Genomic DNA, 288,358 nt, shown 5'->3' with positions numbered 1-288,358 from the left:
ACACAGAAACTGATTAATACTATCAAGAAATAAGTAACAAGTACTACTACTTAAATCAAAATGTAATTACATGAATTGTGAACTTACTGTGACTGGGTTGAAATATTCTAGGCTTTTTATGTAATGTAATTATGTAGAGCATGACAGCTGCATTCATCAAGAATGAAGCACCACTTCCAATAAATTTTGTTTACAAAAACATCCGTAAGGCTTCTAATGATGAGAATGAGTTGGCATCTCAATGAGAAACGTCACTACCCCAGTTCACCCCATATGCATGTGTTTCAAAGGCCATTGTGGCCTTTGTGTACTGTTTGTTTGTTTTGTTCCTGAACTGGGACACAATCACATTGTAGACAATGTATAGGGGCACATTTCTTCCCACCATTTGCCACAAGGACATGCGGCCGGGGGCATTTGTCAGGTGGCCAAGCAACAGAGAGCACAGGGCAGGGGGATACAGAAGGATCTAGGTTAGTGCAGGACACACATTACCATGAAATACAGCATCCTTTGTTGGAATTACATTGATGAGGGGATGAATCTTTAGGTTGTGTTAATGACTAGAGAATGAGCTGGGGCAACTGTGGCTCAACACCATTAATTTCATCCACTGGCAAAAAATAATGGAGAGGCAATGGAAGGGAAATGCCAAACCATGATGAAGTAGGTTAACAGTTGCTGCACCATAATTGTAATGGCATCTCACTATACACAGCATGTTCTCCCACTGGCTAACTAGAAGAGAGTTCATGACCTTGAATCTTGCAATTTTTAATTAACTAAAACAGATCCAATGGATGTTATTACATTTGTACAATTTCACAGAATGCTCAGCATGAGAGTGCATGATTTCAGTGAATGTGCAGTGACTGTATAAGCAGTTGTTGGGGTTATAGCGCCTGTTCAAACACAAGTATTGCGGATTTTTTTATGCTTCAGGCCACCTTACGTTGCTTTTGTTTCTCTCTTTTCAGTCTGTTTGTAAGTGGGGGTCACTGAGTACAAGGCTGCTTACATCAAAGTCCTCAAGTATTCCTCTCATTCATTACTTGAAAAGGCCTACAAAAAACAAAAATAAAAAAAATACAAAAAACAACAACAACAACAAAAATAAACATTTTATTGGCAGTCTATTTTTGCTGATCTGGTTTCCAACGGAGATCTTCTTGTCAAAGAAAAAGCCCATGGAGATAAAGCTCCCCAGTGCTCGCAATAATAACAGTCAGATCCCATGGGGTCAATGAAGGTTTTGCAATGGAGTGGGCCTTTCCCTCCAGCTGGCTGTTCCTGCTTGTGCAAAGGAACACGCAGTCTAACGCAGATTTGGACATATATAGTGTATATGTGTCCTAATTCAGAAGCAGAACATGAACAGTAATGTGATCAGTCTACTGTTGCAACCCTGGTCTAAGGTCAGTCAGCATGTGTAACAAATAAAAGGTCTTACTCCTGTTGTATCTATGATTTATTTGTTATTTAAATGCCATTGTAGAAGCAAATGGCTTCAGGGATGAGCATAGGCCAAAATAAACACAAACCGAAAAAAAAGAAAAAACATCTAAACACCCAAGGAAAAATAAATAACCTACAGAATGTGCATATGTGACATTTTTTCAAATTATTATTCTGCATCTCCATTGTGAACACTTTGCCTCATTACGTCTTGCCTGCTTTACAAAACCTTTTACAACATCCTATCAATATCATCTTTATTTCAGTATTTAATTAGAGATTACCAAAAATTCTTCCACTTACAAGTCTTCCACTCTGTGGAATGACTCCTAGGCATTGGCAACACAGAGTGGTAATCCCGGAAACACAAGAACCACATTTCTCTGTATCAGCAAAAAATAACCAAAGGCATCTCTCCGAGTCATCCTTACATCATTCTGTCACCACTAATTAAGGGGACATATTCCCCAGGGGGTTGGAGGGGGTATCGTCCAGCTGAACTGCAGGAAATCTGAATCCAATTAGAGAATAGTTACCATGCTCTTAAAGGCTCTGTGACAGAAACGCAATGCCCACTATGTGCCAGATGAAATAATATGTAGTCCCTGTGCACTTTACTAGTACTTTAAACATTGCGTTAACATTGTACCCTATGCTTTGTGAATACTCGTAGATACCAGTGGCGGGCCGTGCTTTTTAAGTCTAGGCCTTCAGTGTGATTCATGCCATTAAGAAAACACAGTTTCACAATGAATAAGACACCCTATGCCTTTGGGCATCATACATTATGTGGCAGCTAACTAATAATACAACTGACATTTTAAAAACACGTCCACGCACAAAAGCCAGAACTTGAAACAACACTTAATGCTCAAGCAAGCTTAATTTTAACTGCAGCATGACTGTTTCAAAAAAGACATTCAAAAATCATAATTTTTCATATGAATCTACCAAGGAGGTCTATAATACCTGGAAAAATCTATCTAATAATATTTGAAATTTAAATGTTGCTTGCAATAAATTTCGTTTCGTCTATTTGATATCTCCGACCATAAATGCATTCCATTCCCCGATATTCGGAAAATGATGTTTAAGTTTTTTGACTCTCATTAGAGATGTCTCCTAGCAACCCAACTAATAAACATTTCTGCAGCGCTAGCATTTGTGCTTCAGATGTACGATTATCAAAAGAGATTATAATGTTTAATACACCTGTTCCTGCAAGCGTTTGTTAAACAAGCTTTAATATCATGTAATGTGGAAACAAAGTCATTTATCGATATTACTTAATAAAATGAATGTTTATCACTTACTTTGTATATCTCCCTGAGTGTCGACATGTTTGTGTGACATCATGCACCTGCATCTCGGTGAAATCGGAGTTGAGAATTTCTGCATGAGCCTACAAGTTGTAATTCTGACTTAAAGATGCATTTCATTACACTTTTCCTAGTAGGAAGTTGTACAAATTTTTTTTTACTACTTTTCAAAATTTGATCTGACACTGAATGCTCAAGCAGCCTAATTTACACTTAGAAAACTCCTGATGTTACTATAACAATGCAAAAAGCACTTACCAATTTGCTTGAAGTGAAAATCAGTCCTCCTTTTCTGTTTAATAAATTAAGCAATCACAAGGTCATGCAGGACATCTCGTGTTTTTAAATCCATAAGGATCTCTTTCTCAACAGCTATACCAGCAGTGATGACGATCTCAAGCTCTTCACTTTGAAATTACGTCACTTAAAGCATGATTGCGTCACTCAAGACCAGCTAGAAGGCCTCGACTGGGACATATCCTAAAGATCACACCCACCAAGAACAAATAAATCAATCTGATTGGCTGATGAATCTGACAATCTGAGTTTAGATGCGTATTCATTTGCATTGTTGAGGGATTCTGTGGAAATTCTGAAGCCCTGAGGGGGTGGAGCTCAGACTCACACGCTGCTTCCGCTTTTTTTTTTATGTTAACGTTAATACCAATTAGGGTTGCCACCCGTCCCGTAAAATACGGGATTGTCCTGTATTTAAAGATAAAATGATGCGATTTGTCCCATATGCTGCTTCGGCTTTTTTATGTTAACATTAGTTAATGCATTATGAACTACTAACAAACAATGAACAAATGTATTTTTATGAATTAACTAAGTTTAATAAATGCTGTTGAAAATAGTTCATGATACTTAATGCATTTACTAATGTCAGCACATAGAACCGTATAAAGTAACTGTCTACTAATATCTTCAACAAACATAGCTGTGCTTTTAAATCTAATTAGAGGAATAGGTTGGGAGAGTCTTAAAGATTTATGCATTTCCAATAGTACTATTTTGATCTGTGCAGCAATAACAGGGTGAACACAGTTTAACCTCATTGTGGTTTCCTTTTAGCTTCAAACAGTTGACTGCTGAGATAATGTGCATTCAGTATGGTCAGTACAGTGCATGCAATTTTCCATCTTTCTATCAGCATAGGTCCACAGCACTGCAGCGCTAAAAGGCTGTGATTGTTCGCAGCAATTAAGAGGTTTTAATAAGGCCTGAATCTTAATGTGTTAGCATGCAGAAAGAGTGCAGATGGGGGTCACACGGGAGTGATCCAAAATCAAAAAAATTTTTTTACCCGTACAGAAATATGCAACTCCGTGTACTGCGTGGGTGTTTTAGGACACCACTAAGCCCTAAGACCATTTCTTATCTACTGTTTGAAAACATTACATAACCAACCATTCAACATGTTCAAACTGAGCCAGGTATTTACAAAAGACTAGCAAATCTCTTTCAGTAATTCGCTGGCAAAGTGCACATGTTTACAGTAAGTATAGCTTAGCTTTTGGAGTACAGAAAGTAACAGCATTAATGTAAACACAGCATCATTAGCCCTGGAGGCCTCACGTGGGTTTTGGCAGACACCAGTCCTCCTGCCAACTAGCACACCACATTCTCAAACTGAGTCATCTCAACACAATGGCACATTTCATACCATAACGTAGACTAAAAAGGTTTTTAATAAATATCTTAAAAAAAAAAAAAAAAAAAACTCTAAGATACAGTAATAACATTTTAGCTAGTATCCTGTGCTCAACTGCACACCTGCCAAAAGTAAAATGTGAATTTAAATTCTAAAGCCCTTACTGGAACAAACAAGTCTGACATTTATGCAAAACCAGTCACGTGCAAGTCAAACTGCAACAGCACACATTGATAAGGTATGGCTAAGGTTGTTGCACCATCTGGTGGTAGGCTAATGCAACCATAGTCAATCTGAGTAGATTCAGGGTAAATTGTTCAGTTTTACAACATGTAATAATGACTGGTTGTTGTTAATCAGCTTTTTTTTCTAAAGGCAGTAAAAAAATAGTGCAGAATTACTGTGTGTGTACATATATATTATATTTCATTTATATCACTTAAAACACACAATATGGTTACAACAGTACAAGCGGTTTTACATTGCAAGACGGCTGGTGCAAGGTCTTAATACCATATCTAGTTGATCTCTCTTATTCAACTGTCAATCATAAAATTTCATCTATGCCATAAATTAAATCAGCACAAATTTTAGCATTAATTTACAAATGGGAAGCACACAAGTCTCATTTTAACAAACAAGCAGAATAAAGAATCTATACATACAAAAGAACATATTTTTCTTTTGAAAGGTTAATCCCATTGTCTAGATTATCAATGATTCTCTAACTCGCAGTCAGATGTAGATACTGGACCTTCTAAAAGGACTGAGATCAGGAGTTTAGTGAGTTTGTAATCTGAAAGTGTACATTAATTGAAAAAAAAAAACAAACAAAAAAAGAAAAAACAAAGAACTTATAAGTGAAACACATACAACAAAAATAATGATGGAATGTATTATTTCCTCAGCCTTACACTGGAAGAGTATATCACAATAAGATCTTAGACTAAAAACATTTAACTCTCCTTTACAAGTTTTTACCACCCAATGAGACAATTTTCCCTTTCAATGGGATGTGACGGGTTGCCAGGTATCCTCTCGGGAATTGTGATTCATAACATCATGAAGGAACGATGCATTTCTACACTGAAACAAGTATTGGGGGGAGGGGGGGATGTAAACCTGCTATGATTTGGTAACTTGGAGCACTGCATTATGCTCTGACGTAACATTTCGTCAGACAAAAATGAATGATTCTTGACTGGAAAAAGCGAATCACAATGAAAGATAACAGTGGTGTAGTGCAAGGACAAAGTATGAACAGAATCATTATGTTTACAAATCTCAAACAGCAGAGTTAACACTTGCCATGTGGATCAATATTCAAGAGTCATGTTATGTACCATTAGAATATGGGGATGTAGTTGTCAATCTTAGCCCGATGCCTTTGGGCGATGCACTCTGCAATCCACACAATGTTCCGGCACTCTTGTTCCTTCAACTTGACGTATGCATAGAACACACTGAAATGAAACTGGTTCAGGAAGGCCAGCTTATTAAGCTTCACCTGCAAACACATGACCCATGTTTTCATATCAGCAGAGCATTTTAAAGGAGCCAAATACTTGCTAACATCAAAAATCTCTCTGAATTGCATTTGAGATTCAAACTCACCTCATGCTCAAAAAAGCGATCCTCAAGTGTTTTGTCTCCTGGGTTACTGCCAGCACCCTCAAAGAGAAGCTTGTATTCCTGAAGCGACATGCACTCAACATCAATCTTCAAATAATTTTTTGGACAAAAATACCTAAGGCACAAGCTATGTGAACTTCATATAAAAAATGGCTCTTAGTACAGCTTAGAATATTAGATAGGACATCATCTACATTACAAAAATGTATGAAATGTTAGTGATAACCTCTTCAGGTCAACATCAATACTTACAGGGTAGTAGTCGGCCACAGCTTTGACCTGCTCATAATCATCGGCGCGGGCCAGTTGTGCTAGACCCTCTGGGTAGAGCTTACCACAGTGAGGGAAAAGTTTGGCTCTGTCTTCTTTGGAGAGCTCCGTACCAAAGGAGTTAATGGTAATAATGAAAGCCCTTCTGTCTGCCTCAAACTGCATAAAAAACAAGGGGATATTTCTCAGAATACCGGACAATCTCAATAAAAATAAATAACAAAAATAACAATTATTTCAATGTGTTCTTTTATGCATATCTTGTTTATGCTGTTAACATCAGTGACAACAGATCAGACACTAGTGTGTGATGCTGTGACCATTGTTTGGCTTTTATCAAAATGTCATCTTTGCTTTGACTTTAGGTGGTAAAACACAACAATTCACATAATAATTACTAACCACCAAAACACTACAACTAAAGGATCTGTGTTTACACACCTCCAGAATTGGGCACATGGTATCTGCAGTTGTTCCACCCAGTGAGGAGCAGAATTTGTAGAAGGCCTCTAGATAAGCCTGGAGATATAGAAAGGAAACGCAACAGGTCAACCCCAGCTCATGGTTTCTTGGTTATGGACCCTTTTCACATATCCTGGTTTGCAGAGCAGAAGTAGAATCACTCATAGTTGGGAAACTAGAATGGCAATGAATGGTTGACCACGACAAATGTAATTTTTGCTCACCCGTTTGATCCAACAGCCAAAGAAAATATCAACAATTAGGCTTTCACGGCTTTTCAAAGGAAGATAAAAATATAGAGCGCTGGATATCAGCAGTAAGAAGAGAGAAATAGGCTAAATTTTCAGTCACTCCCTCAACAGCCGTGTTAGGAGCCTCATCGCAGTTGTGATAACTCGATTCTTACTCTAGGGTAATATAATACAAAGTTCAATGTTATAAATTTACACTAAATATTTTTACATTTGGAAATATAAAAAAGTTGGCTACATTTACATGGTTAAATAAGGTGGAAACATGTCATAATACATCTGTGAAAAGGGTCCACTGGTCTTTAAAATACCCAATACTCTGATTTAACACATTATTATAATATTGTATAACATATAATATTTATAATATATTGTGTTGGTAATCTAGTAATAATATGAACCATACTATTCATATTCAGTTATATATTATAAACTGTACATATATTACATTTATATTTACAATTTATATGACTTAAAACACCTATGATGTAGCAGGGAAAAGCAGCTGTTCCAGGTTGTTCCAATTAGATGATGATTTCTATTGATAGAATGTTAAAATAATTGACACCTTTTTGAGGATTTGCCCATGCCATGTTTTTGTGTGCCAGCTGAACTTGGTATTGCTCAAGAAATATATACAATAGCTGGGTCCAAATGGCTCACTAATTCACTATTTCCTATATAGTGGATGGCAGTGAGTGCACTATATCTGCAAGGAGTGAATTAAATGAGTGAGTGAATTCAGACACTAACGTATTTACCGGGCATTGGAGATAGTGGATTATGGGCAATATACTGCCGGTGAATGTACATAAGCTGTACACTCGAAATTAGAGTGCATTGTGGGCAAAAATGAGTGAACATACTCTACCGGTCAAAAGTTTTGAAACACTTGACTGAAATGTTTCTCATGATCTTAAAAATCTTTTGATCTGAAGGCGTATGCTTAAATGTTTGAAATTAGTTTTGCAGACAAAAATATAATTGTGCCAATATATTAATTTATTTCATTATAAAACTAAAATTTAATTTAAACAAAAAAGTTTTTGAAATTGTTGACTTGGACCAAATAATAAAGAAAAGCAGCCAATAAGTGCCCAACATAGATGGGAACTCCTTCAATACTGTTTAAAAATCATCCCAGGATGATACCTCAAGAAGTTGGTTGAGAAAATGTCAAGAGTACATGTCTGCAAATTCTAGGCAAAGGGTGACTACTTTGAAGATGCTAAAATATAACACAGTTTTGATTTATTTTGAATTTTGTTTAGTCACAACGTAATTCCCATAATTCCATTTATGTTATTCCATAGTTGTGATGACTTTACTATTATTCTAAAATGTGAAAAAAAATTATAATAAAGGAGGAGTAAGTGATTCAAAACTTTTGACCGGTAGTGTATAAAGGGAACGAGATATAGGGAACGAATTTGGACAATGTTGCAGTATATACCGGTACTAACGAAATATCACGATACCAAAAAATTAAAATGGTACGATATCATCTTGTTGCTAATTTTGGTACCATATTACAGTATGTTGCCATTAGCTAAATGTTATGAGATGTGAGAGTTTTGAGATGATATCAATGACAGTTTGAAAAAAAATAAAATAAAATAATCTAAAAAATAATTAAATAACGTACAGTCACATTCTCTGCGTGCTACAGAATGAACGAGAGGTGCCGCTCTGCTCTATGATCTACTTCACACACACACACACACACACACACACACACACACACACACACACACACACACACACACACACACAAACTACTGGTGCTTGATTTTCATGCAGTGTGTTTAGTGTATAAATGGCTCCTCCAGTGCAGTTCGGAGATTTCAGTAGTGAGTCGAAACGGGACTATTCCAGCATTAAAGGGAAGCTTGATATAACTAACCTGTCAAAATAAAAGACCTGCTACAATAAAAGCTCCATTCAACTGGATGCGTGAAACTGAAGACAGAAAAATATTAAATTACATTTATAATAAATATATTATTATATATTTTAATATTATATTAAAAAAGTAACAACAATGGTATACTATTAAATGATTGTTTTATTATTATTATTATCTGTAAGCAATATCACAAAAGCAAGAGTACTGAATATCAGCGTGTTGTGATTCAGCCATAGCAGCCTTGTGTCTAAGGTAATCAGATTTTTTTTCATTACTGTTTTCATTAATACTGTGAAGCTCTGTTGTGCAGTATTTTATTTTACCAAAAATAAAATGTAAATTTTTTTTTTAAATGAATTATTATATTTCATTTTATTAAAGCTGTATTAATTTGATTAAGCACCATTTGATCATAACATTTCATTAAAACATTTAACATGAAATCTAAAAAATTGTAAAAGGAAAATGCAGAATTTGTATCTAAGACTTTATGCAGTTCTTTTAATCAAGTCTTTTTCTGTGTAATTTCAATTAAGAGTTTTTAATGAAGCCTGAATCTTCATGTTTTAGCACATAGAAAGAGGGGGTCAAACGGGAGTGATTCAAAATCCAAAAATGTTTACAGAAATATACTATAAAACGCTGTGCCTGAGAAGAATGATTTCCTCTTTCAGCACATACCCATTCATAGACCTGCAATCAAACATATACCAACAAAACAGCAGATTTCTGTGCTTATTTAAATTATGCATTTTTGTCAGGAGAAAATTCTCAGACACAAGACTTTACATGACAAGACTGACCTTGTAAAGTGTGTTGCGTATTATTTCAATGTTCATCTCATCCAAATCCTGCTCAGAGATGCAGTCCTGAAAGAAAGCAGCTGAAACAAAAACAGGTAGCCATTAAATGTGATGCAGGGATGTGCACATCAGTACAATTTTAAAAAAACGTTTTTTTGTGTTGTTTCATGTCACATTTTCAAAATGCAAGGTTTTCAAATCACTGACTTCCTCTCATGGCAAAACAAGAAGTGCATGTGATTTGTGTGTTTGACTAATTGTGTGTTTGAATAATTCTTACCGAGTGGTGTATCCACTAGGATGGCATTGTAGAGCTCTGCTGGAGTCTGGGCGATGTTCACCGCCTCCATTTGTTCAAAGCTGCCGAGAGGGTGGCACTTGGGTACCAGCTCTGAGATGGCCCGCTGATGCAGAGTTCCAGTGATCAGCAGAATGACATTATCAATCATATAACTGTACCTGCAAAAGCATAAAAACAGAAAAGAGCTTCTCTAAGAAGCTGATATCTAAGTTCTTCATTGTGTCTTGATGACCATGCACAACATCTTATCCAATTTTCGTGACATTGCTAATTCTAATGGCAATTTTCATGCCAGCGCAAAGTGCAAGTTGCCGTGTGTGGGAGTGTTTGCACTTTTGTGGGTGTATGCGCGCAAACTGTGGGTGTATTGTATGTTAATGAAGTGGCGCAAAGCGCAATTTGCTATTTTCCTGAGAAATAGCTTGTTGCGCTATGATGTTTGAAAACCACGTCTTATCTTATCTTAGAGTTCCTGCTTTTGCAGTCTGGAGATTCCACCAGCAGATGGTAATAAAGTTAATGTCCAAACTCTGAAAATATAGTGGAACATCAAATTATGTCCCTGACAATCAAAGTTGTAGCCGTCTTATATGAAACAAAAATGTATGTTATATATAGGTCATGGTTTATTTTTCAATTATTATTATTATTATTACGTTTACATTTACAATTGTATTTATGGTTTAATTGTAGGCCTAAATGTATTTTTCCACCTGTTGTCGTAGTGTGATTTTTAAGTCACTGCAAAACAGGCCGGTGGAAGAAGTTGGAAAGAGTTAAATGTTTGGAATTGGAAGGCTATAATTTTTTTTTACCACATCATTATTTTGATTATATTTTTATTTCGTTTGAAGTGTAATTTCAATTTAGAAATATGTTTGGTATAATTTTTTCTTGATTCAATAAATGTATTTTATGTTTTTAAATCAAAATCGAATGGTAGATGAAGTGCGTGCCAATACATTCACTGTTAATACTAGCCATGATTTGTGTCAGTGGATGAAAATTATTTATAATATTTAAATTCTCTGTAATTTAATGGAACATACATCCAAAATCTGACGAAAGTCACATTTTCAATGCATATAAAAGGAGCGTGTGACTGTCATAGAAATAAGCCCGACAATCATCAAGGACGCATTTAATGCAAAAAAGAACGTAATTTTTCATTCTTCTAATTCATTGCATACAGTCCATTTACACTACCAATTTCTTATGAATGTGCTGTCTTGGTTTATATCGCTGGTGCTTGAGGGAATGGACAATAGGCTATAATAGGATGCAGATGGTGGAAGAATAACTGGAGAAAACCTCAGAATTAAACTGCACTTAATCCAGCCTATTTGCACACTGCGCATATGATTTCGCCAAACCTACTTGCGCCATGACTTACTGCATGCTTGCACAAAAACAAAGAAATTTCATGGCCATGCCCACTGAATTTGTGTTTATAACTTATGGCATAGTGCTGCGCTTAATGCTAGTGCTCTTAAAATAGGGCCCTAAATATTTCTAAAAACCTAGTCATTATCAATGTCAAAAATGTGGCCACTAAAAACAACCACAAATCTTCTTTGGTCTCTGAACACAATAGGGTGATTCTCACGAAACCTGTCAAGGAAATGTCCTAGTCATATCTAACCTCAAATCTATTAAACAAAATAAGAAATGTGTTTGAAAGATTATGAATTGTGACATTATTCTGAGGATACTTACCTTACATTTACAGTATTACAGTAAATAAAGGTGCTGTTGTACAATATTTATATATATTTTAATTAAAATCAGCGATAATGAAAGACAGTACCAAGGGAGTGGTATAATGATGTGTCAATATTTAAAAATCTTAATTATATTTTTCCACATTTTGATAATTAAAATATCATAATGACCTTCTTTTTTTTTTCGCATTACGGTAATGAGAATTGGGGGTAAAATGTGCATAATGGTTTCATGACAATCACCAAATAAATCTGGAGCTTACTATTATATGTCACACCCCACATGCTGTGAACCAGACAGAATTAGAGCTGATGCCGTGCGTAATATTTTTCCTGTTGAAATACTTTCTCTTACACCAGCTTAAGATGCACAGACAACTATAAGTGATCTATCCATAGATTGATTTCCACGAAAAGTGTTAACACTGTGGCTCTATGGCACATTCAACATTGCTCTGTTTGTTTTGAGAGGCCCGTCCAGCCCAACAATGCAACACTGGCTTAACCACTTGCATGAGTTTTAGGCAGGACTATCTGTTTGTACAACCAATGGAGGATGGATTATGTATTCAGAAATCTGTTTGAAAAGAATGTTAATTTTTGCAAATCTGTTTATTGTCGCTAGTGGCGCCAAAATTACACACTTCAGTTTCAAGAAAAAGGCATTGGGGTCGAAGTAGTGTTATTTGACAACACTCACGTGATGAAATCCATAAAGTTAGCCAGAGGCTCATAAGACTGGTTCCTCATATGGCAGAACTCCACCACCATCTTTTCTTTCAGTTTGTCATCAATGACGGAGACGGTGAGCGGGGAGGCTTCATTGGCCAGAAAGCTTCCATAGTCAGTGCTCTGCAAGTGAAGCTTCAAGTCTAAGGGGAAATTAAAGCAAAATCGACAATATCACTTTATTGATTTAAAACAACACAAACCCAAATACTCCTGCTGATATGGCATACAACAAAAGGTTGAGTTCCGGCAGGGATTTCTATATTCTTCTCAGAACTCTTTTACACCATTTCCAGTTCCTTAAAATACAGACAAAATTCCCATGCGAGTCACAACTATAACAAGCCATCACTTCCTAAAGGGAGATACAAACCTAGCGCTCATTCCTTCCATGTTTAAAGATTTTTGAATTGATCTGAATTATTTGAAGGATCTCGAATTGACGTGTGTCATTGTAAAATGTGAAAAATAATGCAGCACAAGCTGAATGCTAGTCTGCACAGCCTACAGTACTGACGTCATGATGCATCACATGACAAGCAGCAGAGGCTCGCGCACCATCAGCGATTCACCACTTGCATTTTCCGTCAAAAACATTCACTACATACCTCGATCACTGAGATTACCGATTCAACAACTACGACTGGTCGGTCTTAACGTTTTAAAAACGTAGAAAATCATGCTGAAGTCAGAACCGATGATGTCCTGACCGACGCGTCAGTCCGTAAGGTTAAAACAGTGGCCTTTTAAATATAAGCATGCGAATTATATGGCATGTTTGATATAAAGCTGTGATCTGGGCAATTCTTCGTTTGTGTAATATAATGTAAAACAATATATTATATCAGTGAACGGACCAGAATGTAGTTGCTACATTGACGTTGGGGCTGAAAGGATCAGCTAACATCTGTCAGATAACATTCATATTTAAAGGTCATTCAAGTAAATATAACAATGATCACGGGCATTTGTTTTCTTCTTCATGTCAGGAAAGCGTAATATGAGGAATGTAAGAGATGCTGAAGAGGATTTAAACACTGAAGGTATCTGAGCTGGCTAAAGAATCATGCTAGCTGACAGTAGCTGTGCTGCTATAGAGATATAATATACAGACACACACGTGCTGTTTGATGAGCAAGTTATCAAAGCAATGACCAAATATGGTACTGCGTCGGTAAATGACGACAAAATATCCATAAACACACACAACTGTATGTGGAAATGTCAAACGCAAACGGACACAGATGAGCTAGCAGTAAACACAGACACTCGACTCACCTTCCAATGTTTCACATTGAACGAGGTTCAAATAATCCGCCTGAGATAAAATACCGGCCTTAAAACCTCTCACCAGCCCCTCCAGATAACCATTATCCACATTAAAATATAATTCAGAGAAAGGCATGGTGAGAAAATCAGACTACAGAGATGCTAGTTAAAGAGAGAGAGAGAGAGAGAGAGAGAGAGATGTTGCCTTCTAATGCAGTCAGTATTGAGGGTTGCTGTGAATACCCGGATGTACATAAACGCACACAAACACACACACACACTCACTCACTCACTCACTCACTCATGTGACCGAACATCTGACTATCAGAGCTTACACACTGATCTATGAGATATGAGATGCAATTTAAATGACTACGAATGTTAATTTTTTTTGTATTGTTTTCAGCAACACTGTGTGTGTGTGTGTGTGTGTGTGTGTGTGTGTGTGTGTGTGTGTGTGTGTGTGTGTCAGTGTTGGGTGTAATGCATTACTTAGTAATTAAGTTACTTCTGATGTAATTGTGTTCAATACTGAATAGATTGAACAATTCAATATAAAATAATAGTGAATTTAAAATCGAAATTTAACATCAAATGTTAAAATGTATCATGTAAAATGTTTTCTAATTTAACGCTGCCCCCTTAAATTCTTTGGCCAGTTCATGAATAATTTATTTGATTTTATATGATTTATTTGAAAGAATTAAAAGAACAGTTTCATGTCTATCCTTGTATTTTTCTGGTCGAGGTTGATAAGGGTTTTAGAAAGTAATTAGTAGTAAGTAACGCAATTACTTTGCAGACAGAGTAATTAGTATCTAATTACACTCTGGACGATATAATGTAATTATTTACTTTTTTTGAGTAACTTACCCAACACTGGTGTGTATACACACACACACACACACACACACACACACACACACATACATACATACATACATACATACATATATATATATATATATATGTGTGTGTGTGTGTGTGTGTGTGTGTGTGTGTGTGTGTGTGTGTGTGTGTGTGTGTGTGTACTATAAATCTCCACTTTCACTAACCCGACCAGTAGGTGGCAATATGCATGAAGAATGGGAATCGCCCAAAAACAAAAGAAGAAGAATGTAAAAGTGTCAATTTATAGTGAAAAAAGGATTTAAATATTAATCTGTTTCTCACCCACACTCAACATGTCGCTTCTGAAAACATGGCCTTAACCACTGTAGTCGTATGGATTACTTTTATGTTTCCTTTATGTGCTTTTTTGAGCTTCAAAGTTCTGGCCACCATTTACTTGCATAGTGAGGACCAACAGAGTTGAGATCTTCTTCTAAAAATGTTTGTGTTCTGCAGAAGAAAGAAAATCAAACACATCTGGGATGGAATGAGAGTGAGTAAATGATAAAATAATTTTTGATTTTGGGTGAACTATCCCTTTAAAGGTGCACTCAGAGATTTTTTAGATTTTTTGCCAATTGCTATACTTTCAAACTGAATAAATATTAATATTAGATATATTGTTAAATGATGCACACTCACATGAGATGAAGACTCTAGGCATATCAGTCTGAGAAAAAGCTGCTTTATTCTTCATATGGTGCTAGGTGCTCATTCATGAGCTCCACCATGTTAAATCTGAAGTCTGTCATTTCTGCGCCACTAGAGCCACCGTACGGAATTACAAAAAGTGTTTAAAGTTTTAGAGAAAATTAACCTATGAATGGGTATTACTTAAAGTTGTCTCTGCATATTAGGCTGGGATAGGAGAAAGTATTTTAACACAGACCAAAAGTGACACACTTCATCTTTAAGATCACATGACCAGCTGATTTACCTCAATAACCCCCTGTCCTTGAATGCTTTAATTATAGTCGTTAAATAATAAGTTAATTGTGGCTGTTGACAAATAGCACATTTTTACAATGCAATCTATGTAGGTCTCAGCCAACATAAACACACATTTTATAGAGTGCGCCTTTATAAAAGTATGTTTCTCCATTAATTAAGGGGCACTGGCAGCAGCCTTGTTGTGTATTCATGGTGTACTCAGACCAGCTTCTGATGTCATGTTAAATTTCACTGGACACTCTTCTTGCCATAAACAGCCTATAAGATAAATGGAAAGGCTTGTTTAGATCATGGTGTTCATCAGAGAAAGGTGAGTTATATACATTTTCACACGAAACATAAATAGATTCCTGTGAACTCTCTTTAAGAGGAAACGCTCAGTCCATTATTTGTTCAAATATGTCGATTATGTGTTCCAAAGACCAGGATGTGAACTGAAATCATCTTAATTCAATATTAGGCAGGAAAAAGATTGTCATGGGATAAAATAAAAGCAGGAACTAGTTGATGAGAAATCATCCAATGACAGTTAAACACTACACACTCACCCACACTTATACTTAGATACTCCCCATACATCTGTGTCTACTACATCCTAGTCTTGTAGCAGCAATGTAGCAACCTGTTTTGTTTTGTACAAAAATGTCCTCTTAGTAATAATATTAAAACACATTCTAGTTGCCATTCACAACCATGTTAGTCAGTCATACCAAGCAAATGAATCTAACCATACAGAGTTATATAGCTAAATTGTATTGCGTGGAATGTAATGTTTAATGTATGTTTTTAAATGTATGTTTTTTTATATGTGGACCCCAGGAAGACTAGCAGTGCTCTAGGGCACAGCTAATGGGGATCCTTAGAAATAAACAAATATATACAGGACATACAGGTGCATCTCAATAAATTAGAATGTCGTGGAAAAGTTAATTTATTTCAGTAATTCAACTCAAATTGTGAAACTCGTGTATTAAATAAATTCAATGCACACAGACTGAAGTAGTTTAAGTCTTTGGTTCTTTTAATTGTGATGATTTTGGCTCACATTTAACAAAAACCCACCAATTCACTATCTCAGAAAATTAGAATATGGTGACATGCCAATCAGCTAATCAACTCAAAACACCTGCAAAGGTTTCCTGAGCCTTCAAAATGGTCTCAGTTTGGTTCACTAGGCTACACAATCATGGGGAAGACTGCTGATCTGACAGTTGTCCAGAAGACAATCATTGACACCCTTCACAAGGAGGGTAAGCCACAAACATTCATTGCCAAAGAAGCTGGCTGTTCACAGAGTGCTGTATCCAAGCATGTTAACAGAAAGTTGAGTGGAAGGAAAAAGTGTTAAAAGTGTTTGTTAAATGTGAGCCAAAATCATCACAATTAAAAGAACCAAAGACTTAAACTACTTCAGTCTGTGTGCATTGAATTTATTTAATACACGAGTTTCACAATTTGAGTTGAATTACTGAAATAAATGAACTTTTCCATGACATTCTAATTTATTGAGATGCACCTGTATGTAAAATGTGTAAGAAATATATTTTTTCCATAATAATAATAATAAAGAATATTAGCTGTTGTAATTCTAGTCCCACATGAACATGAAAATGTATATATGGGGAAGTTTCTTGCTGGAATGGTGTAGGGTATACACTACTAAGATGATATGGTAACTTGATATTGAAGTTATATTAAGTAATTTAAATTAATAGGTGTCATTAATGTTCCTTTCATTAGGTACTATGAAAACTGTTAATGCTTTATAATTACTCCAATTAATAAACTAATACATACATACTACACAATAAACTGTTATGGATTGTATACAAGTGTAGTAATTTTCACATTAACACGCTGTCTTGTATTACCATATATAGCCTACATAAAAATGTATGGTTATTTGTTTTATTTGTGTGCTATAATGTGCTTTTTTAAGTATAGTTAAATTATTTTCCTACTTAGAAATATAAATTGAAATTATTTGATATCACGAGAAAAAGGCACCACAAGAAAGACTTGATATAATTACGGGACACAGTTGTCCAAAATCTGCGAAGATCATCAAAAACTAACACTTTTGCGAAACCGTGCAGTATTTACACAAAGTTTAATTGCATACGTTAAATTTAAATGTTTTTATTTACGTTTAGCAGTGAAATCAATTTACAGCGCAAATTACTCCAGGCGTGCTTGCTGGAAATGTCCCGCCCCTTACTGAAACGGAAAATATGATTGGTTAGCAAATATCCAGTCGCTTCTGAAATGACGGTTTTGATTGGTGGATCAGCTTAGTCGGACTGTCTGTCTTGTTCATGACATCAGTTGCACTCCCGCAGCTCCGTGTGCGTTTATAGAGAAGCTCTGTACACTTATATATATATATATATATATATATACACACACACACACAGTTCACTTAACGGTGCTGCACCATCACGTTAGTAGATTGAAAGTTCCGGGTCAAAACACTCGTTGTTCTAGCAGCCATACGTATCATCACTTTATTCATGTGGCTATACGCAAAATCCTAAGAAAGTTATGTGGGCATTGGCATTTGACTGCGTATACGCATATATGCTCTAGACTACTCTACTGCTCTAAACCTCTAGCCCTAAATATTACACTTCTGCAATGAGCTCAGCCCAAACTGTTCAGCGTACATTGCGTTCGGCATTTGGTGTGCTATCTATTATTTAATTATTTTTTTATAAACGTTATACTTATATATATAAAAAAAATAAATAAAAAAAAACATTGTGGCCCAATGAGGAACCCCAGCTCCATGTAGAATAGAATAACTTTTATAGGCTACAGATGTGACTGGATTCTTCATCTCATGCGAGTATAGATGATTTTAACAATATTTTTCAAAAACACTATTCGTGTACTACTGTGCATTGAAGTTCCCATTGACTTACATTGATAGAACGTTCATCATTTAAAATGGAACTAAAAGCGACGGTGTTGTCGCAATATATGTGTGCTGAACTGCGACAGATCTTCTTAGATCTGTTAATTCGTGTGTGCAGCTGATTAAAAACGATGAATGCTCAGTGTCATGACAAAGGTAATGCAGCATTTAATGTACACAGAACCAAAGCCAAAAATCTGAGTTTACCTTTAACTTTAACACTGTTTTTTGCTGCCCTCCAAGAACTGGCATTTTGATCAGGAAATGCAAATTTAGTCCATCAGTATGGTCTGTTGGCATAAATGTAGTTTTTCTGTAGTATACTGTAAAAATAAGTACTTTGCACAAGGAATCTTTAAAAAAAAAACTTTATTCATCAAATGTACAACAATACAGTGTGCAATTAAGTGTTATTTCTGCAGTAATGTTACTCATATTCTTTAGTTTCTGCTCTAGAGAGTCATAATACTGTGTATATACAGTATATAGAGAAAGGTATTTCTCCTTAAAGTTTGTTGTTACCCAGTGCTTGCTTTATGGATTCTCATAGCATGTTTCACATTTCACATAAGTAGTACAAAAATGTCCAATCTTAAAGCTGATGTGTGTAATTTTTTTCAATGTTGAAATACTTTTTCCTCTCCCAGCTTAATATGCAGAGACAACTTTAAATAAACATTTACGGCAAAATTCCTACAGCAATCTACTGTGATTCTTAAATACAGTAGTTTGCTGTTAAAAATGCTGCATTCTGGGAGATTAAGAGCAGGCTCACTGTGAAGTGACTAGTTTTACGGTAAATGGCTGTTGTCTGCAAGGCAGGGGAAAGTGAATATACAAAATCGTGATATCATCTTGGTGAAAGCTAGTGACATTTTGAAATGTATATTTTAAAACCCACCATAAAAATTCAAGTTTGTGGCACATGGTTAGTGTTCATAATGTTTTTGACCAACTCTTCTGTTCTTTATCATCTCATATAAGCCTTCACTTGTCTGTCTAATAAGTAAAATAAAAAAAATACTGATGTACTGTACAAAATGTTGCCAGGATTGAACAGTATATTTTCTATGAAATTTTTTTTAAAAAAAACCTGTACACAGTAAAATAACAGTATAGCACTGCATTGTGGGTATAATGGTGAAATACCCATAAGCCTTTGCGCTTGAATAAGTATGTATGCTTTGGCAATGCATTGGAGCTACAAAAATTGTAAAAAAACAAAAAACCTACAAAAGTTTTTATTCAGACTTCATAGAAGTATTAGTTTAATTAGTGTTGTTGTTTTGTTATCAATAGTTGTGTTTTGTTTGATGTCACCATTACGGTGATTAGTGATCTCTTGAGCTGGCACCTTGGACCTTCTTTATTATTATATTATGTTCTTTCAGCCAGTCAATTTGTGTTTAAGTAAAACACAAGTTGTTGCACCCTGCTGCTTGGAAGACAAAACCTAAAGTCAGACTGAGTATCTGATCCTACCTTATAAATGGCACTAAATGTGGCAATAGTGATGCATTACACATAAAAGCAGAAACAGTAAATGATATTTCAGCAAAATGATATCAGCATATTTAGTGTTTGATGTTTTTGATGAATTTACAGCATAACACGAGTTGCTAACAAGTCACACACAGAAATCAACTCTCGACATACAAAACGCAACAGTGGTGACAATTAACAAACTTTTACAAGTAAAAGCTGAACATTAAAATACAAGTAACTTAGACTGCAACAAAAACAACATCAAAATAAACCAGTAAATAGTAATTTCTTCATGCTGCAGTGCATGCTGGGAACTTATCTGTTAATTTCAACAACAGTAGACAGTATGTAATTTGACAGCTATATGCTGCTAAATTACAGTTGTATACTGTAGCTGTAAAAACAGTGTCTAGCTGTTAATTTCAACAACAGTAAAACACCATATTTTTACAGTATGATGTTGGCAACTACAGCTTTATGCTGTATTTGAAAAACAGTAGCAAACTGTAAATTTCAGCAACAGCAAGACACCATTAATTTTTCAGTAACTTGCTGGAAACCATGCTGCCAGTTCTTTACAGTATTTTGATGGGAAAATCTTATCAGATCATTTCTTTGTTTGTTTGATCATCCCAACCAGCCCAATGTAGCAACATTGGCTCAACCAATGGTGAGAGTTTAGGGCGGGACTATTTGTTATTTCATCCATTGACAGACAAAGAGAGGATACAGTAAAGCTGTTTGAAAACGTTTGTTTGTGCCATTCAACCAAGAAACATCTGTATGCTCTGACTGCTAACATTTTACTGTTGCTATTTTAAACAGACACCATCATCCAAGACAGTTATCTAGAATTTATTAATCCCTGTGTTGGTACATTGTCTGCATGGGCTTTTGTATGGGTGTGTACATGTAAGTACTTTACTACAGTTTGGGGACATATTTGTTCCCAGAAATAAGCTAAATTTGACAAAAACCTCTAAACACTTTTCTTTTTTTCTTTAAGCTAACTTTTTCTTTTAGGTGTAGGATCAAGGCTTGAGTTTGGGTACACTATAGTTTTTAGAATAGTTGTTTATAAACACAATAGAAGTCTATAGTATGTCTTCTTCAATTAGAAAGCTAAGTAAACGTGTTTGTGTGAGTTCTGTGGTTGTGCCAGGCACAAGAGACCACACCTCTGTCCACTGATCAGGACTATGTGTCCCTCACCTCCCACCTCAAAGAGCATTATAAATCAAGGTGTCTGGTGCACACCCTCAGACAGGGACAGAACACCGCAGGTAGGTAAATCACACATGCTTCACTTTCACATGTGCATGTGCACACATACACACAACCACACACACAAATGGCAAATACAAACCAGTGCAAGTACAAAAATACACACATGCTGACAGTACATGCTCACAAGCATATGCTTATGCAAATATACACAAGATTCTAAACATTTTAGGAACCCCCCCACCCCCTTTTTAGTAATATCTTTTTACGTTTTTTTTTATTTCTTTCTTTTTCTTGTTTTTTGTAGAAAAATGTTTATAGATTTTAATGTGTATTAATAAAGCACAAATGTTCATGTATATCTTAAAGCAGACAATAATTTATCAGAAAACAATATTACAGATAATATTTACATTTTGATCATTGTTTTAACTGGAATGATTAGGGCATACACAAAATGTAACTCAAAAGACTGTCAATACTTCACAGAGCAAGTTTTAAATTCTTTAGTTTCATATGATATAATGCACTGCTTTCAAGGTTGTTTGGTACATCTGTGTTTTGCACGGTTAAGACTTATAACCTGTAGTAGACCTGGAGCAACTTGAAATGAACTAATAGAAACCTTGGTAGTTAATTGCACATCCATTTAATGTCAAGTGACATCTTTAAAAAAAAAAAGAAAAAAAAAAGAGTGCAGAATGTCATAGCAAAAGAAAATATGGTAACACTTTACAATAAGGTTCTATTTGTTAACGTAAGTAAATGTATTAGGTATCATGAATAACAATCAACTATATTTTTTACAACATTTATTATTGTTAGTTAATGTTAGTTCATAGTGCATTAACTAATGTTAACTAATACAACTTTTGATTTTCAAAATGTATTTGGATATGTTGAAATTAACATTACGATTAATAAACGCTTTAAAAGTATTGTTCATTGTCAGTTAATGTTAACCTATGTTGTTAACTGTTAACAAATGGAACCTTATTGTAAAGTGTTACTGAACATATGGCATGTGCCATGTGTAAGTTCATATACCCAAGACACATGTGGGACTAAAACTGCCAAGAGCCAAATTTCATTTAACATTTCTGGTCAGATATGTAATGAATGATACTGTATATTTGAATAGTAAAAATATTATTTCTATAATGCATCTTATTTAATAGCTTAATAAATCCAGGAAAAGGGAAACTAAAGTGATTTCATACTTCTTTATTGATGATAAAAATTATGAAACTGAAGACAGTAGTAATGGCAGCTTTAGTTTGCAGCAACGGTTTGGTCAATCCAGGCACGGAGCTTGGTGACACGGGAGTACACGCCAGGGGTGGAAGTGGAGCAGGTGCTGCTTCCCCATGACACAATACCAACCAGAGTCCAGACGCCATTCTTCTCACAGACCAGAGGACCGCCAGAATCACCCTGAAACACACATAAGAGAGTTTGATGTCAAAATGTTAGACATCTGTCACTCTTCTCTATATTGTAATAAATAAACGTGATAGGCCTATGTTTGATTAAAAGGTAAAATAAATGATAAAGAATTGCACTAACACCAAAATGTAATCAAACATTCTTCTTTAAATGACTAAGCACTGGTAAAAAGTCATAATTAATGCAATAATGTGAATAGCTGGACAAGCTGACTTGAGGCCAGTAGTTCATTATTTGGGACAGCTCACCATGCAAGAAGAGGCACCAGAGGCACCAGCACAGATCATCAGATCAGTGATGTTGTTTCCCCAATAACGCTTGCAGTCATCGTTGGTCAGAAGAGGCAGAGCGGCCTGCTGGAGCAGGGCGGGGGTATCAGGGGCTGAAACGCAATGAGAGATTGGAAGGTATACATTTTAAAAGCTGTTAACGGAAAAAATAAATCACGTCGCAGAAGCGAGTGAAGTAGAATTAATTATACTTGTATGTTAAATGCATATTTAAACAAATTTAATTTCATGCATCAAAACTAAGAATTATTTTTGTCTTTGTAAAAAGTAAACTGATAAAATTTTGAACTGAAACCTTACGCTTCATAAATAATAAAAACATCTTGAAACATACCGTTGTACCTGGTGAGGCCCCATCCTGAGGTCACACACTTCATGCCTCCAGGGAAGTTGTCACTGGTTTCAGGGAGGCAAACAGGAGATACACGAGTGCCAAGCTGAGCAGGAGAAGCCAGCTTGATCAGGGTAATGTCATTGTTGATGGTGAAGCTGTTGTAGTTAGGGTGCTTAAAGACCTTTGGGAAGAAGCATTCACATATTAAAAACTGTTTTCATCTGAAGAGGCACTAACAGACGTTTCTGTTAAAAGACTGCCTCGCCTCAACGGTTCAGGTGCAATACACAATATAATGACAGATATTAAGGGTCTCCACACCTTGCCAACAGTCATGGTCTGAATCGCCTCAGCGTTGGAAGAACGATCATGCTCTCCCAGGATGACGCGGTGAGAGGTCCTTTTTAGAAAACAATCCATATTAACTTTGGGAGTAGGTCAGTATTTACTGTATATTCCAGTGTATCATAAGAGTATACAGTATGTGATTATAACATGTTTAACTTTTAGAGCAACACATAATTTCTTTCAAAGTCATTGCTGAATGGACAAGCTGTACTCTGCAAAAACATATTCCACTATTGTTCTTTATTGGCAAAACATCCTGCTGTTATATAATAGGTTTATTTATCTTTAATACCGTCTTACCTCACATTGCAGTGGGCAGCAGTCACAACCCAGTTCTCACTTATCAGGGAGCCACCACAGAAGTGGAAGCCAGTGGAGTCCTGCAATAAATGTAATGTAATGAATGCACAAACCATTTGAGTTTACTAAAAGCAAGATTATTTACCCCATGTAAAGATTCTCATTTTTACCTGCAGAGACACCTGCCAGGGCCAGGAGTGAGGACGTGCCTCCTCACCATTCACAATCCTGGAGTAGCCGGTGATAACAGGGGGGATGGCAGGAACGCCACAGCCTGGAAGACAAAAAGGTGTATCAAAGCAACTAGACTTAATTCACATGCATATTGGCTTCTGTCTCTACAACATTAACATTCATTTATGACTCTTGCAACTGATCTGACCTTCATAATAATGGTTGATATGAATATTTTTATTAGATCAACATTGCAAAAATATAAAAAATCTGCAAATAAAATCACAAAAAGTCAGGCAAGACTTTAAGGTTGACACAAAGTGTCTCATTGAAGGTACAATGGGATCATACCGTAGGCTGCACCAACGAAGGCAAAGCAGGCGAGGATCCAGAGTGAGGCCATTGCTGATGCTTGGTGATGTCTGCTAAACTATGGGGGTTTATATACCCAAGAACTGCTCACAGACTGGCCATCTTATCTCGGCACTGTGGGATATTGTGCACCCTGCAAGACAGTTTTTTTTTTTTTTTTTTTTACCTCTACACTGTAAAAAAAAAGAAAAAAATTATATATATATATATATATATATATATATATATATATATATATATATATTGTGTGAGTTTACAGTATATTCCTGGCTACTAGTTGCAGGACTTTCACAGTATATTTTACAGTAGTATTTCTACAATTTATTACAATTAATAGACAACTGTATACTGTGACTTAACAGTGAACAGGTCCAGGAAATTACTTTATGTAGCAATGCTGCATTGTAGAATCACAATGATCATCTATATTTGTTTTTATTTATTTATTTATTTTTTATCTATGGTGTTTGTTAATTGTCACCCTCACTGAGTTAAATATGCTGAGTGTTGATATCTCTCCGTGCCTGGTTGACATTTGTTTCTTAAAGTTTATGAGACATAAAACCAATCATATCATAGACTAGCATTGCAAACACCCATCCCTCCCTCATATTATATTTTAAATGTACTTCCTATTATAATTTAGCCAACACAGCATAACCAGACATAAAGTCAATTAATAAACTGAACTAATAATTTCCAAATATCACAGTGTAATGTATTCTGATTTTAAACACAATTGCACCAGCTGGAAGAAATTAATTAGAAATTAGCAAGCCAAAGTTCCCATCCAAAAGGAACACTAAACACCATAATGGTGACTTCAAATTATCCCACAATGCAGTGTGATATTGTGATTTCTTTTTTCACATTTGTTTTGTTATGACAGAAAATGACTTAGCCTGCATTTATTTTACAGTACAGTTCTGAATACAGTATTTTATTGTAAGAAATGACTGTTAAACCTTGTAAAATCCTGACATTTTTTACGGTGTACCAAAGATGAGGCCCCATCTTCACCAGTCTTCTGGATGCTTTAGATTAGCTGTAAATCTTTCATCAATGAATACCTAAAGACTGAATGCCTTTTATTTTTTTCAGATTCATAATGATTCAAAATTCTCTACAGACTCTTGAAAATTGAATTCTTCTCTTATATCTTCCTTAGAAAAACTGAACTTGAATGTCTGATAACCTCTATCTTATGTAAATGGAAACAGTTGACACTGGCTGTGTGTTGGAAATGAACATGACTTATTTCACCTGTCACCGAGCAGCTGGTATTGTTTCTTGTAATAATCTCTGCTAATTCAACTGCACAAAAAAAATATGCTGTAAATTTAATTCAAAACATTCATAATTTTCCATTGTCAAACAAGCTTATTGACTGAGCTCTCTTTAAATTTCCATTACATAACATTTAAAAAAAATGGCATCATGCTGACCACAATGACCCTGACTTGACTGATTATATTTCCATTCACACTGATAAAGCTGTTTTCCCATTCTCAAGGCCTCTATGTCCACATCTGCACCAGTTCCCAGGGTGCATACAGTAAATCTCTTCAGGTAACCTATTCCCTATATAGACATTAATAACTGGTCCGTATGCTGTAAATGTAAATTATCACATTGTGTACCAACATTTCTACAGCCATTTTACTGTACCAAGATCAAATATACTTATGCTGATATGGCTCTGTCATTTTCTCTTTTTTATTACTTAGAGGTCAGCCTCTCAAAATTATTTTTTTATTTTTTTTCAGAGAGCAATTGACTCTTTGACATTTTAATTTACATATTTAATTATTCATTTAGCAGGCGCTTTTGTCGAAAGTATAAATGAGAAATGCAGCAGCATAAATGATTAATTCTACAGATTCAGTATGAAAAGTGGCACAATGCAAAGTTTTAAAAAAAAAAATCAGAAAAAATATTTGAAACAGAGATGGTGAAAAAATAGTGAGAAAAGTTCAGTTTTTATGTTTTAAGTGTCATTGTATTAACAGTTGTGAGTCACATGGTTAATTGTGGCATTGCTTACATAATGACACAATGAAAATGTCAGCTCCAAATGTGGCAGGCACTTTAATCAGAATTTTTCTTTTTTAAGATTCATACTTAAGTATTGGAATCTGGCATTTTCTTGTCTCTATCAATGTTTATTTCCACCAAAAGTTCAAGAACATTATTTCAACAATTTAACTCACGAGAATGAATATCTGTAATTACAGTACCTCAAGTTAAAACTTTTGTATCTATTCCATTTTAAGTGGTTGGAGTGGATACACAGTGTAATTTGTTGTTATTCAGGAATATTTGTTCAAATGTGCATGTTGTCAAAAACAATGACAGTATTTTCATGAGTTCTAACCTTATGTGTCCAGTTTTGCTTGAACGTACATGTACAGTAGATGTAGGCCCTGATGGAATCTGAGAACACAAAACTGCAAAATCTGTCATTTACAAAAGTTCTACACATCTCCCACCCCTTGCATGTTTGTATAGTAAAAACTTTGGCTAATTTGAAAATGTTCTCAACTACCAAAAAGTGTGGCCTAAAATAGCTACTCTCAGCTCCATTTAGCATGTTTAAATCCCTTCAATAGAATTCCGCAGATTTCCCCTCAAAATCAATGCAGAAAAAGTCCCCATATTCTGTCTAGGCCTGATATCTTTATTTTGTCTAATTGCAGTAATTTCTTATCTTTATTAACAGTCTGTTTATAAAAGTTAATGTGTAATGATATGTGTGAAAAATATGATTTTGTTCTTGGTATAAAAAAACATCTGTAATTTTAATTTTCACCTGCAAAATATATATTAAAAAAAAACAAAATGTCTTTCTTTGTTTTCTTAGGCAAGCCATTTTCTAGGTTATGTTTACAAAGTGTGCTATTAAAAAGCCAGTACCAAGTGCATAAGCTCCAGACCTGCTAGACTAATTAACATTGTTGTGAACATTTAATATCTCAATTGTCTTTGGACAAGATAGAAATAAAACAGCATTTTTATTTTTTATTTTTTTATTTGTATTAAGTGCAGTTTACAGTAAACCAATTCTCAGTGTTCTTGATTTGTAAGTATTAACTGCAACAGGTGAGCTGTGATTTTGATATGGGACACATCTTTTCATCTTTATGTAGCCAAGTGGAGAAATGTTATGTCATTTAACTCTGTGGCCCCTTTAAGAGTTTTGCGATACCCGCTTTCCGGCACTCTCTCGTGCTAGAAACCTGAGAACATACATTGGGCAAGAGAGCTCCCAGTTTTGTTCTTCGTTTAAGAGTTCTTTTGGTAAATATCAAGGAGGAGGCGGGAACCAGCTGAACAGTCAATATAAAGGTTTAATGATATATATATGAACTTAAAACAGCATAAACATAAGACAAACACAGACACACATGAAGCGCAGCCGCGTGCGTCTTTCTCTCGAACTGACGTCTCCGGCTCCCCTTTATCTCGCTCTCCCCTGATTCAGCACCGGCCATGTGTCCTCAAGGCCCAGCCACGCCCTCCTCCTCATCACAATCATATTTTACACAAAATGCTTATAAATTGCATTAAATGTGTGTTCAGAAGACTCGTATGTTAAAATTGTGTGATTGTTATGGGTTATTTTTGAAGGATGCACATGGATTGCATGTGTGGAATTTGACCACATTTAACGTGTACGTGAATTTGAAACCTCCAGAGACTCACAAAACTCTTCTGCTACACCAGCCATCATTTGAATGAATATCATTAGCAGATGTAGACAACTGGTTCATGCAGAGTTTGATACTACCCTAGGTGGAGAGTTGCAGTCTGATTGGAGGTAGGCATTTCAGCAGATTCAGAGTGCCAGCAGTCTAGAGAAGCGAAGTTTAGTCCGAGTAGCTGAAAAAGACATGGTATACATACTTGCTTCATCAATTACAATGGTAATGGTCAGAGAATTTTAAATGATGGTTCAAGGGACTTCCTGTTAGAACCAGCAAAAACACCTTGACCTGGTGGTCTGACTGATGTTCCCTCTCTGGTGTCTTCAGAGAAACTCTTGTTTCCTGTACAGGTTGTGAATCTCTCCCCAGAAGATATCTGGTTACAGGCCAGAACTAGACTTGATGCTCTGTCTCGTGTCGAGAGTGTGAAGTCCAATGAGACGTGTAAGGTGAGATTTCAGAAAATATCTGCTGGTATTGAAGAGATCAGTGTAAACACAAAAGACAGTCAGTTATTGGAGGGAAGCTACAAATTGGTGGTACTCCTGAACAGCAGGCAGAGCTGAGTGATTTGTTGATGAAGTACTCTGATGTTTTTAGAGAGGTAATTTCCTCTTCTATTTTCGTTTTGCTGGTATTGTTGGTTGCAGGACAGTCTCGAGATACACCTCGACCCATTCTCTCAACTCGGTTACAGATGTAGAGAGAAATAGGTAGAGCAGCTCATATTAGCAGACCCGGGGATTATTATCCCAGTTGATTCGGCATGGGCACATGTACTCTAAGTCCTCATGGTGGCATAGTGACTCGCCTCAATCCGGGTGGCGGAGGACTAATCTCAGTTGCCTCTGCATCTGAGACGTCAACCATGTGGAAGCTTCACGCCACTCACCGCAGCATCCTCACACAACTCACCACGTGCCCCACTAAGAACGAACCACATAATAGCGACCATGAGGAGGTTACCCCATGTGAATCTACCCTCCCTAGCAATCGGGCCAATCTGATTGCTTAGGAGACCTGGCTGGAGTCACTCAGCATGCCCTGGATTCAAACTCGCAACTCCAAGGGTGGTAGTTAGAGTCTTTACTCGCTGAGCTACCCAGGGCTCACTACAGAAAGTTAATTGAGGGTTTTTCTAGAATTGACAGCCCCCTTCATGATTTAGAAGACCTATGTATCAAGCAGTCTGGCACCACAAAGGAAGAGTTTAGTACTTTGTGGTCATCAGAGTGCCAATCAGCGTTTGAGTTGCTGAAAGAGAATCTTACTTCTGCTCCTTGTGTTAAAGTATGCAGATTTCAATCTTCCTTTCACATTGGAGACTGATGTGAGCAGTGAAGGCCTGAGTGCTGTCTTATACCAGCAGCAGGGTGAGTGTTATACAACATCTGAACTGAAGAATTTTCAAATGAAAGATCCCACTCTCTGTTCTTTTAGAACCTTTTGGGAATGTAAAAAAAAGCCCACCACTCGTGAGAGATATGGTCTATCAAAGTCTGTACTCTCACTGATATAGCAATGGAAGTGTGCTAGAGAGCTTGATGGCTTACTTTATTGCATTGTGAATGATCAACATCAAGGAGAATGTCAACAACTGCTCTTAACTTCATGTCTAAAATAACAGGTCCTTGAATGTGTTCATGACATTATGGGACATCAGGGCATTGAGCGCACACTAAACCTGTTGAGGCAACGATGCTTCTGGGTTGGCATGTGTAATGATGTGGAGCAGTGGATCAAAAAGTGTCAAAGTTCATCTTAACAAAAATGCCAAAGCCAAGGATACATCCTCCTATGATGCCATTTCTGGTTTGAAGGCCCCTTGAAGTAATGGTAGTAGAATTTTTACTGTGCTTGAACCTGCGTCTGATGGCAGTGAGAACATGTTAACTGTAACTGATGTTTTCACAAAGTTCACACAGGCGTTTCCAACCAAGGATCAGAGGGCTGATACTACTGCCAAGATGCTTCTTAAAGAGAGGTTCATGAAATATGGTGTGCCTGAATGATTGCATTCTGATCAGGGCAGAAATTTTGAAAGCGATATGATTGCAGAGCTGGGTAAAATGTATGGTGTAAAGAAAACCCACATCACACCTTATCGGCCTCAGGGTAATGCTCAGTGCGAGCGCTTTAACAAAACGCTCCATGAACTATTACGTACACTTCCCCCGAAAAGAAAATGCATTGGCCAGAAAACCTTCCTGAGCTGGTTTATGCTTGTAACGTAACACCACATGCAAACACTGGATACTTGCAGTTTGGAGTCAACCCGCATCTTCCAGTAGATGCACTGCTAGGTCAGGAGCAAACTGTGGACAGAAAACATGATTGGCTAGTGATTCACCAAGACAGATTGAGAGAAACTCATGAAAAAAACAGGGAATATGCTGAACACCAGGCTGCTGAGAGACTTGCCCATTTGAATGACAAGGTCTATTGCCTTGTTATTGATGTGGGTCAGCAGGTATATTTGCGTCACAGACCTTTGGGTAGGAACAAAATACAGGATTCATGGGGTCCTACTGTATACAGGGTCATAGATGTGCAGGGTACAACACATACAACTGAGCCCCTTAAGGGTGGTTCTATAAAGAGAGTCCATTGATTTGACTTGCTCCCTTAACTCTGTTCCTGAGTCAGAGGTGACTGAAACCCCACAACGCCGCAATTGAGGGGAGAATCTGGTTCTGAGCAGGTTTAAGTCATGCATTCTGATCCTGATTTTGTTGTATTAGAAGAGGTTGCATATCCTAGTCTGCAAGAGACAGAGAATGTGAACCCTGAAAACCCTGTGTCAACCACTGACGATGATTTTAAACAGGGTAGAATGTAGCCAAGTGGAAAATTTCAAGTAATTTAACTCGCTTTCTGGCACTTTCTCATGTTAGAAGCATGAGAACATATGGTGGGCAGGAGAGCTCCCAGTTTTGTTCATCGTTTGAGAACTCAGGGTAAATATCATATTTTACACAAAATGCTTATAAATTGCATGAAATACAGTATGTGTTCAGAAGAGATGTGTATGTTAAAATTGAGTGTTTGTTATGGGTTATTTTTGAAGAATGCATATGGATTGCATGTGTGGAGTTTGATCACGTTTTACACATGTGAGAACTGGGTGTGTAAATTTAGTTTTAATCAAATTTCACTTTAATGATTTATAGCCCAGAGTGTTTTGTGAAAATATGAGAATTTTATTGTTTAAACTGTTATTCATGTCCTTAAAAGCCTGGTTAGAAATGCATAAAATGGTGTGATATAAGCATGTATTAAGGTGATGTATGCTGAAGTATATGGGTAGGCAAATGTCCTGTTTGTATTTTTATTTGACATTTTATTTGACTGTACCGTATATTATTTTTTGGTATTTCATTGTACCATATTTCATTTTTTGTATTTTCTTTATAATTTTTTTAAAAATACAATATGCCCCCATCGACCAATTTTCTTTAACATTTTTTTTTTGTAACAGCCATCAGAATAAAACCCCAAAAGATATTTTTGTATCCATGTTGTTTATTTACAACCCACTGGCTACATTTAATTTCGTGAGGATCCCGTATTTTACAGGACGGGTGGCAACCCTAGATGCCGGTGTGCTGGTGTTTGACAAACGCAACCAGCAAAACTTCCTTGGTTAACCAGCATTGCCAGAAAAAGCATACTGGTTGACCAGCTTCACAAGCTACGTTTTGCTGGTGAACAACATACTGGCCCACAATAGACCAAACCAGTACTAACCATTATGAACCAGGCTAGGCCAGCATGAGAACTGCTGGCAATAAGCACAAGTCTATTTTGTCTATGTTTACATGATGGATTTTAAAATGAACACATCATAAGAGTAGGCAGGTGGCTATCTTTTTTTTTATACCAAACTTTATTGATTAATAGAAATGGCAGCTTTAATTTGCAGCAATGATCTGGTCAATTCAGGCAAGGAGCTTGGTGACAAGAGTGTACACAGCAGGGGTGGAAGTGGAGCAGGTGCTGCTTCCCCATGACACGATACCAACCAGAGTCCAGACTCTATTCTGCTCACAAACCAGAGGACCACCAGAATCACCCTGAAACACACACAGGAAGTCAGAACTTCACCATCTTCAAAAACCTGATAAATAGAAAGGTTCAGCGGGAAATCGATAGAGACATACCATGCATGAAGAGGCACCAGAGGCACCAGCACAGATCATCAGATCAGTGATTTTGCTTCCCAAAAAACATTTGCAGTCATCATTGGTTAGAAGAAGCAGAGTGGCCTGCTGGAGAAGGGCGGAGGTATCAGCGGCTGAATGAAGAATGAGAGACTGGAAGCCAGAGAACAGAATGGATCATTGTCTAAACTAGGTTTGACCTTGTGTATATTAAAACAAATGCAATGACAGGCATCAAAACAAGAATTCTTGTTGTCTTTGTAAATAGTATATTGAACATACAGTATATGTAAAATAATACAATTATGCAAATTTTGAACTGAAATCTTATACGTCATAAATGAGAAATACATTCAGAAACATACTGTGTACCTGGTGAGGCCCCATACTGCGCTCACACACTTCATGCCTCCAGGGAAGTTGTCACTGGATTCAGGGAGGCAAACAGGAGATACACGAGTGCCGAGCTGAACAGGAGAAGCCAGCTTGATCAGGGTAGTGTCATTGTTGATGGTGAAGCTGTTGTAGTTAGGGTGCTTGAAGACCTTTGGGAGGAGGACACAAACACCTCAGTTATCACATTTCTAAAGCAGCCATTTTCATCTGTAGAGAACAATACAATATAATACCATATATTGAGGGTCTACACACCTTGCCAAGAGTCATGAGCTGGGTATCCTGAAGCACTAAGTAGAACGTTGGCAGCACGTAAAAACGTTTGTAAATTAACGAGAGCTATGAACCACTCTTAAGTCCATTAAGTGCAACTTAAACATATCTTCCTGGCATCTTTCACAGGTTATCAAAGACAATGGGACATTTAATAAATTGTATTAATATATTTTGATCATTGGAAAGCCATTGTAAACTATTTCAGAGGACAAAAAAAGTGTTGAAAAAATCACAATGAAATCAATAGGTACGTAGTCTCCGCAGTCTGCGACATGATAGGTCTAAATTTACAAGACACGTAATACAGTATAACGTTGTATTAGCCTTCTTTGATAAGCATAATTGTAATGGCAATAGAAAGATGGCATGTTCTTATTAAACAGATTATTTAAGAAGACATATTTGAGTAATATGACCACGCAGTTTAAAATGTAAAAAGAAATATGCCTAAATAAATAATTGAAATATGGTTAACAGTGGAGATTAGAGTAAGAATGTGCAATGAGAGATTCCCTCTTTCCCTCTCTCTCTCTCTCTCTCTCTCTCTCTCTTGTCATCCTCCTCCTCTTCTTTCTTCCTCCAATGGCTGTTTCAAATCGGCTCGCCTATGGTCTTTTTACAAGGCAGTAACAAATTGCATGATGCATAATGGCAGTAAGGCTACAAGTACACTGTACCTTGAACTATAGCTAGATGATCTATTAATATTTAGACAGGTCTATGAGTGGTTCAATACTGATGCCCGTCAATTTAATCCAAGTTAACTGAATTGTTCTGTGTACATTTGTTCAGTTTCCAGCTAACAAACTTTAGGCTTTGTGAGAGCCCCTTATGATTCACATAGCATACATTCACGTTAATTGCATTTATTGCTTCACTTTCATTAATCTCTATGATTGAGCATCAATACATCTGAATCTCTGTCTTACTAAAGCCATAATTATTTCTTTAATTAAATTCTGTAATATTTAGGTAATAAATTTCGGCGCCTCGACAAGGTTACAAACAACTCCCATGTTTGTCAGTATTTCCACCTTATTTTCATTTTTAGAAGACAAACACCTGGACATACTGGCCAAAGTGATCAGCATCTTTGGACTGGACAGCTCCCGTAACGAAGCACTTAAGTTCTACTTTATAACGAGCGATCTAAGTGCTGGTTTGGGAAACAGGCGTTACTGAATCGTAAAATAACGAGCGACGTAAGTTAAGACGATCGTTAAAGCTTAAACTGCAACGTTATCGGGAAACCCAGCCATGGTCTGAACTGGCTCAGCATTGGAGGAACCATCATGTTCTCCCAGAATGACACGGTGAGATGTCCTATAAAAATGTTACATTTATTTACATTTAGAGCTGCACATCATTCCTTTTAAAGTCACTACTGAATGTAGAAACACATTTGTGAGCTCTATTTTGATATGCAAAAAAATATTTCAGTTAGATGAGGCACTTATTCTTAAATATTATCTTACCTGATGTTTCAGTGAGCAGCTGTCACAACCCACCACTCCTTGATCAGGGAACCACCACAGAAAAGGAAGCCAGTAGAGTCCTGGGATGAGACATGAGATTTATTCAGTTAATGAACACATATGCCACACTTGCAGTAGGATAGATATGTAGGAATTTGTGAGAAACACTGAAGTCATGACAACTGCAAACAACATTTTTATTTTATTTAAAGATTTTGTTTCATTTTAAGAATTCTTTATATCATCCATATCACTTGCAAATAAAAAATGTCTATTTGTACTGCAGAGTACAAATGTCTCCTGCAGAGACACCTGCCAGGCCCATGAGTGTGGCACTGCTTCCTCAGGAGTGCCACAGCCTTGAGAATAAATTTAAAAATATATTTTTTATTTTATGTAAATCTAAGCGTTTTGTAATCTTAATGTCACGTTCTGTCTCCCTCCTGTTTCTATGGACTCATTTTGAAGTTTCCCCTGGGCTCCATTTCCCATAGTGCACTGCCCTTATCACCGCCATCCGTTGCTGATTACCCTCACCTGTCTTCAGTTCCCTCATTTAGTCTCTTTGTGTATAAATACCCTTTAGTTTTGTTCTTTGTTTGTCAGTTCTCGTCTATGTAATAGTTGTGATTTAGTTTATGGTATTCCGCATTATTACGTCTTCATCTTCTCCATTAAAGCCTGTAAATAGATCCATCGCCTCTTCCTCTTCGCTACCACAACCTGTGACATATAACTCTTGTTTTTTTTTTTTTTTTCTTACAAAAATGTCAGGAAAAACAGCAACAGACCAAAGGCTGTTCCAATGAAGGCAAGGCACGACAAGATCCGGAGAAAGGTCAACTCTTGAGAGTTCGGTGAAGTTGGACATATATTAACAGATTCGAACTAACCGGATCAATAAATCATAAGCGAAACGTTGTTAAAACAAACAACCGTAGTAAGGTAGACAAACACATTTTTATTTTTATCAAAACGAGCCGTCCTCCGAGCTGGACAGATAACATTCGTCTCTACGTGCAGCCGGCTGTGAGTGAGACCAGTGCGCAGGGACCGTCTAGAAAGTGCAACATCGAAAAGCGATAATAAAAATCAATAACTTCACTCTTACAAAGTGTATTGTCACAAAAATCACTTCACACATCAGTGGTCTACCGTTGGTTATACTACAACACATAGTTTGGAGAAATATGCTTTTGCATAATTTTGGGGAATTTTTATTGGGAAAAATTCAATAATTTACTCCTGCAGTGTAGTCACCAAAATCACTCAACAGTAAGAGAATAAAGTAGGGGGCGTTCACCAAAAAAAAAAAAAAAAGGTTGAGAACCACTGATCTAGACAATGTTAGAGTTTAGACACATGTTATTAAAATGTTAGATGCAATAAGATAATGCTTTTTAATAATCCCTAAAACCTTTACTTGGTTTACATGCGTTTCTTTTTCTTTTTTTATGTAACATTTTTCCACTGTCACTGGATCTATTTCTACTTGATTTAACCTATAAAGATTACTGTAAAAAAAAAAAAGTAATTATAAAGCCTTTATTGTTGTTTGGCTGGTCACATTAGGACATTAAAAATTTTAAAACCAGTGACTGCACATTGTCAACAAACCACACTCACATTTCTGACACTCTGTGAAAGGCTGTTTGCTGAATGTGTCACATTAAAGAAGGCTGTTTGATTAAATGCATCAGTGTGCGGTCACTGGTTTTAAGATGTTTAATGTCTTAATGTGATTAGCCAAACAACAATAAAGGCGTTTTAACTTTTGTAATAGAAGAGGTGCCTTGGACTTTCCTTCTAATTTTCATAATTGAAACCTAAAAACAGAGCACCTTCTGGGATTTTACTTCATGATGTCCCTCCAAGTTGCGCTTCAAAATGTATTCTTTCTGATTACTGTACTTTTGTTGGTGTAACCTAATACAGTTGTGCTCAAAAGTTTGCATACCCTTGGAGAATTGGTAATATATGTACCGTTTTTAAAGAAAACATGAGTGAGCAGGCAAAACACATTTCTTTTATTTCTTATGGGATTCATATTCAACTGTAGGTTATGACAGAATGGCACAATCATAAACCAAAACATGGCAACAAAGAAATAAATGAAATGACCCCTGTTCAAAAGTCTGCATACCCTTAGTTCTTAATACAGTGTATTGCCCCCTTTAGCATTAATGCATTAATTAATGCAGTCTTTTGTAATAGTTGTCTATGAGGCCCCAAATTCTTGCAGGTGGTATAGCTGCCCATTTGTCTTGGCAAAATGCCTCCAGGTCATTCAAAGTCTTTGGTCGTCTTGCATGAACCGCACGTTTGAGATCTCCCCAGAGTGGCTCGATGATATTAAGGTCAGGAGACTGTGATGGCCACTCCAGAACCTTCACCTTTTTCTGCTGTAACCACTGGAGTGTCAACTTGGCCTTGTGCTTAGGGTCATTGTTGTGCTGGAATGTCCAAGAGCGTCCCATGCGCAGCTTTCGTGCAGAAGAATGCAAATTGTGTGCCAGTATTTTCTGATAACATGCTGCATTCATCTTGCCATCAGTTTTCACAAGATTCTCCGTGCCTTTAGAACTCACACACCCCCAAAACATCAGTGAGCCACCACCATGCTTCACAGTGGGGATGGTATTCTTTTCACTATAGGCCTTGTTGACCCCTCTCCAAACATAGCGCTTATGGTTGTGACAATAAAGCTCAATTTTGGTCTCGTCACTCCAAATTACAGTGTACCAGAAGCTGTGAGGCGTGTCAAGGTGTTGTCGGGCATATTTTAACCAGGCTTTTTTGTGGCACTGGCGCAGTAAAGGCTTCTTTCTGGCAACTCGACCATGCAGCTCATTTTTTGTTCAAGTACTGTCGTATTGTACTCCTTGAAACAACCACACCATCTTTTTCCAGAGCAGCCTGTATTTCTCCTGAGGTTACCTGTGGGGTTTTCTTTGTATCCTGAACAATTCTTCTGGCAGTTGTTGCTGAAATCTTTCTTGGTCTACTTGATCTTGGCTTGGTATCAAGAGATCCCTGAATTTTCCACTTCTTAATAAGTGGTTGAACGGTACTCACTGGCATTTTCAAGGCTTTGGATATCTTTTTATATCCTTTTCCATCTTTATAAAGTTCCATTACCTTGTTACGCAGGTCTTTTGACAGTTCTTTTCTGCTCCCCATGGCTCAGTATCTAGCCTACTCAGTGCATCCACGTGAGAGCTAACAAATTCATTGACTATTTATACACAGACACTAATTGCAATTTAAAAAGCCACAGGTGTGGGAAATTAACCTTTAATTGCCATATAAACCTGTGTGTGTCACCATGTGTGTCTGTAACAAGGCCAAACATTCAAGGGTATGTAAACTTTTGATCAGGGCCATTTGGGTGATTTCTGTTATCATTATGATTTAAAAAGGAGCCAAACAACTATGTGATAATAAATGGCTCAATATGATCACTATCCTTAAATAAAAGTTTTTTTTTTTTTTTTTTTTTTGCATGATCAGTCATATTTTCAAAATCAATGCCAAAATTTCACAATTTCTGCCAGAGTATGCAAACTTTTGAGCACAACAGTATGTCAGGGTAGTTTAGTCAGATTAATGTTAATGTTTGTCAGTTTTACTTTAGACTTGAATAAAACCAGTTCATTTGGATGTTACCACATGAAGCACATTTTTAAAGTTAGCTGGAAAAACTTTTTCACGATGTGTTTTGAAAAAGCATGATGTTTATGAAGCAATCACTTAATTTACAGGTGTTCACCCACACTCAGTGGAACCCTAATACAATCAACAATGACATTGCCTTGATCAAGCTGGCCTCCCCCCTCTCCCTGAATACTCACATCTCCCCGGTCTGTCTCGCTGAGACTTCAAATGTCTGCAACTTCTGGCTGGGGGGGTCACCAAATACAATGGTTAGATACTGTATGTGACTAACATATAATTTTATAATACTGACATACCTTTGGGTTTTAGATCAGTGGAAAAGACTTAAGACAGACCTAATCAAATGAGATCATGACAAAATAAATGCAGAGCCTGTAAAAAGTAATTTCTTTTTTATTGAGCACTAACCACATTCTATATTGTAACTGTTTGTAATATCTGGCAAAAATGTTTAATCATTGCTCGCTCTCCTCTCTGTAGATGTATTGAGGCCAGATAAGCTCCAGCAGGTTGCTCTGCCTCTGCTGTCCAATAAAAACTGCAAGAACTACTGGGGAAGCAACATCAGTGAAGTCATGATTTGTGCTGGTGCTGCTGGTGCCTCCTCATGCATGGTAAGACTATCTTCTCTCTCCCTTTCTCTCTCTATTACTCTCTCTACCTCTCTCTCTCCTTAACTCTCTGTATCTTCTGTCTGTTTAGGGTGACTCTGGTGGTCCTCTGGTGTGTCAGAAATATTATATGTGGACGCTAGTGGGTATTGTGTCCTGGGGAAGCAGCCGCTGTGACTCCAATATGCCTGGTGTGTATGCCTGTGTCACAGAGCTCCGTGCCTGGCCACAAAACCATTCCTTGGACATTGAAAACTGACACTGTTGAACCTCAATTTTAATTTTGAAAGCACCAAATAAAATGGCATTCCTGTATCAGATCATTTGATTTTGCAGAGGTCCCAAAGCAACTATGCATAAAGTGGAAGATTATTTCTATTTCTTAGGGCTGTCAATGGATATAAATGTTCTTATCATGCTCTCAAATTTTGAATTTGTTGAAATTTGCCTCAAAATATACATTGTTTCCTTTCCAAATGTGGTGCATTCAGTTGCTGAATAATAAAGAAATACATGTCTGCCATTAGCCTACAGCATTGGTGATTACATTCCACCAAAAAACAACTGCAAATGACTTGAATGTCCAGTGTGCATTTGATTAAAAAATAAGTTGCCCGTTAAGAAGCCTTCTTTTCATCATTTACTGATAAACGTTTTTGTGCTGTTCTTAATCAGACAGAACAGAATAAAACAGTTGTCACGTTGAATTGAATAAATTAATTAACTCTATTTTTTACATTATTTGAATTTGATTCATAATCTCAAACACACTGTACTAGGTTGGTTGATAGGTGTAATGTAATTATTTCACACTAATGTTATGTATTTATTTATTTACAATAATTTCACTCTTATGGCCAATGAGTTGACATGAATGTGAATGACCTTCAATTTTGTAGTCTATATTACTACTTTACTCCTAAATGGGCAAAGTAAGCTTAATGATTAAAACCAAAGATTTTACATTAAAAGGATAGTTGACCAAAAAATAAAAATTCTGTCATTCTGTACTCTAACTCCAAACCGGTATGATTTTCCTTCTTCTGTGGAACACAAAATTGTCACAGCTTCAAAAAAAAAAAAAAAAAAAAAAAAAAGGCAAACAATAGAACACCTTAAAACCACAGTAAAAGTAATCAATATGACTTGTGCGCATTTCTACACATACAATCACTATGTGTGATAAACAGACCAAATTTTAAGCTGCCTTTCACTCTCAAATCAAATCATGAATCAACCCAAGTTTGCAGCACCATACCAATATGGTTGCTACTAGGCACAGGTTCGTTTGGTCATGAGACATGCAAGAACAAATTAGGTTTGATGTGATCTTAATTGAACTTTAAAACTAAAGCAATGTTTAGCTCTAGAAAATGTATAGCACTCACAAATACACAAACTTTACCAGAATGCTTAGCATATTTATGAAACACTTGTCCACATGTCTAGGCATAACATGTTTTAAAGGAGAGGTCCCTCTTCTGATCACATTTAGTTACTGTAACATTGAAATATTTATTCATTCTTTCCTTCTGAATGATGTTGAATTTAGCAAATGGTATGAGACAATGTTTCTGCAGAACACAAAAAATAAAAAGCATTTTACTTTAAAAACACATCTGTGACAGTGGAGGGCGCTAAATATTCACTCCTCACAAACTCACATTGTTTCTCGATTGGGCATTTTCTATTCGGCAATAATGTTTTGTAACTTGCATGGCAATGCATGCATTTTCAAAAGTTTTTATTTTTATTTTTATATATATTTTTTTTAAATATTTGAGTAAATATTGAGAATGAGTGTTACTATGTGAATTTAATGTATTTTTGATGGCTTTTCATAATTGACAGAGCAATTAATTTAATAATTGACAGTGCAAGTTAATAATAAATGAAACACAGGCTTTTTCTGCAGAAAGAATAACCAGATATTCTTTGGTTATTTCACACTTAAATATGAAAGATGACATTTTTGGCATGAGAGCCTCATCATTCACTTCTTATGTTCAAGGAAAATTCATCTGTGCTAAAAGCTATTGAATAAGGCAAACAATAATTAAAAAAATGTCTATTCCTCAGAGAAGAATTTTTAAGTGAAGGATGCCTTAGAGTGTCACTCAGAATCAAATTCAAGCAATTCAGGAGCTTTGCTTTTTGTATATTTGCAAACGTCATCCACTTTTGGGTTTTATGTGTTCATGCAGACTCCAGCCAGAGTGGACTTGAACAGTGGAGATTAGTAGAATAAGACAAATTTATTTTGAGTCACACTTTTTAACCTAATTTATTGTACGTTTTTATTTTTATTTTATTTTATTTTTTTATTTTTTTTATTTATTTTTTTATTTTTTTGGGCCATTTGTGGGGTAGGAGGGAGAGTGGCGGGGATTAAGGAGCAAGAGTGTTGCAATTTAGGGCTGTTGATGAAATCTGGATTGCCTTAGAATGAAAGACAAACTAGAATAACTCGTCAATTTCCCCTTGACTGATCCCAATATCAAGAGGATCCAGCCCATGTGAGTGGGACACAAGAGGGGGCGCTCAACCATGGTATGGTAATGCTATCTGTGGCTCTGCATAAGCTTCTTTCAGCAGGGAATTCAAGGGGTGTCAGCATATTTTTGTTCTTCTGATTATAAGTATTTGGACATTTCAAAAGAGATTTTACAATTCTAACAGCAATCAAAGAAAAGAGAAATTATATAAAAATTTAATTAAGTTAAATGCACAATCCATATGTTTGTCCAATAAGAATTGGCAATGCATTTGAGTCCAACCTTAGTGTACACAAATGATTAAGCAAAAACATTTGAGTAATCTATTGTCCATGGACTCACTCATGACACTGAAATTAAGGCACTGCTCTATGTGCATGACCGGCGCATGACCTCAGAACAAGACCTACAGTGGAATAATTTCTTCCTCTTAAAAGCCAACACATTCTCACTCCCATGGCATCTGCTCAGGACAGTCCCTAGTACACTTGGGACTATGCACTTTTTTGTGGCCCATGGATGCCCTTTTGGTCATCAAGAAAAAGGGAAGACATTTTAATAATTAAATTAGAATAGTTAAAACAAAATTAAAATCTCGTAATAATCTCACAATAACAGTAATCATTTGTTATAATGAGATTTCTTTGTAAATCGAGGGCGTATTAAAGAAAATTAAGCAGATGCCTTTAACAGCATGCGCTACAGCAGATCGGGGCGGATTCCAATCATAAGTGATCCTCCCTATGCCCTACTCACTCTGAAGTGCAGAGCCCTTGAAGGAAACAAGGCATTACTGTATGAATGCATCCTTCGCTAACAATCTTGTGGAAGGGCCCTTCGAGAAAAGATTAATTTTCTCACTTTCGTTTTGAATGAGCTTTCGAGCGGTGTCCTCTCCTGCAGCAGTGCCCTTCAAGGAACAAAAATGCAGTTTGGAATTCATCCCAGAACATCGAAGTGCCGTTACCTCAGACGAGTACCAGATCAGATAAAAAGTCCACTCCTGTTCTTCAGTGCACAAATTATCTAAGCCCGTGCTTGTTTCTAGCAACTCACGTTGAAGCAAGGATTGTTTTTCTCCCTTTTGATTGGCAAACACATAAGGACATCATTTACACTGCATAAATTTCAGAGCAATTTCAATGTGGTTTTTCCAAACATTTCAAGGGACCGATGAGGACAATGGTGCTTCGTTGAGCCTTGCAATTTCTCACCATGAGGCGTTCTCTCCAATTTTCCAGTTCTACAGCCTCCAGATTTGTAGCTCTGTGTGCTAGAGCCGTTTGGGATTTCGGCTTTGTGTCTGAGAAGATAGGAGTGCGAACGGACATCGGAATCCTCCTCGTATTTGTCGCCCTCCCCCTGATCGAAAGCGCGATGGTCATTTTCTGACGAACAACATGTGCGAGAGACCATGCATGTCGTGAGCCGTTGCCATTAAAAAACAATTTATGAAAGAATTCGTCGTTGGACGGTAAGGAGACAAAATGGGCCCCTTTGTCCCTATTGTCTTTTTCTGTGTCGTTCTGGGAGAATACACATGAATAGGGCAATGGAGGAGCGGCCCCAGCCTCTCTCTCTCTCCCCTTCTCGTTCAAATCGCTGCTCGTGGCGGAAGGGATCATGCATGGACCGGTGAGCCTGGCCGCAGAACGAGAGGGCTGGAATAAGAGAACATTCCCCAACTGAGTGATGGCAAACCAATGCACTGAGTGCTTCATCAGTGCCATTATTCTCTCAGGATTCTATCAGGAGATGATCGTTTTTTTCTTTCACCCGTTTTGTGGTTCACGCGGGCTTAATGTCGAGAGAAGAGACGCACACTGCTATCTCTGCTCGATGGCAGCATGGATGTCCGTAAGGGTTTTGTATCAGCGCCGTTCAGAGGACCGTACTTCTGACCAACCGAAGCCTGCCAAAGTATTTACTGATGATGCTGAGTTCACTATCGAGTCAAGTTTGCCATTCTCCACACCTCGAACACTCAAAGTTGTATCTGTCCCCCCCCCCCACCACCACCAAATAACGATAAAAAATATATGCATTCTCAACTAAATTTCCTCAATGTTCACACACTCTTCCGTTCAAAATACCAGGGAAAAGGTTTATTCTGTCAGCGTCCCTGCTGTAAATGCATTGCAGGGCACTCACCATTTATGCCTGAATACAATAAAGGCAGAAACATTATTAAATCCAATTCAACCAGCCATAGAAGTAGAGGCGCAAAGGCCACCCTCCGCTGTGCCGCTGGTTGTGGGGCAGTCCTCAAAAGTAAGCCAAGCGCGCCATCTAGTAGTTTCATGTCACGCTACAGATGAGAGCCATGCATTAATTCCTCCATCTGCCCATCTAGTGGCTTGGTAGCAGTTACAGGGCATTTTGAACTGGGAATTTTGATAGAGCAGGGTTATGTCATTCAGTTCAGGCGGGATCCGCCAGTATTCAATGGGGTAGTTCCGACAGACGTCTCTGTTCGGGAAGCCCCATTTTTAATTCAGGAAATTCACTCTCTCTTAAAAAAAGGGGCAATAGAAGAGATTCCCCCTTCTCAGAGAGAATGCAGCTTTTACAGCTGTTATTTTCTGGTCCTGAAAAAGACGCAAATCCAGACCCAATTTGAATTTTACCCTAAAGAAATTTCAATTCAGAATGCTAACGCAGAAACAAATAATGTCACAAGTACAGCCAGGGGACTGGTTTGTGACAATAGATTTGAAGGACGCTTATTTCCATATTCAGATTTCGCTGAAACAAAAAAAGCAATTTCACAGATTCGCTTTTGGGGGCAAAGCATACCAATTTTGCATCCTTCCATTCACACTTGCACTGGCACCATGCACTTTCACAAAATGCATGGATGCAGCTCTGATGCCCTTGAGGCTTCAAGGAATCCGCATTTTGAATTATCTTGACGATTGATTGGTGTTAACTCACTCATCGAGATGTTAACACCCAACATCAAGATGTCATTCTCTGCCATTTGAGAAATCTAGGGCTGCGTGTAAACCTAGACAAGAGCATTATGTTCCCAGGGCAACAGACTCTTTTTCTAGGTGTGGAGCTGAACTCGCAGGTGAAGTAGGTTTGCATGTCTCTAGCTCACGTTCTGTCATTACACCAGTGTCTAGCGATGTTCAGAGTGGGACATGTTCTCCCTGCGAGAACATTTCACAGGCTTTTGGGGCTCATGATCACGGCATCCGCTGTCATTCCCCTGGTCATGTTGCATGCGAGACCTTTTCTGTGCTGGATGTACTCTACAAAGGGACTTCAACCAATAACGCATGCGTTTCGTCCCTTCAGACTGACACGTGGGTGCTACCCAAACTCTGCTGCCATGGAAGCGGACCCACCTTCTGATGTCGTGCATTCCATTGGGACAGATGTGTCGCCGCAAGGTGATAACGACAGATGCCTCCTCCACAGGTTGGTACGCTGTACATGAAGGTCGTCCAGCCTGTGGAGTCTGGATGGGCCAGCAGCAATATTGGCTCATAAACTGGCTGGAGATGCTCATGGTGCTGCTGGCGTTAAGGATTTTCCTTCTGGATATTCAGGACAGTCATGTCCTCATCCAGTCGGATAACAGGACAGTGGTGTCCTACCTCAATCGGCAGGGAGGGGTGCGCTCAGGAGGATCGGGTTCGGCTTTTGATAGTGGCGCCATATTGGCCATCTCAAGTATGGGTTTCGACTTTGAGCTCTCTCTGGAAAGACACCTTGGGAGATTCCAGTCAGAGCAAACATGTTGTCTCAGGCACGGGGCAGTTTTTGGCACCTCCAGCCGGACTTGTGGAAGTTATGAGTGTGGCCCCTCAATGGGGCACTCTTTTGAATGATGGGTTATCCCCCGCTGTGGTTGATATAATTCTAAATGCTAAAGCTCCATCACCGATGAGGCTATATACGTTTAAGTGGCATATTTTTGCTTCTTGTTGTAAAGTGCAAAGTGAAAATCCAGTTCACTGCCCTGTCGAAACAGTGCTCTAATTTTTGCAGGAGTGTTTCAGGGCCAGGGTTGCCTCGGCTATGCTTAAAGTCTATGTTGCCACTATAGTGGCTGAACATGCGCTTATCAATGGAGTCTCTATTTGATAGACATTCTCTTGTCTCTCGCTTGGTATGCGCAGGGTACTCAGGCTTAGACCTTTTCATCATATCCATGTTCCTTTATGGGATTTATCTGTTGTTTTAGAGGCGCTCTTGGGTGCTCCATTCGAGCCCTTGACAACAGTTACTGATAAGGTTTTGACTCTCAAAATGGCACTGCTAGTGGTATTGGCATTGTTTAAGAGAGTGTGATTTGCATGCCCTGTCAGTCAATCCCTTGTGTATGGATTTTGTGCCAGGGTATTCAAAGGTTGTGTTAAGACCTAGTTTGGGCTATTTACCCAAGGTTATTTGTACGTAATTTCGCTCGCAGGCCATTATTTTTCAGCCGTTCTCTCCTCCCCCATTTCGGAGGAGCATGAAAGGTTACATAGGCTTTGCCCAGTTCGGGCGCTGTGAGTTTATGTTGATGGTACAAGCCAATGGCATAAGTCAGAGCAGTTGTTTGTGTGCTTTGGTGGCCGCAACAGAGGTGTTTCAGTGTCCAAGCAAAGTCTCATTGGCTTATTGATGCAATTTGCGAGTGCTTACAAAGCGTGGCTGCATGGTATGACTTGTAAAATTGGAAGGTCTTGATGGGGATGCAAGAACTGGAAGCAATGGAAAGGATCTGGTGTCCAGCTGCAGGGGGGTGGCAGGGAGACATCACTGACCGCTGCCCCGCCACCAGAAGAATATTTCGGGATTACTGGGGTGATGGGTTGCTTCTGGCTGATGACCCCTGGACTAAATACTAAAAATGTCTTGTTTGAGTTATTGAACAAAAAAATTGTTCTTCATTGCTTTAGCAACACTGTTTTATGGATTATTACTTAATAATAAAACATGATATTTAAAATTTCAAAAGGCAAAAATGTAAAATAAATCATAATAGCCTGACAGGTTACATAAATATCTTTTTCACAAACTTGTGGGTTTTTCAGAATAGGATAATAAATGTAATTACATTTTCATAAATAATGTTGTTGTGATTAAACCCAAAAATAATTGTTTTTGGTTTGTTTTTGTTGGGGGTTTTTTGTCTGATCAAATGTGGTTTTATGAGGAGGCTACTACTGTATTTGCATGATGTCTCCATCCTCTCCTTCAATACAATGAATCTCTTTTCTCTTTAATTTCATTTATATCACTCTGTCTCACCTTCATAATAGTCTCAGGTCTCACCCTCACTTTTTCTTTTCTCACCCCCTCTCTCTCTCTTGCTTTTCTTTTACACGTTTTATCTCAGTTTGAGTCCACCCTCAGGAATATTGTGTGCCCTAATGGACCTGAGGTGCCTCACTGAACCAAACAGCTTTCATGTGTACCTTCTGCCCACAGCCTGGAAAGAGAAGATCAAAACCACGAAAATCAGCAGGACATGCCTTCAGAGTGCTCTCCTGGGACAAAGACAGTGTGCTATACTTTGATTTAACTTTTACCCTCAGCAGATGAGTTTGTGAGTATGTGGTGGGGCTTTGATACAGTATGTTTCCTAATTCACAGGGTCTTTGTCCAATGTGGATATTGTAAATCAGATTTGGATAGCTGAGACCTCATGGACAGATGTGTGCAGGGGAACAATTTGAAGTGTGTCTTTGGAGGAGGGGTGATGTAACATTACAATAGTGCATAGGTTAAATCTACTGTACATTCACCTAAAGTCATGTAAATACTTTGTTATTGAGGACAGTTTGCTATTTGTAATTTACTGTTGCTGTTGTTATACACTGCAGACATAACTTGTCAGCTTTTGTCATTTGTCTGCTTTGATGTATTATCCTTATCAAATGCTGCAATGTAGTTTTCTGAAAGAACCTCATTTCGTTTTTTTTATTGCTCTGCTTGACTTTGTTTGCCCAATAGTCTTTGATGAAAAGCAGCAGGCACTGGCCTTGGTGGAATACCACTTATCGCTTGCACAATGGCCATCCATTCAGTTCACTGCCAAAGTCATTTGACATTATACATTTAATTTTAGTCATTTAGCAGATGCTTTTATCCAAGGTGACAACAAATGAGGAACATTAAAAGCAATTTAGGGTACAATTTTTTTTTTTTCCATTGCATATTGATGGAGCAACATAATTTGTGTGATCATAAATCATACAGAAGGTTGTTTTGATTCAAATTCATTTGGAAAAAAAAAAAAAAAAAAAAGTGGAAAATGTAAGGTAAAAGGCTCCCAGGGGGGTTATAGTGATATTGTGTAAAAATAAGGAAAATAGTTATAGTGCCAAATTGTCAAGGCTTTTTTTGAGTAACAAATTAAGATAATGCTTAATCAAAATAACCACTTCAGAAAAAGGTTAACCATTTCCTGTTAATTTAAATCCAATTTTGGATTTCATAACATCTCTTGTATCATCATCTATTGTATAACCAAAATAATCTCCATTGTGATTAGTCAATGTGAGCACACTTTGATCATTTTTCATAACAAATCTATTTGCCCCACTTAACAAAAACAATGTGTTTGAGGAGGGCCTTTAGCCCCTCCAACAGAGGGACTTTTTACCTCAAATACTTTCCTTTTACTTATTGGACAGTTATCAAAAAACGTTTGATTAATTCACCTTGAATAAAACTGAAAATGACATATAAATATTTTATCACAAAATAAATGGGATAATTTCAGGGATTTTCAATAGTAATAATTAATTGAATTTGTTAAAATTATTAAATATTTGATCAAATTACCTCCAAATCAGTCTTTAGACACTTGACGAAACGATCTCATTAATCATGAAAATTTTGCAGTTCACAGTGACAAACAGGTGTTTAGAAAAGTGCTGTGGTAGTTTTTGTTGCTATTTAGTGTTTTGGGAGAAAATAAAATAAAAAGTGCATCTTACCCCGGGGGCTTTAGCCCCACTGTACCCTATCATACAACAGTCAGCAATATCTGAAGTATCGCACTGCCAAGTCCCAAGAGAAGTTAGAGTAGTTAGAAGCTATACTGCAAATATTCTTTGTCGAGGCAGTTCACAGGACTTTAAATATCATATTGCTCTTAAGTGCAACACTCTGTGTGAGACATCTTTTTTTCATTTGAGCATTTTGTCTTTTTTTTTTTTTACTATATCAAATAATTAAGTCAGATGTTATCGAACTAATTTTTGTCTTCTGGGGAAAAAACCCAACAAGTATTGTCAACTTCACAGTCTGGCAGACTTCCTCTTCCATTCTTGTTAATTATATTATTCATTAATTTCCTATTAATTGCATATATCTGAGGTTAATGGAGAACACACAGATATTTGCTTTAGGATTTCTAAAGCAGTCAACAGCTTTGTAGTAATTCCAGATGCAATTTACGATAGGTTTCTGAGGCCGAATGGAACACCTTCATTGTGATACTCACTCTTATTTAAAACATAATAGAATGTATAGTAAATGTCCTATTGAAATGTAGCTAAGTGGAGAAAATTCATGTAATTTAACTCTAGTCATAAATTGGATGTGGCCCCTTTGCGACACCTGCTTTCCAGCACTCTCTCCTGTTAGATATGAGAGAACATATATTGTGCAAGAGAGCTCCCGGTTTTGTTCATCGGTTGATGATTCTTTGGGTAAATATCAAATTTTACACAAAATGCTTATAAATTACATTAAATCTGTGTTCACAAGAGTCATAAGTTAAAACTGAGTGTTTGTTATGGATCATTTTTGAAGGATGCAAATGGATTGCATGTGTGGAGTTTGACCACGTTTTGGCACATATGTGAGAACTGGGTACGTATATTTAGAATGAATCATATCTTATTTAATGATTTATTGCCCAGAGTGTTTTCCAATTTGGTGAATAAGTGTAATACATGTTATGTTATATGTGAAAACATGTGTAATGAGAATTCTATTGTTTTGAACTGTTTTGTACATGTCCTTGGATCCTGGTTAGAAATATGTAGAGTGCTTTGAGTGGTTTAAGCATATGTTGGATGCATAAGATGCTTTGAGTGATTTAGGCAAGTACTTGAGTGTATGTAGGGTGACCAGACGTCCTGATAAAACCGGGACAGTCCTGATTTTACGAGCCGCTTCCCACGTACCGACGGAGTTACAGTCGGGATGCCTTTTGTCCCAATAATCAGTCTTAGTCTAATATTTTATGAAAATTATCATTGCTGTGCTTCGTGCTTTTTCTGTAATGAGAAACTTGTGATGAATAATGAGAGAATCGTTCATTCTCGCAGTCTCATAATCAGCTGGGCTTTTCCCCTGTGCTAAACTTTCCCCTCATCTCTCCCACCTCTGCTGCTGTCTGTCAGCCCATAAGAAAATTGTACTCACATGCTAGAAGCCAAAAAACAGGAAGGGAGGGATGATAATAGTCGAACGGCACAGGTCAAGGTAATCAAATAACAAAAATGCATTTCCTTTCTACAATATACATCCTCTGAAATACCATCAGTAAAAATGAAACCCTGTATCAACAAGCCATGTGATATCATAAACCCTATTCGGATGAGATTCATTTTAAAAGGGGATATGGGGCAATTTAATAATTACCAGAGCTTCCTAAAAGGACATATCAGTATATTTTCCTGACTTTTTCTGGACTGCGCATTCCCGTGCTATAAATATTATAGCATCTTTTATCTTCTATAAAATGTCCTGAAAAAACATCCCAGGTAAAGGTAGTCCATTGCAAATTGACATGCTGTTAAAAAGCCAGTGAATCTGCGCTGTCTGTTAGCACATTAACTATTGTTGTTTCTGAAGTTCTCCGTGTCTGAAGTCTTTGGTCAAAGAAACCAGGAATGAGAAGACATGTCTATCTTTCACATCCTCAGATAAAGCTGGCTGTTGAGTATATGGGTTCATGCATGATTTTCCTTGAGCATTTTATGCAGTCAAGCATTTTGGGACATTTTCCAGAAGAAGAAATACAATTATATAATGTGAACGGATTGTTTGAACAGACTGTTTATGATTTCTTTTGACATTAGACTCTAGATGAAAATTATTCATGTCCTATAGCTTTTATAACAACCAACGTTAGTGTCAATGTAGTATGTGCAGTTATATCATATGTGTTTGCATGTGTTCATTTGAGTAGATTTCTGTATCATGTGTGTTTGCATGTGTTTATGTGTAGATTTTCATACATAGATGTGTATCAAAAATATCTACTAAATAGTGTAGTATACTGTTCAACACAATAACATTGATTGCACTGTTGCTTTAGTATTCCAATTTGCCACTTCAACAATCCTCAACATGAGGAACATCATTTCCACACGTATCTTTTTACAGCTCTAATCCCTCTCACTAAATTTATTCTAAGTATCAGAACACTGTCAGCTCCTGTGGGCCATTCAAAAGGCATTGATGAATTATAACAGAGATGAACACATCCAAAATTGCTTTGACAACTCAAAGCAATTGGGATTTTTAGCACAATTCACCTACAAACTTGAATCTGACAAACTCTGTGAGGCAGAAAGTGAAGACAAACCCAACAAGAGAAGAGAGAGAAGAGGCTTTAAAAAAACGAAAAAGTCAATGGAAGAGATTAAGTATGTAGAGGATAGGATGCTTGGCGAGCATGGCCGCCGTTCGCATTCACCCAACAGCTCCATTACACCTGCTGAAGGTGTTTCTGGCTGAAGAACGTGGCGCCAAGGAAGTGCTCGATCTGGTGGTACTGGAACAGTTCATCACCCGGCTACCAAAATAAATGGCGGAGTGGGTCAAGTCCAGCATCGCTGGATGTGGTGGTCCAGCTGGCTGATGACCATATGGCGGCATATTCTGGGGCCGGTGAGCCCTTTTCTTCTTTCTCTATCTTTCTCTCTCTCTTTCCATCCCTCTATCCTCCAGGAGTGTACCGGATACCTGTGAGTATTAAGAGGGGTACATATCAAGCCTTGGTGGATTCAGGTTGTAATCAAACCTCCATTCACCAAAGCTTGGTTCAGTCCGAGTCTTAGGATACAAGTCGGTGGGTGAAGGTAAGGTGTGTGCATGGGGATATCCAAAATTACCCTGCAGTGACAGTCACTATTCAATTTCAGGGACAAAAACATAGTGTCGAGGTTGCGGTTAATTCCCGCCTCACCCATCCACTAATCTTGGGAACAAATTGGCCAGCAGTTACTACCTTATTAAGGGGAATGTGTGTGGATGGGTCCTGCAACAAAGTGTATCGGTGTGTGGGGTGTGACTCGTTGGCTGGGGAGGAGGAGCCAGGGCCATCTACGTCAGCTCCACGTCAGGAGGACGTAAGGGAGGAAGAAGTCTCAACTTCCCCAGCCCTTAGAGGATTCCCTGCTGCGGATTCCCCTTTGGAGCAGATGTGAGACGAGAGCCTTAGGCACGTCTTTGATCAAGTGAAATTGATTGATGGTCAACACCTCCAGCCAGACGTTGCACTCGCATATCCGTATTTTTTCATTATTAAGGATCAGTTGTATTGAGTGACATAGGATGCTCAGACAAAGGAGGATACAACCCAATTGTTAGTACTGAAGAGCCGTCTGGAAATATTATTCCAGATGGCTCATTATAATCCGATGGCGGGTGATTTAGGGCAGGGAATAACACTAGACCATCTGATGGCCCATTTCTATTGGCCGGGCATTTGCGGGGATGTTCGCAGGTGGTGTGCAACATGCCGTGAATGTCAGTTGGTGAATCCCGTGGCCACCCTAAAAGCACCATTGTGCCCCCTTCCATGTATCGAGGTCCCCTTCGAAAGAATTGGCATGGACCTCGTCAGCCCATTAGAGCGAATGGCACGCGGGCAATGCTTTGTGTGGGTTCTGGTGGACAATGCAATGCGATATCTGGAAGCAGTGCCTCTACGCAACATCTCAGCACGTAGTGTGGTGGAGGCACTCTTCAGAATTTCCCAAGTGGGGATTCTGAAAGAAATCATGAACTGTATGAATTATTGGGGATTAAATCGATTCGGACCAGCATTTACCACCCCTAAACGTACAGCTTGGTCGAAAGATTTAATCCAACACTAAAGAATATGACTCGTAAATTAGTGCACGAAGACGCTCAAAATTGGCACAAGTGGCTCGAGCCCCTATTATTTGCAGTAGGAGAGGTCCCACAAGCCTCCATGGGGGTACTCCCCATTTGAATTATTGTACAGGCATCGACCACGTGGCGTGCTCGATGTCCTACGGGAAAATTGGGAGGAGGGACCTTCAAACAGCAAAAACGAAATTCAATACGTTCTTGACCTGAGAGCAAAACTCCACACACTGGGGCAATTAACACAGGAGAATTTGCTCCAGGCTCAAGAACGTCAAAGCCAGCTGTATAATAGGGGTATTCGGCTATGGGAATTAGCACCGGGAGATGAAGTCCTTGTATTACTCCTCACATCAAGCTCTAAATTACTCGCCAAGTGACAAGGGCCCTTTGAGGTCACATGGCGAGTCGGGGAAATCGATTATAAGGTTAAACGAACAGATAGAGGTGGAGCACATCTGATTTACCACCTCAATCTCCTAAAACCGTGGAGAGGTGTTGTTTGGCGATGGTGGTTCCGGAGAGAGAGGAGCTCGGACCGGAGGTGAACTTAAAAGCCACCGATTGAGTCACCCCGGTCACTTGCGGAGATCACCTCTCACCGTCACAAGCCACAGAGGTTGCCAGGTTGCAAGGAGAATGCTCCGACGTGTTCTCACGTCTTCCCGGTCGTACAAATTTCATAAAGCACCATATCGAAATGACCCCAGAGATAGTGGTATGCAGTCGCCCCTACCGATTACCCAAACACAAAAAAAAGTGGTTCAGGAAGAATTAAAGGCCATACTAGATATGGGGGTAATAGAAGAATCCCACAGTGACTGGGCCAGCCTGATGGTGCTGGTTCCGAAGAGTGATGGCTCGGTCCGGTTCTGTGTGGATTATAGAAAATTCAATGTGGTGTCTAGATTTGATGCATACCCAGTGCCTCGGATTGATGAACTGCTCGATCGCTTAGGCATGGCTTGCTTTTACTCTACACTGGAGTTGACAAAGGGATATTGGCAGATCCCCTTAACCCCCATGTCCTGTGAAAAAACTGCATGTTCTACACCATTTGGCTTACACCAATTGTACCCCTTCCTTTCAGTTTGTTCGGGGCCCCGGCAACGATTCAGCGGCTCATGGACAGAATCCTCAGACCGCATACCACTTACGCCACTGCCTATCTGGACGATATCATTATTTACATTAATGACTGGCAGCGGAACCTGCAGCATCTGAGGGCTGTCCTGAAGTCATTGAGATGGGTGGGACTCACGGCAATCCCTAATAAATGTGCAATTGGATGGGTGGATTACGGTATCTGGGCTTCCACTTGGGTCATGGACAGGCGCAGCCCTAAATTGTTAAGACTGCAGCAATTGCATCCTGCCCGAGACCTAAGACCAAAAAGGAGGTGAGACAGTTCCTGGGGATGGCTGGCTATTATCGTAGGTTTGTACCTAACTATTCGACCGTCACCAGCCCGCTGACTGATCTTACTAAAAAGGGAGCACCAGATCTGGTCCAGTGGACAGAGCTGTGTCAGCAGGCGTTCACGCAAGTGAAAACTGCACTCTGCGATGGGCCATTATTGCACTCTCCTGACTTCTCTCTACCTTTTATCTTGCAGACGGATAACTCCCTGGCCTGAGTCGGGTGATGGGGTTATGTGGTGATGGGGGCGTGGCCGAGCTACATTTGCAGACAGCGAGGCCGGGAGAGACAAAATGGTAAGGATTGGCAGCTGTGGGAAATCACCTCTAACAGCTGTTTTGTGTTTGCAGTGAGAGTGGAGAGGGATAAAAGGGCAATCCAGACCACTGGACGAGAGGGAGGGAGACACATAAAGCATTGTGTGTTCCTGTGTGTGTTACTGACTGCTAAAAAGCTTTATTTGTGTGTGTGTGTAAAATTGAAAGTGTGTCTAATAAAAGACTCATGTAAACTGTTAACCTGGCCCCCGCTTCCTCCTTCACAAGAGAGCTAAAGAACCTGTCACAATCATCCATCACATTACATCCCCAAAGAGTCACTAAGCAGGTACATGAGGACAGCACAAATCCACCAAATTATCTGTTTCTTTAATTGACAGAGATTTTCTGTCTTGCTGACCTGAATCCCCCTTATTAAGTCAAGTTAGTTTATTTGTCATTTGCACAGCTAACATAGGTTCACTGGGCATTGAAATCCTTCTGATGAGGCTCGGAATGCAGAAAAGAAGACAAAACAATTACAGTCAGAAAACACAGACAAATGGGGTATGTATATAATAATATAAAAAAATGTCAAAAAGTAAATACATGAGGACTTAAGAAATGGTATATCTGAAGTAAGCAATCCTACGTCAGGAGTTAAAAAGCTTTGCATTGTTATATATACTGTTTGTGAGATTTGGTACAGCAGCATACAATGACAGCATGCACAGATTCACATTTCATGCACAATCATATTTCTCAAATAAATACAATGCAGATAGACTGATGGAGAATTAGTAGATGTTAAAATTAAAATGGTAGGTTGTCCAGATTGTTGTGATAAGTTATAAGTTCACTGTACAGTACAGTAAAGTGGCAGTACAGTAAGTGGTAGAATGTGGAATTTGAGATGTATAAAAAAATACTGTACTAAATACAGTTTATAGAGGACTAGTCAATAAACTTGCACCGTCTAATTTCCAGCCCAGGAAGCACCACCAATTTGACCTAGACCTTTGCCATTTCAGTTTTCTCTCCTGTTATTCACCCTCGCTAACACTTGTATACATAAGAACACTATTACATATATATGCCTGTCCTTGACTTCCTTCAATGTTTATTTTCATAGGACTTCTCATGTACATCAAAATGCTCATGATTTCTCTACCTTTAGTTTTAAAAGGTAAATTGATTCAAGGATTAAATGTCTGAATTGTTTACAGAAACAGTGAGAAACTAAGAGAAAATGACACAGATGTTTCTAAGACATACAGATTAAGGCAAGAGTCAGATATTTCTGAGTTTCTCCTACAAACATTTTTAAAAGTTTCAAAAGTTGGCAAGGTCAATGTTACACATAATTTATTTAAAAGATGCTTTATTTAATTGTCTAATTACAGTAATGTTTCTTCTAATAAGGTTTAGCAATAATTTATTTAGACCCCTATGTTGCCACAACAAACCCTATTTTTTTTATTTCCAGCTGCCAAATAAAATAAATTAAAGGGCTGCGGGCTTTCACATCTAAATTATATGTTGTCCTCGTCATTTGGCACAGTGATCTGAAATATGCTCCTGGGTATCACAGGATATAAAAGGATCGCTGATATTCCACAACATTCACACACAAGCATACTCTAACAACTACAGTATATTGCCAATTTGAAAGACAGTCTACTCTTCATGACCACTGACCCTCTTAAGCAGTCTTACAACGGATTTCCTATGTCACATTTCCACACTGGCACCTCATTTACCCATCATCTCAATTATTCCAATCCATGTTTCCCACTCATATCAAAGAGCATGATATTCACAGACATCTTAAAAGACAAAACAACAGAAAGGCTGTAAGGCCTGATAAAGTGACTCTGAAACAATATGAAGACCAACCAGTCCTGGTGTTTATAAACATATTCAAACAATCACTGTTCCTGTAGGGTTAAAAAATATATTTAAATGAATGTATTTCTGTGTTACAACCCAGTTTCCTTACAAAAAGAGACTTTCCATTACTAGGCATACAGATGATGCTATTAGAGATCTATCAGCCTACTGTCTGAGTATTGTTTGTATATTGGGGGTCTGTACAGTTGTGGTTAAGGGTGGTCTGCTGATTGGTCCATTTAAGTGTATCAGGTTTGGTTTCGGTCACATGGTCAAGGAAAGAATAAAAGAGAATTGTGACTCGCTTTCTTTTCTCAAGGCTCTGCTCTTGGTTTCTCCTCTTCTTCTTCACCTGAGCTCTGCTTTCCTGCAATATGTCTTCAAATCCTCATTGTGCGATTTAAAATGAATAACATGACTGAAAATCATGCCTTAAAAATTATTGTCTCTAGTACCCCAGTGAGCAAGCGGAAGGCGACTGTGGCAAGGAACACAAAACTCCATAAGATGTCAGTTTATGGAGAAAAATAACCTTGGGAGAAACCAGGCTCAGCTGGGAGAGCCAATTCCCCTCTGGCTATATAGCATGAATAGAATGTCAATATTAATTCCAGTGGTGGCTGGTCCATAGGGGGTGCTGAGTCACCGCCCCACCTGGTGGATAGTGTTTTTAAACATTTTTAAAGTCATTTTTTTAAGCTTATTTTAAGTATGTGTGTTTAAAATGCATAATAATGTGTAATATATAAAATATAAATCATTATGTGGGGGAAAATTAGCTTCCTTTTCATCCCTTCTCTCATCAAGAGTCCCGACCACCACTGACTGCACATGCTTGGGGTGCTTTTTCCAGCGCCCCTTGGCCAACCAACACAAGATATTCACATGTGCAAAAGAAATTTAGCCAATCAGCGGCCTCGATATTATGGCCTGAGGGGTGCTGAGAGAAGCGCTCCAAGCATGCGCAGTCGGGATTCTTGACATGGTCACGTTCCCTCACACCATCGTCTTATTGGATGATAATAAGTCTCTGCCAATAGATTGTAATACTATAGCAATGATGAACACGGACACAAGAGCAGGATCTCAGCTGCCCAGTCTGCCCCCAAGTTCAATAAGATCTCTTCAGCAAAATCCATTTGAGAGGAGAAATTTGGTGGAGAAACTACGGGTAAAAGAGCTTGGCCCAGATCAACCTGACATCAACATCAAACAACAGGCTAGTGAAAAGAGCAAAACGTACACACGATGCTTCTCCCATACTTGGTACAGCTGAAAGGCTTGGCTAGCTGGATGTAGTCATGCCAATGCATTATTTTGCTTTCCATGTCTACTTTTTAAAACGACAGGGATAAATGGAACATGGACTGTTTTAGGATTAAGGGACTTAAAACATTTATCAGAGAGGATGAAGAAATATGAGTCTACAAGAGCATATATGGACAATAGTGTCAAGCTAGCAATCCTTGGCAGAGTCAACATAGCTATGCAACTGGATGGAGGCCACAGAATCGGGGTAAGAAAGCACAATGAAGAGGTGGATAAGAATAGGCAAATTTTATCAAAGCATTCCTGACTTCAATAATATGGTCATTGAAGAGGTCACATGACGCTATGCGAGGAGCAGACGTGTGAACGGCGAGCTCTGCGCATTTTGTTAGCTTTTTAATTATTTTCATGTTATAATCTGGTGAGATTCGATACACCCAGTTACATATTTGTTCTTTGAGGTAAACATGGCAAAGAAGTCAAAATCCTCGTACTCTGGAGACATCAAAAGACACATACGTGCTCAAGCTTAAACCTCTGATGGGCCTGCAGACCAGGGACTCAATTTGGATGGCACGGCCAGGGAAATTCAGCGTCAACTGTGCAACATGTTTGTGATGCTGATGAAGGTTGTTGCTGACTTGGAGGATCTCGCTGTAATACGTTGATCGATTACGGCAATGGAAACAAAATTCTCTGAGTTGGTTACAAGAGTGGCATGTGTTGAGAAATGGATTGATTATCTGGAGTCATCGGAAAGGGAATTATCCGCTAATCCACTCACGACCAAAATAGAACTGGGCAACATTTTGGAAAACTGGAAAATCTCGAAAATAAGAGCCGGAGAAATAACGCCCTGGTAACTCACGCCCTGGTGAGTTTAGAAGTGTTGCCACATATGGAGAAAAAGAAATCATATAGCTTTAATGTAACCCTTTTGCAAAATCTTGATTTTCAACAAATGTTAAAGACTGAAATCAGTGTTTATATGGAGACCAACTGGTCTTCAGTATCTTCTGTGGGCGTGGCTTGGGAGGTATACAGTATACCTCATTTATCAAGAGATCCAAGGCACGATAACTTGTGGAGTTGGAAGGGAATATTAAAAGTGCAGAGCTGAAGTACCGAATGTCGTCTGATGGCCTCAGAGAATTGACCCGATTGAAATACAGATATACAGTAATACTGTTTTGTCGCGGAAAGTGGAGTTTTGGTTATTCAGGGCAAGACAGTCATGCTTAGAGTAGGGGGACAAAGCAGGGAAGCTTTTGGCTAGAAATATAAAGCAGATAGAGTCTTTTTCTACCATTCCCTCAGTGAAATCAGCTGGTGGTGAAACTTGTACCTCGGCCATTGATATTAATAATGCCTTTAAAGAGTTCTGTCTTGATCTCTATTGTTCCATGTCTTTGTCTACTGATGAGGATATTAGAAACTTTGTGGAACCATTAGAACTCCCTAAACTGATGACTGAGCAAAAAATTCTCTTGATTCTGAGATAACCTTGGAGGAGCTTGACGAAGTAATTAAGTCCTTACCTACAGGCAAGGCTCTGGGGACAGATGGTTTTGCCGCTGAATTTTTTTTAGATCTTATGCTACAGAATTGGCTCCACTTTTGTTAGAAGTCTATTCTGAATCATTAAAGAATGGAAAGTTTCCCCCAACCATGACACAAGCCCGGATCAGTCTGATTCTTAAAAAGGACAAAGATCAAAGCGAGTGTAAAAGTTACCTTCCAATTTCCCTGATCCAGCTAGATGTAAAAATGTTGTCAAAAATGTTGGCTAACCGATTAAGTAAAGTTATGACATCTCTTTTACATATAGATCAGGTGGGGTTTATTCGGGCTGTAGCTCTTCTGATAACATCAGGCATTTCATCAATATCATGTGGTCAGTGGCAAATGATCAGTCTCCTGTCACTGCCATCTCACTTGATGCCGAAAAGGCGTTTGATATGGTAGAATGGGATTATCTATAACAAACTAACAAACTATCAATAAACTATTGAATTTTCATAAATTAACATTAACCTAACATTAAGACTAATAAGTGTTCCAAAAATAGTATTGTTCATTGTTAGTTCATCATACCAATTACATTTTGTAATGTTAACAAATAACCTTATTGCTACGAAAATGTAAAACTGTATATACTGTCAAAGCATTGCACTCGTGTATTAACAAGGTATTTACTTTGTTATATCTCTGATCAACAAGTCACTTTCTACTGTACTTTATCAGTGTCACTTGGTCCACCCAGTCTCGGTGAAGTAACGAGGAGAAAGCAGGATAGATGATTTTATCCCGTAAGACCAGGAGCCGGTTGCACCAACAACTTAGCCTAGTTGTGGCGTAAATGGGCACTAAGTCACAATTTACGCACTACTAAATATTTGAGCATTGCACCATTAAACTTAGGTAGGACGTAAACCTACGTATAAACTAAATATTTACGGAAGCCTCAGACCAGGAGTAACGCAAGGAATAAAAAAGCAGACTCACTTAATGACATCAATGAGCTCATGTTTTGCATGACAGGCTTCAATCCTTTCGTCATATATGATAATATTGGCATTTACACTCGTTTACATTTACGGGAGAAAACATTATGTAAAAAACGTACTTCTTCAGCATGAACCCGATCTAACGGTGCATTTTCCTGTTTACGGTGTCAAGTTTTAACATATACTATATATATATATATATATATATATATATATATATATATATATATATATATATATATATATATATAAATGAATAAATGTCTATTTTTTCCAGCCTGTTGTATAACTAATGATTTATTTATTGTCCCTTATTCGTTTTAGATACAGTTATTGAATACTGTTATTTACATAGTCTAAATATACCTTTAATTAAATCTACTTTTATTACGTATCGTATTTCAGTGGAGATATAATTTATTACAGCTGACAGTTACGCCAGTAAATAAGGTTTGAACATCAACCGTAACAAGATCAAACTGAAATGCATGGCTTTTTAACACATCTGTGTATAAATTTGAAGGCTGCTTATTGGATAAATACAGGTAAACGTCATATTATGACCTACTAGTTAAGTCTTGCCTTAAGAACAGGTGGTGCAACCAAATTAAGCACTACCTTAGTTACAAACTAACTAGTAGTAGTCCTTAGTGTGAACTTTACGTCCCAACTTATGTGAGAATTTACGCACAGCTGGTGCGACCCTACCCAGAAGAACTAACAATAAGGGCTAAATATGGGGAAGTTCCCAAACCAAGTGCTTTTTACTGGCAATGTGTTGCTCTGCATATCCTTCTGGAGGATACCACCATTGGGAAAGAGTGGTAGAAGTTTATTTTAATGCTCACAGATCATTTCAGCATTCTGTATTTTTGTTTTTACTTGTCAGGGGAATATGTCAGGGGAATTGTTTTTTGTTGTTGTTGTTGTTGTTGTTGTTGTTTTTTAATAGTCTCACTCTTCTGTTAATGATATACATTTCTGGAGATCTCAATAGGCTAATGATGTCTAGTTCTGGCACATTCTGCAGGTATGAAAAACCTTTAATAGCGTAATAGCAGGCTGCCGATCAAATGCAGCATACAGTGAGAAACTGAGAGTCACTGAGTCTGCGCGTGTTAAGTTATCTTGGCACTTTATGATAATGGGAAAACAAGTGGAAAGGTCCTCAGACATTCATAAATGCAGAGATGCTGTTGCAGACACAAGTATGTCAGTGATCTTTGACCCAGCGACATGGTTATTGCCAAGACACACAAAAAGAAAAATCGTTATTAATTAAACTTCTGAGAGGATATAAACATATCACTGCACAGAACAATTTTTAGCGCTTCCGGGCGGAAACTTTCCGCAGCAAACCTTTGAATTGCCCGTGTTCCAGCGTCTTCCCATGAAGAAAAACAGGATTTAGTATGATATGCGTTTCACACCCAGCAGGTGCGCTTCCCAGCCTTCCCAAGCAGGCTACTTCACAACTGAGCTTGCGCTTAACAGCGAAGATGTGCCAGTGCGCGATCTTGGGAAATTATGAATTTAAGAAGATGAAAAAAACAAACTGAGCAGTGATTTGACCAGTTTCATCGCTCATGAACGGACTTGCGTCCTTTTTATTTCGACCGGACTTCTTGAATCCAAGGAAACATGGGGTTATCTCGAAATGAAACGATAATTTGGACGGAAGAGCACACGAACGACACGACCAACACTTTTGGTCCGGAGGTAGTGATTGTGCCCGTCATATTTGGATGTATATTTTTCTTGGGAATCATTGGGAACACTCTGGTGATTGTTGTCATTGGGAAAATAAAGTCGAGGCGTTCGAGAAGTACCACTAACATTTTCATCCTCAATCTCAGTATAGCAGACTTATGTTTTCTCCTGTTTTGCGTCCCTTTTCAGGCCACCATATACTCCCTTCCCGAGTGGATCTTCGGGGCGTTTCTGTGTAAATTCGTGCACTATTTTGTCATGGTCAGCATGCTGGTGAGCATTTTCACGCTCGTGGCCATGTCCGTGGACAGGTACATTGCCGTTGTTCTCTCCAAAAAGTCCCCGTGCATTCGTAACCGGAGGAATGCGCTCATTGGCGTTTGTGTCATTTGGATGCTTTCCTTTGTCTTTGCAGTCCCGGTTGCGCAGCGCCAAATTTTGACGGATCACCCCAAGGCGCCCAACAGCTCTTTCTGTTGGGAGATATGGACCGAATGGATGGCTAAGCACACATATAAAGTAACCATTTTAGTGATAGGTTATCTGTTACCGCTGGTTTTGATCACATGCTGTTATACCAAGGTAAGAATTCATCAATATAATGGCAGAGTTAAAATAATTTTAAGCGTCTTGCACGAGCTAATATATTCTTAAAAGTGAAAGAGTGATATTGAGAGGGCGCTTTGCGCACTGTCCTACTCTATTGAATGACGTTGGTTTTGTGTCTCTAAGTCCTTCAACAAAAAAGCTCTTACAAAAAGAAAGTTAATTTTGGGCGTGCAGTCCACTAATCAACCACTAGGGGTAAAACGAATGGTTGTGAAAGTTGCGCACTGTCCTACTCTATTGAATGACATTGGTTTCTTGTCTCTATCTCCTTCAACAAAAAAAGCTATTACAAAAAGAAAGATAATTTTGGGCGTGCAGTTCCTTATTCAACCACTAGGGGTAAAACGAATGGTTGTGAAAGTTCCTCCTCTATTGATTGACGTTGGTTTCGTGTCTCTATGTCCTTTAACAAAAAAGCTATTACAAAAAGAAGGTTTATATTGGACATGCAGTTTACACACCTAGCTATTACAAAAAAATAAAAAATAAAAAATAAATAAAAAGAATTGTACTTTCTCCACGGTCCCTTAATTGCCGCTGCGACAGGAGGAACTCTTCGCGGGGTAACTCACATTGCGACGGCTTTTGCAGGCAAATGGTCATAATATCGAGTGAAAATAATGAAAACAAGTTTGAAGAATATTATTAGCTTTCCATGTTTTACAGTAATACTATTTTGGAAAATATTTTCTAAGCCGTTTAAGAGTTATCGCCGTTTATCGCTGAATGTGTATAGAATATCAAAAACAAAACTAACTTAACTTGGGAAATCCACACGTCTAAAATTATAACTCAGTTTAAAAATGGGAGATATGTTGGCTCTTGAATTTTGCGTGCACTTAATTATTCCAAAGGTTGGCGCCTGACTGTTTACTGCAGGGTTAGTTACTCCTACATTATGTTATGGTGGGTTGGGTTAAAATGGTTTTCCAAGTGGTCACAATAATAATTCACTTAGGGCACAGTGGTGGTCTTAAGGTTCAAACTTTTAAAATCTTAGTCAACGTGTTCTCATTTTGCTGTAAGATGAGAACAGGTAGCCATTCGCCCACACGGAGAGTTAATGGTGTAGTTCTGCAATTGAGCATTGCAGGCTTATTACGTTAACCTTATTCAGAGTAGCGCCATCTTTATGCTTCATCTTTTTGACGGGAATGAAACGAGGTTGTGATGGATACACACGTGTGCTGTGTACTGATGTTCATAAGGGTAGGTAAAATGTAGAAGTAAGGGGTATGAAGTCTCGACCTCCATAAATTATGGACAAAGTTTTCGTCCTGTTCTAATTATGTCTAATATTCAACAAACTGGTTGTGTATGCCTTCAGATATTTCAAGAGATGGCTTACTGTAAATTATTAAGTGTGTGATGAAATGAAAACAATAGGCTATTTCATTTTGAAACATTTTTACTGGAAGCACAGTCCTAACTCAGTAAAATTGTCTACTCCAGGGTACAGTAAGAATATTATAACTATCCTAACGAAATTAATGTTATTTAAATTAAAATATGCTTTTATCCAAAGTGACTTACAAAATGAGGAAGTTTGTTGGTTTGATTTCCCATAGCACTTAAGTAAAAAATTGTGTCAGATTTGAAAGGTTCCAGATGCTTATGTGATCAGTAATAACTCCAGTATATTCAATGTAAAGGTCAAATGCAATTAATTGATTATGTTGATTATGAATTAACTGCAATTATGTAACTGACCAAATTTGAGCATGTGGATGTGTATGTCTTGTGTGATTGATTCACCCCATGTCATCAAAATCTGACCAATCAGGTAACCAAAGTTGGCAACCCTGCTTTATTCAGCTTTATACAGTGATTTATTCCCGTAAAAAAAATAATAATAATAATGGCAGTACACTGAATAAGGACTATACTCCTCTCTTCAATAATTTATAAAAGGGTTTTCCTAGATTTGTCTTCAGTAAAATTGTGTATTTGAAGTTGCAGTTGCCTCATTGTGGAAAGTCATATAGCGCTGCATAGTTAGGCAAGATAACTGTAATCAGTAATTATGGAGTCACAACCAACAATTGATATTGTCACGTTTGGACTATGACCACTACGTAGATTTTGAAGGGTGGAAAATATAAACTTTTTAGTGAAAATGAAGCCAACCACTGCATCCCTAACACCCATAATTGTGGGTTGGGTTAAAATGATTATCCAAGTGGTCATAATAACAATGTACACTACAGTCTTAGTTTAAACAGTCAGACATTAATGTGGCATTTTTTTTTAATTCCAGGTATTGTATCATCTTCATAAAAAGATGAAAAATATGTCCAAGAAGTCTGAACATTCAAAGCGAAAGGTAAGACAACTGATTTTTGTGGATGTGTTTTTGTCGGCTGGCCTTGATAGCAAATTATATAGTAATTTAATAATGTGAGATTACCACAGTACATTTTATGATATTTGGTCAATAGAATTTGATCTAAAAATCTGTTCAATATAGTTTATGGAAGATTGTGGAGCATATCAGACCATCAGTCTTTAACCTTCATGTGTGAGGTATGTGACTGTTCCTTTGAAAAAACAATACATAATTCAAAAAGTCTTTGTTGGATCATTGTTGGATCAAAATCTTTCAAGCAGATTGATGTAAATGACAATATGTTGTGGTAAGCCTTTTATGAACATACTGTAACTGGTTGACCAAATTTAATAATGTCAAAGTGAATTTTCATGCTTATCAGAGAAAAAAAAACATTACACATCCTTCATGAGCATAAACAGTGCAGTCTGAGCATTTCATTGTTGTATTGACTTTCAAATTAGATATTTAAATGCAGAAAGTAGTCAATTTTAATCAAGCAATGCATGTCAGAAGCCATTAAATACAATTGCATCTGTGGCTTTCAGATCCTCACTTAAAGGTGCAATATGTAACAATTTTCATGTAATATTCAAAAAAAATTTGCCAATGTGTGAACGACTTGTAACGCAACTTAAAAAATTAGCCCTTCCCAGACTTCCTAGGTTGCCTATTAAAGCTTGTAGACTGATTTTCATGTGAAGGGAGCGGGTCGCTTTTTCCGGGAAAATCTAAAGGATGTGACGTTTATGCGTGCTCCCAAGAGCCTTGCCTCAGTGCATCTCTTCTGCTATTCAACTGCGACATCAAACTGCAACACTAGGTAACGTTATCTTAGAGATGGAATCCAGCAAACGTCCGGCTCCCAGCACAACACCGACTCCTACACAAACTCTGAGTAAGCCAAAAAAAACAAAAAAACATTTATCTACTTAATCACATCTGGCTAAGCGGGAACGTGCTTGTGGTCGAGCGAAAACTAGAGTGAACATCGGCAGGACATTTGATTCCTGGAGGGAACTTCGTTCGGTTTTGGGGATCAAAACCGACCCTGAATTGGCATTCTTCTTATTGGACAGGTAAGCTTACATAACTGCAAAGCATGTTAAATATAGTGCCATAAGGATTGAGCTGTGTAATTTTAACTAAACTACAATAACACATGAAATGAATGCTAGACGATGTTCAAGATAATGCAAAAAGACCCATTCATTAGTGTAACGTAACTTGGTTATACAGAAAATATATACAATCTATAATTATAAAACAATAGGACATCGATATATCAAAATGACAGTTGTGATGGAATCACATCAATACTGAATTGTGTCAACATATCTATAATGTACAGTCTATTTTATAAACAGCTACTGTCATCATCCACCAAATTTAGCTAACAGCTATTGATAAAGCTGGCTAGCTAGCTAACGCCGACATAGGCTATCGTATAAATGCAGTCAATGTATCATGCAAAGAAAAGTGATTACTTCAAACTACAGTCTCGCATAGTCAGACCAATATCCACACTTTGTTTTAACCCTGTTCCAGCACTGGAGAGTCAAATATAATATACAGTCTCAAAATTTGTAGTAAAACAATCATAACTGTGTAATTTTAATTATGCTACCTCATCTGTGATCATGATGCCGGTGAATCACGTTCGGTCTCTTTGTACATTACGTCATTGTTTTGGTCGATGCTCGCATCCCTATGGTGTGTATGCATGAGTGCAAGCACGAGCAACAGGTAGCTGGCTGCAGTTCACTTAACAGCCACAGGTGTCATTAATAACAAGGGTGTCTGAATCTTACAAACTGCACCTTTAAGTAAATGTTCTATAATAGCCAATAGTCTTGAGAATGCCCTCTGTAACCAGTGGTGACCAAGGCACCTTCTTTGCATTGGATCTGGAGCTGAGGAGGATGTAAGGTGGTGGCAGTGGCCAGAAGGCAATTCTGATGATGCTTTTAGTTTTATTTGTTGATGAATGTCAGATGACCCTTGCCTATGTGTTAATCCTTACCTAAATGACATCTAATGTGAGAAAGATCACTGTTAGAGCACAAACCTGAAGCTACAAGTCTAGACCTGCAAACCTGCAATCTGTATTTATAGCAACTAATCACTAACTTTGGATCCTTTCATAGTAGATATACTCATTCCTGGGGATTATGGAGAAAATGTTGTTTCATAACACTGATTGTTGGGCTTTCATGTCAGCCAACTATACAAATTTCATAGAAGATGAAAAGGAATGATGGGTATCTCGCAAGAGGTTCCATTGTGCAAGGCTGTCAAGGATAATGCACATTCTGAATTTCACAGTGTACTTATACAACTACATAAGAAAGCCAGCTATGTCAATTAGTTCATGGAAAACGCAGCAATAGTTTCCAAGTTTTAGGGTCGAGAAAAGAGTCCAAGTTTTGGGCCGAGCATTTGTTAGAGAGAAAAGTTGTCTTAAACTTTCACTAGATTTTATAGCATTTCTGGTATTTATTTTATGTTGGTAAGGCTGAAATCAAGTTTCTCAATTTGAATTTTTATTCTTGAATATACTACAGTACTGATGAAACGGCAAGTGTGGAATTTATGTATGAGGGTCTCCAGCACGTAACATAAGTCTGGTAAAAATTTCCTGTCAAATAAAAACTAAATGTTAACATAGGTTCTAAAGGACAAAAACCAGAAATAAAAGATGGTTTCCTAAGAGTTCACCCAAGATGTGCAAAACCCAATAAGAGCTTCTTTTGTTGATTAGCCAAAAAAAAAAAAAAAAAAACTACATCTTGTAGCTTAGTCATACAGTGTTTGCTAAATGGAATTAGACTATAGGCAGATTTTAGAAATTTCTAGAATACATGGCATTGTCATAACAACACGTCCCTAGTGATTTTTTGCCTGCACCACCAAAACATCCTAATTGGTCCATTGCCTGCATCATCGAATTGTCAGCCATTTTCCATATTTTAAATGTCACTACAGATTCAACTCATTTAGGAGGATTTCAGTACTTTTCCCAAGATGATACTTTAAAATTAAATAAACTGAAAATTCTGTCATCATTTACTCATTGCTTTATTTATTTATTGATTATTTGCTCATTGTTTTGTTTGCAAAGGGAGTTTTCAGAATGTCAGAAACTCAAAAACGGAGAAAAGTAATTGCTTTGTGTGGGGAAGAGATCCAAATTTAAGCCTTTATGCAGTGTCATCATCCCAATGAAACACTCAAATCCCACACTCATTTGAACATTCAAAATTGCAACCTGATGAATCGTTATGGCAGCTTTGACGTCAGTGATGTCAAGTGCTTTTGGCACGTCTTATGACCGATTGCAACATTCTGATATTTGGATCTGGGGAGCAATTCTGGGATTTCAAGAGGGCTCAGCCCCCAATAACACAATAAGATGTGCACATGTACGTAATGTATTCCACATGTTGTATAGATAGTGTTTTGTTTTGGAAACTGTTTAAATCATTCAAGCTAGCCAGCTAAAATTCATTCAGAAAAAAATGAAGGATATTTTTATTTGAGGATTGATTGATCCTCTATACCGATCAGGGCCTCGATTCCCAAAAGCATGGTAAGTCTAAGTAGATTGTAGAATCCATATTACAATTCAGCTTAGCATTGCAGCCCATTTCACAAAGCTATTGTAACTTACAGTCAGTATTTGACTTGCGTAGAGTGCTTTGGAGTAATCTTAGAGCACTAAGAGCATTGTAAGGAGACAGACTTTTGCAGTCATCTGCAGGACATTCACAAAATTACACTTAATGCACTCGATACAATGTAATATGGTTCATTTTATGATGATTATGCTTTATGCTGCTTACAATGAGAATTTAATATAAGTTACTTTTAAGGTTTATTTATTTGTATATTAATCAACAATTAATAATAATTATAAATAAATGCATAAAATAGATAAATAAACTACTAAATAAATAAATTGTGAATTGTGTGTACAGCCACGCAGCTAATACCAAAAAAGTTAACAAACAAGCCATAGGCTATATAGTGCATGTCTTGTCTTGTCATCCTCCTCTCCTCTTTCTCTCTGATACCCAAAGGCATTCTTGCCTGCACCACAATACTGTGCAAAATGTACCCTTATCTGGGGAGCAAAGAACAGACCTCTGCTTAATTGGTGAATGTTCCAAAAGCGCAGCTTCCAGCCTCCTATACTTTGCACTCTGCTGACAACACGGTGAACCTTGTTATTTTCAATATGTGCTTGATCATTGGCAGGATTATTCACAGGGCCTCAGTGGCTAACTGCAGCCTATTAACATATGTCTTCACTGACACCTCGACCCACAGAATTTGTGAAAACAAAACATTGCAAACGCACATCTAATGAACAAAGCAGTGATTGTCTGAAGGTAATAGATTGCTAATTCTGCAAAAATGATCACAAAACTACATTTAATTAGCCTAAAGGACTTTGTACCCCAAACATGAATTTTGCCATGATTTCTCACCGCAGTGAACATTTTGAATCGAAACAATGGATTCCTAACAAGAAATTCCTTCACACCTGGAGCAAAACGAGTTTTTTTTTTTTTTTATGTAATTTTTTGTGGGGCGATGAAATGCCCTGACTAATAAATCATGAGCTTTTAATCATGTGTCAGAAGCCATTGCAGTTACCAAAACCAGCACAACATGTGGCACTAAAGCACAGAAAGCTGTTTTGATCACCAACATTAAACGCTGAAGGAACTTGAGGAAGAAATCCTGAACCAGCAGTGAGGATGTTTATTTCATTTGCATCAAATTGCCGGTGTGTGCAAATGTGTGTGGCAGTGGCATATAATCACTCTCGTTCCAAATGATAACATGTTTTAACCATTAATATTATTTTTTTAGACTTGATTCTTTCTAATCTTCCCTCAGACTGTGTATACATGATAATACTGCCAGTCAACTGTCAACCGGAGAACTGAAATAGCTTCTAAAAGTGTCTCAGATATTTTCTTTCTCACTGAGCAAATCTAAAACAAACTTTTCATCACTACTGCAGCTTGTAAAAAAAAGAAAATTTTCTAAAATGGAAATACTTTCCCAGCGAGGTAAATAATTTAGTATTTCTAAAGTTACGCACAAATTCAATGAAGTTACAATGATAAGAGACAATACACATTTCAGCACTTCACATATCGGATAGCAATTCTCTTAAGTAGCACTTAAATCGGGCCCTTGTGTGTTTAGCTGTGTTGTGTTGCAGCTGTGTTAAAGGGATAGTTCACCCCAAAATGAAAATTCTCTCATCATTTACTCACCCTCATGCCATCCCAGATGTGTATGACTTTCTTTCTTCTGCAGAACACAAATTATGATTTTTAGAACAATATCTCTGCTCTGTAGGTCCATAAAATGCAAGTAAATAGTTTCCAAAATTTTGTCAGTCCAAAAAGTACATAAAGGCATCATAAAAGTAATCCATACGACTCCAGTGTTTTAATCCATATCTTTAGAAGTGATATGATAGGTGTGGGTGAGAAACAGATCAAAATTTGAGTCCTTAGAAATTCTACTCCCTGCCCAGTAGGAGCCAATATGCATGAAGAATGTGAATCACCAAAAACACAAGAAGAAGAATCTAAAAGTTAAAGTTAAAGTGGAGATTGACTGAGCAGGGAGGAGAATTTATAGTAAAAAAGAACTTAAATATTGATCTGTTTATCACCCACACTTATCATATCACTTCTGAAGACATTAATTTAGCCACTGGAGTCTTCTGGATTACTTTTATGTTGACTTATGTGATTTTTGGCTCTTCAGAATTGTGGCACCCTAGCCTCATGCAGTTCTCTCAGCGCTTTGGCTTGGTGCACTTGCAGGAGAGCCATGGCGTGCAGGGCGGAGTCGGCCTGTCTAGCGGCAACATAGGCCGTAGTCGCCAGTGACGACGTAAGTCTACAGGCCCTGGACCGGAGTCTCGGACGGTTCCGCCAGGTGCCGGCGTTTTGCGGGCAATAGTGCACCGCAACTGCCTTATCCACCTGGGGAATCGCCGAGTACCCCCTGGCAGCCCCACTGTCGAGGGTAGTGAGAGCGGAGGAGCCCATAAATCGGGTCTGGGCAGTGAAAGGTGCCTGCCACGATCTCGTGAGCTCATCATGCACCTCCGGGAAGAAAGGAACCGGGGCGGGACGTGGCCGTGAGCGGCGCTCTGAGCCCTGGACCAATCGTCGAGCCACGAGGGTTCAAGGGGGAGTGAAGGGTTCCACTCCAGCCCGACGCTTGCAGCCACCCGGGCAAGCTTGGCCGTCATCTCCGTGTCGGCCTGTGACCGCACCCGAAGGTGGGAGCCCTGTCGAGTCCTCGGTATCAGACTGAACCAGCCCGCTCTCTGATGCTGCAATCTAGACCTCATCTGCTTCGCGAGCCCCAAATGAGATTGCGAACTCGCCCTGAAACGAGCTGGCGATCTCACCGCAGAACTCGACTGGGGCAAACGAGCGTGCTGGGGAATAGGAGGTCCGTGGGGGGTTACCCGGTGGAGCGGCTCCCATTGGAATCCCCAAATCGCTCCCAGTGCTAACCGCCGCGGCCTCAAACCTCTGAGGAAGGAAAGCCGCGACCGCAACGTTGCCACGGTCATGTTCTTGCAGTGAGAATATAATTCATGGCCATCAGAAGCGGAGAGATAGTGACCGCAACCAGGAATTATATACAGACGGAAAGGCAACTTTAAAAAGACGCTCCATCGGTGCCACTCTTTTAGTAGGAAAATATACTCTTTTATTAGGAAGAATATACTCTTTTAGCTGCTGAAGCGCCCAGGGGCATTCTCTGCACACCACTGGTGCAAGAGGGGGAGAAACTGCTGTAATGCGCCATAAATCCAACAGCTTTCGAGGTGAATGGATCAGCGGAGGAATTCAGCTCGCTGAAACACGAAGAAAAAATCTGAATGTGTAGTTGCGAGCCAGCTCCTTTTATACCCGTATGTCCGGGGGAGTGGCATGCAAATTCCACTCACCAATTCCCATTGGCCTTTTCTCAAAGATCAGAGGTGTTGGGGCTCCCAAGAGCGACCCCCAGTGTCACTACATCAACACAACTTCGAGTGAGTGACAGACAGGGAAAGGCACTGTTCTTCAGATGAAACTTTAATTTAATTTGTTCAGTAACTGCGGCCTCTGGACACTTGGAAAAGATATTTGTTTTTTTATATTAAAAAAATTATATTTAATATCTCCTTTTTAAGGACAGTTTTTAAATATTTCTTGCTGCTTTGTATTTTAAAAGACATCATTAGTGAGGCAAAAATGTGTTTGTCACTGAAAGACAGACTTTTTCCAGTTAAGCAAATTGGACGGTAATCATTGGTTGATTACAGTGCTTCAAGGAAGAGAAACGGTGTTGGGGGCAATGCTGACACTGATGCTTTACTACTTCAGTATATTCAGCAGCACTGACGCGAGTCATGTGAAAGCCCCTTTAGCGTTATTGTGTAGTTTCGAGTTGGTTAGTGGGCAGCTGATTTAATTTCAGCCTAGCTTGTACAGAATTTATCAATCTCTAGCAGAGAACTATGATAAGAGCTCTTCACAATTGCCTTGGGGCTGTTCACATCAGTTTTGATGACTTTCAAACATCAGGGGCTGTGCGATTTTTGAAAGGATCTGCGCACAATATACACTTGACTGACAATCTTATTATTCATGTTGAAGTCTTCAGACCTGTCCAGAGATTTCATCAGTCAAGATCACCATGTCGCTCTTCTGTTGGTACTTGATACTTAACAGTATTGGTGTGCTCCACAACTGGCCATAGCTTTTGAAAATATGATTAACAATGAGATGTATTGCTATTAAAAATAAGATGTCATTTTGTTTTGATAAGAAGTCAGTTTTCTTGCTTTGAAAAAAAAAAAAAAACTTTCTGCAGGGGAAAACTTTGTATAAAAATTGCAGCAGTGCATAATCCTTCTTCATATCATGAAGCAGACGAATGGTTATTAATGCATGAATCACACTTACTTAGAATGTAGACAATTTCTGACATGGTTTTCCATACATCATTTTTTTAATTATTTCCTGCATGTGGGCAAAGACAAATTATATGGGACAGTAATAATTGCTCATAATAACATTAACTTGTATATCTTACTTGCAGTACAGTATCTCATAGGTGAGAGATTGTGTGAGCTTTTCAACTTTTTTCTTATACTAGCCTATGTCGGTTTAAAGCACGTTAAATGACAGATTATATGAACATTGCTATTCTTCATACAATCCTTCCGTTGTCAATAATGGAATAAACTGAAGGCAGTTCCACAAAGCTGCTAAATCACAGCATTCAAGCTCATCTGATGTTTTTAAAGCAGACAGATAAAGGTTTAATGATAATGTGTTTATGTTAATTAGTTAATGTGTTTACTTGTTTCTGCCCTTAAATACAAAAAACATTTTGTGAAAACTGTATCTCCAATATAGTGTGTAATTCTAAAAATATCCCAGCTGCAAGGTGAAATTATGGACAAAGTCCTATTCTGAATTGTTTATAAAACAGTAAATTATAAAATTAACACTGGATATTTTCACCATTCAAAACTGAGATGGTAATATGTGCAGAAAAAATACTCTAATTAATTGATAAGGAGCTTGTCTAAGGTATTTTAATTAATAATTCATAGTTGTCCACTTCACCTTTGTGTGGCATTGTTATGGAAATTGAGATTCTTTTCCTTTTTTGTGAGTGGCATTTGTCACTGTTTGGGGGCTTCTCTTAGGAACCCTGCAGACAATGTGGGCTTTATAGCTTATGTAAGTGGTTAAGAATTTGTTTCTTATTGGTATAAATAGAATTAACTTATTATTATAATCGTAAAAATATGGTTTGTTTGTTTTTTTGCACACAAAATAAGACAAATCAGTCATTGTTTACTCACCCCTGTGTTATTATAACCCCATATGACTTTCTTTCTTTTTCTTACCACAAAGGGAGAAATTGTGAAAAAAAATTTGTGCTCAGTGATGTCATACCATGGCAGTGTATGATGACTACCTCTTCAAGCTTCAAAAGACGCAAAACTATAATTCATAAGTCTAATAAATGATTTCATGAGACTCATGATTGTTATGAATGCATACGATGAGCTTTGGTGAGAAACAAACCGAAATCTATCTATCTATCTATCTATCTGTCTGTCTGTCTGTCTATAAACTCCAAAGTGTTATTTTTTTGTTTGTTTTTTAAGTAAGCTATACTTGAATCACTTAAACTATTTTAAATATACTCTACTCAAATATATTCTTTAATTGCAACATAAATAAGCTAGTCTTAGTTAAACTAATTACCTTTTTGCCTAAATAGTAACTAAAGTTACATTCAGAAACAAAACGTATTCCTTGGCCATCAAGTAAGCATATTTCAAAACAAGCAAACACAAACATTTTATTGTGAAAATTGAATAAATAGATAAATCTTGTTATTTTAACATCTTCAAACATGGCATGTTCATGTCACTTCAAACTGGATTACACTTGTTCACAAAATACAAAAGCATGTCACTCACTGCATAGTTACCAGATAGGACACAACAGTTATTTTGCCTATTTTACAACTATATAAAAAGTTAAATCTGTGCCTACATGGTTTCAGTGAAGACATACAAGTGTTTTAATTTTGTGAAAAGTTAAAGCACAAACTTAAGACGGTTTTCTGCCTTCACAGAAAACTAACAATGGTACACACTAAATACAACCACTTTAGGAAATGTCACTTGCTATATAAAGTGTCTGTAACAATTGATTTAAAGGCGTAGTAAGCTTAAAATTAAAATCTTCAATAATTTGCTCATCTTTATGTTGTTTCAAGCCATAGGCTGACTTTTTTCTGTGGAACAAAACAAGATGTTAGATAGAATGTTAGCCTCAGTCACATTCACTTTCACTGTATGGAGAAAAGATTCAGTGAGGGTGACTGAGACAAACATACTGTTAAACATCTCCCTTTGTGCTCAACTGAAAAAAGTCAAATGGGTTTGAAACAACCTGAGGGTGAGTAAATGATGACAGAATTTTCATTTTTGGGTGAAGATCGTTTTTGAATTTCAGCAGTCTGGGTGCTGGTGGCTTTGAGTCATCCAAGCGCATTAAGAGTTTTTGGATGAAGTTGAAAGTATGGGTCAGTTATTTAGAATAGTTGAGATGTATCATATAATTACAGTGCATTCAGAAAGTATTCAGACCCCTTAATTTTTTTCACATTTTGTTATGTTGCAGCCTTATGATAAAATGCTTTAAATTATTATTTTTTTTCACATCAATGTTCACTCCATACCCCATAATGACAAAGCAAAAATCTGATTTTTGGTAACTTTACAAATGTAAAAAAAAAAAAAAAAAAAAAAAACACAAAATATCACATTGACATAAGTATTTAGACCCTTAACTCAGTACTTAGTTGAAGCACATTTGGCAGCGATTACAGCCTCAAGTCTTTTTGGGTATGATGCGACAATCTTTGCACACCTGGATTTGGGGATTTTCTGACATTCTTGTCTACAGATTCTCTCTGTCAGGTTGGATGGGGTTGGATGGGCACCATCGGTGGACAGCCATTTTCAGGTCTCTCCAGAGATGTTCGATTGGGTTCAAGTCCGGGCTCTGGCTGGGCCACTCAAGGACATTCACAGAGTTGTCCCTAAGCCACTCTTGCATTATCTTGGCTGTGTGCTTAGGGTCATTGTCCTGTTGGAAGGTGAACCATTGGCCCAGTCTGAGGTCCTGAGCGCTCTTGACCAGGTTTTCATTAAGGATATCTCTGTATTTTGCTGCGTTCAGCTTTCCTTCATCCTTGACCAGTCCCCCAGTCCCTGCTACAGAAAAACACCCCCACAGCATGAGGCTACCACCACCATGCTTCACTGCTGGGATGGTATTGCGCAGGTTATGAGTGGTGCCTGGTTTCCTCCAGACATGACGCTTGGAATTGAGGCTAAACAGTTCAATCTTTGTTTCATCAGACCAGAGAATCTTGTTTCTCACAGTCTGAGAGTCCTTTATGTTCTTTTTTGCTAAATCCAAGCAGGCTTTCATGTGTCTTGCACTGATTGCCCATAAAGTCCTGACCGGTGTAGTGCTGCAGTGATGGTTGTCCTTTTGCAAGTTTCTCCCATCTTCACACATTATCTCTGGAGCTCAGCCAGAGTGACCATCGGGTTCTTGGACTCCTCTCTTACCAAGGCCCCTTGGAAAATTGCTCAGTTTGGCTGGGCGGACAGTTCTTGGAAGATCCAAACTCTGACCATTCAAGAATTATGGAGGCCACTGTGCTCTTGTGAAACTTCAATGCAGCTGAAATTTTTTTGTAGCCTTCCCCAGATCTGTGCCTCGACACAGTCCTGTCTCTGAGCTCTGCAGGCAGTTCCTTTGACCTCATGGCTTGGTTTCTGCTCTGATATGCATTTTCAGCTGTGATACCTTATATAGACAGGTTTGTGTCTTTCTGAATCATGTCTAATCAATGGAATTTGCCACAGGTGGACTCCAATCAAAGTGTAGAAACATCTCAAAGATGATCCAGAGAAATGGGATGCACCTGAGCTAAATTTCAAGGGTCTGAATACTTATGTCAATGTGATATTTCAGTTTTTTCTTTTTAATAAATTTGCAAAGTTATCAAAAATCTGGTTTTTGTTTTGTCATTATGGGGTATGGAGTGTAGACTGATGTAAAAAAAAAAAATGAAGCATTTTAGCATAAGGCTGCGATATAACAAAATGTGGAAAAAATGAAGGGGTCTGAATAGTAAAACTGTAAAACAAAACATCAGTAGAAAAGCATCAGCCAAAGGGAAATCACTCTCACCTTCCAGCACAATATCAATCTGAGCAGGGTCTGAACAATGGATCTCAGGTCTTCATTCACAATGCTTAGATAAGCTACTGCTGAATCTTCAACATCTGGCAACATGACAGAACTTCACGAGTGTTTCCAGTAGATAATTAACATTAAAACTCAAATGAGACGTATAACAACTTATATTAAAGGGCTGGTATTCACAAATAATTTTTTATCTTGCCACTAGAGGTACTCCAAAGAGTTCCAACTAAGAGTCTTTGCTTAAAACCAATTAAAAAAACTGCTAAGAGCAAGATTTACTAAGGAATAGGGGAAAATCGGGGGTAATTGTAAAGGCGGAATTTACATTGTTGCTATGAATGACGTCACATTCTATGAGTATGCTGTCTTAAATCGCCCAAAGTGATTGTTAGACAGGATACAGCTATTTGTCTACAAATTTATAATAAAGACAGCAGGTAGTAGGCCTATATTATATTATATTATATTATATTGCATTGCATTGCATTGCCTGTAGACAGCCATCAGTCGTGGAGTATGTTTGTCCAGCTCAGAGAAGAACTTGCTCTTTAGGTTGATATTTGTAATCCTGTTTAATTCTGCACAAATCCATACATACAAGTATGCAAACAAATAACGTAATACATGAGTGTAAAAAAGAGAATATAGTAACAGAATGCCTTAAAACTTAAAAGGGACAGCAATGGAGAAAATTGACCTGAGACTCCAATGGAAGAGTAGGTCAGTTTACAAAAAAAGTCTTTGACTGTTTGTGATTGTAACGGGGTTCATTCATGGGGACAAGGAGGAAATGGGAAGCATGTCTTCAACTCATACAGGTAACTTTTATTTCTTTAACTCAAAATTGTTCATTCAAATGGAACACAGTCTGGGCATGTGTATGCTGGCTCTCTCTCTCCCAGTCTCTGGCATGGTTCCTCTTTGTATCACTATCCCCATTGCTCACTGCAGTCAGAAACAGGTGTTCGACATGTTGTGCTCAGGTGTGTGCACCCTTACCACTTTCTCTCTCTCCAGAAGAACGCTCCACCACATCCCCACCTCCACATACCCCCACTGCCCGATTCAGGCCAGGGAGCCATCTGATCTATCGAGCATCTACATCTGAGATGTTGTTTGTGTGTAGCACTCATTATTGTGTGCCAATCTGAGGGCTGAAATGCGATGCGTTACTATATATCTACTTATTTATTAAATGCAGCCTTATGCGAGTCACAAAACTATCGTTTGTCTTCAAGAGGCTTTAAATAAAATGTATGAGTCACATTGACTGCTTTAATGGTGCTTTTATGTCATTTGGAGCTTGACAGTAACAATCGTGAGCTCATCGGACCGATACCTGATTCGGTTAAAAATGTCAGTATTGAAGCCAATACCAATCCAGGTATCTGATCGGTGCATCCCTAGTCAGTTACCTATTTTTCTGAGTCACTACTCGACTAGTAAAAAGGAGTAGTTATGCTAGCCCTGCTATACATCACTTTGGCAGTTAGTTTAGTTTGTCAATTGTGTCAGTTACAGAACTTTGTAATTCCTTTTCCTACTTCAGATGATGTGTAGGAAAGTAAGATTTTTCATTAAGATCTGGATGAAGGAGCTAAATGTCACACACATCATAAGAGAGGTTAAAAAGTAAGTAATTATGGAAGATATTCACATTGTGATTGATGGTATTCCATTATCTGTAAAAATTAAGCAATATTTAAAGGACTGGTTCATAATGGCCAAGTGGTTTCTTCATTAGTATTTTTGGATGGAATAACTGTTTTTTGTTTTTTGTCAGAACATGGTGAGCTGTCTTAATCACTGTTTGAAAGAGGTTAACTTGAAGTCCTCATTGCATTTAAAGAGAACTGACTTTTCAGTTGTTTGACTCTTTTTAATGTTAATAAAAATAATAATAATAGTTTTCTGTATCATTATCATCGTCATAAAACAGACTGAAGATGTTGAAGTATCCATATGATAAAACTGTACATTGTATTTAGACTTTGATGAAATTGGGAGAGTTTATTAAAGAGAGAAATATTCCACTAGGAACATTAGAGGTGACAAAGGAAATTTTTTTGAAACCAAACTCTTTACAAGACTGCACAACCATCCAAAAAAAATAACTTTTCGGCCATAAATTAGACCTAATAAATTAATGAGATTAAAGGAATTTATGTCATAAAATCTCTGGTGTCTATAGAAATAAAATTGGCAGAATTTGTTAAAGGCCAGAATTGTTCTCTTATCACTGGCAAAGACAATGGATAATTATTTCAGGACCTTTACACATGATAAAGCATCCAAAAAGATGACTTTTCTGTTGTGTGTCTACACTTATAAACATTCTCTGACACAAAAAATTAAATAAATTAATGAATGTCTTCCTTGCCTCTAACCTTTTGATGGTTAACAGTTGGCCCTTGTCAGTATAAATATCAGCAAATACACTACATAGTTACTGTGCAATCACCCAAAAGACTATAAAGCAGTGGTTATTGCTTTAAGACTATATGGAAAGCACAGCTTCCCCTAAAATTTCATAAGAAATGGTAATAAAAAGCTGAATATGTATGTGCAAGTAATTTATATAAATTACATATCACTCTTTGTGCATTACAGTATTACACTACATATAAAGTATATTGGACACAACAGTAATGCCAGTAACAAATTAAGAAATTAAATTTAAATAATAAATTTAATTCCAATGTTTCATCTGATACATAAGGAATTGTATAGTCAGCTGTTTCATTGCAAAATAAAGTATGATCAGGATTCCAACACAGAGTGAATTGTGCTTATTACAATTGGTTACTTACCAAAGAAATAAATAGTTTCTCAAGAAATATTGATTTGAGATTAAATTGTTTTATTATGTAAGAAGAAGGCGTAACATGGATCTTCATTCCATGTGATTCAATTCCATTGAATCATATACTATACCTTAATTTTGTAATTACATTCTTTCTTATTCATTTACAAAGTCTTGGAATTTCATTAAATATGTTTATTAATTTTTGCATGTATTAGTGTGTTTGGTTCATTTTAAAAAAATATGATTCTTTAATTTGTACGCTTCTGGAGCAGTTAAACCTGTGCTAATAATTTTGTATTTTTAAGCTTTATACTTTTATTGGTGTATGTCTATTTTTCTAACATATGAAAGAAATTCTCTCTCAGCTTATGCTGTTAATTATACAGGGGACCTTCTAACTAGGTACATTACGAAAGATATCAATTTAAAAAAATATATTTTATCATTAGTTTTTCATCATATCATTCACATTTTAGCTTTATAAAAATGCACAAATCCATGTATTCCATCAATAAATGTGATGTCTTGAAATTGCATATTGCATATATATTTTTGTTTAATATTTATTGTTAACATGCATAATTTGTACTATTTAAGAGCATTTACTTTGATTTTCAGAACACATACTAAAAAACTGGTAGTGTATCTTTAAGATTGGTGGCAGTTCAGTAAAGAACAGCTTTGTTTTGGTTGAGCACACATTAATGAGAGAAGACAAATGGCTTCTTGATCACATTCATGCTGTGTTATTAAAATTAAATGCTCAAATGCTGACGTCCCTTATAAATCCACCTATACACCTGGATACAGATTTATTAAAGAGCACCTATTATGGTTTTTAAACGTGCTTAATTTTGTGTTAAAGGTCTCATACAATAGATTTACATGCATCCAAGGTCAAAAAACATTTTAATTTGCTCATAATTTAAATTGCAGCATTACCTTTTTTTCCCAGTGTCAAAAACGACTCGTTCAATGATCCGTTCTAAAGGATTCATTCTAAACTCCTCCTTTCAGAGAGCCTAATCTGCTCTGATTGGTCAGATTTCCTAGTCTGTTGTGATTGGTCTACCGCTTAGTGTAGTGTTTGAGGGTGGGTCAAAGCTGTTCGCCAGCAGCCAGTGAAGACCAGTGGCAGGTTTTTTGTTACCAAATTACATAGGTTAGTACAGGAAGTACGTCTGGAATTACTAACGACTTGTTTCAGGTGTTCAGAATCGGTTCTTTCTTTTGGGAGTCAATAACTCCATTTGTCGTGCACTTTAATTTTTGAAACTTTGCAGACTTTTTTACATTCACAAACAACTATATAACACACTACATGAAAGGTAAAAACCATAATAGGTGCTCTTTAATCCTTCACATTCGCAACTTGTTAGTCTGGACTGTTGTCAGGTTATATTGCATTATTTTATTTCCAAATCGTGAATGCCCCATAATATATGTAGTGGGGAGCAACTCTGTGCCGGCTTTGTTCATTTTTTTATGTTTTAATTTAGTCGAACAACTGTAGAAGTTTAGTGCTGGCCCTACCAACACTGACATAAGTGGCTGCATAGTGCCCTGCGACCACCAGGGGACCCCGATGGGTTCAGTATAGCCAAAAACTTTTTTGTCCTAAGTGTAAATAGCACTGGCAACAGAGCCCGGCTATTTGCACGGCAATAGTCCGATGAAATCGTTAAAGAAAGGCATAGAGACATACAGCAAGTATGTACATTTTACATGTACACACCTAAGAACTGGCGTGGCGACACTGGTATGGCAGTTGACACAATCCGAGTTTGCGTCCATCTTTTGCCAATTACACTCTTCTCCCCACATCCATCCCATGTATGTGAAGACAGACAGTAGCTGTATGCTATCAGAGTGAGAGTTTATTTTTAATAAAAATGAACACAAAAGGTGTAAAAAAAATAAAAAAATGTCTAAGGGGAGTGTGAAATAACTGAAAGTAAACAGAATGTCCTCTTGTTGATCAGTGAGCTCACTGATGGTTGGGCAGCGCAGAGAAAGGTTTGTTTTAGGTAGGGAGGGGAACGTCTGCCACACTCGCACTTTTCACTTTACCTGGTTCGATGCACATGGGTGGCGAATTTCTTCCACTGCTCGCCGTCTCAAGGGCAGGCAGAGAGCAAGGATCATAATGTCCCATGTTCAGCATTTAAAGATAGGAGTGACGAGACACTATTACAGGACAAATTAGGTGTTTCATCCCACTGCCAGCAATTTTATTTAAGTTCTGTCACAATACTTATACAACATTCACTGAATATATTGCTATATTAGCCTATATACTGTTTTAGAATACACAATAATACACTGCTGTGCAAATCATACCTGCCACAATTTACACAAGGTTGCAAATTATACTATACATTCATTTGGTAATTATATTCTTTCTTATTAATTTTACTTTAATTTAGAATTTCATTAAAGATGTTTATTAATATGTGCATGTGATTAGTGTTTGGTTAGTTTAAAACATTTTATTCTTTCATTTTTATACTTCTGGAGCTGGAGTTATACCTGTGCTGGAGTTATACCTGTGCTAATAGTTTTGCATTTTTAAGCTTTATACTTTTGAAGAAAAAAAAAAACTTGTTTATTTGCACATTTTATGCTTGCTTAGATATTGATGTTGGGTGTGTTTGGTTAAGTATACCTGTAGATGGGGGGCCCCATTTTGAAAATTGCTTAGGGCTCCCAAAATGCTAGGGCTGGCCCTGATTGCATGCTTCACAGAAATGGGGACATATAGCTTCCATTGATTGCCTGGACTGTGAGCTTTTAGGGGATTTTATAAATCACTTGTATGTGTTCACTCCTTCATTCTTGGGGGAAAAAAACACTTCCACACATGTTATGGCAGGGGGCATTTGCTCTGCAAATATGTTAGCCAATCATAAGACTGGGCATGTATATTAATGTTTTTAAATGAGAATTAGCAAAGAAATCGCCATGGTTACTTTCGTAACCTCCATTCCCTGATGGAGGGAACGAAACCTTGTGTCGATGTAGTGACACTAGGGGTCACTCTTGGAAACCCCAAACACCTCTACTTTTTTTTAAAAAGGCCAATGAGAATTGGCGAGTGGAATTTGCATGCCACTCCCCTGGACATACGGGTATAAAAGGAGCTGGTATGCAACCACTCATTCAGGTTCTGTGCTGAGGAGCCGAGACTAGGTCCCGGCCATTTCAGTGGGTAGTTCAGCGTTGTGGCAAGAGGGACACAAAGTCTCGTTCCCTCCATCAGGGAACGGAGGTTATGAAAGTAACCATGACGTTCCCTATCTGTAACTCACTCGACATTGAGTCGATGTAGTGACACTAGGGGTCCCTATACAAAATGCCACAACTATCTGAACTGTGTTACGTGAACTGGCGGTGTGTGACGGTCAGACCGCTGTGTGCCTCGTAGCCAGCGCACCAGGCTATCACGTAACCTACCCCAACGCTCTTATGAGTGTCGAATGGTCCTTCAGGAACAAGTCGACTGCCCAAAGATAGGGATAGGCTAGCCCAGCCGAGGCCTCTTTTCCTCTCTTTTCTCCCCAAAAAGAGTGGAATTTGTTAACCGACTGGGAGCCATAAGTGTCTGCGTCGGGGGGTGTCCCTTCCAAGGGGAAGACACCGCGGAGACCACACCCCACCCAAAAAGGGGGGGGGTATTTTGAGCGGAATACGTCACATGGTCTTACAGAGTCTTGTCGGAAGTTTGTCATGTGGAGAGGTCCCATGGTAGGTCCTACCCGAAGGGGGAGGAGTTTCTACAAAGCATGGCGACCGGGGGCAGAGGGGCTGCTAACTCCAGAGGAGGAGACGGCGGGCGAGTTTTGACATGCAACGGGAGTGTAGACCGCCTTGACGGTTGATGTACGCTACTGGCTGGAACCTCCGCAGGGCGAGCAGTACTACCAACAACTCTAGGCAGTTGATGTGCCAATGCAGCCGCGGGTCAGTCCAGGAGCCGCCGGCTGTGTGCCCATTGCATACAGCGCCCCAGCCCGTCTTGGAGGCGTCTGTTGTAACCACGATGTGCCTGATGACCTGCTCTAGGGGAACCCCTGCCCGTAGAAATGCAAGGTCGGTCTAAGGACTGAAGAGGCAGCGACAGATTGGCGTGATGGCCACGCGATGTGTCCCGCGGCGCCATGCCCATCTCGGAACTCGAGTCTGAAGCCAGTGCTGAAGCGGTCTCATATGCATCAACCCGAGTGTTGTGGCTGCCGCTGAGGATGCCATATGCCCCAGGAGCCTCTGAAAAAGTTTCCGTGGAACCGCTGTCCTCCGTCTGAACACCCTCAGACAGTTCAGCACTGACTGCGCGCACTCGTTAGTGAGGCGCGCTGTCATCGAGACTGAGTCCAACTCCAAACCGAGTAAAGAGATGCTCTGAACCGGGGAGAGCTTGCTCTTTTCCCAGTTGACCCCAGTCGGCTGAGGTGCCGGAGCACGAGGTCCCTGTGTGCGCACAGTAACTCTCGAGAGTGAGCTAGGATTAGCCAGTCTTCGAGATAGTTAAGGATGTGGAAGCCCACTTCCCTTAGCGGGGCAAGGGCTGCCTCTGCGACCTGCGTGAAGACGCGAGGGGACAAGGACAGGCCGAAGGGGAGGACCTTGTACTGGTATGCCTGGCCTTCGAAGGCAAACCACAGGAAAGGTCTGTGTCGAGGTAAGACCGAGACGTGGAAGTACGTGTCCTTCAGGTCTACCACCGTGAACCAATCTTGATGCCGGATGCTCGCTAAAATGCGTTTTTGCATCAGCATCTTGAACGGGAGTCTGTGCAAAGCCTGGTTGAGTACTCGCAGGTCCAGGATTGGTCGTAACCCACCGCCTTTCTTCGGTACGATGAAGTAAGGGCTGTAGAACCCTTTCTTCATCTCGGCTGGAGGGACAGGCTCTATCGCGCCCTTGCGCAGAAGGGTAGCGATCTCTGCATGCAAGGTAGCGGCGTTCTCGCCCTTCACCGAGGTGAAGCGGATGCCGCTGAACCTGGGCGGGCGCCTGGCAAACTGAATCATGTAGCCAAGTCGGATGGTCCGGGTCAGCCATCGCAACGTGTTGGAAAGCGCGAGTCACGCGCCCAAACTCCGGGCAAGGGGGACCAAGGGAATGATCATGTCGGACGTACCGGCGGGTGGGGCCTCGTGGCGGGGTGGAGCTCGAGGTGCCATGTTGAGGGGATTCGAGCCCCATGGCCGTGCTGAGTCCAGGGACATCGAAGCACTTACCAAGCTCCTGCCGCCCACCATAAGATTGGCCGAGGAGGGGGGATGAGGAGTCTCGTCCCCGTAGTCCACCGGACCCAATCCCATGTGGGTGTGTTTGTGCCACAGCTGGGCGCACAGGGGCAGGGGGTCCGCCGCTGGAGTGCCATACCTGCAAAAATGGGATGGTGGACGGTGGATGGTGATCATGACGACGGCCATGCGCACCGGACATGTGACCTAGGAAATGAGAAAACCACTCTTTTGTTGAACTTTTGGGTACCGCAGCCTCTTGGGCATGTGGCAGAAAATGAAACAAAAGATTCTCCTCCTGGCCCTCCACCGGGGGATGGAGTGGTCTGCTCACCAGCTCCAGAGAAGCAGGTCTCCTCGCCCTTGGGTCGCCCGTCTCAGGGGCGCTTCGAAACCTTCCTGAGGTTCTTAGCGGCCGGCCGTTAGACGGGTGACGTCTGCTTCCTGCGTTGGGCTCCACGCCGGTGCCGGGCCACAGGGGTGGGCTGCGGCGGAACTGGTGTTGTTGCTGCAGGAGGATGCCCTTGGCGATGAGCAGATGGGGTACGGGGTCATGAGCCACGCTGGGGCAGGATGTGTTGTATGGCCTCCGTCTGCTTCTTCACCGCCGAGGACTGCTGGGCAAAGTCCTCGACGGTGTCACTGAACAGGCCAACCTGGGAGATGGGGGTGTCAAGGAACCGTGCCTTGTCAGCCTCTCGCATCTCAACCAAGTTGAGCCAAAGGTGGTGCTCCTGGACCACCAGGGTGGACATCGCCTGCCTGAGAGACCGCGCCGTGACCTTCATCACCCGGAGAGTGAGGTCGGTCGCCGAGCGCAGTTCCTGCATCAATCCCGGGTCAAAACTACCCTCGTGCAGTTCATTTAGCACCTTGGCTTGGTGTACTTGCAGGAGAGCTATGGCGTGCAGGGCGGAGGCAGCTTGTCCAGTGGCACCATAGGCCTTAGCCGTCAGGGACGACGTAAACCTACAGGCCCTGGACGGAAGCCCCGAGCCCAGGAACCAATCGTCGAGCCACGAAGGTTCAGGGGAGAGTGGAGGGTTCCACTCTAGCCAGACGCTCGTGGGAAAGCATGTCCATCATTTCCGCGTCGGCCTGGGACTGGGCGACCATTCCCAAAGGAGGAAGCCCAGTCGAAGCCTCTGCGTCCGACTGGACGAGTCCGCTCTCCAATGCTGCGCTCGATAACTCGTCATCTTCCCGGGCTCCGAACAAGAGGTCGCACTCGCCCTGAGACGAGCCGGCGGTCTTGACCAAGCGAGTGTGCTGGGGAATGGGAGGTCCGTGGGGGGATACCCGGCAGAGGTGGTCCCATTGATGTCCCCAAATCGCCCCCAGTGCTAACCAGCACAGCCTAATACCCATAGGTAGAAGGACCGAGGCAGGGAGCCGCTGGGGTAGCTTGCTTTCTTACGAATGCAAGCCACAACCGCAACGTTGCCATAGTCATGTTCTCACAATGAGGGCAAGACCCATCCACGAACAATGTCTCCACATGGGCAGCGCCCAGACACGTAAGACAGCGATCGTGGCCGTCAGAAGCGGAGAGATAACGACCACAACCAGGAATAACACACAAACGGAAAGGTATCTTTAAAAAGATTTTCCGTGTGTGCCGCTCTTTTAGAATGAAAATATAATATTTTTTTAGAATATACTTTTGTTGTTCTGCCGAAGCGCCCAGGGGCATTCTCTGCACTCCACGGGTGCAGGGGGGAGAAGCCGCTGAAATGCGCCATAAAATCCAGCAGATGAGGTGAATGAACTCGTGGATGAATTCATATTCAATGAATATGCCCTGAAATAGAGTTAAGCTGAAACATTACTAAACTGTAAACATCACATCACACTAAACTTTAAGCACAAAGAATAATGTGCAGTGCAAGAGGTCCAGAATGTAGGCAGTTTTCAATGCCATACAACCAGGTTTATAGTAAGTAGTTCATGAAAGATAATCTCACACATTTACTTAAAAGTGGCCTTTTAGATTTAACCTGAATTCTGTATTCAGTTTTAGACAATAAAACCTGCAATGAGTAACAGATGAAAACTTTCTCTCAAGACAGGAAGTGCTCAAAATGCTCACAGTCATTGCTGTAAACGGGTCTCTAAAAGTATCAGTGGAAAATAGCAGTATAGATAGAAGTGAATATGGCTATTGACCTGTTCAGATGTGAGAGCTTCAGTGTGGTTTGCACATTGGAAATTGTGATTATCTAGCCAGAAGAGATAGAGGATGTGTTTATACTGGAGATTTTCTTCTCAACCCCTCTTTAGCTTTAGCATGTATACACATACAGTGTACTGTCTATCTTTCTCCTTCTGTGATTTATAACTTCAGCTGTTCTCAGTCTCTCATGCATCTTTATCAGTTTCCCTGAGGCAGGACCAGCAATCATATTCATAGCCCTTTTTACAATGTGTATTGGAGTGTAATATGCTTTAAAATTATTTTACAGATAGCAGGTTGCTAAAAAATCTATCAAGCATCTTGTATGCACACTGTCTAGACAAGCGAGAGACTGGCAATGAGCAACAGCCATTGGAATATAGAGAGAGCACAAGAGGAGAGAAAGGCATTGGAAAGCAGGAGACAGAAAGAAAAGAAAAGAAAAACATCTCCCACGTCTCACGAACTGCTGCTTCATAATTATTTTCAGCTGTCCCCGTGGTTCAGTGGAAATCACTGCAATAACGGGCGTGAGCCCATCTTTCATGTTGTTTGTTGACATGTTATCAGGAATAAACACTCCTGTTGCTATGTGCCTGAGTTGTAAACGAATATTAGGATCATAGTGTCGGTCGGAGACAAATGGTTGTCTGGTTGATACACACAGTCTGCGATCAGTCATGTAGTGTGCGCTTAGCTTTAGTTTTTGCGCGTTTCTACCATGTCACTCTGTCTCAGGTGCACACATACACTGGCGGCCAAAAGTTTGGAATATTGTACAGATTTTGCTCTTATGGAAAGAAATTGGTACTTTTATTCACCAAAGTGGCATTCATCACAATGTATAGTCAGGACATTAATAATGTGAAAAATAATATTACAATTAGAGCCCGACCGATATGGGATTTTTGAGACCGATATGATACCGATTTTAGAGAGGGAAAATTCACAGATTACTGATATGGTGGCCGATATACAGACCATTTCTATGTGGATTTTTCACAGATTTTGCACTGATATAACTATGCAAAGGTACTCAGAAGGCTGCTTTCTTAAACAAATATTTTTATCAAAGAATATTTGACATTATTATTATACACTGTGAACAAATTCTAGAAATGAACACTGAGAAAATAAAGAATAAATAAAAATAAAATAAATAGCTAAATAAACATCAGTACTGTATGTTTAGTATAATTCAATTACTGACCATTAAAATAAAGAATAAATAAAAATATAATAAATAGCTAAATAAACATCAGTACTGTTTAGTATCAGTAAACTGCTGACCATTAAAATAAATAATAAATAAAAATACAATAAATAGCTAAATAAAAATCAGTACTGTTTAGTATCAGTCAAATGCTGACCATTAAAATAAATAATAAATAAAATAAAATAAATAGCTAAATAAACATCAGTACTGTTTAGTATCAGTCAAATGCTGACCATTAAAATAAAGAATAAATAAAAATAAAATAAATGGCTAAATAAACATCAGTATTACTGTTTAGTATCAGTCAAATGCTGACCATTAAAATAAAGAATAAATAAAAATACAATAAATAGCTAAATAAACATCAGTACTGCTTAGTATCAGTCAAATGCTGACCATTAAAATCAATAATAAATAAAATAAAATAAATAGCTAAATAAACATCAGTATTACTGTTTAGTATCAGTCAAATGCTGATCATTAAAATAAATAATAAATAAAATAAAATAAATAGCTAAATAAACATCAGTATTACTGTTTAGTATCAGTCAAATGCTGACCATTAAAATAAAGAATAAATAAAAATAAAATAAATAGCTAAATAAACATCAGTATTACTGTTTAGTATCAGTCAAATGCTGACTATATTAAAGTCAGCAAAAAAAAAAATCTTTATCATCATGCAGTAACACTCTGACACAGTGATTGATGTGTGTGATTTCTAGAATTTTCATGGTCTGTTCAGATTTTAAATGTTATGTAATGTAATCCAGCCTTTACAATGCCTTCACCTAACTTCCTGTTCATTTTTTTGCAGGTTTTTACTGTTAACCATTTGATCTCCAATTTGGCAGAGATTGGCATGTCTGAGTAATCACTTTCTTTGTTTAATTCCTAATTAAAGGAATGTTTAATTTTTAGTATTAAAAACACTACTTGAATATTGCAAATGTATTTTCTTTTTCACATTTGCCTGCCATAATGAATGCACTGAATTACACTGTATTTTCCCTCTGAATATCTCGCCGTTACAATTGAGTCTGTAGGGGGCACTGGGGATGTGTGTCATCGAGGTGTTTGATGAGAGAATATGTCATGGCTGAAAGCCTTTTTATGCTTATTGAATTCTACTCTGTTTGTAAATACAATAGAAAGTTATAATGCCAATAGTGTCGGAAATTAACGGGGACTCAGGCAAAAATGCCACCAAAATTAACAAAAATATCCCAGAAATTCAAAATATGGAGGCAAAAATTGCCCATGCAATGAGTTCCCATGTTTTATTAATAATATCTGATATAGTTACAATTATATACATTGCGATCTTCTTTTGACTTTTCACTGAACATAATTTTTTTTCCCGCCGTCCGGTTCCTCGCAACATCGCGTGCACAGACAGGCTCTCCTATTCTATCAATCCACATCAGTTCGGTATTGTACTCCCGCATTAAATTGCATAACCGTTTGTCCCTCTTGTTCAAAATAAACTGTCTTAGCGGGTAACACTCTCACTCATGGTGATGTACTGTACTTCCCTGCCCTGTGCTGCTGTTTATCTGTCTGAAAAGCCTCACCCGCTAGAGGCCAAAAGTGCGCAAGGGATGGATGTTATATAAATAAGGTATGAGAAATCACAAAACATAATATAACCAAATGCTACAATTTACTTAATAATAATATCTCAATATGTTAAATAACCATAATGTTAATTAAGACTTTATTATTACAACTGTAATACAATAATACATATACAGAACAACCACTTTTAGTGTTTGAATTAATCATATCTCACTAAACACTGTGTGAAATGTTTATTTTTGCTTTATTTTATTCAGTTGACATGTAGGAGTTGATAACAGTTTGCTTTATAATCTCATTCCATATCTGGATAATTGCTGCAATATCACAGAGGATAAATTTCCTCCTCTATGATATTGCATTATATTAGTTTTGTACAGTATGTTAACTTAATAGCCAAAACACTTGGACATACGTGAATGAGAATAAACCTGAAATAGGAATGTGTTTCAGTCGCAATGCATATTATGTAGTTTAGAGGCGATTTTAAGACATTTAGAATGTTACAAACGGCTATTTAAATAAATGTTGTATTCTTTTTTCCTTTTCTTTTTTTTTTTTTTAAGATTAACATTTTTATTGATTCATAAAAATGACAAAGGAAAACAAAACATATATACAATGAATCAACATTTAACTCCCACTACTACCCCTCCCCCTCCCCAATCAACAACCCCACCCTGACCTCCAACGAACATCCCCCATGGTCTCACATAAGTACACACACACAGAAAAAATTAAATAAATAAAAATATATAATAATCATACACATCTAAAACTACACATCTCTCTCCACAGTCACCCCCCGAGAGTCCCCCAAAAACATCAAATAACTGCCCCATTTCCCATCAAGTGAATCCAAAATCCCCAGCCTTCTTCAGGACACCTCCTCGAAAGCTGCCACTTCCCATCTCCTCGCACCACTCCCTAATTGAGGGCGATCCAGCCGACTTCCATCCCCTTAAAACAATCTGCCTGCCTATCATAACACTGGTCAGGAACCAGTTTTTTATGTATTTATCTCCTATATCGATGACCACCCCATCGCCCAAAACACAGAGTCTGGGACAAAACGAAACCCGAGTGCCCAACACGCACAAAACTCTGAACCTTCAACCAAAATTCCTTGATCTCAGCACACTACCAAAAAACATGGGCCATGTCTCCATCCTCCGATTGGCATCGCCAGCAGGTGGGTGTGTCTTTAAGACCAAGCCTATACAATCTAGAGGGGGTCCAATAGAATCTATGTAAAATCTTGAATTGCATAAGGTGCACCCTTGCTTCTCTAGATACAGATTTGTAATTTTTTTTAGAATCCTAGCCCACACTCCCTCCTCCAATACCAAGTTAAAATATTTTTCCATAATCTCTTGATAGAAGATAAACTATGTTCCCCAGACTCTGAATTAACAGGGAGTAATACACTGATGCCTCATGGCCTTTTCCAAAATCAGTAATCACCACTCCCAGAGTGTCTGCCACTTTAGGGTGGTGTATGCTACTCCCAAAAATAGTACAGAGCAGATGGCACAGCTGTAAATACCTAAAAAAACTGAGATCTGGAAATCCCAAAATGTTGAACCAAATTTTCAAAGGATCTCAACACTCCACTCTCATATAGGTCACCGAGTGTAGCAACCCCCCTCACAATCCACTTTGACCAGCAGAAAGAGAACTTATTGATACATAATTTTGGGTTCAGCCATGTGCTCAAGGCAACATTTAAATAAATGTCCGAATTAAACACTCTGGACACTTTTGTCCATACCGAGTGCAAATGCGAGATAACGGAGAGTAACTTAACTTCTCCGGTTAGTTTGATAGAAAGGCTTTGCAATGGTGAAATAGGGGCAAGAACTTCCTGTTCAACACAAAACCAGGGGCTCTCTCATGTGGAAGCGACCAATGAGCCAAATGTCTGAGACCAAATGCATAAAAAAATCTTTGGTTAGGCCTAGCCCATCTTTGTCATTCGGCCTATGTAACTTATTGAAATGTAATCTGGGACACTTACCATTCCAAATGAAGGACTTCGCTATGCTATCAAATTGCTTGAAATAAGAGAGGGGGACATCTACAGGGAGAGATTGTAGCAGGTAGTTCAATTTTGGAATACAATTCATTTTAATAACATTAACTTTCCCAATCATAGATAAATGTAATGAAGCCCACCTGCCCACATCGCTCAAAAACTTTTTTATTAAGGGGACAAAATTAACTGTAACTAAATCACACAAATTTGCTGGGAATAAAAAACACAAAAATGTAATGCCCTGTTTGGGCCACTGGAAGGCGCCCGGCTGAAAAGCCGTTACTGGGCAGTACACTGTCAGAGCCAAAGCTTTGGATTTAGACCAATTGACTCTGTATCCTGAGAACTTGGAAAAGGAATTAATAATTCTGTGGGGCAAGGCATAGATCTAGTGGGGTCGGAGACGAATAATAAAATATCATCTGCGTAAAGCAAAAGCTTATGCACCATACCTCCCACCACCACCCCTGGAAAATCATTTTCCTTTCTTATCGTGGCTGCTAATGGTTCCAGGGCAAGACAGAACAACAATGGGGAAAGAGAGCAACCCTGCCGGGTGCCCCTGTCCAGAGTAAAATAATCTGAAATTAATCCATTTGTTTGTACCTCCACTACTGGGTGTCTATAAAGTAACTTATTCCATCCAATGAAAGTATTCCCGAATCCATGTATTTCCAAAATCTTAAAAGATAATCCCATTCTACCATATCAAATGCCTTTTTGGCATCAAGTGAGTCTGATCATTCGCCACTGACCTTTATCAATGTAATGACGCCCCTGCTCTTACTTGAGCCAGCACTAAAGAAAACATACCCACCCCATATCTTCCCAAATTTTTCAGCTTCCTGCAGGGAAAGATGCGCTTCTTGAAGAAACACAATATCATATTTCTAACATTTAAGAAAAGAAATAACCTCTCTTCTTTTTACGGGGTGCCCATTCACATTCCACGTGGAGAGAGACAATCCAATATTAACATTTGACATTTTGACATATTAGAAAAAATAGATTACGTGTCAAAAATAAAATAATAATGACAACATTCCAACATTAGTGCAACAATCAAACCCCAAACTTCCCCCCGAACAAAAACACGCCTTAACCTCGCGCAAGACAGCTCCAACTGCCGTCCATCCCTCTAAACTCAAACAGTCCATGTATGCCTACGAGAACCCCCGTGACAATTCTGCCTTCAGATTGCTCAAGTCCGGTGCTTCTATAAAATTTTGTGAGACAGAATTACACAACAGAAAATAATCTATAAAACAAACTCCAGCCAATAGGAGGCATAAGCACAAAGACGTGTAGATTCATCCACATAACTGTCCCGAAGGTGTGTTCCTCCATAAAACAAACTCCAGCCGCTAGGCGGAACCAGCACAAAAATAAATAAAAAGGCGCTCAGTTTCCTCGGACAGTCAAGTGAATGTTCAATGAGTCAGGCCCACTTAGCTGTTACATGAGTGAAACAAATGCCCTAATCACTCCAATGTTTTGCAAGAAATTTTCCACAGAACAAACTCCACCCAATAGGAGGCATAAGCACAAAGAACGTGCAGATTCATCCACAAACTGTCCCGAAGGAGTGTTATCCCACAAAACAAACTCCAGCCGCTAGGTGGAACCAGCACAAAAATAAACAAAAAAGGTGCTCAGTTTCCTCAGACAGTCAAGTGAATGTTCAGTGAGTCAGGCCCAATTGGCTGCATAGAAAGTATCACACAATGACTTACTCATTCCATTTACTTTATGAAGGACATCGCTTGCTGTGGGCATGTAAATATTTTGCGGCCATCCTTAGTATCTATTATCAATTTGGCCAGGAACATCAGTGCAAAAGCAACCTTCCATTGATGTAAGTTTCTTGCATTCCTTGAATCTATCATTTTTCTCTCTTGTCGAATACGCAAAGTCTGGGAACAAAAAAATGCTGTGGTTCTTCCAAGAAAGCCTTCCTTTACTCCTCGCCTCACGTAACACTAGATCTTTATCGGATGATCTCAGAAATTTGGCCAGAATTAATCGGGGCCTGTCTTCTTCCACGGATCTCCGAGCCGGAACTCTGTGAGCTCACTCGATTTCCAGTTTATGGCCTGTTATGTCAAGCAGACTCGGGAAGAGCCCGTCTAGGAATTTCACCATATCTCGGCCTTCTTTGTCTTCAGGAATTCCAACAATTGATGTTGTTTCACGGGTTACGATTCTCAAGGTCTTCCAACTTCTCCTAAAGCGCTCCAAGTCTGTCTCAGTCGCTAGTGGATTAGCAGCTAATTCCCTCTCTGATGACTCCAGATAATCAATCCATTTCTCAACATCCGCCATTCTTGTAACCATCTCAGTGAATTTCGTCTCCATGGCAGTGATCGATCGACGTATTACAGCAAGATCCTCCAAGTCAGCAATGACCTTCGTCAGCACTGCCGACATGTTCAACAGTTGACGCTGAATCTCTTTCACCTCACTGGCCAAATTGAGTCACGGGCTTTTGGCGTGTTGCTCAGGGGCTTCAGCTTGAGCATGTAAGTGTCTTTTAATGTCTCAAGAGCTTGAGGATTTTGAATTCTTTGACATATTGTCTTCCTAGAACAGTTAAGAATCGGAGTGTATCGAATCTCACCGGTTTCGACATAAAAAGTATTAAAACTAGCAAAGTACGCAGAGCTCGGCATTCACATGTCTGACCCTCGCATGGTGCCACGTGACTCCCTAAATGTTGTATTTTATAAATTTTCTGTTTGTCCAAGGATCCTCTTGCAGCAATGCAAGTCTCTGGCATTTAGAAGCTGCTAGTTTAGGACCTGTGAGGAGTCTGTTTCTCAAACTAGAGACTGTGATTTACTTACCATTTTGTTGTGCATCTGGACATCCACTTCCCTCTCTATCCTGGTTAGAGATTCTTTTTTCAAAACAGTAATGCATAGAATAGCCTTCATCTCTCTAAAACAATAGCCTTTAGGAGAAAAATTATTTCAGGAGAAATGTGTTTCTTTTTGCCTATTTTTAAAACCAAAATTTGACTTGCAAGTGTAAAGCAAATTGTAAGAACTCAATACCTCAGCAAATGGGGAAAAAACTCACTGTATTGTGATTTCTGCATGGTAGTGCAACCATTTTTAATTGTTCTAATAATAAGAATATTTTCTTGAGTACCAAATTAGCACTTTAGAATGCTTTTGTAAGGAATAGGTGACACAGTATGGAGATAGAATGGTTTCTAATTCAGAGACAAATGGAAAGAGATTCACAAGTAGAAAGTTGGTTCACAAATAAATTGAATGAGATCCACAAATAAAAAAATTATTTACACATATATTTTTTAACAAACACAACTCTGTCCAGCATTCATTTATTTGTGGATCGCTTGCTGTGCATTTGTGACTTCTGAAACATTTCTTGCGCAAGAGCTGCCGGCAATCCACAAATAGGTGGACTCCACCCATCGTCTACTCAAGCCAATCAGATAATGACCACATTACTCAGACCAATCATAGCACGTTCTATCTTCAACCAATCACACTTCTTTTTACTATCACGGTGGGACCAGAGTCACAGCGCTCTCATGAGCATAGAATCAAGCACATACAGATAAGCTCCAAGGCCGCAAACTCTAAGAAACGGACTTAAGGTTCGTATCATTTTCTCCTAGTTATAAACGTGTAGTCTTGTTAAATGTCAACAGCTGAAAATTGCCCATTTGTAGAGTGTCCTGATCATTAGCTTTATAGCTAACCTGGCTGACTGTATGAGTCTGCTATTTTAATTCTAACCAAGTTTCTTTACTGAAACTCCTAGCTATTTAATGGAAATGTATGTATGTGTCGTTAAAACCTTTATTCTTAATGTTACATGGCAGACCAAACAGACACACTACTAGACACTACAAAAGATCAGTAGTACAGATAGTGCCTTTATAAAACATGAATCATATTAGATGATCTTAGGAGCACAAACCATAAATTAATACCCTATATTACACAGTGTACAAGATATGCAAGCGCAGCGTAGTTCTAGCAGGAAGACTAGCAGCTGTACATCATCGCACCATTAGCTAGGTAACTCCTAGCCAATCACACGTCAGCCATTGCTTTACAATTTATCGCTGCTCACATTATCGCATTGCTGTTTCAGTTGTGCTAACACGGCAACCTCCACCACCCCACCACCACCAGTCGAGTCCCATCCTGCACGGGGATAGGCTCCTCGCCTCTGCCTCCTATCTCCGGCAGGATATGACGGTTCCGAGTACAACTTCTTCGGACTGCCAGACGGGGCTAACACCAAAGAGAAACATTACATTTTCTGTTTTATATTCATCAAATAAATGTCACCTTGAATTTCACTCAAGTCTGCAAGTCTTCCTGATAGAACTGCTATGCCAGTAATTTGGTTTCACATTTTGTTAATGTATATATATATATATATAAGTTCATTGAAGTAATATTTCAAAGGATTTATATTTTTAGCACTTAGTGTTATGGCAGACCAGTCCAATGTTACTCACAGAAATAATTATGTTAACCCTCTATAATAATGCGTGTTTCCCTTATTTAATCAGGAAGTATATGGGCTGTGAGACACAGGAGCACAATAATAATAATAATAATAATAATAATAATATTAAAAAAGTTGCGAGGATACTGGAGAACTGGTGCTCTCTGCTCCAGTCCACATCACAAAAAGATGGAAACAGTTGTGGGACTTTTGTGCTACTGGTGGTAAGACATCACAAAGCTCCATGGCCCAATCTTGTTTGTGTAACATGTTCTTTTCTATAAAGTAATGGACTTGTTTTTAATGTGTAACTGTTATTTTTTCCAGTCATTTGTGCAGAATGCTCTTACCCTGACTAGGAGTATCCGTCCCAGACAACTGATACAACACCATGACGTGGCAATAAGTATGTTCATGTACAAAAAACTCGAGCAAAATGCAAGCACTCCAGTTGTAATGTTCAATTCCAGTGTTTGTGTGTGTAAATACATGTAATCAGATTTATTGTCTTTTGTAGTTACATGCATGACAACCTGTAATTTGTAACCAAAAAATCATACCTTAAAAAAAACAGACACTCTTTAAAACCTATTTATCTCAAAATGCCTTGATAGAACTCAATAAAAGATTTGTCAACTAAATGACAAAAAATATTTTGTCAAATGAGATGAGTTATCATTTATACTCATATTCATGTTGTTCCAAACCCAAACGACTGACTTTCTTCTGTGGGAGGAACTCAAAAGGAGATGTCAGGAATAATGATAGGGACTGACAGCCTCGCTTTCATTTCAGCCTCATTAGCAGCATCTACATTTTACAATGTATTCTCATATTCCACAGAAGAAACTATATAGAACAGGTTTAAAATAAAAAAAACATGAGGGTGAGAAAATGACAGAATGTTCATTTTTAAGTAAGTCAACCCAAAGACAATGCTACGGTTTATTTAAATTTTGTATTGCACTTTCATTTCAAGGCATGACATTGTAGCTTAAAAGAAATCTGACATAACAGAAAAATAAAGAATCTCATATTACACATTTTAAAAGGTGTCCTGTACTGGAGCTGGAACCACTGAGTTTTAGAGCAGGTAAGTCAAGTGCTCAAAGTTGATGGGCATTACACAGGGGAAATAACCAATGAGTCAATTATCACTGTCAGAACATGAAGCTGTATTTTAGAAAGGGACCCTGTAATAGAAAACATGCACACAAAAGTGCTAAAATGCAGAATTCTAATGAATATTACCTTACAACTGCTTTTATTAAATATATTAACATAATGTGAAATGTTTATAACTGAGAGAAAATTATATGAACCTTAAGTCACAGTATTCCTCTGATGGCATCCGTTTCAAGAGTTTGCGGCCTTGAAGCGTATCTGTATGTGCTTGATTCCATGCTCATGAGAGTGCTGTGACTCTGGTCCCGCCTTGAGAGTAAAACAAAGCGTGATTGTTTGAAGACAGAATGTGCTACGATTGGTCCGAGTAATGTGGCCGTTATCTGATTGGCTTGAGTAGACGATGGGTGGAGTCCACCTATCTGTGGATTGCCCGCAGCTCTCGCGCAAGAGATTTTTCAGAATTCTGCCATCCACAAATGCACAGCAAGCGTTCCACAAATAAATGTGCACGATTCACAAATGAATGCTGGACAGAGTTGTGTTTGCGAGTTAATAAATTATTAATATAAATTATTGTAAATAATTTTTTTATTTGCAAATCTCATTTTATTTATTTGTGAATTCACTTTATTTTTGTGAAACTCCTAACATTTATTTGTGGATCTCATTCAATTTATTTGTGAACCAACTTTCTACTTGTGAATCTCTTTCCATTTGTCTCTGAATTAGAAACAGTTTTATCTCCATACACAGTATATGTTTGCCATCACAGGTAAAGGAAAAATGGAATAAATACCACTTAAAACAATTATTTAAAGCCATAATAATAATTTGCGATTAATGATATTGGCAGTATTTTTTTATCAATTTAATGCATCCTTGGTGAAAGGAAGCATCAATTTCTTTCAAGATCAAAAATGTATTTGTGTTCTAAACATGGAATCATATATACTATATGTAAAATAATTTTCATAAAGTAACTTGTAATGTAATTACTTGAGTAGTTTTTCGGCAAACTTATTTACTCTTACTTGAGTCATAATATTTCTCAGTATTTCTACTTGTACTCAAGTGAATTATTTCTTCAGTAGCAGTACTTTTACTTAAGTAAAAAAACATCAGTACTCTTTCCACCACTGGTTGAGTACTCAACTACAAAATTACTTGAACATGCCCATCTCTATATTGCACAGACTCAAAGCCTGGACAGAAGAGTGGATAAGAGCATTTCTCTGCATTATAATGCCATTGTCAACTCAACCACAAACAGAAATGTCTTCAGTGTTCCACCAAAATAAAGGCTTAACCGAAACACATAGTAATGCTGCATGCAAGTTAAGAAATTATTATAGAGTTTACAAACAAAGTTTGGGAGGAGGATGTTCATTTCACTGCTGCGATAATTCTTTTGGCATCCCTCCACCACCCTAACTCCACCTTCTGTCTAATTATACTGTGGCGGAATGATCCGCCCCTCTGGTTCGTCATCATCGCCTCTTAGGGCCGCCCTTCAGCCAGGCTCATGACGGGAGTTGGGTGGGAGAGCGAGAAGAGGTGCATAATTAATAAGCCTCGTTTGGTCAGCAGTGAATGAAGCACACCTGATGGGGATAATGCTTCATCACCACTGTCTTTAAAACGCAGTACGCACCTCTTCTCGGGGAGCCGGCTTCAAATCTCCATGTGTGCACTCACTGGCATTCTCGCACGCCCAGGACCAGAGCTGGGAGGGATCGGATGAGTGGACGTGCTGCCGGACCCGTTATTCGGACCCCCAGACGCCGTAATGAATCGCCGGGGGTGAACTGCTCACATTGCCGCCGACGGGCTAGATGCTGGGCCGCCTTCCCCTCACGCTTGCCGTGGGCCTGGGAAGACAGGCCGCCAGTGATGCCGCCGCCCCACGCGCCGTGGACTTTGGAAGGGAGCGTGAGCGGACGACTGACCCAGTCCGTGCCTGGGCTTTCCTATGAACACTACCCCGCCCCTTTCACGGAGCCCCGTTTCACCGCGAGGATGTCAGATTCCCCCTTTGTTATGAACACTATTCCCCCTGGACACTTTATTACCCCTTTTGGACATCTTTACGTTTATTATTGTTTAATTGTTTAATAAACGTAAAGATGTCCAAAAGGGGTAATAAAGTGTCCAGGGGGAATAGTGTTCATAACAAAGGGGGAATCTGACATCCTCGCGGTGAAACGGGGCTCCGTGAAAGGGGCGGGGTAGTGTCTTTGTAATGGCCCAGGCATGAGCTTGGTCCGTCGGCCGCTCACGCTCCCCTCCAGAGTCCACGGCGCGAGGGGCGGCGGCGTCCTTGGCGGCCTGTCTTCCCAGGCCCGCGGCAGGTGTGAGGGGAAGATGGCCCGACGTGAGCTGTTCACCCCCAACAACTCATTAATGCATCCGGGGGTACGAGGAACGGGTCCAGCAGCGGGTCCAACTCCAAACCCTCCCAGCTCTGGTCCTGGGCGGGCGGGTGCACATGGAGATTTAAAGCCGGCTCCCAGAGAAGAGGTGCACTCTGCGTTTTAAAGACAGTGGTGATGAAGCATTATTCCCATCAGGTGTGCTTCATTCACCGCTGACAGAACGAGGCTTATTAATTATGCACCTCTTCTCGCTCGCCTGCCCAACTCCTGTCATGAGCCTGGCTGAAGGGCGGCCCTAAGAGGCGGGGCGATGATGACGAGCCGGAGGGGCGGATCATTCCGCCACAAAGCATATAAGTGGACCAGTTGTCAGGTCAGATGCGTTGAAAGAGTGCTTGTGCTGTTTAATATGCTTGACTTACATTTTACTGACATTTTCTGTATTTTATAATGTATGACTGTTATGAATTCAAAGTAATGCACGTATTTCCATTTCACAAAACTATTTACCTTTACCGCAAACAAATCCTTGTTAAACTTTAAACACTTCACTGAGTGAACGAGCGTGTGCATGCATCCCCTTTGTTTTGGTTACAGCATTGAAACATTTGTTGTTGGATATAAAATTTAGGTTAAAACTGAGCTGTAATTGAAATCCTACATAATGCAAGAAATTACATTATTTAACAACTACAAATATAAATCCCTCAAATTTATAGAAAAAAAGACATTATGTAAGGTGTTATGTTCAGGGAGGGAATGTGTTTTTACTGAAGAACATTCTACCTCTTACCAGTTAACAATTATGTGGTTTTGTTTTGTTTACTGTCTCATTAATATTTGAGTGGTAAATGGTCCTGCTGCCTCCACACTGTGGCCAAACAATATGCAATTTATATATAAAAAATAACTTTTTTCAATTTATATTTTAATATTTATATTTTAAAGCATTTTTTGTCCACAGTATAGCATTCAATAATTTTTTTTCATAAATACATTTTAATAAAATGCAGGGGATATTTTTTATCTGATTAATCAAAGATTAATCAATGATAAAAATAATCATTTGTTGCAGCGCTACTTGAAATTCTGCAAAGCGAAGAGTACCAGTGGAAGACTTTTGCAAATATCCTTGTTTTCACTTTAGACAACATTTTCTATACAAACTGAAAGGCATTTTAATGGTATTTGATGACTGACCTTAAGTCTATCCACTGTTTCACCAAAAAAAAAAAAAAAAAGAAAAAACACATTATGAGTGAATGTACATTTTCATGGTGTGAATGGACTCCAGAAAATAAAGGGCAGGCTAATAACATCTCTCAGAATGAATCAAACATAAGTACTGTTATTTTCCCTCTGTCACTATCCATAAAGCCATCTGTCTGAACCCTGGGCGAAAGAAAGTGCCATTTACAAATCATGGCTGGAGAAGAAAACGGCTTATTACTAAAGGCTGAAAGAGTTTGTCAGGGGTCAGACACCTGTTGTGACCTCCACTGTCAGCAATTGTGTTCCAATTCCCTTGTCCATTGTTTCATCCTTGTTTCTCTTTTTTCCTCTCACTAGTCTGTTTTGCTTTCTCACACATGATTTGCTCTCTCTCTTTCACTGATTATTCTATCTCTTTCCCTTATCTTTTCCACTTTTTCTCCTCTTCAGTTTTAACTTCACAAATATATGCCATACTGGGACATTAAGTCTAAAGTAAATGAATATGCTACATCAGACTTGTAATCCACTGCTTTCATGAGAATGAGAAATGTCTTAAAATGAGAAAAACGTAATGCTCCTTTTCAGATCAAGCTTGATGGCGCCAAGTATGGCTGCTGTGTTGCGAGCTCTGACCCAATACTGCAGTTTTTTGTTTGTTTTGTCTACAGTTCTTATGTTTTTTGTCTTGGATGTTGTCTGCCTTATTGTCTATGAGAGACAAACACTTTTGGACATTGGTTCTGCAATAGCACACCGAAAACCGGACTTTAAATACCTCAATGCTGACCCGCTGTTTTCAAACACGACAGTGGAGCCCTTTGTCTGGGCAGCCCGGCCGTGGAAACGTAGCCGGAAAAGGGAAAGGAGAGCCCAGCATTCTCGTCAGACTAAGACGTCGCGCAAATCGACCCCCGCTACACATCAGTTTCAACACACGAGGGGACCGGGTTTTGGACCATTGCTACTCTCCCTTCCGGGATGTCTACAAATCCCTCCCCTGCCCACCATTTGGCAAATTGGACCACTCTTCCATTCTGCTTCTGCCCACTTACAGGCAGAAACTGAAACAGGAAGCATCCGCCCTCAGAACGATCCAGTGCTGTTCAGACCAATCAGATTCCATGCTACAAGACTGGGAGATGTTCCGGTCCGCCTCTGATGACGACATTGAGGTCTATGCTGATACCGTAACGTGTTTCATCAGGAAGTGCATAGATGATGTAGTACCGACCAAAACAGTACGGATCTACCCCAACCAGAAACCAAGGATTAATAGCAATGTTCATGCGGCACTTAATGCACGGACCTCCGCTTTTAATTCCGGGAATGCGGAGGAGCATAAACAAGCCAGTTATGCCCTCCGCAAAACTATCAGAGCAGCCAAACACCAGTACAGGGACAAGATTGAAGGACAGTTCAACACCACCAACTCTAGAAGCATGTGGTAGGGAATTAATATAAACACGGACTTCAAAGGGAATAAAAACTCTGCCGTGAACACCACTGCCTCTCTCCCGTATGAGCTTAATACTTTTTATGCTCGTTCCGAGGGAAATAACACCGCCCTCACGGAGAGAGCTCTCGCGGCCGAAGCTACATAGATTAGTTCACTCTCCGTCTCTGTAGCGGATGTAACCCGATGCTTCCGACGGGTAAATATATTCGTAAAGCCGCGGGTCCAGATGGCATTTCAGAGCGTGCGCGAACCAACTGGCATTTTTACGGAAAAAATTGGCTGGTGTTTCCCTCTCCTTGTCTGTGGTCCCCACATGCTTTAAAATGTCCACCATTGTGCCTGTACTAAAGCAATCCAAAATCACTTGCTTAAATGACTGGCGTCCAGTTGCTCTGACCCCCATCATCAGCAAATGCTTTGAGAGACTAATCAGAGATTACATCTGCTCTGTGCTGCCTGCCTCACTGGACTCACTACAGTTTGCATACCGCAACAACCGCTCCACTGATGATGCCATTGCATCTACAATACACACTGCTCTCTCCCAACTGGAAAAAAGGAACACATATGTGAGAATGCAGTTTGTAGACTACAGCTCAGCATTCAACACCATAGTGCCCTCCAAGTTTGATGTGAAATTCCGGGCTCTGGGCATAAATAGCTCGCTGTGCAGCTGGATCCTGTACTTCCTGTCAAGCAGACGCCAGGTGGTTAGATTGGGCAGCAACATCTCCTCATCACTGGAGCCCCGCAGGGCTGTGTTCTCAGGCCACTCCTGTATTCCCTGTACACACATGACTGTGTGGCAACACACAGCTACAATGCCATCATTAAGTTTGCTGATGATACAACAGTGGTAGGTCTGATCACTGACAATGATGAAACAGCCTACAGAGAGGAGGTGCACACTCTGACACGCTGGGGTCAGGAGCACAACCCCTCCCTCAACGTCAGTAAGACCAAGCAGCTTGTGGTGGACTTCAGGAGAAAAGACAGAGAACACAGTCCCATCACCATCAATGGAGCACCAGTGGAGAGAGTCAGCAGCTTCAAGTTCCTCGGTGTCCACATCACTGAGGAACTCGCATGGTCCGTCCACACTAAGGCTTTTGTGAAGAAGGCTCACAGCGCCTCTTCTTCCTGAGACAGCTGAAGAAGTTTGGAATGAACCACCACATCCTCACACAGTTCTACACCAGCACTGTAGAGAGCATCCTGACTGGTGTGAAAAAAGCTGGGAGGATCATCAGAGACTCCAGCCACCCGAGCCATGGGCTGCTCTCACTGCTACCATCAGGCCGACTTTATGACAGTTTCTTCCCCCAAGCAATCAGACTTTTGAACTCTTGATTGCTCACGATCAATATACATCAGCACTGCAAAAAAGTCACACTGGACTGTCATAAATTATATTCTCTCTTAACAACACACTGGCAACTGACTATCAACCAACAGCCTGAATGTCAATACAGCACAATACAACCTACTGTATATTTTATTGTATACTATTTTTATTGTATACTGTGAATTCTATATTGTGTGTATGTGTATTCTATATTGTGTGTATTGTATACTGTACACTGAATATTATTATTTGTATATTGTGTTGTGTGTAATTATGTGTATATTAGATATGTAAATTGTGTTGTGTAAATCTGATGTTTATTGTAAATTGCTATATGTATTATCACTGTCATGACTTCTATGTTACTCGGAACTGCACCCAAGACTTTCACTCACTGTTGCACTTGTGTATATGGTTGAGTGACAATAAAGTGATTTGATTTGAGAAAGCACAATTTTACAGTTGATTGGAAAGTGTGAGTCAACAACATAATATTTGAATATGGCTAACCACTCGGGTATTTTGCCATAAAGACTTAGGAAATTGCTTGCAATGTACTGCTATGAACCTTGAGATGACAAATAGGATGTGTATTAAAAATTATTAAAAGGAAGTTTATGTGACCGTAGTGAGGTTTGGTTTGGTTGTGATCTTTAATCAAGGCTTGGTCATGATTTAAAGTAATAGTTCACCCAAAAATAAAAATGTCCTTACCCTCATACCAAACCGTATAACTTTTGTCTTTTTTGCAACACGAAAGGAGATGTTTTAATGAATATTGCGGACCATTTTCTCAAGACAATGACCCAAAAAAAATCTAAAGTATCATAAAAGTAATCCATGTTTCTTGTGCATCATATCCCAAGTCTTTTGAAGACATATGGTAGGTTTTGGTGAGAACCAACCTGAAATGTAAACCATTTTGCAGTGAAAATCCTGATATCAAGATTAAAGTTGTTAAAGGTTAAAGTTTTAAATCTAAGATTAATCTCTAATGTAAACACTCAAGTAAAATTTTGTCATAACATAATAAAATTATGGTAAGTTACTTTTGATCACTGGGGGGGCGCATGTAAAGGGGGCTCTGTAGCACCCCATTTTCACCTACAGTCACCAAAATTGGTACTATATAGTTCTCATCAAGCCGAACAACTTTCATACTCACAATCATTAGCTCTGCCCTACAGGAAGTCGGCCATTTTGGATTTTCTGAAAATCACAGTCTCTGAACTTTTAAATACTCCTCCTAGGGGATTCATGTGACTGGCACCAAATGTGTGCAACATCATGCCAAGACATTGTAGATGCAAAACTGCAAATTATTTTTGATATTTTGAACAGTGTTGTAATGCGAATCAATACATTTATGGCAAAAAATAGGAAAGAGGAAGTGAATTATATCTTCTGTGTGCATTGTGTGATTTTGATGAAAATTCAGCTGTATGTTTGGTAATGGGGGCTGATTACATGGATGCGGCTATTATGGGCCATGGTTATAGCGCCACCAACTGGCAGCAGGAAGTATGGCACTTTTAACAGACTTTGAAATAGCTCTCTTTTGTTTATATGAATTGCTTAACATTTTTTTAGCAAATGTCAAGACACTGCTGATGTAAAATTGTTAAGAGATAATTGATATCTTAAATACTGTTGCCATGGCAACAAATTAATTGTTATTATTGCTTTATTCCTATATTTGGGTGTTTTTAAGGGTGTGCTGGGGGTGGGGGGTCTCTGTAGTGCCTCCTTTAAAATGGGCGTGTAAGATGGCCTTTGTAACACCCCCATTTTCTCCAACAGTCACCAGAATTGGTACATATATAGTTCTCATCAAGCTGGACAACTTTCATAATTATAGTTATTAACTCTGCCCAACAGGAATTAATTTGGGATTTTTTTAATACTGCAGTCTTTGAACTTTTAATTACTCTTCCTAGGGGATTCATGAGACTCTCACCACATTTGGACAATATTATATCAAGACATTGAAGATGCTAAATTGTGAACAGATTTTTGATATGTCGAACGGTGTTGCCATGGCGAGGCATTAAATTAATGGCAAAAAATGGGAAACAGGAAGTGTTTCATTCTTCTGTGTGCAATGTGTGATTTTGATCAAAATTGAGACGTACGTATAGTCTTGGGGGCTAATCACATGGATGTGACTATTTTGGATCACGGTCATAGCACCACCACATAGAGCAGGAAGTGTGGCTCTTACAACAGACTTTAAAATAGTCCACTTATATTTACCCAAATTGCTTTAAAATTGTTTAGAATAATGTCATGCATTATATTTTGTTATATTTTGGAACAGTGTCACCATGGTGAAGCAATACATTTATGGTGTAAGATGGGAAACAGGAGGTGCCTTATGTCTTTTGTGTGCATTGTGTGATTTTGATGAAAATTAAGCTGTATGTTTATTCTTGGGGGCTAATCACACGGATGTGACTATTTTGGGTCACGGTCATAGCGCCACCACCTGGCAGCAGGAAGTCTCTTACAACAGACTTTAAAATAATGCTCTTATACCCAAAATATCTTCAAATATCTAATGTTAAATGCCAAATGCATGTGTCCAACTTGCATTGTTTTCCGAAAGCCACCGGGTGGAAATGGACCCAAGGTGCTTGGGCCCATCATTGCTGCTTGCAGCTATATTTTTAATTATGTTTCTGTCAAACAAAGATGACAGAATTGTTAGTCCGAACAATTTACACATTAAATGTTTAAAAATAAATAATATGCCTTAACGTGTTAATTTTGACAGATCTACCTATAATTGTTATAAAACAGTACCACATTTATGTTACAGTAGTTTACATGTTAATGTAATCCTTAAATAGAGGTAAAGGTAAACAGATTTGGCTCGCTATCCATATTGGAGGGCTCGAGCTCAAGACTTGACCCGAGCTCTGAACACCCCCCTGGACTTTACTTGAGATTAGTTATTGTGGCAGGGTGAGCAAGAGACAGACACAGTGGGTGTTATTTTTATTATTATTTCCAATAAATGCCTCTCCGAGGCTTGACGCCACACCCACTGTGTCTCTCTTACTCACCCCGCCACAGCTTATGAACTTCTTTGAAGTGTTCAAAGTGCTTCTGTGCTTTGGACAACTTAAGTCATCCTTTTTTCACGTCATTTTGTCTCTGACATTTCTTCAAATGAGTTTCATTATGCGAATGTATTTGACTACTGTAAAATGAGGTCACTGTTGGAGCTTCTCTTTGCATGCTGCATATGCCTGACTAATTGATAATGAAATTTGTTGTTGAATATTTCCATTATCGATTATATCAATTTTATTGAATTGTTAGTGCTGCACTAACAGTCACAAAAGTTTTTTTTTTTTTCTTTTTAAATGGCCCCTAAATTAATTCCAGACATTTCTGCATGGACAAACTTTGGCTTTTTTGAAAAAATAGTTTAACAACAGACATGCAAGTTTAAGTGATTGGACATGTTCCCCTTTCCCAATGTTAAAGGAATGTCTGTATTATGTCAGTTATTTTTAATACATATAGCACTCACCATAAACAATTAATCACTATTAACTCTATATAGTTTCCTATAAATATTGTTGTGCCATAAATAAATGTTGCAAGGAGCACATTGTCATTACTATTTAATCAGAATAAGAATTATCCTTCAGAAACACATAATGAATTGAGGCTAATTTATGTAATTTAATCTCATCATGACATCAAAGTTGATCTCTAGTAACTGTTCCTGCTCTTATTGTAAACAATTCATTGGCATGCATTATCCCAAAGAATAAAAAGGGCTTTCTTAGTAATCTTTCATCAAAATGTATTAACTTGCTCTTCCTCTCAAATGACTTTGCTGTTCAGTTGATGCCACCAAGCCCTCTTATTTTTCAAACCCTCCCCTCCAGTTTTCACAATCCAGTCAATTCCTGACTGATAAAATTAGGACCTGCCCTACACTTTCTTCTAACTGAATATGCTGTGTCACTTGGAGGTACTTCAAATTATGGAAATAAAATGGGTCGCAAACACCATTTCATGTTTAAGTTGATAATTGTCTTAACATTTCACTTTTTTTGCATTAACGGGAGACAAAGGAAGATAAAATGACCATCAGAGGAGAAAAGTATGCTCATTAGTTTTTGTTCCTGCCCTGTAAATTCTCCATCTGTGCTCCAAAGCAAACCATACTTGTTCGCAGTGATATTGTAGAGAGGCATGGGGCTGATTTTTTGTTTAGCTGAGAGAAGTTGCCATGATGTATTTGCATTTATATTGTTACCTGTTGAATACTATGATACTACTATGATGTTCTTATTAAATAAAAAATATCAGGCAAGTGCAGAGTGTGAAGAAAGAGGACTAAAGTGTTTAACAGAACAGAGCTCTGCACACATTGCATGATGACAACCACCACTGCCTGTCTCTCTACAAAATAACTCTCAAATATAGCACAGAGTAGAGAACCTTAAAAAAAATCTAAAATATTTTAGTATTACATTTTTCCATAAAGCTCTCAAGATAAGGATGTTGAATGTTGAACTGCTTCTCTTGGGCCAGAGGAGAATCTGGTACTTACCCTATCTACCATAAAATTACTTTTCTCTCAGTTAGACTCATCCAATGACTAATCATAATGGCTGAACTTTTTTGGTTCAATGAATTCAGTTGCACAGTCTCTCTCCTTTCTCTCTCTATATCTTCAACACTCGCCCACGCTCTGTCTCAAGAATCCAGATCCTTTTAAACTATTTTACTGTGTATCTGTTTCATTTTCATGTGCTTCCAAAGAAAGTGTTTTAAGTTAATTCTTCCAAAATATAGTATACAGTATATTACATGGCATTGCTATCATTAACTTGCTTGGAATTATTCAGTTGACAGCAGTACCTGACCTTGAGCAAATCCCAATGTGTGGGCTGTTTTATGTGGTACAGTAGGCAGATGCTGTCCAGTGTCCTCATCTCAGCTTATTGAGAATGGCTGTATTGTCTATAGACACAGCAAAAGCCTGGCTGGGCTTATCTCCACTGGTAATGATTTCATATATTGCAGGGAGGTTGAATTTTTGCTTTCCTGGTGAGATGAAAACTGCTGGGTGTTCACAGTTTTGGAAGTGAATGTAATCTTCAGGAAATTGCTGCTCGTTCCCCCTTCCTGGAAATAGACAGCTCAGGTGCCTGCTTTATTCATACTTTATGGGCACCATTTATTTTATGTTTTAAATTATTTAAATTATATTTTAAAGCTGAACTGTGAACACAGTGTCATTATGGCGCTATGAAAATTCCTCTGTTTTGAGTGACCTCTTCTCATGTGACACAAAATTGACTAAACCAAAGATGTGAATTGGGGCGGGACTATTGGTTTGTATGATTAACTGTAGATGGGGGCGTATTCGGAAAGCTGTTTTGAAAACCATGTTTATTTTTGCAGTTCCGTTAGGTGGCACTAGTAGCTTTAAATAGAATAACTACATGTCACCCATTACCGCAGGGTGGGATGCATCTGCTACCTCTACACATGGCTGCTAATTTTAGTGTCATAATTGAGTTCATTCTCCTTTCTTCAATCATGAGATGGTCTGATATGTGTCTTCATCTGCCCACTCAAAGGATGTGGTCACAAAGGATCTCTAACTGTATGAGCTGTGTATTATCCAGCCCATAAAGAGGTTCACTAGGTGTCATCTGCTATGCATCAAACAACAGTTTGGCTCCAGGAAGAGAAACGAGAAAGAAAATGTTACACTCTTTTATTTCCGCATTATAGTGCGTCTCAATTGTGATTGGATAGATCGCAGATGCCCATGCAAAATGAAAAACACCATTTATCTGTTACATACAAGGTTGCGTAAAGTGAAAATTTCTTTCATGTATTGAATTTTAAAAACTTTGATGCATAATTCAAAATGCTTTCCTCCTGCAACAGCTCTTGGTTAGACTAAAAGCACTCTTGCCAGAGAGGTTCTTGTTATATCAGTGTCACATTCAAATTACCATAAGCGTTGCAATGTTTAAGGGATATTTTAATGGGTAAAAATAGAGCCTGATGAGAAATTAACAACCCAGTCTGTCACAGGTCACAAAATGATGGACAGTGATGTTGTGAAAGGGTCTTTAATATTTAAAACACCCCTTTCTATGTAAATTAGGCTCATTAAAGATTGTGCTTCATTCACAAAACTCTGTGCAATTTGCCCTGTGCAACTTACATCACGTTATTACTGCCAAATGAAAATAGGCTGTAAAATGTATTTTATTTAAAGAGATGTTTGTGAAAAGCAGTAATTATTAAAATAATCATCAAATGATGGTGAAGAGCATTATAACCTGCCATATATCCAGATGTGCGGTGTCATCAAGTGCACGTTCTTCATGTTTAAGAGATGATCTAGGTGTCTGGATCAAATTGATGCTGTTCAGTCCTGGTAGGGTGGGTCAAATACGGTGGGCTGCGGCATCCTCCTGGGCTCAGAATTGGACCGCAAGATCAGAATTGTGCATAAAATTGTGTTCAGCAGCGATTTTGTGGACACGTTTGCATCTCTGCCTGATCTGCATAATTACTTTAGTGAATCAGACGCTAAACGAGTGCAGTTAGCGCGTGCAAAATACCGGCGCTTTTAGCGGGCGCAATTCATTCTTAGTGAATCTGCCCCTGTATGTACTGTACATTACATATAACTTTTAGCACCACAATTTCTGGGAATTGGAAAATGGGTTATAATTCATTAATAGCACATTTTAGTAAAGCAAAGATATTTCAGAATGTTGGAAGGGAACAACTATGGAGAGCCTTGTTATACTTCCGACGAAATTGAAGAATGAATGGGTTTGACGTAATTTAGAACAAAATCTAGACAATAAGGTGTTTTTGCACTCGTTTCAGTGGTTCATATCAGCTCGCTGGGGTGAACTTTTATGTAAACTTCTGACCAACTGCTATACACCTTCTTACTGCCATTGGTCCATATGATTGGTAGGTTTGACCTAGAGCTCCACCTACCTTGAGGCCGAGAGCTAATTTAGTTGTTCAGTCAGTTAAAATCAGTTATGAACACATCGGTGTGTAGAGTTATTAGAGAACTGGTGGAAATGTACCTACATTTGTACGATTGTTCGCTTAAGTGATATTTTCCAAGACCATGTCATGCAATTTTGTTGTTGTTGTTTAATTAGTCTACAAAAGACATAAAATCTACTCAAATACTCTCAAGTGCCCATTCACTCATGTGACATCTGTAGCGAAAGCCATTCACACATCTGTCTAAAGTAAGATATGTCTCTGTCATCAATCTTTTGTCTTTATTCTGCACATTAACACTTCTATACACTCATCTTTGCAATAGTATAAGTGTCATCATTAATCAAAATAACAGAGTGTAATCGGCGCATATTATGGCCGCATAAAGTCATTGATAGCACTAATGTCACATTAGTTATGGTTTTACTGAGCGTCCTCATATTTAAATATACTTCTAAATCCCTCCCACAGTGGTGTGGCGGGTGTCTGAATGTTCGGAAACAGTATACCGTTGCTCAGCTTTTTACCCCGGAACGAAGAAAGAAGAACATCTCTGGAAGTATATCGAGGCCTATCTCTTCCAACCTAGTTTTGCACTTAGTGACGCAAAATGTAGCACAACTTCAATTACATTAGTGTTTACACCTTCATCTAATGTGGCCTGAATCTGTCTCTGACCTTTTACGAATGTAGTTTCAGTGACCCTACATTTAGTAACCTTACAGCAAAGACTTTTCTTTTTGCTGTTCTGAATAACACAACATATTAATGATTGAGTCTACATAATTTTTAATTGAATGCCATGCTTCTGATGTATAATTAAATGTATGTATGACCAAGCTGTTTTTCTCTCATTCTTTGTTCTGTAGACAGCTCAGACGGTGTTGTTGGTTGTCGCTGCTTTTCTCATCTGCTGGATGCCACATCACATCATAGCTATGTGGGTAGAGTTTGGCCAGTTCCCCCTGAATGATGCTTCCTTCGCCTTTCGCATCATCTCTCACTGCCTGGCCTATGGAAACTCCTGCGTCAACCCCATTCTTTATGCCTTCCTCTCTGAAAACTTCAGAAAAGCCTGCAAGCAGGTCTTCACATGCCATATTTTTTACTCTCCTCCACCTGTGGGGAAAGTGGTGCGCATTCGCATGGAGAACTTCTCCACAACACATTCTACCACTAACATTTGAGACTTGTTAGAGAATAAACATGTCAGCACTGTTTAGAAATAAATAAAAAGGGCAAAATTTGCTTTGTTTCTGCTACATTTTTCTTCTGAGGTGTGACTAAGATAGTATAGATAAGTTGATTTGTTTTCAAGTTACCTTGAGAAAGAAAAAGCCCATATAATGCCTCAATTCATCATGTATCAAAGGCATTTGCTTGTAAAAAAATAATGTGAACTCTTTAGAAAATGTTACAAAGTCATTTAAATTAACTTTTGTTTTGTTAATGTTCAATGTGTGAAAATTATGTCATCATTTACTCGCCGTCAAGTTGTTTCAAATGCGCATGACTTTTTCCTCTGTAGAACACTAAAGACAGAATGTTAAGGACTTACAAACTCAGTCACCTTTTACTTTCAGTGCATATTTTTCCATACAATGAAAGTGAGTAATTACTTAGGCTAACATTCTGCTTAACATCTGCTTTTGTGTTTCACGGAAAAAGTTGTACTGGTTTAGCGAAACGTGAGGGTAACTAAATAAAGACCGAATTTTCATTTTGTGGTGAACTATCGCTTTAATGTTTTTGAAAATAATTAAAACCTCTGTTGCAATTTAGAGCTACTTTATCATAGGATATTTTGAGAGTATGTTTGAAAGAATGACTCTTCAAGAACATGACTGCGTATGAACCGTAATAGTATTCTGAACATCATTTTACAGTGTTTGTGTGGGATTTTAACAAACTTGGCTTTAAACTGCACGATTCAATTGTACGAAGTAATTATGTACTTCAGTAACATTGGTTTACATGTATTATGTCCAGCCTTATGGTTATACTGTATATTCATTATTAAAACTAATAGTATTCAAGGTGTCCCCCTTAAGAATTAAAATAATAATTTAGTGAACAATGAAATATTTCAGTTTGTCAGAGTTGGTTAGTTGGAGGATGTATCTGTTTCCAAGTGCTTATGGTTAACTGTTTGAAATACCAGACACTGTCCTAAACAAAAAACCAGTGGAAACTCTTTGTGTGTGTGCATCTCTCTCCCCTCTGTTACTCATGCCTCTCTGTGAGATACCAGGACAGAAGCTCTTATAAACACAGATTCTTTTTGGAATCGGGAATGAGCAAAGAAATTTTCAAAGCTTATATGCTTTCCTTTGAAGTGACAAAGGAATGGAAATGGCCATGGCACATTTTCCAACAGGTCAGTTTCCTGTCGAGTGAATATGATTTCATAAGACACTACTATCATCAAAGTCATGCACTCGTGCCTTTAATCCTTGAGGAATACAAATCCAGTAGAACATAGCTCTCACAGTAATATCACGTCACTTTATTGTGAGAGCTGTGTTGTATTGGTTCTGTATTTCATAAGGATTAAAGCCATGAGTGAATGGCTTTAATAATAGTACTCCAGCCTTATGTACTACTGTAGAACTATCACGTCACTGACATGATAGTACTATAAGTGTGGCACTATTTTTGCAGTTTACATCACTTTGGTATAACACAAGTGACTATGGCTAAAGTGCAAGTGTTAACTCTAAATGTAGATTTAAATACTGAATTAATGTTTTTTTTTTTTAAACGGCACATTTCACGTAGTGCCAGCACTATAGGTCTGGTAATGCACCTCTGATAAAAGATGTTTTGTTCTTCATGAGAACTTGGGAGTAATCTGTAAAATTAATAAGTGATAAATAACTAAGTCGATTTACAGTCATTGACAGCTAAAGATATGCAAACTCTTTCTCTACATGTTATATATACACACGTCCAACAAGGTCACCCCCGTCTGCCTTCCTGGTACATCAAATGTACCTTCTTGAGTAGATGCAGAGTATGCACTTCAGCCCAACAGTTTTTGTTGTAATTCAAATTTAAATAGTTTGCACAATGCACATTGTAAAGTCAACAACATGAGAGTCACTGTCCAAATATGTTTCAAGGGTATTGTATACACAGGGTTGGGAGGGTTACTTTTGAAATGTATTCCACTACAGATTACAGAATACATGCTGTAAAATGTCATTTGTAACGTATTCCGTTAGATTACTCAAGGTTAATAATGTAATCTAAATACAGGTGCATCTAAAAAAATATGAATATCATGGAAAAGTTCCATAATTTAATTCAAAAAGTGGAACTTTCATATATTCTAGATTCATTACACATCAAGTGAAATATTTCAAGCCTTTTTTTGTTTTAAGTTTGATGATTACAGCTTACAGCTCATGGAAATCAAAAATCCAGTATCTCAAAATATTAAAATAAAGAATTTATAATACAGAAATTTTGAAAACCTTATGAAAAGGATGTTAATTTATGCACTCAATAATTGGTCGGGGCTCCTTTTGCATGAATTACTGCATCAATTCGGCGTGGCATGGAGGCAATCAGCCTGTGGCACTGCTGAGGTGTTATGGAAGCCCAGGTTGCTTTGGCAGCGGCCTTCAGCTCGTCTGTATTGTTGGGTCTGGTGTCTCTCATTTTCCTCTTGACAATACCCCATAGATTCTCTATGGGGTTCAGGTCAGGTGAGTTGGCTGGCCAATCAAGCACAGTAACACCATGGTCAGCAAACCAGTTACTAGTAGTTTTGGCACTGTGGGCAGGTACCAAGTCCTGCTGGAAAAGGAAATCAGCATCTCTAAAAAGCTTGTCAGCAAATGGAAGCATGACGTGCTCTAAAATCTCCTGGTAGACGGCTGCATTGACTCTCGACTTAAGAAAACACAGTGGACCAACACCAGCAGATGACATTGCACCCCAAATCATCACTGACTGTGGAAACTTTACACTGGACTTCAAGCAACTTGGATTCTGTGCCTCTCCACTCTTCCTCCAGACTCTGGGACCTTGATTTCCAAATGAAATGCAAAATTTACTTTCATCTGAAAAGAGGACTTTGGACCACTGAGCAATAATTATTTGCACTAATTCGTGCAAAAGGAGCCCTGACCAAGTATTGAGTGCATAAATTAACATACTTTTCAGAAGGTCAAAATTTCTGTGTTATAAATTCTTTATTCTAATATTTTGAGAGACTGGATTTTTGATTTCCATGAGCTGTAAGCCGTAATCATCAAGATTAAAACAAAAAAAAGGCTTGAAATATTTCACTTTTTGTGTAATGAATATAGAATATACGAAAGTTCCACTTTTTGAATTAAATTATGGAACTTTTCCACGATATTCATATTTTTTGAGATGCACCTGTACTTTGGATTACGTCTTCAGCACTGGTAGATTTTTTCACTTGTTTTGACTATAAAAACTGTCAGTACAGTAAGACAAAATACACGTTAAAAATATATTCTCTGAAAAACCTAAATATCTTATGCGTGTTGTTTCTAAAACAAGATCAATCAAATTGATCTTGTTTTAAGGATTTTTAGATATTTTTACAGGAAAACAATACAAAAATTATTATCAAGAATATGATTTTTGTCCCCTTATATCAAAGGTCTTACTAGAAAAAATGAAATTATGATCCAATGTGAATTTTCTTGATAAATAAATATGATCGTGTCTGGTAACATGTGCATGTAAAATGGCTAGAAATAACATTTTAGCTTAGCGTAAAGCTGACAATTTACACAAGGTTTATTTCTATTTCTTCTGCTCCAGACTTACTTCAAACTTACTTCTCTGTCTACTCGTATGAATGTAACACATCATAAGAAAGTGTTTCACCGCTGTTCAAATGCACTTTGGATCGCATCATTTATATGTATAAATGTTTTCCATCTGAAAGGACTAAATATTAAATGAAACAAATGACAATAAAATGCAAAGTAATCTCTTCAGTAATCAAAATACTTTTTGAATGTAACTGTATTCTAAATACCAATGATTTAAACTGTAACTGTAGTGAATTACAGTTACTTATATTTTGTATTTTAAATACGTAATCCCGTTACATGTATTCCGTTACTCCCCAACCCTGTGTACACATGATAGTTTGTCTGTCCTTTATGTGTTACATAACACATTTTATTCACAAAATTGACTTTTGGGTTGGCCAGACCAGATTGCTTTTTCCTTCAAAATTAGCCCATCAGAGCAGCTCACAGCACACTGTTTATGTCTTTTCTAATCAATGTTATGAAAACCTTGCTTCTCAATAACACTGCTGCAAAGTTCATATTTATCTCATGGCAACCCTCCTGTTGTGCAAAGATAAACAGTTGGTAGTGAAGCTCCACTTTCAGACATTTCTATCACATTAACTCCCATTAAACTGAAGATAACCAATACCTGCACTAAAATATTAATACAAACAAACCAGTATTTCATCTAAAAAAAATAGTACAATATGTAAATATGCCTCATTCAAATGTTTTTTTTAGTCATACCACACTTGAAGCTTAGTGGTCTGGGCATTGTGTTTTTTTTAAATTAGACTATTTGTCATATGATCTATAATTCAGGGTCAGACAAACACATCACATAATGCCATGACCTGTGAGCCACACATAACAGTGGGAGATTCATGGCAAACACTGCTGAAATATTACACAACATATTTCAATCAGCAGCTATTTGTACATTTAAAAGGATAGTTGACCAAAAAAATGATATGTCTGCAAGCCTGTCACCATTCACATTCATTGAAGGGAAAAAATATGAATTGTGACTGAAACCAACATGCTGCTTAGCAGCTCATTTTATGTTTACCAGAACAAAATCATATGGTTTTGGAACAGGGTTCCCACACTTTTTCACCAATGACATTTGATGGCTCTTTCATTACCTTTCTAGTCATTTGGGGTTTATTTTCAAAGTTCAGTACAATACATATAATAAATCTTTAAGGTTTTTATAAAAGGAATAGTTCAGGTTCAACACAAGCCAGCATTTGTGGCATAATTACAATTTAATAAAAGCACTTACATTAATTCTTCTGTTAAAACTTGTGTATTATTTGAGCTGTAAAGTTGTTTGAATTGCCGGTTTTACAGTAACTTTGTTTACAACAAAGTGGTAAAACTGGATATAACTTTACACAGAAAAGGTTAGTAAGCGATTTTATCAAACTAAAATCATGTTAACATGCATATTGTTTACATCTTGTTGCCATACTTTTGAACAGTGAGTGTTTTAACATTTACACATTTGCTCCTTTTACTTCCATTGTAAGCACCAAACTTCTAACCCAGATTTGTGCTATTTTTATTTATTTTTTTTAATTAAAGGAGGGACAAGTGTAAATAAATTAATGTTATCAACATTAAGCCACAAATGCTGTCCATTGAGCTTAACTTGTTTAGAATCCAGAATATTCCTTTAAGAAAGACTCATCTGTTGATCTTAATTTATTAATGTACTTTTTGCTCATTTATTTTCAAGTCTGTTTTGTGGCTGGGCTTTTGAATTTCTGACTCCATCCCTGGTAAAGGCATTCTCCTCCTGGCTGCTGTCTCTATTCTCTGCACAAGTTCCACATCCCAGGGGTGAGTAACGAAGCTGAGCACTTCCCCTCCACCGGCTCCACCTGCTCTCCCTACGCGTCCCGCTCGGTGGATGTAATCTGTGTGGCTCTCTGGGAAATCATAATTGACAACAAGTCCAACCCTCTGTGTATCCAAGCCTCTTGAAGCAATGTCAGTGCATATTAGAACATCAACATTTCCTCTCTGAAAGTTTCTGAATATTCCCTCTCTCATGGCACCTGGCATCTCTCCCTGGAGCCTCATGTGACCAACGCCCATTTCGTCCAGCAAGTAGCCCAGCCAGTTGACAGTGGATGCCGAGTTACAGAACACGAGAACACCTTTATGCTCCTGTTCAGCCTTCTTCAGAGCCTGATGCAGCTCTAGAATCTTGTCTGCACCTTTCACCCTGAGAAATGTCTGCTTTACGTGCGGCATGATATAATGCAGCATCTGGCTTTTAACAGTCACCATGCTGCCCAGGTCAGTCACCTTGCTGAGGACCTCTCCCACACCACGGGGGAATGTGGCTCCCACTACAATCAGCTGAGCTTTACGGGTGAGCCCAACCGTCTCAGAGAGTCTGGATGCCACCTGGGCATGGGAGAGAATATTCTCAAGCATGCCTGCAAAGCTGACATCAAACATGGTGTCAGCTTCGTCGATCACAAGGAAGTTTAGTTCGCTCAAACTGACAAACCGCTTCCACAGGGCCTTCAGCAGGGCACCAGGGGTGGCCACTAAAACATCTGGCTGACCGTGAGAGAACGCCGCTTTGATGTTTCCCACACCTCTCCCGCCCCCTGCAACTTTGACCACAAGCCCAAACCGCTGGCCAATTGAACGAGCTACAGATGCGACTTGTTCTGCCAGTTCCCGTGATGGAATCACGACCACAGCATGAATTTTTCTCACAGAGTCTGTGATCTGCTCTTCCTGCTTTTCAGCCTGCAGCTTGTGGATGATAGGAAGGAGGTAAGCGAGTGTTTTACCACTTCCTGTCTCTGCGGCACAGAGAACGTTGCGTCCCTTTAGTATCTTGGGAATGGTTTGCATCTGCACTGTTGTGGGGTGAATTATCTTCTGACTCTGTAAAGACTCAACCAGTTCTGGGCTAATATTAAAGCAATCGAATGTCTTCAAGGGGGAAGCTCTGTCATCTCCCACGCCCTCCTGTTTTCCCATAAATGGTGGAGCACTCTGGGTGCTGTTAATGGTGAAGTAATCCCCTAGTGCTTCGTTTCGTTTCCATCCCTTAGAAGTCAGAACAGGTTGCTCAAATTTCCCAAGTGTATATGCGACAGACTGGTTTTGCTGTGGGTTTTTGCTCTTGATCAGCAGTCTGCCCGGCTTGGCTGTTGGCAGTCTGTCAAACTTTTTGCTTTGCATCTGTTTGATGTTCTCTATCTGTTCTTGCATGCGTCTCGGGATGCGGATCACCACAGGCTGTGAGCTTGTTGTTGTCGTTCTGCGTAGATTCACACAAATTGATGCGATTTGTTCGCAAATTAGCGGGACGTAATACTGCGCTCTACTAGAACTGCGTGTAACTGCCAGCTGTTTGGAAATGAGGATGGCAAAACTTCCGACCTTCACTGAATGCATTGTGGATCTTTGATAGCAAAATCGTATCCAAAGTCAAACGAGATCCCTTAAAGTACTGACAAAAATATTGGTTGATACATGCGCTGGTTTAAGAAAAAAGAAAAGGTATTTTCATATGACAACTGCTGTAACATTGTTCTCGCATGCGTCTTCGGTTCTTCCCTGCGCATAATGATGACGTTAACAAATGTTGTGATGCCAAAATTAAAGCCCCTTACGGCCTTGGATGATAGATCTTCCTTGGCAAGAATGTCAACCAGCGACTAGTTTAATTTTACTGTCAAAAAATAATTCTTAGATTTTTTTTTTTGTTGTTTTTGTTTGTTTGTTTGTTTGTTTGTTTTTAGCGTTTATGTTCCACTGTTTTTCCGGTGTTTTTATAGCCAATATATATACCTTATGCGTAAATGTTTATGTTTAATGTCCCAGACCCAGACTTTCAATCTTAAACTATAAAAAAAAAAAAAAAACTTTAAAATATTAATTGTTACATTCTTTAAACTATTTTCTAAACAAATAGTGAAATAAACATTAACCGTTTCATTATTTATTGCGTAGAACTATTTTAATCAATTTTTAAATAACTACCCCACAGTCAACAAACTACAATTTTGCCCCTAATAATTTTTTGCCTACTTGGTTACCAAGGAGAACCTTGTTAGTGAAAACAAAGACTTCGCTGACTTTGTAAATGATGAAAAAGTGTGAAAATGCGATTTAGTAATGTGTATTTTAGATATAAGAAATGCTAGCTATGAATTTAGTCTCAGCAAGAGAGAGTCAGCTTATTCCAATAATGTTTAAAATGACAATATTATTGCATAATTTTCTAACACAAAACCAAATTTGATATATGGTGAAAATGTTCACAACTTTTAAGGAAAATGACAGAATTGTCCACTGCTGAGCATTGTTAGGGGACAAATTAAATAAAGTACTGAAAGAGGGAAAGTGTGCTTCAAAAGAGCATTATTTTTTTTTTTTTTTTTTTTTTTTTTTTTTAATTGCATATTGCTGTAGAAACACTCAACTATCATTTTTATATTCTGGGACATTGATTGGGAACATCAGATTTGTTTAATAATGTCAAGGGCTGCCACCGACCAGCATTTACATTATCACAGACATTCAGCTGGGTCTGCAGAAGGAGATAAAAACAAAGCTCATGTTGTTTGAATGTGACAAAGCTGTGTGTGTGTGTGTGTGTGTGTGTGTGTGTGTGTGTGTGTGTGTGCGCGCGCGTGCGTGCGAGAGAGAGAGAGAGAGAGAGAGAGAGAGAGAGAGAGAGAGAGAGAGAGAGAGAGAGTTTGTGTCAATTTTAATCAATATTTATGTCATTGACTTTTATGGATTCTTTGTTAGAAGAAACCCAAGCTATTGAGCTCTTGTCTCTTGTAATGGATATTGAGGGACAGGGCACTTCAAATGAGTGAGCTATTGAATGTGTCTGCTTCTTAGCGAATCCTATCACTCAAAAAACCTATCAAAAACCATATTTTGGCATATTTAGTATGCTTTTGTGTGAACTGGATGTGTCAGTCAGAAATTTGCAGATTATTCTTAAAAATAGTATAAAATATAATATATATTCAATAAATTTTTGCTTCACTTGAGTGTTCTGATTAATTGATGAGCAGAGAAAAATATAAGTGAAAAAGGTGAGAATACAGAAAAATGCCTGTCAATTGTCTCTTAAGTACAGAACTCCACAGCTGACCAGCCAGCATGAACAGCAGATTGTGTCATTGAAATGCATGCACTGCCTCCCTCGACCTCTTTAAAAATATGAGAATTTTTATTTATTTATTTATTTATTTATTTATTTCCAAATTTGAATGAATGCGTGTGTTAATGGTCCAGACATCAGTAGAGTTTGTGTTTTTCTGAGCTATAGTCTCGGTAATGACAAAGTTGTTTTCAGGTCTGAAAAAGCACATTGCGTATTTATTGCATTGCAGGGCCATCTTACTGCAGATGTCAGGCTGTTATTGGTATCGTTTTGCCACATAACGATATGTTTACCTGAGAGCAGCAACAAAACCTATAGTTACCAAGAAGTTAAAATGATTCAGACAGCCCAGTTGTTACAGGTTTCTCAGAGCAAAACTGAATTTTAATTTCGACACAAAAACTGTGTATTTTCAAAGTAGTTAAAAAGTGCCGTAATTGCTAGTTAAAGGAGTTATTCTCCAAAAAAATTACAATTCTGTAATAATTTACTCACCTTTATGTTGTTACAAACCTGCCTTTCTTTCTTATGCAGAACACAAAAGTAGGGTACAATGGGGCTAAATGCTCAGTGGGTTAAATGGCTCCATTGATTTTTTTTTCTCCCAAAACACTAAATAGCAACAAAACATATCACAGGACTTTCCTAAACACCTGTTTGTCACTATATGCACTGCAAAATTTTCCTGTTCCATGAGATCTTTGCGTGTGGTGTCTAAAGGTAGATTTTGAGGCAATTTGATCTAATTTTTTATCATTTTTAAAATGTTGCAAATTAATGTAGCTAATGAAAATCCCTGAAATGAACACATTTTCTTTTGAGACAAAATACTTATTTATCATTTTCAGTTTTGTTTAAGGTAATTATATCAAACATTTTCCAATAACTGTCCAATAAGTGAAAGGATAGTATTTTGGGTAAAAGGCCACCCTGCTGCAGGGGGCTAAAGGCCCCTATTAAACACATTTTTTTGTGGGGAGAATAGATTTGTTAAGAAAAATGTTCAAAGTGGGCTCATATTGACTCACTCATCCAATCATAGTAGAGATTAGTTTGTTTATAGAATACTTAAGTTAAGATGGAATAAAATGCCAAATGTGTTTGAAATTAACAGGAAATGGTTGACTTTTTCTGTAATAGTTATTTTGAGTAAGCATCATCTTAAATAGTCACTCAAAAAGGCATCTTGGTGTCTCAAAATTGTTGCATTAGTTGACAAATTGTGCCCTATAACTATTGTCCCAGTATTAACATGATATCACTTTAAACCCCCTAGGGGCCTTTTACCCCAAGTGAGGGGTAAAAGGCTCACTTGCCACCTTTTAAAAAAAAAAACGGAATTTTAATCTAAATAACCTTCCGTTGTTATTTCTTTTCACACAAATGATGTTGCTCCATCAATATTCAACAAAAATAAATATATATATTTTTTTACCTTGATACATTTTGTGGCCAGACAAAAGCAAAATTTCCTTAAGGGGTGCCTTTAGCCCCATTGTACCCTAGATGTTTTAATGAATATTGTGTTTTTTCTTTTCTAAACAATGGCAGTAAATATAAATGCTTCACTAGCTATGTTTCCATCTAAGTTGCAAATTTAATTTATGTGAAAACCATAATATCGCAAAAACAATGTAAGAATAAAGCCGCGTTTCCATCCCATGTGTTAAAAAGAATAAAATCGTCACTCCTGGATAAATTGTAGCCACTGTGACACTTTTATTTCTAAAATACTCACAGTTAAGAGCATGCAGACAAAATACTTAAAGAACTTGTCTCACACAGTTCTGGGAGCACTATGTGTGTGCATTCCTTCATCCCTAAGAAAAACAGTAAAATTAATTCTGAAAATAAAATTTCTATAACCTTGTGTATTTGGTTAATATGATGCTTATTGTTTTGGTCAGAACATTTTTGAGCATACTATTTCCATAAATAATCTCTGTGAAGTTGTTACTTCAGACAAAACTGACTGTGTTTCTTTTTTTTTTTTTTTCATCTTGTGGCTCATAAAAGTGCTGGTATTAACTTTTTCTTTTGTACTGGCAGCAGCAGTAATCTGGGACACTCTAATTGTTTTGCAATTGTTCGAAAGTCGTGATCAGGCCATTCTCAATGATGTCACCCAGGTTGGATATTCCTCTTTCTTTCAGTTTCGGAAAGAGAAAGGGTTTTTTGTTGATGGTGAACATATTGTTATTCCATAGTGGTATCAAACGGGATGGAGAGGGATTATAATGGAAGATATTGTTGGCTTTCCACCAGGTTACTAGGGTTGTGTTAATGGTAGGAAATGTAAGGCAACTATGTTTCTTAATGGATAAGAAATAATGATATTTCTTAGAGGTATTTCTTGGATTGTTGATTATTCTATGTCTTTCCATGCTAGATTTGTATCACTGGATCAGTGTTTGATATACTGTAATTGAATGGCTAAGAAATAAAAGAAAAAATGTGGTGCATCGAGCCCTCCAAGAGATTCAGGTTTCTGCAAAATATTCAGATTGATTCTAGGTTTCTTCCATTTCCAGTTAAATGTATTAACTATGGAATTAAGAGAGGAGAACCAGCTTGTAGGTGGATGAATTGGCGTCATGGAGAAGAGATAATTGATTTTAGGTACGATGTTAATTTTAACTGCAGATATTCGGCACATTATGGAGATGGGAAGCTTATTCCATCTTTCTGTGACATCTTGGATTGTCTTAAGAAAGGGGGTGAAGTTGAGCTTGAAAAGGTCATTAAGATTTGATGACATATGGATTCCAAGATACTTAATAGAACTGACTGATTTCTTAAAGGGAGATTTCCAGATCCCAGCAATCCATTTAAGTGTTGTCAGAGGCAGAATCTCAGATTTTGATTGTAACCTGACACTGTGCTATATTAATTTATTAATTTATGAATAGCCGGGTGTGACCTTGATGGGCTTGTCATGTAAAGTAAGATGTCATCTGCATATAGGCTTATTTTGTGGTGGTGTGATTTAGTCTGAAAGCCTGATATTGTTGGGTATTGTAGAAATGAGGCTGTGAGGGATTCGATGAAGAGGGCATATAATAGTGAAGAAAGTGGGCATCACTGTCTGGTACCTTGGAATAATTGAAATGGTCTGGAAATAAGTCCATTGGTTATGACAGATGCAATAGGAGATTTGTATAGTAATTTGTAAAATATTTACCAAATCCAAAGTGATTAAGAGTGGAAAAGAGGAATTGCCAGCCCACCTTGTCAAATGCTTTTTTTGCATCTAAAGATGCAACGATATATGGGGCTTTGGGGTGGTATATACAGGTTGTATCATGTTCTAGTTGTATTATGTTATATAACCTGCATAAATGTCTTTGGTCTGAGTGTATCAGTGAAGGGTTGACGGTCTCCATGGCTAAGGCTTTGCTAATCATTTTAATGTCTGTATTTATGTGAGATAGTGGGCGATAATTAGAACACTGCAATGAGTCTTTATTTGGTTTAAATATTAGTGTGATTAAGGCTGTTTTCATGTTTTGGGATTATACCAGTATGTAAAATATCTGTGATCATCCTGAAGTATAGAGGGGAAAGTGTGTTCCAAAAGTGTTTATAGAACTCTGGTAGCCATCTGGTGATTTATTATTAGGCATGAGGCCTAATGCTTTCTTAAATTCTTGTAAGGTTATTGGTTGTACTAAGCTGTCTGTTTGGGATTTAGACATAGAAGGGAAGACATTTCTAAGGAAATGTTCTGCTTCTTCTGTTGTTGTCTTATGGTTGGAAGCGTATAAATTGGAATAAAAGAATTTGAATGTCTCTGACTGTGTTTCTATCAATACCTCACTAAGACTCACGCTCTCACAACCTTGGACTAAAAATGGTTCAAGAAATGAAAACCGAAAATGAAACGAAATCGCTTATTTTTTCCAAAACAAATGTCTTGTTTCTCTTGTGAGATCTGGAAACACTGCAACTGGTATGGACCACAGACCAACACAGTCACACTCTCTCCTATGGCCAATTCGCCTAACCTGCATGTTTTTGGACTGTGGGACAAACTGGAGCACCTGGAGGAAACCCTTGTGGACAGAACATACAAAATCCACACAGAAAGACAGGAATATGAACCCAGGACGTTCTTGTAGTGTTAACCACTGGGTCACCGTGTTGCCCACTTAAAATTGACAATTGCAGTTAATACTAGCCATGATGTTGTGTATCAATCTGATTAACTGAACTTATAATACAATTTAATGGAGCCTACATCAAATGACTCCTCAGCACCACTTTTTGCACCACTCTTTCCATGAGAATATAAAAAGCGTGTTATAGATGTATACCTGGCATTCAACATGATGTAATACACAAATGGTCTAAATTTTTATGGTTTTCCAATGTATTGCAGCCAGCCCATTTTCTCTTACTTATTTAAATAGGCTGTCTTCATTTACATCACTTGCACTTTGCATGCCACTTAGAGGAGGGCCATGGCTCTCACTCCTAAAACTTAGTGCATGTTTGCATGAAATGAAATATCACATAGCACTGTACTTAAGATGTGGTGCTCTTAAAATAGGGTCCCTAGAGTGTACGAGAGAGAATCCAATAATGTGTGATTTGAATGACAAAATGTTATTGCCCACAGGTGTATTGTTTCAAGCTTGGTGAAGTCAATCTCTATAATTTCTAACATTGTTGTGAAGCCCTTCAGACTGATCTTTTCAAGGCTTAAGCTGTGTAATATTTTAAACTTGCTTCCATTCTTGCCATAAATCCTTTATTTTTGAACACAACTAGATGACAACAAAACTGAGAAAAATGCTTGTATAAACACTGATGCCTCTGACAAGGTTTGTTTGTGTTGAGGCTGATAGCAATTATAGCTTAAACACAATATCCCCATGAAATGCTGAGCCTTAATGACTGCCTCGCAGTAATGATGTCTGCTACATCAACACAATGGCTGTTGTGATACACATGTTGTGTGCTCAATCAGAAATGTAGCTTATGCTGCCCCCTCACACTAAAATCATCTAGCACCTCACACAACAGCTCTTACCACTCTCTCACTAAAAAGGCTTTTATGTTCAGTATAAACAAGTTTTGTTTGGTTGCAGCTTTGTTTTAAGCTCCTTGACCCCTTCTGACTCTCATTTTATGCCATAGCCAAACACACACCACTTTTGATGCCAGATGATGCAGCTTGTTCACAGATCTTAGATCCTGCAATGCCTTTCTGGATATCAGCGTGATTTGTGTCGTTCTCTGGAGTGTATCGGTTGCTGTTAATGTGCTTTTTTTGCCATATCTCATCTTGAAGAGTTGACGATGGACTTCGATTGCTGGGAGAGCTCAGAAATCATCTGTTGGCTTGTATGCCATTACATGCTGGGGCTTGTGCAGTGGTTTTCCAATCAGTAAAGTTTGTTCATTTCTGTTTAACCCTCTGGTCATTACAGTTTGTACAACGAGGCGACAACAATGACTCCTCCGTGAGACAGGTGGCGTCTGCTTCCTGCGGTGGGCTCCATGCCGGGGCCAGCCTGCAGGGGCGGGCTGCGGCAGAGCCGGTGCTATTGATGCAGAAGGACGCCCTTGGCGACGAGCAGACGGGGTGCGGGGTCTTAAGGGTAGGGCAGGATGTGTTGAATGAAAGGAACCGGGGCGGGGCGCGGCCGTGAGCGGCGCTCTGGGCCCAGGAACCAATCATCGAGCCGCGAGGGTTCAGGGGAGAGTGGAGGGTTCCACTCGCGACGCTCGCGGCTGCCCGGGAAAGCATGTCCGTTATTTCCGCGTCAGCCTGAGACTGGCCGACCACACCCAAAGGGGGAAGCCCAGCCGGAGCCTCTACGTCAGAGTGGACGATCCCACTCTCCGATGCTGCGCTTGATAGCTCATTGTCTTCCCGGGCCCCGAATAAGAGGTCGAACTCGTCCTGAGACGAGCCGGCAGTCTCATCCGAGAGCCCGACCGGGGGAAGTGAGTGTGCTTAGGAATGGGAGGTCCGTGGGGGGTTACCCGGTGGAGGTGGTCCCATTGGAGTTCCCAAATCGCCTCCAGTGCTAACCGACATGGCCTCATACCCGTAGGTAGAAGGACCGAGGCGGGGAGCCGCTGGGGTGGCTTGCTTTCTTACGAAGGCAAGCCGCGACCGCAATGTTGCCATGTCCTCATTGTGAGAACATGACCAAGTCCTATCCACGAACGAAGTCTCCATGTGGGCAGCACCCAGACACGTAAGACAGCGATCGTGGCCATCAGAAGCGGAGAGATAACGACCGCAACAAGGAATAACACACAAACGGAAAGGCATCTTTAAAAAGACGTTCCGTGTGTGCCACACTTTTAGAATTAAAAATATACTCTTTTTTAGAATATACTCTTTTTTTTGTTCTGCTGAAGCACCCAATGGCGTTCTCTGCACTTCACGGGTGCAGAGGGGGAGAAGCCGCTGAAATGCGCCATAAAATCCAGCAGTTTGAGGTGATCGGTAGGGAGAAATTGAATTCAGTGCACTGAATGCAACCGCTCAGCTCCAAAGAGAAAATCTGAATGAGTGGTTGCATACTAGCTCCTTTTATACCCGTATGTCCAGGGGAGTGGCATGCAAATGCCACTCGCCAATTCCCATTGGCCTTTTTTCAAAAAGCAGAGGTGTTTGAGACTCCCAAGAGTGACCCCTAGTGTCACAACATCGACACAACGTCGAGTGAGTGACAGATAGGGAACCATGTATGCAAGGTATGCAATGCTTATTGTGGCTTTTACTAAAACCTAGCTGACCTGCCTCTAAATCAAATTTTACCTCCAAAGGCCTTTATAAGCCTTTCCCGAAATATATATCTTCTTTCACGGAAAGGTTAATGCCCATTGTTGTCTGTAACTGCACCTGTTCCTGCCAGATCTTAGTTATTGCATTGTAAAATGTGTTGTGGTGGATTTATGACATTCTGTCTCCAGGGCAACCTACATGAAGTCAGATATGACAGAACCCAAGTAAGGCCAACAAAGATCCAACATTACAAAATATAATGTTTTAATTAGTTTTATTTTAGCATGTCCTAGGACATCTCAGCACATTTCATACTGTAAAATGCAGCCCAGATGATTTTGTCATGAGTGCATTTTAATTTGCCACAGCTTCATTAATATATGTTCATGATGGTCATGATTATAAATGATAGGACACAAACTACAATTTCCCTGTCCTGATCTGCATATCCCAGAGGATATGCTTGATTTGATTTCAATTTCCAGAATTGTTTTGTAATGAAATTATCTTCATTATTCTGCTTAATGTCATGTCAATTTACGCTAATGACAATCTGCATCTAAGATTCAGTCCGATACTAGGTTCATGCTAAAAATGTTTAATAATGTCCCCACCCCACAATTATGTGCTGTATGTCTAGTGCAGCTTTCACTTTTGAGCTTTCTTAACGTGATGCTCTTACATATACATTACTAATGGACTAAATATCAGGGCCCATTTAAAGGAATGTTCCAGGTTCAATATAAGTTGAGCTCAATCGACAGCATTTGTGGCATAATGTTGATTAAAATGAATTTCGACCCGTCCCTCCTTTTCTTTAAAAAAGGCAAAAATCTGGGTTACAGTGAGGCGCTTACAATGGAAGTGAATGGGGCCAATTTTTTTAACTTTAAAATACTCACTGTTTCAAAAGTATAACCACAAGACATAAACAATATGTGTGTAAACATGATTTTAGTTTGATAAAATCGCTTTCTAACCTTTTCTGTGCAAAGTTATAGCCAATTTTACAACTTCGTTACCATGACGATGTAATGTTAACAAACTCTAAAACAACTGTAAAAATTACAATTTAAACAACTTTACAGCTCAAATTATACACGAGTTTTAACAGAAGAATTAATGTGAGTGCTTTTATAAAATTATAAGCTTCACATTTTTGTTTAAACCCTCCAAACATTGGCCCCATTCACTTTCACTGTAAGCGCCTCACTGTAACCTCAATTTTTGCTTATTTTTTTATTTATTTATTTTTTGAGAAAAGGAGAGATGAATCAAAATTAATTTTTGTGGTAATCAATATTATGCCACAAAAGCTGAAGATTGAGCTTAACTTGTATTGAACCCAGAATATTCCTTTAATGCACGCACATTCAAAAGCTCTTTATCGATGCATTTACTGTATAGATTTGCAGTAAGAAAGGCTTTCTACATTTTCTTACTCATCTACATTTTCCATTAAAATGATGCCCTTCTTTGTACTTTTCAGTCTGATGTCAAGTTTCCTCAAGACATAATAGAGATGAAGAATAGAGAAAATAAAGGAATAGTAACGAGTGTTGCAGTTTTCTGTAGTATTTGTAGACTTTATGGTGCCTGAACATCTGCAGATCACCTGCATGTGCAATGATATATCATTATCCATTTTCCATTATTTAATGCAAATATTTCATTAAAGGTAGCATCAAGGGTCATGGATTTGGTGTTAATATTTTTGTTTGTAAAGGATCAGTTTGTCTAAGAATTCAAATGAATTAATCTTTCATGGAGAGAAATATTTTATGCACAGCCCTCTAATTAGGCCCTAAGAGGATTACTTGCTTGACAGCAATGTAACTCAGCCCATCAGATGTCTTAATACGATCTTTTATTGCTGCCATTGGCAACCTGAGTTAGCCACAGTCAGCCAGGCCCAAGTAACATGAATGGGAGGAACATACTGTGTACCTAAGGGGCCGTTAACACGACAAAGTTTTCAACTAAAAACTGAAAACTTTTTATGCGTTTTGATGTACCTTTACCCTGCAATTCATTCACCCACCGCTTATGTTTATAGCCTATAGACAGAGATGTGATGCCATGTACAGTATTCAATGATATGTTTAGAATATGAAAACATGAGGCAGTGAAAATGCATGTTAGATCTAGTGTACACAAGACCTCTCTCTCCGTCAGAAGATATCCATATATCAGAGTTCTGTCTGATATCCAAAACCAGTCAACATCAACAGCTTGTTATGTTAACTTACTCTCTTACCAGCCCAAGAGTCAGCAGGGGGAATACAGAAGAAGGCAGGAGATGAAGTGATGGTAAAAATGAGCAGAGTTTATTGAATAATCTTGAGAGTTCAGTCTATAGGCATGCGCGCAAGTACTTCAAAACTACAATGGCGGACTATAGGACTGTGTTTGTGCTGCTCAAGATTTTGAGTTTATTGACGCTTCTCCAGCAAAGTGTAGATTTACTGCATCACCACTACGACCAGCGATCGCCATCTTCATTGTTTGTATTCACCGCTCTGTGGAAGAATGCTTATGTGCGCAGGCGCGTAGTGTTTCTTTACAAAGTGACATCGCTAACTACTGGCCTGGCATGTATAATACAGCGCTTTTAGTCATTTTCGCGGATCCGTGTGAACGGGGATCATTTTGACAACGTTGTCGTCTGTACGCAAAACTTTTCAAAAACGTAAAGGAAAAACTTTTCCGTTTTTAGTACATCGTTGTCGTGTAAACATACCCTAAGTTCCAGGATTTAAGTGTTGCCTGAACACAACAAGAGTAAAAGTCTTGTCTCTCTTTTCTTCCTATTTTTCTTTTCAGTCATGCAACAGTTTTTGAAAATGACATGCGCTTGAAACACATTGTGATTTTACCTTGACATGTGCAGACAGACAAAAGTTTCAAGCAGCAAATTATCTCATCTACTGAGTTACTTTTACAGTTACTTTTGAAACTAACTTCTGCATGATTAAAAAGATCACAGGCATTTTAGGATCTTCATTGACAAGGGCTTTGGTGTTGTTAATTAAAATGTTAAACCTTGGAATAAATTGGCTGGATTAACATAAAGATGTTGATCTGATGAAAATGTCTTTCAGTATTTTTCTTAACCCATGTGGCATTTAGTCTGTCAAGGGTTTTCATTACCTTTGAAAGTATTGTATGGTTTTTCATACACACTGACATTAATGAACATTAAGCTGTTTTAAAACTGATTATACTGTAGCGAATACACATAGCAAGAATGTGCATAGCTCTCTCTCACACAATCACACACACACGTGCACTCGCATTGACTTCTATGTGTATGTGTTTGTCCATTTCTTTGTGGGTGTATGTCTGACCAATGGAAATTGACAAATATTTTTCTACTAATTCTGGTCAATATTTCTTTCTCTTTCATGTACTAAAAAAACACACTCACTGTCTCTTTCTCTGCACTGTGCAATTCACACTCCCTTAATTAGTTGCTGATTCTTTCTCTCTTCATGAAATAAACTAGGGATGGGCTTCTGGGCATACATTGGTCACTGTGAAATTATCTCTGTTTTGTTTTTTCTCCATCCCTCTCTCTTGCTAATATATTTAGTAAAGGTTTGCAGTCTTCATAATAAATCTGTTTACCTGTTGTGACTTTTAAATGGTTCAGTAGAACCTGTTGGGCGCAGGGTTAGAGCTATTTTTCTATCTTGAATGATTTTTACAGGAAATAGTCTGAACAAATCAAATTGTATATCATGTACAGAACTGTTAGTGAGGGGGTGCCTCATAAAGATTAACTACAGGGGGCTGATAGGGAATTAATAGCTGTTCACAGTTTATTGGGGTAATTGACAGGCCTAAATAATGTTAAAGCCCCATAAATGTCAAATTTCATCTCAGGGTTCAAAAGAAATAGGCTAAAGAACAGTTTCTTTCAGGATTTACTTAAATGAAATGCACTAAAAAGCAATTGAAAAACACTGAATAAATAAAAACTCTGTGTGGACCTCATCATGAATATTAATGTTTATACATAAACAACATAGCTCTTCTGTGACTAACTAATAGATACACTAATTAAAAACCACATTCTTCACATACAACACAAGAGCATATGTGTCTCTTTTGTTGAATTCACAGATATTGAAGTTAGAGTTGGAAAAAGAGTCAAGACCACAGCTGATTCATGCCATGCTTGTCAGAAGACAGAAGAGTTTTACTGGGTGTTTCACAGTAAGCCATAGCCTTGACCAAACAGACCTTTTACAACCCCAATTCCAAAAAAAGTTGGGACAGTATGAAAAATGCTAATGAAAACAAAAAGTAGTGATTTCTAAATTATATTCACCCTTTGCTAAATTGAAAGCACTACAACTACACATTATATGAAGTTTTACCTTGTGAATTTCATTTTTTTATTTTTTTTATTTTATGTACAGTAATTGTGTACAGATGATTGCAACACGCTCCAAAAACAATTTGACGAGTTAAAATAACAAGATAATGTGAAACAGGAGATGTTAAACAGGTGAGGGAATTGTGTCCTATATACTGTATAAGGAGCCTTCAAAAACAGCCTAGTCCTTCAAGAGCAAGGGTCATTCGAGACTTGTCAATTTGCCAACAGATGCTTCAGCAAATAATCCAGCACTTTGAGAACAATGTTCCCCAAAGACAAACTGGAAGGATTTTGGGCATACTCTACAGTGCAGTTACAGTATTTTACAGTTAAAAGATTCAAGGAATCTGGTCAAATCTCGGTGCGTAAAGGGCAAGACGAAAACCACTTCTGAATGTGCATGATCTCTGATCCCTCAGACATCACTGTCTTAAAAAACATCATTCATCTGTAATGGATATCATGAACATGGTCTTGGGATAACTTTAGTAAACCTTTGTTAGTCAACACCATGCGCCACTGCATCCACAGATGCAAGTTCACACTTCAATATGCAAAGCAGAAGCCCTACATTAACACTGTCCAGAAGCACTGCCAATTTGTTTTTTGGTCCAATGAGTCCACATTTCAAATAGTTTTTGAAAAACACAGCAGTCGTGTTCTCCGGGCCAAAGAGGAAAAGGACCATCCAAGCTGTTATCAGCGTCAGGTCCAAAAGCCAGTGTCTATATGGGCCAGGGGTGTGTCAGTGCCCATGGCTTGGGTAACTCGCACATCTGTGAGGGCGCCATTAATGCAGACAGATATGTACAAATTTTGGAGCAGCATATACTGCCATCCAGCACCATTTTTTCTTCACGGCATTTTCAGCAGGACAACTTCAAACCACATACTGGCCGAATAAGCAGAGAGTGCGGGTGCTGGATTGGCCTGCAATTGAGAATGTGTGGTGCATTATCAAATCAAATCAAAAATCAAATCACTTTATTGTCACACAGCCATATACACAAGTGCAACAGTGGGTGAAAGTCTTGGGTGCAGTTCCAAGCAACATAGCAGTCATGACAGTGATGAGACATATACCAATTTACAATAAACATCAGATTTACACAACACAATTTACATAATACACATAATTACACAACACAATATACAAATAATAATATACAATGTACAGTATACAATACACCCAATACAGAATACATATACACATAATATAGAATACACAGTATACAATAAAAATAGTATACAATAAAATATACAGTAGGTTGTATTGTGATGTATTGACATTCAGGCTGTCGGCTGATAGTCAGTTGCCAGTGTGTTGCTAGGAGAGAATATACTTATAACAGTCCAGTGTGAGCTATAAGATTATAAGATTAATAAAGTGCAGTGCTGATGTATATTGATCGTGAGAGATCAAGAGTTCAGAAGTCTGATTGCTTGGGGGAAGAAGCTGTCATGTAGTCGGCTGGTGCGGGTCCTGATGCTGCGATACCGCCTGCCTGATGGTAGCAGTGAGAGCAGCCCATGGCTCGGGTGGCTGGAGTCTCTGATGATCCTCTGAGCTTTTTTCACACCGCCTGGTATAGATGTCCTAGAGGGAGGGAAGTTCACCTCCGATGATGTGTCTGGCAGTTCGCACCACCCTTTGCAGGGCTTTGTGGTTGAGGGCGGTGCTTATGTAGTGCACAATACGGCAACGAAGACCCCATACAATTGTGCAGCTGAGACCTGCATAATAGATGAATGGGGGAAAATTCCACTTAACAAACTTGTGTCTTCAGTGTCTAAATGCTTTAATAAGTGTTATTAGAAGAAATGGTGATGTTTCACAGTGGTAAACACTCAACTGTCCCAACTATTTTGGAGTGTTACAATCATCTGAATTGAAATTACTGTACATTAAAAGAAAAAAAAAACAATGAAATTCACAAGGTAAAACATCATATAATGTTTAATTGTAGTGCTTTCAATATAGCAAAGGGTGAATATAATTTATAGATCAATCCTTTTTGTTTTTATTGTCATTTTGCATACTGTCCCATCTTTTTTGGAATTGTACTTCTCAGGAGACTCTGAAATGGTTACATAGTTGTCATTTGCAGATCCGAGGTAGCACTTCACAGATACACAAAGGCACATTTCTGGCAAAGCACACAGCTTTAGCTATGCAAATGGCATGCATTTTGGGTTGAAATTTAACATGAACTGTAGATATAGCAATTCAGCCTTTCAAACAATAAGAAAGAAGACTCAAATAGAGAAGACTTTATTCTCTGCACGCTTTGAAATATTTCATCTTCTGAGGCGATGTTACATGTAAAATGAACAAGATGAGATATTTGGATTATGATATTTTTTCTCAGTTCAGTCCAGAATGTGCCATGAGTAAAGGCCTGATTTTCCTTTAGCTGATGTAATCTTTCCTGTGAGTATTGTCCTCATAGAGAAAAACATAGCTTGTCTCCTGCTGTTATTATATCTGAAAAGGAGAGCTGGCTATTATTTACCCTTCTCGAGGAGGAATCGGTCAGAATTGAACGTGAGTATCTCTGCAAGCCTGTGACACAGTGAGCATGCAGAGCATGGCAAGTGTGTGCCTGTGTGGGTCTGTGTGTGTTGAGAGAGATTAGTATTGGTTCTCTGACATTACTCCCAAATGTTGCATCGATTAGACAACTGATTGATGTTCTCTCTGTCCAGTGCAGCACACACACTCATGACTGAGTCACATGTTGTTCACAACACACACACACATACAGTATATATACACACAAACACACAGACCAAATAAGCACTGAGTGAATACTTAGGAGTGTATTATTACAATGCTTCTGATTATATTGCAGGCTTTTCGACTACTTTCTGGCGGGGGCCAGATTATCCAGATGAAAACTTGAAGGGGGTCAAACATTTTTCCATATTCATGATTTATCGTAGCCTTTGTAACATGTAAACATGAAGAAAAAAAAAACTAAACATTGTTAATAATGTGTTTATTTACATTAAAATGGTCAGGTTAAAAAAAGTTAATCTGCATTTAATATTTTTTATGATCTGGCCATAAATTCCTTCTTAAGGAAAAACATGACTTCATACTCTGAACTAACTAATAGGTTTTGAAGAACTTTAATTTGAAAATCAAAACATAAAGATAATGTTAACATTGTAGGTTTATTGTTTACAAATTATGAAAACCAAGGAAGTCCTGTAAATATTTGTGCAGATAATCATTGGTAAACAGAGATAAACAATGTGTTATGATGTTCGTGATTGAGAAAGCAGACTCACAGCTGCATAACCAAACACTGTCCAAATATATTAATGTATGCAGATTCAGTTGCACTTCCTGTTATTACTTTTTACAAGAACTACAGACCCTGAACATATGAGACACATCCATTAACACTTCAAGAAGAGTGAATAAAAACAAACTTTTCTTTGTATTTTCTTTGAAGACTCGGTTTTCATCATCAATTTAGTTTTTGTTGACTAAGATGTTCTAATGAGCTGACACAACTTCTGTAACAACTGTGGTGATAATCTTTCACATCTGACTGTAGATTTGACTTTGCTATGCAGCTAAGTAATTTACATAAATAAAGTGCATTATTGTAGGAAAGAAAAGGAAACATGTAGGATGCCAGGTTCATTCTTGCATTCTTCTTGGTTAACTCTTATATATATACAGTACACTGTAATACGTTTTAAGTCAAAGCTTGCCTCGCTGACGATTATACAATTTTGTCAAATACATGCTATTTTTTTGTGTAAAAATGTACAATATGCATCAAATGGTTCCTGATATACATAAATATATACAGTATATATGACCCAAACGGCAAGAGAAAACAAGATATCTGCATTTAGAAAAATTAATACAACTTTTCATTAACCACAGAAACCGTACTTTTGAAAGGTTACGTCTCCTCCCAACTCGGAAACTCAGGTATCAATATTATCTCAGAGCTTCCAGTCGCAATTATGACTTGAGGGGCCATTTATGTACAACTTTCAAATAGGAAACTTGTTTTTACAATAATTTCAATAGCACGTGAAGGCAGCATTTAACACATGCTCCGGTCCGGACGATTGACAATAGCTGAATGCTGTTGCGCAGAGAGCGCATTATGTTTTAGACTGTGAGGTGAAATGATCAAAATCATTCAGAGGGCCATAGTAAAGATGATTGGCAGGCCGACTGTTCACTAGCCCTGTTATAATGGATTTGATCCAAACTGCAGCTGAACATTTCTCTGACCATTCACAAAAGGTTATTGCATTTTTCTTATGTTGGATCCTTTACGTAAGACTCGAGTTAAAACAAATTCTCAAAGAACACATTTACCTGACGTGTTGTTGATACTGAGCGCTTCTACACAAGAGAGGTGACGGAAGTGTGTCATAGTTTAGATGCTCACAATTATCTCCTTAGCAGAAAGGTTGAGAATATTGGATCGCTCCTTTTATAATCAATGAAACTGTTAATGCTCTAAGTGCCTGACTTGCAGAAAAGGTAAGGTTTTTTTTCATCAAAAAATGGTTTGTTCATGTGTCCATATGTGGTTGCTCTTTCAGCGATCTAAACACTAATTTCTGTTAGTATCAGGCATCCAGAGAACATCCAGTCATGAACATGCAGCCATGAACAACATGGTCCACATTTTAATAATGATATTTTATTACAATCATTTTAATGTTACTAATGTGAATCGTGTTAAATGAAGTGCCACCCGCTGTTGTTTTGAATGAGTTTGACAACTAGCTGGAAATGTTCAAGGGCACAAAGATGTCCCTTTCAATAGTCCTTGGCTGAGTTCAGAATGGCATACTACCATTACTATTCTTACTACTTTTGCCATATTTGTCCATGGCAGAAATAGTAAGAGTAGTATGGTAGTACGCCATTCCAAGCTCAGCCTTTAAAATAGTCTATCCCTAAAGGCCACACCTACACCTGCTCCTAAACATACCCAGACTAGTGACTCAAAAATCGTCATGACACCACCAACATATTAGTCAACATTAGGCAACTTTCTTGGGGGACGCTGATATACCGAGCCAATTTTAGTATGTGTCGAATCTGTGTCCGATAACATAGTGGCACCATGAGCGTGCCTGCATGGGGCTGTGTCGGCTGTGTGGAGTCGGAACTAGTGTGACTCGAGCAATGCGTGAATAAATCACTCTTTTGATTCAATTCTTCCCAATGAATTTGACCAATATGTCTGCAAAACGGCCAGAACTGGCTCCTAATTCAGTCAGAATCACTTGGACAATTCACACAATAGGGTTCAAAACAGTGTTACTGTGAATGCAAACGTTAATACAGTGAAAAAACCACTCTCTTAGCATAACATAAATATATATAAATATTCCGACATTCTTCTGAATGTCCATGTACTAAAATAAAATATTTGATGCCATGAGTATACCTTCATTTACTATTACTATTATTTTGAATGGCCATGGAAAATGAAGCAATGTGATAATTTTACCTGGTCGCAAAAAGTAGTCTGTTAATTTACCTGATGAACTTTCACCTTTTGCTGACCCTTTATGCTTCACAGAGCTAATGTGTGCTTCTAAATCACTTGCACCTTTATTAGCAACTGAGACATAAGTGCCAGCTTTACATGTCGTACATTCTGCTTCCCACGGATCTCGACCTGGATGAAAGCATGGGGATTTTTTGTGCAAATCTTCTGTAAATTTGCACTTTCGTTTGGGAGTTGTTTCCACTCAGCTGTCATTTGCTGCTACTGTCAAGCAACTGTTTGATGCCGAACACAACAGTTCAACAACGTTTGCGGGGAGATTGACAGGCAGGAATTTGGCCAACAGTTGCTGCAAGCCTCTTATAATCGACCAATTGGTGTGCGAGAATGCAGGACTTACAAAGAGGGGCTAAAGCAATGCAAATATGCGTGCACACACAATAAAGTATCAGACCAGATGCACATCATAATGCAACTAAATCCGAATCCCGGACATTTTCGCAAATTTGCCCAAGGGAACATGCACCTGGACTCCACTAGAACATCATGGTATACTAGATAGAGTATTTGATGGCTGGCCTGTGCCCCAGTAATGATCAATGGTTCAATTCATGTTCCTTTGATTTGTTTGTTTTTGAACATTATAGTACACTTGGTTTGGTTTATGTGCACTTTACATTAAGTTTATTTTAATTTGTGGTTATACACATTTATGATGCCTACTTATGAGTCCATAACATGCACTTGAATATTTCTCCCCAACATTGTTATTGATAATGTAAGGACAGTCTCAGTTTACAGCCGAAGGTGTGTATAATATTATGTATTGATTAAGGGTCTTGCCAAGGGTGCCAAATGGGACCAGACCAGCACTGTAAGCAAGTTATGTCAACAAAGCACCAAAATCAATGTCTGTATTTTTGTTGGGCCTCATGTATTCAGATAGAGGACAAAGGCAGGCCTAACACAGTCGTAAAACCTCTCAGGCCCACATACCAAGTCATAAATTTTACTGATAAAAATCGCCCCAAAATCAAACAAAGGGAGTCCAAAACAGACTACAAATCCCATGAAGCCTTGCTTACTAAAGGATCGAACTCTCAACTCCTATTGGATGAGGCACACAACAGAACCTCCCTCAACCATGACATCATCAGTGTAGAAATACCTCTGAAATGCTTCCGGGATTTGCTTCCAGCAACTTTGCTCGCCGTGACACATTTAAATGGGCCATTCTACTCAGCGTGACAGCAAAATAAACCTGAGGCAAATAAAACACTGCTCTGCCATTGAATTAGTACTCTACCAAGCATCATGTTTAGTCTTCTACTTGCTCAGGATTATGCCCAGTCGTCTAATGCTATGCAGTTTTAGGGTCTTTAATGGAATCATTAATGCCCCCTGTTGGTAAAAATTGGGTGCAGCTGCAAGGACTGTGCACTGTTAAAGGCATAGTTCACACAAAAATAAACATTCTGTTATAATTTAATCACCATCATGTTGTTCCTTCACCATATGACTTTCTCTCTTATACATACATACATACATATAAATATATATATACTATATATATATATATATATATATATATACAGTTGCAATCGAAATTATTCAACCCCCCCCCCCCCCTTTACATCTATATCAGTTGAGTGAAATGCAATTAAAAATAAGCTGTCTCAAAAGCTAATAGAGGAGATTAATTCATTACACAAGAAAGGTCATGGCTAAAAGTACATTTCCAAGGCACTTCAATTTCCAATAGACAAAGCTGGCAGCACCATTCATACATTTTTTTAAATATGGTACAACAGCAACCTTCTTGGAGTGTGGAAGAAAGCAAAACTTCACCAAGGGAAATGTTGACTTGAATATTCAAGAAGTAATTAGGAAAGACCTGTGGAGTCCTGGAAGAAGGTTTTATAGATGTATGATACTAAACTGAAAATGAGTTTTAGACCCATGGGTCAGCAGTACGTCTGGAGTAAGATGACAAGGTGATGACAAGAACGACACCATCCCCACAGTCAAGCATGGAGGTGGGTCAGTCCCGTTATGGGGGTGTTTTGCAGCCGCAGGAAACGGCTATCCTGACTATGTGACTGACACCATGGATTCTTTCAGGTATCAGGTCATTTTGGCATGAAAAATATGATGCCTTCAGTGTGTAAATTGAAGCTCGGTGATCACTGGACTTTCCAGCAAGACAATAACACCAAGGATACAAACAAGATGTCCAAAATCTGGTTCAGGGATAGGTTGTGAATGTCCTTAAATGGCCCTTTCAGTCCATCATTAAAATCCCATTGCAAACCTTTGTTGGGATTTCAAGGAAGCAGTGGCAGCACAGAAACCAAAGAATGTCAATGAGCTGGAAGCTTTTGCTCATGAGAAATGTGTAAAAATTCTAATAGAGAGGTGTCCGAAGCCTGAGAACACTTACCTGAAACAATTATTTGCTGTTAAGGATAAAGGATGCTCCACAAATGATTGACTTTGGGGGTTGAATATTTTTGACAAGACATTTGTGGAGGGAATGAGTTATTTTTTATTTAAAAATTTGAGTAAACTGAACTCTTTGTTCTCAAAATCACTCAAATTTTAAATGTATTAAAAACTTACTTTGACTGTTTACTGAGGTTTTAGTTGATGTGTTTTAATTCACATCTCCAAAATGTATTGCTGGTCAGGGGGGTTGAATAATTGTGATTGCAACTGTGTGTGTGTGTGTGTATATATATATATATATATATTAATGTATATTCCAAATAGGCTACACCATTTTTTTTCAGTTACAAGTATATCTTTTTGTGGTTTGACAGCTCGAATTAAACCTATTCAAGGCTATATACAGAGAAATTGCATAATAAACAAGGCAATTTCTAATAGTTCAATTTACGCTGTAACACAAGTTTCATACGCTAACCTGCAAACTTATCAATGTCACTCTGTTCATTCTTTAAGAAGGGAAAAACCTTGGTAACATTTGTGTGTATTGTCTGCCTCCTGAACTGCATTGATGTGCCCTGTGTTCGATTCCTGTGCCGTGTCTTTTCCGTGACTTCGGACGAGAAAGTGGAATGACTTGAGAGCAAGTAAATTATAACAGAATTTTCATTTATGAGGGAACTATTCCTTTCAGAGCGGATTGTGTTTATTTGCATCATTTTATATTGTACTGTTGGTTCACAGAACAAAGTTTAAGATTTTTTATTAAAAATATAACGTCTCCACTTACAAAAAAGGACTAAGTTATTACCATGTTTTTAGATATGGTACCAAGGTGATGGGGTGCATTCGATTCAGAAGTGATCATCCCTATTTCCTTTAAAGACTTTACCCTCCATTGTGAGAGCTTCGAAGGGCTGAAAGGTGTGGGGCAAAAAAATTTATTGTTTTTATTGTAAATTCTGTTTGCAATGGCCCTACAGCTTGGATACCATTATTATCATCTTTCTTTCTTTCTTTTCAATATCAATATCTTCTTTTCCCCAACCACCTAAGCCCAGTTATTTTTTTGTAATATTGGGGAGAAATGCAGTTATAGCAATGAATAGTATAATAAATGTTTTTGTTCTACAGCACTTATCATACAAAGCATAAAGCTTAACCCTATAAAGCCTGAAGTATGAAATAATTGTCAGAAAATTCAAATGTAAAATTTTAAAGAGTGGCTCAAATTTTTTTTTAATTAGAAACAGGAAGGCAAAAGGGCTGGGGGCCCTCATAGTCACAGGGCCCTATTAAGGGGGCCTTGTATAAGCAACTGTGGGGGCCACATATTCAAGCATATATAAACATTTGTTTTCAATGTTGATGGCCTGCCAGACCTTTCAGCCCAGGGCAGTCAAGGGCCCCTGGGCACTGGCCCGGTCGGTAATGCACCCATGATTGTAACCATTGTATAATACTCAAAAGATTACCTGGCGATATTCCAATCATTTAAATTTGCGTGAGAAATAACATGGCATCTGTGCAATGTATTCTATGGTTTGTAAATCTGTGTTCAAGTTATTGGAGAAGATTTTATTTTGTGGTGACATTTCGTTTTAAATAGAATAAACAGAAGAGGGCAGCATGCATCAATTGAAAACAATTGCTTCTGTTTCAGAATGCTGTAGCGTAGAAGATAAGAGAGGGTTTCAATAACTTTGTTAATCAAGTCTCCATTGTAGCACAATATTTTGAAGCATCACAGACTTTTGGTCTTTATTATTTTTTAATAAGATATTTAACATTCTCCCTATTTAGACTGAACTCTTCATCCATCAGGGTGGAAATTGACTTTTTTTATTTTTTTATTATTGTTATATTACAAATACAAATTAATTTTATTATATGCTAATTATCTAGTTGGAAAGATTAATCTTATAAAAAGTGAAAATATATCTGTCATTGCATCATTGTGCAATATTTTTCCTTATTTTTTATGAAATTCTGCACCTCATTTTAAAGCATGTTTTGATGCCTAAATCTGCATTCTTAACACGATTTGTAAATTATGTCTATCACTATCTATGGCAAGAATAAAAAAATGTCCTCAAAAATGAAACCAATCACAACCTAATAAAACCATCCTGTTTGCATGCTTGTAGTTTATGCCCGGTGATTACTGTAATACAGGTCACATTTGCACATGACACTCATATTGTATATAGAACCAAAACACAAATCCTTGAAAAGAAAATTAGTTTTGAACCGGATTTGTGTGAGAGTAGAAAGTTCTTTTTTTCTTCTTAACTGTCTTTACGAGAACACGGTATCAAAAACCACATCACCCCCTCCTACACAATCCACGGATACCATGTTCTCTATCTTCCTCCCACAAAGGTCATCCGAGACAAAGAGAAATAGTAAACAATGATATTTAAAAGGATCATATGAACAGTGTGAGAATGTGTTATGGCCAATTGCCCTGTAGGATAATTAGCAATGGTTGTGTTAATGACTGAAACATTACAAATAACGTAAACCTGTCAGATGATCAAAATGAATATTAATAATAAGAATATTATATAGCATGATTTATACTACTAAATAAATAAAGAACACAGGAAATGTGATATTCTTTTGCATGCATATGTGAACATAGCGTTTGTACGCCCACGTGTCAAAGAAAATATTCTCTTTTTCAACTGTGTAAATTCCCTGTCACTCGACACTGAAATGAAGGTGCTTTCTCCACACATTTCTGTCTGGTTTTAAAACATGTGGATTAACTGATCATATAGTCATTCATGACATAACATGTTGTAATAATGACTACAATGTAAAATAGAAGCAGATGAAGGTTAGTGTGCATACAAGATCCTAAATCCTAAATGTATCACTACATCTTGCTCCAAAAGAAAATAAACAATATTCAAAAAACAAACAAACACTTGCAGATTTGTAGGTAGTTTGTAGATTTTAAGTATCATGCCTCTTTTCTTTCCCTTCTAAGCATGCATAGTTGTGACAGTGATCATGCTAATCATAGCACCTCAATGAGTCAGTCATTATACAATGGGTTACTGAGGTAAAGAAACATTTCTTTGGGTAATTTGTCAAGAGTTATTTCTTAGTCTGTTATTCTACTTTTAGACTTGGATAACAGACTAAATTATGTATATGCATTGTAATTTGTAGTTGTGTGTCATTTTGTGTGAATGTATGCATGAAAGAGAAACCTGTGCACATTTGTGTAAGTGTAAGTGTAGCCTGCCTACAGTATTTAGTATCACTAGAACAAAGCTGAGAGAATCCTAATCTGTAAATTACCTTTTACATTAAGGACATAGATTTGAGGCATGATAAACTATAGGCTACCGGAATCACACAGATTTTTAAAACATATTTCAAAATTTAAAGAATATTGTTTTATATTTTTAATCTTATTTATTTATTTATTTTTAATCTATATTTTAACTAAGGTTAGTCAGTGAGCCTTAGTTATTGACTGACCATACCTCACAGCTGGAGAACATGTTATGCTTCATTGTCTGCTTAAAACATGTTGTTTATTTTCAATATGATTTTAGTGGAAACCATGGCTGTGTACTCTTAAAGGCATAGTTCACCTAAAAATGAAAATTCTCTCATCATTTACTCACCATCATGCCATCTCAGATGTGTTTGACTTTCTTTCTTCTGCAGAACACATGAAGATTTTTAGAAGAATATTTTCAAAATGTTAAATATCCAAAAATCAAATGATGTCAGAATTTAAGTAATCTATATGACTCCAGTGGTTAAATCAATATATTCAGAAGTGATATGTTAGGTGTGGATAAGAAATAGATTAAAATTTAAGTCCTTTTTTACCGTAAATTCTCATTCCTGCCCAGTAGGTGGCGATATGAATGAAGAATGCGAATCACCAAAAACAAAAGAAGAAAAATGTGTAAGTGGATATTGATAGTGAAAAAAAGAGACTTTAAAATGGATCTGTTTCTCACACACACCTATCATATCATTTCTGAAGACATGGATTTAACCACTGAAGTTTTATGGTTTACTTTTATGCTGCTTTTATGTACTTTTTGGAGCTTTAAAGTTCTGGTCACCATTCACTTGCAGTGTGAGCACCTACAGAGCTGAAATATTCTTCTAAAAATCTTCGTTTGTGTTCTGCAGAAGAAAAAAAAGTCACACATCTGGGATGGCATGAGGTTGAGTAAATGATGAGAGAATTTTCATTTTTAGGTGAACTATTCCTTTAAGTATTCAGAATGATTTCTCCAAAAATGGCCAAACACGGTGGCCTATAAATGTCTTTTAAAGAATGTTGGCGAACTAAAGTGTGAACGTTTATTGTATGACCTACATTAATGCCACATGTTAGTCTTTTATTGCAAACACAATCTGTGTAAAACCCAAGGTATGCGCAACACGTACTACAGTAAAACTGTCGCAGAAACTACAAGACCCATAAGCCCCCTCACTAACACTTACCGCTATTGTGCGCGCGCGTGTATGTGAGAGTGAACGAGTGCATGTGCGCGCGCTTCTGTTGACTGTGACGTCACCGCTGGAACTGCCCTGTCACGCGCTGTTAGTAAAAGTTGGGAAAGGAGCTCGAGACGGTGAGCATCTGCGAATTTACAGAGGAACTCGATCAACGGCCGCGCTGACGCAGAGCGCTCGCTCACATCACCTTCACCGCTGCGAGTCGGCGCAAACTGTTGCTCGAGCTGTTTTGGATTATTCCGAGGGAGAAACGTCATACAGTAATATATTCTGCAAGGAGTTAGAGTAGAAGTATAGCGCGGAGGAAAAGTTGAAAAGTTTTACCTTCATTATTAGTCAATGTAGTGTTTTTTATTAAAGAGTCGGCGTACATAGACGGGTGATCCCGAGCTGTCAAAACCGATGACTACTGCAAACTGCCCCGGGAATGAAGAGCTGGACTTCAGACTGATTTTCGGGGAGGACGGACAGCAGCCGCCACTAACCCCCTCAGGTCAGGGTGCTCACACACACTTAATCGGTATAGATTAACTCATGAATCATGCATTTAAAAAGGGATGAAGTCGATAACACATGCCAAACACATTCACAAATGCAGCTGCGCGCGCTGTGAATCTGGCAGTGCTCGCCGGCGTTTTTACCTCTTTACACCAACAGCTGTTGTGTTTTATTCTGGTTTCTTGTGTAGTTGTAAATTAAGCCAATGGAAATGAGAAGCGGTACGTTTAGGCGATGTGGCGTTAAGTGGCATCAACCGGTGAGCTAAAGTAACCAGTAATATCCGCGCCTGAAGCATTTAAACCGGTAAAAGCAACTCTTGTCTAAAAACCTCGTGAGCTGCATACCTAGGCTGCAGTTTTAGGCATCATAAGCGCATTGAAAGGGTGTGAGACAGAAACACAATGTCTTCAACATGAATCTGCAGCTGTCAGATTCAGCTGCTGCACAGAGTGAAATGCCAGACAAGTTTCTGTTATCACTTGCCCATGCATTTAACTAGATCACATGGAAAGGTTTCGACCCATACGTTTTCATTAATACTTGACGTGTTCTTACACACTGTTTCATTTCTCCATTTTACTCTTCCTTACTTCCTTACGTTGCTCATCAGCAGTAACTACTTTTGTCACCGACTTTTTTGTTTTGTTTTACAGGTATTAAAACCTGTTGATGTGCATGACCCCCCCCCACACACTTTTCTTACATTTACTATATAGTCTAACATTATGAACAATTTTGAACAGCACACTATATAGTAAATGTGAACTCATTTAAGCAAAGTAAAGTCAAACCCATGGGTGGTGTCAATGAGCATCAATAATATTTATTCAATGCATGAATAAATAAATGGATAGTTCTGGGTAGCCAGAAAATATATTATTTTACAGTTTATATAAAATCTGAGATCCAAAATATAAGCATACCTGTTGTGCGTGCTCAAAAACATTTATCAACTGTTGATAATTAATTACACCATGGTTTATTGTTGATGTGGTGATCCCTTAAGTCATAACATTTTGCAAAATTGTTCTCTCTTATTGCATGTCAAGAATATAATATAAACTTAAACAACATAATTTATGTAGTTACAGCTTTCAATTTCATATTAATTAGTAACTACAAAATAATAACACATTTTGAGCCTTTTCTCTCAATGTTTCTTATGATGCAGTTATATTATCAAACAGTGGATAAAAAGGATTGGGATAAAAGAATTAGGCTGCATGTTGTTAAATATCGTAACAAATAAGATATTTCCTCAGTTACTTGCATGGCTAATTCGCTGAATGTAGAAGTACGAGTGATACTTGAAGATGCCGCTCTGTTTGGATTTGATATTTTGATCATTTGATAAGCACTTTTTTTCTGTTTAAGCTCCTTGTGTCTACTGTCTATGTATTTGTTGTAATGTCAACTGCAAATCAACAGTGCATAATGTATTTCCCTAATTTGTGACCACCCGGCATGGCCATCAGCATGACTTATGTATGTGTGTTTGGGTGTGTGTGTAATTGCCTAATGAAAAAAGGTGTGTGAGAAGTAGGAACCATATCAGCATCTGTCAGTGTGCTCGAGTGTGTCGTGAAGGAAAGAGATTTGGGTATAGTGAAAGCAGAATGCATGTGTGTGGTTGGACCTCTGTGTGTTTTTGTTTAAGTTTTGCATGATTTTCTAAAGTATTTCAGAAATTGCACTTGGTGATTGCATACATTCCCTAAGCAAAGAAGGTCAGAGCATGCTGTTCTATATAGAAATGAATAATCACCATTTTTTATTTATGTAAGATGTTGCTCTAGTATCGAGGTTTGTATTAAGACAAGTGGCTTTGCTACTTTATGGGCTGTAGAAATCACTTTTGTGCATTATTGTTTTGTATCAACTGTTGTTGATGCACACAATAGAGATTGCACCTTATGAAACTTTACTATCGTTGACTTTCAGGAGTCCTTTCCTAAACAGAAGAAAAAAAATAGTTTAATTTTGAGTGAGAAGTGGGGATGATGTGTTTCGACTAAATGTTAGAAAAATAGAACCTCTGTGCACTGTATAATTTGGCCCGCATGTAGAGTTTATAGTACGCACACACTAATTTGCTGGTGTCAAGGGGGAATTCTGAATTATCCTTGAGAGTGTTTTTTTTTAAACTGAATTCCAGCAAACGAACCTAGTCTAACTTTTTCCCTAGAACTTTAAAGAATGAAGAAGAATATAGAATTGGGCCCAGATGCAACAAACCTGGGTAAATGAAATTATCACAAAATATTTTCTTAACTTTAGGGGTTTGATGCAACTGGCTGCTGGTAGTGAATAGAATAAAGAATACACTGAAAAAAAATTACTGTAAATTTATGGCCAAATTCCTACAGCAATCTACTGTGATTCTTAAATACAGTAGTTTGCTGTTAAAAATGCTGCATTCTGGGAGATTAAGAGCAGGCTCACTGTGAAGTGACTAGTTTTACAGTAAATAGCTGTTCTATGCAAGGTGTTAGGGGAAAATGAACATTTAAAATCATGATATCATCTTTGTGAAAGCTAGTGACATTTTGAAACATATTTAAATTTAGCTTGTGGCACATGGTTAGTGTTCATGATGTTTCTGACCAACACCTCTGTTCTTTATCATCTCACATCAGCCTTCACTTGTCTGTCTAATGAGAAGTCAAAAAAAAAAAAAAAAATCAACCTTTGAAGCAATGTACATATTAAATGTACAATTTTGCCAGGATTGAACAGTGTATTATTTCTGAAAAAAACAACAGCAACAATCTGTACACAGTAAAATAACAGTATAGCACTGCATTGTGGGTATAATGGTGAAATACCCATAAGCCTTTGCGCTTGAATAAGTATGTATGCTTTGGCAATGCATTGGAGCTACAAAAATTGTAAAAAAACAAAAAACCTACAAAAGTTTTTATTCAGACTTCATAGAAGTATTAGTTTAATTAGTGTTGTTGTTTTGTTATCAATAGTTGTGTTTTGTTTGATGTCACCATTACGGTGATTAGTGATCTCTTGAGCTGGCACCTTGGACCTTCTTTATTATTATATTATGTTCTTTCAGCCAGTCAATTTGTGTTTAAGTAAAACACAAGTTGTTGCACCCTGCTGCTTGGAAGACAAAACCTAAAGTCAGACTGAGTATCTGATCCTACCTTATAAATGGCACTATATGTGGCAATAGTGGTGCATTACACATAAAAGCAGAAACAGTAAATGATATTTCAGCAAAATGATATCAGCATATTTAGTGTTTGATGTTTTTGATGAATTTACAGCATAACATGAGTTGCTAACAAGTCACACACAGAAATCAACTCTCGACATACAAAACGCAACAGTGGTGACAATTAACAAACTTTTACAAGTAAAAGCTGAACATTAAAATACAAGTAACTTAGACTACAACAAAAACAACATCAAAATAAACCAGTAAATAGTAATTTCTTCATGCTGCAGTGCATGCTGGGAACTTATCTGTTAATTTCAACAACAGTAGACAGTATGTAATTTGACAGCTATATGCTGCTAAATTACAGTTGTATACTGTAGCTGTAAAAACAGTGTCTAGCTGTTAATTTCAGCAACAGCAAGACACAGTTAATTTTACAGTAACATGCTGGCAACCCTGCTGCCGGTTCTTTACTGTTTTTTGACAAGAAAATCTTAAACAGTGTAGATGTTCTATTAGAATTGTTAATAAATTCATTTTCTATCTTGCAACTTTGTGTTTTGCATAACAGACATTAACTAGGAAAAAATAGTGGTAAAGTTGGTTAGAAAATTGTAATGCCTTGTGAATATGACTGGAGATTGTCTCTGTTATATCCTAATAAATCAGATAAGTAGATCAAATTGCATTATTTTTAAGTTGTTTAACAGGTTTTTATCCTAAGTGATGTTGGCATCAGTTCACACTTCTCAAGGAGTTGTCATGATTTTAATGCAGTAAAAGGGCAAGGGCTGTTGTTAATACACACACGCAGTGCTTTTGGTAGGAGTTGCAAAAAAGATGACTGATTTGTCTTGTATTTATTATTAAAGGATTTTTATGCACACAAGACAGTTGAATTTAGTTCAGGATAGGGCTTTCATGATTATACAGTTTGACTGACGATTAATTGTCAAACAGATAATTGCGATTATGATGATTAATTGTCTGTTTTAGGGCTGTGACAATTAATTGTCTCGTTAAGGGCTTTCACGATTAATTGTCATATAAATTGTCATATTTCTTAAGGTGTGCTCTTTTTCTGCATGTATGCTTCATACACCTTAAGAAGTCATTTTTACATAATTAACTTCAAATATATAAATAAAAAAATAAAATAGGAATAAACTATGAGTTTCTTTTATGAATGACATGAATGAAACTTATGAATGACATGAAAAATAATGGTTTAAATATAAAAATATTTCTAAATACTTAAAATACTGTATGTCTCTATTTGGTCAGCTCTAGATTTGGTAAATTTTACATTTACACTTGTTTTTTTAACTCATTTATTTATTTTAATAAAAAAATAATTGTTATATATATTTTATTATATAAAATTATATAAAATTTATATAATGTTTGTATTATATTATGCAATAGAAAAAAATGTCTTTCCTAATTTATTCACTTTCACATGTTAGTTTAATGCTCTGATTAAACCCACAAGCCTTTATTTGATTTCATTTCATCATTTTATCACTCCACAGAAATAGAGTAAACTTGCGTCTCCTCTTCTGTCACTTTGTGTCATTAACACAGTATGTATGATTGAACCAGGAACATTTACCATTACATGATTGTTTATAGTGAAACCGGAGCGCTTTGCGTTCACTATCAAAGTTTGTACTTGTTCGTTTTTATTTTCGCGGGAGTTTGGCTTGAGCCTCTGCTGACAGCCCATGCATCAGAGTGCCTCACAAGCTCTTCAGGACAGGGGCTTGTTGACGTCCGTGGTGCGGTTCAGTGATGCTCAGACACGGAGTTCAACTGAATGACGTAAAAACACTCCGTTCATGGCATATATCAAAGATTATTTAGCAGAGATGGGCCACTTCTACTAAAATGAATGGGCACCCAACAGTCAATGGATGTAAAAAGGAAGTCCCACCTTACAATTAAAAGAGCCAATCACCTTTTAGATACAGACATCACCTGTCAATCAACTCTAAAACACACAGTAGCTATACAAGCCAGGAAAATTGCATTTTTTAGCGTAAGATGAGGTAAAGAAGCACATTTTATGATACCAGTATTGTCAGATTTTATTGCTGATTTAAAATATGTTCTTTGATCGTAATCTTGACAAACCGTTTTTGAGATTTCGGTCTTTCTCCATTCAAGTAGATAGGAGCTGCACTGTCATGACTGGAAATAACCTCCCAAGAGTGTTCCAAAGATGGCCGACAGTGGACTGACCTGCTAGAAAGACTGAGTATATTCACTTATAGTTCCCTTATTTGGGCATTAAAATGTGATTGGAATTTGAATGCCCAATAATCACGGTTGTCTCAAATAAACACGGTTCGATCAAATAACTGTGATCAGACGGTTATTTAATAATCATGACAGGCCTAGTTCAGGACTCTCTTTATAAGATGTCAAAATGGCACCAGATTCCTGTTTGAACACATTTAATCTTGATGGCTCAGAATTCAAAACTCCTCTACATGGTAATGACTTTTGTGACTAGCTTTATGTAAAAACTCTTTTATTTTTGTCACATTTGTTTTTACATGGTTTCAGTGAGAGTATATGGAGCCAAGGTTGCAAACAATATCTTTCATATACTGTTTGGCATGCTCGTGCATTGTTTTTATTTTTACCATTTTACTTTTGGTTATGAGGAAAAGTGTTTTTATCAGTATAGACTTAGTAAAAGGCTCAAACATTTGGAATAATGAAAACAGAGTCAGTTTTGATTAAAGTATTCTTAAGAAGTGTGTTCAGGAGTGTACACAAATAGAGTGTAGGAATTCATGTTCTTGATAGGCATGATCAATGATCTTCATAATTACCCTAAAAAAAACAAAACAACTCATGTTCTGTTAGTTCTCAATTTTGTTTAGTCCAGAGTGAGATCTTGCAGCATGACTGTCATTTCATTTGGTTAATCTGTGAATATTTGCATAGTGGCCTGGCCATCATCACCTTGAATGACCCAACCCAGACAAACGTGAGCACACATAAGGCAACTTTCAATTGTGACATTTATGTGCAATTTTGTATTAAAGAAAAATAACAAGACATGACATAACATTATAAATTTAGCATTGATAACTGAGTAGTAGAAACTGAATGCAACTGCACTATGCAATTTTTTAATTTAACTTAATTAAAGTCCTGTATGCCTATTTTTAGGGCTCAATAATAAGGATGGACCACTGGCCCAGGGCCAGTGCGAGAGAGTTTCGGGCCAGTTGACGGAACTACCACTTATGCTATTGGGCTACTGCTGCCTTGTCCATAATATTACATTCACTAATCTTGTAAATGTGTTTTATGCCATATAAACTTAAACATTTGGATTGCTGTGATGTGTTGCACATTGTAAATTTGGAACGCTGTTGTGAATTCTGCTGATTATAACACTAAGGTAACATAATCTTGCTGTCTTACAATAATGAGGTTTTATCGAAATTGTGAGTCTTGGAAGCTTCAGTTATAATGGGTTAAAACATACAAACCAATAGTATTTTTATTGATTTATTTATTTATTTTTTGCATTACCATCGATTTTCAGCAAAGCTATTTTTTTTTTTTATTTTTATTTTTTAAGAAAACATAATATTTAATGAAAAATATAATATTATTTCTGGTACAAATACATACAAAAATACATTGTGGTGGGGACAGTGATGTTGGCAAGGCAAGTAAAAATGGGCCAGCATAACAAATCCTTACTGCTGAGCCCTGATTGAATCCCCCCCCATATTTAAATAATTAAAATATATTGTATAAAAAATAAAAAGAACAAAAAATGTCAGTGAAAGTAAACAAAAATCCCAAAATACTGATGAGAATAGATAAAAAAAAAATCTCACACACTGCTTTTGTTTTAAAAAATAGTAGACATTAATTGATACAGCAACTTTTCTGTAATGCAACCTTCTCCAGGCTTTTAAAAGCCAAGAATGAAACATCAGCTAATTTAAATTATAGAGAGGCCAATCATAAAGTGTTTTTGTATCACTTAGCAGCGTTTGACATATTGAGTTTTCACAATGTCAACCAAAAATATGACAAATTCTTGCCAATATCCTTTCAACAAATGTATAAAGATTCCCGTTTTCTGTCACAGCAAATCTAATGTCATATTACAGAGTTCAGACCAGCCAGGTCAGATCTGTACACTGTTTGTAATCTTTGGTTTGGAGATTTTACAGTATCAGAATACAAAGCAGCTGATTTATGAAAGGTAACAGACTACCTTGCTTCCTACCTTTGTGTTTTGCCTTTTGAACTTCCTAATTCCACTTATCCAAATAAGGCCACACTAGACAAAAAAATATTTAATGCTCACAAAATAAATGTTTAGAAATCATCTTTGTCTTTGCAGTGGGTTTTAGCGTTTTGGCATTTGGTGGCAAGACAAAGGTTGAGTGTGCAGTAAAAGTGGCTTCTTCCCTTTGTAGAGGTGGCAGTAGTAGGGGTAGAAGGTGCTCTCTCAAGGCTGGGTGCAGTCAGATAGTGTGTGGAGCTGTCTGGCAGAGTGCCCAGGCGCAGCATGTGGTCTTCAGATGGCAGTGGAATTCAAGAGGTGGGGCACATGACCCTCCTGCCTAGACAGAAACAGGAAAGAGTATGTTTTCTCTCCCTCTCTCTAATAGCCTCTTCATCTTTTTCATCAGTAGTGTACTCAATGTCTTTTTCATAACAAACCTTTGCACTTGTCTTCTTACAGTCTTGTGGCTCTGAAAAATCAGGTCAGCAGTGTTCATTACAACTAGCTTTGAGGTATAACAAATCTGTAGCCAAATGATGGTGAAAAAAAGCAGGGTGTGCAGTGTTTAGCATCTGTGCTAGCTCGCATCTGCTCATCTGGCTGGCTGTCTCAGTCGTGGGAAAGACTGAAATTACATCACTCTCAGGGTGGGTTATTTTGAGCCACAGAGGGCAGACTGCAGGTTAGCTATCCCATCAGAGGATGACTCCCCCCTTAGCCAGCAAGTGCCACTGGAAGAATCGTCACACTATTCATCCCAGCACCACCTTGCGCTGTGCATGACGAGTAGCAGAGAATTGCTAAAATGCTGTGCGCTACATCCCCAGGTGAGGCCACAGACTCAGGTGTTTCAGGCATTGCTGCTTTTAGGCCAGGGGATGGATGTTAGGGTGTAGCTCAGCCAAGGAGGTTTATTTAGAGCACAACAGCATAACTGCAAGCCATGCTTGCCGCTAATATCAGGGGACATAACAATGAAAGCTCTCAAAATATTACAACCATTTTAAATACTGAGTTCTGCTGTGAAGAAATTTCAGTTGGTGCAATTAAAAGAAGATTTGTTAGTGGTGCTTGCTAAGGCAAACAACACTATTTGGCTATTATTCCTAATACAGGGTGTTTGTTCGAAACACCTAACCCTAAGTATTTAAATGCAACACTTAACGTCTTGTCCCATACCAGTTGTGCTGCAAACCTAAATAATAGCTCATCATGTGGCTTGTTGGAGAGATGTGTCAGTGATCAGACTTTTGCTTGGTGGGCAATAAAATGGGCTGAATAAATTCCCATAGATTGACATTGAAGGTGGGACATGTCACCTGAGCCATATTTTGGGACCAGAATATCATGGAGGCTTGGGGGTGACCTTAGCAACCGCATAGCAATCCCAAGGCAGCAATCCACAACACCCTAACTTTGTGGTGGCGAGTTCTGTGTGGGCAACACTCAAATGTTTTTTTTTGTTTTTTTTTTTCAGAAAAAGTACAAATCTAATTTTTGACAATTTTTATGGAACTTTCAATAGCTTGAACATCACCTGCTCAAACACATAAGAGGTTATTTGTGTCCATGAAGTCTTCCGCTATGCAGAGAATGTACTAGAAATCATTTTTTGTAAGCCAATTATTTATTCAGATATATTCAGTTCTGCCGGGGGTATGAAGCAGGTTAACAGTGCTGACTCATTCTTGCCTCTGAAGCATGGTGTTAACATGTAACATAAAGGTGTGAATGAGCTGCTTACGACCCATCGTGTTGGAAACAGGAGATATTGTGTAACTTCAGAAAATTGTTGACCTCTGGAACAAACGTAGACAAAAAGGTGCCATAAACAGTAAATAGTAGTACTAACCAATTTTTCCACTGAATTAAATTTTTAGTATTTTTAATCATTCAAAAATCAAAGAGAGTTGGTGTGTGCAACCAATGTCTATCAGTAGATCAATAGCCCCGCCAGCTCCACTGCCTGTTGAGTTAGTGGCCCTACCAGCTCTCTTTGCGGCCACCAGAAATAACTAACAATTTGGAATTTTTCAGTTGCAGTCGGTGTGGTGGCCTTACATAGCCTTGTCAGTGACCAACTAATTTGGTTTGGTCCAAAGTTTTTGCTACTGCTTCTATCTCCTTTCCTCTGCAAACACAATGGCAGATATTGCATGCTACAGCAAGACACAATCACAGCATTCCACTTAGGCTAATTGGTTACCGTTTCTGTAATATTGGGTTCATCGATTAAACTGTAATGGTGTCTGATTTTGTGGTTTACCTACTGTGTTTATTTTGTGAGCTTTATGGTAATTCTGTGTCAACATTAGGTGTTGTAGTTTATGAAAGGGTGTCAGCATTATTCAGGGATTTTTATAGTAAGGACCTTCTGGATATTAACCAATACTGTTTTTATGACTGATACTGATACTTTTTATGTTAAAATGTCCAATAACGATTAGGGTTGTGCTGAACGACTAATTTCACAGACGTTTAAACTGAAATTTTGAAGTCGACTAGTCTAAAAAGAAAACAACCTTCAGAAAACAGTAAAAAAAAAAAAAAAAAAAAAAAAATGTGTTTATGCAATCCATTTAAAATACTTAATCTATTCCAAATCAGAAGCTAATTTCCAATGAAAAGGGGCATTTATCTGCGACGTGGTCACCTTGCATTATCATAATTGTACATTAAAATATAGAACATGACCTGCATTCACTGAATCAACATTAGCGAATATTTAACAGGCATATTTATTGAAAACAGTTGAATGAATAGTGCAGGACCAATAGAGCAACCCAGCCTGTTCTAAACGGAATTCAACACGTAAAAGTTACTTAACATATTAAAACAGTCAGGATATTGTTGAAAATAATTAACAGGTAGACTAAGCCAAATCTGCGAGAGAAAAAACAGTGTGCTGAAAAGTTGTGTGTATTTCATGACATGTAGTCGTGCATTAGCCATTGACCTAATATGACAGCTGTTCGGTAAAGAACATTAACCAACAACAGTTAAAAATTTAGTTATAGGATAGAAAAAATAGGCCTTTGATGTAGCCTACAGTAAACCTAATGTATTCTAAACATGACGTGCACACAGAATAAAAGTTAGTTTAACCTGTTAAGCAGTCGACACCTCGTTGAAAATCATTTTCTAGGCTACTTACATAAATGTTTTGATGAACAAAATTAACACGTTAAAATGGTCCGGTGAAAGACAGGATTTGACTCACCTGAGGTGCTTTAAAAAGCCTGCACAGCGGAAAAATAACATACAAGCATGCACAGATGTAAAGAAGACTCAAATGTGAAAACTTTCATAGGGACTTTCAAATGTTTGGAAATCCGATTCCCACACCACCACCGAAGTGATACTTTGCTGAGTTTGCTTGTCTAGCAAGAGGACATTTTCCTGCGTGCACCGCGAGTGAGAGAGGGAAGAAGCACGCGCAGCCTGAGGTGAAATTAAACTGTGTAAAAATTATTGCTCCAGATATCCTCTTTTTTAAAATAATATTTGTATTATTAATTCTATTTAAAATATGTAACATTAATATGACAGTAATTTAAGCACAGTCTCTGTAAAAATATAAAGCCAAACGCAAATGGGTAAAAATTATGATCAGTTTAATGGGGGTAAATATTAACCAACTATTAATTCCAGTTTTGACTAGCAGCATCAGAACTGTTTAATCGACTAGTTGACTAGTCTCACACATCCCTAATAATGATAACTTTTACTATCGTCAGTTTTACTCAATCCTCCCATGTTCATATTACCCAAAAATGTAATGTAACTAAGGGAACTTAAATTAACTGAGTTGATTCAACTAAAAAAGTGTCTTGTCAGCTTTACTTAATCCATTTGCTTTGGGACAACATGAATATTATTTTTTTGGTTAACTGAAACTGGGCAGAGTGCTATTCTTTAGAAAACCATGAGATTAGTTGTCACTGCAATTTAGTGATGAACCCGATATTTAAGAAACGATAACCAATTAAGTGCAAAATTGGAAATATTGGTACAAAAAAATAAAATCAGTCTGCCTCGACTGACATCACTGGCTCATGTTTTAAAGGTGGTTTCTTGGGTTTTGTTTGGGTACAGTTTAGCTGCTAGATTAGCTCCAGTCATTTAAGCTTCACATGTGCTCAAGTGTTCCATGTGTACAATGAGTTGACTCATTGGGCCACAGAGAAGGTGTGTTTTCCCGTTAGAGGATCAATCACTCTGAGTGTGAGGGCTCAATGTGACAGAGGGTCTGTAACGCAGTGGGTGTGAGGGGTGTGTTTCCTGGGGCGAGGCACGAGCAGATATGTGTGGCATTTGTCTAGTTTAAATTTAGTGTAACTGAAGCCAGCAACATTCACAGGACGCTACAGCAGAGGGAATGTTTCTGAACTCTCACATAGTTTGGCAATAAGAGGTAGGGAGATGGGAGCATATTATATTAGACACAGGTGCTAGTTCATTTTAGCTACAGAATGTTGCACTTATCTTTCCACTCTGTTTTGTATCTTTTTTCAGCCAAGTCACTCACTAGACATAAGAAGATAATTATCTCAGTGAGAATGGATGAGTTCATGTATAATGCCTTAAGTTATGTAACTTGGAAGTAGCATCTAGGGATGTGCACTACAACTAATTTGACTGTCGTTTAAATGGAAGTTTTGTAACCGACTAGTCGAGTAGTCTAAAGAGAAACCAACCTTCAGAAAACAGTAAAAAAAAAAAAAAAAAAAAAAAAAAGGTTTTATGCGACCCATTTAAAATACTTAATCTATTCCAAATCGGATGCTCAATTCCACTGAAAAGGGGCATTTATCTGCGACGTGCTCGCCTTGAATTATTACATTAAATACAGAACATGACACGCATTCACTGAATCAACATTAGCGAATATTTAACAGACATATTTATTGAATACAATTGAATGAATAGTGCAGGATCAATGGAACAACACTAAAAGCCTGTTCTAAATGGAAATCACCAAGTAAAAGTTACTTAACATATTAAAACAGTCAGGATATTGTTGAAAATAATTAACAGGTAAACTAAGCCAAATCAACGAGAGAGAAAAAACAAGCGCTGAAAAGTTGTGCATATTTCACAGCGTGCAGTCATGCATTAGCCATTGATCTAATATGACATTAAAGAACGTTAACCAATAACAATTAAATTTAGCTATAGGATATACAAAATAGGCCTGTGATGTAGCATACAATAAACCTAATGTATTCTAAACATGACGTGCACACAGAATCAAAGATAGTTTAACCCATTAAGCAGTCGGCACCTTGTTGAAAATAGCCTTCTTAATCAGCAGATTAAAAAAATGGCATACCTAGTCTAAAACAGTTATTTTTTAGGCTACTTACTCAAAAGCATACATTTTTTGATGAGTAAAATTAACACGTCGACATGGTCCGGTGAAAGACGGGACTTGACTCATCTGAGGCGGCTATCCTGCACTTGAAAAAGCCCACTCAGTGGAAAAATAACATCCAAGCAAGCACAGATGTAAAGAAGACTCAAATGTGAAAACATCCATAGGGACTTTCAAACATTTGGAAAGCCGATTCCCGCACCACCGAAGTGATTTCAAAACTACTTTGCTGAGTTTGCTTGTCTAGCGAGAGGACATTTTCCTGCGCGTGCCACGAGTGAGAGAGGGAAGAAACATGTGCAGCCTGAGGTGAAATTAATCTCTGTATCTGCTCCAGATATCCTCTTTTTTAAAATAATATTTGTATTATTAATTCTATTTAAAATATGTAACATTAATATGACAGTAATTTAAGTGCAGCCTCTGTAAAAATATAAAGCCAAATGTAAATGTGTAAAAATTATTATCAGTTTAATGGGGGAAATATTAACCGACTAGTAATTCCAGTGTCGACTAGCAGCATCAGTACCGTTTAGTCGACTAGTCTTGCACATCCCTAGTAGCATCATACATAAGTGTCTGACTACAGGCTCATTTGTGAACCTTTAGAAGGGAGCTAGTTGTGATTTTTGTATTAATTAAGAATTTATTTAGTTACATGATTAGAATTTTCAGTATATATTGTATAGTATATATTGGACAACTGGCAATAACCAGCTATAGGCTTAAGATCAAATATTATTGAAAGGTAACTTTCAATATCTGTTGCTTTGAGACTGTAAAATGATGTGCTTTTTGAAGCTGCTGTAATACTAGTGCTAATTATTTAACTGCACTGAAACATGACATTCATTGGCCCTTGACGGTGTTTGGCAGAGGGGCGGTTTTCTTAAATTGTGACAGGATTTTCATTTTTGGGCAAATTATTACGTTAATATCTAGAGACAAATATAAGTCAGTCGTTTATAGGTTGATTTCACCTAAAAGTGCAACACTGTGGCTCTGGAGTGCCATGAAACATTCTCTGTTTGTTTGAGTGACCGGTTCAGCCAGACACAGCAACACTGACTTTATGTATTGTGCGAGTTTAGGGCGGGGGACTTTCTGTATGGATAACCAAGGGAAGATGGGGCGATTTTTCTGGAATCTGTGTGAAATCAGTGATTATATTTGCAAATATTTTTGGTGACACTTATGTTGCAGAAATTACACACTTTCGCTTTGATCTTATAAATGACACCGGACAACACAGGGAGCTGATGTTATAGCAATTTGCAGAAGTGCTACCGTGATACTTTACCCCTTACAAGCATTCAGAACCACAATACAGTAGACAGGACCAGTGGACCAGCTCTGAGGAAAGAAAGCAAAAAGTGGAAGCCCTGATTTACTTATGCATTTAGCTTTCAAATCTCCTTAGCTGGTGGAAAAGCAAAAGCAAAAGGGTAATTATGCATGCAACGTTATTTGCATATATTAAAAGCTTAAAAAAAAAAAAATCAAATTCACCTTTATTACACTAGCAATAAATAGTGGCAAAAAAGAATCAGTGAATCGTATATGGAAAGATTTGTATCCACAAACTTTGATTTATGCTGTATGGAATTCTTAGATTAGCCAATTGTACTCTTCCTTTGCCCCATACCTAAAGGTCCTCTCTTTTTCCTCTGAGTCACCACCTCACTTCCTTCCCCTTCTTTTGGTCCCCAAGGCACCATTACACAATTTATCCTATGGGCTGTTGTGTAATTAAAAGTGCATCTGACAGCTGGTTGGTTGTGTGTGTCTTGGTTGTGGTGTAATCGCAGATGAGGCCCTGAGACATTTGCCAGTTTTAGATGATGATTATATTTTGATTAACCACAGCAATGAAACTCTGAAACTGTTTGCTCTGACAGTATTGTAATGACAGTGTTTAAATGCCACTTTGTGAATGCACTGTGCCTCTGATGTTATCTGTACTAGCTACTATAGCAAAGCAAAAGAGCCAGCCAAATAGTGGACAAACTAACTTTCTAATGAGCCACAAAGCCAGCTTGGAAAATATTCAGATATGTGTGTTGTGGTCATATAATGATATGTAGGCAATGTTTTATTGTCTGTCTGCTCATCACAGTGACTGATTTCTTTTTGATTTGTTAGTTACTTTTATTTCATTTGGCTGAAATCAGCTTCAGAAGTATGAAAAGGCAGCAATAATGTTGTTTATGATTCGTAAGGAGAGACAGACTTTAAGTTTATGGGAATTGTAAGGAATTCTGTAACGTGAATTGCAATGGGCAGGCATCTGATCTGAAACTAACTCTTGCTTTGGCTATTTCAGCAGTGATTGACAAGGTTGGGACTAAATGAACCTGAGGTGTTCCCTCTGCCGACTGAGCTTTGTTTATCCTGTAATGTTATCACAGCATGAGATGGTTTAATTAGGGAGCTTTATTTAGAAAGCAAACATTGGTTCATGTTGGCTTAGGCTGCCATCACCTAGCACAGCGGACATCCGCAGCTTGTTGGTGATGTAACTGGCTGCAAAACTAGGGGCACAGCAGTGGCTCGCCTGGACAGGGAAAAGGATCCAAAAAGTTTAGAGGAAAAGTGAGTGCTGTCTGAGATTGCTAAAAACAAAGAAGATGGGGTTGCCATCATATGACTTTTCAATATACTCGGCTGTTGTTAAACTTTGATTGTAAGATTATAGGAAAACTTCATAGCATTCTTCTTTTTTGAAAACCAAATTTAGTTAAAAGATAGACAGGCTTTGGAGTAGCCTACACTAAGAAATTGTGAAATGTCTTAAATAGATCATTATCATGATCAGCTCTGATAATGCAGGCGGAAAAGGCATTTATTTGTCTCAAATGTTCTTATTGTTTTCAAAGCTTACATAGATATCTTTGGGCAAATTTGATTAGTTATGTTAAAATGTTTCAATCCATCTGTGCACTGTATTTCATCTCTACAGTACAAATATCTATGAAACACATTTTAGAAAGAGGTAATCCTTACAACTAAGGCCATTCACGCACCCCTCACTCACATTCCATTCACCCTTGCTTTTGAATCTTATAGAATATCTATTTATATATTTTACTAGAGGTGTGAATCTTCACTTGCCTCACGATTCGATTACAGTTCAAAGGGTAACTATTCAATTATAAAACAATTGTCGATGCATCACAATGCATCTTGTCCTCCAATTTCTTTTTATTTCAGTTTCTTCAAAATTTATTTTTTACTCTCTATTTTTTCCCTTTCAGCTTTTTATTTAACAGCTATTTTAAAAAATCAGAACAAGTCACATTACATAAACTGGCCTTTTACATTCAGTATGAGCTGTGAACAAAACATGGAACATCCACAAGATTAAATAAATGGTCCTATAGAGTATCAAATCTTTTCAGTTTCTTTCTTTAGATCCTCAAAAAATCTCTTAAAAGCACAAGAAAAAAAAATGGTTCTCCATGAAAACAAACTGAATACTATTAAATACTTCAACTGATTATATATTTTTTGTTGTTGTTTAAAGCATTGATAATCATTTAATAGTATTTAATTATTATTTAAAATCAATCTATGCCATGCCTATTCATTTTAATTTTTAACTATAACCACAACTGGATGTAGCTGGTCCAGGATGAGAGATACTGTATATCTGCTTCTATGAGAGTGCAGCGTTCACCTTCTCCTCTCTTCACCTGCACAGGTGATAGTAAAGCAGTTTAAATAGCACGGTTGTTGCTTCAGAAATGTATCAAGCATCTCGTATGCACTGTTCCATCTGTTTTCTCTGTGAGCAGAAGATTGCATGACACCGTCGCGGACGCTAAGATGGATTTCAGGTGTGTGCATTGTCCTGACAAGTGAGTGACCGGCAGTAAGCAAAAGCCAATGAAATGGAGAGTGCGTAAGAGTAGAGAAAGGCATTTGGAAAAAGAAAAAAAAAAGAATTAAAAGAAAACATCTCCCAAGTCTCACGAACCGCTGCCTCATCAGTATTTTCTGTTGTGTTTTCCCATGTTCTGTGCAAATCAGTGCAATAACGGGCTCGAGCTCGTCTTTCGTGTTGTTTGTTGGCATGTTATCACAAATACAATCTCCCGTTGCTGTGCGCGTTGGTTTTTTTAAAGAATTTCTGGATTGTAGTTTAATTCGGGCACAAATGGTTATGTGTTTAATACACATAGTCTGCAAACAGTCATGTTTGTGTGCTCGACTTTAGTGTATGCACTTAACATGCATCTTTGTTTCTATCTGTCTTGGCACGCAGTAGAAAGAATCGCGATGCATCGCTGAAATTATTTTTCCCCCCACTCCTATTTTTTACAATATGTTGAGTGATTCTTCAATCTTGAGACAGTGCATACTTGCTTCTTGAAAGGATGACTCTTCACCATCTTTTGCAATTACTAAAGCAACATTCTAATGCTTGAGCTCTACAAAAAGCTGTTTACTCCTCTAAAAATCAGTTTGGGAAAATGTGTGGCTGATTTCAACATTGAACCTATATAAAGGACAGGATATTAATTGTTTTTGGTAGGGCTGACCAAACATCGACGATTTTGGTCGACCAAGTTTTGATTGGTCGGTTGGTCGCAGAAAAAAAAACTCCACAGGAAATCGATGAACACCATATTACTGCTGGTTGGATGCTAGGTGGTACTATGGGGTAATTTTCATTAAGCAGGGTTAGGGTTAAGCTTACACAATAAAGCAAGACACCTTGATTTCAAAAATTGAAATGAAACTGGAAAAAAATTAAGTGCAATTAAAATGCGTGTTGTTCAACTTTTTGAAAGATGGATTTACAACAGTTGTGAAGGGCAACATCTCTCTGGCAAAGAACCTACTTCATCTGTGCATTCTCTACCGGATGGGTATTTCATTGTTCGGGAAAATACATTGTGTGTGAATAAGTTCGTTTTGTTCCCTCTTTCATGATACATTCCCTCTCGTGTTCCACGAGACTGCACGCCTCCAAACAAACAGTGTGTCATACATGCGCATAGACGGTTTTTCTGTCATCTGTTCTTAATAAGATAATAAAGTGTGTTTCTTCAAGCGCGTGTCTGGGCAAATTATTTGTAATATTAATTTGATAATATTAATAGCCTAATAATAATAATAATAATAATTTAATACATTAATGGGAAAACCAGCCAAATATCGTCTTGACATGGTCAAAGGCATCAGCTATTGGCGATCACTCTGACCATTGTCGATCCTCGAGATCATCGTCTGTCGGCACAACCCTAATGTGTATTTCTCTCTATAAATTAACAAAATATTCAGACAGTCTCCTTGCTGGTTTTTCCGACACATTCAGAATCATTACCTCTTTTGCCGGTGTCGCTGCGGCTCACTTCATGCATGCACTTGTAAAATTTATATTTTAAAGGCTCATTATTATGGTTTAGTATTTCTCTGTCATGTAGAACAGTGTTAGCAATGTTACTTATAACATTCTTTCTCAGCCCTGGAATTCAAACCATTTTCAGATGCCCCCCAAAATATATATATTTAAGTAATTAAATGAATATTGTAAACGTGGGACAACTAGTCGACTAATGGCTTAATCTAACGCCTACTAGTCGACTAGGAAAATCTTTGGTCGAGGGCGGCCCTAGTTTTTGTCCACCAGCCACAGTGGCTAATGAATGCCCAATTTTACCAGCTACTTTGATTTAAATACATATACACACAGAGCCTAAAATTCAGCATGGGATTGCGGGTATTGCACACAATTTTGATCATTCCCGCATGTTCTACTTTCATAATGCGGGGAGATCCTGCACACTTTTATTCACTTTTCACTCATTTAGCTGAGAACTGGTAAACCAATCCATACAGCTGATGAACAAATCAAATCAGTAATCTTTGTATCAAACTCATTTCAGAATCTGTGCGAATAAATCAGCTCTTCCGAGTCTCTACCTCCTCTCTCTCAGTCACCATTTTCTTTTAAAACATGGAGAAGAAAAAAAAACATGCATTTTAAGGATGCAACAGTACACAAAGTTCATGGTTCGGTATGTACCATGGTTTTGGGGTCATGGTTTGGTACAGTTTCGGTACAGCAGCAAAAATGTCCTGGTTACTTTCGTAACCTCCGTTCCCTGATGGAGGGAACGAGATGTTGTGTCGATGTAGTGACACTAGGGGTCACTCTTGGGAGCCCTAAACAGCTCTGCTTTTTGAAAAAACTCCAATGGGAATTGGCGAGTGGAATTTGCATGCCACTCCAACGGACATACGGGTATAAAAGGAGCTGGTATGCAACCACTCATTCAGGTTTTTTGCTGAGGAGCCGAGACAAGGTCCGGCCATTTCAGCGGGTAGTTCAGCGTTGTGACAAGAGGGACACAATGTCTCGTTCCCTCCATCATCGAACAGAGGTTACGAAAGTAACCAGGACGTTCCCTATCTGTCACTCACTCGACGTTGTGTCGATGTAGTGACACTAGGGGTCCCTATACAAAACGTCACAACTGTGTTACGTGGCGGTGCGAGCCGGGCAGACTGCTGTGTGCCTCGTAGCCAGCGCACCAGGCCGTCACGTAACCTCCCCCAACGCTCTTATGAGCGTCGAACGGTCCCTTGGGAACAAGTTGACTGCCCAACAATTAGGGACAGGCTAACCCAGCCGTGGCCTCTGTTCCTCTTTTTTTCTCCCCAAAAAGAGTGGAATTTTGTTTACCGGCTGGGGGACATAAGTGTCTACATCGGGGGGGGGGGGGGTGTCACTCACAGATTTCTGTCTTTTGCCTTTCAGCTCACCACTTGTACGTATCACTCCATTTTCAACATTTCTTCAGGAAAATCAGAATATTCACATTATCAGAGGAGAGGGTGGATCTGTTAGCACTGGCAACTTCCCCTGCTGGACAATTACAGCACGTGCTTGTTCATAAAGTTTATATAGAGCGGGCACTACAGAATTGCTGAAATGTGTTCTTGTAGGAACTTTATTACGGTAAGCAGATGCTTAAATCCTGTGTTCTTGGAGACTGGGGGGAGGGGTGTTACAGAAAGGCTGTTCCATATTGTATATTGCATCTAAGCATGCCCAGCGGGTGACACGGATATAAGCAAGGAGACAGCATAAACTTCAAATGCATTTATCTGATCCGCAGTTTCTAGTGTACCGTCTGGCACTCTGTTCTGTTAAGTTTTGATTCCGTGCGGTCCCATGTTGCTCCGCAGTCCTTTTTCAGTTTAGTTCTACGTGGTTTGTGTTGTTCTTATATGTTGTTTTAATATTGGTTTCATGCATGTCAAGATATGTAATTAATCTTGTGACTGCGTGTACCGTACCGAAGGCCCTGTTTCCGTTCGGTTCGGCATGGATACATGTACCGTTGCAGCCCTAATGCATTGAAAGTAAATGGTGACCAAGGCTAACATTTTGTCTGACATCTCCTTAATTGTGTTGCATGGAAGAAAGAAAGTAATATGATTTGGAGCAGTGTAAGGGTAAATGTTAACAGAATTTCCAATGATAATAATAATAATAATAATTATTATTATTATTATGTAATACTTGTTAAATGGGTATTATGCAATGGAATATTGGGGAGCAAACATCTATATGTTATATGTGGAAGTAACTAGTAACTCGCTACTTGAGTATACTTTTAATTGGATAGCCTACTTCTTACTTTTACTCAAGAAATTACTAACATTATTACTTTTACTTCTACTTGAGTAATTCTTTTTTTTAAGTATTTTTACTCTTACTTGAGTAGAGTTTTTGGCTACTCTACCCACCTCTGGGAGCGATATATATAGAGACAATTTGAGCGATTATGCTTGCTGTCAGTTTCACTCACTATTAACATCATTGCTCTCCAGGTGCTCTCAATCTTTCATCAGTCACTCAACCTAGCACTATTTTGTGAGAATCAGAGATATACGTTTATCACAATACCACTATTAACAGCAATAACAGTTTAACCTTCAATAACGGCACAGCTTCTTCATGCAGTTACTTTATAAGTCTTGAAATGTCCCGTTCATACTACAGCGTACAGTAGCAGTTCGAATGCTGTTTGTATGAACAAACAACCGAAGTCACAACCGTATTCTAACAGCCATAACCATAGTGACAGTGACTAAAAGATGACGATGTCCATAACACTGGTATGTCTTATCACAATTGTTGCCACGTTATTAAATCAATGAGTCCAATCGAGGTGCGAGCTCATCCATCAGATCATAATTAACCGACAGCGGCTTTGAATGCTTTTGAACTATGTGCAGAGCACAGCTTTTGTGTCACGTGGCTCGTGCCTGTGAGCAGCCGGTGAAAGACAGTGGCTGAATCTTCGGATGACACGCAGCTCATTTTGTGAGTTCACAAAACCCCACATGAAACACACGAGACACACACGTGTACGGTGCAGTGTCTCTCACTGTACATGACGTAGCTAACAACTTGTTGTCCAGTACGGTTCCGTTCACACAGCACAGGTTTGCCGAGAATGCGGTTGTGAGACCTGAAAATTGGCAGGTGTCAGTTCTGTTATAGAATGCGGTTGTCACACCTGTAAATAACCGTGCTGTGTGTGAACATAACCATATTAAGCACTCAGGTCTGACAACTGTATTCTGCTGCTGTGTGATTGTGGCCTGCTTAAGCTTGGTTCAACACAGCATGATTATAAACCGTTGTCGGACTGGAATTCTCGGCACGGTTAGCTAACCGTACTCAACTGTGCTGGTGGAATGGCTTCAGTACATGCCAACTCATGATTGTTAATTTGCCAATGCCAACTTACAGCGCTTTTAGTTGTTTCTAGCTTGCCAAGTTCACTAATAGTTAATTAAAAATAGTGTATGTTTAGTATATCTTCATGACTTTATGATGATGGTTTAACCAGTAGCCTACATTTATTTTTCTACACACCTTTTTCATCAGGGAAGAAGATTACTAGCTCATTAAAATTCAAAATGTATCAATGTATTCTTATATACTATTATCATATAAAACTTCTAGAATATTTTGTCAATAAATATCCTTTTTAGCTAGTTTGGGAACTTCTATCTTTCTGTGTGTTTGTGTCTGTTAGCATACACAAGCCCTCAGCAAATGATGATAAACCTCTCATCTTTTTCTCTTTGCTTTCCTTTTTGCAACATGGGCCGTGTCTTTCCTGTCACCGCAGTGGAAAAAGAAAACGTACTGACAAAGAAATGCAAAACTAGAGGGTATATATATATACAAGGGCTAATAAGGGAATGGAAAACAGGTGAGAATGATGAGGAACAGATGGCAGTGATGAGGGCAGTGCTTTATGGGAAATGTAGTCCAGGAAATCACTTCAAAATAAGAGTCCTAGGAAACATGAGGGAGACAGACTGACACTTTTTTTTTTTTTAAATAATTGTATTATCTTCCCTGATGTCCACTTATAATGTTGGTAAAGTTTTTTTTTTTGCACCAAAATAGTTTTGCAGTCATAATTAGTAATATATAATAATTTTCCACTCTGTCTCTGGCCCCGTGTCTGAAACACTCGGTTTTAAGCTCTCTGGCCCTTAAAGACTTCAGTGTAAATGCCCACTGTTCTGATTGGCTAACATATTGCAGCCCCTTTAATTCAGCCATATTTGAAACTCAATCGGAAGAAAATTAAGCTCCACAACATTATAAAATTACATTTCAGGGTTTACACATAACGTAAACCCAATACATTGCAATACATTAAGCACAGTGGCACCTTAACTATAAAACATGACATTTGAAATATTCATGAATTAAACTGATTACTTATGGTTTTGCGTCGTGTTCAATAGAGTTTTTAACTGCCCCATCTTTAATAATGCTCATTCAGTAACAGTTCCTTTGCAAAGCTTGAGTCACGTATTGACTGCTACACAAGCAATCCACGCTGACATCAGCCGAAAAAACATACAACCCATGCTGAAATGTTCTGAATATGCAAACGTAATACAATCCATGGTGATGCTGGGTGCTTTAACTGACTTCAACAGGCCAAAGCAGAGACGCTGGTCTTCACATCTCACATTTTCCCTTTTTGTTTACACACAGAACTGCATGTGCTTCTCCCAGTCAGTGGCAATGAGACGTGTTTTTAAAAGCTGCGCTTGTACTGCTCTTAAAACGCTGCGCACATCAATGGTAACGCATCAAAACAATTAAAGACGTCCATCTAGTGCATGTTTGCAAAAGACTAACAATTAAAAAAGCACAAATGGGTGAAAAAACGGTCCAGGACACCTTCAAAATAGCAAGAAACAGCGCAGATGAATGAAACAGAAAGGAGGTCTCCTTTTTACAGACTTGACATTGCGTCTTTTAAAAGGGGCGCAAGATGAATTATAATGGTCAAAGCTGTTCATCTAGTGTATAAAAACATTTAAATCCAGATAGGCACATGAAGGTGTCCTGTGTAAGTCCCCTTTCAGGGCTTCAGACTGACATTTGATAGCGGTAGCACCAGTGCCACCAAGTTTTACAGATGGGCGCTCCAGCACCTGAGTTGGTCGCAAGGTGGGGGTGGGGGGGTCCTAACCAGACGTGACGCAATGCGACACCATGATATTCATACACTAAAATGATTATAAATTACAATAACATCAGATGTTACAACAGTCAGATGGAACAGACTGTTTACTGAATGTACCTCATTTTCTCACTGAAGCTGCGTATGGACATAAACTTTCTACGTCAAGCCGCAATGGGAAAAGTACACGATCACACACATACATAGGACAAAGTAATTTTATGAATTGCATCAAAATTCAGTCTATTACCATTTTTAATGTTCACGCACTCATGCAGTACTCTGTTGTTATTTCGTCGATCTCCATGTGACAGGGAAGCGGAGAGAAAGTCAAAATGAGCCGGTGTGTGTGTGTCTGTGTGTGTCTATGACAGAGCTCCGGTTGAAGAGAACGATACCTCAAACACAACATTCCATAGGTCTGTGACATCCTTGGCGAAAATAAAGTTGTTTTGAAATGGCTAGTGTCACCCCGGCTTTAATATGCTGTTATGAGAAGGATTTTAGACCCATTTTTGACTGGGGGCTGCCCGGCGCGACATTGCAGAAAATAGAACCATTCCAAAAATAGAAAGCCCTGTCGTGGCTGGTTAGAAATTCTGATTAACATGGGAAAGATACCTTTTAACGTGTGTGACACAGTGTGACAGTGGGAATTAGTTTTCTTTCACTTTTTATCAGTATCTTGCTGATTAAAATAGTCATCTGAAGACAAACAAAGCCTTTTTCTACAATCAGAGATAATTTGAAAAGATTTTAATCATCAACCATCAATCCGCGCATCTTATCACGTGGCTCGCTGTGCATGACACTGCGGAGACTCCCAGCATGTGGAGGCTCATGCTACTCTCCGTGATCCACGCACAACTTACCACACACCCCATTGAGAGCGAGAACCACTAATTGCGACCACGAGGAGGTTACCCCATGTGACTCTACACTCTCTAGCAACCAGGCCAATTTGGTTGCTTAGGAGACTTGGCTGGAGTCACTCAGCACACCCTGGATTCGAACTTGCGACTCCAGGGGTGGTAGTCAGCGTCAATACTCGCTGAGCTATCCAGGCCCCGCAGTGATGAAAATTAAGCATTGATGTCTTGCTGAAGAAGATCCACAAATTCTAAACGGCCCATTTCTGGAGCTTGGTTGAAATAAATGCTCTTTTTCTATTAAGGATGAAGTTTTCAGTTCTGAGTACAATGTCCTCTTATATGTCAAAAGATCAAGGAAATTTTTATTCCTCATGTCATGACCCTTTTAAATCAATATAACTTGTTAAATGATCTTAAAGGGATAATTCACCCAAAAATTTTAATTCTCTTATCATTTACTCACCCTCCTGGCATCCCAGATTTATATGACTTTCTTTCTTCTGCAGAACACAAATTAAGATTTTTAGTAGAATATCTCAGCTCTGTAGGTCCATAAAATACAATTGAATTGGTGAGAAACAGATCAATATTTAAGTTTTTTTTTTTATCATAAATTCTCCTCTCTACCCAGTAGGAGGCAATATGCAAGAAGAATGTGAATCACCAAAAAGAGAAGGAAAAAGTTAAAATTTAGGAAAAAGGACTTAAATATTAATCTCCTCACCAACACCTATCATATCACTATCATATCAAAAGATATGGATTTAACCACCAGAGTCGTCTGGAGTACTTTTATGTTGCCCTTATGTGGATTTTGGAGCTTCACAATTTTGTCACATATTCACTTGCATTGTATGGACATTGTATGGAAAAAATGCTGATATATCACACAATTTAATATAGTAAATAACAAACATAAAATTGCTAAAAATAAATAAATAATAAACTCGTATTTAGCTCTGTATTTACTCAATTTCACACAAAACTAAAAAAATAACATTGTATTTTAAATGGTAGATAGCAGTTTCTTCAGATTTCTGTTTAATCATCCAATATTAGTAATTTATTTGCACATGAAGAAAATGTTAATATATTAGGAAGAAGGAAATAACAGTACACACAGTAGTCCAGCAACCATGGATGGCATGTCCACGTTAGCAATCGCATTTTCTCAAAAAATATTGAATCAAACCAATTGTACATACAGTGCATAGTGAATAAGACATTTACTAATAGCACACGTGAAGCGCTTTTATTTTGGGCTGCATCAGAACACTTGCTACCTTGCTGCCTAATCAGTTAGTGGCTTAACTGACATCTGTTTTGAATGAATGGAACTTTGAATGACAGGAAACTGGTCTCCGAACAGTTTGAAAAGCACCTTTTTTCATCGTACCTCTGTACACAGCCTCCGGAGGCAGCATTTCCCTGGTTTCGGATGCAGCCTTGAAGTTGCACTCACATGCTCGTGCGGATCCAGCGTGAGCCTCAATCTCCTGACAGTTTAAATTGCCTGGATTGACATGGACTGACCTTTATGATTTATGAATCAGAGAAACTTTTGATACTGATCCTGAAGTTTTTGATTCTGGCTGATAGAATACGCACTTCAGAGGAAGATATTAGATGAGCGCTCGACGGAAAGAAAACAATGGATTTTCGTGAGGTTCGTGAATGACATCATTTTAAACGAGATATCTGCATATTTGCAGATGGTATAATATAGAAGTTTTATTGATATTTGCCTTTTATCAGTAGAAAAGTTACAGGGAATTGTTGATTAGAGGCTGTTAGAATATGTGCTTTAGAGGTAAATAAATGAGCGCTCCACTGGACGCTGGATCTGCTGAAGTTGTGTGTGGTTGTTTTAAATGAGATATGCGCATATTTGCAGACAGTATATGATAATAGTTTGATTGATATTTGCCTTTTTATCATTAGACAAGACAGTTAAAAGTTACAGGGAACTGTTGAGGAGAGAGAGGGAGAATGAAACAGGCGAGCACTTTAAATTATGAGCTCAAACGCATCTGTAGCGGCTCTGATATGCAGACCGTTTAAATGAGACTGTGTTACACACCGGTCTATTACTGTAGAAACACGATGGCACATAACAACAAAATGAACCATGACTGGTCGTTTACATGTCTCAGATGCTTCACATGCAAGCAGGCAATTTTCGGCATCCTCAAGAAAAAAAATCGTCCAAACGGGAACATTTATCAGCCGATGCGATAATGAAAAAAGTCAGAATATCGCCCGATTTATCAGCCTTGGCAATATATCAGTCGACCACTACTGTACATTATCCCTTACTTACACCCTGTCTATACTGGACGCGAGCAGCGCGTTGTGTCAAAAGTAGGGCTGAAATGATTAGTCGACGTTATTGACAATGTTGGCAATAAAAATTGACAAAAATGTTCGTTGTCAAATAGTCGTTTGATTTCATTTAACATAACATAAGATCATATGAAACTTTAATGATGATTGCGCGTGAGAGCAGCACTGCAGTTCACGCCTGACTGAGGAGAGGAAGAACACACAGCTCACAGTCCAGATGCACTCTAAACTTTGCAAACAGCTTCAGGTGATGTAGATCGCAAAGTATGAGGGAATTATAATGCAAAAATACAGATGCACTCTCGTTGTGGAATAAGTTGAGCTGGAGCTGCCACTCTGCTGAAGCAAAACTTGCATGTCGAGCGTTTTTAAAGGAAACACCCCAGCGTTACATCTTAAATGCAGTTATATTTAATGTGTTTTAGCTTTATTAAAGTTCAAATAATAAGGAAGCAGATCATGTAAATAATTACAAACTCCAAAACTGGCATTTCTCTGTGCGGTCAGCACCTCTTCTATGAGTTGCGCGAATGTCCCGATCTAAGGGGGAGAGACTGAAACTGCACCCGGCTGAGGCACACTTGCGGGGACGCTTGTCCCTCGGGCGCGCACGCTTAATGCAGCTAGATTATAAAATGATGGCTTGCGACTTATTGAATCATAATATATGTCACTGTGCATTTCTTATTGTGAAGAAAATTGGCAATATGCAGCATTATTAAGAAGATTAAGTTTTTTTTTTTTTTTTGTGAGTTACAGATGGATTGAAGCGAACAGAAAGGTGAGAGAGGGTAGTCTTCACCCCATTATACATTGCAAAAAAATATGTTTTTTATTTGTTTTTGTTTTGGCTTGTTTTCCAATATAAATATCTAAAACTCCTTTAAAACAACGTACATTTTCTTTAGCAGCAATACTGCAGAAGAAAAAATTGTTATCTGAGAATGTTGAATATAATATAAAAAATACAAATATTTTAAAATATCTAAAAATCCTTTATAAAAAGATGCATTCACCTGAGAAGCAAGTCTAAATATCTTATATGTTGCTTCTCAAGTAAATGTATCTTGTTTTAAGGATTTTTAGACAATTTTAAATGGAAAACAAGACAAAAACACTTGATTACAATATTTTTTTGCAGTGAATTTCTTTACTGAATTATACTTAAAAAAAAGTATTTTTTCCTTTAATTCAGTGAATGTCATTTAGAGGTATTTTTAAAAGATGATTAGGTCCTCTTTATTGTTAGTAAGCACGTTTCATACAACCATTTAAGTCGGGGCACAAGCTGAATAATGGGTTAAGAGCTAATGATTAATCGTTTCAATAATTGTCGAATAATCGTTCTAACAATCGTTAGATTACTTGATTAATAATCATTAGTTGCAGCCCTAGTCATAAGTAAAAAAGTTTTGAGGCCCAGGTTTGTCTCCTTGACAAGCTTAATACCCTGTCTACACCGGTCACATCAGTTGACATGATGCACTGAAACGGCTTCTGGCTGTCTACACTGGACACGTTGACATAAATGCTCTAAACTGTTTAATTTGTGTAGCAGCACCAGCGCGTGCAGCACAAAATGGAACGGGACATCTGTTTTTTGTTGGCGTAACGGACGCGCCGCAACAGACGCTTCCAGTGTAAACAGCATCATTGATTAGAATGGGGTTCTAGTCAGGGTGTTAAGCTTGTCAATGATACAAGCATGGGCCTCAACACTTTACACGCAAATAGCAATGATTGTGACAAACATCAAACACATCATTGAGAAAAAAGATTAGCTTTGAATTATTGCTACAGTACATGACAAAAAACTAAAAGTGATGATAAACACAACAACCAACAGCATAAATAAAAGCAGCAAACAGTAAAAAAATGAAAAGACAGTAACACTGCAATTTGCATAATTCATTCATGCATGCTGGGAATTCAAATACGCTGACTACCACACCTGGAGTCGCAAGTTCGAATTCATGGAGTGTTGATTGACTCCAGTCAGGCTTCCTAAGCAACCAATTGGCCCGATTGCTGGGGTGAGTAGGGTCATGTTGGGTTATCCTCCTCGTGGTTGCTATAATGTGGTTCTCGCTCTCGGTGGGGAGCATGGTGAGTCGTGCGTGGATGCCACGGAGAATAGCATGAGCCTCCACACGCGCTATGTCTCCGTGGTAAAGCGCACAAGCCACGTGATAAGATGCGTGTATTGACGGTCTGAGACACGGAGGCAACTGAGATTCTTCCTCTGCCACTACGTCACTACGCCACCACGAGTACTTAGAGCACACTGCGAATTGGGCATTCCAAATTGGGGAGTAAAGGGGAGAAACCAAGCTCGGATGATTGAGTTATCTCAACAAGATCAACCCAGGGCAGTTATTCTAATTGTAAATTTTAAATTTGTTGGGTTGGTGGGTGTTCATTTCAAACCCTGATAAGGAGATATTAAATAACTAGCAGATATGCATAAAGAGCAGTATTAATCTGGCAAAAAATCAATTATGGGGATCAATTATGGTGACAAAGTTTTAAAGTATCAAATATTAATACATATAACATTTTCACTAAACTAATAGAACTAAATAATAAACTATATTTATATATCTTAATTGAATACATTATTTAGTACTTAAATATTTATTTCGCTACAAAATTGTAAAATGATGCGCTGGGAGTTTTAGGAGTGATGATTCAAATGAATCAGTTTTTTTTTTTTTAAACCAATTCATTAAAATGAATAGTCCATACATTCCAACTCTGTCTGCTTTTGGATTTTCTATAGTATGCGCCATCCACTGAAGAAAAATAAAATAATCCTATAGCTCTGTAGTTTTATTAGAGTCTGTTGTAATTGAAAACGGTCACTGTAAGTGAGGGGAAATGAACCCAGATTCCCAGCTGCCCTATTTCAACTCGATCTCATTGATCGAGGGCATCCAACATCAACTAATGACACACACACAGAGAACACACACACTCTTTCTCTTTGTGTTCAATAGCGAGTGCAGTTTTGCACTACAGTGATGGAGGTGCTACAGGTGTGGGCTGTTCTGTGTGGCTTGCGTCAGAGACTCAGTGTTTAGAAGTGACGGCACTCTGCCAGCAGTTCTTAGAAACAGGCACTGACAGCATCTCTAAAATACAGCTTGTTCAATTAAGAGAAATCTCTTATTTTCTTATCCTAACTGTACTAATTGCTATTCTATTTTTATTTAAGTCATTATATTTCTTTAAATCTTTTAAGTTATTATTTTTTTATATGCCATTTGTTGCAAAAGGAGCATAAGGGAGATTGTTATGTTTGTGCTGTAAAAGAAACCCTGCCGTTCATGGCAGTGTTCTACATAGGGAACTCCGGATTAAGTAAAACACTAGGGGTGTAAATCGGACATTTCATCACAATATGATCTTATATCGATTCTCTTGACCTGCGATCCGATATTTGCCAATACTTCAAAGTCTGCCGCGATACGATTTCGATTTGTTTCGATTCAGGGCCCTGCGATCGATATTCTGATATTATGTGCCTATTTTACACAGTCATTTAATTTTTTTTGCCCTCAAACGCAGCTGTTACTAGATTGCTAGCAAATTATAAAATTACATGCTCTGGATTACTTTCAGCAGCAGAATAAGAATATGAACTTTCTAATAAGTGACACAGGTCTAGGCTATCACAAATATAGCTCGTTATTTTTTCGTTATTGACGTTTTAATCAGTCTGCTTGTCCGGTTGGGCAAGTGAAAGAGAAATCCACTTGTCCCGGACAAGCGTTAATGTCGAGCCCTGATTAAATATTGCATTTAACATTCTCTGATAACAATTTTTTTCTTCTGCAGTATAGCTCCCACAGTAACTGTACGTTGTTTTAAAGGAGTTTTAGATATTATTTTGGAAAACAAGTCAAAAAGCGTATTTTGTTCCAGTGTATAATGGGCTAAGTCTACACTCTCACACCTTTGTTCACTTCGATCCATCTTTAACTCACAAAAAAAAACAAAAAACGCTCTCTTCTTAACAGAGCTGCGTATCGCCGATTTTCTTCATGATAAGATATACAAAGTGAACGTGACACATATATTACGATTCACTACGTCGCGACCCATCACATTATAATCTAGCTGCAGCAAACGCGCATGAGGGACGAGTGTCCCCGCGCCAGAGTGTGCATCAGCTGGGAGAAGATTCAATGAGTCTATGAGTTGCGTCACTTCATGCAACTCATAGACGCAGCACTGACCACACAGAGAAATGCCAGTTTATATCCATAACCCGCAACCTTATTATTTGAACTTAAATAAAGGATGCTTTAAAGATATAACGCCAGGGTGTTTCATTACGAAATGAAATGTGGCACAATAATAAAAAAAACTGTGTCCATCAAGCAGTTTCTCTGTCACAACACTGTGGCTGCCTCTAGAAACACAATTTTTTGTGTGAAATAAAGACCTTTCTGCCATGATGCATCAGCAAGAGAAGTTCAAACATGGATAGGAAAGAAAGTAAATCATTAACTTTTAAAAATATTCAGTGACCTCAGTGAAATCATTTTTGCATGAGAATTGGATATCTGGATATGCTGCATGCTTCACAGTGAATAACTGCTCTGCTTTCTGTTGTCTACTACACACAGAGCATGCTTGATGCAGTGTTTTTAGTGTATGAGCAGATAACATGCAGACTGTTTATTTATTTAATTAATTAAATCTCAGCCTTTTGTGGTTTAATCATTACACTAAGTGATATCAAGATTTAAATTTGATTAATTTGTGCATTCATACATTAATTTTATTATGTAAAATATGTCAAATTCCATTGCATTCCATATTTTATAGTTAATTTTGTTTACATGACTAGATTTCGCGATTCTGTCTGTGTTTTCCACATTGCAGAAATCATAGAGCTCTATGTCTGTGTTTATTCCTCAAGTAAGTAATTGCAACATCGGAGTTGAAGCATAGCACTGATGATGTTGATGATGATGATGATGATGATGATGGTATAATGTTGATTCATCTACCACAAGGACTCCTTAAAGATAGCTATAGCATCTGCCTCCTCCATCAGCCTTTCATCAGAGGTGGATGAGTTCAAACAGTTGCAGTGCAAACACTATACATGACAAGTGTGTGTGTGTGTATACTGTGCAAGAAGTACAGTTAAGTTTTCCTTCACAGCAAGTATGGATGTAGAGGTCCATGCTTCTTCTTTGCTTAATTGAATTATGTGGACATCATTACTAATGGACTGTTGGCCATACTGAGTTTTCAAACATTTTAGTTCCTGTTGTCCTGTTGGGGTGCTGACACACTTTCTCATGCAGAGACAGGAGAGAAGACTTGAACTTCATCAGTGCTTGATCCAATACATTCTCAATGTGACGTCATAAGCCACCCTTCCAACACACATACACATAGTCACACACAGAGACACTGCACCAGGTAGAGACAGTCTCACCTCTGGATGACTTTACTGGTGAAAGCCTGTGTATTAGAAGTGTCACAGACTAGGTAAGGCATTGAGTGCTTCTCAGCACACTGCAGCGATTTCCCACTATTATTAGCTTAGGAACAGCAAAGCCTCTTAGGGCTCTTTATTTAACCAGATAGCCAGTCTGATGTGGAGCTGAACAGCATCTGATGTAAACTGGCAGACACTGGGACTCCTCTTCATACTGCAAAAGATCAGTTTTACTTTGCTCATAGATTATAACACTTAAGTATTCTGACCCAGGAATGTGGCTTAGAGGTGGCTTGGGATGAAAAGTTTCTGTCAACCTCCCCTGATGAAAATTGGTGATACTGCGAAATGAAAATTCTTGGACGGAACCAAAACTTCTGGACACACTGGACCGAAAACAAAATAACGAAAATGATTATTTGAAAATTAGACTTTGTTTGGAATGAATTGGAGACTCTAAATTGCTCTGTATGTGTGAGTGAGAGGCCCCCAGCCACTGAGGGTTGTGTCAGGAAGGGCATCCCATGTAAAACCTGTGCCAAGTCAAATATGCAGATCATGGATGGTCCGCTGTGGTGACACCTAACGGGAGCAGCCGAAAGAAGAAGAAGAAGAAGACTTTGTTTGGAATTAGTGTTGTCACGGTACCAAAATTCCAATAGTTGGGACCGATACCAGTGAAATTTCACAGTTCTCGATACCAATTTTGATACCACAGAAAAAAATTGCTAATATAATAATTCCTTTTAACTAAATCCTTTAGCCTATTTAAAGTTACATTTCAATGTAAATAATAAATGAAAAGATATGCATGTTTTCTTCAAGTGTTTCTAACACTTGTTGTTTTTAAGCAGGACCCTACTGAAATCTGATTTATTTTTTTCCCAAATCCTTTTTTCCTTTTTTTATTATTTTTCCAGAATTCCATGTTTTAAAGTTTAATTTCATTTCATTATCAAAATGGTGTCTAATCAAAAAAATTTCCTTAAACTTTTAAAAAACTAAAGTAAAAAATAGAACAATTACTTATAAACATACCATTGCATTTTTTAACAAACTTGTATTCAGTACAAAAGCACTCTTGCTTTTATTTCTTAATTTTTATTATTACAATCATTAATCATAATTTATAATAATAATAATAATAATAATAATAATAATAATAATATTATTTATACAGTGAGGATTACATTTTACTATATAGTTATAATATATTTCTGTTGCAATTTCTTCAATTTCAGGCGTTTAGATTTTATTGTGAGTCATGCTTTTATTTTGATGTGTATTTTTGACGGAAGTTTGATCGTTAAAGTGCAAATTATGTGATTTTAATTATATAAATTATATAAAAATAACACTTCAGAGTGGTTAAGTGCTCTGCTCTGTCATCTCTCATACAACGCGAATATTGTCATAGTCTGTGGAGTTTCCAGTGTATGAGCGGTCTGCTTCACACATTCATTTAAAGCTCATGCAGTACATACAGACTAAGATTGCAGCATTTTGCGATTTAATAATCATACTAGGCTATATCATGACTTTAATTTGATTAGTTGTGCATTTCAGTGTAAAAGGAGCAACAAATCACACGCTCAAGTAACTGTGTGAGCATTTGAAAGCAGTCGTGTGTCAGTAAGACAGTGTGCAGGTACCGGATTGAGTTGGTGCTCGGTACTACCTGTACTGTTGAATCACTGGTATTGTTACATCTTTTTTATTTTAGTACCGACGTGGTACCAAAGTACCAGTACTTTTGACAGCACTATTTGGAATAATTAAATTCTAAATGTTTTTATTGGGGATGCACCAAAACCACTTTTTCTATAGCTACACATTTCAATAGAAAATAGAGTATAGTGTAAAAATGTGTACCTATTAAGAAAACCATTATTACTAATTACTCTACTGCAGTAGAAAAAATAACAGTAATTCCAGAGAAAATCTTCAGTGAACATGAAGCTAGTTCTATTGCAACATATTTTTATTTATTTTGGCTCTGGCTTTTATTTTAGCGGAACGCTCCAGGAAGAATTTCAAGTTTCTGTCTGTAGGCTAGTTCGTAGTAGTTTTAAAATGCTTCTCATCAGGTGAAATCCTCCTCTGGTGCTGTTCTTAATGCATGGTTTGAGAGAATTGAATGATCAAGCATTTACATCTGAGTAGATGCGCATCCTTTGTGATTCACAAGACTATTTTATGGCTTCTAGAGACTTGGGCTGAAAATAGCCATATACGCTGGCATGGTGTTAAGAAACAAACAAACAAGCAAACTTTAATGGTGCTTTTATGCTTTATTAATGTCATATTGGAGCTTGACACACAATAACACATTATCTCAGCACTAGAAAACACTATTTATTGAAGCACTAATGACCAAGAGAGTGATCACTTCACTTCTGGGGATGTAGACTTTAATATTTCAGATAATCAATGCTTTTTCTCCATGTGTGTTTCTGTTACCGGATTTTAAAGTTACGGTTTCTGTTCAAACCAAGATTGTCTGCCTTTTTCTCTTTTGGCTGAAAACCGAAAACAAATTTATTTAAGTTGCAAAGTTACAAAGCCTGTAGGGAACTCCAGCACACCAGCATCCAGTGTTGGGGACCAGCACCCAAAACACAACATGCTGGTCTTTTCAACAGTCAGCCGCAATAAGAGAGCTGCCACATTGTAGAAGCAGTACATTGGAGCTTGCTGCAATTACTAAACAACAAGAAGTCTTATAAGCCATGATACTACAGTATTTACTCTTAGGAGCAGATGTTCTGGACTGATCAGGGTCAAGTTTTCTCCCACTGCAGGGCTCCAGACTGCGACTAAAATAGTCGCAAATGCGACCAAAAATAACTGATTGCGACAATTGTTTAAAATCTAGTCGCCATTGGCGACAGTTGGGTTGTGTGTGTTCATATGCGGTTTCATCTGATATCATCTTGTGAGTTATTGAATATATTTTTAGAGCGCCAGTATGTCTCGCGCCGCTTTTCACCCATTCTGTTTCTGACGAGCTCACTGCATATATGTTGTACATATACTCACACAAAATACATTTTTGTAAGCGTTTGGAGTGTTAACTTCAATTCAGATTGAAATTGTGCTCCTTTCCATTCTATTTTGGCCTGTTTTCTACTTTTATTTATAGGGTCTGTAAGAGAGGACAGGAAATTATGATAGGACTGGGTAATGTCACAAGCAGGATTCAAACTTGGTTTACCCTCATGAGCACTTTGGCGCATTGTGTCAGAGTACATGCATTTACTGATAAAAAAAATTAAAAAACGTACTCACACCCATGTTGTTGATCTGCATTCATCCTGCTGTTTACCAACAGAGAGACTGAAGCGGTTGTCATAATGAACCAGCTGCTCAAGTAGTCCTTTCAATATCACAATATCTTTATTTTCTTATGTTACAAACATTCAAATAATCAACAAATAAAAGTATAAAGCCATTACCGTCAGAGCTGACTGTTTTTATGCAGCGCTGGCAGAGCTGTTTTCTGATGTCAAACAAAGAATAAACTAGTCAGTCCATATTTCCATATCCTTTTTCCATTTTTTTTAATCTATGCCTTAAAGCCATGGTGCGTAATTTTTGTGCCATTAGCGGTACCAAACTACAAAAATAGTCTCTGTTTCCAAACAGGTTTTACCAACACTTTCCCATCTCTCATTGTTGAGTCAAACAGATAGTCCTATCCCAAACTGTCAGGCCACTCAAACAAACACAGTTATGTTGAAAGCACCACAGTGTTTTCCCTTTTCGTGGCTTATTAACCCTATAACACCTTGTGTATCAAATATGATACACAACGCTTGATGGCTCCTGTTTTACTCTCTGTTCAAGCTGAATCCAAAAAACTTATGGTATGTAAGTTTTACATGTTTATGGCACCATCTAGTGGTTATTTGTGGTGTCAATATTTATATTGATACATTAAAAATGGCGGCGGATGTGCGAAAAGTGACTCTTATGTCGGGATAAATGACAGGCTTATTTTAATAAAGTAAAAGTGACAGTAATGATTATATTGTTACTGATATTTTAAAATGAGTATTTGCTGAATATAAGCAACTTGTTCTTGGTTAAATATTTGTATATTATTTTATTGAAAAAGCCAGTTGAAATGACATGTATCAAATATGATACATCAGGCTTTTGAGGTATATCTCACAATCACCATTACATGCGTGCCCACCAAAAAAAAAATCAAAAAAAAAAAAATCACAGAGCTTTGAAAATTCTGCCATATAATTTTTATAAGATATATTTAAAGTGTGAACTAATATTTCTGTGTATTTTTATACATGCAGCCTGCTTTGTCATTATAAATATCTCATTATTTTACATTACAAGCTATGATGATGTCATCTTACCATAAGTTCCTGAGACCCAGCGAAGTCAAATTCTCAGTGGGCTTTTCCCTATGGCCACAGCACCCTCCACCTCTCTCATCTGTCTCTGAGTCACTCTCTTTTTACCCTTTATTCTGTCCCTAAATCATTGTATTCATGGTACTATGCAAATGAACTGGCAGCCAGTGCTTGGTGGATTGATCACTGCCTTTTCTGCCTCATAAATGAAGGCATAAAATGGTGGATAAAAATCATGTGCTTAGTCTGTGCCGATTAACACTTGGGTTAAAAGATCTGGTTTAAGAACTTATTTTCTGTGGAATGTTCTTCTGAACATTGTTGGTTCTTATACTGCAAACTAAGATACTATAGTTTCACAGCTGTGTGTATGTGTGTGTGAGAGAGAGTAAGACTGATAGATTATTCGTGGCCTGTTTCCCTCAGGGTCAGAGTTCATAGTTGAAATGACATGTTGTGTCTTGTGTGACACGTACATTTTCCTGTCTGTCAAGCTCTGTCTTCACGCATAGGCATGTCTTATGACAGGGAGTGTTTGGAGCATCAATAAATAAAGCAATCACCATAAGATGGAGATAGACATAGAGGTAAAAATAGAAGAGACGAGAAATGGGATAGAGAGAGATAAATGGGAGAGAAGTAGAAAGAGAAAAGCTAAATAAAAACAGAGGGAATCAGTTGAAGGAGAATTCATGACTCCTGTCATTAACATAGCAATAATTTAGCAGACACTTAAATCCAAAGTGACATAGAAGTGGGGAAATATAAATTTCTTACGAATTTGCAACATTGTTGTAAAAAATGCCTCCAAGGTAACATTATCTTTCAAAATAGAGAACTTCACTGTTTAAAAACAAATGCTCAACAACAGCACTTGCAAGTTTTTTTTTTTTTTCACCTCAAGAAAGAACTGCTTTTAATTGGTGCTTCATTCAAATTGAGCTGAAAATGCCCTGAAAGTGCTGTTTTTGAGCATTTTGAACATTACTGAAGATTTAGGCTTCTCTTTTTTTCCCTCCATCATAATCAGGGGATCAGGACAAATTTAGGATTTGACATAGATCATGATATTTCATGGATCACCATCATTGTAATCACATCTGCTGTAATAAGTCCCCTTGGCTGGTGGTGTTGGTAGAGTTGAACTTTTCACGGAGAAGTCGCACCATCTCTGATTACAAATGGCTGTTTTTAATTTCCAAAAGTGCAACCACTGTGACAAATATGATCTAATGATGATCATAAATGAACAAGTCAACATGAATGATCTTACGGGACAAATCAGCCCCGTCTCCACCACCGCAGTACATACTGTTTATAAAAGGATGTGTGTTTATCAGCCTGTTACTTGTCAGAGAAAATTGTACAGGCCTACTGAATCAAGTTAATAATGGTTTTGTCAATAGTTAAAAAAGAACCTGTATTGCTTCACTATGAACCTTAGATATGCCTTTATAATAACTTTTAACAAGCTTTTTTACCTTATGCATTGCTTAAAAGATTATTAAAATGGCAGCTCTGCTCATATCCACCACTAAAAGCTGCTCTGAAGAACCCGGAAGAGCGGTTGCCTGCTGTGCCACATAACGTTAACTTAATCTATTGCGACTCGAGAATGTTTTGTGATAGTCTTGGAAGCATCAGTTAGAATGGGTTGTATTTTTATTTTTATTTTTTTTTAAGTAAATATTTATTACAAAAATACATGCATAAAAATATGTCAATATATAGAAAAAAAAAATATATATATATATATATATATACAGAGTTTTTGGAGGTGGAACCAGTAAAAATGTAGTAATAATGTAACTACTCTCCTACTTATCTGACTGGGCTAGCAGAGAAAATCCTTATTGTTGAGCACTGGCACTGTCTTGCTAGTTTCACTCTCTGTAGAGCTGTATTCAGCTTGTTCACTGGCTGCTTGCTGCTGTCTGGCCTTGTCAGGCTCCTTTTGCCCAGTCACTGGAAGCTCATCAATAACCTTTAATAGACCACAGGCACAATATACTGTGTGTGTGTGTGTGTGTGTGTGTGTGAGTGAGTGAGTGAGTGAGTGAGTGTGTTTGTGTGTGTGTGTGTGTGTGTGTGTGTGTGTGTGTGGGCAGGTTTGCCCCAATCACTCCTCGCACTAATACTGAGATATCAGTACTGTTTGTGCTATAATGCTCTTATTGTTAACCTGTTGCTAGTGTTGTAGGGTCTACAGATTCCCCAGTGGCTTGTTTGCAGCCAGCCAAAGTCTTTCCTCTTCAAGGCTATCAGAACAGCACTCCAATAAAGGAGAGATAGAGAGAATAGCCTGTTCTCTTTCATCTCTCTTATCTGTGGATAGAGACGCAGACCTTGAAGTTCCTCAATAGACAGTGATTATTTATGTGTTGGTTAGATGAGCAATTACACTGTGAACTTAAGTATATGTTTTACAGTTACTACAAAGAAACTGTAAAACGTAAAAGTAGCTTTTCAAAACAGGGCTCAACAATAAGAACTGCCCGATGGCCGAGGCCACCGTGAGAGAGATTCGGGCCAGTTCCTAGAACTGTCACTTGCCTGATCGGGTCAGTGCTGCACTTATAACGTTAGTGCAAGTAGACAAAAGGTGAGAGGGGAATGACACAGAGTGACCACAGTCTTCTAACCAAGCAATCGGAGAGGAGCGAGTGTGCAGACACTGAGAACTCCTAGGACTGTCCTCGCTCTGTTCCAAGTATCTTTGTCGCAAATTCCAACATTCTTTTGTTTTAACATATTGGTAAAAATTAGTAATCCACACATAGGAACACAAGAAATCAATAGTTTCTTTCTACTGGGATATAAATCCATATTGCTCCTCTCTGTGCATCTCTCTCATCATCTCTCTCTGAGCAGTTGAGATGCTTTTTAACTTGCATGCACTCTCATAAAGGCACAGAGTGCTAGTATTTTTGGCACAATAAAAAAAAAAAGATTTACCTTTGATTTAGAGATGAAGTGCTAGATGATATGTAATAAACTTAGTTAAACCCCGGTTATACACGTGGCTTGAAGTCTGAGCTGCTCTGTATCCCAATTATAGGTACATTTAAGAACTAGGTAATGTTTCTAAACGTAATCATTCATTTGACATTCTAATGGCATCTGCAAAATCACGATGGCTTTTATTATAATCAGAGCTGTTCAGCTCGAAGTTGGCATTTAAAACAGTCTACTTCATATCATCCTCATAAAACACTGGTTACATGTATCATTTCTGGACTATACAGGTATTTTCTTTCTGTGCTTTGTGTATCAGTCAGTTTTGGTCTTGTTGTCTAATTCTATGTTTATACACATTCTTTATTCATAGATTAGGCCTAATATCTACCTAATGTATAATACATGTCACAGCTGATTTAGTTGCAAAGTCTCTCTCAGGAATTCATGTTTATTACATTCAGCCTACAATCAAATCTTTAACTCAGTGACTAAATCTTTGATCCTGTTTGTGAAAACACTACACATGGCCCAAATGTTGACAGCATGACTAAACGGTGACCGAAAACCCTCATCTGCTCCACTGAACTCTTCACTGAAAAGCACATATAAATGGCTGGACAGCTTTGGTTATATCATGTATTTATTAATTCATATCTGTAAAGTGATTATATGGGGTTACATGAGGCGAAAATTTACAGCTATCTTGCAAATTGTAAAAGTACTAAAATTTTTGGGGAAATTGTCTTAAAAACATATTACATAAAAAATGTTTTTTTTAACTTGACATTTTTCTATAGTCATGGTGGTAAAAACAGCTATTTTTCATTTTTGCGTTGGGCCCAGTGAAAATTTTGGCAGGGCTAGTAAAAATCTGAACCACTGGCCCGACTGGGCGAGTAGAAAAAATCCTTAGTGTTGAGCCCTGCAAAGTATTCATGCTTTTGGAATAGACATGTAAATAAATAAATATCACAGACAAGTGTTTATCACCCAGTCCTCATCAGAAAGCTGTGCAATTTCATTTTAACACTGATTCATTGATAATGTGTGCATACAGGGTATATGGACATTAGCCTTTTATGCACTTTTTAATTATTTTAGTCTTGCAAATGTGGAAAAACGCTGTACCTCCATTTCTTTACAGCATTTGATCTTGAATTAATTAATTGTAACTAACTGTCGATTGTGACTATTGCTTGATTTACTTTGTTGTGACACATTAACACTGCACACTACTGTATATTGTGACAGATGGTCCACCTTTGTTGTCTGTTTAATAGGCAAGAATGAACTTTCTGGGTAAATGCTTCATTGATTTATGGCAAGGTATTTCTGGTCAAAATTTTTCATGGAAATTAGAATTTAGATTTCTAGGAATGTCCTGGAAATGTTTTGGAATTCCATTGACTACTGTACAAACCCTTAATTGTATTCCTCTTCTTCATTGTTCTGTCTGTCTCATGCTGTCCTTGTTTTGTTTTTTAATCTAGAACAGGATGAGAGATCATATTACATCTTCAATGTGGGCCAACCTCCTTCAGTGGTCAACCAATCACATGGTCTCCAGCGGCATGGAGGCCCACCCCCAGTCCAACACATTGCAACCTCTCCCTCCCTGCAGGCCCACCACATGGCCTATGAGCCCAGCTATGAACCTCAGGACTCTAAATACACGCCCACAAGGCTGGGCGGGGGAGGGAGTGGCCCACCTAAGGCCTTTGAGTGTCCCAGCATCCAGATCACCTCTATCTCTCCGAGCTGCCAGCAGGAGATGGAGGCCAGTGAGAATGAGATGAGAGGGAAGGGTCCGGAAAGAGATTACCATGACAGACCCCTGTCTCGGGATCACCTGTACCTGCCTCTGGATCACTCGTACCGGGATTCATCCCTGAGTCCAAGTCCATGCAGCAGCCTTTCCTCTCGTAGCTGGTTCTCCGACGCATCATCCTGTGAATCCATCTCACAAGTGTACGATGACGTTGATTCGGAGTTGAATGAAGCAGCGGCACGTTTCACCTTAGGGTCGCCGCTCACCTCGCCCGGCTGCTCTCCGCAGACTGGACCGCAGGAGGAAGTATGGCAACAGCAGCATCATCATCACCCAGCCTTTACTCACTCTCTATCTCATTCTCATGCTCATTCACTCTCGCCACGCCAATCACCCTGCCACTCACCCCGTACCAGTGTCACCGACGAGAACTGGCTGAGCCCTCGCTCTCCTTCGCGCCCTTCTTCACGCCCAACATCACCCTGCGGTAAGAGACGACACTCCAGTGCTGATATATGCTACCTGGGCTCTTTATCACCCCATCACTCCCCAACCGCCACACCTGGTCCCTCACCCAGGAGCAGCGTGACCGAAGACACCTGGATTGGAAGCCCGTCGATGGGTGTATCCCCTTTCCAATGTTGTCCCTCCGAGGCTGACATCCCCTCCAAGACAAGGAAGACCTCCCAGGACTGTACAGCAGCAATCCAGCCAGGGAAGGGTGACCTGGGTATGGATGATTCTGGGAATGTATCTCCTTTGCTTGACTCCCCTGCTGAGGACGGCTTGCACAGTTTAAAGAAGGACGGATCTGGAGATCAGTTTCTCTCAGTCCCATCTCATTTTACATGGAACAAACCCAAACCAGGACATTCACCAATTTTCAGGTAAACCCACTTTTTTGCTTTGAAGAGGCTTTATGAGCTGTAACCATTACTGAATTATTAGCAATACTGCCGTCATTTATGAAATGGCCAGGGTGTGCAAAGTTCATGTGGGTGAAGCTCTGTGTGCAAGTGTGCAATTTGAAGTGTACAAAATAAAAAAATAAAAAGAATATGAGATGAGAAAAGTGAATGGACCAAATTTACAGCTCAGGCACATGTATGTTCACTGTAGCTCTGTTCCAAAATCTAGTGAGCACTATTACATACAACTACCTTCTAAGGCAGAATCCTAACTGAAATCAAGCCTTATACATGACTGATTTGGAACGCACTACATAAGCAGCAACTCTCTTAAAAAATAACGCTCCACACATGCAGCAAGTTCACTGTTAGCATGTTGCTAAGATAACAGTGCAATACCCCAATAACAATAATTAGCATACACAAATATTGGCTATGGAAATAGTAAATAATGTTTTTAATTAGATTAAGCTGTTTATCTATACTAGCCTATAAATTTACATCTACATTTCTCTTGTGTCGAAATGCATTCTCTGAGCACCTTATCCATGAAGGAGGCATGCGATGCTTAAAATATGGTCAAAACAAAGTATCTCAGAAGGCAGAATAATAATTATGATTCTAGTGTTTTGAACAACCTTCATGTCAAGATTGTGCACATGATGACTGTTTTTTAATGACACCTGTCTATGTTGAATATATCATCATGTGCACATCATGTTTAGAATACATTAGGTTTACTGTACATTTCTCACAGGCCTTTTTTTTTCTGCCCTATAGCAATTTTTATTTTATTTTTAAATCATAACTGTTATTAGTTAACATTCTTTACCGAACAGCTGTCATATTAGATCAATGGCTAATGCACATTGTGAAATATGCGCAACTTTTCAGTGTATTTATTTCTCTCTTGTAGATTTGGTTTACCTGATAATTATTTTCAACAAATAATTTATGCAAATAACAAATAATCAATGCTGCTGATAAAACTGTCTAGATAGGTACTGTAACTCACTAGTTGTTAGAACAGAACTGCTTTTTTATTTTATTTTTAAGAGTAGCATAAGGCAGTTGTGAATTCAGTAAGCCAATGAGCAGAAATGGTTAAAAGTGTGTCAACTATTCATATCTGTCCATCAGATAATGCCTGTGTGTGAGAGTGTGTGTTTGTATGCGCGTTAGTCAGATGAAGGTTTTATGTGTGTGCCCCAGCCTCTATTACCATAAATCAGTAAAGAGAGCGTGTGGCTGTGGCTTGCGAACATTTTCCTACCTGTATTGATTCTTGACCACACCAGCACATACAAACACACTTTGTTTTTAACTTAGTCATGTCTTTCCTTATTAATCCACTAAATATAAATAGTAAATAAACTTGCTTCCACAGACAGAAAAATGCTGTCACATATGAAATAAGCACACAGACACTCTCATGACCCCCTCTCACTCCCTCAAACAAACAAGTCAATAAAACCTGCAGTGAGAGCAGCATGCAGGAACAGTGTTGACTAACATCTTTACAACCATACCCTAATACAACAGAGACATGATACCTGATCCCTGTTATATGAGCTCACCGCTCCTGTTGTCTGCCATCGGACCTGTATGTTTGTGGGTGTGCTGGCTGCTTCATCAATTAGCAGCATTAGAAAGATCTAGAAGCTTGTCTGGTTTAACAGATGGGTTTGCTATGGCAGGGAGGGTGAAGTGTTGGCACTCTAGTGTATAATGGGTCTAGCTAGGGAGATTGACTAAACATAACACATTTTCAGACGAAGACACTCACATGCTCTTAGGGCTGGGTGAATATACAAAATATATTTGTGATGAAATTGACGACCATATAAAATTAAGCTACATTGTAAATATCACAAGACTTATAATGAGCTTTTTATTTGGCAATTAATTTTCTTAAAGGCTGTGTCATTATACTAGTTTTGCATTCCCTCCTTGTCTTGCAATTCGAGAGTATGAGAGCATTAATATATATGTTTTAGCGGCTCCATGACATTAGAGTTGGTAAGTTCAATTCACTTAATCAGTTTAAAGAGTCAGTTTTGATTAACCAATTCAGAACTCTGATTAAACTATTTGTTTGTGTCATCATTCATGGATGTTTTCATAAATTATAATATTTTAGTAAGAACACATGTTGGTAAATATTGCTTTCTATTGCTTTGTATTGTTATATTGGGGCATATACTGTAAAACATTTTTATATTAAATACAATTCGTCTTTGTGGTCTTTTAGTGAAAAACTGTGTGGAAAACATGCTGTGGTTATTTTTAACTACATTTTTTCCACTGTGTTTTAGTTCTTTGATTAAATATTTAGAATTACTATTTAGTTGATATGATTTTTTTTAAATTACCCTTTTAAGCCATTTCAAAGCAAATACATAAATATCAAGATATGTACTGAATATCATTAAAAGGGTGAAAAATATAGAGATATTTTTAGCTCTTTTGCATGTACACATTCTATATTTAACATGTCTTACTAGGGATGCACAGACCTAGACTAGACAAACCAATACTATGTGACATCAAACAAAATGTCAGCAGACTGGAGATATTTCCAGATTACCGACATCTATGGTATAAATTCCATCATTCACACCTGTATATAGCTGTTGTTGTGCAAGCAGACAACTGTTTGAGTGCACAGGGTGCATTGAGTGTTCCCAAAAGCAAAGACAAGCGAGTGTATCAAGCCATAGAAATGCGTTGTTTGGATGTTTCTATAAAATAAATATTAATTAAAACATCACTGACTTCCCAATGCAACTTAAGAGCATGCACACAGAGGACAGAATGCTCAGTGTGCTCGCTCGTCTCTGCCTCTGCTACACTTGCTCTGTCTGCTTACTCAGTAAACACATGCGTGCAAACCAAATGAAAGGAAGCGCAATAAATTTTTATATATATATAAAAAATTTATGAATGCAAATAACAACAGAATTTTAGTGTGAAATAAGGAATAGTCCTCTACATTACTTTGTTTAAGGAAAAATAAATTAAATAGAGCTGCAAGAAGCCAAGACAGGCCCAAGCACCATGGGTCCATTTCCACTCGGTGGCTTTCGGAAAACAATGCAAGGTGGACACACGAATTTGGCATTTGGCATTTGACATTATTCTAAACAATTTTGAAATAATTTGAGTAAATATGAGGAATATTTCAAAGTCTGTTGTAAGAGCCACACTTCCTGCTGCCAGGAGGTTAGCCCCCAAGACTAAACATACATTTCAATTTTGATCTAAATCACACATTCCACACAGAAGATATGGGACACTTCCTGTTTCCCATTTTTCACCATTAATTTAATGCCTTGCCATGGCAACACCATTCCAGATATCAAAATCTGTTCGCAATTTAGCATCTTTAATGTCTTGGCATAATGTTGTCTAAATGTGGTGATAGTCTCATGAATCACCTAGGAGTAGTATTTAAAAGTTCAGAGACTGCAGTATTCCAAAAATCCAAAAATGGCTGGCCTCCTGTTCTGTGGACCTAATGACTATAATTATGAAAGTTGTCCGGCTTGATGAGAACTATATATGTGCCAATTTTGGTGACTGAAGGTAAAAATGGGGGTGCTACAGAGGCCGTCTTACACAACCATTTTAAAAGGGGGCGCTACAGAACCCCCCTACACGCCCACGCATGAACTTTTGCCCAGAGATAATGGCCAACAACTCTAATGTTTGTGCAAAATTTAATTCATTTTTAAGCATGTCAAGTGCCTCAAAAACACCCAAATATAGGAAGAAAGGAATAATAACAATACATTGCCATGGCACCAGTATTTAAGATAGCAAATATCAGCAGTGTCTTGACATTATTCGAAAGAATTTTGAAGCAATTCATGTAAACATAAGAGGGCTATTTCAAAGTCTGTTTAAAGTGCCATACTTCCTTCTGCCAGTTGGTGGCACTATGACCGTGACCCATAATAGCCGCATAAATGAGTTTAGCCCCCATTACCAAACATACAGCTGAATTTTCATCAAAATCATACAATGCACACAGAAGATATAAGGAACTTCCTGTTTCACATTTTTAGCAATAAATTTATTGCTTTACCAAGGCAACACTGTTCAGAATATCAAAAATTAATAAAATGAAAGTACTGTCATGTTAATGTTACATATTTTAAATATAATTAATAATACAAATATTATAAAAAAACATAAAAAAAAGAGCAGATACAAAGTTTCATTTCACCTCAGGCTGCGCATGCTTCTTCCCTCTCTCACTCGCAGTGCGCACAGGAAAATGTCCTCTCGCTAGACAAGCAAACTCAGCGAAGTAGCTATGATATCACTTCAGTGGTGCAGGAAGCGGATTTCTGAAACATTGACTTGAATGTCGCTATGGATGTTTTGACTAGGGATGTGCACAATGACTAATTTTACTGACGTTTAAACGGAAATTTTGTAGTCGATTAGTCTATAGAGAAAGAACCCCTCAGAAAACAGTCAAAAACATTGTGTACATGTTCCTATTTAATATACTTAATGTATTATTCCAACAGCTAAAACCGTTACTAAATGCCACTGATAAGGGCATTTACTGTATTTGAGATGTGTTTGTCTTGCATTATTATCATTTTACATTAAAAATAGAACATGACAAACACGTTACGCTAATAAAGGAATATTTACTGAATGAACAGGCAGTGCAGAACTGTAACGTTGTTGGCTGCTGACAATGATGGCAATGACGAAGATGATGAGATGAAGAACCCAAGTGCAGTTTATTTACAGAACGTGAACTCCAATAACCCTGACTACAAAACATGGACTAGACTAGACTAGACTAGACTAGACTAGACTAGACTAGACTAGACTAGACTAGACTAGACTAGACTATGGCTTGACAAACACATACCGTCACATTCAATACTCCGCCAATAGACAATGCAAACATGAGGGCTTAAATACAACACATGGGAGAACAAAAACCAATGAACAAACAGAACTGATAACAAGATAATTAAACAATAAACCAGGGAAAACAGAAATCACATGACTAGGGAAACAGGAACACATGACATGAAACAGGAACTAGAATTTCAAAATAAAAGACACGAATCAACAGAATACACCTGACAAGAACAAATAAGGGCAACCCTAATAGCCAGTTCTAAATGAAATTCATCAAGTAAACGTTACCCAAAATATTTTAATAGTCAGCCCAAAATAATTATGTAAGCCTAGTCTATGGAAAAATGCGCTGAAAAGTGCCGTGAATTTTGCAACTTGCATTAGATACAACAAAATATGAAAGCTGTTCGTTTAACAAAGTAAGCCAATAACTTTTTGCCTACCATTAAAAATATAAGCTAGGATAAAAATAAGCGTGTGAGAAACGAAAAAGTAATATATTGTCCTAAAACATGAAATCCACTCACAGAATAAAAGACAGTTTAACCAGTTGAGCAGTCTGCAGTTTGTTGAAAAGTCCACATGATGAACTGGCAGGGACAAAAATAATGTGGGCAAACAATAGGCACACCTAGCCTACAATAGCTATTTACTTGGATACATTCAGACCATACATTTCTGATGAGCTAAATAAACATGTTAATGTGCTCCAGTGAAAGACGGGACCTAACTCACATCAGGTGATTGTCCTGCACTTGAAAAACACCCGCACGGCTAGAATAAAAGTCGCAGGCATGAACAGATTTAAAAAGGACTCAAATGTAAAAATATGCATAGTGAGTTGCAAAACTGAGTTTCGGAAATCAAAAGTTATTTCAGATCTACTTTGCTGGTGTTGTGAGAGGCCATTTTTCTGCACGCACCGAGAGTGAGAGAGGATTGCCTGCCACAAGTGAGGGAAAAAGCGTGCATGGCCTGACGTGAAATGAAACTTGTATACATCTGCTCCAGATATTCGCTTTTTCAATAACTGTATTATTATATTTTAAAAAGTAACATTTACATTACAGTAATTTAAGCGTGGCCTTTTGCAAAATTATAAAGCATAAGCTTACTGTGTAAACAAAATGTTGAGAAGTTTCATGGGGAAAAATATTTAAACTGACTTGTAAATTCAGTGTCTACTAACGGAAGCCTGGGTAGCTCAGCAAGTAAAGACTCAGCGTCTTAAAGACTACCACACCTGGAGTTGCAAGTTCGAATCCAGGGCATGCTGAGAGACTCCAGTCCAGGCTTCCTAAGCAACCAATTGGCCCGGTTGCTAGGGTGGGTAGAGTCACGTTGGGTTAACCTCCTCATGGTCGCTATAATGTGGTTCTCGCTCTCGGTGGGGCACGTGGTGAGTTGTGCGTGGATGCCGCAGGGAATAATGTTAGCCTCAACACGTGCTAGGTCTCTGCGGTAACGTGCTCACCGAGCCACAAGATAAGATGCATGGATTGACTGTCTCAGATGTGGAGGCAACTGAGATTCGTCCTCTGCCACACGGATTGAGGTGAGTCACTACACCACCACAAGGACTTAGAGTGCTTTGGGAATTGGGCATGCCAAATTGGGGATAAAAGGGGAGAACCCCCCCCAAAATAAATGTTTACTAACAGCAGCTGTACTGTTTAGTCAACTAGTCTCGCACATCCCTAGTTTTCACATTTGAGTGTTCTTTAAATCTGTGCATGCTTTTAAGTTATTTTCCAGCTGAGTGGGCTTTTTCAAGTGCAGGATAATCGTCTCAGGTGCGTCAGGTCCCGTATTTTACAAGAACATGCTGTTAGTTAATTTTGCTCATCAAAAATGTATGCTTTTGATTAAGTAGCCTAGAAAAGGACTGTTTTAGACTGGGTATACCATTTTTTTTTTTTTTTACCCTACTGATCAAGAAGGCTATTTTCAACAATGTGCCGACTGCTTTATCTTTTATTCTGTATGTATGTGATGTTTAGAATACATTAGATTTATTGTACATTTCTCACAGGCCTATTTTTTTCTATCCTATAGTTATTTATTTATTTTTACATTGTAACTGTTATTGGTTAAAAAATTTGACTGAACAGCTGTCATATTAGATCAGTGGCTAATGCACATCGTGAAAACTTTTCAGTGCGTTTTTTTTTTCTCTTGTAGATTTTGCTTACCTGTTAATTATTTTCAACAATGTCCTGACTGTTTTAATATGTTAAGTAACTTTTACTTGATGAATTCTATTGAGAACAGACTATTAAGGTTGCACTCTTGGTCCTGCACTGTTCATTCAGTTGTTTTCAATAAATTGAAAAATTTAAGTATTCACTAACATTAATTCAGTGAATGCTTGTCATGTTCTATATTTAATGTACAATGATCATAATGCAAGGCGACCACGTTGCAGATAAATGCCCCTTTTCAGTGGAATTTAGTGTCGGATTTGGAATAGATTAAGTATTTTAAATGGGTCGCATAAGCAAATTTTCTCTTTTTTTCTGTTTTCTGAAGGTTTCTTACTTTTTAGACTAATCGAACAGTCAACTACAAAATTTTTGTTTAAACGTCAGTGAAATTAGTGGTTCCACACATCCCTATTTTCAAGTGTGAGCTTAATTTACATAAACACAGGCCAGGCGGAGGGAGGCGAAGCATGCATTAGCGTCTGCCAGCGGGAGGTCATTAATCACTTGATCGTTTGGGTTCCCTGCTGGGATAATGGTTCCAGCAATGGGGAAAAAGGGATCCAACATGACAGAAAAAATCGTTACGTCGCCGTGGCAGGCTGTTGTGTTCTCTTCAAATGACTAATGAGTCGAGCTGTCAAGCTGATGTGAACGTTTTCATCGCACTCAGCTGCATATAATCACAAACTCTGATTGTTATCCATAGTGATTCTGTCACCAAGTGTTTTCCTGCGTTTTCCACTAAACACCGACACAAAAATGGCACAGCTGTTTTTTTTTTTTATTGAACGTAAGTTCTTTAATCACTGAAAGCTGCATATGGAAATTTGCATTTGGCTAGTCTCGAGAGGACAAATATGTAATCACACACTTTCACAAATAAGTTACTTCATGAATACAGAGATGGCACTAGGGAGGGGCTAGCGTGTGCTTCAGCCTCCCCAAGGAAGTCCATAGCGCCCACGTAGCACCCCTAGCAAATTATCCTCTGTATGAAGATTGTAGGAAGAAACATTTTCCCTGACAATATTTTAGCAATCATGTCATGTGTCCCGTATTTCTGTCGCCTGTTTAGAATCAGAACGATTTACAAATTAGTCATTTGAGTCGATTCCTTCAAAGAATAAGTCAAACGGTTTAGCAAAATGGTCCGAATCGTTCAGACAGCTCACACACTGTATCGTTTGGAGCGTTTCTTACTCCGTAAAAACAGAAATGAAATAAATAGAACAGAAAACAAGCAAGTGGAATATTTACTGTCGTGATACACAGAGCAGATGAGAATGTAAACTTAACTGTTGAAACTTTATTAAGTGCACTCCCAACTGCATGTCTCACAACATCTCTCTCTCGGTAATGGTGGAGCAGCCCCCGTAACCCTTGCTTTGTAACAACCAGAGCCCTTCTACCTAGGTGAGCCTGCAAAGTTAGCAAAAAAAAACATAACGCAGGGGTCCCATAGGCATTCTTATGGCGGTTCACTGGTGAAGAGACAAGTATAATAAACTGCTTTTGTGAGGAAAAAGAACTTAATGAATTGGCCACCTGTCCACTAATCTTCAAAATGTTTTACACTCAACAATCCTATTGTAGTGAACAATATGTGGAGTTTACTACGGTAAAAATAGCTGTTTTTTAAGAGAAGTCACAGACAAATTTGCAACATGTAGGTGTCAGTTTACGGCTCTCCCTGCTCATACGGTGACTGATATTTTGAATCAAAACCTGCAAGTGCATCCTTCGTTAGACAGTGATGAATAATGTCTTTATTAAGTTCAACACCTGCATGTGTAGCTTTTGAACAACTTAAGGTAAAGCCATTTTTCCAACCAAACAGGTATCAAAAAGTATCATTGCATGTTTTTTACATGTACATTGGAGTACTATGTAAATACCATAGTGTACATCAGTGCACCGCAGTATTACCATCTGATACCATCACAATATAGCAGGCAAATATATATATACATTTGTTTTGTTTTTTTGGAAAGGTAGTTGATTTTGAGAAACTTTAACTAGTGCTGGATGTGCTGTGTGAATAAGTCTTTTATCAATACTTTGTAGCCTGTAGTTACATTAATTGCTACACAAGATATATACTTGTGAAAAGGTAAAAATGCTGCTCCTAAAGTCACCAGAATTAAATGCTTTAGTGCCATTTTTGCAAAAAGTTTCTCACGGGGGACCATGTCCCGAGACCCCAAATAAGGGTACACTGTTTTGCTATACCTGTGCTTCATACAGTACTGTAAAAAGCTGAAAATACCCTGTAAGTGTGTTGCCTTTAGTTTTATTGAGGCTGAAGCATAGAGATTTCACTTCTTTTGTCACCACGGGCAAACTGATATTAATAAAATCGCTTGGCCATGCCGGGTTTAGCACATACTGTATTTAGTGACCAAAGCTCAGTTCCCCCTGTCAGTGATTTAGCTCCTCTTCAGCACCAGCAATCAAAATTCGCTGGTGCCGCCCCTGCACGAATCACATCCTAAATCATTCTTTTACAATTGTTTATGCTCACACAGTACTCCTGTTGTTATTTCAGCAAGTTCCACGTGACAGGGAATCAGAGAGAGAGTTGTAGTGAGTTGGTATGTCTGTCACCCCTCTACCATTCTTAATCAGCAAGTGTGTCATACATCCGACTGAAGAGAGCGAGATCTCAGCAAAACAGTCTGCATGTGTGACACACACCCACAAAGCTGCATGTTTTATGGTTGCAGGAAAGTGAGTAAACAATATATTTTTGTTTAAAAAAATATATATATATTTATATATCAGATAAAATGAGAGTCAGGCACTGATCCATCCATCCATCATTTATTTTATATACTGTATGCATTACTTGGTGCAACAAAGTAATATAATACTTAAATGTCTGAAAAAATTCTGAGAACAAAACTCCAAAAGCATGTTAATCTAGCAGTTCACTATGCATTTTGTAATTGCTCTTTTTTCTGTTGGTCTATTTACAGGGCATCATCCCTGCCTCCCCTGGACTGGCCATTGCCGAGTCAGTATGGGCCGTTTGAGCTAAAGATTGAGGTTCACCCCAAAGCTCATCACAGAGCTCATTATGAGACAGAGGGCAGCCGAGGGGCCATCAAAGCCGTGTCTGGTGGACACCCTATCGTCAAGGTGAGTATCCAAAGTGGACGTCTTGCTGTTGATGAAACTTTACTGACTACTGTTTGCCTGTATTGGTGCTTGCCTGGTAAAATACATTTCTTTTACATTTTTACCAAAAATTTCACTTAGGCTTAAACCTGGTTTTGGGTAGTTGTTCAAAACCTTGTGTCCTTGATATCTCACACTAAAAAAAAAAAAAAAAAAAGAAGTTCACTGAACATAATTAAATTGAGGAAAACTTTTCCATGCAATTAAATAAAAAAATTTCCAACAAAAAAATATTTGGTTTGAACTGACTTGTTGTAGTTCTAGTTGTACAAACTTAAATTCATTTTGTCAGACCAGCTAACTAAGATCTAGTTAAATTAATTTGATTAACCATAAGTATATGCCAGGCGAGCAAGTGTAATGACAGTGAAACTGCTGCACTGTTAGTTTGACAATAACTGCTTATAGAGCTAAACAGCCCTCAAATCAAACATCACCAAAAGTGAGAGTCCATCCTCAACCTAAGAACAAGCGGCAATCTTCACCACAATGGTAACTCCAAAAACTCCAGCCTAACAAACAATCCTTTTAAATGCCAATATAACACAACATTAAACATGAACAAATTTCTTCCTGTTCTTATCTTACTCAAAAATGCAGAAAATAACACTTAGTTTAAACATTTGTTCACCCCAATCCAGTCATCTGCAAAGCATGCTAGGAAATGGAAATCCCCTGCCCAGTTTCATCAATGCTACAAAAAGTATTAATGTAGTCCTAACTCAAATTGATTAAGTAAACTTCAGTTTTACAAATTTAATTGGATTGAACGTAATGAAATTAAGATAAAATGTTCTAGAATTGTGTTGCTTTAGATAATTTTAATTAAGTAAACTGAACAACCTGCACAAATCCTTTTTTTGAGTGCAGTACACATTACGCTCACCACAAAAGTGGGAACAGAGCATGACACCATCGGTTCCCTCACAGGAAGCAGAACTTAAGAAGCAAGACCACACAGAAAGAGTCTGCTGTGTGGCCTAGTAACCTCATTACTGATCGTAAAATTCCTTTTACTGGGTAACAGCTAGTGAGCGTGTGTTATAGTGTCAGCTAGATCTATGTAAACAGTGTAGCTCAGTCTGATTAAGGTCTTTATATCATACTGACTCCTGTACTGGCTACTTGTACCAGTTGTTCTCACTTGGGAGTGTGCTTCAGTAGAGGTGATGGCATTGTTTATGTAAAATGAAGCCCAATTAGTATGCTGCTGTATCATGTGGTACTCTTGATCAGATAGGTAAGCTTACCTGGCACTCTCCTGAGGCTAGTTCTCCTATAGAAAGAGAGAGCTTGTTGCTAAATATTTTATGGTCTTGGAAGCAATGGCCTCTTTTGTGGCAGCCATAATGAAGCACACGCACAGCTCTGGAACCGAGATCAATGAACAGGTAAGGAAGAGAAGAAGGCCTTTCGTCTGAATCATAACCTCTGGCTTTTAACGGTCCAGTAGACAACCACAATTACAGGCTTGCATTTCTGCCACATCACACCTCATTCTTGTGTCTTGGGGGCCATTAATTGGCCACCATTCCTTATTTAGTACTTTTGTTAGGTTACCTACATGATCAGCTTTCATGATTTGTGGTCTCATCTCTTTTATAGGGCTGCCTTTACAACATTCTTTGTGTGTCTGATCAATGCTTTTTGGTTAATTCGGGCCATTTGTATTTTTTTATTATTATTATTATTATTATTCTCCCCTTTTTCTCCCCAATTTGCAATGCCCAATTCCCAATGTGCTCATAGTCCTCGTAGTGACTCGCCTCAATCTGGGTGGGGGAGGACAAATCTCAGTTGCCTCCGCATCTGAGACTGTCAATCCGCACATCTTATCACATGGCTTGTTGAGCGTGTTACCGCGGAGACATAGCGCGTATGGAGGCTTCACACTATTCTCCGCGGCATCCATGCACAACTCACCACGCGCCCCACCGAGCGTGAACCACATAATAGCGACCACAAGGATGTTACCCCATGTGACTCTACCCTCCCTAGCAACCGGGCCAATTTGGTTGCTTAGGAGACCTGGCTGGAGTCATTCAGCATGCCCTGAATTTGAACTCCAGGGGTGGTAGTCAGCATCTTTACTCGCTGAGCTACCCAGGCCCCCAGCGTATTTTTTTAATATTTTTTATTTTTTTTGGACTTGTGTAATTTCAGCCACATGGTCAGAAGTTCATATCAAAGCAAATCACATCATTACAATCTCATCAGTACATGCTAAATATTTGAGTAGGCTCCAGATATCTCTGGTGTAGTCTGCTCTCTGTTTGTGTGTATGAGTGTTAGTATGACAGGTTTTTACATGTGCCCATGGATTAAAAAGTAGAAAGTGTCTAAAAATGTATAAGTACAATGTTGATCAGTACAGTAATTGTGTAATGTGTAATGGAAATTAAATTGGTACACTTACATTTATGTTGAGAGCTGAACATATAGACTCATATGGCAATCCCAAAAATATGTTTACACGTGTATAAATGTTTTTCAACCATACAAGTATGTTTTTTCGAAATTTTACTAAATCTTGTAAACCATATAAAGGTCATGCATAATACAGAGGTTTTAGCTGTGCTTGAAAGATTTAGTCAGAGAAATGGGTAACATATATAGTTTCTCTATATTGTGAGTTTGTACAATCAATAGGGATGGAACAATATGTCGAATTTCAGTATATCGCGAACCAAAAAACTTGATATTTCGAAATTTGAAACATTGTTTTCTGTCCATGTTTTTACCCCTACTGCGCTTTTTTCTACACTGTTTACATGGTTCACACAAGGTCCTTGAAGTGCTTAAAGTGCCTGAATTTAGCTTTTAGAAATTTAAGTGCTGGAATACCTGGAAAATTGCCTTGTTTTGTTGAAAAGTGCCAATTTTTCCATGTAATATGTGTTCAAAGTTGAAATCCCGCACTCAACTTTCATTGAATAATATGTCTTTTTATATCCTTTCTGTTCTTTACAGTCAGTTAAAAAAGAAAAAAGAAATATTAATTTAATCACAAATAGCACGGATGCGCTAAATCACCGAGACCTCTACAAATTCTGCCATACATTAAGTGTTATCATATCGAATCGAGATAATATGGAATCGTAAATATCGTATATTGAACCGAATCTTGAGATAACGATATTGTTGCATCCCTAACAATCAATTATTCGGACTGCTTCTGTGGTGAAGCAGTTATTACCCAGTAAAAACAGATAACATCTCTGAAGGACATCAGCATCAGAGTCATATGGTGTGACACCATATAAAACGACCTTTTACATTTTTTGTCAGTGGTATTTGTGCTGGGTATTGCCAGGCACCTCACGATACGATACGTATTGCAATACACATGTCAAGACTCAATTTATTGTGTAGCTTATTTAAGCTACTGACACCTATGCAGATATGCAGGTATACAAACAGGCAGTGGATCCAGCAAAACTACTGCTTACTCAAGATTAGTATAGACTGCATCAGTTGAGTTGGGGAATTAAAAAACATTTTAATTTACTTCAGAGAGAAAATGTTTTTAACAATACATTTTAGACCTTTAAAGATAGACCTATCTTGAACTTTAAGATTTAGTCATGTTATGCTTCTGTGGAATCCACAAGTTGTGCTTTCAACAAAAATTTTGTTTAATGGTACATTTCTGGGTAAGAACTACATTGCCCATTATCCCGAAGACAGATTTACATTTATTTACATTTGTGCATTTGGCAGACAATTTTATACAAAGCAACTTACAATGCTTTCAGGGTATACATTTTTATTTTTATTTTTTTCAGTTTGTGTTTTCCCTGGGAATTGAACCCATGATCTTGACATTGCACTGTGACCATGGAATTGGAAATTAGTGGAAAAGATCTCAGCAATTACAACCCATTCCCATGAAACATTGCAAATGAATTAAACCAGTCTCCCATCACTCTCAAATTACTTATGAACTTATGAATTACTTATGGCAATAAGCTTAAAATATATTTTCTTTTACATGCAAGCATATCTGACTGTTGATAAATCCCAACGAAACATAAAAATATCAGGTATAGACTGATCCTATAATGAATTTTATTTAAATATATTGTTTTAGCTATATTTATTTATTTATAAGGTTTGTGTTCATTTTGACTCTTTGGTGCTTTTTTTTTTTTCTTCTTCTTTTAAAACCCCGATTCCATTTGGGAAAATCTGCATACGAAAATTTCCTATACCTTCAGACCTTTTAGCCGAGCTGCAGTTTACGATAATGTTTCCCATGATGCTTTCTGGGGTAGGCACTGCTGGAGCCCTAGGATGCTACTGTGGAGTATCTGTTGTTGTGACGTCAGCGGGCGACACTACAGACTCCATCTGTCCCAGGAGTGAGCTTCTCTGCGGTGACTGGAACTTAGAGACAGAGAACAGACTCACCGAGGCATGTTGCCGTCAGCAGCATTTGTGCTGCCAATTAGCCAGAAGGACAGACCCATACACCTGTTCTTCAGGTGCAAACTAGCATCAGCACTATGTTTTTATGTATGCATGTATGACTTTGTTAGAAAGGAAGACAGGGAGAAAAAAACAGACAAATCTGTTGATAGACTGATATCTTGCCAGACTTTTTCCCACGCTTGCTTTTGCATCTCAGTTGACTATTATTACTGAAGGATGCAATAGCTGTGTAGGGATAGATCACCAAAAAATGATATGACTTTTGACTAGAAGCATAACGTTTGCTCCACATTGCATATTATTCTGGCCAATAACCACCCATTTACACAGGAAGGGGCAAGCTGACCAACTTGTAAGGTGACCAACCAAAGTTGTGACAGTTAGGGCTGGATAAATCTGAAATCAGATATAACCCTGAGAGCAAAGTGGTAATGTGTAAAGCCAGCCTGTGAGATTGGAACTTGTTGTTTTGCAAAAGAACATTTTTGTGTTCAATACGCATTTAATGGTCTGTGAAACCGATGTGGGCTTCTGAGGCTGAGACTATCAGTGGGCAAATAGACAGACTGTTGAAAGGAGAGATATGACCTGAAAAATCTGATTGTGTGCATGGATGTGTATGTTTGTGTGAATGAATGCATATGTGTGTGTGTGCTTGTTTGTGTGTGTGTGCATGTGTGTGCATGCGCACGTACGTGTGTTTGTGTGTGTGTATGGATACAGTAGTAAGTGGATACAATTGTGTTTCACCCGCAGCCATCTGTCTTTTGTTGCAGCTGTGATCAAACATGCTGTCAGTCACCCGTCAACCTCTACCCTGTACCACTCTTCATCCCAGAGCAAAACAATCATCCCCAATTGTTGCGGGCCAGTGATTGTGTGTGTGTATGTGTAATAATGAGTGGGTCAGTTATGTGGATGGTTGGCCTAACACAACAAGGTCATAAGATTGGGTTGTGAGGTCACTAAATTTGCATTGAAGTGGCATAAACAGTCTAATCTTACAACTAGAAACATACACACAAACATATCCTCCAGCACTTTAGTTAATGTGTAAGAAATCAGAGAGACTATTTTTTTGGTGAAAACGTGTGTACGTGTTGTATCTGTCAGTTGATTGTAAGTCAAGCTGCCATAACAGAAGGCTGAGGGTTGCAGCGTACAGTAGCCAGACAAACACCAGCAAAACAAAGTGACAGTGTTTACTGCTAGTGTTTGGACTGGGCTGATTCACAGAACAGAGATCTACGAGGAATGCTATATAATGCCCTACAAACCTTTTCAGGTCTCTCTCTCTTTCTCCGACCTACGATGAGGGCTCTTTTATATAAACCGCATTTGCGGTGTCATAAGACGCTTAAAAGCACACCTGAGACGTGCCGCAGTTGTGGCGCCTAAACGGCACATGAGCACTCCTTAGAAGATGAACTGAGCCGACAGCAGAAAACACACGTGGTTGCTTTGTCGTGGGACGCTTAGTCGGACAGCAGAAGACAAGCCACAGTTGCAGCACCTGGATGGCACATTTGCGCTGCCAGCATGTTAGCGCTGCCAGCACTGTTTTTATCCCAATAAAGTCATACAAATACCTTACTTACCTGCTAGTACATGTTACTGTCCTGACCACAAGCACATGTAGTGAACACATATGCTGATAAACTAATGTAGCGAGCAGGAGTGGGGAGCTTATGTTTTCACCAGCAGATGCAGAAATGTACTGTATGCAGAAACTTGAGCAATGAAGCTTGGAATTAAATCGTTAGTGAAAAAAGCCCCATTGTTTAGAAACCTTCATGGTCCTATACTAATAACATAATAAATAGTTTCATTGACCCATGGTAATACTAATCTTTCCACTGTAATGATGACAGATGACTCTCATAAAATGAAAATGTGATATAGCTAGATGAAAATAATACCTTGATTTGATAATTTCTTGTACAAGAGCACAATCTGCATTGTGCTATTAATGAAATACAGAAATGTAATGAGCAATGCCTACTTTTAGGTGTCAAAGGACACGTAGCAATGATGATGCTTACCCTTTAATTAAATGCGGATGTGGATATATGAGAAAAGAAAACAGCGTGATATGACGTGCGATAGGAGCGAAAACACAATGCAAGAAGCATCATCTTGACGGATGATTGGACCTCATGCATTGAAGTACTTGTGCGTAAGGATGTGCATGAATATTGGAACCTGCTTCCCCAATAGGAGAATGCTCAGGCATGCAAACACTGTGGTAACCTTTGAGAAATGTGCACCTGTGCTCGGGTGCCCGATTAACGCAGCCGCTGTTTTTCAAAATGCACAATCACCTAACCTGATTGGTGAAAACAGAATGCTCTAGTAAAATGAATATTGCCGCTTGAAGCGATATTGATGCATTTTAATGCTTAAGATGAACAGAGGATTGAGAACATTGGAAGCAGAAAACCTGAAACCCCATCTACCACCAGCTATCTGCATTGACGATTGTTCCCCAAAAGAATAATAGACTGAGAACTTAGCGTATTTTCCTGATAAAGAGCATGAACATTCAGGTGATCATCCAACCTGAAGCGGCTGTTGCTTGGAGAAGTGAGGCATAGCGTGTAACATGATGTGTGTTTGAAAACAGATGTATGCGAACAGTGAGAGGCACCTAGCAGGCTTATAAAGCAGAGGCTGTATTGTGATTGGATGTGATGCCTGATGAATGAATCCCGATATCTTCCTGCTAGAACTACGCTTAAGCTTGCATTTCCCTTCATCCCTCAGTTTGTGAAAACAAAACAAAACTTACATTTACAGTAATGCACTTACAATAGAAGTTAATGGGGAAAATATACCAGAGGTTTTAAAAGCAGTAATGTGAAGCTCATATTTTTGTTAAAGCACTTCTCAGATAAAAATTTGTATTTTTAGTTCTGTAAAATTGTCTTAATCCTACTTTTGATGTGGGACTACATTTCTAGGTGAATGAATATCTGGTTATGCATCACCGATAATTCCTGTGGGTGAAATTTTGCTCCCCATAAACTGTGTTTACGAATTATTACATCATGCATCCTTCCGTGGATATAATGTAAAGGTTACCGGGTTTACTGGCTTTACATGGTCATGACATGAGTTGAAATATTGGATTATAACTTTGCATAGAAAAGCTTGCTGATCGATTCTGTCATGCTAATCTCAGGTGATATGGCTACAAGTTAAATACAGTGTGAAAACGATTTTTAATGGGGGTTTTTTTTTTCGATGTTGTGCATTTCCCCCATAGTTACCATGATTATGTTTTTACTTTTGTTTTTACAAACTTCAAAATTATTGTCTGTGGTACTCAATGTGGTACATGCTACAGATGCTGTCCATAGAGCTTCTTTTCACATAGATATTAGGCTTGTTGTTCTATACAACATGGCTGTGTGTGTGTGGGGGGGGGGGGGGGGGGGTGCACGCAGCTTTTTGTTGTACAGTAGCCTGAGGCTTTATCTGACGTGAATCTGATGCAGATCGCATTGAAGTGAAGAGTAGGACACAGCATTGTGAGAATGGAGGGGGTGAGAGAGAGTGAGAGGTATACAGTGTGGTAAATGCTGTGCTCACTGCATACGGGTAGTTGAAGTTTAATGTGAGTACTTGGACTTTTTATAAGCAACATCTTGATTTTATGTTAAAATTTATATGCATAATAAGTGAAATCTTGAGTCATGTAATTGGTCATGTAAGTTTTTCATCATTTTAATTGATCCTGCAGTGTGAATGCTTACACACCAGTTTGAAATGGTTTTCTTTTTAATGTACAAATATTGAATATGAGGTAATAAAAGCTACATGCATAATATTTTTAAAAGAATTAGCAAAATGCAGTTTAAAATCGCATCAGGTCACATCGCAAGACATGTCAACATTCCAAAACTACCTATAAGTGTGTTTATATACAGTTTTTGTGTGTTTGTGTGAGACTTACAGTTTTAGCCTTTTACACACCCTGTAAACACCTTTTGTGTGTGTGTGTGTGTGTGTGTGTGTGTAGAGAGAGAGAGAGAGAGAGAGAGAGAGAGAGAGAAGTATGTATATTGACCTTATTTAAACAACTGATTGCACAGCCTCCTGGTTCTGAATGCTCTCTGTCTATATACCTCTATTTATCCCTCTTTTCTTTCTCTCTCTCTCTCACACACACACTCAAACATACACTTACAAGCAGCACACAGGCATATGTTGTGTAAACACCAAATTGTTGAACAGACCTCTCACTGTGTCCAGTAAGCACAGAAAGCATGTCAGCTTGAGTCCACGTTTTGGGGCCAGGGTCCACAGTGTGTGTGTGAGTGTGTGACTCTGTGTTTATGTGTGACCTTGAGTCTCCACCCCTCCCCCTCAGGCTCAGATTTACCCTCACACACAATCATAGTCATGCATGCACACACACGCACCGGCTGGCCCTCACCATAGCAACCACAGAGCAACACAGGGAAACAACTTGCCAGCAGCGGGTAGGAAGGAGGGAGATAGATCGAGAGATGGAGAAATAGGGAGGAGTACTGAAAGAGATGGAAGAGTGAGAAGGGAAAGGGACAAGAAATTTAGGAAGAAATTCAAGGTGTAGAGGGGTGTGTAAAGTGAGTTAAGACACGATGCAACATGTTGCCTGTATAGCAACAAAAAAGTGTGCTACTCTACACGTAAATGCACATAAACACTTAGTTGTACACTGGTTTCTTGTTAGGCTGCATCTTCCTGGTGTGTTTAGACCATCTGATTCTGTGTCTTTTGGTCCAGCACCCCAACAAAAACAGTCAGAATGAGACGTCTTTATTTAGTCCTCAATATGAAAGGCAACCCATGGAGGCTATTTTCGCCTCTGCTAGCTTAATTCCAGCTATGGGACATGTGACTGTTCTTAATGTCAGCAGTTTAATATAACCAGTGTCAGGGAGGGAGGTTATAGGAGTACAGGGACCATCCTCTTGTGATACTTCAACACAAACACACACTGTGGATTTCTTCAGGACTGATGTGTGACATGAACCGATGAGAGAATGTTTCAGTGGCTGCTTGTGTTCTGAGCTCTCCTGCTCATTGAAGAGTCCTGATTTTTAAGCTTGTATGTTTTCTGTTGTTCCAACCCTCCTTTTTCCTTCCCAGCTTGCAGCCTCTCCACTCTAAACCTTCTTTGGGATTAAAACTAGAACAGAAGTGGGAATAGAGAATGGGTGTGAAAGTAGACACATCACAAATAGTGTTATCATAAAAACACAAATTACTTCCTTTTTGTTGAAGAATTATTCACAGTTAATCCAGAAAAAACTCTCACTTGCAAATGAAGCATTGGAAAGAAAAAAAACATGCACATACACAATTAATACACCGCAGACAAAAAAAAAAAAAAAAAAGAGATCAGTTACATTTCTTTTGCCCAAATGACTTATGGCAATATCTTTTGAATGTCAATAACAGAACAACAGAGAGAGGGAGAGTATAAGAAAGAGTGAGGAGGTCATGTTAAACCTTTGGCAGCGCTCAGAATCTCTGCTAAAAGGCTGCAACTTGTTCATGGAATTTCCAAAAGTCGTAAATTTTTGGGACTGATGTATCATCTTGTAAAGTGATTTTACATTATAATGCATCATACTGCCTGTTAGACGTTTTGAATACGTGTTTTAGAGTAGATATTCTTGATTTAAAATAAAATAATTTGTTCACTTTAAAGGCAACATGAAATAAAAAATGGCCCTGTTTATTTCTTAATGCACACTCCTGGTCTTTCTGTGCATGATCCATCTGTGCCCTTTAGTAAAAAGAAAAAAATATATTCTTAATCTTTAATCAAATTGTAATTGGCATTGCCATTGAAAGTGAATTTCCTTTTCAGCTGATGTCACCTAGATTGCGCGGTCAGGGAATATAATATTAACCAATAACCAAATCGCTATTAGCATTGTTATTAGTCTACTATTGTAGGTAATGCAGACGTTCTAAAATCTTGTCAGTTCATTTAAATAACTTAAAGGAATAGTTCACCCAAAAATAAAATTCTCTCATCATTTACTCACCCTTATGCCATCCCTGATACGTATGTCTTTCTTTCATCTGTTGAACTAAAATGGAGATTTTTAGAAGAATTTCTTTGCTCTTTTTATCCATACAATGCAAGTGAATGGGTGCCAAGATTTTGAAGCTCCAAAAAATCACATAAATCAGCAAAGAAGTAATCCAAAGGACTCCAGATGTTAAATCAATGTCTTCAGAACTATTTCATTCAGAATCACACAGAATAGTTTACTTTGAAATACTGGACATGGAACGGAGCTTCAAGTTACTTTGGTGCCTACTTGCGCTTATTTATTTGCCAGTTTGCCGGTTTTGTTAGTTTTCTGAGGCCTCTTTTTCCCCTCTCCTTTGGCATAATCGCTGGTGTGGTTAACCAAGTTTTTGTTTTCAACGTAATGGTTATTTAAATAGGCAAATGTAAAAGTATTACACTGTTCACTTTATTTTATTCTGAATGCTAGCTTTTTGATAAAGTGTTCCTGATATTTATGGAACATCTCAGAATAGTGTTCTTCACAAAGACATTGTAGCTCTTATGATACGATAACGCCCATTACTTCTACAGTTTATCTGACTTCTGTATATAGTTTTAAAATGCTTCTGCTTTTTATTATTTGTGTTCTATCTATTATACTCCATGTTTGTGCACTGTCAATTGAATATTTAGTGATTTGTTTATGCAGTTGTCTGTGGTTTCCAACAATTTTGGTATAACTCATATACCAGGTGAGGTGTTCATGAGGTTCCCTGTCTGTCACTCACTCTACGTTGTGTCGATGTAGTGACACTAGGGGTTCGCTCTTGAGAGCCCCAATCACCTTTGATTTATTCAGAAAAGGCCAATGAAAATTGCTGAGTGGAATTTGCCGCTCTCCGCCCCGGACATACGGGTATAAAAGGAGATGGCATGCACCACTCATTCAGACTTGTTCTTCGGAGCCGAGCGCACATGTGTGTTCGTCCCGTCACCTTGATATTGCTGCTGGAATTACAACGGGTATCATTGGTCACCCTCGTACGGTTGAGTGTTGTCTGAGTCCACAGGTGTAAAAGAGTATATTCAAAAAGGATATATTTTCTCTAAAAGAGCTCGCATAAACGATTGGCGTCTTTTTAAAGATGTCCTTTCGCCTTTGTGCTACTGGGTGCAGCCGTTATCTCTCCCGACCAGATGGCCACGAAATCTGTCTCAAGTGCTTTGGTCGCCAGCATGCCGAGGCAGCTTTTGTGGATGGGTCAAGAACGTTGCAAGAACGTTCCTTCTTCGTGAAGCAGAGTGCCACTGCGGCTGCTTCCCGACCTGGTCCGTCCTGGGTTGAAACACAGGCGGCTGGAACGGCAGGCACCGTGGGCGGTTTGGATGTGTATATGGGATTTTTTCCACCGGCTCAGTCCCCGTGGACCTCCCATCCCCCAAAATGCTCGTTCTGCCCGGTAGAGTTCACAAGCGGGGCAGGCGGTCCGCCGCAGGGCGGATTTTATGTCTCGTTCGGGGCTCGCGATGAGGATGAGTTGTCGGTCGCAGCATCGGAGGGTGGGCTCCAGCTTTCGGAAGCGGACGAGTCTACTGAGCTCCCGCTCTCGGGCAGTAGAGCTCAGGACAAAGCAGACGCTGAGTTGCCAGCCTAGCTTGCCCTGGCAGCTGCGAACATCGGGCTTGAGTGGAACCCTCCGCCCTGAGCGTTCGCGGCTGGATGATTGGTTTCTGGGCTCAGAGCGCGGCCCTGGCGCCTTCCCTGGAAGTGCACGAGGAGCTTGCGAAGTCGTGGAAGGCGCCTTTCTCCGACAGTACATGCTACACTTCCACCCTGACTACCCTCGACGGGGGAGAGGCCAAGGGATATGTCTAGCTTCCCCAGGTAGAGCACGCCATGGCAATGCACTTGTGTCCGCAGGGCGCAGCCACCTGGAGGAACCAACCAAGGCTCCCTTCCAAGGCGTGTACGTTTTCTTAGTCGTTAGTGGCGAAGGCTTACAATGCCCCGGGTCAGGCTGCCTCTGCCCTGTACACCATGGCCATTCTGCAGGTTCACCAGGCCAAGGCACTTAAATATCTGCACGAGGGTCGGACCGACCCAGGGCTCATGCAGGAACTGCGCACCGCGACCGACCTTGCTCTACGGGCGACGAAAGCCACTTTGGTGGTCCAAGAGCGACACCTGTGACTCAACCTTGTGGAGAGGCATAACACCGAGAAGGTTCGCTTTCTTGATGCGCCCATCTCCCAAGGGGGGCTCTTTGGCGACACGGTCGAGGACTTTGGCCATCAGTTCTCGACGGTGAAGAAGCAGACGGAGGCCATCAAACACATCATGCCGCGGCATGACTCGGCCGCCTACAGGCCTCCGAAGTCCCGCGCTCCTTCTGCCTCTTACCAAGGCTGTCCTCCTGCGAAGAGAAGAAGGTCCTCCTGCAGGAAGGTGGCACCGCCTGCCCGTCACCCCGGACGGGCTTCGAAGCAGCCCTGAGACAGGTGACCCAGGGACGAGATTGCTGACTCTTACTGGCCTGAACCAAGTGAGCTCCACTCCCTCCCCTGGGCCAGCACGATGTGAGTACGCTTTCACTCACAACATCACCGGGTGCCCTCTGGGCACCGGCATCCAATTTGTCAGTAAAAGAGCAGTTTCCTCACTCCCTGGGTCATTCTCTTTTGCACAGCCCTTCCGGCCCTCGCGCTTGTGACGGCCAGGCGCTGAGATTCTTTCTGGTCAACGAGCGGGATGGGACTATCTCGCATTCCCTTGTTCTCTGTTGAAAGGAAGCCGGCAATCAGGTAAGTTCGGCGGTTCTCGGGGCTGCTCGCCCGCCCCAGCCACTGTTGTGGGCTGGTGGAGCAGCATGCATCCCCCGGACATTCTTCCCAGTGGGCCGTCTGCTTTGACTCACCACGAACCACCCACCCAATCGTAAATGATCAAATCAATCGTCCCCCTGGTGCCATTAGTGCAGAGGCTGGGAGCCTGGTTAACACTTTCCAGCCCATTGTGATGGCTCATCAGGACAATCTGTCTCGGCTACACGATCCAGTTCACCAGACGGCCACCCAGGTTCAGTGGTGTCCTCTCCACCATGGTGCGAGGCAAGGATGCCTCGGTCCTTCGAGCGGAGGTCGCCACCATTCTGGTGAAGGGAGCGATAGAGCCCGTCCCCTTAGCCGAGACGCACAAGGGCTTTTACAGCCCTTACTTTATCGTGCCCAAGAGAGGGGGTGGGTTGCGCTCCATTCTGTATCTGCGCGCCTTGAACAGGGCCTTACACAGGCTTCCATTCAAGATGTTGTCGCAGAAGCACATCCTGGCATCAGTACAACATCAGGATTGGTTCGTGGCCATCGACCTGAAGGACGCATAATTTCATGTATCGATCCTTCCTCGACACAGACCTTTCTTCGGTTTGCCTTTCAGGGACGAGCGTACCAGTACAAGGTCCTCCCTTTCAGTCTGTCCCTGTCTCCTCGCGTCTTTACCAAAGTCGCAGAGGCTGCCCTGGCCCTGCTAAGGGAGAAGGGCATTCGCATCCTCAATTATCTTGATGACTGGCTGATACTAGCTCACTCGTGAGATCTATTGTGTGCGCACAGGGACCTCGTGCTTCAGCACCTCGACCGACTGGGGCTTCAGGTCAACTGGGAAAAGAGCAAGCTCTCCCCTGTGCAGAGCATCTCTTTTCTCAGTATGGAGTTGGACTCGGTCACCATGATGGCATGCCTTATGAACGACCGTGCACAGTCAGTGATGGCCTGTCTGAAAACCTTCAGGTGGAGGACAGCAGTGCCACTGAAACAATTTCAGAGGCTCCTGGGGCACATGGCATCCTCGGCGGTGGTACTGCCTCTCAGGTTAATGCATATGAGACCGCTCCATCACCGGCTACAGACTCGAGTCCCAAGGTGGGCATGGTGCCACGGCACCCAGCGTGTGACTAAAACGCCAAGGTGCCACCACACCTTCAGCCCTTGGTCAGATCTGGCATTTCTACTGGCAGGGGTTCCCTTAGAGCAGGTCTCGAGGTGCGTCGTGGTCATGACGGATGCCTCGAATTCGGGCTGGTGTGCCATGTGCAATGGGCAGGGAGTATCAGGGCTCTGGATGGGCCCCTCTGCAATGGCACATCAACTGCCTAGAGTTGCTGGCCCTGCGGAGGCTTCGACCGTCTGGACAGACAACACAGTGACCGTGGCATACATAAACCACCAGGGTGGCATACGCTCACGTTGCATGTCACAACTTGCCCTCTCTGAGAGCCACTCATGTCCCAGGAGTCCTCAATCGTGCAGCAGATGCGCTCTCACGACAGGTAACGCTCCGCGGAGAGTGGCGACTCCACCCCCACGCAGTCCAACTAATTTGGGAGAGATTCGGGGAGTCCCCCCTTTGGTACTCCCTGTCCAAGGCTCCCCTCGGCACGGATGCCTTGGCACACAGCTGGCCTTGGGGGCTGCGCAAGTACGCATTTCCCCCAGTGAGCCTCGTTGCACAGACATTGTGCAAAGTCAGGGAGGATGGGAGCAAGTCCTGATGGTTGCGCCGTACTGGCCAACCGGACTTGGTTCTCAGACCCGATGCTCCTGGCAGTAGCCCCTCCCTGGCGTATTCCCCTGAGTTGGGACCTTCTCACTCAGGGGCAGGGCACGCTCCGGCACCCGCAACCAGACCTCTGGAACCTCCACGTCTGGCTCCTGGATGGGACGTGGAAGACCTAGCAGGCCTTCTGCCAGCAGTGATAGACACGATCACTCAGGCCAGAGCCCCCTCCACGAGGCAGCTGTATGCACTGAAGTGGCGTCTCTTCACAAACTGGTGTTCTTCCCGGAGGGGAGACCCTCATGGCAGCATGACCTGATCACCAGGTTCCTCAAGGGCGTGAGGAGAATGAATCCTCCTAGACCGCGCCAGATTCCCTCTTGGAATCTCTCTGTGGTTCTACCGGCCTTACAGAGAGCCCCCTTTGAGCCCCTGGAACAGGCCGAGCTCAGCACTCTGTCACTGAAGACAGCCCTCCTGGTGGCGCTAACCTCTATCAAGAGGGTTGGGGACCTGCAGGCACTCTCTGTCACCAGTGAATGCCTGGAGTTCGGGCCGGGACACTCTCACGTGATCTTGAGACCCTGGCCCGGTTATGTGCCCAAAGTTCCCACCACTCCCTTTCGGGATCAGGTGGTGAATCTGCAAGCGCTCCCTTCAGAGGGGGAAGACCCGGCCTTGTCATTGCTTTGTCCAGTTCATGCCCTGCACATCTATCTGGACCGCACGCAGAGCTTTAGACGCTCGGAGCAGCTCTTTGTCAGTTTTGGAGGACAGCAGAAGGGGAAGGCTGTCTCAAAACAGAGGCTGGCCCATTGGATTGTGGATGCCATATCTTTGGCTTACCAATCACAAGACCTGCCGTGCCCCTTGGGAGTTTGGGCGCATTCCACCATAGGTGTTGCGGCTTCCTGGGCACTGGTGAATGGCGCCTCACTAACAGACATATGCAGAGCAACGGGTTGGGCTACACCCAATACATTTGTGAGGTTCTACAACCTCCGCATAGAAACGGTTTCGGCCCAAGTGTTACGGGGTACCAACAGGTAAGGTAGGGCAGCCGGTTGGGTGTATCACTTGCATTAGCGCATTTCCCCTTTTGAGGTGATAATGTGCACTATCTTGTCCACAACAGTTCCCTGCAACTGGTGAACACTGGATGCCTTCTCGATTTCTTAAGCACTGTCCAGTGTCGAACTCAGTGGAGGAGTAACGCCGCCAGGCCCGGTACTCATGGTATGGTCCTTTTCAGGTGAGCCCGTGTACTTGGGCTCAGTGCTGCATACGTGGTGATTCCCCCCTCAGTAATCCTGTATGATGTATTTCCACTGTTTAGTTTCCCCTCGGTGAACCCTGTGTCTTCCCCTCGACAGAGCTTCGCTCTGCCTCAGCCACTGTGGCTATGTACCCTCTCCATAGACAGGGCCCTCCCCAGGGGTTTCGTTCCATATGTGAACTTCCCGGTCAGTAAGTCCATGTGAGGTATTCTCCACGTGTTAACCTCTCTCTGGTAGGATGTGGTCTCCATAGTACTCTCCCTCCTGGAGAGGGAAGAGCACTTTACCAGCGCTATTCTATCAGGTGCTCGGCAGGAAATTGCTTAATATAAAAATCAGGAAAGGCCACTGCCTGTAGCCTCCTCGGGTAAGTGCCTTCTCCCACCCTTAACGGGACCAGGGAGGCACCTTATTTAACTCGCTGGAAGGTCACGATGTGGTCGAGCGCACACTGTGAGGTACGCTCACTCCGTACTACGTGACATGGTTCAGCGCCTGTGGCATTTTGTATAGGAACCCCTAGTGTCACTACATCAACACAACGTCGAGCAAGTGACAGACAGGGAACGTCTTGGTTACTGATGTAACCTCTGTTCCCGATGGAGGGAATGAGACATTGTGTCCCTTCTGCCGTGGCGCTGAACCGACCGCTGACATGGCCAGGGCTCTCTCTCGGCTCCTCAGCACAAATCTGAATGAGTGGTGCACAGCATCTCCTTTTATATCCGTATGTCCGGCGCGGAGAGCGGCATGCAAATTCCACTCGCCAATATTCATTGACCTTTTCTGAATAAATCAAAGGTGATTGGGGCTCTCAAGAGCGAACCCCTAGTGTCACTACACTGACACAACATCTCGTTCCCTCCATCAGGGATCAGAGGTTACATCAGTAACCAAGACGTTATGTAGCCCAATATAGGGAGAGCTAGGAGTTAAGAAATTTGCTGGTTAAAATTGTAAAGTGCCTTTGTGTCTGCACTGGGAACAGGGTTTAGGGGTGGATTTATGTGGGGGGGTTTTCTTTTATTTTTTTTCTTCACTTATACTTGTCATTTATTGGGTGCAATCTTCATCATCTCATTTTGCGTCCTCATATGTTACAAGCAAAGGATGCCGGTTGCTGGGGGGTGGTCACATCGGAGTATGTTCATTTTTATAATAGAATTTTATGTCTTCAATGAGCAACATAACACCATCTAGTGATGCACTTAGGCACACCAGTGTAATAAAATTCTTAATCACTTGAAACATTTAAATGCCAAAGTAGATTTTATTAGGCCAGCAGACCACCTAAAGATTAAAAGGGGCTGGGTAGGCCAGCTTTACCACTCCACTTTCCCTAGCAAGTCGCGGGGTGTGGCTATTCTCATTAGTCAGTGCCATTTTCCATCTCCAAGGTCATTTCAGACCCTAATGGGTGCTTTACTATTTTTACAGGTCAGATTAACAGAGTTCATTTGGTCCTGGCCAACGTATAAAGACCTAATTGGGATAATGAGTCTTTTTTCAATAATGTTTTTTTCTCGCTCCCTGATTTAAACTCTAGCCAATTTATTCTAGGTGGGGATTTCAACTGTTGTTTAGATCGTCTTCTAAACTGCTCTTCTTCTAAACCCAGAGTATAATCTAAATCCTCCAAAACAATTCAGCTGTTTATGGAACAATATGCAGTTTCTGATGTCTGCCGCTTTTTCAGTTCTAATGCAAAACAGTTTTCTCCCCTGTTCACCATAACTTCTCTCAGATTTATTATTTTCTTTTTGACAATGAGCTGCTTCCACTCGTTTGTGCCTGCATCTACAACCCTATAGTAATCTCAGATCATGCTGCAGTTATAGTGGACTTTTCACTTCCTGGTGGGTTATCCTCTAGGCCTCCTTGGCGTTTCAATTCTTTATTACTTAATGACACAGATTTTGTAAATGTTATTAATGATCGTATTGATATTTTTACTTCGTTTCCCCAGATATTTCAGCTGTTATAATATGGGAAACATGCAAGGCCTTTTTGAGAGGAGAAATTATATCTTATTCAACCTATCACAGAAAAAAGGCAACTGAGAGGAACTCTGCTTTATCTAGAACTCTGGCAGAGCTTCAATCCAGTGCTGTAGATTCACCCAGCTCAGATCTCTTTAATAAACTTCTTACAACTAAAGCCGAGTTCGATTTGCTAGCAACGAATGAAGCAATTGAAGCCCTACACAAGTCCAGCTGTAACTATTATGAATTTGGTGATAAATCAAGTAAATTGCTCGCACACCAGCTATGCCTCCTCCTTGCATCATATTACTCAAATTTCTACCCCTACCGGCCCTACAATCAACCCCCTTAACATTAATGACCAGTTTAGGGATTATACATCTCTTTATATACTTCTGAGAGTACAGCTGATGAGGCTCATTATGACAGTTTTTTCGACTCCCTTGATATTCCTCTTATCGATTTTGATTCGGCCTCCAAACTGGTAGAACCCCTTAATTTAGATGAAATTAAGACTACACTGAACCTGATGCAGAATGGAAAGTGCCCAGGCCCAGATGGCTTCCCTGCAGAATTTTTTAAGATATTCTCAGATAAACTGTCCCCTGTTTTATTAAATATGTTTAATGAGTTATACAAATCTGGCATCCTCCCCCAAACCTTACGTCAGGCTATTATTTCCCTTATTCCTAAAATAGACAAAGACCCTCTCCGGTGTAGTAATTACTGTCCAATTTCTTTACTCTGCACAGATGTGAAACTGCTAGCCAAAGTATTAGCATGGCGATTGGAACCGATTTTATCAACTATTATTTCAACATATCAGACAGATTTGATCAAAGACAGGCATTCTTTCCACAATATTAGATGTCTTTTGAAAATCCTCTATTCATCCTCCCAAAAAAAGACTCCAGAGTTAGTCATCTCTATGGATGCTGAAAAGGCATTCGATAGAGTTGAGTGGGATTACTTGTTTTATGCTTTGATGAGATTTGGATTTGGTGACCAATTTATATCTAGGATCAGGCAATTGTATACATCTCCCCTAGCTTGTGTGCGCACAAATAATCATTATTCAAAGTATTTCCCTCTTGGTCAAGGGACAAGGCAAGGTTGCTCGCTCTCCCTGCTGCTGTTCGCTGTAGCTATTGAACCTTTGGCAGTGGCCCTCAGATCCAGCATGATGGCTGGCGTCTTTGTCAAATTGTCTTTATATGCAGACGACCTTTTGCTGTATGTCTCTGATCTGGCCAACTCTATTCTCCTGGTGCTAGTCTTGCTGACAGAGTTTGGTCAAAGTTTAGGCTATAAGTTAAATATGAATAAAAGTGAATTAATGCCTATTAATAGTGCTGCCACAGAATACCCCCTGTCTTCACTGCCTTTCAAAGCATCTTCACATAGCTTCAAATATTTGGGTATACATTTGACAAAAAGCTTTGCAGAATTATTTGAGCATAATTTTTCCCCGCTGCTCGGCCATTTTACTCAAGATTTTCGCCATTGGTCTCTTCTTCCCCTGTCCTTGGCCGGTAGTATTAAATGCATTAAGATGAATCTCCCCAAATCTTAATATTTTAACAACATATCCTTATTTTTATTCCAAAGTCTTTTTTCTCAATTCATATGGAATAGAAAGACTCCAAGGATCCGAAAAGGCATCCTGCAGAAAACAAAATATTTGGGTGGTTTGGCCCTCCCTAATTTTCTATTTTACTACTGGGCACCGAATATGCACTCTACGCTGCATTGGATTAATTCGAATAAATTAGACATCCCCCTGTCATGGTTAAGCATTAAGAATGCTTCATGCAAATCTTCCACTTTGAATGCTCTTTTGTGTTTCCCGATTACACTCTCCCCACTGAAGTACACAGATAACGTAATAGTGAAAAATAGTCTTAAAGTCTGGACTCAGATTTTGCGCCATTATGGCTTCCAGGTCATCCCCCTGTCATCCCCCATACATTCTAATCCTTTGTTCCTCCCCTCTATTATGGATGGTGCATATGCCTCCTGGAGGGATCAGGGTTTCTTTTCTGTAGCTGATCTTTACATTGATGGTACCTTTGCTTCATTTGACCAGTTAACCACAACATTCCTAGAAACCATTTGTTCAGATATTTACAAATACGAGATTTTGTTCGTAAAAATTTTGCTAATTTCCCCAATGCGCCACCTTCTTCTGCAATTGACATTATTCTTGAGGTTGACTTTGTGCTAAAGGCTCAATTTCTAAGCTAGTCAGTACATTTTCTACTTTGCAGTCTTTACCCCTTGACAATTTGCACACCAGCTGGTCCCAAGACCTCAATATTGAAACACTTCTGGACAGGGTTCACTCCTAGTCTATTTGTGCACGTCATGGGCTTCTACAATGCAAGGTGGTTCATAGTGTTTACTGGTCTAAAAGCAGACTTGCTCTGAATATTCCAACCATGGAGTGTGATAGGTGTCACTTAGGACCAGCCACACTAACTCATATGTTGTGGACCTGCCCAGCCCTCTCTTTCTATTTGAATCTCTTTTAGCCATCACCTCTGCAGATATTCCACCATTACCTGTTGTGGGCCTGTTTGGGGTAATGCCCATCGGTCACTCACTGCCCTCTTACTTTACAAATTTTTTTGCTTTTCTAACATTGCTTGCAAGGTGTCTAATTTTACTGAACAGGAAAAGTCCTCACCCACCTTCTCATGCACACTGGATAAAGGAATTTTAGAGCAGCCCTCTACATTGCGAGTAAATCACTCGCATATGCGAGTAAATTTCGCGCTATGTGACCAAAAAAACGTCTGTTATTAGCCACTGGCAAGTAAATATTAACATTTCACTCGCCAGTGATAGAGTTGTGTAGTGTTGAAGCACCGAGGCCCTTTTACTGAATAAAAAGCAGTTGATTAAGAAGCTGGATTCAGCTTCGTCTTTCCCTGCATGCTGTTTCATGAGCGTGCAGGAAAAAGCACTTATGTCTCATTCAGTTGAACTCAGAGCATCTCAGGGAACCGTACCGCGGACGTCACAAGAGCAGCTCTCTTGAGAGCATGTGAAGATTAACCACTTCTCAAGCGCTCTGATGTGCACACCGTCTACAGAGGCTTGCGCCAAACTCCCGCGAAATATAAACAAGATGTATGCAAAATTAATTTTGTGAACGCAAAGCGCTCCAGTTTCACTTAACGCCCATGTAATGGCAAATGTCCGTAGTCATTGTGGGTTTATTCACGCAGTGTTAATAACACGCAGTGAGACAGAGGAGATGTCCTGCTCTATTTCTGTGGAGATGATAAAATGCAAGAAACAGAATCTCAAAGTCTTCCTTCATGAGAAATAAGGGCTTGTGAGTTAATCAGAGAGCCTAAAAATAATGTGTGAAAGTGAAGAATTTAAGGCAGAAATATTTTACTATTGCATAATATAATATAATATAATATAATATAATATAATGTAATGTAATGTAATGTAATGTAATGTAATATAATATAATAGCTTTACAGGTTGGCTGGGTTACAAAAGAAGCAAAAGAAAACAAAACATTGAAAAAGTCCAATGGATGATCAAAAGTAAATCGGACAAATAAGAGAGATATATTTTAGTTATTTAGACATATTTTGATAATTAAAATATTATTTTAATTATTTTAAATTTTATACTTTTATATTTGACTGTCATTCATACGTTTTTGAAGCCTGAAAAGGAAATCATTTACCCTTATTTTATTATATGACCCAAGCTAAATTTGTATAAATGACTTTGTTGTGTGCATGAAGCACACATAGTGAGTTTGTATGGTAATTAATCGTCATATTCGTGAAACACCTAAAACAGGCAATTAATCGTCATAATCGCAATTATTTGTTTGACAATTAATTGTCAGCCAAATTTCACAATCGTGACCCCTAATTTTCATTAAGTTCGTACCTTGTGAATTGTTTTGTTAAAAATGTGTACGAAATTTCAAACCGTGACAACAGCTTGTATCATTATTAAAAATGCGATTTCATGACATCATATAAATTGATAGAATGTGAAATTTGTACATTTTTAAAAAGCTAAAGTGTGACTAAAATCATAAAGCAAAATATATTTAAAAAAAATTACAATACACTATATTGCGTGAATATATATGAAGACGCCCCCTCTCTCAGTTTGCTTAATATATTTTTTAGTTACATTATGCTTACATGTCATCAAAAGTCTGCCAAGTAAAAACAAAAATGTACTAGCCAATGACGATTCTTTCTCTAACATGATCATAGAGGGTTGTAGAGAAAATTAGATATTCTCTTCACTGGACTAACATTATGTTGCATATGTTAAAACTCTCTAACTTGACCCAGAACCCATTGTTTGACTCTGACTCCCTGTCCCCACCAATGCCGGCATGGATGTACTTATTGTTCTCATGATGCTTGGACAACATGTTTTATGGTTATTAGACTTCCCTCTTTCAAAATACATGTTTATACATCTAATATGATAGGTGTGGGTGATAAACAGATTAATAATGAAGTCCTTTTTTACAAAAAATTCTCCTCCCTGCTCAGTCAATCTCCACTTTACTTTTACATTCTTCTTCTTGTGTTTTTGGTGATTCACATTCTTCATGCATATCGCCACCTACTGGGCAGGGAGAAGAATTTCTAGCAAAAAAGGACTTAAATATTTTCTCACCCACATCTATCACACTTCTGAAGATATGAATTAAAACACTTGCGTTGTATAGATTACTTTTATGATGCCTTTATGTGTGTTTTGGAGCGTCAACATTTTGGCAACCATTCACTTGCATTGTATGGACCTACAGAGCTGAGATATTGTTGTAAAAATCATAATTTGTGTTCTGCAGAAGAAAGAAAGTCATACACAACTGGGATGGCATGAGGGTTAGAAAATGATGAGAGAATGTTCATTTTTGGGTGAACTATCCCTTTAATGTCAGTTTGTCTAATAAAGGTTGCGACAATAAAAGCAAATAACAATCGAGGCATTGTCCAGAGTTTGAGGTTTTATTAGATTGATCATGATGAGGATAAAGATAATGATGATGATGAAAAAAAGCACTTATCTCAGCTGGAGTCTAGAAAGTGTGTGTTGCCTTATTTGTACCTGGCAGCCCACTTTTCACACAAACACACACCACAGGCTTGTTTTGCTTGTCCTTACACACAATGAAAATGAGTTGTCCAGGAGAGTTTGGAGCTGTTACCAGGGGTAGCAGGAGTCCCACGGCTGTAATAAATCCCATGATTGCATGATGTTGGGGGGTCATGGTTCATCTCAGTTGAGCCCTCCACCTTCTTCAGCTCTTAGAACAACATGGCCTCTGCTCCTGAATCCTCTACTGCCTGTCTGTCCTGACTCAGAGCACACCTAACAAAGAGTACTCTATATTCAGCCCTGACCCCTGTGCCTGGATGTCTCTCTCTCTCTCTCTCTCTCTCTCTCTCTCTCTCTCTCTGCAGAGACCTGTTCATCTTATAATGCTTGCAGGAGTGCTTAATGGAACAGCATTAAAGAGAAAATGAGGCAAGGCTTCCCCGAATAGTTATCTATAATGTTCCATTTAGAGTTTTTTAGAAAGTGAATTTTTTTTTTCCACCATGTAATTTGCTACAAAAATATAGTCAATATTTTGAAACAAAACATGGCCTTTTGGTTTAATAATTTTCTCAGGTACCTATTTCTCCAAATGTCATAACACCATGCTGTCTGGGCAATCGCACAAACCAAATCCCACCACCGTCTGAGTCAGCAACGGCAGTACAGCTGTATGGCTGTATGCACTGTGTGTACCATGATTACTTACTTATTGGTGTTATTATTTCTTTTTTTATGATACATTTTTTTTATTTATTAAAACACAGAAAAACAAAACATAATTATAAATACACAAAATCAACTTTTAACACCCACTACCACCCCTCCTCCTCCCCAACCCCAACCCCACCCCAAACCTCAACAAACATCCCTGTGGTCTTAGATGAACACATATAAAAGAATACAAAAACAAAAACCAAACAACTAAAAGAGGAAAAAAGAGAGAAAAAAAATACATATATATACAAATATAAAAATTACACACACTGACAATTACCCCTCTCTCTCCACTATTCCACCCGAGAACCCTCCAAGAATGCTAAATATCCACCCCATTTTCTTACAAACAAATCCGGATTCCCTAGTCTTCTATAAGACCCCTCTTCTAAGGCTGCCAGTCTCCCCATCTCCGAGCACCACTCCTGAAACGGGGGTGCTCCAACCGACTTCCAACCCCTCAAAATCACCTGCCTGGCGACCATAATACAGGTTAGGACCCAAACCTCCACATGTTTATTCTCCACATTTATTACTGCCCCATCTCCCAAAATACAGGGTCTGGGGCAAAACGAAACCTGAGTGCCCAAGACATCATATACAAAATTCTGAATTCTCAACCAAAACCCTTGGATCTTAACGCACCCCCAAAAAACATGGGTTATATCTCCATCCTCCGATTGGCATCGCCAGCAGGTAGGTGTGTCTTTAAGACCAAGCCTATACAGTCTAGAGGGGGTCCAATAGAATCTATGTAAAATCTTGAACTGAATAAGGCGAACCCTTGCATCTCTAGATACAGACTTGACATTTTTCAGAATCTTAGCCCACACTCCATCCTCCAATACCAAATTCAAATCTTTCTCCCATAATCTCTTAATAGAAGTTAAAGCTCCATCCCCCATACTCTGAATTAACAGGGAGTAGTACACTGATGCCTCATGACCTTTTCCAAAAGCCTCAATCACCTCTCCCAAAGCATCTGCCTCCTTAGGGGTGTGTGTGCTACTCCCAAAAATAGTACAAAGCAGGTGGCGCAATTGTAAATATCTATAAAACTGAGGGCTGGGGATCCCAAAATGTTGGACCAAGTTTTGAAACGATCTCAACACTCCACTTTCATATAGGTCACCGAGTGTAGCAACCCCCCTCACAATCCACTCTGGCCAGCAGAAAGGGGACTTGCCAATACATAATCTTGGGTTCTGCCATATGCTCGAGGCAACATTTAAATAAGTGTCCAATTTAAACAATCTGGACACTTTAGTCCATACCGAGTGTAAATGCGAAATAACAGGGTGTAACTTAATTTTTCCAATTAGTTTAATAGAGATGCTTTGTAACGGCGAAATAGGGGCAAGAACTGCCTGTTCAGTAACAAACCAGGGAGGGGCTCTCTCAGGTGGAAGTGACCAATGAGCCAAATGTCTGAGACTGAACACATAGTAATAAAACAAAATCTTGGGTAGGCCTAGCCCTGCTTTGTCAATCGGCCTATGTAACTTATTAAAATGCAATCTGGGACATTTACCATTCCAAATGAAGTACTTCGCTATGCTATCAAATTGCTTGAAATAAGAGAGGGGGACATCTACAGGGAGAGGTTGTAGCAGGTAGATAATTTTTGAATACAATTCATTTTAATAACATTAACCTTCCCAATCATCGATAAATGTAATGAAGCCCACCTGCCCACATCGCTCGAAAATCTTTTTATTAAAGGGTCGAAATTAACACTAACTAAATCAGACAAATTTGCTGGGAATAAAATACCTTAATACTTAATGCCCTGTTTGGGCCATTGGAAGGTGCCCGGCTGGAAAGCCTTTATTGGACAGTACGCTGTCAGAGCCAAAGCTTCGGATTTAGACCAATTAACTTTGTATCCTGAGAACTTGGAAAAGGAATTAATAATTCTGTGGAGGCAAGGCATAGATCTAGTAGGTTCAGAGACAAATAATAAAATATCATCTGCGTAAAGCAGAAGCTTATGCGCCACACCTCCCGCCACCACCCCTGGAAAATCATCCTCCCCCCTTATCGCGGCTGCTAATGGTTCAAGGGCAAGACAGAACTATAAAGGGGAAAGAGTGCAGCCCTGCCGAGTGCCCCATCCAGAGTAAAATAATCTGAAATTAATCCCATTCTACCATATCAAACGCCTTTTTGGCGTCAAGTGAGATGGCAGCGACCGGAGATTGATCATTCGCTACTGACCACATGATATTGATGAGACGCCTGATGTTATCAGAAGAGCTACGGCCCGAGTAAATCCCACCTGATCTATATGTATAAGACATGTCATAACCTTACTTAATTGGTTAGCCAAAATTTTTGACACTATTTCTACATCTAGTTGGATCAGGGAGATTGGATGGTAACTTTTACACTCGCTTGGATCTTTGTCCTTTTTAAGAATCAGACTGATCCGGGCTTGTGTCATGGTTGGAGGAAGCTTTCTATTCTTTAATGATTCAGTATAAACTTCTAACAAAAGTGGAGCCAGTTTTGTAGCATAGGATCTAAAAAATTCTGTGGCAAAAACATCTGTCCCCGGAGCCTTGCCAGTAGTTAGGGACTTAATTACCTCGTCAAGCTCCTCAAAGGTTATCTCAGAATTAAGAGAGTTTTTTTTTGCAAAGTTTCTAATATCTTCATCAGTAGACGTGGAACTATAAAGATCAAGATAGAACTCTTTAAAGGCATTATTAATATCAATGGCTGAGGTAAAAATTTCACCACCAGCAGATTTCACTGAGGGAATGATAGAAAGAGACTCTCTCTGCTTTATATATCTGGCAAAAAGCTTCCCTGCTTTGTCACCCGACTCAAAGTATGACTGTCTTGCCCTGAATAACCAAAACTCCACTTTCCGCGACAAAATAGTATTATATCTGTATTTCAATCGGGTCAATTCTCTGAGGCCATCAGCTGACATACGGCGCTTCAGCTCTGCCTCTGCACTTTTAATATTCCCTTCCAGTTCCACGAGTTCTTGTGCTTTGGATTTGTTGATGAATGAGGCATACTGTATGATCCGACCCCTAAGAACCGCCTTAAGTGCCTCCCAAGCCACGCCCACAGAGGATACTGAGGACCAGTTGGTCTCCATATAAACATTGATTTCAGTCTTTAACATTTGTTGGAAATCAGGATTTTGCAAAAGGGATACATTAAGGCGCCAACTATATGATTTCTTTTTCTCTGTATATGGCAACACCTCTAAACTCACCAGGGCATGATCTGAGACTAAGATATTTCCAATTGAGCAATCAACAACAGATGAAATGAGGGATTTGGATATAAAAAAAAATCTATTCTAGAATAAATCTTATGGACTGATGAAAAAAATGTATGGTCCCTACCAGATGGGTTCAAAAGTCTCCAAATATCCGTAAGACCAAGATTTTTACACATCCTGTGAAGTGTCAGTGTTACTCTAGGGGGTTTGCACACTTTTGCTTCACTATGATCAAGGACTGAGTCCATCATAAAATCTCCTCCCAATATTATATCATGAGGGGTGCCAGCGGTTTGCAGCATCCCTTCAAGATCTATAAAAAAGCCCTGATCATCAGCGTTAGGTGCGTAAATATTAGCCCAAATCAACCTTTGCCTTTGAATTTCAGCTAAAACAATAATGACTCTCCCTAATTTATCTTTAGTCTGTTTTGTAGATGTTTATTAATCAATATAATGACTCCCTTGCTCTTACTTGAGCCAGCACTAAAAAAAACATCCCCCATATCTTCCCAAATTTTTCAGCTTCCTGCGGGGAGAGATGTGTTTCTTGAAGAAACACTATATCATATTTCTTACGTTTAAGAAAAGTAATAACCTTCCTTCTTTTTATGGGGTGCCCCAACCCATTTACATTGCATCTTCTTTTCCATGTTTTGCCTCAAAGAGCAAATGTGTAACTGGGTGTATCAAATTTCACCAGATTATAACATGAAAATAATTAAAAATTTAGCAAAGTGCGCAGAGCTTGTCGCTCACACGTCTGCTTCTTGCATGGCGTCACGTGACCTCCTATTTCTGTATAATTCTCGTTCAGCTGATTCCCGATCTCTGCGCTCCAAAGTGTAAACTAGAGAGTTGCGATGCGACAAAACTAGATTGCTTCCGTAACAATCAACCATATATTTTGACATGCTGCAGAGGTTCTCAAGCAACTTTATTTTTCCTGTTTGGCTAAAATAAATGTATTATATATTAGAAATATCATTTATGTGTTTTTTTTATTTTTTTTTATGCCATGATTTTGTATATCTATCCATTAAGGGGGTGGTGGGTGTGAGTGGTCGGGTTTCTGAGCATACACCGAAATGAAATCCTGCAGTCTTCCTAGTACAGAGTCTTCCTTCTACCCTGACCCCTAGTCTCCCCTTTTCCTCATTATCTTTTTTCTCTTTTCCCTTTACACACATATATCTGGCTCTGTTCTTGAGTCTTGTCTCTATGTGATATAAAATAATGTTTTTCTAAATTGTTGTGCTGTGGTTGGCTTGGACTTTCCATTACCTGTGAATGAGTCCTTTCCTTTTTTTCCTCACTTCCTCTCTAGCCCTCATTTTCTCTCTCTCTCTCTCTCTCTCTCTCTCTCTCTCTCTCTCTCTCTCTCTCTCTCTCTTTTGCTGCATTGGGTCACAGAATTTGCCAACCATAACATTGCAACAGTAGAGAGATTGTTAGGAGCTTGTGTGCTCAACCTGGGTAACACCCACATGCCCATGTCATCGGAAAAGCTTCCCTTCGTTTGGGAACTCCTCACCTGTCTGGGAAGCTTAATGGCAGATCAAACATGCAAACATAGTGTTGGGCAGGGCAGTGTGCTGCCACACTGGCTCCCTGTGTCACAGTCATTGGCTGAGGTTTGCATAGGATACCCTGGTATGCAGCAGCAGGAAGGAAAAAGCCTCTGTGAAAGCTTTTTGTTCTGGAAAGGGCTTCAACAACCTCACAGAATGATGTGTTACATCTAATTATTAAATGTTTTAATGGGTTTCAGGTTCCATTTCCATTTTCAGATGTTATAAGTCTTGTTTATGCATCCATTTTAGCAGAACAAATTGAATGTCTTTCATGATTCTGTTTTTCTTTTCTCACTTTTCTTCCTGCCCATTTTTTTTTTCTTTCAATTCTGTTTCTGCGGGGGGTTTTTTCTTACTCGTGGCTTGAAAACGTGTCTTTTATGTTCTTGTCTGGATTTTAATTAATAGCTATAGTGTGTTTTGGATTAGTCTTGGAAAAAGTGGACTAATGTCTCATATTAATGTCCACTGAGAAGTAATTGCACACGTGCAGGATTCTTCTGATGGAAATGCGTAGTGGAAAATTATTGTAATGCAAATTACCATTACCATTTGTCTTGGTAGATGTCCAATACTTTTAAGATTAATACAACCTTTTATATGCAATGTGTTATGTAAGGAAGGTAGTCTGAAAGTAAGCATAGCAGTTTTGTGTAGAATCAGAATGTGAGATGACATTAAAAATGATATTAATCTTTTCTCATCATGCAACAATGGAACTTTTTTCTTGGATGTAAAGACTGATCATGAATCGTTCTCCATGTCTCCCTTTTCTGACAGCTCATTGGCTACAATGAGAAGCCAGTAAACCTGCAGATGTTCATTGGAACAGCAGATGATCGTTATTTGAGGCCGCACGCTTTTTACCAGGTTCACCGCATTACAGGGAAAACTGTCGCAACAGCAAGCCAGGAAATTATCATCGCCAGCACGAAGGTTCTAGAGATTCCTCTCCTTCCTGAAAACAGTATGTCTGCCAGGTACGTGCCACTAACACTTTACTTCAACATCATTCCTGATTCTCTCAGACCCTTTCACACACAAACAGACATGTAATCACTCTACAACATGTATGTTTGAGAGGCAGTTATTTTTAATATAATAAATATATAATAACCACAGCTTGTACTCCAAAAATTGTAGACTTGCATAGACATTTTTGTTTGTTATTCATTTTAATTTATATTTAAGCTTTAAATGTGCAATACTATACATTTTTATTAGGTGAAAAGAGCATTTATCCCAAAAAAATAACAAACAAAATTTTTTTATCTCCTGCTATATTTATCAGTATTGATTGTGCTGGAATACTGAAGTTGAGGAACTCAGACATCGAGCTGAGGAAAGGAGAGACGGATATTGGCCGGAAAAACACTCGGGTTCGTGTGGTGTTCCGGATTCACATCCCACAACCCAATGGAAAAGTGGTCTCACTGCAGGCTGCTTCTATTCCAGTGGAGTGCTGTAGGTTTTACACACAGATTAAAGATTTTACACACTCATATAAACACACCTTTAAATGAACACTGGATAGTGAATGTAAACTGCATCGTCTTGTGTGTGTGTTTGTGTGTGTGTGTGTGTGTGTGTGTGTGTGTGTGTGTGTGTGTGTGTGTGTGTGTGTGTGTGTGTGTGTGTGATTTTATAGCCCAGCGCTCGGCACAGGAGTTACCTCAGGTTGAGAAGGCCAGTATTAGCAGCTGCCCTGTGAGTGGAGGAGAGGAAATGGTCATCACTGGCTCCAACATCTTCCCTGAGTCAAAGGTCATCTTTCTGGAGAAAGGTCCTGGTAAGAACTACTTCTTGCTACTTTATCCTATGGATGTGCACGTATAGTCAAAATTCGTTTTACCGTTTGACACGCCTGTATTCGATACCAAAATCAATATTCGGTTATTTTACACGTGTAATAGCGGTCTTCAGCCCTACCTGAGCCTGACAGGACCTGACAAACTGTCGGGTTTCAGTCGAGTTAGGGGCTGTTCACATGTGTTTTTCCATGCATCTGTGCTGTTTTCCAATTGTTTTTTAACTGAATACACTCTGGACAGATGTCTTTGACCTTTGTGGCGCATCTAACTTTTTTTCAGCATCTCGCGCAGGGCCGCTGCATTTTTATACAGTCGCAAGTTTAAAAGAACTTTAATATTTATAAACGCATCTAAAGGAGGGGTGGGTAAAAATATTGTTTTTCTGATTAATCGTGATCTTCATTTGAACGATCTCAATATCGATTCTTAAATCCCAAAATCGATCTTTCACTCAATGCGCAACCCTCTACTGCAATGAGAGGAAATCACTCGCATTTGCAACCAAATTTCACACTATGCGAATAAAGTGAATATATTTGGCAACTAGGGCTGCAACTAACGATTAGTTTGATATGCAAGTTTTGCTTCAGTGGAACCGCAGCTCCAGCTCCACTGTATTTCACAACGAGAGTGCTTCGGTATTTAGTTATTTTATTTTTTTTTTTAATTTCCTCATACTTCGCGATCTACATCACCTGAAGCTGTTTGGAAAGTTTGGAGTGGATCTGGACTGTGAGCTGTGTTTTATCTTCTCAGTCAGGCGCGAGCTGCAGTGCTGCTCTCACGCGCCATCATTAGTTTCATATCTGATCTCATGTTACGTTAAATGAGATTAAACGATTATTCGACAACAAACATTTTTGTCTGCAATTTTTTATTTTAGACGTTGTCGATAATGTCAGCTAATAGTTTCAGCCCTATTGGCAACTGGCTGGTAAATGTTCATATTTCACTCACTAGTAATTGTGTAGTTTAGTTGTGAAGTGTTCAGCAGCGAGATGCTGTCAGAGTGTGTTGAGAGTAAAAGTTGTTCCGTGTAATGTGAGTCCAAAGACGAGATCCACGCAACCCATTTGTCATTGAATATGGTCTGTTTTAATACCCTTTCTGTTCTTTACAGTCAGTTGTTGATCAAAAACAACTACAAAAAAAACCCATTTAATTCTAATCATGCATCGCACAGATGAGGTAAAGCCATTCGAGTCATCTCTAGTTAACGTGCTCATTTAAAGACTGTTTACAGAAATGCATTTTTTTGTTAAAGAGACAGTATTAGCATGTGTTCTAATACTGTATTAGCATGTGTTCAACAAATCAGTGTAAATACTTGTAAATAGTATAAATTATGCAATTTAACAATAAATATGTTACAAAAATATTTTATTTATTGATTGAATACATTTATTTGTTCATTTTTAAAAAGCCAAAATGTGACCAAAATATTAAATATAATTAGTAAAATAAAAATGTTCCTAATGTATCTAGTGAAAAGGTCTCCTGTATAAGTAACAGCATTAGCTGTGAGATAATTTCTTTCGTATGTAAACACAAGGGACATTATAACTGAAATATGCCCATATTAATCGATATTGAATCTAATCAAAATCGGAATCGAAATGAATCGAGAGCTTGTGAATCGGAATCGAATTTAATCGGGAAATCTGTATCAATACCCAGCCCTTATCTCAAGACACCTGCATTCTGTTTCAGTCACTGCACTGCATGACCTCATGTAAATGTTACACATGATTCCAGAATGTATTTCACCTGGCAAATTTTCAGCACTTTTTTTTTCCCCTTTTGTACTGATGTGTAGACAATAATTCCACAAGTTAAATGCTAAACAATTTAAAAATCAAAGCATCACAAAGAGGCTAAACCGCAGCAGTGTAACTCCATATACATGACAATGCCAGTGTCTGCTGCCTCATGGAAATGTGAACCTGTCCAGGCAGAGCAAAAATCAAGTTTAGTAGATAAAATATGGATTTTACCTTTGTTAAGAATACATGTTGCAGGCAGTGACAGTTTGATTATTTTTGTTCGACTTTAATCTGAGTGATTTTATCATTTGAAGATCTTCTGTATGTATTGTGCTACTGAAGCTCATAAGCATATTTTGAGTAGTGTTCGATGCATATCTTTTGCAATAAATGGGCTTTTTTACAGAGTCCCAATGAAAAACCGAAAAACACCTGTGAACCCTCACAGTTAACTGAATATTAAAAAACGGTTACCGTGCACATCCCTACTTTTCTACATAAATTTATATTGCTGATAATGCAACTCTCCAGAATACCTGATTTTGATTGATCAATTTTGGCATTGTATGGTCAAATATATACTAGCAGGGTACAAAATAAAACTTTTTTGCCCACCAGACTATATATATTTTCATATCCTGTATCCCAGGCAACTGATTTCCAACCTTGCTGTGCTTGTTTCATGTCTTTCGTATCACTCTGTGGTCTCTTTCCTCTCACATAATAAACTATTTTCAGTATTTCAAATCAATAATTCCATGTCCATTAGTTATTTGGTAAGTAGCAGTGTAATAAGCTAATGCACATTCTTTCGGTCATTATTGCAAATTATAAAACATATGAGATGAGCTGCATTAGAAGCTGTTGGTGTCAGATTTATTTTGCAATAATGTCCAGCTGACTGTACTTATCCCTTAAACATCCAGTCCCTAATCCTTTATGTTTGGCTAGAACTAATTCCATTTAACAGGTTGCTGCAAGCTCTGCGAGCACAGCTGAGTATGCACCACAGTTGTCTTAATTTTTCACTGTGAGCAAATATTGCCACCTCACCTCTCTTAACAGAGTTTCCTGCATCGCTTTTCAGCAGCGGCGCTCTGCCGCTAGTGAATCTCCGGCACCACGGCAAAAGAATGATACCCAAGTTGTGAGCTTCCAGTCTGAATTTAATGTGATGAGATAAAAAGAGCGGGTGCCACGAAATGACGCAAAAGCAACATGTTTTTCAATTGCAGTGTGAAGGGCTAAATGATCCATCGAAATAAAATAAAAAACGAGATATGAATTTGTGTGAATATTAAACTGCAAAGGGCTGTGATTTTAATCAAACAGTCTGCACGCACAACATGCTGCTCGTGCACAGCACTCTAAATTCACTTTAATTGGCAACTGCAAGTTACTATACAAATCTAAAATAACCCTATGAGACCAGGTTTTTGTGGACAGAAGCAGAGATGAGAGCATTTCACCATATTTGGAATAAGGCACTCATTCAAAAGCTATTGTTGACATGACTTCACACCGAAAGTTCCTGCAGCATTAATCAGATCCCATAGCAATGTACAAGTACAATTTAATAAATTATTAGAGAAAAACTTTTGTAATAATTATAATAATAATAATATACTTATTATTAGTTATTAATAATACAATTTTGATATATTTCTGTAATGTATTATTGTAGTAATAACCCTTATTATTATTATTATTAGTAGTAGTAGTAGTAGTAGTAGTAGTAGTAGTAGTAGCACAATACAGTATTATTCAGTATTATATTACAATGATATAATATTCAAAATTCAAGTTGACTGGGTTCCAAAAACTAATGAGGGAAAGTGAGCCCCATCACAAAGTGCTGATGAATACTTGACTGAATAAACTCACTGAATTAGTGTTGGCAATGTTCATTTGAACTTTAACTTTGACTTCATAATATAATCACCAAGTTTCTATTAGAATCATATAATTATAAAAGAGGTTGGGGGGTGGGGCATTTATCTCCGCTGCAGGAGCTGAATTCTGTAAGAAACAGTGTCTCTTACCCTCAAGGGTAGCAATTATACCTGCACTAACCTCTGCCTAAGTGCAGCCAAACCAGCCTTATTCTTAGCGACAAGATTATTTGTAGTTAAAGTCTGTTTCATCTAGGTTTGTGAAACTGGAGAGATGGGTAAAATGTGAGGGAGCATCGGTTTCTCACTTCTCATTTGAGAGCAGGATTTGATTGTTGCTCATCAAACCAAAGTGATTTGTCTTTGCTTTATCAGCATCTTGACCTCCCACGATTTCCCTTCTCCCCTGGGGACATGGTGTGTGTGTGTGTGTGTGTGTGTGTGTGTGTGTGTGTGTGTGTGTGTGTGTGTGTGTGTGTGTGTGCGCATGTGTGCACAATTCAGCATGAACACACCTACACTCACAAACACTATTGCACTTCCCATCGCACACGCACAAGACAGAAGTACATACAAGCAAATCTGCACACACCTACATCCACACAAATGCACTCACTCATTAAACGCACACACGTGCAAGAACTTTTTGCACACAAACAAATACATTCCCTCATTCTCTTAACCTTATGAACTCCTCTGCTGCCCACTTGTTTTTTTTTCCCTTTACATGCTCTCTTTTCCAGACACACTCAGGGTAGATTTATGGTTGGCCGTATAGTGTCACTGATCCTCTAGAGATCACCTGCATCCTCAGCATCTGCTGTTAGGTTGACTCCGAGGTCAGCACGGCTGCTGCATTTGCAGGGAGACTGCTGAACGCTCACTCCCTCCAAGAAAGAGCAACTAATAGCTCACTGTTTGTGCAAGATACACCTTTTCTCCAGAGAAAAACTGTTTGAAAACACTTGATATCACTGAAGCCTGCATATCTAATGCATTACTTATGTATTCTTAATATTCTATGAAGGTATCCACAATACTTCATAATACACTTTGCAATGCATTGCATATAATATAAGAATTTAAATGTTATAATTAGGGTTCTCAATTGATTAAAACATTTGAACTGAATTGATTACATGATATGCCATTTATTGAATCTAGCTGATCACAAGTAATTGCATATATCAATAGCATATTCGCTGGGAAACCACAAATAAACTGCACTTAATTCCCATGTTAAATGATTAAATCCTATTTACAATTCATAACATTTTTAAAAATATTCAGATTCACATACAGTACAGCGTAAGGTGTATTATAAGGAATTATGTGCTTAATAATGCATGAAGAATACCTTTAGAATGCATTATAAATAGAGGCTTCAAGTTAAGTGTTTCCACAAATTTCTTACTTTTTTTCTCTCACTCCTCTATATGTCTTGGTGTGTTATGTCCCTTTACTCAACCTGACAAATTACTGAAGCTCAGTTATTGCAGGTTGCTCTGTCGCTCCTGGCTGCCATGTGGCTGTCAGACTTAAGCCTCGGCATTCAGTCACTGTACTTTCAAGAGGCTTTATTAGACTGACTTTTTGGGGTTAGACTGTATCACAAGCCCTCAACAGCTTTCTGTCTTTATGGATTTGTGTTGATCCTTTGAGTCTCACTTTGAGCTCAAATAGACATTTTTCACACTGAACAGAACTGTCCGAGACAGTCTATCATTACCACCAGACAGCAACCAGCACCAGACAACACACATACTGACTCAGACAGAAAGACACCCTTTTTACTCACCTCTCCTCTAATTGGCACAATGTGAATCGTGCCCACAGAAAAGTGCTAAAGGCAACCTGTATGGTGTTAGCCCAAGCTTTTGTTGGGTTGTATAAAAATGGAAAGTTCTGAGATGCTAGAACAAGCAGGGTGGAAATTTGGCTCTTACATCTAGCCTCAAGCAGCTCAGGGAAAGTTCATATCTTTTTGATTAGCACCTCATCAAACAGCGTCTGTATGATTTGTGATAGCAGTGTTCTGCATCACTGTTTGTACTGCCCTGCAAAGCCAAAACTCAGTAAGTATTTTAACACTGAAACTGAGAAAACTGAGAAAGTTATGCATTATAAAATCACATAGGAGACGCATAGTAGACCCAAACCTTTCAGTCACAGGACAGATCATAGGGACCTGATTTCAATAAAAACTAAATTTTGACCAAGTGTGTTGTTACTGCATTTTACCTTTGCAGGGCAGTGAAGATGGAGGTTGTTGTGATCTAGATTTTCCAGTTGCGTTTAATTCAAATAGAATGTGGTGTTTAAAGGGGCACCCAGAATTTTTCTTTGTGTTGCACCAGCCGATACAACAGTGGTCTTGGACTTTATACTGACACCCTTGGGCGTGAATGCAGCATTACACTATACCAAAGGTTTTCGGTTACCAAAGCCATTGTAGAAATGTGCTGTTCACTATCAGCCATAGTATATTTATTGTACAAGCAAAAGAGTCCTTTAACAGTTGGGCTTGTGAGATAAAGGAAGTAATTTTCAGCTGTTCATGTGATTTTGTGGTCTCCATGAGGTGACTCACTCCATGTAGAATAAAAACATTCTATTAAATTAATTTAATATATTTCTCAAAAGTGCGATTCATTTCTTCGTGGCTAAAATGAAATTACTGGGTGCACCCTTAAAAGGGACATTTCAAACTTGATTTTTTATTTATTCATGATCATATACCACATTCATGGATGAAGTATTCCAATAATATGAGTAAGACAGGTCCATATTCCTTATCAAAGATGACATTGGTCAGACGCTAAGATTAACCATGCTGAGACCAGTCAGAGTTTCTGTAGACTGGAAAGTATGTCAAAGCTGGCGTAAAAATTGAGGGCTGATTAAGGTCTGGAATACATAAAATTATATCCACAAATCACTCCAAGCTGCTAAGGGTAGATAGAGGGAGAAGACGGATCTTTTGTGGACTGGCACGGGGCTGTGCATCTGGGAGGCATTTGTCCCTAGGACCCACTCTATCATCGGGGGGCAATCAAGGACAGATGAGAGGATTGGGACTGATCATTTCAGGGCTAATTTTGATAGATTCTATCTGATCTAATTGAATGACTTATTTGATCTACAGTAATGTAATAGGTTGTGTCTGACTGTGTGGCCCATGTGGCGATCCTGGGTCTTAGCAACTTACTTTTTGAGTTGTTGAATTGGGTATTTAATAAACACGATGGATACAAATGCAGAGACAAATGATTCATGTTTATTTATCACCAGGACAACCACAAAACTAGATTTCACTTTGAGGTTGAGCTGCCCTCATATTCAGGAATATAAATATTGCAGTTAATTTAAAAGACATTTACATTATTTTGTGTGGACATGTGAGCAGAAAGTGAGAGAGGTTGTGATCCTTCTGCACATACTCATTTAACTCTTTCAGTCCTTCAGTCTTTCAGTCCTGCCTAAAAAGTAATTGTAACACCCTTTTTCTACACATTACCCATTAGTTTAATTATTTCATTTTGATTAGAGTGAGAGAATAAAATTGGCAGATATAAAAGATTAAGTATGTTTATAATGAATAAAAATTAGTCCTGGGAAAGCTGGAAACAAGTTTTGTTTTTATAATTAATGATTCAGGAAATTATAACGGGGAAGTGAAGAGTTACTTTAACCATCTGTTTCAAATGACACTAGTTCACGCTTTCCAGCAGGACATTTAATACCACATAATGACACATAAAGGCTTTATATGATTTTGCCAAAAGTTTATTTTTCTTGAGAATTTGTTTGTAATAGCAATAATAACAGAACAGCCGTGTTTCTGGGTGGAAGGATTAAGGAAGCGCATATGCTTGTCACCGGGCTTTGGTGTCTGGTTCCTGTTTGAACCTGCCCTCATGCGCCGCATGTAGGGCCCTCTCCGGTGTCTCTCTAGTGTGTGTTGAATGTCAACATGTGCTGCAATTCTACTACTGTTGAAGTCACAGGCATCGAAGGTCATTCTCGTATTAGCAAAACACCTTTTGACAGAGAGGGAAGTTGAGACATTACACAGCAGACACAGTAACCTGGTGCAAAAACAACAGTCTGCAGAATAGACCAGGGGCCGGTTGCACCAGCTGTACGTATGTTAAAACTTAGCCTAGTTGTGGTGCAATTGGGCACTTAGTCACAATTTACGCACTACTAAATATTTGAGCATTGCACCATTAAACTCAGGTAGAACGTAACCCTATGTATAAACTAAATATTTACGGAAGCTTCAGACCAGGAGTAACGGTTGGAATTAAAAAGCAGACTGATATTTTCTGACATCAATGAGCTCATGTTATGCATGACAGGCATCAATCATTTTGACATACAGTATAATGTTGACATTTAAACTCATTTACATTTACGAGAGAGAGAGAGAGAGAAAAAAACATACTTTTAAGTGGCTCTTCAGCATGAAACCGATCTAACGGTGCAGTTGTCAGGGTGTGTCGCCCGGTGTCAAGTTTCAACACATTCAAAATATATATAGGATATTAAAATGAATAAATGTCTATTTTTCCAGCCTGTAGTAATAGTATTTATTTATTACCCTTTATTTATTTTAGATACAGTTACTATGTATTGTTATTTACACAGGGCAAATATACTATTTATCAAATCTACTTTGTATTTCAATGGGGATATAATTTATTACAGCTGACAGTTACGTGAGTAAACAAGGTTTGAACATCAACCGTAACAAGATAAAATTGAAGTTCACGGCTTTTTAATACATCTGTGTACAAATTTGAAGGCTGCTTATTGGATCAATACAGGTAAACGTCATATTATGCGACTACGCATTACTATACGGAGAGCTTATGACCTACTAGTTAAGTCTTGCCTTAAGAACAGGTGGTGCAACCAAATTAAGCACTGACTTAGTTACAAACTAACTAGTAGTTACTAAGCCCGTAGTGTGAACTTTACGTCTTAACTTACATGAGAACTTACGCACAGCTGGTTCAACCCTACCCAGGTGATTAGTAAAACTGCTCACAGCAGTGTCTTCATGTTTTTCATTACAGTCCTCAAACACTGCACTTTCCATATTCCCGCTTTTTTGTATAGCTTAGGGTTAGGGTTAATAAAGGCAATGCTTCTGTAACACCTTTTGGTGAAAAAAAAAGGAAACAAGAATGCTGAGGAATGTCTTTTAGAGGATTTAAAAAAAAAAATGTTATCCCCTTTTCTCCCAATTTGGAATGCCCAATTCCCACTACTTAGTAGGTCCTCGTGGTGGCACGGTTACTCACCTCAATCCGAGTGGCAGAGGACAAGTCTCAGTTGCCTCCGCTTCTGAGACAGTCATTCTGCACATCTTATCACGTGGCTCACTGTGCATGACATCCCGGAGAATCACAGCATGTGGAGGCTCATGCTACTCTCCGCGATCCACGCACAACTATTGAGTATGAGAACCCCTAATCGCGACCACGAGGAGGTTACCCCATGTGACTCTACCCTCCCTAGCAACCGGGCCAATTTGGTTTCTTAGGAAACTTGGCTGGAATCTCTCAGCACACCCTGGATTCAAACTCACGACTCCAGGGATTGTAGTCAGCGTCAATACTCGCTGAGCTACCCAGGCCTCCTGTCTTTTAGAGGATTTTGTGGGCACACATGCACCCACACACACGTGCACACACAAACATTAAATGCAACATTACTCATAGAAATTCTTGGGATTATACTGCTGTTTGACTGTGTCAGACTCCTGTCAAAAGCAAACTTGAGTGTAAATCAGACCTGTGTCTTGCTGTTTGTGTAGCTTATGTAATTTATGATGCGTGAAGTGACTATTTTCCCTTCCCGGATTTCCCTTCCCCTGCATTCATTTTCTGTCTTTTAGAAGTCTGCACAGCTGATTAGTTTTATTTCAAAGGAAAAATTGGAAGTGACAGCATGTTTCCGAAAGAGCCTGTGCCTCTCCACAGGAGGACGTGCATGAAGGTAGTCTCCAATAAATAAGATTATTCCTCAGATTCTTCCATGATTCAACAGTAAAGTTATTCCACACATCTCTTTATGATTCCAACCAGACAACACAAGTAGTAGGACATTTTGGATGCTGGAACAAATTCACCACAGGATTTTGCTGGTTTTATACGTGACATCTTTAACTGCTAGGGTCCCAATCGTCTACTCTTGTTCTTTCACCAAGAGCAAACAGACTAATTCTGATCAGATTTTTCATTAAAAGAGGCTCTGGAGTTGCCTGCTGTGAAGAAGTCACTCCCCTAATATCAGGGGTGTAAAAAGTACTCAGAAGTTATACTTAAATGAAAGTATGGATACTGAGTGAAAATTTTACTAAATTAAAAGTCCAATTATCTAGCCAAAAACATACTTGAGTGAAAGTAAAAAAAAGTATTTACATTAAATTGTACTTAAGTATTAAAAAAGTAAAAAGTAAATCAAGAGAGGAGATTGTGTGAGAGGAGATGTTAAATTCGATTGGTTTGTGAAGTCGATTTTTTACTGTCTCTAATGACTGTCTTTCCCCCAGTGGCATTCACAACCTGGTCATAGAAACATGTTACAATAACTACATTTTTGCAAAATGATTTTTATGTGGCCTGTTGTACGTAACATGGCAATTTCATGGTGAAATTAACACTAGAGGTGCTAAAACAACAATGACTTTAATCCCTTTTCACTCAAATCACGAGTAAAACAGCAGATTATCAATTCATAAACACTTTTCACTATGTTCCTTACTCAATGCTATCTTAAGACATACTGTATAAACACATTTACTATAGTGCATGACTCATTTTAACATTTGCATTACATAATCAACTACATTTACAAGCTTGTTTAAGTGTGATCAAATTGTGTTGCATATGCGCAGCACAATAAGGAGATATTAGACAGAATGTTTGCCTGAGTCACTATTTACTTTCATTGAATGTTTTTTTTCTCCATATTTTGAAAGTGAAGACTGTCAGTCTTTAACATTCTGTCTAACATATTTTGTGTTCCACATAATACAAAGGGTCACATGGGTTTGGAACAACATGAGGGTAGGGAAGTGTTGACAGAATATTAAATTATGGCTGAGCTATCACTTTAAAGGGATAGTTCACCCAAAAATTTAAATTCTCTCATCAATTAATCACCCTCATGCCATATGTATGACTTCCTTTCTTCTGCAGAACACAAATTAAGATTTTTAGAAGAATATTATAGCTCTCTAGGCCAAAATGTTGATGCTCCAAAAAGCTCATAAAGGCAGCATAAAAGTAATCCATAAGACTCCAGTAGTTAAATCCATATCTTCAGAAGTGATATGATAGGTGTGGATGAGAAACATCAATATTTGTCATTTTTTGCAAGACATTCTTCTCCCTGCCCAGCAGTGATGTGAAGATGATCTGTTTCTCTGTTTCTCATCAACACCTATCACATCGCTTCTGAATATACTGATTTAACCACTGGAGTCTTATGGATCACTTTTATGCTGACTTATGTGATTTTGTTTAGCTTTAAACTGTTGCCACCCATTCACTTGCATTGTATGAACCTACAGAGCTGAGAAATTCTTCTAAAAATCTTAATTTGAGTTCAGCAGATGAAAGAAAGTCATACACATATGGGGTGGCATAAGGGTGAATAAATAATTAGAATTACATTTTTTGGGTGAACTATACCTTTAAGGGCTCTTGTCAGATCTGGATGAACTTGTCAATAAGAAGAGAGGTTTTGAAACACTTCTAGTAATTATTACGGTGAAAACATGTAAATGTCCCACAAGGACAATATATATAATGCTGAAATATAAACCAAAGCAAGATCATGCTTTATTAATACCTACTTTTGCTCTTTCATAGCTTTTAAAGTCCTGCATGGATTCTTATTTCAGTGTAGTTACAGTTTTCAGTGTCGAAAGAATTTAGATCATTAGTTCTGTACAGCAGTACCGCCGCTCTCTAAAGGCAGAGTATGCAGCCTAGTGCGTAGGGCGCCAACCCCGGTCATGGAACACTCGCTGTGTCTGAAACCGCCCCCTATCCACTATATAGTGCACTATTTCGAGTGTCTGCCATTTTGTAGGAGTTTCTGAATTCTGAGTGAGCCGCTCTTTACCTACTTTTGTTCACTCATTGTTACCTACAATGCACTAAAATTTAGAGTGTACATTTGATGTACACTCGACAATGGTTAACTGCCCACAATCCACCATGGGGAAGACATACCTACTGGGAGTTTACTGCTTCCTTCACTCCTGCAATGTTTTATTTCATGCTGAGTGTATTAAATTACTTTTTGATAAATCATTTCTTGATTAAAATAACATAATAACATATAGAGAGGCAAAGCATACAAATACATTTTAAAATGTACTCTTTATTTGATAAAATGTGTTTGTGCACATGCAGAAATGCTGTCTGTTCGCACTCCAGTTGCCAATCACGCGAACGGCAGAGCAAAAGGCATTTACACTTAACTAGGATGTTTACATGGATTTATACAGTTAATCCGCCCGAAGTAGCTGCAATAGTTTCCAGTAAATGCATAAATACTGCTCATGACATGCAGGACGTGGGACAAAGCGCACTGATATATTGATTTAAAAATGTACACTTAAAAAATGATGTCATAAGAGCTCAGTTACATTATCACCCTGAAAATGACCATCACATTACACAGAAAAGCCCGTGTTAGCATTAGAGCCAAAACTTACCTCGACGTGCTGCCTTAAATTGAAGCTGAGATTTTAATCTTGAAATATCAGCTTGTCTTGGTGTTAAATGAAGGCATTGCATGACGAAACTATTCTTTTTTCACTGTGCGGAGCGAAGAAAGTGTTTCACTTTGAAGAGTTTGATGCTGCAGCATTGATGACTTAAGTGACAGTCTGTCAGCAGCACGCGCAGCTGTGTGAACTTCCTGTCATAAAAGTCCCATTCAATAATCTCTCAATAAATTACACATAAACTAAAATTAAACCTAGTAATGTAACGACAGGAACGCCGCCCATTGTAAAGAAGTAAAAGTTCAAAAAAATCATTAGAAATTTACTTGAGTGAGAGTAAAAAGAACCCACTTTTAAACCTACTCTAAAAGTAATTTTATTATTTTTTATTTATTTATTTTTTTTTTCAAAAAGATACTCAAGTAAATGTAATGGAGTAAATGTAGCACGTTACTACCCACCTCTGGTGATGAGCCAAAAGTGTCATAGAACCACCACAAAATGTTGTGGTTGCTTCAGAAATGTTAAAATTTTTTTTTTTTTACACTATCGGTTAGGTTTAAGGTTTAGGAAGGGAAGGGAAGTAGGTTTTGTTTATTTAAATCTCGATAGAACATTAACCTTAAAAACCTCATCTGTTCGGGAGAACATTTCACTCGCTTTCAGCAAACAGTCTCGCAATGTTTGTGGCATGAGAGAAGGCACTCATGGATTGTGATGTCAGAGCACCCAGCCCCTTAAGAAAAAAATGTCAAAATAAGCTTTGAAGAAAGTTAGTAATGTTGTTGGTTTTGTGAATTGTTTTCTGAAGTTTGCTACCAAACCTTGCTGTTGAGCAGATTCCATTATTTTTATTATGATTATTATTGGTGGTTTTATAGCTATTATAATTAATAGATGCCTAACAACAACAACAACAACAATAATAATTCAGCAAATAGGGAGTAGAAATTCATAGATATTATTTAAATATGAAGGCAAGTGCAGAAATAAATGACATGTACACATTTATTTACAAAAGCCTTTTGTTTTTATATAAATACAGTACTGTGCAAAAGTCTTAGGCACATAAGATGTTTCACAAAAGCATTTGTCTTAAGATGGTTATTTACGTATATCTTCAGCTTTAGTGTGTCAATAGGAAATATAAATGTTAGACTCTTAAACATTACTTTTGCAAATAGAAAAGATTAGAATAGGAGAACAGGGAGCCCTGCAACAGATGTCATGGCCCCCACTAAGCCCCCCACTGAACATCGGGTCAGTCTGTGATTACATATAGAGACAGAAGCAATTGAGACAGACTAAATAGATAGAGGCGAATTCTCCAAGAAGCTTGGAACATCCTATCTGCCAACAACGAAGAAAAACTGTGTCCATGTGTACCTAGGAGAATTGGTGCTGTTTTGAAGGCAAAGGTGGTCACACCGAATACTGATTTAGCTTTTTTATGTTTACTGGACTTTGTATGACATTACATGATAAATGAAAACTATTTATTTCATTATTTTTGAAGACATCCTCACTATGCAACATTTTTCACAAGTGCCTAAAATTTTTGCACAGTACTGTATTTACAACTTGAATGACTATTTTGACTTCATAACTGTCCAATCTGTAGAAGTAGCAGGCGTAGAATTAAGTTGAGGACAAAAACCGTCAGTGTTTCTCACTTCGTGCTCATAGTTTTGAATGAATAAATCACATTCAGTCGGGCGGTCACGTATGGTCTAGTCGCACTAATATTTCAACATATCTGAAGCTCAAATCAGATCTGAAATTCCGCCTCTGCAGATGGTCGGAACTCCTCACAGCCGACGTGCGACACTCCATTTGAAATGACTGACCTCTGGTCTGTCATCTGTCGATTGTCGGATGCAGTGAAAAGGCGGCTTCAGTCCAGTAAGACTAAATAAAATGATCTGCAAAAATGTAACGAGTATTTAATAAAATTGTAAGGAGTAAAAAGTACTATTTTTCTTGGAAATGTAATTAAGTAAAAGTACAAGTATTCAGTTTAAATTGCACTCGAGTAAAGTACAGATCCCAAATAATACTTATAAGTATTTCTACTCAGTTACTTTGCTCCCCTGCCAAAAACTGCTCCAGCATTTGAACTAGCCCTCCTCTTACATGGGAATATTTAATATGACATCTGTTTTCGTAGTCAGGTCAGTGTTGTATGTATTGCCTGCCTAGAGCTGACATTTTGATCTATTCAAGCAATTGAGTCTCTTTCCTTGTGTGGAAAAAGGCTTATAGTTTGCGTACAAACTCAATTTCTCATTGTATTATTCTGTTGGCAAGGCATAATTTGTCAAGCTTCTCTCTGGATCCAGTGGATGAGCACCTTTAGAAACATGCAGCAGTAGAGCTCCCTAGTGAATGTCATGAAACTTAACTCTGTGTAACGGGTTCACAAAGGGCAATGAGGAGGCGTGAACCGGCCGAGCAGTCAACGTAAACTTTTAATAACACAAAGGAACTTAAACATAAAATAAAACTGATGCGCACACACACAACTTCGTGCATCTCTCTTTCTCTCTCTCTCTCTGGCGTCCCTGGCTCCTCCTTTATCCCTCTCCCGCTGACTGGGCAACTCAGCGCTGGGCGTGCATCCTCACGGCTCGGCCACGCCCTCCTCCTCGTCACATGCTGTTTGGCTAATTGTAAATGAAATCTCTAGTTCACATAGCTCCAGTCCCTAACTACAGCAAGTGAACTTGAAGACATAATGATGACAAGGATAATGATGAGGATAATGAGGAGAGGGCCGGTTTAGCTAACTTTGCCTCTCACGATTTGGCACACAAAGTTTCATTCAGGTCAGTTAAGAGGTTATTTGTGTGTATACAGCTAACACTTTACTTTTTTCAGATGGACGACCACAGTGGGAGGTTGAAGCGAAGATCATCAGAGAGAAGAGTCAAGGAGTGAGTGAATACTTTCCTTTTAACACTGAAAATATTTGCCAACAAGACAATATGCAAGACATAAATAACATGAACTAAGTAGACTTGAACACATTGTAGTGTCTTCTGATTAAATTCACAGTATTTTGTGTGCTTCATGTGAGAAGTTTGCTTCTGACATTAATGATATTGATTAGTGAAATAAAGTTTCCGATCTTTTGCATCTTGTAGCAATTTGTGATTATTTGAACTAAAATGAAAATGTGAATTTCATTTCCAGAGCTGTGGTAGGACATCACTCTCTTATTGTTGTGATATGTTTCCTGTCTCCATCTGTAGTCGAGCATTGTGGTGGAGGTGCCTCCATATCACAGTAAGACGGTCACTTCAGCAGTGCAGGTGCAGTTCTATGTGTGCAATGGCAAACGGAAAAGAAGCCAATCTCAACGCTTTACTTATCTGCCAGGTACACATTCCACATAGTTGCACACATTTCCTGAATAAAAAACTAAATAAAATAATCACTCTTTTGCTGTTAAGTGTCTGCTTAAATGTAATGCTTAGATGTGGATATATTTAAAGACTTCAAGGAATATTTGTACTTTTAAAAATGTTTTTGTCACACAGCAGGACCATTTAAGTGCAAAAAGCAATAATAGTTAAACACTTTAAAGAAAAAGACCAGTTACAGCATCTAAAAATACACACTTTCCATTTAATAATTTTTTTTTACACTTTCATATACATTATAACCTAAACTCTTGATGTTGAAAAAAAAAAAAGAATGTTCATGATATTTGTCAACTGCCTAAATAAACTACATAAATAAATAGAAAATTACTGTAGCACTGCTTCACATTTTCTGAATGCCTCAACTGCATTCAAATGCAGCTTATGGGGTCAGTTTGGATTTTACTGCATTACAAAAAAAAAGCCAAATCAAAATAAAACAATATTTTGTATGTGATGCCATTTTACGTAGAACAAAGTGTTGTTCATTGTTATGTATGATGATATTTGATATATCACAATACAAAATTAACTGAAATTTGGGGTGATGCCCATATTGTGAAGAGAGTTAGAATGAGACTGGGTCTAGCCTTACTGCGAAACACAATTATGTGACTTAAATTCATGCAAAATAGTTCTTGCTAACTTCACATAACAGTAACAAGAATCGCACACATGTGGGTTCTCACAACAGAGTCACCCGTTTGATCTTGCCAGCGTTCCTCTGCACTGTGCACCAGTGTGGTTAGGGATGAGGTTGTTCCAGTAACAGTTGAGCACCTGGTAACCGCTCATGTAAAACACCTTAAAACAAGATTTAGCATGATTTACAGGTGGCTAGAGGCATGCAAAGCAGGTGTATTCAAGAACTGGACCCCCCTCAATGCCCTTTGTTTTCTGTTGTTCTCTCTCTAATTAAACACTATCATTCCCTCATCTCCTATTGGCATTATCTGCCCTAGTAGTCATAGTCTACAGAATTGCTTTGCATTTTCTGAGATTTCCCCATGATAACACTTGTTGAATCATGAGTTTGAGATTGATCATTCACAGTATTTTAATAATAATTTGTATGACGTGTGTTGTGTAGACACATTACACCATTGCATTTAGTTGCTCTGCTTTTTAAATCGGCATCGCCTTTTATAACACCTAGAGTGCAGTAAAAGGTGACATCTAATTATGGCTCATAGAGTTGTAATAAAAAGTGCAGTTGTGTCCGGTTCTCTTAGAAATAAACTGGTTTGTTATTATTTTCCCAAAGTGAGTCAAACTGAAAAACAGTGTTGGCGTGAATAAATCACACGTGAGCAACTTTTTTTTCTGCCTCAATCTCTGAGTTGCATGCTAACCTGAGTTTACTGTAGAATAGATTGAGAAAGACAAAAAGAGAGGGAGAGCAAGAGAGCGAGATAGGCCCAGCCTCCCGCCCACCCTCTTCGCTCCACAAAGCACCCACTCAAATTAGGGTTTCCTGTTTTCCACACTAACCCGTTGGGCCTCAGCCAATCAGATGACTGCACAGGCAGCCAATATACTGAACAGGCATCAGCCTGCTGAGAAAGTGGCATGGCAGGGGGAGGGCTGAGGTGCTGTGTTTTAAGGGTAGAGCCAAACACTTCATGAGTAATGAATAAGAGGTCCAGTGCAATGAGCAGAGATACAGTCTTAATTCATATTCAAACTATATACAGTGTGAATGGTGTTGGCCATGGTATGAAGTAGTTAATAATAAATCTCACTGAACATCTGAGGCTTCTCTCTTGGCCACAGACAAATCCACCAGCTTTGGTCCAAAATACACCTGGAAATGTATGTTCTTAGCTTGAAGTTTCAGTTATCAACTGAAACTAATGTACGTTGTGGATTGTGGATACGTTGTACAGTGAGTAACACGACTTAAACACACCCACACATGGCACTTACGGAAACTACAGTTTTACTGCAGCAATGGCCTTGCAGTAGCGTATGGGCTGTGAACTGGATTTTAGTTCCCATTTGGAGCTATGCTGGAGGGCAGACAGCATTCTTCATCTCCCAAACACAGCACTGATTTACATGGCACTCAAGCAGGCAACATATGCTCTCTCAGAGTCCACGGCAAGTAAAAATATCCCCCACACTTGCGGGCCAGGGAAATGGCAGATTGGGAAATGGGTTACTGAACGCTATGTCGCTGTTACTCATTGTGTGAGCATTTTATGAGAGGAGATGAGATGAGACGAGAGTGAAAAGAGTGGCTCATACTGAGATGTGTACAAATTTTATACTGGGCATAATTTTTGAACATATGTTAGTCATAATTTTGTAGTCAGTTTTAAGGAGATGGGAAATGGAACAGGAGTTAATTAGTGCTGTGAATGTCAAACCAGAAGAGTTAATCTGTTTGGTATGCTAAAGTGATGCCATTATCAAATAACTTGATCACAGTAAAAGTATCATAAAATCCCTTAAAGGTGAATATTACTGAAAAGTACCAAATACGTGACACTCAAAAAGTATTTTTCCGGTCCTTTTGCATATACCATATTCCGGAATATAAATCCCTTAACTTCTGAATGAGAGATGTTTACGGTGATGTGCCGGTGGGCGTATGTACTTGCCGGTCACACATCAGACTCGCCTATGTCCATGGATCAATCGTGGATAAAATGTATTTTTACAGTATGTCCGCGAAAGTTCAATTTGGTAATATTTGTGCTGTCTTCAGACCTGTTTACATTTTTCCTGGGACTTGGCATGGATCAAAAGCAATTTTTTTTATGTTTTTCTTGATATCGTTTTGGGGTGTTTTGCCATTCACCGCCATTGTTTCCTCCCGCTGATGGTCACAAATATGTGGCTGCGGGGAAAAGTGACGTCACTGAAACAGGACATATACATAATTTATACACAAATGATGCCAGCTGGTCAAACACAAGTGCAACAATACAGATGAAAACATCAGTCATAGAGATGGTAGAAGCGTTTTAAAGTTGCCAATTCAGAATATTTTGCCTTTGCAATGTACTTTATGCAACCAGTTAAAATATTTTGTCCATCATTATTGTTCTAACAAAACTCTAGTCCGCTGTCATACGCAACTCCTCACATGCCCACTAAATGACGTTTCATCACACTCGTAGTAAAAACATTCAGTCAGTGAACCGGATAATTAATACATTTGCAAAGAGGGTTGCAAATATCAGAAATATCCACAGTCGCTAACATTAATGAACGATACAACAGGCACACTATTTTACTATTTGACTAAAAGCTGTTTATTTGTGCACAGCATAGAGCGTCCTGGTAACTTTCGTAACCTCCGTTCCCTGATGGAGGGAACGAGACGTTGTGTCAATGTGGTGACACTAGGGGTCACTCTTGGGAGCCACAAACACCTCTGCTTTTTGAAAAAAGGCCAATGGGAATTGACGAGTGGAATTTGCACGCCACTCCCCTGGACATAAGGGTATAAAAGGAGCTGGTATGCAACCACTCATTCAGGTTTTGTGCTGAGGAGCCGAGACAAGGTCCCGGCCATTTCAGCGGGTAGTTCAGTGTTGTGGCAAGAGGGACACAATGTCTTGTTCCCTCCATCAGGGAACAGAGGTTACGAAAGTAACCAGGACATTCCCTATCTGTCACTCACTCAACGTTGTGTCAATGTAGTGACACAAGGGGTCCCTATACAGAACGCCACAACTAGCTGAACTGTGTGACGTGGAGTGACGGTGCGAGACGGGCAGACCGCTGTGTGCCTCGTAGCCAGCGCACCGGGCCATCACGTAACCTCCCCCAACACTCTTATGAGCGTCGAACAGTCCTTCGGGAACAAGGCGACTGCCTAACTGTGGCCTCTTTTCCTCTTTTTTCTTCCCAAAAAGATTGGAATTTGTTAACCGACTGGGGGCCATAAATGTCTACGTCGGGGGGGGTGTCACTCCCAAGGGGAGACCACACCCCGCCCAGAGAAGGGGGGGTACTTTGAGTGGAAATACATCACATGGTCTTACCGAGTCTTGTCGGAAGTCATGTGGAGAAGTCCCATGGTAGGTCCTACCCGAGGGGGAAGGAGTTTCTACAAACATGGTGACCGGGGGCAGAGGGGCCTCTGAAGGAAGATGCAGTTTACCGACAGGGAAACGATTTAGCGGAAGATATCACATGGGGTCACCTACGGGGAACCAGCACATGTGGAGCACCTACCCCAGTACAGGGCCTAATTAGTACACATACTGGGCCGGCAGTGAGTTTCTCCGCAAACTCGTCTGCCACAGGGCTAAGGAGGAAAGTCATCCAGGGATCACAACTTGTGAACACGACTGGGAGTCAAAAGCACACGTCTGCACCTAATGGGAGGGGAAAGGCGCTATGCGCAAGTGGTACACCCATCCAGCTGTCCCAGAACTTACCTGTTCGGACCTGACAACACATGGGACGAAACCGGCTCATCCCGGAGATTATAGAACCTCGCAAAGGTGTTGGGTGTTGCCCAGCCCACTGCTCTGCAGATGTCTGCCAAAGAGGCGCCACTGGTCAGGGCCCAGGAGGCCACTACATTCCTAGTAGAGTGGGCTCGTAACCCCACGGGGGGGCGGCACGTCTTGAGTGTGATATGCCATCACGATGGCGTCAACGACCCAATGGGCGATCCTCTGTTTGGAGACAGTGCTTCCTTTCCGCTGTCTACCAAAGCAGACAAAGAGCTACTCAAAGCTTCTAAAGCTCTGCGTGCGATCAAAATAGGTGCGTAAAGCACACCAAGCAACGCCAAAGCTGGGTCTGCCTCATCCTGGGGCAGCGCTTGCAGGTTCACTACCTGATCCCTAAACGGGGTCATGGGAACCTTGGGCACATAGCCCGGTCGGGGTCTCAGGATCACGTGAGAGTAACCCGGACCGAATTCCAGGCACGATTCGCTAACAGAACGCCTGCAGTTCCCCTACCCTCTTGATGGAAGTGAGAGCAGTCAGGAGGGTAGTCTTCAAAGAGAGCGCCTTAAGCTCAACTGACTCCAGAGGCTCAAAGGCAGCACCCCGTAGACCCCTAAGGACTACAGAGAGGTCCCACGAGGGCATGAGGCGCGGTCTGGAGGGATTCAACCTCCTAGCACCTCTCAGGAACCTGATGATTAAGTCGTGCTCCCCAAATACTTACCATCCACTGCCTCGTGATGTGCCGAAATGGTGGCTACATACACCGTCAAGGTGGAAGAGGACAGCCGCCCCTCCAGCCTCTCCTGCAGGAAGGAAAGCACCGATCTGACTGCGCATCTCTGGGGGTCTTCGTATCGGGAAGAACACCACTTAGTGAACAGATGCCACTTCAAGGCATACAGGCGCCTCATAGAGGGAGCCCTAGCCTGAGTGATCGTGTCTACCACCGCAGGTCTTCCGCGTCCCATCCAAGGGCCAGACATGAAGATTCCAGAGGTCTGGTCGTGGGTGCCAGATGGTGCCCCATCCCTCAGAAAGAAGGTCCTTTGGAGGTGTCCTTCGTAACCACGACGCACCTGGAGACCTGCTCTAGGGGACCCCTGCCCGTAGAAATGCAAGGTCGGTCCAAGGGCTGAAGAGGCGGCGACAGATCGGCGTGGTGACCACGCGATGTGTCCCACGGCGCCATGCCCATCTCAGGACTCGAGTCTTAAGCCAGTGCTGAAGTGGTCTCATATGCATCAACCTGAGCGGTGTTTCAACCGCTGAGGATGCCATATGCCCCAGGAGTCTCTGAAAAAGTTTCAGTGGAACTACTGTCTGAGACGGGTGGTGTCTGCTTCCTGCGGTGGGCTCCATGCCGGGGCGGGGGCGGGCTGCGGCGGAGCCAGTGCTGTTGCTGCAGGAGGACGCCCTTGTCAACGAGCAGACGGGGTGCGGGGTCTTGAGCCGCGCCGGGGCAGGATGTGTTGAATGGCCTCCATCTGCTGCTTCACTGCCGAGAACTGCTGGGCAAAGTCCTCGACGGTGTTGCCGAACAGGCCAACCTGGGAGATGGGGGCATCAAGGAACCGTGCCTTTTCAGCCTCTCTCATGTCGACCAGGTTGAGCCTAAGGTGGTGTTCCTGGACCACCAGGGTGGACATCGCCTGCCCGAGAGACCGCGCCGTGACCTTCGTCACCCTGAGAGTGAGGTCGGTCACCGAGCGCAGTTCCTGCATCAATCCCGGGTCAGAACTACCCTCGTGCAGCACTTTTAGTGCCTTGGCTTGGTGTACCTGCAGGAGAGCCATGGTGTGCAGGGTGGAGGCGGCTTGTCCAGCCTTAGCCCTCAGAGACGATGTAAACCTACAGGCCCAGGATGGGAGCCCAGGGGCGTTCTCTGCACTCCATGGGTTCAGAGGGGTAGAAGCCGCTGAAATGTGCCATAAATCCAGCAGATGAGGTGAATGAACTCGCCGGATGAATTCAGCTCAATGAATAGCACCGCTCCTAAGAGAAAATCTGAATGAGTGGTTGCATACCAGCTCCTTTTATACCCGTATGTCTGGGGGAGTGGCATGCAAATTCCACTCGCCAATTCCTTTTTTCAAAAAGCAGAGGTGTTTGGGGCTCCCAAGAGTGACCCCTAGTGTCACTACATCGACACAACTTCGAGTGAGTGACAGATAGGGAATTACTGATTTTATAAACAGATGTGGCTTACTTGTCGCTTTTCTTTCATGAAACATTGAGAAAATGAGAAACTGTTAAACATGATTACTTCAAGCAAATTCTCCCATTTAAAACAAGCAAAAAACACTGTGATACGATGTGTAGATTCTGAGGTACTGTAATCTTCACAGAGCGCATTTGATATCTGAACCGGTGAAGGGAAGTCTGGTGGCTGTTCCCGGGTCCTAGTGCCTGCCGGATGCTGATGCGACTTTTATGTGTTTTTTTCTCTCAACAATGCGATTTTGACCCGGTGCGACTTTATTTCCAGAAAATACGGTAGTTCATCGCAATTGCCATTTCAGTTGTTAAGATTTTCAAGTTTTTCTCCTAATTTCACTTTGTTTCTCTCTTTCTTTTGCATCTATGTATCTCTCTCTCTCTCTCTCTCTCTCTCTCCACCGTTACAGTCCTGGTCAAGCAAGAACATAGAGATGAGCTTGACTCCCCTGCTGTGCCACCCATGTCCATGCCTCTGGTCCATGCTGCCAGTTTGGTCTGCACTCAGCCGCTGTCCTCCCCAGAGCACTCCCACCCATCAGATGGCCTTCTGTCCAGCTCCCCACGTGGCCTGGCTGCAGGCCTACACCCACTACAGGCCCCCTGCGCACCAATGGGCTCCCCCACTCTTCCTCACCTGCCCCACCTTCAGGCTCAAGGGCTGAATGTGCCTCCTGAATGTCAGATGCCCTTCCACCCAGGACCTGCTGCCACTGCCAGGCATTCTTACCCACATCTACAGCACAACATGCCCATCAACGGCCAGCATAGTCTTCCTATGTCTGCGGGCTCCCCACAGGCCTACGAGCGTATGACCTTCCAGGCTGACCCAGCTGGGTGTCACACCCTGGGTCTAGGGATGGTGTATTGCCCTGCATCTTCAACACCCACCTCTGGAGTAGCAGGGGTTCCTGGCTCCAACCCTAGCCATGTGGCTTGTACAAGTAGCAGCCAAGTTATGGCTCACTCTGCCCCTCACCTTCACTCTTTAGGCTACCACTGCCCCACTCCAGGACAGGTCCCTTCACCTACTCACACGCTAGGACAGCCAGCACCACAACTCCAGCACCCTCTGGTTTACCATCCAGCCGGGCAGAGGTCTGCCTCCTGCCCCACACCCTCAGGTGCTCCTACCCATATGGTATCATCTCCCCACTCTGGGCCCTCCTCCCCCCAGCTCCATTCTCTCCCCTACCATTCGCCCACCTCTCCTTCTCCCACATCCAACAGCCCCCTGGGGCCCCTTGTACTATCTGGACAGCCTTCTCCTCAGGCTAGCAGCCCTGTCTTGGCTGCACTGTCCCCAGCAGGGTCCATGGTGCACCCCCTGACGCAACAGGGAGAGAGGGTGAGCATCAAGCAGGAGCCAGAAGATCGAGAGCCCACCTTCCGTAACATTGGCCTGCAGGACATTACACTTGATGATGGTGAGTCTTTGTCCTTCATAATATATTTAATGCACTGAGCAGAGATTTATTTTTATTCTTTATTTTTTATCCAGATTCAAACTACATACAGTGTAAAAGGTGTTGTGAGGAACTAGTTTCAAATAAACCTCACTGAACGTCTGAGGTTTCAGCGATCAATCAAAAATACGGTGTAGGTACACAGTTGTGAATTGACTTTTGACTGGAGCACTCATGCTATAATCTGAGCAGCTCTTGCATAATTTGATTGGAGCAATTGGGACTATTATCTTCTTTAATCAATTAGCTACAATGACCAAAATTACAATGTTAGCTGATCTGTCTGGCAGGAGTCCCACGGGCCAGTCTTTTTGCATATGCTCTCTTGTTTTTCTGACTTTGCTGAAGTATCTATAGCACATGAGGAATTAACTTGAGCTGATTAAGTCTGTTCATAAATGGTAATTTATAGATAATAGAGAATTATTGGGACACGTAGTAATTTAATCTTTCCATTGGTGTATGTTAATCTAACATACAAGGGTGAATAATATGTGTGTATTTGTGCAGTAGCTTATCCTGAAAAGGAACCAGAAGAATAAGAACATAGCTATATACTAATAAACAAGCAAACACCTGAAAGCATCCTTCATACTTGTTGCTTAGAGAAAATTTACTAAAGTGAATTTGCATGCAGAAGTTGCCTGGGGTTCTTACAGTAGATGACAGGTTTCAGATATTAAGAGTGTCATGACACTGGTTAGATTCATCACGCCAGTAATCCTTATTAACTGGAAAGAGACCTAACAGCAGTAGTGTGGGGGAGGGACAGAGAGAAGCTATGTTTGGAATATCATACTACAATATTACTTGTACTATTTATAAAGTATTTAGGAGACTGTGCATAGTATGCAAAGATTGTATGAAGCTTTCTAAGACATCACATATAGCCAAATGGTCAAGTTAAATGTATCTCTGTTTCCAGTTTATTCCAGTTCCGATTTGCCTGCTATACTAACATTCCATCATGTGCTCCCTGCAGTTCTAAATAAGGAATAATACACAACTAGGTGTGCGTTAAATGATTTCAAATGCACGGCGTGGAGGCGAAGAACCACCTGATGCGAAGTGGAGGACAGCAGAGTAGGCGCATTAATATAAAATGGTAAATAAAACTGACTGGAACTACCTGTGCATTCAATGGTTTGATCCGCAGGCATTCCAGCCAATCAGCATTGAGTATTCGAACTGACCATGGTATAAGCTAACATACACTATATGGCCAAAAGTTTGTGGACACCATATGTGCTTGATGAACATTTGATTTCAAAACCTTAGGCATCAATTTCCCCCTTTGCTGTAATAACAGCTTCCACTCTTTTCAGAAGGCTTTCCACTATACTGTATGTAGTAACATGGCTGCAGGGATTTGCTCTCATTCAGACTCAAGGCTATCAGTGAGGTCAGGAACTGATGTTGGTCGATGGGACCTGACTTACAGTTGCTGTTCCAGTTCACCCCAAAACTGATCAGTGGGGTTCAGGTCTGGGCTTTGTGCAGGCCAGTCAATTTCTTCCACGCCAAACACAGTAAACCATTTCTTTATGGACCACACTTTGTTCACGGGGGCATTGTCATGCTGGAATAGAAAAGGGCTATCCCCAAACAGTTGCCACAAATTTGGAAGCACACAAAGCCCAAGCCATTACATAAAGAAACATTAAGGTTTTTCTTTACTGGATTTAATGGAGTAACTAAATTCGTTAATTAGAAGGGGATGTCCACAAACTTTTGGCCATATAGTGTATCTAACATATCATATAACACTTCTGTGCAGTACTTCATGTAATTATATGAAAAGGCTACATTTTGTGAATTTACTGAATTTACTGATGGAACGTGATCAACTACAACATGAATTAGTAATAGACACTTCTGATCAGGCATTACAAACACAAAAAAACTTATGACACTAAAAGTAATATCCGCCACCTTTTTTTTTAGCACTTTTTCTTGACTCATTTGAATGGACTGGAGTGAAGATGTTTGTTACATAAGATTGGATTAAAAATGCAAAGTAACCATTTTCTCCCGTCCAAGATATGTGGACACCACTTAAAGAACATTCATGTATGAGGTTATGTGACGCATGTAACAAGGTCATGTAACAGTGTAGCATACTACTGTTTAAAATATATATTAGGTGTGTCCCAAACCGCGCACTTCTGCACTATTCTATGCCATTTTGTAGTGTTAGTAGTGAGAGTAGTTTGTCCACACTGAAAATGCAACAAAAAGAAGTGTACTACGAGTACCCAGATGATGCATTTTTTCAACTGTCAAAACGGAGTGTGGAATGTTCGACACTTTGTGCACTCAGTGCTTGCGGCTTGCCGTACATAGCGGAAGGGGCGGAGTTACCAGCAGCGATGCTGGTCTGGCAAAACAATTGTAAATAATCAGAATGAGAATGAGCTTTATTGCCAAGTATGTTTACATATTCAAGGAATTTGTTTTGGTGACAGAAGCTTCCTGCACACAAACAATACAGCAACAAGACAGAGATAATAATAAAAATATAGAATAAAAATAAAAGTGAATAAAAAATAAAATATATATGGAAAAACACAATATGACTATATATATATATATATATATATATATATATATATATATATATATATATACGTATGTACAATATACAAATACAAATCTGTTATATACAGAAGCAAGGGAATGTAAATGGCAGAAGAGGTGTGGTATGTTGGATAAATATAAATAGACTAAGCTGTGTATTGCACATTAATTATTGCTCAATGGGGCAGTTTTAACTGTTCATGAGATCGATAGCCTGAGGGAAAAAACTGTTCCTGTGCCTGATGGTTCTGGTGCTCAGTGCTCTGTAGTACCTGCCAGAAGGCAACAGTTCAAAAAGGTAGAAGTAATAATGGAGAATATGGCAACTAGCGAAACTTCTGTGAAGACAGCACCCTACAAATGTGAGTTGAGCTAGCCACCCTCAGTTCAACACTAATATCTCAATAATATACATATTCACACAGCATGATATGATGGTAAATCATTCAAAAATGCTAAAGCTAGCGGCAACACAACGCTTGTGTTTGAAATGTCACTTCCATCAGCTGTCTAACGGCCAACGCTTCCATGTAGTAAAAACATTTTGAAAATTCATACACTATATTTTGTAAGTGCATAGTGTGTCGTTTGGGGCACACAGTTTCATAATGCATTCTCTATCACATATTTAAAAAAAATATATAGTAGGCAGTTTACAGTAAGCAGTATGCTAGTATTCCATTTGGAACATAGCCAGAGAGAGAGCCTGTTTATAAACTACTGCAAAAACATCAGTTGTCAGATTTCACGTTAATTCAGTGTTTATGTGGATACTTTTGCTGATGGTGTGTTTACGTGAGAAGCACAGACAACAGTCCTGAATAGAGTCCTTACACAAAACTCTTTACTACTGATGAGAGTTGTGCAGACAACTGCTGTATTTCATGAGCATAAATTCCAGCAATTTTGTTTGTAAGATACAGATTCTGGAACAAAGCTTGTTAATGTGAAGTTACTTCTGCTTTGTGTCTGTCTTCAGTTAAAGATTCAAATGTGCAGTCAGACAGAGTTAATAAACAGCTAGAGTTGCTCAGATTAGACATGTGTGTATGTGTAGTTAAATCCAGAAGCATTCAGCATTCGTCTTTGTAATTTAAACTGCCCCCTTTTTTATCTATGTTTATGTAAACAATAAGAAAGCTCAACACACACTAACACAAAATAACAGCCACATACTGATTCACCAATGTGTACGGACTAATTCACTGTTTTCAAATATACATACATTCGCTCAACACACAAAGCTGTGCACACACTTATATTTGAAGAAGAGTAGGCATGATTGAGTGCTCGCTGCCTGCATGTTGCACACATATAGGATTAGACTCACACAGACATCCTCATGGGTTCAGTGTGTGAGATGGCAGGGAGTTGAGCCTTTTAAAAAGTGAAGTTTTGAATTTGAACTGATTCCACCAGGGACTGTATCCTCCCCAAAGCACACACTATAAATAGGGTCAGTGTCATCCTGACTGAAGCTCTTCAGCTCTGAGTTTTTAAGGAGGTCAGACATAAACTGAAAATAGAACAGAGCACATCTCCAGTCACTGACATAAACTGCCTTTCACATAAACATACAAACATCACTACTATTGACATGAAAGGAGTAGAACATGTTGCATATATATACATATATATATATATACCAAAATCCAAAATGTCCATTCATAATTATTTATTATTAGTGGTCGACCAATATGTTAGGGATAATGTACAGTCAGCTGGTTGTTATCGCACAATAAACCCGACGGGGTGATCAGGACTTGTATCACCCTGAAGGGGGTTATTTTGTGATAACAACTGTCTGACTGTACATTATCCCGCTTTAGGGTTGCAACGGTATGAGATTTTCATGGTACAATAACCGTCTCAGAAAATATCACGGTTTCACGGTATCAAGTATACGGTATTACACAATTATTATTTTCAGTTACAATGACCCTTTTTTGGTTGAACAAACACTTTATTATAACTGAAACTTGAAACCATTTTTTTAAATGGAAGTATGTGTAAAAAAAAAAGTCTCCCTTTTGAAAATAAATAGAATAAATAAGAAAGCTAACAGAATTATAATAATAAACCGAATTATAAACATGATAAAAAAAATAGCATGTAACTATAACATGCTATATAACTAAAGCATGTTAGTTTACATGTTAGCATAGCATGTTAAATTAACTACTAAATGAAAAATAAAATCAGCTGCATGAGCTTTTAAAGTAATGTCCTAAGATTATTAACAGTTAACATATACTGTATGTGCACGACAGCGCAGCCAGACTGCTCTCCTGTCTGTACCTTTAACTCAGTGGTTCTCAACTGGTTTTGCTTCAGGACCCAGATTATACATTGGAAGTCAAGTAGCGACCCACTATAGTAAAAATGTAACCTGTATTTAATGTACCCTGGGTCGCATTTCCTTTTATGTTGCATTGTTTTGTTCATGGTTTTCAAGTACAAGGACATTATTTTTGTTGTTGACAACAACAACATTTTCTCTCCCCCCTTTTAAAAATTGAAGAGCATATTTACTTATATGAGCCCATTATTATCCCATTTGTTTCCTAATTTCAAACATAATTCAAACAGAACATACATATTACACAGGAGGAAAGGCTCCTCATTACCATGGTTAGGTCAGTGTAGCTAGTCTTGAATAATAGTAATAATAATAACAAATTATAGTATTTATTAAAAAAAAAAAAATACTAGCTGAAACACATCTTGAAACTTTAACTACAACTGCCACTGTTGATATAAAATGAGGTCTAAAAGATTCTACCTTTAGATTATTTCATATGAAACTATATTTCTATTACTATAACCTTTTGTCAAAACATAACAGTTACTTTTACTCATGTAAAATCGTGATGATGTGTAATGATTTTATTAAATTTTTTGGCGCATAGCACAGTGTTGCTCTTTTCCTCCTCAGTGCTGTTTGGCATGTCATGGCTGCCTACTGTTTGAGAGGTTCGACTTGACTTCCTCCGTAATGCTTTAAAGGTGCAGTATGTAAAATTCAGAAACCCTTGTTATTAATGACACCTGTGGCCATTAAGTGAACTGCAGCCTGTTGCTCGTGATCGCGCACACACACTCTCTCGCGAGCATGACTCCATAGGGAAGCGAGACTGAACGTGATTCACCGGCATCATGATCACAGATGAGGTAGCATAATTAAAATTACACAGTTATGATTGTTTTACTACAAACTTTGAGACTGTATATTATATTTGACTCTCCAGTGCTGGAACAGGGCTAAAACAAAGTGTGGATATAGGTCTGACTATGCGAGACTGTAGTTTGAAGTAATCACTTTTCTTTGCATGATACATTGACTGCATTTATACGATAGCCTATGTCGGCGTTAGCTAGCTAGCCAGCTTTATCAATAGCTGTTAGCTAAATATGGTGGATGATGACAGTAGCTGTTTATAAAATAGACTGTACATTATAAATATGTTGACACAATTCAGTATTGATGTGATTCCATCACAACTGTCATTTTGATATATCGATGTCCTATTGTTTTATAATAATAGAATGTATGTATTTTCTGTATAACCAAGTTACGTTACACTAATGAATGGAGCTTTTTGCATTATCTTGAACATTGTCTAGCATTCATTTCATGTGTTATTGTAGTTTACCTTGCTGAATAATTACAGATGAACATTATGTCAGTTACTTTGAATCAGCATACCTGACTTTTAGTTTAAAGAGAAGATCGTTGAAATTATTTGAAAGTTATGAAGCAAGGTAGCTTGCAATTCGTCAGCATTAGCAGGCAAGATCAAGTTAGCTAAAATTACACAGATCAATCCTTATGGCACTATATTTCACATGCTTTGCAGTTATTTAAGCTTACCTGTCCAATAAGAAGAATGCCAATTCAGGGTCGGTTTTGATCCCCAAAACCGAATGAAGTTCCTTCCAGGAATCAAATGTCCTGCCGATGTTCACTCTAGTTTTCACTCAACCACGATCACGTTCCCGCTTAGCCAGACAGGATTCAGTAAATGTTTTTGTTTTTGTTTTTGTTTTTTTGGCTTACTCTGAGTTTGTGTAGGAGTCGGTGTTGTGCTGGGAGCCGGACATTTGCTGGATTTCATCTCTAAGATAACGTTTCCTAGTGTTGCAGTTTGTTGTCACTGTTGAATAGCGGAAGAGAAGCACTGAGGCAAGGCTCTCGGGTGCACGCATAAATGTCACATCCTTTGGATTTTCCAGGCAAAAGTGACCCACACCCTTCGCATGAACATCAGTCTACAGGCTTTAATAGGCAAACTAGGAAGTCCGGGAAGGGCTCATTTTTTAAGTTGCGTTACAAGCCATTCACACATTGGCAAAAAAAAAGGTGAATATTACATGAAAAATGTTACATATTGCACCTTTAAACTAGAAAAGTCTCACTAGAACTGAAATTGGTCACATCAGTTTTGAGGTCTGCACTCCGCAATAGAGGGAAGCCTGGTTGTGGCATGCGCGCGCCAGTGTGAAGAGCAAATCATGATCACGAGCTGGTTCCGTTACACTTGTGTGAAAGTGCAGATGAGAAGCCTTTAGCTGATTGCGATATTATCATTAAATTTGCCTCGGCGGTCCTAAATAGGCTATCACTTGGACGGCTGACGAAATATCTTCAGTGGGAGAACCATGTTCTTTCCCTGCTGTCCGTGACCCAGTACGAATAGACCTGCGACCCACTTTTGGGTCGTGACACACCAGTTGAGAAACACTGCTTTAACTCACACACACACTCACTTATGTCAGACTCCGTCACTTCTCTCTGACATTTTCTCCACTGCATGTGTGTGTGTGGGGCAAGTTGATGAGTCTGACAGTCAGGCGATGAGGAAAGGAGGTGCGCACACGCAGGTGAGATTCTCCGTCCAGTTGCATTTTTTTCTCAACACCGTAGATAAGCAAATGTACATGGTATGATAACGTCCTGGTTACTTTCGTAACCTCTGTTCCCTGATGGAACAAACACCATGGAACATGGGAATTGGCGAGTGGAATTTGCATGCCACTCCCCCGGACATACGGGTATAAAAGGAGCTGGTATACAACCACACATTCAGGTTTTGTGCTGAGGAGCCGAGACAAGGTCCTGGCCTTTTCAGCGGGTAGTTCAGTGTTGTGGCAAGAGGGACACAACGTCTCATTCCTTCCATCAGGAAACAGAGGTTACAAAAGTAACCATGACATTCCCTATCTGTCACTCACTCGATGTTGTTTCGATGTAGTGACACTAGGGGTCCCTATACAGAATGCCACAATAAGCTGAACTGTGTTACGTGGACTGGCGGTGCGAGACGGGCAGACGGCTGTGTGCCTCGTAGCCAGCACACCAGGCCGTCACGTAACCTCCCCCAACGCTCTTATGAGCGTCGAACAGTCCTTTGGGAACAAGTCGACTTGCCCAACAAATAGGGACAGGCTAGCCCAGCCGTGGCCTCTTTTCCTCTTTTTTCTCCCCAAAAAGAGTGGAATTTTGTTTGGCTGAGGGCCATAAGTGTCTACATCGGGGGGATGACACTCCCAAGGGGAAGACACCACGGAGACCACACCCCGCCCGGATGGGGGGGGGGGTATTTTGAGTGGAAATACGTCACATGGTCTTACCGAGTCTTGTCGGAAGTATGTCATGTGGCATACAATTCCCAAAGGGGGAGGAGCTCTACAAACACGGTGACCGGGGGCAGAGGAACCTCTGCCCAAGGAAGACGCAGTTTACCGACAGGGAAATGATTTAGCAGAAGATATATCAAATGGGCTCACCTATGGGGAACCAGCGCATGTGGAGCACCTACCCCAGTACAGGGCTTAGTTAGCACATGTACTGGGCCGGCAGCGAGTTTCTCTGCAAACTCGTCTGCCACAGGGCTAAGGAGGAAAGTCATCCAGGGATTGCAACTTTTGAACAAGACTGGGAGTCAAAAGCGCACGTCTTCAACTCAGGGGAGGGAAAAGGCGCTATGCGCAAGCGGTACACCCAGGCAGCCTTCCCGGAACTTACCTGCTCGTACCAAAGCGGGCAGTGGGAGGATTCCCGGGAAGCAAACAGGTCTACCTGTGCTCGACCGAATCTACTCCAAATCAGCTGGACCACCTGGGGGTGGAGTCTCCACTCTCCCCTGAGCGTAACCTGTCGTGACAGCGTGTCCACTGCGGTGTTGAGGTCGCCCGGGATGTGAGTGGCTCGCAGCGACTTGAGGCACTGCTGACTCTAGAGGAGGAGATGGCAGTCGAGTTGTGACATGCAACGGAAGCATAGGCCACCTTGGCGGTTGATGTACGCTACCGTCGCCGTGTTGTCCGTCCGGACCAACACATGCTTGCCCTGGATCAGTGCCCGAGCCTCTGCAGGGCGAGCAGTACTGCCAACAACTCGAGGTAGTTGATGTGCCAATGCAGTCGGGGGCCAGTCCAAGAGCTGGCGGCTATGTGCCCGTTGCATACGGCGCCCCAGCTGGTCTTGGAGGCGTCCGTTGTAACCACGACGTGCCTGGAGACCCGCTCTAGGGGAACCCCTGCCTGTAGAAATGCTAGGTCGGTCCAAGGGCTGAGAGGCGGCGACAGATCGGCGTGACAACCATGCGATGTGTCCCGCGGTGCCATGCCCATCTCGGGACTCGAGTCTGAAGCCAGTGCTGAAGTGGTCTCATATGCATCAACCCGAGTGGTGTGGCCACCGCTGAGGATGCCATATGCCCCAGGAGCCTCTGAAAAATTTTCAGTGGAACCTCTGTCCTCCATCTGAACACCTTCAGACAGTTCAGCACCGACTGGTTCATGAGCACCAGGTCCCTGTGCGCACACAACACATCCCAAGAGTAAGCTAGGATTAGCCAGTCGTCGAGATAGTTGAGGATGTGGATGCCCACTTCCCTTAGCAGGGCAAGGGCTGCCTCTGCGACCTTCGTGAAGACGCGAGGGGACAAGGACAGGCCGAAGGGGAGGACCTTGTACTGGTACGCCCGGCCCTCGAAAGCAAACCGCAGGAAGGGTCTGTGTCGAGGTAAAACCGAGACGTGAAAGTACGTGTCCTTCAGGTCTACCGCTGCAAACCAATCTTGATGCCGGGCGCTCGCTAGAATGCATTTTTGCATTAGCATCTTGAACGGGAGTCTGTGCAAAGCCCGGTTCAGTACTCGAAGGTCCATGATTTGCCGCAACCCACTGCCTTTCTTCAATATGATGAAGTAGGGGCTGTAAAACTCTTTCTTTATCTCGGCTGGAGGGTCAGGCTCTATCGCACCTTTCCTTAGAAGGGTAGCTATCTCCGCACGCAAGGTAGCGCCGTTCTCGCCCTTCACCGAGGTGAAGCGGACGGCGCTGAACCTGGAAGGGCACCTGGCAAATTGAATCGCGTAGCTGAGTCGGACGGTCTGGGTCAGCCATCGCGACTGGTTGGGAAGCGCAAGCTTGGGGCTCAAGCCCTCTCAACGTGGCGCCTCAGGCTCCGCCCAGCCACGAGGCCCCACCAGCCAGTACGTCCGACGAGATTGTCCCCTTGGTCCCCCTCGCCCGGAGCTTGGACGCGTGTAGGGACATTGAAGCACTTACCTGGCTCCTGATACCCACCATAGGATCAGTCGGGAAGGGGGGAGAAGGAATATCGTCCCCGCAGTCCATCGGAACCAACCTGGTGTGGGCGTGTTTGTGCCACAGCTGGGTGCGCAGGGGCGGGGGGTCCGCCCCTGGAGCGCCATACCTGCCATTAAGGAATGGTGGCCAGTGGTCGTGATAACAATGGCCATGAGCACCGGATATGTGACCCAGGGAATGAGGAACCAATCCTTTTCTGAACATGTAGGTGCCGCAGCCCTTTGGGCATGCGGCGAATCAACAAAAAGGCAAAGGATTCTCCTCCCGGCCCCCCACCGGGGGATAGAGTGGTCTGCTTACCATCTCTAGGCCTGCAGCAGGTCTCCACGGGCCTGGGTCGCCCATCTCAGGGGCGCTTCGAAGCCTTCCTCAGGTACTTGGCAGCCGGTCGTGAGATGGGTGGCATCTGCTTCCTGCGGATGGCTCCACGCCGGGGCAGGCCAAGCATGGCTGCCAGCTGTGCGTCAGGCTGCGACAGGTGACCGCACCCAAAGGTGGGAGCCCAGTCGAGTCCTCAGCGTCAGACTGGACAGCCCTCTCTAGGATGCTGCAATCGAGAGCTCATCCACTTCGCGAGCTCCGAAACGAGATCGCGCACTCGCACTGGGGCGAGCCGGCGGTCTCATCCCAGCGGGGCAAACGAGCGTACTGGGGAATGGGAGGTCCGTGGGGAGTTACCCGGCAGAGTGGCTCCCACTGAGGTCCCCAAATCGCCCCCAGTGCTAACCGACATGGCCTCAAACCTGTAGGTAGAAGGACCGAGGCGGAGAACCGCTGGGGTGGTCTTTCCCTCTAACAAAGTAAAAACAACGACCGCAATGTTGCCATGGTCACGCACTCACAGTGAGAACATGACCCATCTCCACGTGGGCAGCGCCCAAGCACGTAAGACCGTGATCGTGGCCATCAGAAGTGGAGAGGTAACGACCGCAACCAGGAAATACACACAAACAGAGAGGCATCTTTAAAAAGACGCTCTCCGTTAATGCCACTCATTTAGAAGGGAAAATATAATCTTTCAGTAGGAAGAATATACTCTTTTAGCTACTGAAGCTCCCAGGGGCATTCTCTGCACTTCAATAGTGCAAGAGGGGGAGAAGCTGCTGTAATGCGCCGTAAATCCAACAGCTTTTCGAGGTGAATGGATCGGCAGAGTAATTCAGCTCACTGACCACAAACGCTCGGTTCCGAAGAGAAAATCTGAACGAGTGGTTGCGAGCCAGCTCCTTTTATACCTGTATGCAAATTCCACTCGCCAATTCCCATTGGCCTTTTTTTTTTGTTCTTTTTTTTTTTTGTGATTTTTTTTTTTTTTTTTTTTCTCCCAATTTGGAATGGCCAATTCCCAATGTGCTTTTAAGTCACGTAGTGATTCGCCTCAGTCCGGGTGGCGTAGGACGAATCCCAGTTGCCTCCACATCTGAGATCGTCAACCCACGCATCTTATCACGTGGGTTGTTGAGCGCGTTGCCACGGAGACATAGCGTGTGTGGAGGCTTCACGCCACCCACCGCAGCATCCACGCTCAACTCACCACGCGCCCCACCGAGAACGAACCACATTATAGCAATCACGAGGAGGTTACCCCATGTGACTCTACCCTCCCTAGTGACCGGGCCAATTTGGTTACTTAGAAGACTTGGCTGGAGTCACTCAGCACGCCCTGGGATTCGAACTAGCAAACTCCAGGGGTGGTAGCCAGCGTCTTTACCACTGAGTAATTATGTGAGAAGAAAGAAATCACTGAACAGCTGAATTCAACCTCAGGTTTGCGTCAGAGTTCTGTTGGTGTTTACTTTTTAAAAATGACCATCTGACTCCTCAGTATTCAGCCTATTACAAGACTACTTGCCAAATAAAAAAATAAATAAATGCACATGAAACAGTGATCTGAGTTGAAATTATTTTATTGGCTTACTTGTAGAGATCGCACGGTGATCCGAGAAGTGGGAAAGACAGCTCGCAGATCCCGGATATGTGGTCTTATACGTCTTAATCCCCGGATGTGCGGTTGTTACAGAGCAATATCTGACTGCTGGATGAAGACATTGACCAATCAGAATTGAGTATTCCAGAGAGCAGTGTAATAAGGTTTTTTAATGGCCGATTGATGATCAGTTGTTTTTTTTCCTAAATTTTTGCTGTTTTTTATAAAATAGTAAAGTCTAATTTCAATCGTTGACATATACCATGGATTGTATGAATTTCCTGCCATCATCCGATCGGATCAAAACCAGAAGATACAAAAGATAAGTAATACCGCTTGTGTTTAAAAATCCACTCTTTCAGTATTTTTATGCACTTTACTGTAATGACGTCATTTAGATCGCAAAACAGAGAGCATATTTAAAGCTAGAGACTTGTAGCTTTCAAACGATATAAGGTTTGTCAAGATTAAAGTCGGATATGAAGGTAATATAGTCCAATAAATAAAAAGAAATGCTAAAAAAAGCATATATGGGACGATGCCAGTGAACAGGCTAAACTAGCTCTTCAGTATCCACCTTATTTTTCAGCAAAACTAGGGTGCCACCATAATCAATCTTGTGGACCACTTCCGGTATAAGCCACTTCCAGCTATTTTAGCTATACAAAAATACTATATTATGCTGCTTTGTATTATAGGCTGGCAATAAATGTCGACATATTATTATCATTCATTAAGATTTTAATTGGTTTTGAGCGCATATAGTTTCACTGTTTATAGCATTTTGGCATCGTTTAATCACACACTGTTGCACTGGCAGAATGAATTAAATCAGGTGCTGACACGGACAGTCCTGGGCGCCGTCTGACACACCGCCCTCCACAAACTTTACACAACCAGCAGAGAGAAGAAAGATGCTGGGAAAATACTGCTTCAACTTTATTTGCACCAAAACTGCATCTTGTTTCATCTTGGCAAAATAATAAACGCATTTTACTCTCCGTTCTTGTCAGAGAGCATTCTCTCTTTCTTAGTGGTGCATAGTAAACAGACACGCAGATCGGCATTCAGCATGGCTTATGAAACATCACCTTTGGAAATAAATAGATAAATAAAGGCATCATCGGAGGTAATGCAGGTACATATGAATGGAAGTTTACATGGAGACAAGAAAGACTGCATCATCACAATTTCGGTAAAGAAAGAAGCAGATTTTATTACCATCTCTTCAATACAACAACACACAGCAACAAGTGAATGATTTACTTACTCTTTTACTATAAATGCTGACGTTAGAAAATTATCCTACATTGGCACATAATTCTGCTGTACATACTGTGGTTGTGTGATAGTTTGTAAGCCCAGATCACTAACTCTGGTATTATAACCGTCTAGTTATTTACACTGCGGTCAATGCCAGCGGAACTTTCTCACATTCGCCGCAAATGCAGCCGCTGCTTACTTCAGCGTTGCAAAATAAGGTGGACACTTACTGTCTGATTGTCCATATGACAACTAAAGAAGAAAACATTTGCAACATTTTGTAAGGAATGTATTTAAATTTTAATTTATTGTATTTAAATGTTTTATCAATTTTATTATGAAATGAAAAAAAGTGTGTATTTTGATAAAAATAATTGAAATACAATAAGATGTATCATGCTGCATCAAGACTTATTTTGTAATCAAATCATGATGTTTCTAAAAATGCTAATAACTTTTGATCATTTTAGTCCATTGTCATTGATAGACTCCTTGGCTGATGCCAAGAACAATGTATATTGCATTACAAGTGATTCTATTCATTGCTTTTCGAGCAGTTTGCCTAAAATCTTCACAAAAATGCTATTTTCACAAATTTTTGCCATTCCTGTGCTTGGCCCCAATAATTGCTGCTTGCAGCTATATTTATTTATATTACTCTAGCCAAATATTTATTTATGTATTATAATTATTTATTATATTTAAATATATACATCCTTTTAATTTTTCTTTCTCTGTTCTCTTTTTTTTTTTTCATAAAAGTCATGAATCACTCTTTAAAGTTAACTGTAAGCACTCTGCAGTTGGCTGACAGTTTCACTAGATTTAAATAAAAGTTGATGTATCAGTCAGACTCTGCAGTTCTTAATCACTCTTTTACAGCACTTTTATGGCCCTAGATACTTCAGTTCCATTTGATGAATCACTTTTTAGCAGAATTCAGTGCTTGTCAGTGTGTAAGGTGAAGTACATTCTGTGAGTGGTGTGTTTTTCTGAGTACAGATTAACTTTTAGTGTAAAAGCCAGTGCATATTTACAAATACAGGCTTTATTTTAATAGAAGTTTTAATACTGGTTAAACTGGTTTTAATGATGCTGACTAGCAGCGTGTGGTAGGTGTGGATCTACCAGTCCGGCTATTTTTAAGTCTGCATGGAGTTGTGCTAAAACTGGGTCGATCAAAGTTTATTTATTCAGAGCTCATATTTAAGAGTTTGTGTAGTGTAGTGTTATGAAACAGTGGAACTGTATTTTTTTTATTTTATTTTTTTTTATAAATAAATATGAATCAGCAGTGCTGTAGTTTGTGTGTGTGTGTGGGCAGGTTTAAGTGGTTTACGAGGACTTTTTTTTTAAGGTTACAAACTGGTAATTACAAGGATATTATGCTATAAATGTAGTTTATGAGGACATTTCTAGTGTCCCCATAATTCAAATCACTTATAAAACATACTAAATGATGTTTTATTGAAAATGTAAAAATGCAGAAAGTTTTTTGTGAGGGTTATGTTTAGGGGTAGGGTTAGGGTTAGGGGTAGGGGATAGAATCTATAGTTCATACAGTGTAAAAATAATTATGTCTATGGAGAGTCCTCATAATGATAGCTGCACCAACGTGTGTGTGTGTGTGTGTGTGTGTGTGTGTGTGTGTGTGTGATGGCACAGGTGATGTCAACAGATGGTACAGGTGATGTCAAAGACTCTTTGCAGGAGGTGTTGAGGAGGGGCTACAGACAGACAGACTAACAGATGGATGACAAAAAGCAGGGAACCAACAGAAACATGCACATTCACACAAACAAAAAAGTCAGAGAAGAACTACAATGCAGAAGGCATATGCAAAGGGTTGAATTAGTTATAAAGGATTTTCATTTGAGTTTGATTATAATTATATGATTGCTTTTACCTCTCAACATGATATGATTTATTAGATGTAGACTTCTTATTTGGCAAGTGAGCCGTATGCGTCTGTGTTGTGTGTGTTAGACGAGCATAAGGTGTTTTGGTGCCATATTTTCCCTGATGAGTTTGGAATGGTTCCCTTGTGCTGAACAGAAGGAGCAGTGTGTGACACTACTTAAAGGAGTCTTAGTGTCTCCTCTTTCTCTCCTCTTCTGCTCTCTTCCCTTCTTCTTCTTCCTCTCCTCCCCTTCCCTCTCCTCTCTTCCCTTCCCTTTCCTTCTTCCTCTTCCTCTCATCTCATCTCCTCTTCACCATGTAAATTGTGTGTTTATTTAATAAATGTCCTCACAGAGGTCTGTGTTAGAGATGAGGCCTAGAGTGTACGCAGGCAAGTGCTTGAGCTCCTTTGGTCTCCTAGATGTCTGTGTGCAGCTGCCACCCCGGCGTGAGTGCACTGATCTGGTTTAATAATAGGCAAAGCCTGTTGTCTTTGGGTTTTGTATCCCTGTCCCACTGTACCCACACACTTTCTCTCTCTCTTGCTCAGTGTCATAGAGCTTATAGCTCAGTATGAACCTGTTCACCTCGAGGGATGAGAGATGTTAGTCGTGTCTCTTCATATTTTTACATGTAAACTTTACAGAGGTAATGACCCCAGCTGGCCCCATTTGTAATGCGATAATTAGTGTTATGTCTGTACTGGCCCTCATAACACCATGCAGTTCTGTGCTGCTCTGATCCATCTCTTTCTGTGGTTCCCTCTTTCCATTTGTGTGCACTGAAACTCCATCATGCAACAAATTCCAGGTCTGTAGTTTTTAGCCAGTGCTAAATGGCAGTGTCAAATTAATAATACAACTCCTGAAGGAAAAAGAGAGCATGTGGAAAGGAAAAAACAGAGCTCTGGACCCAAAGCAGCTCATTGAAAACAATCAACGAATTCTCCTGAAACTAATGGAAACCGGGTTTACTGTCATCTTTCCATACAATTACAGACATAGGAACATAATTTTGAGGCCTTGGTGGAGGCAGACAGTGGTGCTGTGGTCAGTCCGGTTTGCATTGCTGTGGTGTTTGGCCGCAGAGATTTGGCTTGTTACAAAGATCCCTGGGAATTTATGTGACAAGAGTGCACTCTCTGACCAGGAAACTCTAACTCAGAGTTATTCATTCTCTGTCATGCATGCCATTTTCTCCCTATGCTGTGTATATATAAAAAACAAAACAAAAAAAATCTCTTTCTCAGGGTGTGAATTACACAGTAAGGGGGGGTTTCCGTTTTTTCCCTACAGGAGGTTGGGGGGGAATAGGTATTCGTTGATACTGTCCCTTAAATTATTTCTGAAACACAGGCAACATAAATTGTAATACACAGACATATATTAAAATATTATTTTTTGGTATTTCCCATCTGACGCATCTTGTGAATGAAGGAAATTCAATGCCAGGGGAAATGGATAAAATTATGCAGCAAAAAAAAACAAAAAAAAAAACAATTATGCTGTTTTGAAAAATAATAATAATGGTAAGACAGGAAAAAAGCCCCCAGTCATCTTGTTCTCCCCTTTTATAACATTAGAACCACTCGTTTTTCTACTGCTTTGTGCCTCTATGCTCTTTGCATATTTTCAAACAATATACATATTTACATTCGAGACATTTTGATAAAAACCAGTTGCGAGGAGGGAGTTGCGTTGCGGCTCCGATCTTGATCAGCTCCAATTCTGATCATGTTTTAAAAAATCACACTGAACTAAACATTTTGATGTCATATTGAAATATGAATTAGGCCTACTACAGCATTAAATTTAACATTGTATTTAATGAATGGCATGATTTCAAATGAGACCTCCCAAGAATGCGCAAATTAGCTTTCCGGGGGTCTTCTTTTGCATTCAGGGGGTCTCAGACCCCCTTAGACCCCCTGTAGTTCGGATCATGCTCTTCCTTCTATTCTATACTTTTCTGCTGTTACACCTCTGCTCTTGCCTCTGCTGTAGTGTACTTTTTATGTTATAAATTTGTTTTTTTTACGGTATCACTAAAGTTGTTGTTTCCACTATGATAAATTGCTTGTGTTTTTCCTTGTTATTCCTTTAGACACTTTGGATAATAAATCTAAAGTAAATCAAATGTAATTGTTATGTTAGTTTTGAATGACATCCTTTGAAGCTTTTGTCTCCTGTGCAGATTTCTTTCTGTCATTTCCTTTTTTTCTCTCTTGCAAATGTATCGATTGAAATTTAATTTCAAGTCACAGAAAGAAAATGTGCAGTTAGGGTGGAGGAGGGATGCGAGAATAATTGTGGAAAGGAGTGAAGCATGCAGCTGTGTTGATACCATTAGCGGTTTGATCATCCGAACCTTTGATTATCTAAACATGCTCATTTGGAACATTTTGCTTTGTTCACCTGGATGTAATGGTTTTCTTTAGATTTTGAAACTCCATTGAACACCTCTGTCAAAATATTTGTATTAATTTTTCATTCTTGGAATAATTTTCTCCATGGCTCAAACACACAGTAAAGTGCATGAGCACTGGTACTCTAGGACAACTACAGGTTTTTTTTACCATGTTTTGCTTCAAAAAAAAAAAAAAAAAAAAAACTCTCATTGCCCCATGGCTAAGCAGTTGTCGTTAAAGCTAGTGAATATACATGTTAAACATTGTTAAAGAGGTAGCAGAGACCTCTGGTCATAGAAAAGGGGGGTGAATCACTAACTGGCTCTTCAGATGGGGAATCCTCAAATGATTCAGAGATCAGTTCCCTTGAGCATTATCAGCCTCTTTATGTCTCTTTCTCTTTCTTACGATGTCTGTTTTAGAGTTATTTTAAAAGCGCTTTTAAGACGTGTGTTATAGTCTGTATACCATTACTGATGGTCATAGGGTTGGCACCGTACTAGCACAAATCTAAAAAATAAATCAAGCGAATCCCCTCGCATTAGCCCTGTCTTTAAAGAAAAGAATAATAATTCAGCCCTAAACTTTCACATTTCACGTTCTTTTGTTCCAGATCAGTTGCAGATAAGTTCATCTGACTCTTTTTTTCTTTTTTCAGTGGAAATGGGCGGTGAGGTCAGTCATGCCTTGCTATAATACTTTCCATCATAACATAACACATTTGCTTCTTTTTACTTAGAAAAAAAAAACGTAATCTCTATTTTATCAGGATCTCTCCTACAGTGGAATTGTAGCTCATATTTTATGTTTAAAGATACAAATGCCACATTGTTTTTAGCTCCTCATTAATAGAATAGAACGAGCATGTTTTATTTCTCAAAACAACTTCAGTGTTGGTAAACAGGTTTTAACATTATTTAACATGTAAATAAAATTATGTTCATAAGTAAAATGGTGAAATGCTTTGATATGAAATTGAGGTTGAGAGGTTGTTGAAATGAGATATAAGTCAGTAAAAATGCTACTGTAGAAGCACATGTGACAGTAATCAGTTAGTCATTTGTGACTGCCCTTTCTATCTCAATAGATGCCTCAGTTAACGGTCAGGCAATGCAGTGGCAGGTCCAGTGATTCACAGTTTTGGGGGAAGCACCTTGAACAATATAATTTACCTCCAGCTATAGGTTTGGCTGTCTGCAAGCTCTCAAACTCAAACCCTGTGTATTATGTTAATAAGGGATGGCCCCCTCCACTCATCCAAAGAGGATCCCCTGTTTAAAGACTCCATGCTGAGACTCTTAAGCATTATGTGAAAGCGATTGAGATGAATCATGCTTTCTTACATGTGGGGACAGACAATGCTGAAACCTCTGAAGTCTGTTGCTACTATATTGCGATATATTGCACCGTAACTTCCCGTATTCAACTAAGTCAGATGCATCACTAATATCGACAGTGTCTCTGTTAAGGTATTCTCTCAATATATGGTTGACATTTGCACATTGTGCTGTTATATAATTTACTGTAAGCTACTGTAAAGTATATGGAATGGCTAGTGAGTTTCTACCAAGTGTTTTTGCTGCTGTGACCTGAGGTGACTTGCTGTAAGGCTGGTTCAAATGTTGAATAAAGAGAGCACACCTTCAAACAGCAGTGTGTGTGCTTGTGCTCAAATGAATGTGGGAAACGATTGTGTTGTTGTTGTCACATAAAAATGGAAAAAGTGAGAGAAAGCTTTTGATCCAAAAAGAGAAAAGAAAACAACTTCTTGGAAAGTCGTCTTTAAAGAAGGTTGAATACTGTGGCTGACAACATATTTGTCTTTCCTAAAATTACTCCGCTCAAATGCAGAACCCTTAAAATTCTGCCAATATCACAGATACACCACAGGCACTAATTAAATAGCTGTCTGTATGTATTGATTTGCTGTGTACTTAATCTGTGCTAAAAATACAAGCTTACATTTTTACATTCTTATTTGTTGGTTTGCTTGTTTTACTCTTTACCAAATGTTTAGTTTGCAAGTTTAATGCTCCATATCAATAGCAAAAATATTACATTTTGCCGTAGCTTTATTTTGAATTGCTAATGTTGTTGTTGTTGTTTTTTTTTTTTGTGAAATTCTAAAAGAAATTGGAAATATATATATCTCCTATCTTACACTTACAGTCAAATAGCTTTTTTCACTCTGTAATTTTTATGATGATCTCAGCAAGGAATAGATGAACCATTGGTTCAATGAACCAAAGAATAATGTTCCATTAAGTTCACAATGTTTTATACTCCTTATACTTATATCTCAAGATGTTGTATTGTTTTGTCTACAGATTGAGTGTTAATGCAGGTCAGTTAATTTGCAGTGTAAATATTTTTAGTATTTGAGTGGGAGATGTGGCAGTTTGTATGTACTCAGTGTGCTAGTTGTGTTGAGCAGACTTCTACAGCATGTGTGTGTGTGTGTGTTTGGAGATTGTATAGTGTGAGAGGTAAGCAGCAGATTGGGTGGGTTTTAAAGCAGAATTTACAATCAGCCCAGAGTAGGTCTGTATGTGTGAAGTGTGTTCATGCAAGAGGAAGAGCCGCCTACGCCAACAGGATGATCTGTGACAGCCGGGCATTTGAAACACACACACACAGTCACACAAAAACATGCATCTTTTGCACACAAAGCCATCACAAATAATAAGATCAAACACATAACAATGTGCCAAAACAACTTTATACTACAAACACACAAAATAAAAAAAAAAACAATCCACACACAATGCTAACCCAGATAACTACACAAACGGCAAACAAAGCACATTTAGTAATATAAAATGTGTAGAAACACTTAACCTGAATGATGATACTAGCACGGTAGTGCTAAAATTAGTTTCTCGTGACATTTAGTTTTTTTTAAAAACACCACAGAGATGTGTGTAATCTTGGACAAGCATCAGTAGAGTCATGTTTACAGTGTGAGCTACTAAAACACAACAAATCCTCAGAACAGTTTGAATATTGTTTTAGAAAAGCTAATATAGGAGATCCTAGTGACTATGAGTTGATCAGTATGGTACAGGGGTTGGCAACCTTTTTGACATGGAGTGCCATTTTTCACAAACATACACATGTATTTGATTTTCCAAATATTGAGTCCACTTGTAAAAATGTTTCTATTTTATATTTGTCTAATTTAATTGTTTATCTTTAATTACAAATTATATTATCAGCATAATGGTTTGAGTGAAATGTTTTGCATTATGATATAAATCATGATCCTGCATGTTCATTTTCATAGAGCATCTAAAGTGCTTTAATGAAAGAAAACCTGTCCTTTTGTACAGAATGAGTTAACAAAGTTAATGTCACAAATTTGCTTATTTGATTACTGATCACCAAATTGTGTGGAATCTTAAATATTTCATTTGAGGGTTCATGTCATACATTTTTCAAAATCACACAGAGGGGTAATCACTAGTACACAAGCAACAGTGAGAGAGGAGCAGGCTATATTATTTATATAAAGTGTTTTGCACACGCATTCCAATCTTCATCTTGATGTAATCCTTCCTCATGATCACGCAGCATGTTTTCATCAGCTGAATGGGAGACTAAACACTATTAAAGTGTGACGAGATTTGCGCAACACAAGGTCATACGATCAACTATTAACCCTTTTCGGTGAATTGCACCTGCAAAATCCTAAAACTTTATTTCCATGTTTAATTTATATTTTGAATAGACTCGCGATGTGGGTTTATGTTTTCTCTTTTAATCCTTTAATGTAATTTTGAATGTGACCATGGTTTAAGGAGGGTGTACCTGTATGCTGGGTTGGAAATTCCAATGATTAATAGCGGTGTTTTCCTTATTACATCACGTATTGTTCTGAAAGCAAAAAGAAACAAATGAAACACAGAATGTAGGCTGTCATCCGCGCATCCTGACCGAAGCAAAGCGGGTGTGATTAACCGAAAGTGAAGCGCTGCCAGCTCGTGATGAGCAAATGGCTTGCACGCGCTACACGAGTCTGTTGGGTATACTGCAATCTTGTCACATTTTAACTTTTTGTTTAGCCTCGTATTCAGCTCATAAAAATACACGCTGCGTGATCACGAAGAAGGATTACATCAAGATGTACAGTTGTGCTCAAAAGTTTGCATACCCTGGCAGAAATTGTGAAATTTTGGCATTGATTTGTCTTTTATTTAAGGATAGTGATCATATGAAGCCATTTATTATCACATAGTTGTTTGGCTCCTTTTTAAATCATAATGATAACAGAAATCACCCAAATGGCCCTGATCAAAAGTTTACATACCCTTGAATGTTTGGCCTTGGTACAGACACACAAGGTGACACACACACAGGTTTAAATGGCAATTAAAGGTTAATTTCCCACATCTGTGGCTTTTTAAATTGCAATTAGTGTCTGTGTATAAATAGTCAATGAATTTGTTAGCGCTCACGTGGATGCACTGAGCAGGCTAGATACTGAGCCATGGGGAGCAGAAAAGAACTGTCAAAAACCTGCGTAACAAGGTAATGGAACTTTATAAAGATGGAAAAGGATATAAAAAGATATCCAAAGCCTTGAAAATACCAGTCAGTACTTGTTCAATCACTTATTAAGAAGTGGAAAATGCAGGGATCTCTTGATACCAAGCCAAGGTCAGGTAGACCAAGAAAGATTTCAGCCACAGCTGCCAGAAGAATTGTTCGGGATACAAAGAAAAACCCACAGGTAACCTCAGGAGAAATACAGGCTGCTCTGGAAAAAGACGGTGTGGTTGTTTCAAGGAGCATCTGTATCCTGAACAATTCTTCTGGCAGTTGTGGCTGAAATCTTTCTTGGTGCCATGGGTTGCCGACCCCTGGTATAGTCCTTTATATGGTGTCCTTCCACTTTTTAACTCTCTGCCATTATTCACACGTTCACATTTAATAAACACATATATTTTTACTTGACCCTATTATGCTGTTTTTAGGACTGTTGTAGGTCCAGCTCTCTGCCTTTTGATGTCTTGTTACCAAATGACTGTTTATGTCATTATGCATGGCTTTTATATTGATCCTGGTTTAAAAAAAGCTCAGCTCTAATCCAGGGTTGAGTGCGAATCAACCGACATCTTTGTTCTCTTTGACTGAGCTCCCCTGTTTTTAGTTCTGTCGGAAAATGTAGTGAAACATGGTCCATCCCATTAAGGCATAGGCTCACAGCAGCAGTGTGTGAGATTGTCTGGATGAGGAATGCAGGGGTTATTAACTCACTTGCAGAGGCAGGTACCCATTGAATATGAATGATACCTGAGGCCCCAGGTGATCCCCCTTCAACAATCCATCCTGTTTATCTGCTCTTAGGCTTTTCCCTTAGTTTTACATGTCTGATTTGTCGTCTCCTTTTATTGATGTGGTTTTGTACTCTGATGACAAGCTTGGAAATCTGGTGATTGAATGTTGTGATGAGGTGTGTCAAACCCTGCCATCTCTGTGAAGGAACACCGTTTATAATTTTTTCCACAAAGCAATGAATGTGAAGGAACTGTGTGTTTGCCCTAGTTCTCTCTCTCTCTCTCTCTCTCTCTCTCTCTCTCTCTCTCTCTCTCTCTCTCTCTCTCTCTCTCTGTCTCTCGTTGATAACACTTTAAGGTTTTATTTGTTAACATTAGTTAATGCATTAGGGATCACAAACTAACAGTGAACAATGACTTTTTACAGCATTTATTAATTGGTCAATGTAAGTTCAAATTGCATTAGCAAATGTTAATGTTTACAACTTTAAATAAAAAAAGTATATCAGTATATGGATAATTGTCAAATAAGGTTGTCTGATCTGATAAAAATTAGAAATCTTTTAAAAATCTATTTTAAAACACATAGAGTTCATAGAAATATTTATGACCATGTTAGTTTCATGCATTTTTTAAATACATTTTTAGCCTTTTCTACAAAATAATTGATTAAATTACTTTAAAAATGTCAAGTGGTTTAACCATCAAGTAAAACATATTAAAATACTTTCCTTGTTCCTGGAATGTACATGAGCTTAACTTAAAGGTGTACACCTCATTAAAAAGTCTTACTCCTAAAGAAATTAATAGTAATTTTGAAACAAAATCATGACTGCTCACATGAGATGAAGACTTGAGTCATATCAGTAACCTTATAAAAGCTGTTTTATTCTTCATGGAGAGGGTCCCCTCATGGGGGCTGCCATGTTAGGATCCAACACACTCTCATGACCAAACGTCACTGGGGGGACTTTCTGTCTGCGCCACTAAAATGTTGCCCTTGGTTAGTATATTAAACGTCAAGCTGATGCCATATTCAACTCATTTTCACAATATAGTTTCATATTTTAAAGTGTAACTTCATATTTTCAGTAACACTTTACAATAAGGTTCCATTTGTTAACATTAGTTCACAAAAGTTAACATGAACTAACAATGAACAATATTTATTAAGCATTTATTAGTCTTAGTTAATGTTAATTTCAACATCTACTAATACATTTTTAAAATCAAAAGTTTTATTAGTTAACATTAGTTAATGCTCTATGAACTAACATGAACTAACAATGAACAATTGTACTTTTATTAACTAACATTAACAAAGATTAATAATAAATGATGTAACAAATATATTGTTAATTTTTTGTTCATGATACCTAATGCATTTACTAATGTTAACAATTCTAATTACAATTAAGTTACAATTACTAATGTTGTGTCTTAATTTTATATTGTATCACAAGATATGCATTTGGATATATATTTAGATATTATAAAACTATTATTTGTCAAAGTTTAGTTTTAAATTAATTTGAAGTGTCAGTTTTTGCAGTTAATGTCATTATGCTTGCAATCAAACCTGACCATGGTGTAACAAAGAGAAGACACAGAATAAGCATGTTTATAACAATAATTTATTTAAAACATAAAAATTTAATAACTCAAAGTAAATTCATAATAATGTAAAGAAAATGAACATGCAAATGAACTGCAAAATTAAATTGAGTATAAAACAGAAGAATCAGTGTAAACATTTAGCAATTTAAAACTTTCTGTAGTAAACATTTTTTTTTTTTTTTTTTTTTTTGCAAACATGTGTGTTTGTGTGTGTCAGTATGTGTGTATGTTTTGCACTAAGGAGTCTCACACTGTAATTTCTGTCAGTTTTTTTTTTTTTTTTTGCATTGTGGCTGATTTATTGATTATATTATTGATTGACAGATAGAAAAAAAAATGCTCTGTTTTTGGTCTTTCCCGTTCATTTTGACAACGAATACCAAAGGTGTCGCTTTTTTTTATTTTTTATGACCACTTAGACTTATCGAATCAAGCCCAATTTGTATTTATTTTTTCTTGTATGTTCAGATGGTAAATGGATTAAATGTCACCAAGTATTGTACTGCTCAGATAAAGGAAACCATTTCTATTAAATGAGGAAAATTTGTTTTGGTCAAAAATGACAAATACCATAGGAAGGTTAAAGGGATAGTTCACCCAAAAATGAAATATGACTTTCTCTCTTCGCCAGAACACATTTGAAGAAAAATAGAAAAATATCTCAGCTCAGTAGGTCCTTAAAATGCAAGTTAATGGCAATTTCTCTTTTGAAACTCCAAAAATCAAAGACAGCCAGCATAAACGTCATCGAAACGATGTTTAAAGTAACCGTTTCAAGTGATTTTAATAAGGAACATTTTGAGAATTTTACCAAACAGTTTCAGAAGCTTCAGAAAAGGTGACTAGCTGAAGGTGAGTAGTTTGCATCCTTGTATATCATTGGTTAGGTTGAGTCGTAGGGCTAGGGTTAGGTGTTAAAAAATATACATATTGTAGTGTAATGTAAATACAATTATTGTGACTACCTTTACCTGTCTGTAATATGTTTATATTGTTATATTGGTTAAGATAAGGGGTGGGGTTGGGGACCTAAAATATGACAGTATAATGCAATTTAACTCAATTTAAGTGTAATGAAGTATGTTGCGGTTAAACACACACAATGAATGTGAAGATTGCCGAGCCTGTGATGGAATCATCCGAAACAAGTTGAGAACAGAATGACAACATCATATTGATGATGCAGGCAAAGAAGTTTCTATGGCGACGTATTTGTCATGAGACTGACCTGTAGAATCACATGACCAGCTGAATCTTACTTGCTTAATCTCAGCAAATGCCCTGTTGTTGGACACTTTCACTCTTGGATTAAATTAATCATGGCTGACTGTGAATAGTGAATTTCATTATATATATCATATTGCATTTGAATGATGCTGCATCCACGTCTCTAGGTTTCGGTGTGAGTCCAAGATGACGTGCGTGAAAAATTACTCATCCAAAATTAATGATTTTATTTTTTTATTAATACATTTTCAAACATATTTTTGAAGTAAAAAAATTTTTTTCGCAAATATCATGAATTTTTGAGTAAGAAATGTCACAAAGTTTTCTTAGGATTACTCTATTTGACCTATACAAAGTGTGCCTTTTCATAAAATTTTTTTTTTTTTTTTACTTCACACACATTCGTGAGGGTCTTCAGGGGTCTTCTCTGTTTTATGGGGATTTTTTGTCACATGACAAAATGGCTACTGCATGTTGGTTACACCACCTGACTTTGATATTATTAAAAACTAAATTGTTTCACTGCTTATTTTCTCCCGATATGATAGTATTGTTTTAGAAAATAGTAATAAAATATTATTCCAAACAACTAATACTAAAAGAAAATTTCAAGAATTGTAGCTTTTAATTAGACTTTTAAAATGCATTTTTTTACACTATCTACCACCAAAAAAAAAAATCTTCAAAATGACTTTGAACTCAGAAATGGAAAACATGTTCATTGTAGTGGTATATTCAAGAAGTCCTTTTGTGTGAATTTTTGAATAATAAAAAATTCTGATAAAAACATGAGCATCACATCATTGACCCATGTAGATCCCATTAGCATTAACCAAGATTAATAAATGCTTTAAAAGTATTGTTCATTGTTAGTTTAACTATTGGGTTAAGTAATGTTAACAAATACAACCTTACTGTGAAGTGTTACCATTACATTTAGCAGTTATAACATGAACTGTTGTATTGTGATAGATGTTGATTGATTGTTACAGCAGCATGTTATAACAATCTCACAGTCATCCTAGCTATACAGTATCTTAGCCGTTTTAACGATTTGAGGAAATATGTTTATCCAAAAGTGCATGTGGACCAATTAATCGCATTTTCACTGCATTAATCAGAAGCCTGCTGGGTTGTCATATTAAAAAATTTTGGCTGCTTGCTTAACATCAGTCTCCCAGCCTGCTAAAGTAATTACCACACTTGCCCCAGTGCCTCCTGGGATATGAAACATATGTTTTAACAATGGATTAATTTTATACAGGACTTTCATAGTGCTCTAAAAGCCGAACCAAAAAACGACTAAAGGATATGTAGTCAAAGACCATTAAACATCTAATGAACTGATGCAACTGCCTGCACCAAAGCTTGTTGTTAAAGAAAAGTAGGATGGTTTTATAGCCTGTTGTGGTCACCTTAAGACCTCCGCTGTCAGAATTTACTTCCTTACACACTCACAAACAGCAACTCACAGATGCACACTTGCACTTTTCCCAGATGATAAGCACTGCTTCTACACTTCTGTAGTCACTGTATAGTCCTTTCTCTCTCTTTCCATTTGTTGAGTGCATCACATACCAAAGTCTTGAGTTTACTTCTTTTTTCTGTCTACCCCGCTCTAGCGGTCTTTTATTTCCATCAGCCCTTGAGGATGATGCCCGTGCTCTTGTATAGCTCAACACTGCCCTTCAATGGTTAGACACAGAATATAATTTATTATTATTATTATTATTATTATTATTACAAATAAATCTAAAATTTCTAAAGCTCAGTTTAGCTTCTGTCATGTCTGTCCTTTTTTGGTTTTTTACCAACGGCAGTGGATTTTTGCTCAAGTCTTGTTTTTTGTCATTTCAGTGAATGAGATCATCGGCAGAGACATGTCTCAGGCCCCTGGGGCTCATGAGGGCTCCCCGGCTGCACACAGTCAGTCCTAGCCCACCTCAGACAATCCTCACAGGACTCCAGACCCAGGCAATGAGCTTCCACCCAAACCCACAGTCTGCCCTGATCAGCCTTAGTCCAGGAAAGACTTTCTCCAGCTTGGATCCAGAAGGCATTAGAACCTCCAAAAATAATGATTGCCTCCTCTTGATTCACCACACTCAACGCATGTGAACAACAAAAAGATACGATAACAACAAAATGAGTTGGGGTACATATGCATACATGCATAAGAAGAAAATCAGATGTGTATTTATCATACATACACAGACTTGGTGGTTAGGTGGGAGTAAACTTGGGTTTGTGTTGTCTGGCACACACAGTTCTCCTGGAAATAAAAACAAGAATTCAGGGCTTTCTGACAGCATGATGTATTATTTGTAGCTTGTAGATGAACCCTTTGTATTGGCTAGCTATGCAGCTGAGTACCCTCATCCCTGACCAGAATTTGCAGTACAAACAGCAATTCTAGTTACTTTAGTTGGATAGCAGAGGGGTGCTAGAAGTGTATTACATGCCCACACTTTGCGCCTTCTTACCAGCCGGAATTTTCCCAGTGCTACCCCATAGTGGACAGGTCCTTGGGTGCTGCACGGACTCTATAGTAATAATATGCAACATTCCACATGTCTAGTGACCTTTCTGAGCTGTAGATAATCTGTTTAATGATTGGCCCTTTTACTCTTCAGGTTGAACAAATGCCTTTAGTAGCTGTGGTTGTGATCGAAAAGGCTTTCTGCAGAGAAGTTATATTAGTTTTCTTCTTTCCATTTTAGATGAAGACACAGTTGAATTAAATTTGTGTAATTTTAACTTAGAAATAGCTGACTTACATTTTGTGTTCTGGAGTGCTGTGAATTGTGTTGGTTAAATCTTACTTTCACAGTTCTGTGCTTTCAAGTCAAATTAATTGTTCTCAGACTATAAAGAAAAAATATTTGTACAAATGCGAACTTAAAAATAACTGATGACCAAAAGGTCTGGAGATATTGAACTCAAACATAATAATATATTGACTATGCTGAGACATCTCTATGTGCCTTTGATTAGAGAAACAAATATGTATAAACATATGCATAGAGCAACTCAAACACATTGCAAGTTTGATGTCAGGGAACCAATCATATTTAGTTGATTTTTTAATTTATTTTTTACCCCAAAATGTTGCATCCTGACAATCAAGTAGACTTTAGATTATTACTCAGTATAATGTAATTTGAAGATTGTCAATGGTCTTTGTGTCTTTATTGCACCCTGAGAAATTTCAGATAGGTCCAAACCAAATTTTCATCAGTTCATCTTAGACAATTATAGTGATTGTTTTGTTCACAATTTGGGTTATAATTTCTCTGTGTTGACTCAAGCACAGTGTAGTCCAAAGTGAGAAAGATGGCCAGATGTCAAGAATTCTTTGTATTTGTATTGAGTCATGCACAGAGGAATGTACACTGCAGAAGCAGATGCTGTTTCTCTTTAACAGGTCTATGGTTTGGCTCAGGCAAAACTATGAATTGTATTGGCCCATTGCCTTAAAATGTGGATTTGAAAATTGAAATTGTGCAAATATTTTTTTCTATTTCTAGAAAACCGGCACAAGACAATTTAAACATTTTGTTATTATTATTATTTTTGAGTCTTTGAGATTTGTAGCTGTAACAATGACTGTTAATTATTTTTGAAAAAGAAAAAAAGAATCTGCTATGCACTATAAAACTGCCTTTTGCCTTTAAGAAAAAAAATGAAAAAAAATGGAAAACCTTGATGCCTCTAGACTAGATGCTGTAGAAATGCTTATTCATAGAGTAGTATGCCAGACATCCGTGTGTCAAGATGTGTATCTGTTCAAGCACAGAGAAAGCGTCTTAACAGTTTTGTGCGTATGGGCGTATGTCCGTTTGTATCCAATAAATTGTAGAAATTTGTTTTTGTAACTTTAAAAAAAACCTCTTGTTTGAATGGTGGAAAAGCACACTGATACATTAGGCTATGCAAGGACAGACAAAATGGTGTTGTGACATTTTCAAATATACAAATAGCAAGCTTGTTTGTTACTCTTGCATCTATACAGTAAGTATATATATTTTGTTGTATGTAAACCCATATAGTGACAGGTGTTTTCAATGCCACTTTTGACTATTTAATTCAAACTATCAAATATATGGTAGGAAAGCCTTAACTTGTATTTCAGTACAATTTTAGAGAATGTGTGTCATAAGGTTTGGGTTTGATTTAGGAATAGTATTTTTGAGAATAAAAAGAAAAATAAAACAGAAGGGGGATTCTGGGATGAAGCAGGGCCACTAGATAAGCACCTATTTTGGTTCTCTTCAATAAACCAAAGATAGAACAATGTGTTCCCATTTTACATACAGATGACAACACAGACACCAGAACTCTATTTTTGATACTTTGAAATGGATGTCATTCCTAAAGTTTGGGTAGGTTGGATGGTTTATAAAATAAAAGTATAGGTTCAGTTGATGTTTACGGAGCCTTGTATTGTCATTTCATGTACATTTTGTATTTAACATTTTGTCATTTTTAAGACTGCAGTGTTTTTTGAAATGATTCAAAGGTAACACCATGAGGCATAGGTTCTTCTGAGGTAGTGTATAAATAAAAAGAATAAATGCCCAACTGTCTCTCACTCATCATTGTGTCCTGGATCATGACATTAATCAAGAAACAAATGACTTTTTTTCAGCTGAACTGCTATGACTTAAATTATTAACTTGAAGTACCCCCAATATGGGATGTTAACTTCCAAAATATAATTAATTTAAATCTTTGCACTTTATTTTTTCTCATCTTGCTATATTTTAATGTACCTTCATTACATTTATTGTTCTTTTCGTAAAATGATTCTACATTTTATATTTTATTTACTTCACCATTGGTATTCCCAATCAGAGGTTGCGCTACAAATAATCAATATCTTTCACTCTAATGTACCAAGTTAAATTATTTCAGTCTTGGTCTAATTTTATCCATCATTTTCATGATGTTATTCATTCATTATGTCATTCCATTTGTGTATGTACTTTTGATATCTTGATATGATGAAGCCAAAGTCTACATTTGAAGTTATTAAAAGTGACTGTTCATAGAAGTAATAAAGCCTGGGGCGTAGCAACCATTATAATTTGGGGTGTTTCTTATAGAAAACCTTTTAGGAAATGAAACATTATATTTATATTTTTTATAAATTATACATACTTTAAAAGATTTGGACAAAAATCGACCATGACCACTGACTTTGTGCTTATGACTTATGGCATAGCACTGTGCTTAATGCTAGCACTCTAACAATAGGGCCCTCTTTCTTCTGCAGAACACAAATGAAGATTTAGAAGAATATTTCAGCTCTGTAGGTCCTCACAATGCAAGTGAATGGGTGCCTAATAATCTGAAGCTCAAAAATCCACATAAAGGCAGCATAAAAGTGATCCATACAACTCCAGTGGTTAAATCCATGTGCTCAGACACGATATGATAGGTGTGGGTGAGAAACCGGTCAATATTTAAGACCCTTTTTTATCATAAATTCTCCTCTGTATGCATAAAGAATGTGAATCACCAAAAATAGAAGGCAAAAGTGAAAGTGGAGATTGACTGAGCAAGGAAAAATTTTTGTATAGTAAATAAGGACTTAAATATTACTCTGTTTCTCATCCACACCTATCATGTCGCTTCTTAAGACATGGATTTAACCACTAGATTAATCTGGAGTACTTTTATGTTGCCCTTATGTGGATTTTGGAGCTTCAAAATTTTGCTGATGCACCTGTATGGCTCTGTAGATGGATACGGCTCAATGGACAGAGCAGCGTGAGGCAAAGATGGTGCGTTTTTACATGTTTGAGCTCTTAAACTCACAGCTTTGCGAGAATCAGTGAGAAGCGCGAGAAGCAGAAACCATTTGAATTCGGTACAGAATTCTACATCACCACCCTTGAATTTACTATAGTAACACTAACAGTTTTACTGCCTTTAGGCAGAAATAGATTGATAATAAATATTATCATATCACTAGGCTACATTAGGGGAGTGAGGGAATAGAATTCATTTTTGATAAAACTTATATTTTGTATTTATTGTTTTTTTGTTTGTTTTGTTTGTTTGTTTGTTTGTTTTACATGTGTTTAGAGTAGGTCTACTGTATACAATTACAAAAATGCCAAAATTTGTTTTATAGAAATCATGTTACATCTAACCATGGTAGTGAAGAAGATCCATGCTTCCCTCGGATCAGTGTACTGTTGACACAAGAGCTGCTGTCCTTGGATCAGCGTACTATTGACTCAAGAGCTGCTGTCCTCGGATCAGCGTACTGTTGACTTGAGAGCTTCTGTCCTCGGATCAGTGTACAGTTGACTCGAGAACTGCTGTGATCGACTCAATGTACTGTTGACTCGAGAGCTGCTGTCCTCGGATCAATGTACTGTTGACTCTAGAGCTGCTGTCCTCGGATCAGTGTGCTGTTGACTCGAGAGCTGCTGTCCTCGGATCAGTGTGCTGTTGACTCGAGAGCTGCTGTCCTCGGATCAGTGTACTGTTGACTCAAGAGCTGCTGTCCACGGATCAGTGTTCTGTTGAATCGAGAGCTGCTGTCCTCGGATCAGTGTACTGTTGACTCGAGAGCTGCTGTCCTCGGATCAGTGTACTGTTGACTCGAGAACTGCTGCCCTCGGATCAGTGTACTGTTGACTCCAGAGCTGCTGTCCTCGGATCAGTGTACTGTTGACTCCAGAGCTGCTGTCCTCGGATCAGTGTACTGTTGACTCGAGAGCTGCTGTCCTTGGATCAGTGTACTGTTGACTCAAGAACTGCTGTCCTCGGATCAGTGTACTGTTGACTCGAGAGCTGCTGTCTTCGGATCAGCGTACTGTTGACTCAAGAGCTGCTGTCCTCAGATCAGCTTACTGTTGACTCAAGAGCTGCTGTCCTTGGATCAGCGTACTGTTGACTTGAGAACTGCTGTGATCGACTCAATGTACTGTTGACTCGAGAGCTGCTGTCCTCGGATCAGTGTACTGTTGACTTGAGAGCTGCTGTCCTCGGATCAGTGTACTGTTGACTCGAGAGCTGCTGTCCTCGGATCAGTGTACTGTTGACTCGAGAGCTGCTGTCCTTGGATCAGTGTACTGTTGACTCGAGAACTGCTGTCCTCGGATCAGCATACTGTTGACTCAAGAGCTGCTGTCCTCGGATCAGCTTACTGTTGACTCGAGAGCTGCTGTCCTCGGATCAGTGTACTGTTGACTTGAGAGCTGCTGTTGACTCAAGAGCTGCTGTCCTTGGATCAGTGTACTGTTGACTCGAGAACTGCTGTCCTCGGATCAGTGTACTGTTGACTCGAGAGCTGCTGTCCTCGGATCAGCTTACTGTTAACTCGAGAGCTGCTGTCCTCGGATCAGCTTACTGTTGACTCGAGAGCTGCTGTCCTCGGATCAGTGTACTGTTGACTTGAGAGCTGCTGTTGACTCAAGAGCTGCTGTCCTTGGATCAGTGTACTGTTGACTCGAGAACTGCTGTCCTCGGATCAGTGTACTGTTGACTCGAGAGCTGCTGTCCTCGGATCAGCTTACTGTTGACTCGAGAGCTGCTGTCCTCGGATCAGCTTACTGTTGACTCTAGAGCTGCTGTCCTTGGATCAGCGTACTGTTGACTCAAGAGCTGCTGTCCTCGGATCAGCGTACTGTTGACTCGAGAGCTGCTGTCCTCGGATCAGTGTACTGTTGACTCGAGAACTGCTGTGATCGACTCAATGTACTGTTGACTCGAGAGCTGCTGTCCTCGGATCAGTGTACTGTTGACTCGAGAGCTGCTGTCCTCGGATCAGTGTACTGTTGACTCGAGAGCTGCTGTCCTCGGATCAGTGTACTGTTGACTCGAGAGCTGCTGTCCTCGGATCAGTGTACTGTTGACTCGAGAACTGCTGTCCTCGGATCAGTGTACTGTTGAATCGAGAGCTGCTGTCTTCAGATCAGCGTACTGTTGACTCGAGAGCTGCTGTCCTCGGATCAGCTTACTGTTGACTCGAGAGCTGCTGTCCTCGGATCAGCTTACTGTTGACTCAAGAGCTGCTGTCCTCAGATCAGCTTACTGTTGACTTGAGAGCTGCTGTCCTCGGATCAGCTTACTGTTGACTCGAGAGCTGCTGTCCTCGGATCAGTGTACTGTTGACTTGAGAGCTGCTGTTGACTCAAGAGCTGCTGTCCTTGGATCAGTGTACTGTTGACTCGAGAACTGCTGTCCTCGGATCAGTGTACTGTTGACTCGAGAGCTGCTGTCCTCGGATCAGCTTACTGTTGACTCGAGAGCTGCTGTCCTCGGATCAGCTTACTGTTGACTCTAGAGCTGCTGTCCTTGGATCAGCGTACTGTTGACTCAAGAGCTGCTGTCCTCGGATCAGCGTACTGTTGACTCGAGAGCTGCTGTCCTCGGATCAGTGTACTATTGACTCGAGAACTGCTGTGATCGACCCAATGTACTGTTGACTCGAGAGCTGCTGTCCTCGGATCAGTGTACTGTTGACTCGAGAACTGCTGTCCTCGGATCAGTGTACTGTTGACTCGAGAGCTGCTGTCCTCGGATCAGCTTACTGTTGACTCGAGAGCTGCTGTCCTCGGATCAGCTTACTGTTGACTCTAGAGCTGCTGTCCTTGGATCAGCGTACTGTTGACTCAAGAGCTGCTGTCCTCGGATCAGCGTACTGTTGACTCAAGAGCTGCTGTCCTCGGATCAGCGTACTGTTGACTCGAGAGCTGCTGTCCTCGGATCAGTGTACTATTGACTCGAGAACTGCTGTGATCGACCCAATGTACTGTTGACTCGAGAGCTGCTGTCCTCGGATCAGTGTACTGTTGATTCGAGAGCTGCTGTCCTCGGATCAGTGTACTGTTGACTCAAGAGCTGCTGTCCACGGATCAGTGTTCTGTTGATCAAGAGCTGCTGTCCTCGGATCAGTGTACTGTTGACTCGAGAGCTACTGTCCTCGGATCAGTGTACTGTTGACTCAAGAACTGCTGCCCTCGGATCAGTGTACTGTTGACTCAAGAGCTGCTGTCCTCGAATCAGTGTACTGTTGACTCGAGAGCTGCTGTCCTCGGATCAGTGTACTGTTGACTCGAGAACTGCTGCCCTCGGATCAGTGTACTGTTGACTCAAGAGCTGCTGTCCTCGGATCAGTGTACTGTTGACTCAAGAGCTGCTGTCCTCGGATCAGTGTACTGTTGACTCAAGAGCTGCTGTCCTCGGATCAGCTTACTGTTGACTCAAGAGCTGCTGTCCTCGGATCAGTATACTGTTGACTCGAGAGCTGCTGTCCTCGGATCAGTGTACTGTTGACTTGAGAACTGCTGTGATCGACTTAATGTACTGTTGACTCGAGAGCTGCTGTCCTCGGATCAGTGTACTGTTGACTCAAGAGCTGCTGTCCTTGGATCAGTGTACTGTTGATTCGAGAGCTGCTGTCCTCGGATCAGTGTACTGTTGACTCAAGAGCTGCTGTCCACGGATCAGTGTTCTGTTGAATCAAGAGCTGCTGTCCTTGGATCAGTGTACTGTTGACTCGAGAGCTACTGTCCTCGGATCAGTGTACTGTTGACTCAAGAACTGCTGCCCTCGGATCAGTGTACTGTTGACTCAAGAGCTGCTGTCCTCGGATCAGTGTACTGTTGACTCGAGAACTTCTGTCCTCGGATCAGTGTACTGTTGACTCGAGAACTTCTGTCCTCGGATCAGTGTACTGTTGACTCAAGAGCTGCTGTCCTCGGATCAGTGTACTGTTGACTCAAGAGCTGCTGTCCTCGGATCAGTGTACTGTTGACTCAAGAGCTGCTGTCCTCGGATCAGCTTACTGTTGACTCAAGAGCTGCTGTCCTCGGATCAGTATACTGTTGACTTGAGAGCTGCTGTCCTCGGATCAGTGTACTGTTGACTTGAGAACTGCTGTGATCAACTTAATGTACTGTTGACTCGAGAGCTGCTGTCCTCGGATCAGTGTACTGTTGACTCAAGAGCTGCTGTCCTTGGATCAGTGTACTGTTGACTCGAGAGCTGCTGTCCTCGAATCATGGTACTGTTGACTCGAGAACTGCTGTGATCGACTCAGTGTACTGTTGACTCGAGAGCTGCTGTCTTCGGATCAGAGTACTGTTGACTCAAGAGCTGCTGTCCACGGATCAGTGTACTGTTGACTCAAGAGCTGCTGTCCTTGGATCAGTGTACTGTTGACTCAAGAGCTGCTGTCCACGGATCAGTGTACTGTTGACTTAAGAGCTGCTGTCCTCAGATCAGTGTACTGTTGACTCGAGAACTGCTGTCCTCGGATCAGTGTACTGTTGACTCGAGAGCTGCTGTCCTCGGATCAGTGTACTGTTGACTTAAGAGCTGCTGTCCTCAGATCAGTGTACTGTTGAATCGAGAGCTGCTGTCCTCGGATCAGTGTACTGTTGACTCGAGAGCTGCTGTCCTCAGATCACTGTACTGTTGACTCGAGAACTGCTGCCTTCGGATCAGTGTACTGTTGACTCAAGAGCTTCTGTCCTCGGATCAGTGTACTGTTGACTCAAGAGCTGCTGTCCTCGGATCAGTGTACTGTTGACTCAAGAACTGCTGTCCTCGGTCAGTGTACTGCTGACTCAAGAGCTGCTGTCCTCGGATCAGTGTACTGCTGACTCAAGAGCTGCTGTCCTCGGTCAGTGTACTGTTGACTCAAGAGCTGCTGTCCTCGGATCAGTATACTGTTGACTCGAGAGCTGCTGTCCTCGAATCAGGGTACTGTTGACTCGAGAACTGCTGCCCTCGGATCAGTGTACTGTTGACTCAAGAGCTGCTGTCCTCGGATCAGTGTACTGTTGACTCGAGAACTGCTGTGATCGACTCAATGTACTGTTGACTCGAGAGCTGCTGTCCTCGGATCAGTGTACGTTTGACTCGAGAACTTCTGTCCTCGGATCAGTGTACTGTTGACTCGAGAGCTGCTGTCCTCGGATCAGTGTACTGTTGACTCAAGAGCTGCTGTCCTTGGATCAGTGTACTGTTGACTCGAGAACTGCTGTCCTCGGATCAGTGTACTGTTGACTCGAGAACTATTATATTATAAATATCTCTGATATGGTATCCAAAATGACAACTGTCATTCTCTACTGTTGTAGGACCGCCGAGGTTGTCATTTCCTTATAAAAGAATCTCTGTTATGTCCGGAATCTATTCATACTTCTCGCATACCTAAAGAATGAACATACTGTTTTACCGGCCGAGGAGTGCGTCTTTCATCAATACAGTACACAGACTCTGATTGTAGGCTACGTGATTTCAGACGCAGGGTTCATCTCAGTCATTTTGTTTTTCCTCATTTCAAAAGTTTATTTAAA

The 288,358-nt window shown here is 39.1% G+C and overlaps 5 protein-coding genes and 1 pseudogene across 5 annotated transcripts; 2 read left to right on the top strand and 4 right to left on the bottom strand.

Moving 5' to 3' along the window:
- Positions 1-5,170: 5,170 nt before the first annotated feature.
- LOC127448477 (V-type proton ATPase subunit d 1-like) lies at positions 5,171-14,004 on the bottom strand. Its single transcript, XM_051711039.1, has 8 exons — positions 13,782-14,004; positions 12,475-12,646; positions 10,033-10,211; positions 9,753-9,832; positions 6,772-6,849; positions 6,313-6,489; positions 6,043-6,120; positions 5,171-5,935 (listed from the first exon to the last, which is right to left on the bottom strand). Exons 1-8 carry the CDS (start codon positions 13,906-13,908, stop codon positions 5,774-5,776), a joined length of 1,053 nt encoding a protein of 350 aa, XP_051566999.1. The 5' UTR covers positions 13,909-14,004; the 3' UTR covers positions 5,171-5,773.
- Positions 14,005-22,446: 8,442 nt separating this feature from the next.
- On the bottom strand, positions 22,447-24,609 carry LOC127448497 (chymotrypsin A-like). The gene is made up of 7 exons (XM_051711098.1): positions 24,481-24,609; positions 24,126-24,229; positions 23,956-24,035; positions 23,629-23,707; positions 23,308-23,488; positions 22,932-23,065; positions 22,447-22,671 (listed from the first exon to the last, which is right to left on the bottom strand). Exons 1-7 carry the CDS (start codon positions 24,530-24,532, stop codon positions 22,510-22,512), a joined length of 792 nt encoding a protein of 263 aa, XP_051567058.1. The 5' UTR covers positions 24,533-24,609; the 3' UTR covers positions 22,447-22,509.
- A 7,507-nt stretch (positions 24,610-32,116) lies between these two features.
- On the bottom strand, positions 32,117-42,709 carry LOC127439876 (chymotrypsin A-like; annotated as a pseudogene).
- Positions 42,710-61,222: 18,513 nt separating this feature from the next.
- On the top strand, positions 61,223-112,330 carry LOC127448483 (galanin receptor type 1-like). Its single transcript, XM_051711053.1, has 3 exons — positions 61,223-62,006; positions 64,291-64,356; positions 111,162-112,330. Exons 1-3 carry the CDS (start codon positions 61,356-61,358, stop codon positions 111,477-111,479), a joined length of 1,035 nt encoding a protein of 344 aa, XP_051567013.1. The 5' UTR covers positions 61,223-61,355; the 3' UTR covers positions 111,480-112,330.
- A 2,829-nt stretch (positions 112,331-115,159) lies between these two features.
- Positions 115,160-118,682, bottom strand: LOC127446683 (probable ATP-dependent RNA helicase DDX28). The gene has a single exon (XM_051707821.1). It carries the CDS (start codon positions 118,503-118,505, stop codon positions 116,787-116,789), a length of 1,719 nt encoding a protein of 572 aa, XP_051563781.1. The 5' UTR covers positions 118,506-118,682; the 3' UTR covers positions 115,160-116,786.
- A 25,235-nt stretch (positions 118,683-143,917) lies between these two features.
- Positions 143,918-281,615, top strand: LOC127444647 (nuclear factor of activated T-cells, cytoplasmic 3-like). Its single transcript, XM_051704152.1, has 10 exons — positions 143,918-144,302; positions 185,141-186,305; positions 196,396-196,558; positions 226,267-226,466; positions 226,778-226,950; positions 227,135-227,275; positions 242,582-242,637; positions 242,956-243,082; positions 250,169-251,185; positions 278,892-281,615. The coding sequence occupies exons 1-10, from the start codon at positions 144,212-144,214 to the stop codon at positions 278,969-278,971; spliced, it is 3,213 nt and encodes a 1,070-aa protein (XP_051560112.1). The 5' UTR covers positions 143,918-144,211; the 3' UTR covers positions 278,972-281,615.
- Positions 281,616-288,358: the final 6,743 nt, after the last annotated feature.

This window comes from Myxocyprinus asiaticus, chromosome 1 (genome assembly GCF_019703515.2).
Source record: "Myxocyprinus asiaticus isolate MX2 ecotype Aquarium Trade chromosome 1, UBuf_Myxa_2, whole genome shotgun sequence".
Classification (NCBI taxonomy): domain Eukaryota; kingdom Metazoa; phylum Chordata; class Actinopteri; order Cypriniformes; family Catostomidae; genus Myxocyprinus; species Myxocyprinus asiaticus.
The sequence above is the reverse complement of the archived record's forward strand: the minus strand, read 5'-3'. Positions and strand labels throughout refer to the sequence as shown.

Bases quoted from the DNA above. Each gene is read 5' to 3' on its own strand.
- LOC127448477 (XM_051711039.1), bottom strand. From the start codon at position 13,908: ATGCCTTTCTCTGAATTATATTTTAATGTGGATAATGGTTATCTGGAG. The intron at 12,647-13,781 runs GTGAGTCGAGTG...ATTTCCCCTTAG, and splicing joins TCAATGTGAAACATTGGAAG to ACTTGAAGCTTCACTTGCAG. The intron at 10,212-12,474 runs GTGAGTGTTGTC...ATGCTTTTGCAG, and splicing joins AACTTTATGGATTTCATCAC to GTACAGTTATATGATTGATA.
- LOC127448497 (XM_051711098.1), bottom strand. From the start codon at position 24,532: ATGGCCTCACTCTGGATCCTCGCCTGCTTTGCCTTCGTTGGTGCAGCC. The intron at 24,036-24,125 runs GTAAAAATGAGA...CATTTATTGCAG, and splicing joins CCTGGCAGGTGTCTCTGCAG to GACTCCACTGGCTTCCACTT. The intron at 23,066-23,307 runs GTATGTTTCAAG...ATTGCGTTTCAG, and splicing joins GGGCCTCACCAGGTACAACG to CCCCTGATACCCCCGCCCTG.
- LOC127448483 (XM_051711053.1), top strand. From the start codon at position 61,356: ATGGGGTTATCTCGAAATGAAACGATAATTTGGACGGAAGAGCACACG. The intron at 62,007-64,290 runs GTAAGAATTCAT...TTTTAATTCCAG, and splicing joins TCACATGCTGTTATACCAAG to GTATTGTATCATCTTCATAA. The intron at 64,357-111,161 runs GTAAGACAACTG...TTTGTTCTGTAG, and splicing joins CTGAACATTCAAAGCGAAAG to ACAGCTCAGACGGTGTTGTT.
- LOC127446683 (XM_051707821.1), bottom strand. From the start codon at position 118,505: ATGCATTCAGTGAAGGTCGGAAGTTTTGCCATCCTCATTTCCAAACAG.
- LOC127444647 (XM_051704152.1), top strand. From the start codon at position 144,212: ATGACTACTGCAAACTGCCCCGGGAATGAAGAGCTGGACTTCAGACTG. The intron at 196,559-226,266 runs GTGAGTATCCAA...CTTTTCTGACAG, and splicing joins GTGGACACCCTATCGTCAAG to CTCATTGGCTACAATGAGAA. The intron at 226,467-226,777 runs GTACGTGCCACT...TATATTTATCAG, and splicing joins GAAAACAGTATGTCTGCCAG to TATTGATTGTGCTGGAATAC.